Source organism: Paroedura picta, chromosome 8 (genome assembly GCF_049243985.1).
Source record: "Paroedura picta isolate Pp20150507F chromosome 8, Ppicta_v3.0, whole genome shotgun sequence".
NCBI lineage: Eukaryota > Metazoa > Chordata > Lepidosauria > Squamata > Gekkonidae > Paroedura > Paroedura picta.
In genome coordinates this window covers 6,947,542-7,220,899 of record NC_135376.1, presented here as the reverse complement: position 1 = coordinate 7,220,899, position 273,358 = coordinate 6,947,542, and the positions used below count along the sequence as shown (strand labels likewise).

General features: G+C 50.8%; 1 protein-coding gene and 1 long non-coding RNA gene across 2 annotated transcripts; one reads left to right on the top strand and one right to left on the bottom strand.

The window, feature by feature from the left end:
• Positions 1 to 43,084: 43,084 nt before the first annotated feature.
• Positions 43,085 to 52,988, bottom strand: LOC143842576 (uncharacterized). Its single transcript, XR_013233189.1, has 3 exons — positions 52,836 to 52,988; positions 50,601 to 50,774; positions 43,085 to 43,221 (listed from the first exon to the last, which is right to left on the bottom strand). It is a non-coding gene; the product is annotated as an uncharacterized LOC143842576 (long non-coding RNA).
• Positions 52,989 to 94,848: 41,860 nt separating this feature from the next.
• Positions 94,849 to 201,281, top strand: EPHB3 (EPH receptor B3). Its single transcript, XM_077348255.1, has 16 exons — positions 94,849 to 95,436; positions 140,034 to 140,098; positions 143,220 to 143,892; positions 184,012 to 184,167; positions 187,954 to 188,289; positions 189,577 to 189,701; positions 190,059 to 190,227; positions 190,347 to 190,452; positions 191,617 to 191,669; positions 193,900 to 194,022; positions 194,391 to 194,638; positions 195,227 to 195,442; positions 195,720 to 195,869; positions 196,622 to 196,815; positions 197,119 to 197,274; positions 199,918 to 201,281. The coding sequence occupies exons 1-16, from the start codon at positions 95,346 to 95,348 to the stop codon at positions 200,024 to 200,026; spliced, it is 2,970 nt and encodes a 989-aa protein (XP_077204370.1). The 5' UTR covers positions 94,849 to 95,345; the 3' UTR covers positions 200,027 to 201,281.
• Positions 201,282 to 273,358: the final 72,077 nt, after the last annotated feature.

Sequence of the window (273,358 nt, the reverse complement as noted above, 5' to 3'; positions counted from 1 at the left end):
ATCTACTTCACAGGGGGTCTGTTGTGGGGAGAGGGAGGGAAGGGAATTGTAAGCCAATTTGAGGCTCCTTTGGGTAATGAATCATAGAATCATAGAGTTGGAAGGGGCCTCCTTGGTCGTCTAGTCCAACCCCTGCAGTATGCAGGACACTCACAACCCTCTTGCTCCTCCACTGTCACCTGCCACCCCCTTGAACCTTCCCAGAATCAGCCTCTCCATCAGATGGCTATCCAGCCTCTGTTTAAAAATCTCCAAAGATGGAGAACCCACCTTCTCCCGAGGAAGCCTGTTCTACCGAGGAACCCCTCTAACTGTCAGGAACTTCTTCCGGGTGTTTAGATGGAATTTCATTTGAATTAATTTCATCCCACTGGTTCTGATCTGTCCCTCTGGGGCAAGAGAGAACAATTCAGCTCCATCCTCCATATGGCAGCCTTTTAAATACTTGAAGATGGTTCTCAGATCCCCTCTCAGTCGTCTCCTCTCCAGGCTCAACAGACCAAGCTCCCCCAACCTTTCCTCCTACATCTTGGTCTCCAAACCCCTCCCCATCTTTGTGGCGAGGCATAAAAAAGCAACTCTTCTTCTTCTGTATGCCAAGCAAACATTCATCCACTGAGCCATGGTGCCTGCCCCAAAGACATACACAGGAAGTCACCTTACACTGAATCAGCACAGTGGTCCAGCAAGGTCTGTATTGCCTACTCAGACCGGCAGCATCTCTCCTGGGTCTCAGGCAGAGTCTTTCGCATCACCATTTACTGATCCTATGAAATGGAGATGCTGGCAGCTTGAACCTGGGAACTTCTGCACGCCAAGCAAGTGCTCTGCCACTGAGCCACACCCCCTCTCCAGAATCATACACAGGAAGCGGCCTGGGAGAGTGGATTTGCTGTTCGTGAAAAGCAGGTTTCCGAAATTGTTGGGGTCAAGGGGGGGGGGGTGTTGAATGCAACGACTGAGCCAAAGTTGTTCCAGCACCATAACAGCTTTGCTGGCCAGAGTGCCTGAGCGCCAAGGGCACATCTGTGCATGTTTGCTCAGGATACGCTTTCCCATTGATCCCCTGTCCGGGTCGCGAGGGAGCTCCCGGGGCCCTGCTTCTCTGTGTCACTCACAAATTTCTCCTCCTGCCGGCGTCTCATTAGCAACCGGAGGTCTCCATTGGGCCGACATCAGCCCTCCTCCCAGCCGTTTGAAGGGATGCATTCCGAGGGTGTGAAGAACAAGTCCGTAAATGTCAGGAAACTCCGCTTCCGGAGGCTTTAGGAGGCGGGAAGGAGCCGATAAGCAGCAGCTCTGTGCCCGATCCCCTCGGAGGGCTTCTCGGCCAGCGAGCTTCCGACATTTCCAGCATCACCTTCCTCCAAATGGCTGCTCAGAGGGCCTCTTTGCCATTGTGTCTGCAGGCCCTTGTCTACACCTTCGTCTCAGCCAGGATTACGCTCCTCAGGAGCCCTAGATGAAGAGACACCATGGAGGTGATGGGAAATAGGCCAGAAGAGGCAATCTCTCTCTCTCTCTCTCTCTCTCTCTCGCTTTCTTTCTGTGTTCAAGATAGCCCAGGCCCAGGACTGCCAATCTCCAGTTAGACGCTGGATGACAAAATTCATGATTTATGATTTATTTATATCCTGCCTTTCCTGGTAGCTCAAGGCAGCTTACAGTTCAGAACAGAAGAAGGAGAAGAAGAGTTGGTTCTTATATGCCGCTTTTCTGTACCCGAAGGAGTCTCACAGCGGCTTATGATCGCCTTTCCTTTCTCTTCCTTCTACAGCCACCCTGTGAGGTAAGTGGGGCTGAGAGAGCTCTGGAAGAACTGCTCTGCGAGAACAGCTCTAACAGGACTGTGACTAGCCCAAGGTCACCCAGTTGGCTGCATGCGGAGGAGGAGTGGGGAATCAAACATGGCTCTCCAGATTTAGGGTCCACCGCTCTAAACTATGATGGCAAGTTGGCTCTAATCCCAATTTAATAAAAATGATAATACTCTTTGTTCTCTCCCCGACTCCACCCTCCCAAAACTTTACCCCCTATATTGCAAGGTGTATCCCAACCTAGAGCTTGGCAACCTTGACCCTGAGTATTATCTACTTTATGGTGTAGCCAAGAGTGGGTGGTATTTGGGGTGGGAGGGACTTCAGCGGAGTTCCTGCATTCTGCAGGGGGTTGGACTAGATGACCCTGGAGTTCCATGATTCTATGAGTTCAGTCTCCAAAGCAGCCCTTTTCTCCAAGGGAACGGATCTCTGTTACCTGGACATGAGCTATAATTCCAGGGTAGGGTTGCCAGCTCTGGGTAGGAAATCCTAGAGATTTAGGGGGTGGAGCTGGGAGTGGGTGAGAATTAGGGCAGGGAGTGGCCTCCATGGAGTAAAATGCTGTGGAGTGCAACCTTGAAAGCAGCCATCTTCTCCAGGGGAACTGATCTCTAGTCTGAAGATGAGCTACAGTTCCAGGTGGTCCCCAGGTCCCACCTGGAGGCTGGCATCTCTAGACTGGCCATGGCTCAAGCAGGACGGGCCTTTCACATCTCCTCCGACCTGGTCTGATAAATGGAGATGCAGAGGACTGAACCTGCAACCTTCTGCATTCAAAGCAGAGGCTCTTCTGATGAACTGTACCCCTATGAGCCACAGATCCCCGAGATGTTCACAAGTGTACATGCGGAGGAAGGCTATTCAGGCAGGGGTCAGCATCAGTTGGCCCTGCCAGGGCCCTGGAAGACCTCACTGTATCCTGATGCCGGCCCAGTGGGAGAAGCACATTGGTCCCACTGATTCCTGATCCTTCTGGGGCAGTGTAGAAGCTCAGATATCCTTGGTTTGCCTGCCCCCACAATATGCAATGCATCCAGCTGGGCGACTTTGCGCCTGTCCCAGTTCTCTCAGAGCTGTTCCCACCAAGCAGTTCTCTTAGTGCTCTCTCATGCTCACCCCCTGCACCTCATAGTGTGTCTGCTGTGGGGAGAGGAAGGGAAAGGTGTTTGTAAGGCGCTTAGGCATTCCTTCAGGTAGTAAAAGGTGGGTTATTAAACCAAAAACAAAAAACACAGCTCTCTACAGTCCAGGCCACACCCCTTCCCTGGAATCTCAGTATCGGCCAATCAGACTCTCCCTAGGCGTGGCCTGAGAAGGTGGTCCTATAAAAGGAGTCCCGTCCCTGTTCCTGGGCCAGCAGAGGCAGAATTCCCTGTGCATGATGTGCAAAGCATGTTTCTCCTTCTCCCTTAACATCCCCCCCTACCCGGCTGTTGGTACCCCCCAGGCCTGTCCCCACCCGCCACCCCCACCTCATCCCTTTGATGGAGGCGGGGGGGGGGGTCTCGGCTAGCCGTGGTCCCAGCATCTGTTTCCAATCCAATAAAAGGGAACAGTGCGGCTTTTGTGAGGTCCCTTCGGCAAACGGCTGGGAAAGGCCGGTGGCTTCTAAACAATTCATTTCAGGCTGGCAGTCCCTCGAGAGCCCGGCCCGACACAGCTGACTGCTCCAGAGGCAGAGCAGGCAGAGAGCTCGCCTGGATCCTCGCCCCCCCCCCCCAAGCTGCACTCAGGGGCTTTGGGGGGGGGGGATATGCAATTATTTCGAGCTCCAGTAGGCTGGGTACCAGCTGGAAGGCCTCCCCACTCCCCCTTTCTGCATCTTCTGCCCAGTCGGCGGCAAATGAGATCTTGGGGTACTTGTGGACTGTGAGCTAAAGGTGAGCAGGCAGTGGGATGTGATGGTAAAGGAGGCCAGTGCAGTCTTGGGCTGGATCAACAGAGGCATCCCATCAGAATCACAAGGTGTCATCTTCCCACATTGGTCAGACCCACCTGGAGCCCTGTGGGCAGTTCTGGAGGCCTCGCTTCAAAAAGGGCGTGGGCAGAATGGAGAAGATGCAGAGGAGAGTGAGGAGGAGGATCCGGGGCCCGGGGACACAGCCCTGGGAGGAAAGGCGGAGGGGCTTGGGGATGTTCAGCCTGGAGAAGAGGAGGTTGAGAGGAGACAGGATTGCTGACTTTAAGTATCTGAAAAGTTGTCACTTGGAAGAGGGCAGGGAAAGATTCCTGTTGGCAGCAGAGGAGAGAACCTGCAGTAATAGGTTTAAACTACGTAGAGAATGGTACTGGCTAGATATTGCGGGGGGGGGGGGGGGAGGATTCTATAGTCAGAGTAGTTCTGCTGTGGATGGGGCTGCCTAAGTAGGTGATGAGTTCCCCCTCACTGGTAGTCTTCAAGCAGTGCCTGGACAGATCCTTTGAATATTAGGGCAGTCAGGAGCCATTGCGCTGTCAGCCACGGAGGGGGGGAGTGCTCTTCATGTGCTCCCCCCTACACACCCTGACCTGTGCCTAGAAGGGTGCCCAACATACTAACATCACCCAGAAATGACATTGGGCTGTTGGAGATCATAGAATCATAAAATAATAGAGTTGGAAGGGTCATCTAGTCCAAACCCCTGCACTATGCAGATGTTGGGGGATACACTCTGACTTTAGGGAAAACACTGGCTTAATTGGAGACATCCAGCCCCTTTGAGCATACTTCCTCTCTGCATCCCCTCTATAACTGTTTGTCAGTTAGACAGCTAGGGCTCTCTCTCTCTCTCCTCCCTTCCATACAAAAATTTGTTCTCTTCCTGACAAATGTATTTATTCTTTCAGCAGCCAGTGCTCCACCCGGTTCAGCTCTTGTTCGGCCTCACTTGGAGTACTGTGAGGGATGTTGACAAACTGGAACATATCCAGAGGAGGCCAACAAAGATGGTGAGGGGTTTGGAGACCAAGATGTATGAGGAAAGGTTGGGGGAGCTTGGTCTGTTTAGCCTAGAGAGGAGACGACTGAGAGGGGATCTGATAACCATCTTCAAGTATTTAAAAGGCTGCCATGTCGAGGATGGAGCAGAATTGTTCTCTCTTGCCCCAGAGGGACAGACCAGAACCAATGGGATGAAATTAATTCAAAAGAAATTCCATCTAAGCATCCGGAAGAAGTTCCTGACAGAGCGGTTCCTCAGTGGAACAGGCTTCCTCAGGAGATGGTGCGTTCTCCGTCTTTGGAAATTTTTAAACAGAGGCTGGACAGCCATCTGACGGAGAGGCTGATTCTGTGAATGCAAGGAGGTGGCAGGTAACAGTAGATGAGCGATGGGGATGTGAGTTTCCTGCATAGTGCAGGGGGTTGGACTAGATGACCCATGAGGTGCCTTCCAACACTTTTATTCTATGATTCTACCTCTCCATTGCATTAAACCCCGCCAACAGTCCAAACGCCCCGACCCCTGCACCACACTGGCTTCTCCTGCTCCAATTCAAACCAGAGACCCTTCATTTTCCATCTCCAACCCTCACACAGAAGGCAGTTCTGGGCGATTGGATGTGAAGTGGAAATTGAATTCTCCCAGCCAGCCTGATGCATGAGTTGAGAGGAGGAGAGCGTGCCGGTTCCCTTCTGTCCCGGAGCTCTATAAATCTCCGGTGGAGTCATGTCCTCCCAGGGCCCCACTAAATCATTTCTGCTTGAAATGATTAATCTCCTTCATGCTCACTCCCACGGAGCCAACGTGGCCTCCGGTCTCTTGACGGAGAGGCAGCGTCTTACACGAAAGGGCAAACCTCTCGCTAAACAGTCCCCAGGGAGGAAGGAGCCTGACGACCACACCTGCGATGCATTCTTCTGCCTTGGCCATATGTGGGGCTTCCCTTCAACGGCCCGGGAGGCTACCAGGAGGCCATTCAATCGCATCTGGGTGGTTTCCTAGAGCAGAGGTAGTCAACCTGTGGTCCTCCAGATGTCCATGGACTAGAAGAAGAAGAAGAAGAAGAGTTGGTTCTTATATGCCGCTTTTCCCTACCCGAAGGAGGCTCAAAGCGGCTTACAGTCGCCTTCCCATTCCTCCCCCCACAACAGACACCCTGTGGGGTGGGTGAGGCTGAGAGAGCACTGATATCACTGCCCGGTCAGAACAGTTTTATCAGTGCCGTGGCGAGCCCAAGGTCACCCAGCTGGTTGCATGTGGGGGAGCGCAGAATCGAACCTGGCATGTCAGATTACAAGTCCGCACTCCTAACCACTACACCAAACTGGCTCTCATTGCTGGCAGGGGCTCATGGGAATTGTAGTCCATTGACATCTGGAGGACCACAGGTTGACTACCCCTGTCCTAGAGGACGCTAGGAACCATCTGACGTGATGGTTTGAACCTGCTGCACACAACAGCATCTGACCCTGCTGCACACCGAGCCAGAGAATGGGTCCCTCAAGGACATGGGTGGCCAAACTGTGACTCTCCAGATGTCAATTGGAAATTCTTCCCCCACACCTCCTACCAAAATCTGATAGCTGGAGGTGCAGGACTCCAGTGCAACTGCCATCCTCCATCCTCCAGTGCAACTGCCCAAGACAGCATGTCTAGCTTAAATGAGCCTTAGTCCCTATTAGATAGTGCCCTGACCTGGAGAGCCTCGGCTAGCCCAATCTTGGTGAATTTCAGAAGCTAAGCAGGATATACAAGTTCAAACTGAATGAATGAATGAATGAATGAATGAATGAATGAATGAATGATGAATGGTCAGCCCTGGCTTGTTTGTGGATGGGAGACCTCCGAGGGAGTCCAGGGTCTCTACATAGAAGGAAGCCGTGGTCAACCACCTCCGTTACTCTCTTGCCTTGATCTGTGCTGGCAGGGGCTCGTGGGAATTGTAGTCCATGGACGCCTGGAGAGCCGCAGTTTGGCCACCCCTGCCGTAGAGTCTTCCCTCCGAAGCAGCCATTTTCTACAGGTGAAATTATCTCTGCCACTTGAAGACCAGTTTCAAATTCCTTAAGATCTCCAGGCCCCACCTGGAGGTTCGCAACCTTATCTGCAAGCCCCTGTGAAGCCAGTGGCTCCGTAGGCAGCAGCAGCAGCAGACCCAGCTTAAGGCTTGTTCTGTATCTGTCTTTTAAAACCTTTGCAACGCGCTTTCCAAGCATGCTGTGAATGCACGTGAAATGCTCCAGTGGAGCCAGTAGCGGCGGGTTGCGATACCTGGCTTGCAAGAGAATCATTTCTCCCACCCGCTTCCGGACCCACCAGCAAACGCACCCGGGGCCGAGGTACTAATGTGCGCGAGGGTCCTTCGATTACCTGCCCGCCGTAACCAAGCCGAGCTGTTTGGCCCCATGGCCCAGGCATCGAATGACAAACCTGCATGGGGCAGCACGGCCTCCTGGGAGAAGCCCACTGCTGATTGGGACCTTCCTCTGAGCCGCAGGAGCAAAAGCCGGGGCCGCCCGCTTATCCTGCGCAATCAGGGTAATTGCAGCCCATCAGAAAAAGCTGATGGAGCAAACCTGGGAGGGGGGAGAAAGGGGGGGGGGACTTGTTTGTAAGGGGAAGGGGGCGAGGGGAGAGATTCCAGGACTGAGAAGAGGTAACTTGAGCCCCGGAGCAAGGAAACCCGGCCGCAACCGAAAAGCCGGCTTGGGGCTGGAGGGGCACAACAGAACTTCTGCTGTTCTTGGCCATTCCCTGAGCAATTGAAACCACCGGGAGAAAGGGGGCCCTCAGAAACCACCGGGTTTCGCTGGCCATTGGCGGAGCCTCCCCTTCCCGCCCCTGCTGACAATGGCAAAACTTTCCCCTCTAAAAGGAGGCTGTTTCCCGAGTGATGGCAGCTTGAACTTTCCACACCTGAGAGGTGAAGGGCTCCAGCAGAGCCAAGGATTGCTGACACCGTCCTTCACCTGCTCCCGGTTTCCGTCCTCGGGTGGAAAGTGTTCAGCCCACTTTCAAACAAGCTCTGCCTCTCACTCCGGCTTCCTCGGGCCTTGGTAGGAGCTGGGCGGTCTTTATCTCAACTTCCCCAAATCTAAAAGAGGGGCGGGGGGAACCCAATGTGGAAAATCCAGCGAGGAACTCGAAAACTGAGCAGAAAAAGAAATTTAAACAACAAAATTATTAATTATTATCGTCACCCTCGTAGGGGTGGCTTGCAGCATGATTAGATAACTATTGAAACTTATCGCATTAATCGATGGATAAAATGGGCTTTAAAATCTTGTTAGCAGCCAGGTTCTAGCCAATGTGGCGGGGGTGGGGAGGGGAGTCCTGTGTTGGAATAACTCCACCTTTCTCAACCTTTTTACTGTTGAGAAAGCCCTGAAATGTTCTTTAGGTTTTGAGACACCTGGAAGTGCCATCAGCTGGCCACACCTCCCCGCCACGCCCCCTGGTGTACCAGCTCTGTCTTGCAGGCCCTGCGGAACTGATTCAGGTGTCTCGGGGCCCTAGTTTCTTCCGGGAGAGTCTTCCACCAGGGCGGTGCCAGGGCAGAGAAAGCGCTGGCCCTGGTTGAGGCCAGTTTCACTTCTCTGGGGCCAGGGATCTTGAGCCGATTTAGTGAGCTCGAGGGTAAGCTTCTTTAAGGAGCATGAGGGAGGAGGCGGTCCCGCAGGTACAGAGGTCCCATCTTAAAATTAAAACAGATTTAAAACAGCCTGAAAAACCTACTGAGATGACGGGATCTGAGATTGACCAGTCTGTCCTGGGCTGTGATCTATTCTCGTGTCTGCCAAAAAGATGCTAATTTCTGACTCCAAGTACCATATAGGTCTATATTTAGTGTTTGGAGCTTCACTTTTCATGGCCCAAATACTATGTACCAGGCCTTGATCATATAATATATGAATATATGAGTGTGCATTGTTTATTTGACTGCTCAAGAAGGCCGTCAGGGTGGAAAAGTGTCTAGTGAATGGCCACATCACTTTTAACTATTGATGCTAACACAGGAAACTGTATGTGCAACATTTTATAGGCTGCTGGCAGTGAGAATGTATATTTCCGGGGGTGTTTCAAATCCGATTTATGCGCACGAGATAATAAATGATTGTGTTTTATTTTAGCGTTTATTTTGCTCAACCTTCGGGTTCTTTATCTCAGCCTCCCTCAAGGAGCCCAGAATGACCGAGGGGGCTCTGCCTTTCTCACAACAACCTTGTAAGGCAGGTCAGGCTGAGAGTGAACCCCACAAGGCCGTCCGACAAGCAAGCACCGTGGCAGTGTTTGACAGTGTTTGACAAACCAACTAGGTGCCTGGCAAATGTCTAAAACAGGGGTAGTCAAACTGCAGCCCTCCAGATGTCTATGGACTACAATTCCCAGAAGCCCCTGCCAGCATTCGCTGGCAGGGGCTTCTGGGAATTGTAGTCCATGGACATCTGGAGGGCCGCAGTTTGACTACCCCTGGTCTAAAAAGTGCAAGGGAGAAACAGAGGACCAACTACAGCTCTCCTTTCCCCACACCAGCCACTTGGGCTAGTTAGGGACCCCAAATGTGTGGGTGGGTGTGGAGTTAGCTGGAGGCAGGGGTGGCCAAACTGTAGCACTCCAGATGTCCACAGACTACAATTCCCATGAGCCCCTGCCAGCATGTTTTCGCAGGGGCTCATGGGAATTGTAGTCGGTGGGCACCTGGAGAAGCACAGTTTGTCCACCCCTGGCAAGAGGGAAAGCATTCAGGGGGAAAGCATCCAGCAGTGGAAGATCTAAACAGCCCTTCCTGACCTGCCATCGTTCCCCATCAAATTAACCCCTCCCCCATCCTTTCATGTTTTCAGCTCTGCAGACACCCAACCTCCCCAATAACAGACTCTACCACGACTCCCCCCCCCCCTCCTCGTACTCCTTACAATGTCCGTCTTTCAGCCACAAGTTTAATGGGGAGAGGGCCAAACAACCCCCAACAGAAACACCATATGTTAGATAGGGTGAGACTTGGAGATGATAAAGAAGAGCTCAGCAAGACGAAGAATTTCAGGAGATTTCCGAGAGCTGTACCCCGAGGAAAGCTGTAAGAAATGGGCAAGGGCAACTGAATTGGGTTTGCCAGCTGGCGGGTGGCACCTGGGAACGTCTGGCCGAGATCAGTCCGCTGGAAAAAGTGGCTGCTTTGGAGGGTGGGTTGAATCTAGAGCACTAGACCACGCGGAGGTTCGTCTTCTCCCCAAAACCCACCCTCCACAGACTCCCCCCCCCCCCCCAATCAATAGGCATTTCACTACGCAGAGCTGGCAAACCTGCAACCAGTTTGGTGTAGCGGTTAAGAACAGCGACCTCTCATCTAAAGAGCCAGGTTTGATTCCCCACACCTCCGCATGCAGCCAGAGGGGTGGGGTGACCTGGGTCCAGTCACAGCCCTGTCAGAGCTGTTCCCACAGAGCTCTCTCAGCCCCACCTACCGCACAGGGTGTCTGTTGCAGGGAGAGGAAGGGAAGGCAATGAATTGCAAGGCGCTTTGAAACTCCTAAAGGAAATGGAAAGTGGGGTATAAAAAGTAACTTTTCTTCTGAATTCCCCCAAGGGAAAATGAGAAATAAAACTGGGCATTATAGAATCATAGAACCATAGAGTTGGAAGGGGCCATACAGGCCATCTAGTCCAACCCCCTGCTCTACGCAGGATCAGCCCAAAGCATCCTAAAGCATCCAAGCGTCCTTCTTATGCTGTCCCCCCCTGCCTTGCCGCTCCTATTCAGAGGTACACTGCCTCTGAAGAGGGAGGTCCCATTTTGCCCTCAGGGACAATCGCCCTTGATGTGCATCTCTGCCATGCATTGGGCCTAATCTTCTTGGAAAGCCATCTAAGCCCGTGGCCATGAGCAGGTCGGGTTCCCAGAGCCTAGCTAAACATCACATGCAAATGCCGGTAATGAAACCCTCATGGCCTCTGCGTTGGCTTTGGCTTCTTTTTTCCAAGAGAGAAGCCACTTTGCGAGGGGTCTTTTATCTTCAGAAATAAAAAGCCGTGGGGGTTTTGTTACATGCCTTTGCATGTAAAGTTTGGTTAGGCAGCCTGAGCGGTGTACATGGGGGTATCCCCTTTCATTCTCAGGGTCTCGGGGGAAGGAGTTAAGTCTCCGGGTCAGAAGCCAGAACAAAAAAAAAAAAAAAAAAAAAGGGGGGGGGGCTCCAATGTACAAGGCCTTTCTCTTCCCTGCTAGAGTTTAAAGTGCCCAGTTCCCCTGGTTCTTTTAATTGGGTCCCAGATTAGCATTCCTCCCCTCCCCCTCGCATCTTCTCTTTCGCAATGGGCAGGGATGCCGATGGACAGCGATGTACGCTTAAGGAATAGAACCTGGAAGGCCTAAGAAATGGGCAACATTGCCAACCTCTAGCTGCGATCATCATGATAATAAACAATATTATTATTCTGTGAGGGTTCAAGGGGGTGACAGGTGACAGAGGATGAGCGATAGGGTTGTGAGTGTCCTGCATAGTGCAGGGGGTTCGACTAGATGACCCAGGAGGCCCCTTCCACCTCTATGATTCTACAATTCTATGTTTAGGCTGCATTGTATTGCTAGGACTCATGGACAGTGGCGTAATTAGGCCCTAGCTGTTTAGTTTAGTTTTATTATGGTCATATAGCTGTAATTAGTGGTGTGACCTGCGTTCAAATGATCCAGTAGCCGTAGTCTGTTCAATCAAAACACAGCTGCACATTATATAGCATTATCAGGTTCTATCACAACATTTGCCAAAGAATATTTATGGCAGAGTTTCCCCAAGAGGCTGTGACATCACTTCCACCTGCTCGACCGGAAGTGATGTTGTCATCATGACACGCCCCCTCCCTAGGCTCTGCCCCCCCCCAACACTTCTGAGGCACTGAACTGATACTTTGTTAGGATAAATTGTCTATGATAACAACATTAGTGACCGTCTATTTTTATTATTTTATAGCAAGCCTTTTTCATTGAGACTCAAGGCAGATGACATGGTGTAAAGCAATTTAGTCAGACAACAGGAACAATAGAATAGGGCTAGGATTGGGAATGGAAAAATGCAGTTTGTGTTCATTTGTGATTCGCAGATGTACTGAATCAAACCAGGAGGGTCGTTTGCCAACCAAACTGATTTGCGGTTTGTGCCCCCACAAATCCATTGAGAAGGACTACAGACACTTTAAAGGGGGAATGCAGAAAGCCGCTCAGCTTGATGTGCAGCTTGTGTGGGGTAGAGAAAGTAGGGGGTTAAAGTGATACGGAGTCCCTATAAACTGCTTTCTGCTCAATCCACGAACCATCCCGAATTGCCACCAACTACTTTAAAAGTTTGTGGAAGTGCATGATGGGGGTTCAGATCATAAACCATGAACAGGGCAAAATTTGTCTTGAATTTTTTTTTTGTGGTTCGGTTCGTGCCCATCCCTAACTAGGATTATGAATAATTAGAAGCAGTGATGGGCTGCCAACCTCCAGGTGGGGCCTGGAGAGATCCCAGAATTACAACAGATCTCCAGCCAACAGAGATCAGCTCCCTTGGAGAAAACGGCTGCTTTGGAGGGGGGACTCTGTGGCCTTGGACCCCCCTGAGGTTCTCCCCCCTCCCCAAATGCCACCTTTCCCAGATCCCCCCCCCCCCAAAATAACAACTCTCCTGGAAATTCCCAGCTAAGAGCAAACAAATACTTGTCCAACGTTGCTCTCTGAATTTCATGTTTTAATTATGGAACTGCAAACCTGAAATCTGGTCTCAGCCGTTTTAAGATTCTTGGCCCTTCTTGGCATTTTCACTGCTGGGTGTTTTAGACAGTCTTTCCCTGTCACCTGAGAATGAGGTTGGGGTGATTCATTCTATTAATATGGCTTATAAAGAAATAAAGACACTTCTTAAGGGTAGAAAGAGGGGAGATACACCGGAGTGGATGGAGCCGATGAACAGCCCTGCACCCAATACGAGAGCTCTTAAAAAGCAGCAGGCACACGGAACGGATCGGCTTTTCCGTAATTGAAAAGGGGCAGGTGGAGGGAGGGGTAGTGGAGATCCCTTTGGCTTGGCTTCTAAACCTTAGCTCTGGTTTGCTCAGGTTAATTAAAAAAGACCTGGAGAATTTCCAGAGCCGTGCTTTTCATTTCTTAACAGCTCTCTGCCCAGCCCCCGCTCCACCACCCTCCTCCAGCACACCTCAACACCCCGGCCAGGCAAAGAGAGAATTTGCCATTGTGAGACTGAGGACGGCGTTCCCGGTGCCTCGGACCAGGGGCTCGCGTGTGCTGAGATCAGAAGAAATCCAGTGTCGGTTACTGAGATGTCCCAAATTCTCCGGGGAGGGTTAGTTTCGCAGTGAAATACACTGCAGGCCTATTTGTGTACCTGCCTAGCACAGGAGTCCCCAACACGGAGCCAACCACCTCTTCCTCTCCATTGCCTTGAAAGCCCCTTGTAAGAAGAAGCTAAGCTGCCTCGGTACTTGGACGGAGACCACCAAAGAAAGGTCTACAGAGGAAGGTAGTGGCTAACCACCTCTGCTTCTCCCTTGCCTTGAAAGCCCCTTGTAGGAGAAGCTAAGCAGGGCTGGTACTTGGATGGAGACCACCAAGGAAGGCTCTGCAGAGGAAGGCAATGACCAGTTAACCTCTGCTTCTCCCTTGCCTTGAAAGCCCCTTGGTGGGGGAAGCTAAGCAGGGTCTGTACTTGGATGGAGACCACCAAGGAAGGCTCTGCAGAGGAAGGCCATGGCCAACCGCCTCTGCCTTGCCTTGAAAGCCACTTGCGGGGGGAAGCTAAGCAGGGTCTGTACTTGGAAGGGAGACCACCAAGGAAGGCTCTGCAACAGAAGGCAATGACCAGTTAACCTCTGCTTCTCCCTTGCCTTGAAAGCCCCTTGTAGGAGAAGCTAAGCAGGGTTGGTACTTGGAAGGGAGACCACCAAGGAAGGCTCTGAAGGCAATGACCAGTTAACCCCTGCTTCTCCCATGCCTTGGAAGCCCCTTGCTGAGGTCGCCCTAAGTCAACGGCAACTTGACAGCACTTTACACACACACACACACACACACACACACACACCATGAGAATCCATACAGGGTTGACCCAGAAGCTTTTCCAGGCTGGGGGAAAAGTTCAGCCACTCCAAGAAAGGGGCCGTGAACTCCTTCGTCATGTTTTTCTTGATAGGTCTCATTAAGTTGTCTAGGCAAACAAGCTGGGCCAACATTTCCTCGGGATTATTTGGGGATCCTCATTCCAGTGCCTTAATATGCCTGACGTCGGCTCAGAGCTCTCGGACAAAGAGGAGGGGAAGGAAAACAACACCCGTCCCATCCCGGATCCCTCCCTCTTTCTCACGCAGAAGCCCCCCCCCCTCCCCCCTCCCCCCAAGTCCCTGTGCCACCGGGAAAAAATTGGTTTCGAAAGATACAGGCATTTCGTCCCTTAGGATTTTCTCTTTACCAACTGCAGCGGGAGGCTACTCCAGAGTCCAGATGTTTGAGTTGCCAACGCTGACTTGAGGGAATCCTCAAACTGCGGCCCGCCAGATGTCCATGGACTACAATTCCCATGAGCCCCTGCCAGCGAATGCTGGCAGGGGCTCATGGGAAATGTAGTCCATGGACATCTGGAGGGCCGCAGTTTGACTACCCCTGGATTAAGGCGTAGAGCCTGAAGAGGATAGGGTTAAGGGAATGGGTGGACCTCAGCAGGGGACAATGACAAAATGTCCACCTCCAAAACAGCTATTTTCCAGATTTGGAAACTGATCTGTGTGGTTCGGAGACCACCTGTAATTCCAGGAGATCTTCAGGCCTCACCAGAAGGTGGGCAATCCTGCCAGGTGTATTGACGGTCCTTCAGCCGATTTGAAAGGGGTGAGAAAGATTTTAAAGGGGACTAGATCAAGGCTGAATTTCTGAGAAGGACGATCACGCTAGGAAAAGAGGAAGACATGAGATGGATGGACTCAGTCAAGGAAGCCACTCCCTTCAGTTGGCAAGACCTGAACCTGGGCGCTAACAAGAGGGCATTTGAGAAGCCATTCATGTGTAGGATACGCATAAGTCAGTTCTCTATGAGCTCTCTCAGCCTCACCTATCTCATAGGGGGTCTGTTGTGGGGACAGGAAAGGAAGGCAGCTGTAAGCCGCTTTGAGACTCCCCCTACTCCTTATTTCCCGTATCCAAGTCTGGGTCGGTAAACTGAATTCTAGATCAACTTGATCCCAGGCTCTTTGAGAGTAACGATGGACCATGTTTTCAATGGACTAATTTTAACTGGAAATGATTTCATAATTTTATGTATGGGATTTTAAAATGTTGCTAGCCATACCAAGACTATTGTTAGAGAGGAACGACCTAAAATTCTAACAAGTAAAATAAATTGGGGAGTGAAAAGTGGGATATAAATCCAAAGGCATTTCCGCACATCGGTAAAAATAGCGTTATGCCAGCCAAATGGCGCATCACTAAATATAATCACACTTCCCTGCCGCTCCTCACTTTTTTGCTGTCTCGGTCTTCTCTGCCGCCTTTTTGTGCTTCTCACCCTCCAAATTGCCTACTGGAAATGGCGGAAGAGAGCAATGCGGTTTATACGCAACTCTCTTCTGCCTGTCAATCAAACCAGGCAGCCAATCCTCTTTCTTCAAGCTTTAAAGGTCCCGCGATGCCCCCTAATATTTTTCAATGCATACTTCTCCATTGCTATGCCTATGCATCTAAACACAGATGTATAGCGCTTTTTGAACGTTACCCCGCGAATCACGAGTCTTGTTAATTAAAAAAATTAATCTTGTTCCCAATTTTGGGGAGGGGGAGCTTTAAAGAGGCATGCTTTGTGCTCCAACGTTTGCACTACAATTCTTTCTGGCATCGCCTGCACACTTGTCCACCTATTCGTTCCTCTAGGATTTCAGATATTTTAAAAAAGACGTTCCTGTACCTGGGAGAGGAGGGTGGGAATGACCGCAAGATGAGGCAGGTGCCGGCCATCTACTGCCCAGACGCTGCATGTTGATGACATCATATGAAGGGGCCTGAATATAATGACAATGAAAGGTAAGCATTTCACTATTTTTAACGAGTGCAGAAATCTCCCAACTTGTCTCCTCCTCCTCCTCCTCCTCCTTCTCCTCCTCCTCTCTGGGTCTGGTCCAGTCTCTCTGCCTCTCCCTCCAGCCTGAGAAAGCCGTGATCCTGGCCCCCCTTCAATACCAAAGCCAATAGTGCAAATAATTTATCTTTTGTGCTGCAGCTGCTGTGCTTTACACAAGAGTAAGTTGGGCTCCTCTCATGTAAAGGAGGTGAGCGAACAAAAACTGCGAAAATGCTCAAACGCTTCGGACATATGTGCAAAAACAAACAAAAAGCCCCGTAAAAAATAAAACCCCAAACAGATGGAACTTGTGAAAGGAATTCTGAATAGATCCGACCGCTAGCATGATCTTCAGAAACGGCACACAATGCGCGAAAATGTGAAAGGCGGCTGCAGTCTGTGTTCCTCATTGCTGTACTAGCCGCACGCGAAGCTTCTACTGTGTCAAGCCCTGTGTTGGTTCGCAAAGGTGAGCCTTTGGACTGACAGTAGCTTTCCGGGGGCTCCATCTACGACTGGATCTTTTCGACTGGAGGCGACGGGGATTAAACCTGGGACATTCTGCATGCCGAGCAAAGCAAGGCTCTTCCACTGAGCCTCTGCCCCTCTAAGGTTTATCGGGAGATTTGGTTAATACAGCAGAGTTATGCCCAGTCATAGAGGCAGGATCCTGAGTGCATGAAATAAATCTCCCCCCGAAAAGCATATTTCAATAATGGTACACTTGCATGTATTCAAGTAGATTCAATTTACATTCAGGTCCAAAGGAGAGAAAGAAGTTTAGTTTGAAGAGTTCTTTCCCTATCCCAAATGGCCAGTTTGGCGGTACGAGGGGAATGGTCTCTATACTTCAAGTATTTCAAAGGCTGCCATGTAGAGGATGGAGCAGAGTTGTTCTCTCTTGCCCCGGAGGGAAGGACCAGAACCAAGGGGATGAAATTAATGCAAAAGAAATTCCGTCTGAACATCCGGAAGAAGTTCCTGACAGTGAGAGTGGTTTCTCAGTGGAACAGGCTTCCTCGGGAGGTGGTGGGTTCTCCCTCTTTGGAAGTTTTGAAGCAGAGGCTAGATAGCCATCTGATGGAGAGGCTGACTCTGTGAAGGTTCAAGGAGGTGGCAGGTTACAGTGGATGAGCGACAGGGTTGTGAGTGTCCTGCATAGTGCAGGGGGGTTGGACTAGATGACCCAGGAGGTCCCTTCCAACTCTGTTATTCTATAATTCTAAAGCTTGCAATGCTCCTATGCCAGTTGGCTTTTTTCTTAGGTCCCGCTGACATTTTTATGGCTGGTTCTGAGGCTCCCTCTGCTTTGTTCTTTTGCTTTGGGGATGGCGGTCGCTGCCAAAATCATAATCCTCCTTTGAAATGCCATCTTGTTTGACCCCCAAGGGTCACCTAATGAGAAAATTTGGAGGAAGCCGCCGGTCCTGGTTCTCCAATCGGCACATTCCATGGTTCGTATTGTACTGGGTGACTGGGATAGGAGAAAGGACAGGAAAAGAAGGAGGGGGGGGGGTGGATGAGATCAGCCTCGTTGTCCTCTAGAAAGTCTCCAAGCCTCACAACCAAACGAAGCCAGACAACTTCACCGGAGGTTCTTGCTGTGCCTTGGCTTCCCCAACTGGCTGTTCCAGATGATTCCCAGATGACCAAACTCAGTTCCTCTGGAGAAAATGGCTGCTTTGGAGGGAAGACTCTAGGCCAGGGATCCTCAATCTGTGGTCCTCCAGATGTTCATGGACTGCAATTCCCATGAGCCCCTGCCAGCAAATGCTGGCAGGGGCTCATGGGAATTGTAGTCCATGAACATCTGGAGGACCACAGGTTGACAACCCCTGCTCTAGGCCATTGGACCCTCCACTCCCTAAACCCCCCTCCTCAGGCTCCACCACAATATCTCCAGATGTTTCCTGATCCCAAGCTTCCAATACTTCCAAGCGCCAATGGAAAAAAAAATATAAGCACAGCTAAGCAAAAAGTGCCTCAAGCCTAGGGATGGCAGCTGCAAGTTGGTAAACTCCTGCACATTTGGGGGGTGGAGAAGGGAATGGGCGAGATTTGGTTTGGGGAGGGGTCCTCCATGGAGTCTAATGCTATGGCACCCACCCTTCGAAGCACCCTTCGAAGCAGATCGAAAAAGGCAGAGGAGGGAGGAAAAATCCAGGACTGACAGAAGTTGAGAGAAATTAGGGGCTTCTCCTTTAAGGCAAGCGTGTCACATGACCAGGTGTAGCCTATCAGAGGTTCTCTACCACGGAGCTTTCTTTATTCAGGATTAAAAGCAGTCTGAGATATGGCACAATAAAGGTAGGGTTGCTCCGGATCAATCCTTCTTGCTGCAGAAGGAAAATTTAAATCACCCCAAATCCAAACGGAAATCGCATTCTGTGTAGAGGGCAGGGACTTGAATTGATCTGGGGTTGGAATAAAAGCTCTGTGCAGTTTACACCCAGGTGTCACCTGGAGTTTGGCAACCCTACAGGGAACCCTCAGCCCTCTCCCCGTCCCACCAACTACATTCTAGGCCGGACACTGACAAAAACGAGCAGAGCGTCTTTGAAGCAGCAAAAAGGTCGGGGGGCTCTGAAAAATAGTCTCGCTCAGGGATAGGTCTCCACCTGTTCATAATTTTCGTGGGATTGCTCATATTTTAGGAGCACTGCCCAGAGAGACTTATTTTGGATGGAGTTTGTCCATATTTTATGTGAAGGCAAAATTGCCTGAACCGGCTTCAATCATTCCTGCCTTCGGCTTCAGATATATGGGTTTTAGGGGCCAGGGAGGGGGAGAGGCTTCAAGTGGCTGCGTGCAGCGGAAAAAAACAAGTGTGGTTTGGGGGAAAAACAAACTGCCAATAAGCAGGAAGAAAACTCCTTTTAATCCACAGAAAAGCACTTTTATCGCAAACATTTTTGGCCGTGTCAGAACACTCCCTCTCCCGCCAAATGTTTGTGATGGCTTGTAAGAATGGCTGAGTGGCTGCACAGAATTGTGCTACTTCACACTTAGGGTTGCCAACTCTGGGTTGGGAGAGACCTGGAGACTTTGGGGATGGAGCAAGGAGTGAGCAGGATCGGGGCTGGGGAGGGACCTCAGTGGAGTATAATGCTGCAGAGTCCCCCCTCCAGAGCAGCCATTTCCTCCGGTGGAACTGCTCTCTTTAGCCTGGAGATGAGCTATAATTCCAGGGGATCTCCAGGTCCCACCTGGAGGCTGGCATCCTTGTAAGAACATTAAAAGAGCCCTGCTGGATCAGACCAGTGGCCCATCAAGCCGCAACATTCCATGTGTGAACGAACCTCCCCGACTTTGAAACAGTCAAAGCGCACACGTATGGCCGAATTCACTGTCAAAAAACATGCCCTTCGTTTTATCAGCAGCACATGTGGGAAAAAGATGCCACGGCTGGAGGAATTTCCACATCTGCAGCCTCTTGGAGACGTTTCTGCTTCCCGAGGCATACAAACCAAAGGGATCTTCTCCCCCAAAAATGGAGCCCATTTTTCAGCTTGACATGCTAACGAAGTTGTTAGGGGGGTGAGGGAGAAGGGAGTGGCCGTCTTCTTTGACCGATAAGAAGAGGGGAAGTCACGGAGCTGCGGAGAGAGCCTACGGGGTCCTGCTCTGGCTTCAATTGCTCCAGAAGGTCTGAATCGGTGTCTCCATCTCAGGGCAGGGCAGGGGAGAGAGGAGGTGGTGAACTCCCCCTCCTAAGGAGGTGGTGAGGTCCCTCTCACTGGCAGTCTTCAAGCAAAGGTTGGATACACACTTTTCTTGGATGGTTTAGGATGCTTAGGGCTGATCCTGCGTTGGACTAGATGGCCTCTATGGCCCCTTCCAACGCTAGGATTCTGTGATTCTATGATTCTATATGCAGGCCTATCACTTACTGGCTGATAACCAGCCAAGATGGCTCAGCAGAGCAGCCACAATCGGGATCAGATAAGGAGCTGCTTGCTCGTGGGATGTATTGGCACAGGCAGGAGGGAGAGACTGTCTATTTATCAAAATGGGGAGTCATCCATATAAGTTCACTGGCAGCAGTTCAGGGGAACTGTGCATAATGTGTACTTCTGCCACGAGGGAGGGGCAGAGTATAGGGTTTGTCAGCTCTGAGTTGGGAAATTTCTGGAGATTTTGGAAGGGGCTTCAGCAGGCTAAAATGTCATAGAGCCCAAATTCCTCTGGAATGCCAACAATAGGGCAGGGAGGCCTTCATAACAGCAACATAAGAGCCCTGCTGGATCCAGCATCCTGTCTCACATGGTGGCCAACCAGTTCCTCTGGAAGGCTAACAACAGGGTGGAGAGGCCGAGGCCTTCCTAAGAACAACAGAAGATCCCTGCTGGATCAGGCCCTCTAGTCCATCATCCTGTGTCACATAGTGAACTGGAGGGCCAACAAACAGGCCACCGTCTCCACCCTCCCATGATTCACAGTAGCCACTGGATGTGGAGTTTCCCTATGGGCACCATGGCTAGTAGCCATTGACGGATCTCTCCTCCGTGGAACTGTCTAATCCCCCTCTCAAGGCATCTGTGTCTGGGACCATCACGGCAGCAAATTCACATTTTAGTCCCTGGTTGCACAAAGAAGCATTTCCAGTTGCCTGTCTCGGGCCTATTTCCCAGCAGGTTCACTGGTTGGCCCTGAGTCCTAGTATTACGGGAGAGGGACAAACCGTTCTTTCTCCCTACTTCCTCCACACCATGTCCGATCCCACCTTAGTCAGTGGGGGAGGAGGTTACCCCAAAGCCCCTTCCTTCACAGGAAAGGGGCTTTGGCTTCTTTCTCTTTCCTATCCCCTTTTGCACTTTCCCCAGCTCTTTGAGACACGGCGCATGGTCTTCCAAATGAAGCCACTCCGTCAGTCTATAAAAAGGGCATCACAAGGTAGGCCGTTTCGGATTTGTTCCCTCTCCGAATAATCCTCAGCGCCTATCTCACCGCTGCCAAACACGGAATTAGCATTTTCATCAAGCTCTCGTTTTTTCCCCTCCCTCTAGCCTCTGCCTGTTCAGTTCCCATCAACATATATTTAAAGGTTTTTTCCGTCTTCTTCCATTGTATATTGCCCCACACTTACCTATGTTGAACCTCCTTTCCCACTGGAGAGAATCCTTTGGAAGTTTCACAGCCTGCTTAGTTTCTCTGTGTCCTGAATAATTTATGCCACCTGCAAACCTGTCTGCCTTGTGAATTCCGGATCTTTTAGGAACAGGGAAGCCGTAACGGGAGAGCTCCTGCCGGCTGCTAAACCAGTCACATTGGTTGTGTTGCTACATCACTTTCAGGGAATATTCAGAAGTAATGCGGGGTAGCTCTAGGAATCACTGGAAACTCTATAGTAATGCGGGGTAGCTCTAGGAATCACTGGAAACTCTATAGTTTTACCATAGAGTTTTATCATAGAGCCTCCAGCAAGTCCTAGACTGACCTTCCATCATTTTAAGGACTTGCCCAAAAATGAGGCAGCGACACAAGCAACATTATTCCCCATATCCGTGACCCCAAACCCTTCCACTGGTTGACAAGTATTGCCTGGAAATCCTATTTAGCAAGAATTAAAACGTGTAGGACCCTACTGCTCACTTCCCTCCAGTGTGAGAACTGTCCATTTTCTCCTTTATGTCAACCTGCTGTGTCGTCTACCAAGTCGCATCATTGGTTTACCTGGCCCCGTGTTGTTTGTTTTAACTAGCAAGCTACCTACTTTTTCTCAGGTAGACAAAGTGCTTTCTTAGACTGGATACCTTATATCCTTATTCTAAAAAATAGGCATGCATAAAATGTAAACTGGTACCTTTTGAGCCAGTGGGGTCTAGTAGTTACAGTATCAAACTAAGATCTGGGAGACCCGGGTTCGAATCCCCACTCTGCCATGGAAACTCGCTGGATGGACTAAGGCCATCTTGGTGTAGTAGTTAAAAGTGGTGGCTTCTGATCTGGTGAGCCAGGTTTGGTTCCCCACACATCCACGTGCAGCCAGCTGGGGGACTTTTGGCTAGTCACAGTCCTGATAATGCTGTTCTCCCATAGCAGTCCTGTTGGAACTCTACATCACAGGGTGCCTGTGAGGAAGGGAAGGCAATTGTAAGTCACTTTGAGACTCCAGTAGTAAAAAGTGGAGTATAAAAACACTTCTTGTAGTGCATTCTAAGTCTAATGTACCTCAGAGGGTCCTTTTGAGGATGAAATGGACAATGGGAGAATGTCGCAAGAGGTTTTGGGTCATGTTGGGAAGAAAAGCATGGTATACGTGAGGTAAATAAAAATAAAAAATGAACAGAGAGCATGTGTTCTATCTCTGACCGCTCCAAATTTGGCAGCCTTAATACATTTCGATCAAGGTGTAGTTAAAAAAACAACAACGAGAATCCAGCTGCAAGGAAATGAAAAATGTTTTCAAGTGGCTGGAACCAAGAGATAGCCCATATGTTAGCGTTACATCCCTCGCTCTTTCGTTTTATAGCATGGGTGTAATGTGTTAATGTAGATATCTGAACGGAACGCAGAGCATGAACGCTTCCCCTTCGTAATCACTGGGATGCACTGAATGCTAGACGGGGCCAACTGAATTAAGATTACTTGTGAGGGAGAGAGCTTGTGGGGCAAAATGCCCTCCTGCCCTTTGGCAGAGTTTAAATATGTGAAGGGGCAAAGCACTTAACCTGCTTAAAGAAAACATTCTTTATATTTACGATGAGAAACCATTCTGTACAGAGAGAGAAGAGGTGACCGTCACCTTGGGAATTCTGGTCCAGAATGGTGGGTGCTGTCACAAAATGGCTGCCTCATGAGGCAGGGCCGGCCAAAACATGGCTGCCACAAAATGGCTGCCTCATGAGGCAGACCCGGCCACAACATGACTGCCACAAAATGGCTGCCTCATGAGGCAGGGCCGGCCACAAAAAGGTTGCCACAAAATGGCTGCCTCATGAGGCAGGGCCGGCCACAACATGACTGCCACAAAATGGCTGCCTCATGAAGCAGAGCCACAGCAAACATGGCTGCCACGGCTTATCGTCAATCACACAATGAAGATTTTTCTTCTGTGGTGGCAGCTGTTGTAAAGCAACTTTAAAAAATAATTCTGCACTGTGAATCAGAAGCCTTGCTGAGCTAAAGGCTACCCTCGCCCCTTTTCCAAAACAACCTGGCAAGTGCCACGAAAGGAGTCCACAGGTGTCATGTTGCCCATGGACATGACATTGGGACCCCTGCCATAGAGTCCCCCCTCCAAAGCAGCCATTGTCTCTGAGGGAACTGAGCTCTGTTGTCTAGAGCAGGGGTAGTCAACCTGTGGTCCTCCAGATGTCCATGGACTACAATTCCCATGAGCCCCTGCCAGCGTTAGCTGGAGGTTAGCAACCTCAGGGTTAGCAACCTCAGGGTCTTGTAGTAAAGCTCAGATCCATTTATTTTCAACTATTTATAGTTAGATTTTAATACCACCCCTCTCGGACCCCGTCCCGGAGCGCAGTACAACAGGTAATGCTCCATACCCAAGGCTGATTTTACTGATGTTGCCCACCATGAGCATTTGGAAGAGCAGGCTACAAATACTATTAGCATTATGGGATAGAGGGCTTTAAAAATATGTCCTCTGCTTCTCAGGGGTGCAGCGTTTCCCACTGTCTAGGGAAAAATCGCTGCCGCTTTTCACCAGGTTTCAGAGGAAAATCTCTCTTCCCGCCACCCCCTTGCCTTATTTTTGGAAAGCCCCCACCCAAAGGCAGCTTTGCAGAGAAGGGCCACGGCATCGAGCCACCCTGCCCCATCCGGCTCTCCAGGTCCGTCTGGCTCAACCGTTGCCCCCACTCTGTGTAAATACCTCTTGTAACTTATTTAGACTCAAAAGTGACTCAACCTCCAACCCTTTTTGGGAGAGGGGGGGGGGAGTCTTTTATTTCCCAGAGAGAGTTTAATGGGGATTATCGTGCCAAAACCCTGAGCTATGCCTCACTTTCATCCCACTAATGTGATCCATACATCAAGAGACACCAACGCAGGCAAGGGAGGGCTCCTGACAAGGAAAACCTGGGAATAATCAGGCCGTGTGATTCCCCCCCCCCGCCCGCCCGCCTCCCCTTCCCCTGTTCCTCCCCAAACTGATACGTTCCTTGAAATGTAAATAGAAAGGAGAGCTTGCAGTTCTTGGACGCATTATGTGCAGCTGGGGAGGGAAACATGAAGTACAGGGCAGCTTTGCTTTCGGCCATCCCCCAGCCTGGATTTCTTTCGACATTCCCTGTTCCAGGAGAGCACAACCCACAGACGATCCCTTCCTAGGACTGTAGGTTCAGGGGTCAGCTTCCGGTAACACCACAGTTTACCTGCGAGGAGCCAACCTTCTTCTTCTTCTCCTTCTTCTCCTTCTCCTCCTCCTCCTCCTCCTCCTCCTCCTCCTTCTTCTTCTTCTTCTTCTCCTTCTCCTTCTCCTTCTCCTTCTCCTTCTCCTTCTCCTTCTCCTTCTCCTTCTCCTTCTTCTGTGTGTGTACCCATCCCCAATGCCCAAGGCTAACATCTAGCAATTGGGAGGGCTTAGTCTTAGGGATAGTGGCGCCAACCTCCAGGTGAGGCCTGGAGATCTTCCAGAATTGGAACCCGTCTCCAGATGACAGAGATCAGCCCACTTGGAGAAGCCCTGGAACACATGTTCAGGTTTCAAGGACCCCCTGAACTGATGTCAACTGGCCATGATTCCCTGCCACAGCCCTCGGAAGCGACATGTCCCCATAAATAACGTTACCAACCACAGCTTTTGCCCTCCTTTCACTTCCTCCCCCCACCTTTACTACTACGACAGTGGGTCCACCTCGTTTAGGTAAGAAAGAAGGTCAGGAGCTGAGAAGACATTCCAGACCCTGCATACCACACCACAACTGACCCCCCCCCTTTGATTTTACACCCACAGGCTACTCACCAAGTCCTCTTGGCATAGGGAGCCAGTTCCATAGCTCATGGCCAAGTCCATTAAGGTAGGAGGGGAAAGGCCCTGGACCCCCAGGGCTCCACTGGTTGGGAATTCTTGGTCTAGGCATCGGTTCATTCAGAGGATTCAGGTATGAAACCAATGCTCACCATGCCTTTTCCTCCACACTTGCAAAATGCACTCTGGTTTCCTTCCCATTTCATTCCAGCCCCCAAGGCATCTTGGTTTTATAAAGAAAGAAAGAAAGGAAAACCTTGCCAGCAAGAGGAAGAAGGCAGTTTGCATTATAGGGCTTTATCAATAAATTAACTTTGGCTGACTTTTCTAGCCTGGGAGAAGAAACGAGCCCATAGCAGGAACGTCTAATTTGTATTTAACATTGATGCCGTAGAATGGCAAATTTGGCAGAGGGGGATAACCAGCCCAGTCATTTTGGGGAATGCATTTTGATCCGACCCTTTTTGCATGTCTGCCTCGGTGAGAACATCTGCAGCTCTATAATGAACAATTATAATTGGCCAGCATAGCTGTAACTTGCATGGCAAAACAAACAGAGATGTGCGCATGCAAACAAGCCTCTCTGGGAGGCAGGATCTCTGCAGTGCTGCTTCTTGGCTTTACCGTGTGCTGTCAGAGGAACATGCAGGGCCAGGAAAGACCCCGAAATCAGATGTGTTCCTGCAAAACCAGGAAGCTAAGTCAATCTGAATTTTCTACAGGATTTGTAAAACATTCTTTTGCATGGCAGCTCTTTGGCGGGCCCAGGGAGCTGAAAAACAGACACTCTATGAATCCCTCTGATCTCTATAATTTTTGCCATAGAAGTGGGGAGTGCTGTACTTTGGGTAGTGAAAAGCAGGATATAAAAACCAAGTCTGCGTACCTTTCCGCAGGCCATAAATTTAGTGTTATACTTACCCCTGGTAGATACTCTATTTTTGGAAGGCCCCCACATGACGTCACCAACCTCCCGTGTCCGGCCAGCAAACGTCACGCTAAATCCGCCATTTTAAAGCGCAAGTCGGTGAATCCCAAAAAGTGGATTCACCAACCTAAAAAGCGCTTTCCCCCAGTGGACAACCAGTAGGCCTCCAGCACAAGAAATGCATGGAGGTGAAGAAGCACTATGTCCACCTCCAGTGTCCCGCCCTCACACCCACCTCCCTCTCCCTTCTCCCAGGGATGAGATTTCCTTTTTAAAGAGAACTGTCCCGAGCAACAATTAGGCATTCAGTCATGCAGGCAAAGCCAAAAATGATTTCCCCCCAAAGTTGTCACGCAAAGCATGCCTCTCTAAATTCCCCCCTCCCCCAAAAAAATCAGGAACGAGATTAATTTTTTAAAGATTAAAGACTCATGATTCCATTATAAAAAGCACTATGCATCTATGATTAGATGCATAGACATTTAAACGGAGAAGTATTTAATTTTTAAAAATTCGCGGGCATCACAGGGCCTTTAAAAAAAGGAGAAAGGGGATTGGCTGTCTGGCTTGATTGACAGGCGGAAGAGAGTCGCAGATAAACTGTGTTGCTCTCTTCTGCCACTTCCAGCAGCGCTTGTAGAGGGTAAGAAGCATGAAAAAGCAGCAGACTACTGTGAGACAGTAAGAAGGTGAGGAATGGCTGGAGGTTTGATAATATTTAGCGCTACACCATTATGCTGGCATAATGCTAATTTTAGCGATGTGCGGAAATGCCCTGCTTCTTCTTCACTGAGGTCCCGCCCCAATCCCACCCACTCCTGGCTCTACCCCACAAAGTCTCCAGGTATTTTGCAACCCAGAGCTGGCAAGTCTAATGAGGGGAACAGAGGACACGGCTTGTTCTGGATTAGCTTCTCTTCTGATTTGAACGAAGTGTCTGTAATTTAACCCTAACCCTCTGCGGACAGGAGGGATGGGCTTTCCGTTCAGGTGCAAACCTCTCCCCGGCGTCCAGTAGCTCCTCCCGGCCCCAGCCTGGAACTTGAGCAGGCTCCGTTGTGCACCTGTCTGGAGCTGCCACCCCAGCGGCCTTTTCCCCCTGCCCAGCTTGCCAAGAAAGCCTCAATCGTAGCTGAGGAGAAAGTAGCTTCTCTGCTATCTGTCTGCCTCTTTCCATCTTCGGCCCCTTTCCGCACTCTTGGCACTTCAACAAGGCTTAATGGGGAAAAGACTTCTTGTGGCTTTAATTAAAGTGACTCCAGAAGGCCAGGAACGTAGCAATGTATTTCGACTGACTCCGAAACCTCCTGGCTGGAACCACCCCCATGGCTAGGAAGAAACAGGGCCACAAAATCCAGAGTTGGGAGGTCACCTGACTGCAGGTTTGGTTGCCAGTTCCTGTTTGGGAAATTATTTACCATTGAATAACCCCTGAAGCATTCTTCAGGCTTTGGAAAACCCCAGAAGTGGCACAAATGTTCAGAATATGGTCGGGAAGCATACATCTATTCTGTCGCCACCCCCCCCCCCCCGCTTTCCCACCCCTCCAGGCCCATCATTGGGAGGGGAGGTGGGTCAACGTGACCCTATATGATCATATCACCCAATAAATGTTTAAGAAATTTAAAAAATATGTACCAAATTAATTAACTCCTACCCATTCAGGAAGCCTTTCCAGGACCATCAAGGAGACCTGCTCTAGGAAATGGTTTTTCTTAGACTCTATGACAAGAATGGCCAAACTATGGCTTTCTGAATGCCAATGAACTACAATCCCCCTGAGCACATGTTGGCAGGGACTCGTGGGAATTGTAGTCCATGGAAATTCGGAGAACTTCCAAGACCAAGAGATCTAGCAACTTAGGTTTCCAAAAGAACTTTAGGATTTTTCAATGTATCAAAAACCAATTATGTGCTGCACAAACCAGTCCAGCCAACTACGGAGGACAGAGAAACCCGCACTGAATCTTCCTTGTCCAGTAAACCAATCAGCATGGCCGCCAGCCACAGCGCCCTCTAGCGGAACTCTCCGACAGCGCCTCATTCTTTCCCTTCTCCCACCGATCTTCAAGCCGCCTGGCGAAGAAAGAAGGGTGGAAACATAATCAGGTTTCCTCACTGTCGGCCAGGCCGGAAATTTGCTTGGATCAAACACTTCAGAAGATGACTATTTAACTTTCAGACACATTATTCAAATATTAACCGAAGCACAAATATTTATAGACTGCAGCTTGAAAGCGGTTTTTACAACCAGAGCCGCGCAGTGTGCGGAATCACAGCTCATGACTCCTGGCTTGCGTTGAGCTCCCGCAGTCGCTTTCTGTGGGTTGGGGCCAGCCGAGGTGGGAAGCCTCGCTAATGAACTCCACGGCTCTCTCGTTCCTGGATCCAAGCCGGGATTTGTCTCCTTGTCTTTGGGGCTACCTCAAGGAAGAATCTGTCGAAGGAGAAAAAAATTGTTCTCACCCTGACATGCATTTTATGCTTGTCTGTGTGTATTCCCCGCTTTATTTTGTTCTAGAGCCAGTTTGGTGTAGTGGGTAGGAGTGCAGACTTCTAATCTGGTGAGCTGGGTTTGATTCTGCATTCCCCCACATGCAGCCAGCTGGGTGACCTTGGGCTCGCCATGGCACTGATAAAGCTGTTCTGACCGAGCAGGAATATCTGGGCTCTCTCAGTCTCACCTTCCTCAATGGGTGTCTGTTGTGGGGAGAGGAAAGGGAAAGCGAATGTAAGCCGCTTTGAGTCTCCTTCAGGTAGAGAAAAGCGGCATATAAGAAGCAATTTTTCTTCTTCCAGCGTTGGGTATAAAGCATCTTCATGTGTATGCCTTACATGGGATCAATTTTGGGAGAGGGGATGTGGCTCAGCGAAAGAGCCTCTGCTTTGCGTGCAGAAAGTTCCAGGTGTCAAAGTGTACAATTTGAATAGTAGGATCAATTACAGCTTATTGGTGGAGCAGTCCCTAAGCCAGGTGCCGCAGGAAAGGTCCTGTACAGGCATGTGCAAAAAAACAGACCGTTTTGGATTTGGCCTCAGTTGATTCAGCCTGAATCCAAATCACCCTTCACTTGGTTGGATTCGGCTGCATCGATTCGGCCGAATCCGAAAAATACCCATTCTTTTCTGTGCATGTGCTTCTCCTTCCCCCACCTTGTAAAGCAGCGGAGAGCATCCCTGCTACCTGGGAAAGTGAGGGGGAAGACATTTAAACAATGCACCAGATCATGATAAGGCCCGCTCTCTTCCCCCACAGACCCTTCCTTTAAACTGGCCGAATCGCGGCTGAATTGCAATTCGGATGCTGCTGATTCGGCTGGTTTAAAGACACAAATGGGCGATTTGGCTCGGATAGGTCTGAAAAGAACCTGAATCAGCATTGATTTGGGTGCTTTTCAGCTTATCCAAACTAAATTGCCCGTCCCTAGTCTTGCAATCTTAGGGTAAGTTCTCGAGCTACCAATTCATTGGTAAATTCAAGGGGATAGCTTAAGGTGACCAGATTTCAACATTGGTAAAGTGGGACACCATTGACCGGTATGTGTGTGTGTGTGTGTGGGGGGGGGGGTCTTGATTAAAATTTGGTCTATATGGAGCAACAAAAATTTTCATAGAACACAAAAATAGTATTGTAATTTTTTTTTTTAATTTCAACATAGGTACAATTTGCCAGGTGCCCCCAGATGTCCCTCCAAAAGTGAGACTATCTGGTCACCTTAAAAGGTAAAGGTAAAGGTATCCCCTATGCAAGCACTGGGTCATGTCTGACCCTTGGGATGACGCCCTCTAGCATTTTCTTGGCAGAGTCAATACAGGGTGGTTTGCCTGTCCCTTCCCCAGTCATTACCGTTTACCCCCCAGCAAGCTGGGTATTCATTTTACCAACCTCGGAAGGATGGAAGGCTGGGTCAACCTAAAACCGATTACTGGGATTGAACTCCCAGCCTCAAGGTCAGAGTTTCCAGACTGCATGTCTGCTGCCTTACCACTCTGCGCCACAAGAGGCTCTTAGCTGGTCACCTTAGGATAGCTCTAAATTACAAATTCTGCCACTACATGGACCTTTAGAAAGACGTGGAGGAGCTGAGGCTCAATGCAGAGCAGAAGGTCCCAGATTCAGTCCTCAGCATCTCTCTAGCAGAAAGGATCAGGAGTCAGCGATGTGAGAGGGCTCCCTCTGAGGTCCTAGAAAGCTAAGGCCAGTCAGAGCAGACCAGCCTTTTCCAAATGTTTGACCCTGGAGGAGCCTCTGAAATTGTTTTGAGGCTTCGGGAAGTCCCGGAACCAGCCAGGAAGTGATGTCAGATGGCCACGCCTCCCTGGCATGCCCAAAGAGGACTGGGGAAGAGAAAGGGGGTGGTTTGGAGGAGTTGTCTTGGATCCACCACTTCTCAGGTGCCATCACCACGCGAGAATGCCACCCCCAGGTCAACGGAAGCAGACGGTTCTCTGCTTTCATGGTGATACTGGGAATAGTTTGTGGCCGAGTCCATTAAGGCAGAATCTAGGGGAAAGGCCAGAGAGCCTCTGGTTGGGAATCCCTGGAGTGGACAATACCAAGCTTGATACATGAATGGTCTGACTCAGTAAAGAGGAGGAGGAAGAAGGAGGAGGAGGAGGAGAATAACGTAAAATATTTTTGAAGGTAAAATATTTTACAAAACACCATATATAAAGCTGATTTTTCAAAACATATACAACTCTTTTATATACAAATCTTTCAAGTAACTAAGTCCAACTTCTAAGAAGGAGAAGGAAAAGGAGAAGAAGGAGGAGGAGAAGAAGGAGAATATGAGGTTTTTGATTTTTCATTAGCCAATGGCTGACAATCACCTTCTCTTCCTCTCCCCACAACAGACACCCTGTGAGCTAGGTGGGGCTGAGAGAGCTCTGACAGAACTGGGACAACAGCTCTAACAGAACTGTGACTAGTCCAAGGTCACCTAGCTGGCTACATGTGAAGGGGGAGTGGGGAACCAAACCCAGCTCTCCAGATTAGAGTCTGCCACTCTTAACCACGACACCAAGCTGGCTGTCTCGGGGCTATCTTGAAGGATTCTCTACTCATATCTGGCAGCCTGAGTTACAGTTGGCCTCTTGGGTCTTCCTCTGGAAGTCAAGCATAGCAGAGGTTCTGCTGGTGGAAACCCACAAAGGGCTTTTTCAACTCTTACCTTCATCTTTTGGAACTCCATTCCACATGGATCCTGGACAGCTGCTTCCCTGACGGCCTTCCTGGGGTGGGGGACTGAAGCCCTGCCTTTGCAAGAAGAGATGGGTGGCAAATGTTCTGGGTCTATAGCCATATCCTCCAAATAGCCATGGGGGCTGTTAGCTGAATTAAAGGCGCTAACTAATTAAGGGATTCAATCAGCGTTCCGGAAATATTCACTTTAAACGAAAGTACTTAGCTGTCATCTTGGCATCTTCAAATGCCTTTTTTCCCCCCCGAAGGATTTATTCGTTCATTATGCAACTTGTAGGTATACATTTGCATACCGGGTGACATGACAATGGGTGTAAAAAGAGGAAATAATCCCGTAACGCTGACAAGTGCAAAAGGAGCATCAAATAATCTGCTATCATTAAGCAAGATAGATGAACACTGAATTTGGGGGTGGGGGGTGGGGGAATCAGAAAGGAAACCAAGTGGTATAATTCAAGGGCTTGAGATCTGTTGGTCCTGCTTTTGGTTTCATAGGACATCTGATGCTGTTTGGATTTCAGAACTGCGAGATTCTCCGTGGCCCCTAAGCAATCAGCTCAAAGGCCCAGGGATTGGCAGGCCTTTTGTGACATCACAGCAGCTGATCCAAAGAGAGTTAGAGAATCTGGGAGAAATCCTTCATCAGGGCTGCTAGGACAGCAGTAAGGTTTGCCATCTCCCTACTGGGGTGGGGGGGGGGGAGTTTCCTGCCCTGGCTCTCACTGCCTGCCACCACTTAACTGGACAAGCAGGGGAAAAAACCTGGTGAAATAGGTGGCCACAACCATCGTCCCTGGCACCATAGAGTTTATGAGAAATGCTAGAGCATCAGCCCGGGGAGACGGCATCACTTCCTGCTTACGATGGAAGTGATGTCATTGTGCTGGCAATTGGGCCCCCACAATTTGGACGTCCCTGCTGTTTGCCAGGCATAGGACTTCCAGATTGCAGAAGGGGGGAAGCGCACAATGATATCACATCCTGTGCAGGTAGGAAGTGATGTCATCTCCCAGGGGCTATGCCCGGCTCAGCCGTTCAGCCAACAAGTGTGCGAGATTAGAGATGAATATCTCCAAGATGGCAGGGGAGGATCACCGCTGCTCAATCTTGGGGTATTGTGCATCAGGAAAAGAGGCGAAACAAAGGGAACATGTTTATTTGTGTGTTTGTTTGTTTAATCCAAATTACATCTTGCCGCTCTAAGCCTGAGCTTTTAACTCGGCTTCCATAGTAACAGCACAATGTTCCAAAGCCGAGAAAACAAACAAAAGGACAGCATCAATCGGTTTTTAAGTATATTGCCATAAACATTACAAAACGCTAGCAAAGCTATTCTTCAAGAGGACTATGCAAAGCTTCTCCCCTGCAACCATTCAGCCTCCCGCCCCCTGGAAATGTGAATCTCCTCTTGGGAGGAATTCCAAAATTGGAGGGCAAATCATGGGCATTTCGGATTTCGGGCGGGATTTCTGTCCCTACTTTTGACAGCTCGCCAGGTGTTGTTCTTGTTCGCAGACCTGCAGTATGCAAAAGAGGATGTGAAGCACCAAGCTGCCAAAAATAATAAAATCGCTTTCTTAAGGGACAACATTGTCTAGAAAGAGAGTTCTCCTAACGAATGGCTCTGCATTCATTTGGTCCGCTCTGTTCTGGAGGCAAGCAGGGAGGAAGTGGGCTCAAAGGAACAGGAAGTCTCCAAAAGAGCCAATCAGGAGGAGATTGTTTGGGAGAGAAAAAAGTTCCCAGTCCAACTATGCTAAATGCACCTCTCATCCGATGCCCCCTGCAGGACACTCTTCATGTTCTGCTCAATCATGCACACTGCAGTTCCAACCAGTTTGAGGGCAGCCAACTCCAAGCTGGGACCTTTCTGGAGATGTAGGGGGATGGAATCCAGGGAGGAAAAAGTTTGGGGAGGGGTACAATGCTACAGTGTACACCCTCCAAAGCAGCCCTTTCCACCAAGACAACCGTTTTCTGTAGTCTGGAAATCAACTGTAATTCCAGGAGATCTCCAAGTTCCACCAGCAGCCTGGGGACTTGTCTTAGAACAATCTCCCTGCTTTGCAGATCAAATTTCACATCCTAAGTTTCGTACCCAGGTCCTATGAAATGGGGCACAGGAATCAAGCCTGACATCGGCTGCTTCCACGTGGGTACCGATAGGATGGTCAGCTCTGGGTCGGGACTACTAGAGAGATGACTGGTCTGATCCAGCAGAGCTCTTCTCATGTTGGAAGGGACCTCCAGGGTCATCTAGTCCAACCCCCTGCTGAATGCAGGAAATTCACCACTACCTGCCCAGCCACGGTGACCCCAATTCCATGCCCAGATGACACCCCTACCCCCAAAATTAGAATCTCTGGCCAGTCTGACCTGGAGGAAATTCCCCTCCCAGCCTCAAAGTGGCGATCGGCATTTCCCCGGGCATTCAAGGAAGGGCCACAAGCCCCAAGCCCTGACACAGACCCTTCTGCCCACCCACTCACCATCTGCCTAAGTTCACAGAATCAGCATTTCTGTCAGATGGCTATCTAGCTTCTCTTTAAAAACTTCCGAAGGAGGAGAGCCCACCACCTCCCGAGGAAGCCTGTTCCACTGAGGAACTGCTCTGTCAGGAACTTCTTCCAGATGTTTAACCAAATTTTCTTTTAAATTAATTTCATCCCATTGGTTCTGTTCTGACCTCCTGGGGCCAGAGAAACTACTCTGCTCCATCCTCTATGCCAGGGGTAGTCAACCTGTGGTCCTCCAGATGTTCATGGGCTACAATTCCCATGAGCCCCTGCCAGCCCCTGGCTCTATGTGACAGCCCTTCAAGTATTTGAAGATGGCTATCATATCACCTCTTAGTCGTCTTCTCTCCAGGCTAAACAGGCCAAGCTCCCTCAACCTTTCCTCATATGTCTTGGTGTCCAAAGCCCTCACCATTTTGGTTGCCCTCTTCTGGATGCTGTCCAGTTTGTCTTCATCCTTCTTCAATTGCAGTGTCCACAATTCTTTTGAAGGCCTCGGCCTCTCTGCTTTGTTGTTGGCCCTCCAGAGGAACTGGCTGGCCCCTGGGTGAGACAGGAGGCTGGACTAGAGGGACCCCTGGTCTGGTCCAGCAAGGCTCTTCTGATGTCCTTAGGAAGGCCTCGGCCTCTCTGCCGTGTTGTTGCTGGAGTAGACAACCCTCTGGACAGATCCAGCAGGGCCCTTTTCATGTTCGTCTGAAGAGCCAGCCTCTCTGCCCTGCTGCTAGCCCTCCAGAGGATTCAGTGGCCCAGAGGGGCTCCCCCCCGGCCGTCACCCGACTCCAAGCACTCTCTCTCACCGCCTCGATAGGCAGCCTCATGACGCTGTAGCAGGAAACCTCCTGGTCTGATTCCACTTCTGCAGGAATCTGGCCAACGTCACTTAATCTGTTTTCATTCCTTTTTCATGAGAAGTGAATAATTAATGAGAAACAGAGAAAGAGGAAGATCTGTTGGCTTTCTTTCTTTTTTTTTTTTTGGAGAAAAAAAATAGGAAAGGAAAGCAAGCGGAAAGCAAGAAATGAATTTGTTTAAAAAAGGGGGGGAAGAGACTTTCGTTCGAACAGAGGGGTCGGCAGACGTCGAGGGGGGGAGCAAGCGCTGCCATAGCTGTGAAACCGTAGCGCGAGCCGAGGTGTCGCTGGGGAGAGCCAGACGCCCAATTAGCAAGCTGCCGAGCCATCGTTTTCCCGGATAGCCTGCCTCCTGGAGACTCAGGACTGAACTCTAGAGACGAAAACTCCGACAGCGTGGAAGGCGCTCTCCATTTCTTCCCGTGACCCGTTGCATTAAATTCGCTGCCATTCCTCTTTCGCCTCCTAAAGCGCTAGGCCAAACTCCTGCCGAGGAGAATCTGCTCCACAAGGGTGCCGGCGTGTGAGTTGCATGCGATCTTCCTAGAGCAGTTGCTCGACGGGGGCGGTCATATTTGGGGAAATAGCGCCACCTCTGGAGGGACTGTGAGGTAGCATTTGCCAGCTCCAACTCGGGGAGATTCCTGGGGCCTTGGGAACTGTGCCAGGGGAGGATGAAGTATGGGAGAAAGAAGGAGCTGAGTAGGAATGTCACCCACCCTACGAGGCTGGCCTTTCCTCCCAACAAATTTATCTTTGTTGTCTGGAGAACAGCTGTAATTCCACAAACACGTCCCAACTGGAGACTGTCAATCCTATTGTGAAATGACTATACTAGGACTGATTCTGCACTTTCTTTGTTTATTCTGTTGTGGCTCCTGCTGAATTCGGATTGATTTGGACTCGGGTTTTCCTCTACCCCCCTCCCACTGCACTTGATTGGGGAAGCTCAGAAGTGCAGCAGGAGTCTCTTTCTTTTCTTGAAGGGGGAAGGATTGGAAACAGCAGCGGAGGGGGATAAATCCAAGAGGCAAATCTCTGCTGAAAGAAGTTAGGATTTCTGGAGCGTCTGCTGAGAGACGTTAGGGCTTTTCCTTTAAGGGAAGCCTTGCAACCTGGGAACCGAGGAAGCCTTTGAACAGACGCCCTGGCCAATCAGGGCTTTTCTACAGTGTTGGAGCCTTGGCAGTAAGTTATTTTGTGGAAAGCAGAGAGCTGCACCTTTACTCATGCCAATTTTTCAAATATCGAGGGTTATATCTACTCCAGGATATCGCGGGAGAAAGGAAGGTCACTCCAAATCAATCCTGCTTATTGCCGATGAAAAATTTAAATCGGCCAAAATCAAAAAGGAAATCGCATCCAGTGTAGACAGCAGGGAAAAATCGACCTGGGATTGGAATAAAAGCTCCGTGCAGATGCGGCCCTGGTATCATTCCAAAGGCACTTTCCTGATAAACACATGAAGCTGCCTTATCCATCAAAATCAGTATCATCTACTCCGGGGATTCCCAACCTAGGTTTTGGGGAGCTCTGGGGTTCTGTGAGAGCTCCCCCGGCTTGGCTGCTGCCGTGCATAATTGGTCGTTGAGAGGGGGGGGGGACTTTAAAATTCAGAATGTTCTGTATGTTGTTCAATTCAATATTTGTTCAATTCAATACCTACACATGACCAAAAAATGCATTTCTTCATAGTCCTCTCAGTGGCTACCATGTTTCCACCGGCTTGTGGGTACCTTTCGAATTCTGACCAAGGATAGTGGTTGCCCTGCGGGAGGTGGAGGTGGAGCAAGAGAGAGAAGAAACTCCTGTGCCAGGGACCAGAGGAGTAATTTTTAACAACACACTTAGAAAGAAGAGTGACAAAACCAGTTCAGCAGCTGCCGCCCAAGAAATCAAAGTTGGAAAGGGCCAACTAGGCCATCTAGTCCCACCCCCTGCTCAGTGCAGGATCAGCCTCAAGCATCCAGGATATTTGTCCCGCCGCTGCTTGAAGACCGCCAGTGAAGGGGAGCTCCCCACCTCCATTGCTAAACTACTCTGACTGTGAATTTTTATCTAGCTATCTAGCCAGTATTGTTCTACACGTGGTGTAACCCATTACTGCAGGTCCTCTCCTCTGTTGCCAACAGGAAACTTTTCTGCCCTCCTCTAAGTGACCACCATTCAGATCCTTCAAGAGAGCCATCCTGTCCTCTCTCAACCTCCTCTTCTCCAAGCTGAACATACCCAAGTCCCTCAGCCGTTTCTCCCAGGGCTTGGTCCCCAGGCCCCGGATCATCCTTATCACTCTCCTCTGCACCGTCTCCATTTTGTCCATGTCCTTTTTGAAGTGAGGCCTCCAGAAATGCCCACAGGACTCCAGGTGGGGTCTGACCAATGCGGTATCCAGCAGGACAATGACATCTTGCAATTTCGATGTGATGCCTCTGTTGATCCGGCCCAAGACTGCATTTGCCTCTTTTCCCCACGCGTACGTAGCTTACAATCCACAAGTACCCCTAAATCTCATTCGCACACACTCTACCTAAAAGTGCATTGTTTTAATCTGTACAGCCCATGATATCTTCAGTGGCCAATGAGAAGCTCTGCTGGAGAGGGGCCCCACCCACTTCAAAACACTCGGCACGGGTCCTGGTGCCCACGGGCACCCTGTTGGTGACCCCTGCTCTAAGCCATAGCTCCTCTGCAGAACAAAATGGAGGCGCTGCACCAAACAAGCAATCCTCCTAGGCTGGGAGAGGAGAGGAGAAGGCATTTAGAGCGATAGCCTGCCCACGCCATCCGAACTCGTAATCGCAGTCCCGTCCGGTCCTCCCCGCCCCCTCCCCGAGGTTTGGGAGCTCTGCCGCGAACCCTCACGTCCCTGCTTGTTGTCCTTGATGAATGAGCCCCACCAGTTTGCTAATCTCCCCTCCCGGTTTTATCCTGCTGCCGCACACCTGGAACAGACTGCGCCAGAGCACGTCGGGGTGAGCGAGGGGGGCAGGAGCTCATCGGGCGCAATGTCAGCTGTCACTTGCGCAGCTGCGGCCGGGGACCCCTGGGATGGGGGGGGGTGCAGGCATGCAAGGGCGGCCCCCCTGCCAGAACAGAAGAGCCTCCCTTCCCATTGTGCACCGAGAGAAGGTTTATCTCCACTTTGGCTCCGGGTCTGGCTCTGTCCGGAGTGATTTAGGAGAACGAGCACAGAGGAGCCTATTGTTTCGGTAAGTGGAGAAGAGGCGAGAGGAGAGGCAGAAAGGACACGGAGGAGTATCGGAGAGGCCGACGCTCCCTGCTGAGGGTTTCCAAGCACGGTTGGAACGTGGAGAATCAATGAAGTATAAATTAATGGAAAGAAGGACGGTCTAAACCAGGGGTAGTCAAACTGCGGTCCTCCAGATGTCCATGGACTACAATCCCCATGAGCCCCTGCCAGCGAATGCTGGCAGGGGTTCATGGGAATTGTAGTCCAAGGACATCTGGAGGGCCGCAGTTTGACTACCCCTGGAGAAGTCCAAGATGTCGTCCAAGTTGTTGGACTCCAGCGTTCCACTCAAACATTTCTAAGGGATGAGTCCGTATAGCAGAAGATTAACCAAGGCCGGGGTCCAAAGAGCTTCTTTAAGATTGTCCTGGAAAAGGGAGAGAGGAGGAAGCCCAGACGGTTCCTGGGCGTCTTCCAGATCATTGCAAGGGAACCTGCATTTGTGATGACCCAGCCAGAAGCTGTTGCATTGGCAATCCCCGGCTGGGACCTTGATCTGAAGCTTCTCCCCAGGTTTTAAGGCTCTGAGAAATCAGGAACGGATCCTGTCCCACACAGTGGCCAGCCAGTTCCTCTGGATGTCCAACAACAGGGCAGAGAGGCCGAGGCCTTCATAGGAATATAATAAGAAGTACATTAAAAAGCCCTGCTGGATCAGACCACTGAGGGTCCGTCTAGTGCAGCATTCTGTCTCACAGTGGCCAACCAGCTCCTCTGGAAGGCCACCAACGGCTTAGAGTCTGAGGCCTTCCTAAGAACATTGGAAGAACCCTGCTGGATCAGACCTGTGGTCCATCTAGTCCAGCCTCCTGTCTCACGCAGGGGCCAACCAGTTCCTCAGGAGGGCCAACAAGGCAGAGAGGCCGAGGCCTTCCCCTGATGTTTCCGCCAGGCTCTGGGATTTGGAGGATTAGTGCCTCTGAATGCGCATTATCACATAGCTGAATGGAATTCTTCACCCCACCCCCTTCATTGCTGCTCCATGGCTTCACTCAGCAGCCAGTTGCTTTATTCGAAAGCTAAATCCATCACACATCTATATATATATATATATATATATATATATACATCAGTCAGCAGTAAATGCTAATTTGGTAGCTCCTGGATGATGACTAGGAACACATTTGCAGGGAGCAGGCTGTGGATATGCATCCTAGGACATGCATTTGCCCCTACGATTGAGTTCCTCCCACATGCAGCCCCTGGGAGAGGTGTGTTTGGTGCAGTTCATTTGCTTTGACCCACAAGACAAGGAAGAGTTGGTTTTTATACTCCGCTTTTCACTGCCCAAATGAATCTCACAGCAGCTTACAATTACCTTCCCTTCCTCTCCCCACAACAGACGCCCTGTGAGGTCGGGGAGAGCACGTTGGGCAGGACTGCTCTGTGAGAACAGCACTATCAGGACTTTGATGAGCTCTAGGTCAGCCAGCTGGCTGCATGTGGAGGGGCAGGGAATCAAACCCGGCTCGCCAGACTGGAAGCCGCCACTTTTAACCCCTACACCACGCTGGAGAAAGACCCCGTGACAGCCAATCTCCCCCCTCAGTCCTACCCCTTCAGCTGGATAGCCCTGCCCTGGGTTACCCTCCTGGGTCACTGTAGCTTCCTTGTACATCCAAGCGCACGGTTTCCCACAGGTGGGACTGCGACTCAAAAGAGAGCTCCCCGGACTTTGTTAAGTACACCACCCTTGGCTAACCTCATTAGATAAGCAAGCACTAATAGTTAATAATGAATCGGGCAGTCGGACGTGAAATGTACCAACCGAGATAGAAACGCAGATAATAAAGCCCGACGCCATCTCTCTCCTGCCACTTAACCCTGCCGGCAAACAGCGCGCTGGTTTCATTCCGCCTGCTCGGTTCTGCTTTTTGCCCTCTGGAATCTGCAGCTGTCGTGCGGTTGGTTTCCGATCCCCCGGGACCACTAGATCACTTTTGGCTGAGTAAGGTGGTCTGAGGAAATGAGGAGAACAGATGGGATTGAAGAGCATCAGGCGAGCTTGTGGAAGGTCCCGGGTTCAAATCCCCACTCAGGCGCAAAACCCGGCCTGGGGATCCTGGGGCGGTTCCAGCCTAGCCTACCTCACAGGGTGGTTGTGAGGAAGAAAAGCAGGGAAGGGATAAGGATGTGTACCACACAGAGCTTCGCTGAAGGAGTGTGGAATATGTAGTAGACAGATCTCCTGTGTTCTACCTGCCAGAAGATCTAGAGATGGCCACTGGATTAAAGAGCTTTAAAGGCATATTAGATTGATTCATAGAAGATAAACCTATCAAGGCTACTAGTCAAGGGGACTAAAGGGAACCTCCACATTCAGAAGCACTAATCCTCTGAATCCCAGAACGAAGAGGAAGGGGGGGTGTCCTGCTTTCTACTATCTGAAGGAGCATCAAAGTGTCTCACAATTGCCTACCCTTTCCTTCCCCACATCAGACACCCTGTGAGGCCAGTGAGGCTGAGAGAGCTCTGAGAGAACTGTGAGAGACCAGTGAGGAAGGCCTTGGCCTCTGTGCCCTGTAGCCTTATGGAGGCACTGGCTGGCCACTGTGAGATGGGAGGCTGGACTAGAGGGACCCCTGGTCTGATCCAGTAGGGCTGTTCTGATGTTCATAGGAAGGCCTTGGCCTCTGTGCCCTTTTTGCTATCCAGAGGAACTGGCTGGCCCCTGTGTGAGACGGGAGGCTGAACTAGTTGGACCAGGCCAGATCCAGCGGGGCTCTTCTGATGTCCTTATGAAGGTCTCAGCCTCTTGGCCCTATTGTTGACCCTCCAGAGCCAGCCATGAGCTGAATATTCCCCCAGATGCCTCAGGATGCGGTAGAACCCTTTGCCCTTCTCCACAGCTGAGAGCACCCAAATGCAGCCATGCAAATAAACAAATGGATGCTATTTCCCATCGTTGATTTCCATAAGTGGCAGAATTTAGTTTTGCTTGATGCAAATTCGGCGTTTGGCAGAGGATTTCGACACCAGCCCTGTGCAAATGTCTGGACTCTGGGTACAAGGAGCGTGGCCACGGCAGGCCTCACCCCGGCCTACACTGGAGCAACACTTTCCTCATTTGCCTCATCCAAATCCTTCCTCCGATTTAGGAGTTCCAAGCGATCTGGTCTTATTCCTGGAGCAGAACTGGCTTGCTGCAAACCTTCGGCTGGCATGTTCTGTAGTTCCCAATCGAAAGGCACCCCAGTTGCCAACCTCCAGGATATCCCTTGGAATTGCAGCTGACTTCCAGATGACGGTGATCTCTCCGCCAGAATAAAGGTTTCTTTTATTGGCATAATGACTCAATTATATTTTATACCCTACTAAGTCCCTCGTTTTTCCAAAACCTGCCCTCTCCAGGCTCCACCCCCAAATAGTCAGCAGTTGCCCAATCAGAGTTCAGCATTCTGTAAATTCCTACAACAACAAAAAACTTTTAGTCTGGAGATTAAATGCGCAGAATGGAACCGAGCACATTCGAACTGCCGGCCCGAGCCCAGCAATCAGAGGGAAGGACGAGGCAGGGGCAGGGACACGGGAGGGCTGGCATTGCCAGGCTGAGGCCATCCCTAGAATCAGAGAGTTGGGAGGGACCTCCTGGGTCATCTAGTCCAACCCCCTGCACTATGCGGGACACTCACAACCCTATCGCTCATCCACTCTAACCTGCCACCTCCTTGAACCTTCACAGAATCAGGAAATCTTCGAAGTGAAGGCAGGGTAGCTCTAGGAATCCCTGGAAAACCATAACATTTCCCTACTCCACTTCCCAAAACTTCCATCGTCACACTAGCCCCTCCGTCCCCTCCACCTCTGGGCCACGGCGATTCTCCCCTCCCCCTAGGCCAGCCACCCCGTACTGATTCAGCCCGCTACGGCAGGCCTAACGCTTTTTGTATTGCACACGACACACAGCCCCAAATGGTTTGCCTGATCGTCCACTAATTGAGTGCGGTAATGAGGACAAAGACAGATACTGCGACGAGGAATACTGAGATGCATCTCCCTGCGTCTTTGCAATCAAGGGCAACCATCCTGGGGGAAACGGGACTTAAACGAATTCTTATGTATGCTCGGAACTAGCAGCGTACGGACTCCGAACTTTCTGTAGGATGCCGTGCCTCCATGATCCTCCGTCTTCCGGTTTTGACCTTTCAGATGCCTGAAGGGTAGGAGAGATTTTTGGAAACACTGGGCCGATAATCCCGATGTCGCTCTCTGGGAGATTAAATCTACAGTGACAGCGTTTTGATGGTGGCGGAAAAAGGGAGGCTTGAACGCAGGCCTGCCTGGCTGGCTGGAAATGGATCGCAGTTGCCGGATGGGGTGGGAAAAGCTCTCGGCATAAGTTCAGGAGCCCTTGCTTTTGTTATCGCCAGCCAAATTTGCATCTGGAATGAAGAAGAGATTCTTTGGTCAGATATCAGGGGTTACCGTTCAAGGCCTTGTTGCTATCGAGAAACCCCGGAAACGTTTTTCAGGTTTCCAGAAACCCCGGAAGTGATGTCAGCAGGCCACACCTCCCTGCCATGCCCCCGGAGGTCACATGGCACTCCCACCTGACATCACCAGGTCAGTAACAATTTGTTTGGCTGGGCACCTCTCCTTCCCACCACCTCAAGGCCCATCATTGGCCATTTTGGGAGGAGAGGTCATATCATCTGATAAATGTTAAAGAGATAGCTACCTATCTAGCTAGGATGGATGGATGGATGGATGGATGGACGGACGGACGGACGGACAGATGGATAGATGGACGGACAGACAGACAGATAGACGGATGGATAGGTGGACAGATGGACACTTGGCTGGATGGGGTGGGGGTGGATGGATGGATGGATGGATGGACAGACAGATGGATAGACGAATGGATGGATAGACAGATGGATGGATGGACGGACGGACGGACGGACAGACAGATATTTAACTCCCACTTAATCAGAAAAAACCCTTCCAGGGGTGCCAGGAAACCCCAGGGCTTCATGAAATCATGGTTGAAGAAGACTGATATAGTGTTTTTCTCTGGTACTGCCAAGAATACACACACACATACACATTTCCATATTAATTTATTTAAATCATTTATAAGCTTGCCTGATCACTTAGCATCTCGGGAACTCTAAAAAATGCATTAAGACCTGTATATCAAAACAGAAAATACTTTGGATGTTGAGGTTTTCCTCCTCTCTTTTCTCTTTTTGTTGATTTTGAAAGAAGTAAAAAAAAAAAACACAGAGAACATTTTAAAAACAATAAATCTGAACACATCTGAAAAGGAAGAATGCCGAAATAGCTCTGCAAAACAAGCATTTCTCGCCCACGGGCGGACCATCCCCAAGGTTTTCGGCAATAACTCCACTTCACATCCATGTGGAAAGACCAGGAAGGTAGAAACCTCTCTCACGAGGATGGGGAAATCTTCCCAGAAGCCTGACGCTTGGCCCCTCGTAGACCAGGCCCTAGAAAAACGAAGTCATTGACAGCAGATCTTAGCATGACGTTGCCTGATACGGGAAGAGACCCTTGATCTAGCATAGTGGTTCTCAACCTGGGGGTCGGGCTCCAGGTGGAGGTGCAGCTTCTGCGGCTGTGCCCATCCTCAGTTTGTACCCCGCCCTTCTCTCCAAGGAGGTCCCAAAGCGGCCGACGTTGCTCATCTTCCATTTCAGCCACACAACAACCTTGCGGGGTAGATCGAGGTAGAGCACTGGAGCAGCAGAAAAGAGGGAGATTGGCATGGTGGGACAAGAGGCAGAGCTGAACTGAGAAACCTAGGGGAGGAAGACAATCCTGAACCATGGATCTTCACACCATTGGTCCATTTGGGTTTAATTTCTGTGAAAGAACCCTTGCATCATTTTGTGGTTGGGGGTCACCACCACAGTAGGAACTGCGTTAAAGGTTGCGGCATTAGGAAGGTTGAGAACCACTGGTCTAGCAGAATCAAACGGGGCTGGAAGAGACCCCAAAGGCCCATCCTGTCCAGCCCCCCACCTTCCATCTTCCGGGGACTACAAAATGACACCCTGCTGACAGGTGCTCATCCAATTTTCTCCTAAAACTGTCTAATGTCTAACAAATGAGACTCCTCCACCCTCTGAGGCAGCATATTCTGTCCACGAGCAGCTCTCCCCGTTAGAAAATGCTTCCTAATATTTAGGGGAGCCTCCTTCCCGGTCATTGGAAGCCACTACCGTTCCTAGTCCTGATCTCAAAAGATGCAGTAAACAAGTTGGCCTCCTCTTCAATACATCAGTCTTTGAGGGCGGCCCAGCTCAGCCCAACCAATCAGGGATCGTGCTGCCTGTGCCACGACCAATCAGATCTGGCGACTCTAATCAGATCTGGTGCTGTTTGACCAGTCAGATCTGGTGACATCACGACACCAGGAAGCACTAGCCTCAATGTTCGTAGGGCGATGGAAGAGGACAGGCATTTCTGTGTTGCCTAGGCAACCAGGCGATGCTCCTGCCTTCCCACATAGTTCCCAGGGGGGATGCACTGACTACCCTTGAAACACCATACGGCGGCATGGAAAGCAAGGGAGCATCAGCGATGCAGGGACATGTTCTCTTCTTCCGCATGCATTGAGACAAGATGGGGATAACTGTGTATGTGGGCAGTGTGTCATCGCAGCAGGCTTTTGAGAACACCAGGAAGGGGATTTTGAGGCAAGGGAGAAGCAGAGGTGGTTGGCCACGGCCTTCCTCTGCAGAGCCTTCCTTTGTGGTCTCCCTTCCAAGTACACCTTCCCTCAGCAAGGAGCTGTCAAGGCAAGGGAGAAGCAGAGGGAGTCGGCCACAGCCTTCCTCTGCAGAGCCTTCCTTGGTGGTCTCCCTTCCAAGTACACCTTCCCTCAGCAAGGAGCTGTCAAAGCAAGGGAGAAGCAGAGGGAGTTGGCCATGGCCTTCCTCTGCAGAGCCGTCCTTGGTGGTCTCCCTTCCAAGTACAGCTTCCCTCAGCAAGCAGCTGTCAAGGCAAGGGAGAAGCAGAGGGAGTCGGCCACAGCCTTCCTCTGCAGAGCCTTCCTTGGTGGTCTCCCTTCCAAATACAGCTTCCCTCAGCAAGGAGCTGTCAAAGCAAGGGAGAAGCAGAGGGAGTTGGCCATGGCCTTCCTCTGCAGAGCCGTCCTTGGTAGCCTCCCTTCTGCTTGGCTTCCCCCAGCAAGGCGCTTTCAAGGCAAGGGAGAAGCAGAGGGGGTTGGCCATGACTTTCCTCTTCACAGCCTTCCTTGGTGGTTTCCATCCAATTACAGACCCTCTTCAGCTTCTCCCAGCAAGGGGCTTTCAAGGCAAGGGAGAAGCAGAGGGGGTTGGCCTTTGTCTTCCTCTGCAGAGCCTTCCTTGGTGGTCTCCCATCCCTGACCCAACCCAGCTTAACTAATCCCTAGCAAGGAGCTTTCAAGGCAACTGAGAAGCTGAGGTGGTTGGCCATCAAACCTAATCGGCCTCTGCCGTGCTGCCTTTCCTCTGTAGGGAGGTCATTTAACCACTCTCCCAAATTTCTTTCCCCCCCACCCAATTTGACTCCACTGGCTTGATTCCTGCCCATGCAGATGCTGTTGAAAACACATGAGCCAAGTCCGATGAGGCTGCCTCTGGCCTTGGGCAACCGCTTTCTCTGCCTGGCCTGTACCTGGCACCCCCTAAGCCCCACTGCCCTTTGCGGTGATGCGTTGCACCCCCCCCCCCATTCCTTGTTCATGGCCTCTGAACGCCGACCCTGCCAGCGTCCGCTGCTCCTCTCTGCTGCTCGCTGCGTCCAGATCCGCTGGCCCAGGCTGCCTCTTCTGTTCCCCCAGCCCACGATGTTTCAAATTAATTGGCCCTCCCTTCACCGTGTACCGCCCCCCACTCGCCTTCCCCTCACCAGATACACGCTGCCTGGCTTGTTTGCCAACCTGAATCCAATTTCTTTATTTCCTGTCTGTTCCCTTTTTTCCGGGACTCCCCTTTCCCCCCTGCACCACCTCTCTGTCGTCCCAGCAGTGGCCGGTTCTTCTCCATTTATTATCTTACAGCAATGGGCTCCTCTCCCCCTTGCCCGATCCGGAATGAAGATGTTAAATAGAAACATGCCCTAAGTATTCCCGAGACGCTTTCCCAAGACCCCCGGGCTCCCCCTCCGTCCCCCTCCTCACCCCCTCGGTTAAGTGAAATGCCGTTCGTTATTACCCTCTTTAATTCCGGTCTCGAAGACCATTTTCTACCCATATGTCAGCATGGATAATCTCTGGCTAATTTGGGTTTTTCGCCCCCCCTTCGCTCCCTTACAAGGTTCCAAGAAATACAAGAACCAAATGTCGTGGAAGATCTCGCCACACCACGGTGACATCTTCCGTCAAGATGTGCTGTTGGGATCCCTCGCAGATAACTCGGCTTCCGGCTGTCGATAACCGGGGAAATGTGCCCCCTCTTGAGCCGGACGACATCCATGTTCTTCCCGTGTAGGTCCCTCAACTGTGCAATACAGTCACTTCAGGAAGTTCCAAGTTTTCGACCCAAATTTTCTTTGAAACTGTGCCAACACAGCCGAGCGATATGCTCAGGTTATGCCGACAGATTTCTCGTTTCTGTGGGTTTTTTTTTTTTTTGAAGAACTGTGCTTTCAGAGGGAAAAGAGGAAATGTTGTCCCCAAAGCCCTGAATTGTGAAAGTGGTTACCCGTCAACCCCCCCCCCCCATATTCTGTCTTCTGCCATGAAAGCCAGCTTGGTGTTGTGGTTAAGAGCAGCCGCCTCTAATCTGGAGAACTGGATTTGTTTCCCCACTCCTCCACATGTAGCCAGCTGCATGACCTTAGGCCAGTCACAGTTCTCTAAGAGCTGTTCTCGCAGAGCAGTTCTCTCAGAGCTCTCTCGGCCCCACCCAACTTGCAGGGTGTCTGTTGTGGGGAGAGGAAGGGAAAGCCATTGTTAGCCTCTTTGAGACTCCTTCCAATAGTAATAAGCAGGGTCCCAAACCTGCTCTTCTTCTTCGTCTTCTTCATCTTTGTCTTTATCTTCTTCATTGTTTCTTATCCTACTTTTCTGAGGTGCTCAGAGTAATTAAAATGGGCACAATATCTTGCAGGGTAGGCTAGGCTCAAAGACGATGATTGGATCAAAGTCACCTAGCGAGTTTCCCAGCTGACCCTTGTCTCGGCCAAGACATCTGCAGACACCTCCGCACCACCTCTTCCTGACAAGTTTCCTGATTGTGCTTCCTTCTTTTTGGATCCAGCCCAGTCAGGGTAAATTTAAGTCAAGGGATAACATCACAGTATTACACAGGCAATCCAATGCAGAGGGAAAGTGGTAGTTCCTAGGTTGCTTCCATGTAGGGAAAATTCTCCATCTTGCTCAGCAGGGTGTCAGCTCAAAGACTTCCTGGTTCCCGGTTGTAAGGCTTCCCTTAAAGTGACTGCGCTCCAGAAGCCCTAACTTCTCTCAGCAGAGATTTGTTCCCCCTCCCCTTCTGAGCTTCCCCAATCGAGTGCAGAACATAGTCTGTTTCAATGGGGGCGGGAGGAGTTAGAGGAAGACCCGAGTTCAAATCGATCTGAATTCAGCAGGAACCACAAAGGAAAAAACAAAAGAAGCGCAGAATCAACCCAGGTGAGAGCCTCTGCCTGTCTGAGTAAGCAGGACTTACCTTGATGGGCCAGTGATGTGAGTACATATAAGGCCGCTTCATGTGTGTTCGTGTGAATATGGGGGAAACCAGGAAACTGAGCGATTGCAGCATGAGGTTGTTTGGAGGTTCAGAAAAGAAGAGCTCTGCTACGGAAGTTCAAACAGGGAGGGGGGGGGATCTTCTGGCCAACGGAGCCCAAGCTCTCTCACATGGATGAGCTCGGCCAACTGGGGAGCCTATCGTGAATGGGATGACAATGACCAGGCCCTATTAGGTTGGCCTATGCGCTGACGTCAGGGAGCGCAAATGGTTGCTCATGTGCAAAAGCCGTTTTTACATCCTGAGCCACAGAATATTAAGTTGATCAGAGTACATTTCTTTTTTAGCCTGTCTTCCCTCCCTGGAGTTCAGAGCCGTGATTCATGATGCATCCGATTCGAAGCATTATTGAGCCGGACAAATTTGTGTTCTGAACCATGGAATGACAAATTTTGGCAGGATGTCGAAGCCAACAGGGAGACTCTCCATCGCAAACCACAGTCTCCTTAAGCCCCGACTGACACTTCTACTAAGAGCAGAAATATGCCTCTTTACGCAGGGAGTGATTAAAATGTGGAATTCGCTGCGAGAGGAGAAAGGAATAGCAACGGACACAACTTAAAAAGGGGAATAGACAGATTCATCGAGGTCTATCAGTGGCTGCTAAAGGGAACCTCCATGTACAGATGCAGTCAACCACTGGAATGCAGTACAACATCAGGAAAAAGCTTCAGCCTCTCTGCCCTGTTGTTGGCCCTCCAGAGGAACTGGTTGGCCACTGTGTGAGGCAGGAGGCTGGACTAGATGGACCCCTGGTCTGATCCAGCAGGGCTCTCCTGATGTTTTTATATTGTGTTCCCGGTAGACAAGACTTTCTCATATATGTGACTGCAATGATTACAACTGATGTCCAGGCGACAGTGATCAGTTCACGGGGAAAGAAGAAGAGTCATTTTTTTATTCCACTTCTAGAAAGAATCACAAAGCAGCTGACAACCGTCTTCCCTTTCCTCTTCCCACAACAGACACCCTGAGAGAGCCCTGATATTACTAAGAAGAAGAAGAGTTGGTTCTTATATACCACTTTTTCTCTACCTGAAGGAGTCTCAAAGCAGCTTACATTCGCCTTCCTTTCCTCTCCCCACAACAGACACCCTGTGAGGGAGGTGAGGCTGAGATTGCTTTGACAGGACTGTTCGGTGAGAACTGTACTATCAGGCCTGTGGCGAGCCCAAGGTCACCCAGCTGACTGCATGTGGAGGAGCGGGGAATCAAACCCGGCTCACCAGGTCAGAAGCTGCCGCTCTTAACCACAACCCCAAGCTGGCTCTCTAGGGCAGGTGGACGCTACGGCATTGGCCTGATTGAAGCCCCTCCCCTCCTGAAGCCCCTCCCTCCTCTGGCTCCATCTCCCAAATCTCCATGTCTTTCCCCCCTCCCTGGAGCTGGCCACCCTAGAGGAAAGCTCTGCTGGAGCAGGGACAGCAGCGGAGCAGCAGAGCCGGCAGAGGGGCATGTGGGGACACCAGGCCACAATCCGCCATCTCCGCTGCCAGTGGAAGAGCTGGGGAGAGGCTGACAGCTCTTGCTGGCCGGAGCTATAGGATAAAATCCGCAGTTTGAAGTTGAGTTTCCTCCAGGTCAAAAAAAAGCCTCTGACAAGTCCCACAACCGGTGCCATAATATATGCGCTACACACAAAGTTATGAAGATGGAAAGGAAAACAATTTTCCTCTTTCCTTTTCTATTTCTTTTTATCTCGTTTCCCTCATCTGTTTCGTTTTAAGAAATCCCAGATGCCCAAACGCACACAAGCTGATCCGGCAGCCCAACCGTCCCCTCTGAAAAAAAAAATCAGACTCTGCCCCAAAATGAGTCTGGCTACATGCTGGAATAAACTGTGCTTAGACAGTGATGTTTTTGAGGAAGAACAAAAGGCTTTCATTCGTTCTGAATTGTTTGGAGAGTCCTGAGTTCGAGTCCTCACTGGAGCACGGAAGCTCTGCTGGGTGCAGTTGGATTGGCTGTTACAAGCTCAGCCTAGCCTACCTCGCAGAGGTGTTGTTGTTGTTTTTATTATTCATTTGATTTATTACCCGCCACTCCCTAACGGCTCATGGCGGGTTACATGCCGATGCATAAAAACCCCAGTTAAAAAACCAGACATAAAATCACAGTCGTAATCCAGTCAGAAACAAGATATGGCAGGAAAAAAACTAATCTTAATAGCCCCCAAACCCAACTTATAACAGAGCGAGAGGGAGGAGGGTGCAGATGTCAGGTTGCAAACCGTCACAGAGTTCCTGGAAGGGGGGCCATACAGATCTTCCTGGGCCGTACCGGCCTCAACCGTAGACCTGGCGGAAGAGCTCCGTTTTACAGGCCCTGCGGAACACTGAAAGCTCCCACAGGGTCTGCAGCTCACCTGAGAGCTTAATTGTGAGGATACAATGAAGGTGAAGAGGGGGAGGAATGCCCCTTTGGGCCCCCCTTGGAGAGAGAGGCAGAATTCAATTTAATTCAGCCAATGCAAACTCTTGTTTTCAGGCACCATTTAAGGGCTCTCAAAGCCTGAATGTAGATATAAGTATGCAGGCGCCTAGTTGGGAGATCTGAGGAAGGGAAGAACTTAGCAAGGGAGGGGGATTTCAGACAGGGTTACCAACCTCCAGGAAAGCCCTGGCTGCTTTGGCATTGTGATCTCGGGGGCCATTTTGCTTTCTAAGCCCTCCCCTCCCCAGATTCCACCTTCCAATCTCCAGGAATTCTCAAGACCGCAGTTGGCAACCCTTCCTTCAGCAGAGTATAAAACCCTAGACTCCACTGTCTAAAGCAGGGGTAGTCAAACTGCGGCCCTCCAGATGTCCATGGACTACAATTCCCAGGAGCCCCCTGCCAGCGAATGCTGGCAGGGGGCTCCTGGGAATTGTAGTCCATGGATATCTGGAGGGCCACAGTTTGACTACCCCGGTCTAAAGCAAGCATCTGCTTGGCAGGCAGAAGGTCGCAGGTTCCATTCCTGGCATCTCCAGATGAAAGGACCAGGCAGTCAACAATATGAAAGGCCTCAGCCTGAGACACTGGAGAATTCTGGCTGGTCAGAATAGATTAGGTATGACACTACAAAGAAGGTTCAATCAGCGTTCAACATGAGTCCTGGGGATGCCAGCCTCCAGGTGGGACCTGGAGATCCCCCAGAATTACTGCTCATCTCCGAACTGGAGAGATCAATTCCCCTTGTATCCCACCGGGGTCCCTGTCCTCCCCAGGCTCCCTCCCCAAATCTCCAGGTGTTTCCCAAGCTAGATCTGGCAACCCTACCCCCCCTCTCTCTTCCTAGAGGCCAGAAGGGACTTGGCATTCCTATTCATTCCTCACCCCCAATTTGCATTCTGTGCGGTGGGGGGGGGGGGCGGGGAGGATCCCGACCTACCTTACAAAGACGTTGTGAAGGCTGCTATGGCATTGTATCTGATGCTTTCTCCGGGGCCCCTCCCGAGCCATTTCCTGTGTTTTGCAGCTACTCTTTTGACGTATTAGACTGTGAAAGTTAGACTGATCACCGGTTTGTATTTTTGCAGCCTCTTTGATTCTGGACTTTAATAGCCTTGAAGAACAAAGGGTGGGAAATCGATTGTTAGAAACGAGAAACAGGAGAAAATGTCTGGGCGTCAAGCTGGCAACATTACTCAGGAGCACCTCCGAGTGTTACGCCTCCACTACGGTGTCTGGAAGACGCAGAGCGGCCAAGTGCGGCCCTGGGAAATCCCCTGAGATTTGGGGGTAGGGTCTGTGGGGTTTAAGAGGAGCTGGTTGGCTTCTGCGTGAGACAGGAGGCTGGAGTAGATGGACCACTGGTCTGATCCAGCAGGGCCCTTCTGATGTCCTTAGGAAGGCCTTGGCCTCTCTGCCCTGTTACTGGCCCTCCAGAGGAACTGGTTGGCTGCTGTGTTAGATGGGAGGCTGGACTGGATGGACCACTGGTCTGATCCAGCAGGGCTCTCCTGATGTTTTTATTAAGACCCTGGTCTCTCTGCCCTGTTGTTGGCCTTCCAGAGGAACTGGTTGGCCACTGTATGAGACAGGAGGCTGGACTAGATGGACCACTGGTCTGATCCAGCAGGCCTCTTCTGATGTCCTTAGGAAGGCCTTGGCCTTTCTGCCTTGTTGCTGGCCCTCCAGAGGAACTGGTTGGCCACTGTATGAGACAGGAGGCTGGACTAAATGGACCACTGGTCTTATCCAGCAGGGCTCTTCTCGTGTTCTTTGGAAATATCAGTAAAATCAAGGCTTGCCTACCAGAATCCCACAAACTGAGCGATGTGTGTCAATAAGATTTCCAGAAGCTGGGAGGTGGGTTTGGGGATCTTTACATTTCCCAGGCCTAGCAAAGCCCAAATTATGCAAACAGAGAGAATACGTTACGCAAAACAGGAGCAATTATGCAAAGATATTTCAGTTGTCATAATTTAACACGGGCTGATTGTCTATGGGTGCAGAATTTAAATTGAAATTTTAATGCTGAGTACACACCAAGTTCGGCATAGAAGTCATTACTGGGAGAGGTCAGGCCAGTCCCGGCTCCTTCCCACAGGCTGTTTAGCAGACGAAGAAGAAGAAGAAGAAGAAGAAGAAGAAGAAGAAGAAGAAGAAGAAGAAGAAGAAGAAGAAGAAGAAGAAGAAGAAGAAGAAGAAGAAGAAGAAGAAGAAGAAGAAGAAGAAGAAGAAGAAGAAGAGTTGGTTCTTATATGCCGCTTTTCCCTACCCGAAGGAGGCTCAAAGCGGCTTACAGTCGCCTTCCCATTCCTCTCCCCACAACAGAGACCCTGTGGGGTGGGTGAGGCTGAGAGAGCACTGATATCACTGCCCGGTCAGAGCAGTTTTACTCTCGCGTTCCCTTGAGGGAGTCCCAGGGAGCCCTATACATTTGCTCCACGGAAGGAGATGGGGCCCTCACCAGGATGGGCCAGGATGGTCCAATTTCTTAAGATCTTGGAAGCTAAGCAGGGTCAGCCCTAGTTAGTCCTTGATATGGGAGACCCCTGAGGAAGCCCCGGTCGATATGCAGAAGCAGGTGACAGCCAACCCCCACTGAACATATCCTGCCTTGAAAACCCCACTGCGGGGGGAGACGATAAACAGCTGGAAGCACGGATAAACTACCTCAGCACATCTGTTGCCTAGAAAGCCCCACCAGGGGGCGCCGTAAATTGGCTGCGACCGGATGGCAAAGAGGGGTGGAAGAGGGTGCTTCATCCATCCATCTCTCCCCCTTCCAGCTTTTTGTTCTTCTTCTTCTCATTCCTGGAGTCTGTTTGCTACAGGCGAAGAGAGAGGGAGGAGGGAGGGAGTAAAGGGAGAGGAGACACAGCCGCTGACTCCCCTTGTCGAGCAGTGATTTTTTAAAAAATCCATGAAGATTCTCCAGGTTGCAACCCGGCAGCCCTGCTTGTTACGATACTCTTTGATGGAAAGGGGTGGGGATGGGGGATAGAAAAGCAAAGGGAGAGGACAAAAGGCCCAATTTGCAATTAGATGAAATCTTTTGACAGGAGCGGTTCCATTAGAATACAGCTTTTCGGTTTACAAAATACGGAAAGGCTGTTTGGGAGAGACAGAGAAATCCACATGGAGGTTGTCTGGGGGAGATGAAACACAGAACAATTACCTTTCTTTCCCGAAGTCTGAGGCCAGCCTGCGCCTTTTCTCTCTCTTCTTTTGGACGCCGTGCCTTTAAAAAGGTGGCATTCAGCAGGGGGATATCCTCTTCTGCCCGCAGCCCCAGCCCTGGCACGGAGACCTGCTGAACAGACACCGGACAACTGTGGGTCATTGCCAGCTTTGGAGCTGTGAAAAGATCATAAAAAGAAGGGCGGGGGCTTTTATCGACCTGAGCCGAAGGATGCACATCAAAGGAATACCTGACTAGCCAGGCTGCATCCGTGTTTTCTGTTCCTCTACCTGGGATGTGCCTTGATCAGGATGACCCAGGCAAGCCCGAACATATCAGATCTTGGGGCAGGCCTGGTTCGTATTTGGATGGGAGACCACCAAGGAAGTCCCAAGGCCTTCACTCCAAGGCAGGCAATGGCAAACCAGCCCTGGAGTCTCTTGCCTTGGAAATCCCATGAAGGGTCAGCGTAATTTGCCATGACTTGATGATGTTTCCTTCCACAACCCTCTAGGATGTGGCAAGTAGCAGAAAGTTAAGAACCTGGAAGATTAGAAGCACAATTATGAGCAATAGTGGGGGAAATCTATTTTAGGTTCCGCCCCTTGGTTTCCAAGACTCCGCCCCCTGACTCCCTTGCTTGACCGAGAAGACAAGGAGATTCCAGTGTTGGCTGCCACGCATGCCCTGTTGCAGTTTCATTGTTGGACTTCCTCAGTATTGGACTTCCTCAGTGGTCACGTGAAATTATTTTACAACTGAGGAAATCCAATGACGAAACTACCTGTGAGAATACTAGTCTTGGTTGTGTTTGTTGCTTACTATTACAGATATTGAAGACTAGAAAGTTTTCCTTCAGTTGAAATATACGATTTCTGTGGAAACTTACAGGATTTATTGAGCCACACATTTTATCCCCTTGTTCGCACATATCCTCCCTTGTGTGTTTCTAGTTTGTTAACTTGATGCATGCCACGTTGGCAGTGTTTAAATATGCAAGAGAGTGAAACAACAAGCTGCTTAAAAGAATAAAATATAGAAGAAGAAAAAAAGCTTTGTCAAGAAAAAGAGGACAGGGGAGAGAGAGAGTCCTAACTAACTGCCAAACTGTTGTCCTGCATTTATTCTGTCTGTTGTGGAGGCAAACAGGAAGTGGGTTCAAAGGAACAGAAAGTCTCCAATTAAGCCAATCAGGACACAGGAGGAAACTACCTGAAAAATATCAGGAAATTATCACTGGAAGCTACAATGCTATGGAGTGGGATGCTTTCTAGAAGAGCTCCCTCTACTGGCTGGAGGTGCTGACACCCAGCTCCATCATGGTTTACTTTTAGGTCCCAGATAAAAACCAGGTTTTCAGTGTCTCCTTTTGGTCTTGATTCTGGATTTCTGGTTTTACCAGCTTTGCCTCAGTTCTATTCTAGATGCATTTTTACTGCTGAAGTTTATTGCTGCTAAATTTAATCTCTTTCATGCCTTGCATTGGTGGCATCTGCTGCTAGTTGGAAAGGTCGTTTGGCTTTTTAAAGAATGCTGCTACTTTATTGTGAGAATTCTGTTTACGACCAGCTCTGTAGGTTTTGCGGATTGCGATCCAACTGTTTCTAATTCCTCCCCACCCCCCTACTCCCCACCCCACCCCCTGTACATGGCCTCCAGAACTTTATGTTTGGGAAATAACACCAAAAGGAATTAAATCAGTAAATAGCCAGTGACAGTAACACTTGGCGGTAAACACTTTCTTCAAGTATTTAAAAGGGTGCCGTGTAGAGCAGCTGTCCCCAACCCCCGGTCCAGGGACCGGGACCGGTCCATGAATCAGTCAGTACTGGGCTGTAGCTCCTCCTCATCCTCCTCCCCAGCTGCTGCCTTGGGAGCTGCCCTGCCACTCTGCCACAGGTGACAATGGATGAGTGAGAGGGTTGTGAGTATCCTGCATAGTGCAGGGGGTTGGACTAGATGACCCAAGAGATCCCTTCCGACTCTAGGATTCTATGATTCTATGATGCTATGAAAAGATATTAACCCCCCAGAAGATTTTTAAGACTATATTTTCAATTACATTTACATGCCGATTGTTTTAATCATGTAAATGAAATTGTTTTTGTATATTTTCTGTCGTTACCCGCCTTGAGCCAACTGGGAATGGTGGGCTGCAAAAATATTCTTAGTATTATGTATGTATGTATGTATGTATGTATGTATGTATGTATGTACGTATTTATTTATTTATTTATTTATTTATTTATTTATTTATTTATTTATTTTTCTTTACCGCAGCTCTTAGCATCTGCTGGCTTGTGGCGGTTCACAAAAATATTACAAAAACAATATCCCAATAATAAAACATCTTTAGTTTAAAATCCCCTAAAAGACTAACAATATTTGTAGCAAGAATGATAAAACGGCAGTACAAATGTTTAAAAGTTTTTTCCCCCTCCAACATTTCTAGTGGTTGGCGTCAGCTGATATATGGGGCCAAAGATGGTAGACAGGGAAGATGTAACACGGCTCAGCTGAGTAATACTTAATCCTAAACCTGGAGGGAAGGGAAGCCCCTTCGTAAACCCCAAGAGTTGAGCCCAACCTCAACCAAATGCCTGGTGGAAGAGCTTCATTTTGCAGGCCCTCCAAAAGCTCAATGAACATTAATAATAATTACTATTATTATTAATTAGAATTTCATCTATATGCTACCCTTCCCTTATGGCTCAGGGCAGCTCATGAGCTTAAACTACATACTGTAGAAGAAGAAGAAGAAGAGTTGGTTCTTATATGCCGCTTTCCCCTACCCGAAGGAGGCTCAAAGCGGCTTACATTCGCCTTCCCTTTCCTCTCCCCACAACAGACACCCTGTGAGGTGGGTGAGGCTGAGAGAGCCCTGATATCACTGCCTGGTCAGAACAGCTTTATCAGTGCCGTGGCGAGCCCAAGGTCACCCAGCTGGCTGCATGTGGGGGAGCGCAGAATCGAACCCGGCATGCCAAATTAGAAGTCCGCACACCTAACCACTACACCAAACTATAGTATCATATAGTATCACACTGTATGATACTATATGATGTAAATAATATAAAACTTAAAGATACCATGTCAGTAATTTAAAATAAATAGTGTTTATTGAAGTCTAGGGTCGTCAGCTCCGGATTGGGAAATCCCTGGAGACTTTGGGGTGGAGCCAGAAGTGGGTGGGATGCAGGGAGGGGAGATATCTCATGCATCTAATGCTATGGCCACTCTTACCTCCCTGTTGCAGCCAATGAATCGTCTTCTTTACGGACCAATCACAAGGCTCCTGTTAAGAGCCAATCAGGTTGCTCAACAGGAAGGCTGAAGTGTATATAAGAATGTTGATTGGGGTGTTTTACTGTTCGGTGTTCCTGGTTGGAGTTGTTAATAAAGAGCTGTCTTTGGAAGAAACAGCATCTGTGCCTTGCCGAACCCACAGACTTAATGGCGTCTGAAGGGTGGCATCCCTAAAGTCCCTCCCTTCCCCAAGTCCACTACTCAGCCTTCACGGAATAATTCTACGGGTTCGGTAGACGCAGCTCTTTGGAAACAGCTCTCTGTTAACTCCAGCACCAACTAGAAACACCAAACACTCAACAACGGAACATGACGACTTATATATGCCCTTGTACAAGCCCGCCCAAGAACCTGATTGGTCCTTAATGGGAGCAGTTAATTGGTCCATAAGTCCATGTAAGGATTGTCTCTGATTGGCTGAATTGCAACCCTTCATTGGTATGGTGGTTGACATTAGTGCTACGGAGGTCACATGCATCCCACCAACCCATTCTCCAAATGCCCTCCAAACTGACCTTTCTTCCTGTAAAACTATCCAATCCCTCTCTTAAGCTATTGATGCCTGTGGCCAGCCCTGACTTGCACAGGCTAATCCAAGCATGCAAGATCTCAGAAGCTAAGCAGGGTCAGTCCTGGTTGGTATTTGGATGGGAGACCTCCAAGGTATCCTGTGGTCATAACAGACTTGGGCCAACCACCTTCTAATCTCTCTGGCCTTGAAAACCCCACCAGGGGTCACCAGGAGTCAGCGGTGACTTGACCGTGTTGGGGGAAGATGCCTGTGGCCATCCCTCCATGGCGGAGACGAGAAGGGCGTAAGCCCCTTTGGGTCCCCTCAGGAAGAAAGAATCGGTCAGCAGCACCCAAAAATTTGCATTCTTGGGGCTCTCCGGTCTTCCTTCCGCAGCCTGCAAAAGCTTGGAAACCGACCGGGGTGGAGGAGGGCAGGAGGAAAGGGGAACGCCAAGCCGCGGTGGCATTTTTATGAGCCACCGCCCGCCGGCGTTCCTGCTCCCCGCTCGGATCCAGGCGAAACCCCCTGAACGCAGCTCCCGGCAAAGAGCTGGCGTCACCCGAGCCTCTCTCTGCGGCCCGGAGCCGGAGCCTGGGCAGAAGCGGGATCCCTCCTCCAGCCCACAAGTTCACATCTGGTCCTGAAACCCAATCTGGCCTCGGAAACTCAGAAGCTTTGACACGTGGCTTCAAGGAACCCTTTAACCCCTTCTCTCCTCCCTCCGCCAAAGGGGGCCTTTTTTTTTGCGAGCCGGCCTGCGGGGAGACGCCGGCCTGCTCCTTCCTTCCCTTCCTTGACCCCGGAGCAGCGAGCCCCTTCCTGCTGCCCCCTTGCCCTCCATTCCCCTGGAGCCCCCCTCTCCTAACAAAGGTTTCCCCTCACTGTCTTCCACCTGCCTCCTCCGCTCAGTGGCTTGCTTGTTCCTTGTTTCAGCTTGAGGTCAAGGGGGGGCGCACGGTGGGGCACAACGCCATAGGGGAGCCCCCCTTCCAAACCACCCAGGGGAACTGATCTCTGTGGTCTGGAGATGAGCTGGGGGGGCAGCCCAACCATGGCTCACAGAAGCTTCTGCCCTGCCACACGGTTCATTCGTCTTGAAGGTGCTCCGGACTCTGGCCCGTTTTGACTCTCATCATTTGATGAGACTTCCTTCAGGGCGAAAGTCACGGCAACATTTTAAGTGCAATGGATGGGGAGGGGGGGCTGCTGCCCCCCAAACAGGTGCCGTAAAACGGTGCGTCTAAAAGTTCCAAACCGCTTCCACCGCAGTACGAGTGAAATCACACCCACCTTGTAAAAATACCGGAAGGCTGGAACCACCGTTGTAAATCACTCGCCCTGCAAGGCCGTCCATCTCCCCAGAAACCCCCGACTAAGCACATTTCAAACAGCCTGTTCTGTTTTTTCAAGCACCAAAGGTAGGAAAGGAAATGCATTAAGTGGCCGGGGCAAATCTGGCGTGGAAACGCTTCCTCCGTCTTCACTCCCCTCGCCTCCTCCCGGTGAGATCGTCCCTTCAGGCAGAGAGGAGGGAGGGTGAAATCTATAGTGAAGAGTCATCCTTGTGGATCACCTTGTGATTGATTGATTGATTGATCGATCGTATGGAAGGTGTGTCACGTGCCCAGGAGATCCTTAGATTGTCTGGCTGCTGGGCAAGAGACATTCGGAGATGCTTCTGTGTCATGACCCGTGTGTTCCTTGGATGTCTCCCATCCAAATGGTATCTAGCTTTGACCCCGCTTAGAAGAAGAAGAGTTGGTTCTTCTATGCCATTTTTCTGCACCTGAAGGAGTCTCAAAACGGCTTACGGTCGCCTTCCCTTTCCTCTCCCCGCAACAGACACCCTGTGAGGGAGGGGAGGCTGAGAGAGCCCTGAGATTACTGAAGAAGAAGAAGAGCTGGTTCTTATATACCGCTTTTTCTCTACCTGAAGGAATCTCAAAGCAGCTTACAGTCGCCTTCCCTTTCCTCTCCCCACAACAGACACCCTGTGAGGGAGGTGGGGCTGAGAGAGCCCTGAGATTACTGAAGAAGAAGAAGAGTTGGTTCTTATATGACGCTTTCCTCTACCCGAAGGAATCTCAAAGCGGCTTACAATCTCCTTCCCTTTCCTCTCCCCACAACAGACATCCTGTGAGGGAGGGGAGATATTCCTGCTCGGTCAGAGCAGTTTTCTCAGTACTGTGACAAGCCCAAGGTCACCCAGCTGGCTGCACGTGGGGAAGTGGGGAATCAAACCCGGCTCGCCAGATTAGAAGTCTGCAGTCTTAACCACTACACCAAGCGGGTTTGCTGGGGCTGCCCAGGTCAGGTCACCCTGTGGCCATGTTCATATGAACATTATTAATGAGCAGGTTGTTGGATCTGGAGGAGGGGGTGGAGGGACTCCTCATTAAATTTGCAGATGACATCAAAGAGAGGAATCGCGAACACCCCAGAGGACAGAGACAGAGTTCAACGAGATCTGACTGTGCTGGGAAAGGGGGCAAATGAGAAGAAGATGCAAGGATAAGGAAAAGTGTGGAGTTCTACATCTGAGTCACTGAAATGTGAAGCTTGCCTACTGGAACCGTGATACATTTCTGGGTAGCAGTGTGTGTGTGAATGAGATCTTGGGGTACCTGTGGACTGTCAGCTAAACATGAGCAGACAGTGGGATGTGGCAGTGAAGAAGGCAAAGGCAGCCTTGTGCTGGATCAACAGAGGCATCCCATCAAAATCACAAGATGTCATCTTTCCACTGGATACTGCATTGGTCAGACCCCACCTGGAGCCCTGTGGGCAGTTCTGGAGGCCTCGCTTCAAAAAGGATGTGGGCCAAATGGAGAGGGTTTGTATGATTCTAAAAGATACCCCACTGAAATCCTGCCCTCCCCAAGCTCCATCCCCATATCTCCAGGAGTTTCGCACCCTGGATCTGACAACCCTACCTGAACGCATCCCCTGACAGTAGCTGAGGGAGATGTGGAAACTCTAGCATGATGCCACACTCTCCCTTCCACAGCAGCCCTTTTCTCCAGGGGAACTGATCTTTGTAGTCTGGAGATGAGCTGTAATTCCAGGGGATCCCCAGGCCCCACCTGGAATCTGGCAACTCTAATTTCAGTAGGGCAAAGGAGTCCGAGATTTGGAGACCCGTTCTTCACACTTACAGGAGTATGAGGACACAAGGAGAACCGTGCAGGATCCAGCCAGTTCTCTGTTGCACACAGGAGCCAACCAGCTGCCCTGGAGGGCCAGTAAACGGGCTGTAGAGGACAAGGCCTCCCCCGGATGTTGACTCCTAGCCTGGTTTTCAGTTGTTAACTGCTCTTGGATGTGGAGGTTCCCTTTAGTCATCTCAGCTAACAGGTATCAATGGATCTCGCCTTATCCCCTTTTAAAGATGGCCCCAGAGAGCAAAATTTATTAGATTCCTTAGGGATTGGCTTGGCTCCTTCTAAGCCCTTCTGGAGCTTCCACAACAATGGCTGCTGCAGCCCCAGGGACTTGCCATGGAATCTTTTCACCGCAAGGAAGAAATTATCTGAATAATTTTCACGCTGCCTCGGAGCAGACTGTAGGACTCAAGCACAAGTAAAAAAAACAGAATAACCTCTCTTTAAAAAAATGAACCACCAAGCAACAAATCAAACAAAAAACAATAAAAGCCATTATAATTGTTATAAAATGCAACACTTAAGCTGTAGAAAAACATACAATCATACCAGCAGGGTTTTTTTAATTTAAAAAAATATTGTTATTATTATTTACTAAAATAAGCCTCATATATTATAACTAGGGGCCAAGCCCGTTGCATTCAGGAATACGACGAGCGCTAGATTAGGGGGGTTGGAGTGGAAGAATTCTGGGACAACCTCCCCCTCCCCGCAGGACCTGGAAAGGCTGCAGGCAGCTGTTAGGGCAGTGGTCCCCAACCTGCGGTCCGCGGCCCGGTGCCGGGCCGCGGTTCCCTCTCCCCGCAGTAAAAAACTTCCCAGGCCGCAAGCTTGCAGCCCAGGAAGCTTCTTACTGCAGGAGGGGGTGGAGAGGGAATCAGGGCCGCGCCACACATCGCGCATGCACGGCCTGGCTGCGTATGCGCACATGCGCGCTGCATGGCCAAAACCACGCATGCGCGGTTTCAGTCACGCATGTGCGCTGCGCGGGCGGGGCAGTTGCCCTGCCGGTCCCCAGCCGAAAAAAGGTTGGGGACCACTGTGTTAGGGAACTCACTGGCAATTGCAGCTGTCATGCAGCAGGAATCTGCAGCCTCCGAGCCTCAGAGAGAAGTGGAAGGAGGAGGGGGTGGTCGGGTGGAAGACGGAAGGCGATTGGCTGGTCACTGGACAGACAAACTGGTTGGAGGAGGAGGTACTCAGGGGAGGGACAGCCACTCTGAGTGGGCGTTAAGCGCTGAGTAGCACTTAAGCCATGAGACCAGCTCCTCCTCCAAGCCCTTACCAGAAATATTAAATGGAACAGAGAAAGGCATCACAATGGATACAATAGATATTAGTGCAGCATAGCAAATAACATTTAGGCTACTAATGCAACATAACATTAAGAAGCTGATGAAAATTATTTCGACCGAAAGAGTCTCAAAGCGGCTCCCAATCGCCTTCTCTCCCTTTCCCCACAACAGATACCTTGTTTGGTAGGTGGGGCCCCCACCCCACGGCACAGAAATGAGGAAATTCCCATTGACTTTAATGGGCCCAAATTGTTTCAAAATTGGCTGAATCGATTCGGCCGGCCCCGAACCAGAACCAGCGAATGCAAACGGATCAGAATCGGTCCGAAGCTGCTTTATTAGAACAGGTTCCAGGGGGAGTTTACATCATAGGTTTATCATTGTGGTTTTGTCTGGCAGCCATTGGGATATAGAACAGACCCGGCAAAACCCGAGTTCCAATCCTTGCTGTTCATAAAATTCACTGGCTGACTTGGGCCAGCCATTCCCCCTCAGCCTAAACCGACTCGCAGGGCTGTTGTGAGCATGTAACGGAGGCATAGTCATGGATGCCACTCTGAACTCCTCAAACGAAAGGGCTAAATTTATCAATTCTGGGCTGAGGAATACCTGGAGGTTTGGGGAAAAGAGTTTGAAAAGGGAGCTCAACAGGGGTATGATGCCATAGATTCCACCATTGGAAGCAGTTGTTTTCTCCGGGGGATTTGATCTCTGTAGTCCGAAGAGCGGTTGGAATTCCAGGAGATCTCCCGGCCCCACCTAAAGGCTGGCAAACCCCGCAGGATGGAATAAAAACTATAATAACTAAACAGCTCTGGAGCTAAAAAAGATTGCCAAGGGACCGTGCACAAGAATCCTTCAGCAGAACATTCCCAAATTTCGTAGCTTTTATTGTGGGGTCTTATTTTGCGTCTTTCCTTTCAAAGGACATCCACGAATGTTTCAATTCCATGCGCATCTCAATACCTGCAGAAGAAGGGAGGGAGAGAAAAGGAGAATAAGTCAATAAACAAGAGGCAGCCACAATTACAACGAAAGCTGCCTGGGCTACAAATGCCCTGTTTCAAATGCTGCCATGAGGTTTTGGAGAGAAGGTGTGCTAGAAGATTCAAGAAGGAAGTGAAATCCTTTCAGCTCAACGGGGGTTTGATCCAGCTGGTCTGATCCAGCAGGGCTCTCCAGATGTTCTTATGAAGGCCTCAGCCTCTCTGCCCCGTGGTTGGCCCTCCAGAGGAACTGGTTGGCCCCTGTGTGTGACAGGATGCTGGGCTAGAGGGACCACTGGTCTCATCCAGCAGGGCTCTTCTGATGTCCTTGTGATGGCCTCGCCCTACATGCCCTGTTGTTGGCCCTCCAGAGGAACTGGTTGACCATTGAGACAGGATGCTGTACTAGAAGGGACCCCATGGTCTAGTCCAGCAGGGCTCTTCTGATGTTCTCATGAAGGCATCAGCCTCTCTGCCCTGTTGCTGGTTGTCCATATGGACTGGTTGGCCCCTGGGTGAGACAGGAGGCTGGACTGGAGGGACCACTGGTTTGATCCAGCAGGGCTCTTCTCATGTTCTTATGAAGGCCTCAGCCTCTATGCCAGCCTTTCTCAAATTTTTAATCATTGAGAAACCTGTGAAACATTTTTCAGCCTTCAGAAACCCCGGAAGTGGCGCAATCGTGAAGAATATGTTTGGAAAACAGAGCTGTGGACACGCCCACCTGGGGCCCCTCCCCTTCCCACCCCCTCCAGGTTCATCACTGGCCAATTGGGAGGCAAGGGCAGGCCGACATGACCCTATATGTCCATATCACCCTCCAAATGTTTAACAATTTCAGCAAAGTGGGTTATGTTGTTGATGTTGTTATTGTTGTTATATTTATAGACTGCTGCTTTTCAAAAGCAGGCTCAGACGGTCTACAAAACAACTGAAACATGCCGAGTCCAACGGGCAGTGTGTTCCCCAATCCCCACCCCTTTGCTTTCCTCAGGCTGGTTTCCCCATCCAGTCAACCTGAAAGGGATCTGGTGACTAGCCCTGTGGGTGTGAACATGGACGGCAAAATAACATCAGTGGCCTTGCGGTGTTGCAGCCCGGCCTGCTGCGTTTTGTGGTGCACGAGAGGATTAGACGAGGCACTCTGATGACGGCGCGCGCATGAAATCTGCTACTTTCAGGAATTATGGGCAGTGATTTTTATCGCAGCTGCAGGAGAGGGGTGAGCAGTACACTTCTGACAATCGGAGAATACCTTGTTCTCTTCAAACGCGCCCACACCCTTGGCCTTTTCCGCCCCTCTTTTGATGTTTCCCCAAACAGACTGGGCCTGAAAACTCACACTCTCTCTCTCCCCCCACCCAAATGATCCCCAGTTGTGTCTTTTCCCTTCCGCAAATGGGGTTTCTCCCCACCCCCCTCCTGCAGGCTAAACTACCTGCTGCTTTTTCCGCCAAATACCAAGGAAGGTGAGTTGCCAACGGTGAAAAGGCTGCAGGCATTTTTATGGGAAAAGCGGCCGGGGGAGCGGGGCAGGGGGGGGGGAATGCCACCTTTTCCAAGTCTGTTTTTCCAGACGAGGATTGCATTCATCTCATCATGGTTTCCCCATTAATCGGAAGGTCCGTCCTCCTCAAGCAGCCAGCAGGGTGACCTTGGGCCAAGCACAGTTCTCTCAGAGCTCCCTCAGCCCCGCCTGCCTCACAAATGGCCTGTTATGGGGAGAGGAAGGGGGTTCAGCCACACGCAAACAGTGAGTCAACGTTTGGTTCTCCTCTTTGCAGGTCATGATCAGCCACGTGCAGATCTGGCTCCTGACTGAGCAGCTTTGCTCTTGAAAGGGGCAGTTCCAAGGCTCAGGTGCATCTACTGAGAAGGCCCTGCTGCAGGGGGATGCTCTCTTTGTCTGATCTGGGATCTCTCTGGCTGATCTCAAATCCCTGAGAAACCATTTTACCCCTTGCTGCTCCTTAGGGATCCTGGCCTTCGCTCCAGGTGAGGCCTGGGGATCTGCTGGAATTACAGCTGCATTCTAAACAACATAGATCAGCTCTCCTAGGTTGGGTTCTCAGTTCCATTTTGGGAAAAACCTGTCGATTATGGGAATGGAGCCTTCTGAGCATGGGGTTTGGGGAGGGCCTTCAAGGGAGCATAATGTCATATAGTCCATCTTCAAAGCAGTCTGCAGGGGAAATGATCTCTGTTGCCTAGAAATGAGTTGTCATTTTAGGATTTCCAGGTCCCACCTGGAGGCTGGCATCCCTATCTCCTGGAGAAAATTTCCCCACGGAATTGCTGATTGCCACTGTGGAACGGTAGATGAATTTCCTCCAGGCCACAGTGGTGTTTTCCATTTACAGTGCCCCCCTGGTTTTTGCTTGTATTCCCTCCATCCCTAAGTCTCCCTTGTCTCCTAAACCCCCAAGAAGTCCCTAACTGATGCCGGTAACATGACAGAGCGTGATGCTGCATGGGGTGACACCGATCGAGGGAGAGCCACACCGTGGGAAGCTGGAGGTCAGGGGAACCGTGAGATTTGTTTCCTGCAGGGAGGAAGGCCTCATCCTGTCTTTCTGCTGCCTCGCAAGGGGCTGGCATTTCCCAGGTCAAGGGGATTGCCTCTCTGTTCTCAGCGGGCCATTTCGGCTTCCCATGCGCAGCCCCGGAGAACTGCCCCAGAGGTCTCTGGCAGGGAGATGCAAACTTCTTTCAACTTTCCAGCAGAGCACATCAAAGGCCCCAGACCCCATTTCCCCAAACAGTAAAAGTGTCAAGGCGGATGGGCGTGTTGGGAAATGTCTCATGGCCGCCAAGGCCTTGATTAGCGTTAATGCGAAGTTTACGGCCCCGGGACATTTCCTCCTCTCCCCACTTTTCTGGGAATGGTGTGAAAATGGGGGCAGCTGGTTCTTCTGCAGGGTGACCCCCGGTGCCCTCTGGCTGCGGCTTAAGCCATGGGCTGGAACGATTTCCCAGTGGTTGCATGACGCCAGAGACAGAGTGTGCAGAACTCATGGGGACTGAAAGCATTCCGGAAGTTGCATGGTTTCCCATGGTGCTCTAGAGTCAAACAACATTTGGGGTAGGGCAGCCAAACTCCAAGAGGACAGGGGCTGTGGCTCTGCGGTAGAGCCTCTGCTTGGCATGCAGAAGGTCCCAGGTTCAATCCCCAGCATCTCCAGTTCAAAGGACCAGGCAGGAGGTGATGGGAATGACCTTGGCCTGAGACCCTGGAGAGCCAAGGAGAAAGGCTATGGCTCAGTGGCGGAGCCTCTGCTTGGCATGCAGAAGGTCCCAGGTTCAATCCCCGGCATCTCCTGTTACAAGGACCAGGCAGGAGGTGATGGGAAAGACTGAGACCCTATAGAGCCACTGCCAGGCTGAGTAAGCAATATTCAAGGGAGAGGCTGTGATTCAGTGGAAGAGCGGAAACTTCCAAGTTCGATCCCAGGCACCCCCAGTGCAAAGGACCAGGTAGGAGGGGGGTGCGAAAGACCTTTGCTGCAGACCTCGAAAGCAGCTGCCAGTCTGAGTAGACAATACTGACCTTGATGGACCAAGGGTCTGATTCTGTATATGGGAGCTCCATGATTTGGGGAAGGGCTGTGGTTCTACTCAGCATGCAGGTTCAGTTCCTGCCATCTCCAGTTGGAAAGAACAGGCAGGAGGGGACGTGAAAGACCTCTAAGAGGCCCCAGAGAGCTGCTGCCAGGGACTTGGGTGAACCAAGGGTCTGAGTCTGTATCCGGCAGCATCATGTGCCCTCATGTGTGGTGACTGGCGCACCTCCAGAGTTACAACCAATCTCCAAGCCACCGGGACCAGTTCCCCTGGAGGAAGCTGCAGCTTTGGAGGGTGGATACCCCATTGGTCAGACCCCGCCGGGAGTCCTGCGGGCAGTTCTGGAGGCCCCACTTCAAAAAGGATGTGGACAAAATGGAGAGGGTGCAGAGGAGAGCGACGAGGAGGATCCGGGGCCTGGGGACCGAGCCTTGTGAGGACAGGCTGAGGGACTCAGGTTTGTTCAGCCCGGAGAAGAGGAGGTGGAGAGGGGACAGGAGGGCTCTCTTGAAGGATTTGAGAGGTGGTCACTTTGAGAAGAACAGGGAGTGGTCCCTGTTGGCAGAAAGGGTAGGACCTGCAGCATTCGGGTTAAACCATGTGTAGAACGGGAGTGGCTAGATAGCAGGAAAAAATATTTCACAGAGTAGTTCAGCAGCGGGATTGGCTGCCTGAGGAGGTGGGGAGCTTCCCCTCAATGGTGGTCTTCAAGCAGTGGCTGGACAGATCCTTCTCCTGGATGTTTCAGGCTGTTCCTGCATGGTCTGTAGGCTCCTTCCAACTCTATGATTCTGGGACTCGGAGACATTACCTCTCTGCCGAGCTCTTCCTAACGCTCCTCCCCAAAAGCTCGAGGAACGTCCCAGCCCAGAGCCAGCAACCCTATTTTCGGCTTTTTGAAACAGTACCAAAAATAACTGTGACAAGTCATCAGTGGGGATCCATGTTTCATGCTGCTTTCAGCTCTGGGAAACGAACATCTCTTTCCTGCCAGGGAGACGTTTGCTCAAAGAAGATTAAAAAACGGCTTGAAAGGTAGAGATTTTCATGAGATGTAGCCACATGTCCTCTGCTTCTCCGATTGGTCGTGGAAGGCTGGTCCCAGGCTTCCGATTGGCCGTGGATATTTTTGGGTCAATTAAACCAGTTCTGGCCATTTCTTTTAGACCCGCAAGAATACTCCCTGGCCCAGAAGCATGGCTTTCACTGGAGGCCGGGCCGAGGTCGGTTTATTGCGGCCGGGGAATCCCCAGGCGAATCCTATTTTGGCTGCAGACGGTTGCCCTCCCTCTGTTTCCAGGGTTGCAATGCCTGCTGAACCAGCGGTTCTCCCCACCCGGTTGCTTTTCTGTGCTGTGCCGCAGCTGGGCTCAGGTTTCCCACTCGATCACACTCCCTGCCCCCCGTTCCCCGTTCCCTCCTCCACCAGCCCTGCCGAGCTCGAAGAACCAGGAAACCATAAAACTTTACAGAGTGCGGCTGGAGAGAAACAGAAATCGCTGGGGCCGATGCCAGAGGAGGCCGAGGCCGAATTCACAAGATTTTCCTCGATCGGCGCTCGCCAGGAAGTGCTTTATCCATCTTGGAGGAGCCGTAAAAACTAAAATTAAATTCTTCATCTCGGAATAATAATAATAATAATTTTCAAGAAATGCCGCCTTCAAGCCAGGTCACTAAGCGCTACGGGAGGGATCGGAGATGAATGCACCTGCTTAGGAACTGTAGCTGGGGGAGGAGAACGGCAAAAGGGAATCCATGCGCCACTGAAGGCACTTGTGAAGCTGCCTCATACAAAATCAGAGCTTCAGTCTGGAGGCCTGTGGGCAGTTCAGGAGGCCTCGCTTCAAAAAGGACGTGGGCAGAACGGAGAGGGTGCAGAGGAGAGCGATGATCCCGGGCCTGGGGACCAAGCCCTGGGAGGAAAGGCAGAGAGACTTAGGGATGTTCAGCCTGGAGAAGAGGAGGCTGAAAGGGGACAGGAGGGCTCTCTTGAAGGATTTGAGAGGTTATCACTTTGAGAAGGACAGGGAGTGGTCCCTGTTGGCAGAAAGGGTAGGACCTGCAGCATTCGGGTTAAACCATGTGTAGAACGGGAGTGGCTAGACAGCAGGGAAAAATATTTCACAGAGTAGTTCAGCAGGGGGATTGGCTGCCTAAGGAGGTGGTGAGCTCCCCCTCCGAAAGGTTGTCATTTAAGAGGAGGGTGGGGAAAGGTTCCTGTTGGCAGCAGAGAGAGAGAACCAGCAGTAACGGCTTTAAACTACACGTAGAACGGTACCGGTTAGATGTCAGGGGGTGGGAAATTCAACAGTCAGAGTATTTCAGCAGTGGAATGGGCTGCCTAAGGAGGGGGGGAAATCTCCCCACTGGAGGTCTTCAAGCAAAGGCTGGACAGATCCTTTTCCTGGATGCTTGAGGCTGATTCTGCACTGAGCAGGGGGTGGGACTAGATGGCCTTTATGGCCCCTTGGTCACGTATGTCTTCTCAGACTGGCAGCTGTTCTCCAGGGTCTCAGGATGAGGACTTCCATGTCATCATAGGGCTGCAAACCTCCAGGTGGTGGCTGGAGATTGCCTGCAGCCATGATTGTTCTCCAGCCTGCATAAATCATTTATTTATCACTTGTTTCCAGCCTTTGTTTAATTTCATGTGGGAAAAAATGGCCAATAAGGGAGATGGGCTTCAAGGAATTATAACCTACCCAGGTCTTTCCCATCTCTAAACAACCCCCCCCCCTTAACTCCACCTGCAAATCGCTGGGTATTGCTGAACCTGCAGTTGGCAATCCAAGGAAGGTGGCAATCTCTTTGACTCATCTGTGGCAATTAGCTATGGCTGAGGGACTCCCCGGCATTGGTGCATCTGATTCTCGAGGCCAAGAGAGCAAGCCCCAGTCAAGGTCAGAGACCGGACGATCAGCGCATGGCTCATGGCACTCCCGGAATGGAGCTCAGAACTGCTCAATAAGCATCCATTGACAGATAGTTTTGCCAGTTCTGGGTGTGGAAATTCCTGAAGACTTGGGGTTGGAGCCGGGGGAGGGACGGGTTCAGGGGGGAGGGACCTCAGCAGATACAGTGCCATAATGCCTCTAAAGCAGCCATTTTCTGCCAGGAAACCGATCTTGATATTGGGAGTATGAGGATACTGTATCTACAAGGGAGACCTGAAGAGATGTGTCTCCCTGGAAGGCCATGTGACACCAGTGGGAGGACAAAGTGCCTCCATGGAAGGCCATCTGAAAGTGTGAGATGACCAAGTTGAGTGGAGAGGGCCAGGTTAAGACAAAGAGAAGCCACCTAGGTTTGCCAGCACCATGGCTGGGAAATGACCTGGAGATTTTGGGGGTGGAACCTCAGAAGAGTGAGGTTAGGGAGGGGAAGGTCTTCAGTGAGTTATACAACCCTAGAATCCGCAAACCAAAGAGACCATTTTTTTCCCGGTGAACCAATCATGAAACTGTTATAAAATTAGGAGGTCTCCAGCTAGTACCTGGAGGTTAGCTTAGAAGCTTCCCATATAAGGAGAGAATGCCTATACACAGAGTAGGGTAACCAACCTCCAGACCTTCTGGAGATCTTCTGGGATTACAACTGATCCCCAGGCCACCAAGGTCAACTCCTTAGGAGAAAATGGCCACTTTGGAAGGTGGAGTCTATGGCATTTTAACCCCGTGACGTCCCTCCCCTCCCAAAGCCCACCCTCCCCCGGTTCCACCCACCCCAAAATTTCCAGTTATTTCCCCACCAGGAGCGGGCAACCCTAACTTCGCGCCCTTCGATGTCCAGACAGAGCGAATGGCTCTGACACTAGGTCAGCCGGAGATTGACTGTAACAGCAGGCGATTTCCAGGTGTTACCCAGAAGTTGCCAACCCTACTTTGGGGAGGGGAGGGCCCTCAGCAAGGATGCCAGGCGGTAGAGTCTACCCCTGCTGTGGCACAGCTGCTGGGCCTCTGGCTGTGGCGCAGTCCCTGGCTGGGCCCATGGGGGTGGCACGGCCACTGGCTGGACCTCCGACGGTGGCGCGGCACTGCCTTGGCTGCCTCAGCTACCTCTTCCGGCATGTTCCCTGGGGTGGAACTACGGACATCATGTCTGTAGTCATATCTGTTTGAGGGGGCGCCCCAGAAGATGTGTTCCACATCATAGAATCGTAGAATCATAGAGTTGGAAGGGGCCATACAGGCCATCTAGTCCACCCCCCTGCTCAACGCAGGATCAGCCCTAAGCATCCTAAAGCATCCAAGAAAAGTGTGTATCCAACCTTTGTTTGAAGACTGCCAGTGATAAAAAAAAGGTCAAGATAAATGAGAACAGGCCTATTGCAACCTATTCCCCTTGAAGGCTAAGCAGAACTTCCATGCACAGAGGCAGAATACCTTTCTCGCTTCGTGAGACGTCTGAAAGCGTCGTCTGCTCAGAGGTACGTAGACTGTACCGGGGGCTCCGAGGGCCTTTGCTTTGATTCAGAAACCATGTCCCTCTGCCAGCATTGCTGCTCTTTTGGTCTGCTTTCTCAAATAATATTTTCTTAAGGCGAGCATTTCAAAATCAGAGCTGGCCAGATCAAAACAAACCCTTCGCGAGGCGGCTGCTCGGCCAGTGGCTTAAAATAAGCCCAGAGCGTTCCTTGGCAAAGGGAAGCTGAACTTTGTTCACCTTGAGGGACTGGAAGGCACCGATGAAAGATTGCCGACGTTTCTCTCCCGGCGATCCATGCCGCATGCCTGGGCATTCATTATAACCCCGCTGCTCGGCCTTCGGACGGAAGAAACCACATGCTGGCCTTCAGCAGGAGTTAGAAAACATGATAAGGACTTTGGTTTTCATGGCTGTGCTTTCTCTGCAGGGCTTGCCAATCTTGGGGTGCCAGCCTCCAGGTGGGACCTGGAGATACACTGGAGCGACAGCTCATCTCCAGACTTAAAAGTTATGATAATACAGTTGTAATGCTGCTCTATTCTGCATTGATTCAGACTCATTTGGAATCTCGCGTCCAGTTCTGGGTGCCGCAATTCAAGAAGGACATTGAGAAGTTGGAACATTTTCAGGGAAGGGTGACAAAGGTGGTGGAGGGTTTTATTTATTTATTTATTTATTTATTTATTTATTTATTTATATGCCACTGCTCTCAAATGTCTCGCGGTGGTTTACAAAAGTCAGTAAAAACACAATAAAAACCTCTAAAAACATCCCTTAATACATAACCAAGATGGCGAGCAATAAAATACCAACCCCCTATTTTAACCCCGTTCAGCATATGGGTCAGTTGCTCTCTCACTGGGAGTGAGGACCCTAAGCTAGTCTCCTTAAAAGACCCTCTGATGGTGACACCAAGGACCCCGGGTTGAGATTCGCGCCTTACAAGGAGAGGTTGAGAGAACTGGGCAAGGGGTGATAGCATGACTGCGTGTTGAGCTACGTGGCCAAGAAGAGATGGCCAACCTCTCTACTGCAGGGTTAGAGAAAAGGACTAGGAGCCAGGAAAGGACAGGACAGGAGGTTACACTTAAACGTGCTTGGTGTAGTGGTTAGGAGCGCCGACTTCTATCTGATGAGCTGGGTTTGATTCCCTGCTCCTCCTCCACACGCAGCCAGCTGGGTGACCTTGGGCTCAACACAGCACTGATAAAACTGTTCAGACCGAGCAGTGATATCAGGGCTCTCTCAGCCTCACCTCCCTCACAGGGTGTCTGTTGTGGGGAGAGGAAAGGGAAGGTGATTAGAAGCCTGTTTGAGACTCCTTCGGGTAGGGAAAGCGGCATATAAGAACCAACTCTTCTTCAGTAATATCAGGGCTCTCTCAGCCTCCCCTCCCTCACAGGGTGTTTGTTGTGGGGAGAGGAAAGGGAAGGTGATTGTAAGCCACTTTGAGACTCCTTCGGGTAGGGAAAGCGGCATATAAGAACCAACTCTTCTTCTTCAATAATATCAGGGCTGTCTCAGTCTCACCTCCCTCACAAGGTGTCTGTTGTGGGGAGAGGAAAGGGAAGGCGACTGGAAGCCACTTTGAGACTCCTTCGGGTAGAGAAAAGTGGCATATAAGAACCAACTCTTCTTCTTCTAAATATCAGAAAGCATTTTCTGCCAGGGAGGGCTGTTCAAGAGAATGACGTGTCTTCCTGGCCCATCATGCACACAAAAAATCCCCTTCTGGGTTGCCGATGAGGATATTTGTTGGAAGGGGCCATGACTGGGGCTGCCAGCTCCCAGCGGGTCAGCAAGAAATAAAAAGAAAGTGGTGGAGAGGCAAACAAATAAATTCATTTGCTGGGACCTCTCAGTGTGCGTGTTTTTTTCCTTTATATATTACAAAATATAGGTTCGAAACAATCAAGGCACTTCTCCCAAGCGCATCCTGTATTTTCAATTGTTAGAAGAGCGGAAGCAAAAAATGTATTTTTCAAAGATATATTCCACATTAACGTATCTTTCCCAAGGGTAAACTCCGCAGAGCTATAAAGGGGGCCTTTCAGAAAGACACTGAGAGGTACCAGCAAATAAATTTATTTTTCGCCTCTCCACCACTTCCTTTTTATTTCTTGTTGGCTTCCGTGGAAAGGGGCTTGCCATCTATTTCTCAGCCTCCGGGTGGTGGCTGGACCTCTCCTGGGCTTTCAAGGGATGTCCAGGTGGTAAAGATGAGTTGGCTTGGAGAAAGCACTTGGGAAGGTGGACCCACCCAATGATATGCCCCACCAAAGTCCCGCCCTCCCTGGGCTTGCCTCCAATCATCTCCAGGTATTTCCCAGCTTGAAGGGGACAACTCGAGCCATGGCTCAGTGGGAGGGCAACTGCTTGGCATGCAGAAAGTTGGGGAAACTTGGGCTAAGTAGACCTGGGTGTAAACTGCACGGAGCTTTTATTCCAACCCCAGATCGATTCAGTCCCTGCCCTCTACACAGAATGCGATTTCCGTTTGGATTTGGGGTGATTCAAATTTTCCTTCTGCAGCAAGAAGAATTGATCCGGAGTGACCCTACCTGTATTGTGCAATAATTTATTGTGCTGAAAATCCTCAATATCCATTTGGGAAAGAAAGCTCTGTGGTAGAGAACCTCTGATAGGCTATACCTGGTCATGTGACATGCTTGCCTTAAAGGAGAAGCCCCTAATTTCAACTTCTGTCGGTCCTGGATTTTTCCTCCCTCCTCTGCCTTTTTCGATCCTCTCCCCCTCCCCTCCAAGAAAAGAAAGAAAGAGGCTTGGCTCCCCCCCCCCCCCGCTTCTGAACTACCCTAACCACGTGCAGAAGACTTTCCTGTTTCAATGGGGAGGGGGGGAAGAGGAAGACCCGAGTTCAAAGCAATCTGAATTTAACAGGATTGACAATGGAATAAAGAAAGTAAGTGCAGACTCTGCCCAGGCTTTCTCAACCAGGGGTTTTTTGGCTGTGCAAGGGTTTCCCAAATGGGTGAGGCTGAGAGAGCCTAGATATTTACAGAAGAAGAAGAAGAAGAAGAAGAAGAAGAAGAAGAAGAAGAAGAAGGAGTTAGTTCTTAGGTGCTGCTTTTCTCTACCCAAAGGAGGCTCAAAGTGGCTTCCCTTTCCTCTCCCCACAACAGACACCCTGTAAGGTGGGTGAGGCGGAGAGAGCCCTGATATCACTGCCCGGTCAGCACAGCTTTCTCAGTACCTTGATGAATCAAGGTCACGCAGCTAGCTGCATGTGGGGGAGCGGGGTATCAGACCCAGCTCACCAGATTAGAAGTCCGCACTCCTAACCACTACACCAACCTGGCTCTTGTTACGGGCCCTGTGCTTCCAGGGGCCCTGCACGGTACCTCCCCCCATGAATCAGGGCTGTAGCCACTCTCCTCCCCCTGTTTTCCCTCTTTAAGTGCACTTGGAGTGACACCTCTTTCCACTGTGGGGGGTCCCTCTGCCGCCAATTGGGCTCCTACTGCCATAATTGCACTCTGCTAGGGCTCTGCCAATCCTTAAACTGGCTCTGGTGCGGGGGGGGGGGGGGGGGGCTGCAAATCCTTAAACCACTATTGTACACACACAGTTTTGCATAGACATCACACAGACCCGTTGAGCAACCAACGTTGGTACCGTTCATCTCCGAACATCACAGGCCCCAGTCGCCTGAAACCTGGAAAGCCACGCTCCTCGACGTCTCGTGAACTGAAATTCTTTCCCTGAGAAGGATGGAAGCAAACTGGACTCTGGCATCTTGCCCTCCGCCGGGGGTGGAAAGCGTGGACTGGGAGCTTTCCCTTCGCTCAAGGTCATGCTCCAATTTAGCGAGGGCTGGTCTGAGAATTAACCCGCCCCCAGGACTCTTCTTTGCCTGGGCTCGTCTTCCAGCAGCCAATTTGTCACGGTTCCCTTTAAAAGAACAACAACAAAACCTCCCACCAGCTCATCTCCCAGTTCCTTCTTGATTTTGGTTCTCTTCCTGACTGTTGCGCTGTTGTGCTTATTCTGGAAGTGGGGAGCGGTTCAGAGAAGAACAGCTGCAGCATAACTGCAGGAACTAAGCTGGGGAGGTGTTTTTTGGGAGGGGGGTTGTTGGAAAAGACCAGCATTTCACCCACAAGCCCCTGGGGCTGTTTGCAGTTGCCTCCAGGGCTCTGGACCACCTTCTCATTTGTGCTGGGGAGGTGGTCTCCACCCGATGCCGCTCACTCATCAAACAAAATCTGAGGCTGCCCAAAGGAGAATGACACAAGGTGAGGTCTTGCGGGTGAACTTGGAGGGTAGCAGAGTCTACGAATTCAGCCTCCTTAAAGCAGAAACTGCCACATTCCCATGGATCCATTTGCTGCCCAGGTGCTGGTTGTTCAACTGTGAAGGCTTGAAAAGGAGAAAGGGGGAAGAGGCAGTTCCATTTCTCCAAGCCTCCCTCTTTCACTTTTGTTTTTTTGTTTTTTTAAATAAAAGATTCTAGAAAGATCGATTTGACATCTCTGCATTGGGAAACACACAGATATTTATTGCAATATGGAAGATATAAATTGTGCATGATTCAACAGGATAAGGAGAATGTCCTGCAGGGGGCATCGAAGGAGATGTTTATTTAGCATAGTTAGATTAGGAACTTGTCCATATGCTGTATTATCGCCCTTAGGCAATGCTCGAGTCCATTGGAATCAGCACCAGGTTTATTTGGCTCTCCTGCGACGGATTGGAAAATGGGTTCGAAACAGTCTGAATTCCCTGGAATGCCGCTCAAGCCACAGAGCCAAGCATGGATTTAATGCTGCACTCCAGTGCTAGCCTTTAAACGCAAAGCCACAGGAGTTGGTTTATATTTACAAGGCATTGTGCTTTCAAAGTGCTTGAGTGCATTTGTGTCCAGATTGCTGCCTGTCTGTGTTGTTCCTTATTGCACCACCACTGACTGTTAAGTGAGAGTATTTATTACAGTCGCCTTCCCTTTCCTCTCCCCACAACAGACACCCTGTGAGGTGGGTGAGGCTGAGAGAGCCCAGATATTACAGAAGAAGAAGAAGAGTTGGTTCTTATATGCTGCTTTTCTCTACCCAAAGGAGTCTCAAAGCGGCTTCCAGTCGCCTTCCCTTTCCTCTCCCCACAACAGACACCCTGTGAGGTGGGTGAGGCTGAGAGAGCCCTGAGATTACTGAAGAAGAAAAAGAAGAGTTGGTTCTTATATGCCGCTTTTCTCTACCCGAAGGAGGCTCAAAGCGACTTACAGTCGCCTTCCCTTTCTTCTCCCCACAACAGACACCCTGTGAGGGAGTGGAGGCTGAGAGAGCCCTGATATTCCTGCTCGGTCAGAGCAGCTTTATCAGTGCCGTGGCGAGCCCAAGGTCACCCAGCTGGCTGCCTGTGGGGGAGCGCAGAATCGAACCCGGCATGCCAGATTAGAAGTCCACACTCCTAACCACTACACCAAACTGGCTCTTTGTTTTTTGTCTGACTTCATTTTTGTATAATTGATTATTGTGGCACTCACGTTTCTGATAATATATGCTGTATCTCTGATTACCATGCCCAAATGCGTAGTCCCTCCAGGAGATTGGCAACCCTGTGAAAGATAAGTTTTTCAAGTAGTAGACTACAATAGAGCTGCCATCCTCCCAAGAACCACAACTTATTTCCAGAATATAGAGATGCAGTCCTATAGGAACAATAGCTTTGGCGAGCAGGCTTCATGATATACCATAGAGGCTAGGAGAAACAGTAGTCCTAGAGGGACATAGCATCCCTGGTAAGGTGGAGCCTTGACAGGAGCTGGTGGGTAGATGAGATCACAAGAGAAGCAACATTAGATCTGGTCAATAGCCCTTCCAGTCCAACACTCTGTGTGTCACAATGGCCAAACCCCAGGTGCCCTCAGGAGGTCCACCAGCAGGACCAGAACTCCAGAAGCCCTCCTACTCTTGCCCCCCCCCCAAGCACTAAGAAGACAGAGCATCACTGCCCCAGTCATAAGAACGTAAGAGAAGCCATGTTGGATCAGGCCAATGGCCCATCCAATCCAACACTCTGTGTCACACAGTGGCCAAAACCCAGATGCCCTCAGGAGGTCCACCAGCAGGTCCATAAGAACATAAGAGAAACCATGATGGATCAAGCCAAAGGTCCATCTAGTGCAAAACTGTGTCACACAGTGGCCAAAATCCAGGTTCTGTCAGCAGGTCCATAAGAACATAAGAGAAGCCACGGACCAGGCCAATGACCGATCCAATACAACACTCTGTGTCACACAGTGGCCGAAACCTGGTGCCATCAGGAGGTCCACCAGCAGGGCCAGGACTCCGGAAGTCCTCCCAATGTTGGCCCCCCCAAGCATGAAAAATACAGATCATCACTGCCCCAGGCATAAGCACATAAGAGAAACCCTGCTGAATCAGGCCAATGGCCTTTCCAGTCCAATACTCCTTGTCACACGGTGGCCACCAAGTTTGGGACATTCCAAGAGAGCAGGTGATTAGGGATGGGGGGGGACCTCAGCAGGGTCCGATGCCATAGAGTGCACCCTTTAAAGCACTCATTTTGTCTGTTCTCTGATGTCTGGGGATGGGTTGTAATTCTGGGAGCATGCCAGCCCCCCCCCCCCCCCCTGGAGGTTGGCAATGATACAAGCTGCAGGCTTGGCCCACCAAAGCCCACCTCTGTTTCCTTGCTCATCTGCTGGTTTTTAAAAGCCCATGTGGGGAAGCTTGTGGTGCCATATGGACACCCTTTTATGTTCATGATTAAAGGAAGAGTCCGAATCAGATCCCTCTGCGCCCAGGCGGTTACCCCAATCGCTTCCTGCAGAGCCGTTTCAATTTTGCAGAGGCATCTGGCGGGCAGAGAGCAAAGCTTGCTCAGACTGGCACGGGAATTCTGCCCGTGATATGGATCGTAATTTCACAATGGAGATTCGGAAATAGGAATAGTCCATCAAATCACAACCAGTTGGCCATTGGACATAAGTAGCCCCTGGCTGAGCGGAGGGGTGTGTGGCTCAGCAGTACAGCAGCTGCTTTACACGTGGAGGACCCCCACCCCCAAGACACACCACATTCAATCCCTGGCATCTCCCGTTTGTTTGTGTTTTCACTCAGGTGTTAGGCGATTTAAAATTGAAGAAGAAGAAGAAGAAGAAGAAGAAGAAGAAGAAGAAGAAGAAGAGGAAGAAGAGGAAGAAGAGGAAGAAGAAGAAGAAGAGTTGGTTCTTAGATGCGGCTTTTCTCTACCCGAAGGAGGCTCAAAGCGGCTTACAGTCGCCTTCCCTTTCCTCTCCCCACAACAGACACCCTGTGAGGGAGGTGAGGCTGAGACAGCCCTGATATTCCTGCTCAATCAGAACAGTTATATCAGTGCCGTGGCGAGCCCAAGGTCACCCAGCTGGCTGCATGTGGAGAAGCAGGGAATCAAACCTGGCTTGCCAGATTAGAAGCAACCCTCTTAACCATACCCCAAGATGGATCATTTTTACTTAGAAACAACGCCGAGAGCTGATTGGCCACACCAGCCTCAAACTGGCCAATGACAATGACCAATTTGGTGCTGGGGGCGCGGCCGGGGGTGTGCGTAGAAATTCCGATGGAGACGCTGCATCTGGTTGCAGAAGGCTGTGCGATGGACACACATCTCTCAGACTAAGCTAATCTTTCTCAACTTTTTGACCACTGAGAACCCACTGAAGCATGATCCAGGCTTGGTGAAAACCCAGAAGTGGTGCGATCGGACAGATCATGGTTGGGAAGCAGAGCTGTGGACACGCCCACCTGGGGCCCCTCCTTTTCCACCCCCTCCAGGTCCATCATTGGCCATTTGGGTCGACATGACCATATATGGTTATATCACCCAATAAATGTTGATACATATACATATACATATACATATACATATACATATACATATACATATACATATACATATACATATCTATCTATCTATCTATCTTATATACACACACACATATATATACACACATACACACACGCACACATACATACATACATACATATATTTATATATATATACATTAATGAATTCCCATCCAATAAGGAAACCTTCCAGAGCTGTCAAGAAATCCCAGGGTTTCACAAAACCCTGGCTGAGAAAGCTTCCACTCTTGGATAGGCCAGGGCATAAGTGGAGTGACTCCGTGGTGAATCCTGAATGCCGGCCAACCGTCGCAGATGGGGGAGAAAAGGCGAACAAACTCAGAGTTGAAGGCATTATCCGATGCAGACTGATTCTTGAAACCGAGCTGAATGAACGTCAAAAGCCCAGTGCAGAATTGGCCTCAGATAGACCGATGCTTTGGGTCAGTCAATGGCAGTTCTGTGCGACCTGCATCCTCAGGAAGACATGAGCCTCCCTGACAGGGGTCCTGGCAGGAATAGTGCCGATGGTCCCGATTTCATCAGATCCCAGAAGCTAAGGGAAGTCGGCGGATGTATACATGAGGGCTCTAGCATACTTCACTGAGCAGGACTTTGGGAAGTAGGGAGAAAGTTAGCAGAGATGAAATCCTTTGCCCGCATAGAAAAATCAGAGAACGTAATGTATATTTTGACTTGGCTGCGCTGAGGGCCGAGCCCTATTAACCCTTTCTGTAACTTAAACAAACTGGCATCAGCATGCCCCCCCCCCTCCCCAGCCAGGATAGGAAAAGAACGTTATCTTGAAAGGGCCCCCACTAAAGAGCTGGGAAAAGGCCCCGGGAGGAGTGAGGGGGAGAGATTGGCCTGGAAAGTCTTGTTTGTCAGGCAGAAGTGACAGGCGAAGAGCCGCGTCGGTGGCGTTTCCCAGGCAGCCCTGTGGTGCCTGTCGTGTTCCTCCGTCAGCCTGGCTTCGTTTCCAGACGTGAGGCGACGTCTCTCGTTCCTTCCTCTCGCGGTGGGCGGCCTGCCCAAATCAGTCCCCACCGTTATCTCCTCGGAGCGGTGTGGGATACCGAAGATGACAGGCGCTCACAGGGACCGGCCCGGACGAGGGACAGGCCCATCGGGCAGAGGGGGAAGCTGGATCCCCAAACCCGGAGGTGGTGCGGGGCTTCCCACCTCTTCACATTTTCCCCAAACGTCACAGAAAACAATGGTCAGGAGTGCAGGTTTGCATGGAGAAGGCCTTTGCTTTGTCCTCTGCATTCTTCAGTGGATAGAGACCAGGAGTGGCAGAGATGCCAACTCCAGGTGTGAAAATTGGGGGGGGGGGTGCATGTGGAGTGCAAGGGAGGCCGCAGTGGGGTATAATGCCTCAGAGCCGACCTTCCAAAGTGGCTGTTTTCTCCAGGGGAGTTGAACTCTCTGGACTGGGGATCAGCTGGAATTCTGGGGGATTTCCAGGCTCCACCTGGAGGCTGGCATCTCTATTAGGCTATGTTAGTACCAGCAGATAACAGGACATGTTGGTAACTGCAGTTAGGGAGCCATCGTGGTTTAGTGCAGGGGTAGTCAACCTGTGGTCCTCCAGATGTTCATGGACTGCATTTCCCATGAGCCCCTGCCAGCATTTGCTGGCAGGGGCTCATGGGAAATGCAGTCCATGGACATCTGGAGGACCACAGGTTGATTACCCCTCGTTTAGTGGATAAGAGCAGCAGTTTCTAATCTGGCGAGCCAGGTTCAATTCCCCGCTCTTCCACATGCAGCCAGCTGGGTGACCTTGGGCTAGTCACAGCGCTGATAGAGCTGTTCTGACCGAGCAGGAACATCAGGGCTCCCTCAGCCTCACCTCCCTCACTGTGAGGAGAGGAAAGGGCAGCATTGCTGGGGATTGACCTGGATCCTTCTGCGTGTCAAGACGATGCTCTACCTCTGAGCCCAGGTCAAGATCTTTCTCATCACTTCCTGCCTGGTCCTTTGAACTGGAGATGTCGGGGATTGAACCTCGGACCTCCTGCATGGCAAGCACATGCTAAGCCAATGAGCCGCTACTTCTCCCTTCCTGAAGATTTGGGAATGGATCCCCGGGAGGGCAAGTACCTCAGCAGTGTACAAGCCCACCCTCCCCAACATCCATTTCCTCCAGGGGGACTGATCTCCGTAGACAGGGAATGAGCTGTAATTCCAGGGGATCCCCAGGTTCCACCTGGAGACCGGCCTCCCTAGGGTTAGAGAAGGGGAGGGACTTCAGTAGTCTATAACACCATAGGGTCCCCCCTCCAAAGCAGCCATTTTCTCCAGGGGGGGGCTGAACTTGGTCCTCTGGAGATCAATGACAATAGCGGGAGATCTCCAACTGCTACCTGGAGGTTGGCACCCCAGGCCAGAATGCAGTTCCAGAAGGAGGTCTGTCTGTCTGTCTGTCTGTCTGTCTGTCTCTTGCACACAAACACACATGCAGACACACAAACAGAAACATACACGCGTGGGCCAGTACTGTCATGTCCGAAGCAGTTCCTTCCCTTTCTGTTTGGATAAAACCTGGACAGGTTGTCAGACCGACGGAGGATCACTCAGCTGTGCTGAATGCTCAGCCTTGACAGCTCCCCCGGTGCCCCCAGCCCACCAGCCCCTCGAGGACTTTGGCCTTGCGCTTTGAAAAGGGACACGGACGAAAATAAATGAAATATGTCACCACCGTGGGGCTGGCTACGCAGTTTGGGGCGGGGGTGGAGGGAGTTGTGACAGGAGGAAGGGAGACCCCAGGACTGTGGTTCGGTGTTGGATCCACGTGGACCGACGGCCTGCGAAACCAGATAGCGTTGCCTCGGGTATCCAGTACATCAGGGGTAGTCAACCTGTGGTCCTCCAGATGTCCGTGGACTACAAGTCCCATGAGCCCCTGCCAGCAAAAGCAGTTCTCTCAGAGCTCCCTCAGCCTCGCCTACCTCACAGGCTGTTCGTTGTTGGGAGAAGAAGAGAAGGCGATTGTAAGACGATTTGAGACTCCTTCAGGTAGCGAGGCGAGGGATACAAGAAACTCACCTTCTTCTTCTTCTTCTTCTTCTTCTTCTTCTTCTTCTTCTTCTTCTTCTTCTTCTTCTTCTTCTTCTTCTTCTTCTTCTTCTTCTCCCTTTCCTAGCATGGTCCCAACCAGTCCAGGGTCACATCAAAAATGATAATTGTATGGTTCAACGTCTTCATTAGGCAGAGTGACAGACAATAATCTTTCAGTATAAACAAAAGCCAAATAAGCAGGAGGACTATGTTCCACAGGTGAGTCAGCCACCCTAGGTAGAGCTTCTCCCCCCACCCCTTTTATAACATCGTCCCAGCCAGTCAGGGATCATATCATAAACTGATGATTGTGTGCTGCAACATGGCCATGCTCTGCAACAGGAGGACTATGTTCCACAGGTGAGTCGGCAGCCCTAGGTAGAGCTTCTCTCCCCCCTTTTATAACATCGTCCCAACCAGTCAGGGATCACAACATAAACTAATAATTGTGTGCTGCAACAGGGCCATCCAATCAGGCAGAACCCACACTCAATCACCAGCAGCTTTGGACCAGGGGCAGGCAATTTCTATGCCTTTGCAGCACGCGCATGCATCCCTGGCCAAAGCCCTGTTCCCTGTGCGCACAAGACACATCAGCCTGACCCGACGGTTCAAGGGACGCATTTTCTCCAATCTGCCTTTTCCCTCCCGCCCCTCGACCGACTCCTGCCCGTCCTCCGTGGCTTCGCTGCTGGCACGGCCATAACAAGGCGATAACATTCAGCGGCACCATCTCCGTGAGACGGCAAGCAGGCCCTTGAGAAAGCAAAGGGGGCTCTCGTGAAGCCTCCTCATCTGCACGGCGCCGGCTGAAGATTAGAATGCCGCCCGGCTTTCAGGAAAGCCCTTGGTCCGTTACGGCTGCAAATGTGCAGAATAAAAGATGGCCACGCAGGACGGGGAGAGGACACTTCTCCTGCAGGATGACACACCGCTCCCTCCCGCCGTCCCAATGTAAATGACAGATATATTTAGCGTCCCTGCCAAACACCAGAATTGTCGGCATGGCATTTGGGAGGGGCGGAAGGAATTACTTCTTTAGAAGGCCAGTGACTAAAACGTGGAATTTGCTGCCAGGGGATGTTGGGATGGTGACTGGCACAGAAGGCTGCAAAAGGGGATTGGAAGAAATAGAGTTGGTTTTATACCCCGCTTTGCACTGGCCGAAGGAGTCTTGGCTTACGATCGCCTTCCCTTCTTCTCCCCACAACAGGCACTCGGTGAGCTCAGTGGGGATGAGAGAGCTCTGACAGAACTGCTCTATAAGAACAGCTCTAGGGGAATGGGGACGAGCTCAAGGTCACCCAGCTAGCTGCATGTGGAGAAGCAGCGAAATAAACCTGGCTTGCCAGATTAGAAGCCGCCGCTCTTAACCACTGTACCACTCTGACTGGTGGAAGATAAATCTATTTGTGGCTATTACACTTAGTGACTAAAGGGAACCTGCATGGTCAGAGGCAGTCAAGCTCTGGATCAAAGAGACAGGAGGTGATGTCGGGGGAAGGCCTCGGCCTCTAAGCCCTGTTGCTGGTTCCCCACACAAACTATCTGGCCACTGTGTGAGACGGGAGGCTAGACTAGAGGGACCCCTGGTCTCACCCAGCATTGCTCTTCAGAGGTTCTTATGAAGGCCTCAGCTTCTCTTCCCTGTTGTTGGCCCTCCAGAGGAACTTACAAGCTTAATAAGCTGTTCTCCGAGATCTCTCCGCCCCAAAGATGCGGTTTCCTGCTCTCCCTTAGTAAGAGAGAATGCAAAATTCAAACCCACAATCAGGGGCCAAAGCACTAACTTATGTAACCTCCAGACTGGGAAGAGCACAGAATTCAGGGCAAGCAGGTGGCCTGAGAAAACATGATAATGCTAACCAAGGTCAAAACACTCAGATGTTTGCAGCCAGGAGTTCCAAAGCTCGCTCGTACATAGAATCCTAGAGCTGGGAGGGTTCTTCTAGTCCCACCCTCTGCTCAGTGCAGGATCAGCCTCAAGCATCCAGGAGAAGGATCTGTCCAGTCCCTGCTTGAAGAACGCCAGCGAGGGAGAGCTCCCCACCTCCTTAGACAGCCCTTTCCACTGCTGAACTAGACTCATAGAATCCTAGAGTGGGATGGTCCATAGAGGTCATCTAGTCCCACCCCCTGCTCCATGCAGGATCAGCCTGATGCATCCAGGATAAGTCTCTGTCCAGCTGCTGCTTGAAGACCACCAGTGAGGGGGAGCTCCCCTCCTCCTTAGGCAGCCCATTCCACTGCTTAACTAGACCCATAGAATCCTAGAGTGGGAAGGGGCCATAGATTCCTATCTAGTCCCATAGAGCCCCCCCCCTAACTCCATAAGCAGCCGGTTCTACTGCTGAACTCCTTGGACTGTGAAAAAACTGCATTTCAATATCCAGGTGGTCCTTTAAACCAGGGGTAATCAAACTGCGGCCCTCCAGATGTCCATGGACTACAATTCCCAGGAGCCCCTGCCAGCATTCGCTGAACATCCCCAAGTCCTTCCACCTCTCCTCACAGGGCTTGGTCCCCAGGCCCCAGGTCATCCCCATGGTTCTCTTCTGCCATTGTGCCCCTTTGCCCACATCCTGGTTGAAGCGAGGCCTCCAGAACTGTACACGATATCCCAGGTCATGGTCCCCTTCCGGATCTCTTTTGCCAGCGCCCTGTGCCGCACTCCGCTCCAAAGACACCCTCCAGGCGAGGGCAGGGGCAGACCTCTGGATCGTACAAAGTTCACCCAGAATCGTCTTCTGAATCACACAGGGCTCTGCGGCGGCCTTGCTGTTTCTATCCCCCCCCCTCTCCAGGAAAAGTGGCATTCTTTTTTCTTTCTTTTTTAATTAAGGTAAGACTAGTTGGAACCATCAGGATTTATATCGGCTATAAGGCTCCCTTGATTACGTTGCCACTTCTGGAATGGTATTGGATTTCTCCGGCAGTGGCAAGATTTTGCATTTGAATGGCTGGGGAGGGGCATTTTGATCTGGGCTAATTGCGGATCGCAAGCCCAGCCCTGGGCGTTCCTGCCTCCTCTAAAATGTTTCCCGGCTTTGTCCGCTGTACCTTCTTGCTGCGGTGGGGACAATTTGTGTGGCATCAAAATGACCTTAATTCCTACTGCTTATTTTATTTATGTCAAAAAGGGGTTGCTGAAAGACAAGGAAGGACCGGGAAAATTCCTGGCATGGCGCTATGAGCCTATATATCCATTAGCAGGTGGACCCTGCAGCGATGGTTGCTAACCTCCAGGTGGGGCCTGGAGATTTCCCCGAATCACAATTGAGCTCCAGTCTTCATAGATCAGTTCCCCTGGAGAAACTGGATGCTTGGGAGGGGGGACTCCATAGAATTATCCTCCACTGAGGTCTCTCCTCACTTCCAAATTCGACTTTCCCCAGGATACACCCACCAAAATCTCCAGGAATTTCCCAACCAGAGTTGGCAACCTTATGCCAATGCTGCTTTGCCTCTGTTTCCTTTGCGGCTCTTTTGACAACTCACAACTAGCCTGGGGAATTCCTGCTTTTCCAGTTGATTTAGAGCCATCAGTTCCTCTAGCCCAGGGGTAGTCAACCTGTGGTCCTCCAGATGTCCATGGACTACAATTCCCATGAGCCCCTGCCAGCTAACGCTGGCAGGGGCTCATGGGAATTGTAGTCCATGGACATCTGGAGGACCATAGGTTGCTTACCCCAGAGTGTGTCTCTCCAGATGTCTGTGGACTACAAGTCCCAGAAGGCCCTGCCAGCCTGCTGGGCTGCTTTGGAGGGTGAAGTCTATAGCTTTAAACCTTGCTGAGATCCCTCACCTCCAAAAATTCTGTCCAGGCTCCACCCCCACCCCCCAAATCTCCATATATTTCCCAACCCTGAGCTGGTAACCCCTTTTTGGCACAGAAGACAGAGCTATGGGTGACCAGCAATTGGGAGCAAAACAAAATGTCCTTTTCTCTCTAAGAGAGGGTTAAATTTGGAAAGTGTGCAGGTGATGATTTTCACTTGGAGGTAAGTGGCATCACCTTGTGAGCAACACACTATTTAGCCTGCATTAAAAGGACAGAATGCCTTCCCTCCAGGTTGCTGGCAAACCCGGATGGATAGCTATATATGGTGTTTCAGATAGGGATGTCAACCTCCAGGTGGGGCCTGGAGATCCCCTGGAATTATACCTCATCTCCAGACTACAGAAACCAGTTCCCCTGGTGACAGTAGATGCTTTGGAGGGGGGACCCCTAGTCTTTGCGCCCCACTAAGGTCCCTGCCCTCCCCAAATTTCCAGGAGTTTCCCAGGCTGGATCTGAAACCTTAGCCCTTCCCCCTTTGCTTGTTGTGTCTTCTCATCAACTGGTATTCAGGGGTGAACTGCCTTGGACCATGGAGGTTCCAGTTAACTATTCGCTGAGATCCTTGAATTTGTCTAAATCTTTCCCAAAGACAGTCATTTTCAGACACGCTTCGAAATCTATTTTTGTATTGCATGGAGAAGAGTAGGAGTGTTTGCATTTTAGGCAGGCGAGCTTCTTACAGCATTTATGGCTGTTGTTTGAATTTCAGAGGTCTTAAAGGACCAGCCTTGTTTTCCCATTTCTGATGAAGGTCTGGTGTGTGTGTGTGTGAGAGAGAGAGAGACCATTTTCCTCCAGGTTTCATTGTGTGATTGTGTTGTGAGATGGCCTCTTAGAAGCATTTGGAGGACAATGTAAGGAGCTGCTTCACTTTCCCTGCCCATTTCTATCTTTTAAAAAGAAGCAATTTTTTTATAAACCATATCTCACAACTCTGGGAGACAAACACAAAATGACGGGGAAGAAAACACAGCGCTGGATGGAAGTCAAAATGGGACCTGAATGAACTTGACCTCTTGCTGTTCTCAGGAGTTGGGGTTTTTTGCTGTCCAATCAGAACTGACCTACAGTGACCCTGTAGGGGTGGCCAACTGTGACTCTCCAGAGGTCCATGGACTACAATTCCCATGAGACATCCAAACACTGCCCGGAGCTGACTTTGCTTAGCTTCCAAGATCAAGCTGGCCTGGGCTATCGCTTATGGTTGCAGGGGTAGTCAACCTGTGATCCTCCAGATTTTCATGGACCACAATTCCCATGAGCCCCTGCCAGCTACCCCTGGTTCAAAGAGCCCCCTTTGGAGTAATCTCCCCCACTCATTTTGCCAGTGTTTTGGGCTGAACTAGTTTCAAAACCTGATAATATTTTCAAGCCAAAGCACATCTAAGAATGTACCTGGCTTTTTCAGCTCCTGATTGGGTGATAGCTGGAAATTTAAGGGGTGGAGCCTGGGAAAGGCGGGGTTTGTGGAGGGGAGGGACCTAGGGCGGGTCTAATGCTATCGAGCCCACCCTCTGGAGCAGCCATTTTCTCCAGGGGAACAGACCTCTGTCAACTGGGCAGTAGTCTGCGATCCTGGGAGAGCTCCAGGGGCCACCTGGAGATTAAAAGTTGAGCCGAACAATAAAAATAATGTAAAACTTATTAATTATTTATTATAGTGCACAGTGCACAGTTAAAAACAGAATAAAAACTTCTTAAAAACTATACTGAACTAACAACACATAGGACCAAACGTGTTTCGACCCTTCCGGGTCTTCCTCAGTGGTCAAAATTATAATAATACACTATATAAAGGTAAAGGTATCCCCTGTGCAAGCACCGAGTCATGTCTGACCCTTGGGGTGACGCCCTCTAGCGTTTTCATGGCAGACTCAATACGGGGTGGTTTGCCAGTGCCTTCCCCAGTCATGACCGTTTACCCCCCAGCAAGCTGGGTACTCATTTTACCGACCTCGGAAGGATGGAAGGCTGAGTCAACCTTGAGCCGGCTGCTGGGATTGAACTCCCAACCTTATGGGCAAAGCTTTCAGACGGCTGCCTTACCACTCTGCGCCACAGGAGGCTCTAATACACTATATAGCCCTCTCTATAATGTGTAGCTGAATGGTTGAGTGGGACCTGTGAATTATGGCTCCAACCAATATGTATAAATTATATCCTTTTTGGAGACCAATTCCTAGGTTATGTCCCTAAAGTCACCACTCTTCGCTATCATTAAGTTCTGTACTCAGAGTGTATTCTCATGTGCGTCAGAAAAAGCCATGTATCCCCCCTTCCAACGCACCCATTTTTCTCCAGGAGGAGGAGGAGAATCAACGTGTGAAACAAATGAGGAATTTCTGCAGCGCGGACATCAGCTGTATTTCCAGGAAGGCTCTGGTTCCTGCCTGGAGGTTGGCAACCCCATCACAATGTGGTCTTGTCCCCTCTCCAAACTCCACACCCCAGTGCAGTGGGGTGCAGTGCCCTGTTCCCCAAAGCCCCTCCATCCTTTCCTCCTCTGCTGGCAGCGGATTGTAATTGAAACCGTGAGCCGGGCCTCTCCTGCTTGTCACCTGGGAGCCGGAGGGGAAGGAAGTGTCAACCGCTTCCTTCCCGGCTCCCTCGGCAGGGCACCCGGGCTGCGGGCCTGGGCTCAGCCGCTTGGCAGGCGGAGGAAGGAGGCCGGGGCTGGTCAGGTTTCCTGGGCCGTTGACAAGGGAAGGCTCCCAGCTGCTCTCCAGATTCGCCGGCAGGACTGAGCAGAGGGCGAGCCCTCCGAGGAGAACCTCTGGGGATCCCCTTGGCCTTGCGTCATGCCGCCAACACAATGCCCCTTCAGTCCGGGGGGGGGGGGGCCTCCTCTGCAATAGGCTGCAGGATTTGGGGCTCTTGGGTCTGTGGTGGATTTTCCGGACGGCAGGGCTGTGGTTGGGTAGTTATAGCCCCTGTTGTTTTGCCTGGCATCTTTGGCTGGCATCTTCAGAGGTGGGACACGGCAAGAGGGGAATCTCTCCGAACCAAAGTACTGGGTATGATACTGTGCGGTCAGAAGGGGAGATACAGCAGCTCTGAAGGAACAGATTCACAGAGAAGTTGATCAATAGCTACAAAGGGGAACCTCCACATTTCAGAGGCTCTACACTTCTGAATCCCCAAACCAGGAAACAACATAAGGGGAAGGCCTCGGCCTCTCTGCCCTGTAATTGGCCCTCCAGAGGAACTGGTTGGTCGCTGTGCGGGACAAGATGCTGGACTAGATGGACCACTGGTGTGGTCCAGCAGGGCTCTTCGGATGTCCTTAGGAAGGCCTTAGCCTCCCAGCCCTGTTGTTGGCCCTCCAGAGGAACTGGCTGGCCCCTGGGTGAGATGGGATGCTGGACTAGAGGGACCCCTGGCCTGATCCAGCAGGGCTCTTCCGATATTCCTACCTTTTAAATAAAGGCTTACTATGTGGAAATGGGGAGGTGAAACTTTTTTATAGCATGGAGGCAAAGTAACCTCTCCGTAAATAACACCCCATTAAGCCTCTGTTAAAGGGACAGGGCATTCCCTCACCCCACCCCCCAAGCAATTATGACCCTCTTTTTTCAAGCAAGTAAATTCTGCGGATTGTTTGTAACGGAACATAGATGAATGTGTCAAAGGACTCCCCTCTGGTGCAGCCAATATTTATTTAGGTATTTAAGGTAATTTAAGCATTTGTATTCTGCTGCTCTTTCCTAAATTGGTTCTCTGGGTGGTTTGCAGGTGGGGATAATTCAGCTGCAATAAACATTGAAAACAGCATATCTGAAACCTCCCATGGAAAAATAAAAACTAGATGGGGAAGGAGGAGGAGGCTTTTTTTTAATATACCCCTCCCCTTTTCACTGCCTGAAGGAGTTTGAAATTGGCTTATAATCGCCTTCCCTTCCTCTCCCCACAACAGGCATCCTGCATAGTGGATGGAGGTGAGAGAGCTCCGAGAGAACTGCTGAAAGAGCTCTGAGAGAACTGAGACTGGCCCAAGGTCACCCAGCTGGCTGCATGTGGAGGAGGAGTGGGGAATCCAACCCGGCTCTCCTGATTAGAGGCTGCCGCTCTCAATCTCTACCCCACGCTGGCTCTGCTCGTCTGCCCGGACAGGTGAGTGTGAAGCAACAGCAGCTTTGAATAGCAGGTGTGGTTCTCTTTCCTGGTTTGCCCGTCTGTATTTCGTTGGGAGGGGCCAAGGGCTTCCCGAGCCTGGATCCGACCCAGACGAGCCTTTGGCAGCCTTAGAACGACGGCTCTTCATGCATCAGGCTGGTGTCCCCTGGAAATGGGTCGGCTTGGCTTAACTTAATGTTGACATCTTGCTTGCTCTCCATATCAGGAACTCAAGATGGGTTGCAACAAGAACAGATGAAGTGGAAAGGCATGATCCACATCCCCTGAGTCAGCAGTCATGAGCTGCATCCAAGGAAGGTAGCTTTCAGTGTGGGATGTTCAGAAACCGCTGTCAGCAGATGCATGGTCCCCCCCCAAAAAAAACCCTTTTACGATGAGTAACAAATTCCAGGGGAGCACACTCCATGACACTCTGCATGAGTCCCCATTGTATGAAGGACTAAAATTCACAGCCCCAAGTGGTAACTCCAGCAGAGATGCGGCAGGAATACTCCTCCCCCCCCCGCCCATTTTGAACTTGTTGTCATTAGTGGTGTACACGCTTTGATGCTTCATGTGTGCCCAACAGATGAGATATTCTTGTATGGTTTTTAGACATTTTGAGCTTTAATTACAAATGGTTTATATTTTTCCATCAATTGCCAAGCCTGTGTTTGGGGGGGGGGAGGGGAGACATTTTTCAAGGCCTCAGAAACCTCCTGTTTTGTTTTTGACAAAAGCTCAGCTGGGATTTGCTCTTGACTTCCCCAAGCTGGTGGTTGGAGCTCTTCCCGGGTGTTTGTAAACAGAAGACACCCCGAAGGAGCCAGAAAGTCCCTGGAGGTGACCTTCTCCTCCCCTGTGATTGACGCAGGGTCTGAGAACACTTTCGGGTGCCTGGGAGGGAGGGGTGGGGAGGGAGGAGGGACGAGATTGGGAACCACCAACATTTGGAAACCAAAGAGCCCAAACTGAATCAGAGAGATGGAGCTGTTTATCTTGCTGCGTAGCAGAGAGCCAGCCTCCCAATCCGGTGCGTTAGCACTGGCAGGACAAGTTCCACAGGTATTGTCAAAGAGAGCAGTGAGGAGCAGAGCTTTCCAGTATCTGTCAAACTGGCAGGTGGAACTGAAAGGGAACCTGATTGCATCTGGGAGAGGAGTTTCATTTCCTCTCTCCTGACCTGGCAGCATTCTGCATTCAGACATGCTGGCCATCCTGGAGCTTCCCTTCCACCTGGCACCCGGGGGAGGGGGGGCTCGGCTTGTTGGCAGCATTCAATCTCAGTCCCAGGCAATGGGGAATGAGAAAGTCGGGTGCCTCTGAGCATGCACAGAATGCCTTTCCTTCACCAGGTCACACTGGCTGCCTAGTTTTGTTTGTTGTAACCTGGACGGCCAAGATTTAGCAGAGTCTCATCAGAAGGGTGGAAGTGAAGCTGGGTCGGTCCGGGTGAGCCTTTGGGTGGGAGACTCCCAACAAACCCAGGGTTGCTACACAAAGACAGGCAATGACCAACCACCCCTGTTTCTCTCTTGCCCTGAAATCTCTACAGGGATGGGCTCAATGGCACTTTCCAACCCTGAATTTCACCCCGGCGGGATTCAAGACGACAAGCAAGAAAATGTGTCTTTATCATTTAAAGTTTTATACACCCGTGCAGGTTGCAGAGACAGTCCGTGGAAACTATTTTCCCCCCTCCTTCAAAAATAGAAAATTGCGGATCAAGCAGAGAGGGTAAGGGGCAGGGCCAGTCAGAGGGTACTCCTGGAGGGGCTGTGGGGGAGGGGCCATGGCTGAGTGGCAGAGCACTTGCTTGGCATGCAGAAGGTCCTAGGCAGGCATGTGCACCGAATGAATATTTGGTACTTTTCGAATGCAGCCTGAACTGATTCAGGCCGAATTCAAATAACCTGAATCATCATTCACTGGTTTGGATTCGGCTCAATCACCCGAATCGATTCGGCACCATTAAAGTCAACGAGAAATTTTGCCTTTTCATCTATTCTGGGTGAGGGTTTTTTTGGGGGTGGGGGTGGGTGGGGGTAGAGGAACCAAATTTGCAGTATAGTTGCAGGAGCCTATCCTCAAAATAACCCCCAAGTTTCAAAAAGATTGGGTCAGGGGGTCCAATTCTACAGGCACCCAAAAAGAGCACCCTCTTCCAAAGTCCATAGTTTTCTAGAGTGGAAAACAGAGATTCTCTGTTCTTATCTTTTTTTTCCAGTGTCTCCAGTGGATGGAGAACATCCTCTTTGAGTGCCCACAAAATTGGACCCCTTGGTACGAACTTTTTGAAACTTGGGGGTTATTTTGAGGAGAGCTTCCCGCAGCTACACTGCAAATTTGGTGCTTCAATCTCAAATCCCCTCCCCCAAAACATGGAGTAGAAAACTGTCAACATTTCCCAGTGAATGACACCGTAGGTTACAATGGTGCCAAATGGTTATCCAAATTGCCGAACTTTGATTCGGAAAAAGCCGAATTAAAGCGCAGGGAAGGACAATTTGGATACTTTTTGGCTTCTCTGAACCAAATTGTCCATGCCTAGTTCCGGAGTTCAATCCCAGCAGCCGGCTCAAGGTCGACTCAGCCTTCCATCCTTCCGAGGTCGGTAAAATGAGTGCCCAGCTTGCTGGGGGGTAAACGGTAATGACTGGGGAAGGCACTGGCAAACCACCCCGTATTGAGTCTGCCATGAAAACGCTAGAGGGCGTCACCCCAAGGGTCAGACATGACCCAGTGCTTGCACAGGGGATACCTTTACCTTTACCTTTTAGTCCCGGGTTCAGTCCCCAGTTTTAGGGACGAGGCAGTGGCTCTCCAAACTGTGGCTCTCCAGGTATCCCTGGACTACAATTCCCAGTGCATGCTGGCAGGGGCTCTCATGGGAATTGTAGTCCATGGACATCTGGAGAGCCACACTTCGGCCACCCCTGGCAGAGAACACTAATCTGGAGACCTGAGTTTGATTCCCTGCTCCTACTCACGCAGCCAGATGGGTTATCCTGGGTTAGTCACAGTCCTGTTAGAACTGTTCTTACAGAGTTCTCTCAGAGCTCTCTCAGCCCCACCTACCGCGCAGCAGAGTGCCTGTTGTGGGAAGAGGAAGGGAAGGCGATGGTAAGATGCTTTGAGACTCCTTCAGGCAGTGAAAAGCGGGGCATAAAAGAACCATAGAATCATAGAGTTGGAAGGGGCCATACAGGCCATCTAGTCCAACCCCTTGCTCAACGCAGGATCAGCCCAAAGCAGGATCACCCCTAACAACCGCTCTTCTTCAAGTAGCCCTGGATTTAATCCCAGTACGTCTCCTTCTGGACAGTTTTTACCCACTGTGGTCTCCTCTTTTCCTAACTGATTTTAATGCAAGGCACAGGAAGTGACTTTCCTATACTTCCTCGTGTTTGGGCAGTGACTAGTCCCCCCCCTCCTCGCTACCAGTCTGTTTCCCTCTCTCCTCTGTCAGGGCGATTGCTCAGGGCTCCTTTGGGGATTTGTCACGTGTTCAAGAGCTGTGATCTGTGGTCACCTGCCAAGAGCTCAGATAGGCGGAGGGTGCTATTCTGAGGGCTCCCTTTGGTAATCTGCACATTCCACGGGTGAGATTCATAGCCAACACAACCCAGGAGAAGTCAGGGTTTCATGTGGAATGCTTCGTTCCTCTTTCCCAGCTGACGAAATCCCAGAGAAGTTTGGCCTTCATCAGCTCAGCCCCCCCAAAGGGGTGTGTGTGTGTGTGGGGGGGGAATATGACACACCATGCCCATTTCAACCCAATGATTGATTTTATTTTTCTGTAAGGAAATCATCACCCACTTTCCCAAACAACTATTCTTGTGAAGGACGTAGATAAAATGGAAAGGGTACAGAGGAGAGCGACGAGGATGATCTGGGGCCAAGGGACCAAGCCCTGTGAAGATAGGTTGAGGGACTTGGGAATGTTCAGCCTGGAGAAAAGGAGGTTGAGAGGGGACATGATAGCCCTCTTTAAGTATTTGAAAGGAGGAGGGCAGGATGCTGTTTCTGCTGGCTGCAGAGGAGAGGACACGCAGTAATGGGTGTAAACTACAAGTACAACGATATAGGCTAGATATCAGGGAAAAAAATTCACAGTCAGAGTAGTTCAGCAGTGGAATAGGCTGCCTAAGGAGGTGGTGAGCTCCCCCTCACTGTCAGTCTTCAAAGGTTGGATACACACATTTCTTGGATGCTTTAGGATGCTCTGGGCTGAAACTGCGTTGAGCAGGGGGTTGGACTAGATGGCCTTTGTGGCCAGAAGGAGGAAAAGTTGTAGCATTATAGGATAGCATATAGGACCAAGGAGACCCAGGTTCAAGTCCTCCCTGAAGCAGCAGAACAAATTTAGCACCTTTAAGACGAACACATCTAGTATCTGAGGAACAGTGTGTGCACCCAAAAGCTCATATCTTAAATTAAAAAAAATTGGTCTCAAAACTGCTGCTGGACTCTAAATTTGTTTTGATTCTGTTGGAGGAACTAACTTGTGCTTTTGTTTCTGTCAGTGGTTGTGTAGGTAGGTGCCCAGGGCACCACTTTGCCCCGGGAGCTATAATGCTGTTAAGGTCCCCAGTCCTCCATCTTGTCCTCCCGACAACCCTGCAGGGTAGTTTAGGCAGAGAGAATATGACCTACTGAGTTTCCATGGCGCAAGTGCGGAATTGAACCTGGGTTTTGCCAATGCAAGTAAGACACTCCTCACCAGTACCACACTCCTAACTGGGGAAGGTGGGGACTGAACCCAGGACTTCCTGCATGCCAAGCAGACACTAAGCCATGGCACACAAAAACACACATGAAGTTAACCTTTACACTGATTCAAATCCTTGTTGTATAAACATCAGGATTGTCTACTCAGCGGCTTCCTGAGTTCTCAGGCAAAGGCCTTTCCCATCACCCACATCCTTTTAACCTGGAGATGTAGGGGATTCAACGGGGCACCTTCTGCATGCCAAGCAGAGGCTCTGCTGGTGAGCCAAGGGGCCTTTTCCCTGAGTGTTGCCTGCTCAGATTGGCAGCAGCTCTCCAGGGCTTTCACATTGGCTACTGCCCAGTCCTTTAACAGGAGATGCCAGGAACTGAACGTGGGACTTCTGCATGCCAAGCAGATGCTCCATCCCACTGATCCACCGCCCTTTCCCTTGCTTAGGTAATTCGGCTATGAATACAGCAAGGTGGCTTTTTTTCCCTTGGGGGAGCTGGACACCATCCTTGCATCCTAGGGAGGGAAGGGGCCGTGCAGGCCATCTAGTCCAGCCCCCTGCTCAGCGCAGGACCAGCCTGAAGCATCCATGCAATCCCAGAAACCGTTTCCATGCATGCAGCTCACGTGTTTGCCCACACGCATTCCCACCTGTCAGAGGACTGTTCACACGTCTCTGCAAGAGGAGATCAGGGACACGGGCCAGGCTCCGGACACGCGTTTCCCTCCCGTCCCTCCGGCTACTCCGGCGTCACGACCCCCGAACTGCAGACGAACGGGTCGTATCCCCTCCCCTCCAAGGCAGATCGTTCCCTCCGCGGCCACTAGGTGGCGCGCTGTCCTTGCCGTGCTCCCTCTCCGCCAAAGGGGGCGGGCGAGCCTTGAGGGGGCGGGGCGGAGCGCCGTCGAGCCCCCGCCCCTTTTAATTCATCTTTCTCCTCAGGCTCGCCCTCCTCCCGGGAGCTCCGCCCCGCGGCCGAAGAAAACCCCCGCCGTCGTCCAATGAACGGGCGCCTCGGCGTCGCGAGGGGCGTGCGCTCCGGCGACCGCCGGCTCCGAGTGGGAGACCGGTTGCTAGGGGCGGGCCGCGGCGGGTGATGGGCAGCCCGGCCCCGCCCCCCGGGGCTGAGCCGCGGCGCCCGAGCCGGAGCCCCCAGAGCGAGAGCGTGAGCGGCGGCGAGAGGAGCGCGGAGCCGAGAAGGGGCGGGCAGGGCAAGGCAAGCGGAGCGCGTCGGAACAGCCGCCGCCGCCGCCGTCGAGGCAACCCGCGCAGATCCAGCGGCTCCTCCCGTGCAGGGATCCCGGGCGGCGGAGCGGGGCCGCGAACTTCCCGCCGCTTGCCTTGCCTTGCCTTGCCTTGCCTTGCCCCGGCAGCTGGGGACGGAGCGCAGCCCTGCTTGGGGTGCTGCCGAAGCCGCCCGGGAAGGACCGTCCGTCGAGGGAGCCCCGCTACGGATCGTGGAGCCCCCGGAGGGGACGGCCTCTGTTCTGCCCGGACCTGCGAGGGGCTTGCGGGCTTGTGTTGACCGCCGGGACGGAGCGCGCCCGCCAGCCGCCCAGGGCCTCGATCCGCCGCCCACGGACCCGCAGCCGCTGAGCCCGTCTGGGATTGCCGGCGGAGCCGCCCCGTCGGGCGCCCGCCGCCGTCATGGCCGCAGCCCGCCCGGGGTCGCCCCAGCTGCTGCTGCCGCTGCTTCTGCTACTGCTGCTGCTGCCGGGCGGCGGCCGCGCTCTGGAAGGTGAGAGCCGCCGCCGCCGACGGGGAGGGCCCGGGAGACGCGGCCGGGGCGGAGAGGCGCGCCCTCGGCAGGGGCCCCGGGGAGGAACTCGGGGGGTTGGGGGCTTACTTGCGAGGAGACCGATGCGCCGCCGACTCTCGCCGCTGCCTTGGACCGAGGGGCATTTTGGACCGGGCGATGCTGCCGACCCCACCTTTCGCATCCCCCCTACGGGAGCATTTGCTTCCGTTTTCTCTTTTTTAACTTGGGGGTCTGATAACCTCTGGCGCTCCCGGTCAAATCCCCCCCCCCATGGTGGCCTTTGGGCTTTCCCAGGTGAATTTCCGCCTGATTCGTTCCGGATCCCCTTTCACCTGCATCCCCCTGCCTCCTCCTCTGGTAGGATGACTTGGTTTGGGGCTCCAGCCCTTGGTAACAACCCCCCTCCTCCCCATCAGGGTGGGTGAGACCCGGTCAGGTTTAAAGGCGAAATTCGGAAATGCTGCTTTGGATTTGGGCAGAGGGGGGTGAGTGGCTGCTCAAAAGGGGGCCGGTGAAATGTGCCCTCCCGGAAATCTAAGTTTGGACCTTTTTTAGGGGAACTTGGGGAGCTGATTCCGGGTTTGCTGAGCAGCCGGTCGGTTTGGCCCTTTGGAGCCCGGAGCCCCGGAGGCCTTGTAGCTCCGTCCAGTATTAACTAAGTCAGGTTGTGGTGAAGTTGGGGAGATGGAGCAGGACCTCAACCATGCCAACTTTGTTAGGGCCCGGAGCAGACGCTGCCTCGGAGCGCCCAGGGCACCGGCCTCCCTGGGAACGGCTGACCCTGGAAGGATCCTAAGCAGTCTACTCTGAGTTGTCCTCCGTCCCTTTGGCAGGGCTTCCTTCCAGGGGATCCTCTTGAGAATTGGGCTGGGAAACACCACCTTTGAGATAAGTTGGGAGCCTAGAGAAGGGCGAGCCACTTTGCCGGTGTAAGCTGGGATCGGGAGCTTGTGGCAGCTCAGCATCTCTGTACCGACCGCGGCTGCTCGAAATCTTCTCGAAATCCGAAGGCGGCTTGCGGTGGAGCCAGGCACCGAACCTGGCGAGCCCTTGTAGAAATCTCTGCACCCAGCTAAGCCCCAGGTCCTCCTCCCCACGCTTCTGAATTTTGAAAGGCAGCAATTATTGCTCAGTTTTTGCCGCAAACGTAGATTATGGAGGCAGAGATCTTTGGGTGGACAACACTGGGAACCCCACAGATTCTTGGTCCGGAAGGGACCCGGTTCGTAGGGAGAGGGGTTGCTCAGCAGAACCATCCCAGGAGCTGACCGCCTGTCTCTGGTGCCAGCCCAAATATCTCAGAACGCTGGAGAGAGTATGTGAGGGGGATCTTTTTGAAATGTTGGGAGACTTCACTGCACGTTTGTCTCTTTCTCTCCTTCCTAAAATCGGGGGCGGGGGGCTGGAGGGACATACCGAATGTTCAGAAAAGAGGTTTAGCAACCATGTAGGCTCCCGGTCCTATGGCCTGTCAGCCGTTCTGGACCTTAAAATTCAAACAAGGAGGAACAAAAGTCAAAGGCATGTTCTCCAGTGGGTGTAGAGGCCGGGAGGGCTTAATATATTGTCAGGGAAGTACATTTTAATGTATTTCAGGAAATACCTCTTGTTTTATGGGTTTTTGGGGGGGAGGGAGGGGGTTGTAAGATATAGTCTGTGCGTCAGAGTCTGTTCTGAGGCAGAGAGAGCAAAGAGAGGAGCAGGGAATCAAATCACCAAAGGATTCCCTAAAACGTGTCACTGAAAATAGTCAGAACATCAGCAAAAATCTCCATCGGCTGCAACCATGCCTGTGGATTTTCCCCGATGCCTTTTTTTTTTGGTAAGGGTGCAGGAGGTGGTGTACTTTCAGAGAAATGGAGGGGACGGACAGATGGTGGGCTCTGTTCCACTTAAGTTATTTTGTACGTGCGTTTCCAAAGCCAGGCCTTCCTCCATGTTTCTCTCTGCGAGGGAGTTGTGCCCAAGTGTCCCCAGCTTTGAAGGAAGCCATTCTGGGGTTGGATTGGGCATCAGGATCTGGCACTCCCCTCTGTTGACTGTCTAGCCAGGAATCCCTCCCTCTCAATGATGTAGAGGCCTGGAGAACATTTCTGGAGGGCTTCGGGGTGTCTATCTTGCCGGTTTCTCAGGGAGGATTAGGGCTTTCCCCCCTTTATTGATGCAGCTGCCATCTATCCAGGTGCAAGCATGGGGAGAGCCCTGTCCTATCTGATGAGAAAAGGGATCCAGAGCTGCTTGCAAACAGGGAGTAGGAGCCAGAACTTGGCCGAGCCCACAAAAGTTTATTAGTTCGGTCTCTGGGTGGATAGCGCAGAGATCAAAGGGTGTGTGTGTATGTTTATGAGCTCTTTTTCCTTCTGACTTTCTTCGATTACTTTGTTGATGTGCATTGTGGGTCTGGGGTATCCCGTGTTTTCTCCCCGGCCCCAAGGCTCACGTCTGAAGGGTCAGGAGGCTGTGATTGTAAACGCCATGTTCCCACACCTTGTTTTTCCTGGATGGTGGTAGCAAATTCTCCATGGGAGATAAGCTGAGATGGGCAGCCGTGTTTGGTCTGTTTGCAACGGCAGAAAAGAGCCAGAGTCCAAGAGCCCCTGAAAGACTAACAAAACTTGCAGCAGGGCCTGAACATTTGAGCGTCACTGCCTGTGGTGTAGTGCAGGGGTAGTCAACCTGTGGCCCTCCAGATGTCCATGGACTACAATTCCCATGAGCCCCTGCCAGCGTTCGCTGGCAGGGGCTCACGGGAATTGTACTCCATGGACATCTGGAGGACCACAGGTTGACTACCCCTGGTGTAATGGTTAAAAGCGGCAGCCTCTAATCCGGGGAGCCGGGTTTGGTTCCCCGCTCCTCCACATGCGGCCAGCCACAATTCTCTTAGAGCTGTTCTCACAGAGCAGTTCTTCCAGAGCTCTCTCAGCTCCACCTACCATCCAGGGTGTCTGTGGTGGGGAGAGGAAGGGAAGACTCCTTCGGGTAGTAAAGAGCGGGGTCCAGAACCCAGCTCCTCTTCTGATGCAGCTCCAATGTGAGCCATCTGTCTTGAGAGACTCACTTGCTAGCACAATAAAAGCAGAGTCCAGTAGCACCTTTAGGCCTGGATGCTGGCTCTCCTCTCTGTGTGAGGTCAGAGACTGGCTGGGTGCAGGTCTTCACCCCAGACAATCGAGGCCTAAAGAGCCCATGGGACAACCCCCGGCAGGGCTTTTAAGGAATTGGCACCCTTGCTGTTTTTCCCACATATACAAGGGGATGCGCGAGGAAGGGGCTGGGGGTCAGAGGCTCTGTCAGGAGGAGGTTACAGCACGGTTGTTGTTCATACCCTCCCAGGGTGATGTGCAGGTTTGAGGCCTGGGGCTTTGCCTGGAGGGGAAGGAATCTGGCAGCCGGTTCCATAGTCTATATGTTGCAGCGGAGATCCACGTCTGGGGCTAGTAAAGTACAGGAGAAGGCCGTGTTAGCATGCAGCGCACACGCCGCGGTTTGATTCCGCGAGTCTGGGCCGTTCGACCCTCAATCAGCAGGAATTGGCTTCTCGGTGGAGTTTCTTTTGCCTGTTCTTTTCTCCAAAGGAGACGCAGTCTTCAATTTTTCTTTAAAAAAAAAAAAAAGCGGCTTGCAGGTCTGCTTCCTGAGGCCGGCTTCTTTCGAGGAGTCCCCGTAAATCTGGCGTGGCGCTAATCATAAATCCATAAGGGCCGTAAATCTGGGCAGGCAAACTCTCTGGCCACCGCACTTGTTCCTCAGCGGGAGACCCTGCCACCTCTTTGCACCCCTGCCAGGTCAGCATGCCCCAACTCTGAACTCCCGGCGGATTTTTGCCACCTTCATGCTCAAACCAGAGAGGTGGGAACTTGCAGGTCACTTGTGTACCAGTGTTCAGCTCTGTCTGGCATCATTCTGTTGTGTTTTTTTTAAGTGGCAACAGGACTCCATTGTGCAGTACCCCCTTTTCCCCGTGGCTTGATCCAAGAGTTCACTTTCTTTGCAGGGGGTGGGGGGAGACAGCTTGGGGTGGAGAGGAGAGTCGCATTTTGCAGAGACTCAGTAAGAGCTTTGTACGTCTGGAACAAAATGGTCCCCCCCCTTCACAACCCCCCCCCCCCGAAATCTGTGTAAGCGTGCTGGGCCTGTTTGAAGTTACAATGTGTTTTTCTTCTCCGGCCGAGCAGCGCCTTGGCCTGGCGGAGGAGGAATGCCGTGGTCCAGAATCTACAGTGGTGGTTTTCTCTGGCACAGGGCTTCCCGTAGGATGCGGGGGCGAGCTTGGCTGGGGAGCAGAGGACCCCTGGGAATGTGCTTCCGGGTTCAGGCCGAGCTCCCCAGCAGAACAGGGGCTTGCTTGGGGCTTCCGTCTTTCCCCTCGGCTCGTTTGCCGAGTTGATGCTGGCAACATGCCTTGCGAGCTCGGGCCCCGATCCTTGCGCCTGGGAGAGGGAAAATGAGACAGCCTTGATTTCAAGGCAAAACCACGTCTTTTGTGGCTCTTTGGACTTCTGCTTGCCCATTTGCCTGGGGCTCTGGAAGGAATTGGTATTTGGGACCAGCTAACTCGCTGCTGTGGGGTGGGGGGAAGGCTGGGACTCAGCTGCGGAGCTTCTTTTTGGCATGAGAAGGTCCCAGGTTCAATCCCCGGCATCCCCCGTTAAGAAGGCCCCGTCGGAAGTGATGTGAAAGACCTTTGCCGGAGACCCTGGAGAGCCGCTGTCCATCTGAGAAGACAATACTGACTTTGAGGGAACAAAGGTCTGATTTAGTCTTAAGTCAGCGCCATGTCTCCATCTGCTGTGTCTTGAAGTGCGTTGGGGAATTGGGGGCACATGTCAAAAGATGCACGAGCTCTGGGAGGGAGCAGACAAGAAAGGTCCCTTGTCCTCGTGGAATCCCAGAGGTTTGTATGTGCCTTTGTCCAAGCCGGCCGGCTGGGCTGGATCTCAGAGCTGACGGACCAGGTGGAAAACTTCAGGTAGCGTTTGACCCTCTTTGCAGAGCAGAGAGGTGTACTCTGTTCCCACGGGTGAGTTAATCAATAACTTCCTTTCCCGGAGGTTGGAGGAGGGGATTTGGAAGAGGTGGACCAGAAGTGCTTAGGTCTGCGGCCTAGCCTACGGCGGGTCTCCGGGAAGGGTCTGGGGAGGGGGCGTTGCTTGACATGGCTGCCTGGAGCTTGAAACCTCTTAGGCCAAATTAAAGCAGAGCGTTCCCTGCTAAATCATGCTCCTTTACAGCATTCGGGGTCTGAGGAACGTATTTGAGGCTTAATTATCTGTGTTCTGGCTTCGAAGCGAAACCCTGTATTAAGCAGCTAATGAACCGGCTATTTTACTCCTGAAAACTTTGTTTTTAAAAATGCTCCGGACGTTCTCTGTGCTTCAGGGCAAGCGGGAGGAAGTGTCACCCTCTCTCTGCCACCGGTTTCTGCGCCGCGCGGTTAAACAGGCGCTCAGATACATATTTCTGGGTGATCTAGGATCCTCGCCAGTGAAGTTTCTTGTCAGGACGGAGTGACGGCGAAAACGGGGATTGTTCCGGATCAGTTTAGAGTAACGTAATGAGGGTTTGTGCGTGACCTGGGGCTGCTTCGGAGAGTCATTTTTCTAGCCTCGAGTTTTGCCGGAACGTGGAAGAGGAGGGGTAGGCGAAGGGGGCCGGGGGCTGGTTCAAGCCGCATTTGAGCTCTTGGAAAGACGAGTCGGATTGTAGAGCAGGTTAATATCTGTAATGTTAAACTCTCCAAGTGTCGCGTGCATCTCTCTCTCTTTCTGTGTTCGTACGGATATTTAAAGCACATTCGATCCCGTGTGATATACGTGACAGGCCTCGTCCGATATAGTCCCCCCCCCTGCTCCCGAGCCCCTCCGTTTCGTCTCCCCTGTCAGGTATTTTCTTGGCAAAGAGATTTGCTTTCTTTTTAATTACAGTTCAGCGAGCTGCCTCCTCTCTCGCCGGGGAACTTAGCCCCGCTGTTCTGTCGATGCTCGAGGAGAAGGCCAGAGAGAAATCTGGTCACAGAACCCTGGAAGGCCAGGCCGGGCTCATTAAATCTCCCGTTCCCCCGTAAGCCGGCGGATCCGTGCAGGCGAAAAGGAAGGCTGTTCCTTTGTGCCCGGGAAAGCAGTCGGCTAATTGGCGGCGAGGGGCAAACTTGGATGCAGGCGCTGCGCGAGAGCTTTGGAGATTTATTATATTTTTTTTTTTTTGGTTCTTCCAGCGGTGTTCTCCGTATTTTCTTTGCTCTCCTCTCCCCTCCCTCGCCGGGCCTAGCAGGCCTTTATCTTAGGTTAACACATGCAAGTTCTTTGCACCCGGAAACGCAGGGCCGGCTCCTTTCGGAGGGGAACCTCTAGATTTTCAGTGGAACCTCTAGATTGGAGTCCGGCAGCTCCGTAGAGCAGGGGTAGTCAACCTGTGGTCCTCCAGATGTTCATGGACTACAATCCCCATGAGCCCCTGCTGGCAGGGGCTCATGGGGATTGTAGTCCATGAACATCTGGAGGACCACAGGTTGACTACCCCTGCCTTAGACGCCAACGCGATTCTTGGGACGTGACCCCTAGAGAATCAAGGCTTCCTCCTGCATCTTCATTGGGCCTTGGAAGAAGGGCCGTGGTCCGGACTCTTGTTCATCCTCTCTCTCCCCCCCCCTCCTTTCCATTTTTTCGTTATGGAGTGGTGAAGGATGACACACGGCGTGAAATATTTGGGGCCACCCCGTCAGCCGCGTTTTTCTTTCCATGGGCCGCTCTTGGTGGTTGCTGCTGCTGCTGCTGGCACTTTGGGTCCGCAGGAGTTTTTAATTAAGCCTCCCGAGGAATCTGAATCACGGACTCTCATGTTGTTTGGAGGGTGTTTTCTTTCCGCACCGCCCCCCCCTCCCCTTCCGAATGCGGCTGTGCCTGTTGCGCTGACTCAAACTGGTTAGTCCGGATTAAGCGTCTTCTCCTCCGGTGCCAAGAGCGCGGGGAGCGAGAGGCAGGTGCTTCTGCGCATGCGCGGCCAGCTGGGCTCTCTGCGCTTGGGAGCATGGGGGGGCCGAATGTTCTGGAGCCGATTCGCCTCTGCCTCTTTGCTGTCTCGATTTCGGAACTCGTTCAACGTTCCCAAATAGGCTGGTATTCTCAAGCACCACGTTTTCACCACCTCAAGGCTCTGAGCCGAGCTTCAGATGGGAGCGGAGTGTAGTGGTTAGGAACATCAGCCTCTAGACTTGAGAACCAGGTTGGATTCCCTGTTCCTCCACATGCAGCCAGCTGGGGAGGGGGCTTGGACCAGTCCCAGTTCTCTCAGAGCTCTCATTCACCCTGGGCAACCCAAATCTCACATGAGGAAACGCAAGGAGTTCTTGCAAGAATGACAATCTCCAGTTTGCTTGTAGAAGAGAAGCTGTTTTATACTCTGCTTTTCACCATCCAAAGGTGTCCCAAAGCAGCCTACAAACACTTTCCCCTTCCTCTCTCCACAACAGGCATCCTGTGAGGTAGGGGTGGGACTGAGTGAGCTCTAAGAGAACTGCTAAGTGAGCACAGCTCAGAGAGAACCACGACTAGCTCAAAATCTGACTCTAGGATTGTAGTGGCATCCTTCCTTCCTAAGAGCCTCTTGTGGCGCAGAGTGGTAAGGCAGCCGTCTGAAAGCTTTGCCCATGAGGCTGGGAGTTCGATCCCAGCAGCCGGCTCAAGGTTGACTCAGCCTTCCATCCTTCCGAGGTTGGTAAAATGAGTACCCAGCTTGCTGGGGGGTAAACGGTAATGACTGGGGAAGGCACTGGCAAACCACCCCGTATTGAGTCTGCCATGAAAACGCTAGAGGGCGTCACCCCAAGGGTCAGACATGACTCGGTGCTTGCACAGGGGATACCTTTACCTTTACCTTCCTTCCTTCCCTCACAACAGACACCCTGTGAGGTGGGTGGGGCTGAGAAAGCTCTGAGAGGACTGGGACTGGCCCAAGGTCATGCAGCGGGCTGCATGGGGAGGAGGAATGGGGAATCCAACTGGCTCTCCGGGTTAGAGGCTGCCACTCCTGAGCATTACAGCATGCTGTGTGTCAGTGTACAAGCCATTGTGGCGAGAAGCAGCTTTAAGAGGTGCCTCCATTTCCACAAGGTCTTCTGGAGTCTGGGCCAGTCGTCATCTCTCGTCCTGGCCTACCTCGAAGTGCTCTTGGGTGGAAGAGATGGAGAATGGGGAATTGTGTCTGCCTGAGGAAGGGCAGGGCCCAAATCCGCCAGAGAGATGGATGCCATCTGTTTCCCCAGTAAACTGACGTCTTGGGAACAGCCACCGACTCCCTTTGGCCGCCTTTAGACGCCGAAAAGCAGGGCTAGTCAAACTGCGGCCCTCCAGATGTCCATGGACTACAATTCCCAGGAGCCCTTGCCAGCATTCGCTGGCAGGGGCTCCTGGGAATTGTAGTCCATGGACATCTGGAGGGCCGCAGTTTGACTACCCCTGCCGTAGAGGAATGTTGGCGTTTCTGAGCATGTACAGAACAGCCTCTATCCTGAGCAATTGTTTTGCAGCAGAACCTCTCAGTTGTTTTGCAACAAAATAGAAAACCGACCAGTGATTTTGCAGCAAAGGGACCATACAGAATTGTCACCCAGGATTTCTGGAGTGTGGCCTTCTTGGAGGAGGGAAAAATTGTCTCCTCTCACGGCCTTCCCCAGCTGTGGCCTGGTCGTGGTTGCAGGGCCTACGTTGACACGACAAGCACCCATGACTAACTACGCATAGTTTTTGGGGGGCTTCTGGCTCAATGCTCCCTCGGCTGCCGGTTGATGTGTGGAGACAGTAGAGGAGCCATCACTGACTCCTCTGACTCCTACGGACCGCGGCCTCCTTTCTGTGAAATCTGGTGGCTCAAGTGGTGACCGTGGAACTAGGGCCAAGCGAGGCCTGCTTGAAGCTTGTCTCCGGGTTATGCTGGGGGGGAAATGTCGAGGGAGGAGGGAGGAGTGTGGTAGTGTGTGCGAATCTGTCCGTCTGTAGAAGATGAAGGGATCTCTGTTTTGGTGCCGAGCTTACACGACAAGCTTAGTGCCAATCTGCTCAGCCTGCTTGAAAAGACCTCTTTGAATAATGTTTTCGGAATGAGTCAGATTCCTGAGACGGACGTCCTCGTACGGCTTCCCGTCCAGTTCTGCGACGTTCTGGCCTCGTAGCGTTGCAGCCACTTCAAACACGGCCTTCCTTTTGGGTTAACCTCTGAGCACAGGGCCTTTCCCCACAGTAGAATAGAGCAAGAGGCAGGACGTGTGGCGGGGTAGGAGCATTCATGAGTCACTGCAGAGATTTACAAAAAACTCCTCCCCTGCCACAAGTTTTTTCCCGGTCCCTAGGGGGCTACCTAGAGACTCCTGGTCTATCTAGGGGGCTCCTGGTCTCTCCCGTCATTGCCGTCTTCTGTTGCTTGTCCAGTGGCAAACCACCCCGTATTGAGTCTGCCATGAAAACGCTAGAGGGCGTCACCCCAAAGGTCAGACATGACTCGGTGCTTGCACAGGGGATACCTTTACCTTTAGGGGGCTACGGGACTCATTCTCTTCTTCTCTGTTGCTACGGGCAAACTAACATGGCTACCGTTCTGCCGGGTACAGATGGAGCTCTGCCATTGACTTGTTGGGGCGTAGCCGGATGGGCTGCTCTGAAATTATAGGGAGAACTTGCATTTCAGAAGCTCGCCTTTGGAAAAGCGAAGGGGCGGAAAAGACGTGAGGAACTGGTGTAGAATGTCTCGTCTGGGGAAGATTCAAATGGGCAGCCGTGCTGGTCTCAAGGAGCACAATAAAATCAGAGTCCACTAGCACCTTTAAGGCCCACAAAGATCTATTCAAGGCGTGAGCTTTTGAGTGCAAGTCTGAGGAAGAGTGCTTGCACTCGAAAGCTCACGCCTTGAATAAATCTTTGTGGGCCTTAAAGGGGCCACTGGATTCTGATTTTGTTGTTCATCTAGGGCAGGGGTAGTCAAACTGCGGCCCTCCAGATGTCCATGGACTACAATTCCCAGGAGCCCCCTGCCAGCTGGGAATTGTAGTCCATGGACATCTGGAGGGCTGCAGTTTGACTACCCCTGATCTAGGGAGAGTGGTCGGTGAAGTTCTTTTCTTCGTTGTACCAGATTCTGTTAGCTGAAAATACAGCTTAGGCAGGGTCTTGTGTGTTCGTAGGGGGCCTTTCTGTGGGAAAGCCCCTCTGGCTGCTATTCCCCCCCATATCTGTGTTTCCAGGAACCCTCTCATTCCTAAACACCTGTTTCCGCAGCAAAACATCGGAAACACGTAGGAAGTGAGGCCGGGTTGGTAATTGACGGACAATGTCAGGGCGATAGATATGTTTTTTCCTCCCTGAAAGAAAGATGATTGACACCCCAGAGGCCTTGCGGGGAATTTTACCCCTCTAAGCGGCCCTTTTCATCTCGCCGCTGCTCAACAAAGATGGCCGACGAGGCCCTTCCGCACAAAGAGTCACCTCCCGAAACTTCGTTCCGTGTGGTTCGGGAAGCGGCGGCTGCTTTGGCATTTCCCAGGACGGGTTTTGCTAGAAAAAGTCATGCTTGCTTAAGGCTGGAGAGCAGGGGTAGTCAAACTGCGGCCCTCCAGATGTCCATGGACTACAATTCCCAGGAGCCCCTGCCAGCATTTGCTGGCAGGGGCTTCTGGGAATTGTAGTCCATGGACATCTGGAGGGCCGCAGTTTGACTACCCCTGCTGGAGAGGCTTCCTCGTGTCTCGGACCCCCTCTTCCGTCATTGCCGCCTTCCGTTGCTCGTCCGGCAAGAACCGCTGCCGGAAAGAGAATCCATGTCAGGGATCCTTCGGCAGGAAGGAGCAAAGCTGGTACTGCTGGGGTTTCTCTGCTCTGCCCACACCAGCGGCGTGGAATCTGAGCCCCCCTTCTCTCCCCTATTAATGAGAAAAATGTGTAGTGCTTGACCAATTGCCAGGGGTAGATTTATTCTAGTTCCCTAGAAATTAAACTGAAAATGAAGGGGGGGGGGAGAGAGAGAGAGAGAGAGAGAGAGAGAGAGAGAGAGAGACGGCCAGGCCTGGCACTCTTCTCCCCTCCTCGCCCCCAACCCCGTGCTTGTTTTAACTTCGGAAGAATCTGCGTTTGGGGGGGTGGGGGAAGGATATTTAGGTTTAAACAGTTCCAGATGGGCTTAGCCTTCGCACATTGGCAGGAAGTGAGCGGAGAGACGCGCACGGAGATTTGGGTAACTGCCCCGGGCACAAGTACGGGAGGGGACTCTTGGCAGAAGGGTTTCCGAGGGGCATGCTTGCCAGCTCGTCACTGACTCCAGAATCTCTCTGTATGTGGGACGTGCAAGGAACAGCGCAGTCCTAGGAGGAAAGTCGGAAGGGGACCTAGGCCCACCTAGGGAGTTTGGCTCTGGAGTCTTACGAAGGCAGCTTTGATTCTCGTCAGCATCTGCCCCTAACACCTTGTAGGTCTCTTAAGGTGCTACTGGATTAGAATCCATCTCTTCCACTTCCTCCCGATAGCGCCTTTCTGAAGCTTCCTTCTGAAGCCGTTCAATGAATGGGAGCAAGCCCCATTGAATAAACCAGTGCAAAACTACTTAGGATGGTGGTAGGCCCAGGCGTCCATATTCGGCTGCTTGTGTGACGTCAGATCTGTGTATCTCGCTGTGAGTTGTTTCATGAGAGTTCCACTGGCGATTCTCCTCCGTGGCAGCTGCATTGGGAGAAAGGCCGCTGAGCATGTCATGGTGCCAAATAAGAAGGGACGTGGCCTTACCCTTGAACTGCCAAATTATCGGCAGAGTCGGGTCTTTCCTTGGTGTTGGTTTGTTCACAATGAAGTGTGTGTGTGTGCGTGCGTGCGTGTGTGGGCGGGGCTGTTTCCTTAGGAAGCAGAACAAAGGAGAACTTAAATATATGTATTTTATAGTTCTATGTGCTTATATGAATGATGGAGAGATTGCCCTTCCAAGTACCCACCCCGCTTAACTTCTGAGATCGGATGAGATTGGTCAACACCACGCTGCCTTTCCTTCTCTTGTTTTGATTTGCAGCAAGCCAAATGTCTTCAGGAAGCGTAAGAACAGGGCACGATGATGGAATACTTTCCCTTATTATTAGTCTCCAGCATCTGGTGTTCTGCGGTAGACTGCCTCTGAACTTGGGAGTTCTACTTAGCCATCCGGTAGACCAGCCTTTCTCAACTTTTTGACGTTTGAGAAACCCCTGAAACATTCTTCAGGCTTTGAGAAACTCCAGAAATGGGGTGATTATGCAGAATATGGTTGAGCAGAGCTGTGGACATGCCCACTCACTGACCCTCCCTATCCCATCCCCTTCCAGGGCCATCTCTCTTGCCCCAGAGGGACAGACCAGAACCAACAGGATGAAATTAATTCAAAAGAAATTCCGTCATCCGGAAGAAGTTCCTGACAGTCAGAGCGGTTCCTCAGTGGAACAGGCTTCCTCGGGAGGTGGTGGGTTCTCCATCTTTCGGAATTTTTAAACAAAGGCTGGAGAGCCATCTGACGGAGAGGCTGATTCTGTGAAGGTTCAGGCACAGTGGATGAGTGAGATGGTTGTGAGTGTCCTGCATAATGCAGGTGGTTAAACTAGATGACCCAGGAGGTCCCTTCCAAATCTGTGTTTCTATGTTATATGGTCATATCACCCGATAAAGGCTGACAGCCTTTGCTAGACCTATGCTCTGTGCATGAATCAAATCATTTCCAGAAGCCATCTAGGCCGTTAAAAAGTTAATTTGTGAGAGGCTCTTCCTTCTGACTGTTCTAAAACTACCGACAGTTAGGTCCAGTGGGCGACCCAGAGGTTTATTGTTAGGAGGGAGAGAATGGAAGAAACTTTATCTCCTTCCCTTGCACAGTTCAACATTCTGCAAACCCTTTTATCGTGTTCCCTGTTCCTCCCCCATCTTTGTCCTTTTTTTCCCCCTAATGTGAAAAGCTCCAACGCACTTCAGTTTGCCTTGACGTGAAGAGCTGCCAAGGTCTTGATTTATCGCTCATTTCTGCACCTTTTCCAGGAATTTGAACTTGGCCGTTTCACTTCCAACCCCGGTTCTTCGCTCTGCACACTTTCCATTGGGAGAGCTCCTGATTTCCCTAAGGGAGGTTCATGCTGCAGTAAGCCAATTGCGGTGATGTTGGGGGGTGGGGAGTGTTGTAACACACATACTTCCAGAAGTCACATGTTTACAGGGTGGGAGGCATCACTTGTAAAATCAGATGCTTATTAAATAAGAAGCTAGTTTCATTTTTGAGTGTGCAGTACCTTGCCTGAGCAAAACAAGGAAGCCTTCATTTCAGCTGTCATAAAGCCCAAGGTGCTAAGCAGCAATTCCCAACCAGGGTTACTAGTAATCACAAAGTTACTCCAGAGCCCTGGTTGGGGAAGACTGAATTATTTTTTAAAAATACTTTAAAAATTAACTGATCCACGGAGGAGTCAGGAAGACAGAGTGACTTTCTCTCATCTGTCTGGAGATGAGCTGTAATTCCAGGGGACCCCCCCCCTCCAGGTCTCCCCTGAAGATTGGCATCCCTATCTGAGAGCTACTATACCTTGATCCAGTGCAAAGACTATGCATAGCCTGCAGAAGGATTCCATTCTTCCCTGTTTACCCTTTGTCCTGGCAGCCATATCCTACCCTTGGAAAACCTATTCTCAGGTCTTGCTATGATTGCCAACCTCCTGGTGGTGCCTGAAGATCTCCCAGCATTACAAGGGATCTCCGAATCACACAGGTCATTTCCCCTGAGGAGAACGACTGTCCTAGAGAAATGCTGCCAGTCAGGCCTTGATAAACCAAAAGCTCTCTTAGGAAAAGGCAGCTATCTGCATATGTCTAATGTCAACCCTGGTTGAGACAGCCTGATCTAGATGTACGAAAGTCCTGAGAAGGTGGCGCTTAGCTTTTATTAGAATGCCGTGCCTAAGTTTTCCACAATGTAGGGGAAAAGGTTTTGCTTGATAACCAGAAGGGAACGTGTGCAGCAGGGCTGGCAGCCTGTACCCCAAGACTGCCGTACCTGGGGGAGAAGATGGAGTTATCTGGGTCGGAATTCCTCTTGGATGGGTTTGTTAATTCAATTCTGCTTGCTTATGAGCTGCGTAGTCCACCCTTTGGCCCCCTACGATGGCTGACAGTAATCCCAAGTCCCTTTTTTGTAAAGTGCCGTTTAAAATAGATTTGGGGAATCAGAATAAAAAATATATCATTAGCCTTCTGGAGTCTAAGGGAATAAGGCAGGGTAGGCATGTTTAAAATAATGTGCTTATTAACTGTTAGGATCATTAGTAAGAATAGTTGTGTTTAGTACCGATCGGTGATCTGCAAGGATGGAAAGAGATTAAAACGGGTCGTCGTCCCCCCCCCATAGCTTTCCTGGCTCCCACCAAGTGTTTTTAGAAAGTAGGCTGGGCACGGTTTTGCCGTTGGAGATTTGATCGGATTTGCCGATTTTTTTTTTTTAAACGCCACTGTGATGGCAGCAACATAATGATATTTATGGTTTTAGGTAAGCTGCTGCAGCCATTTTGTGGACGTCCCCGTTTCATGCGGCAGCCATTTTGTGGACGCCTCCGTCTCATGCGGCAGCCATTTTGTGGACATCCCTGGGTCATGCGGCAGCCATCTTGTAGCTGCGTCCCCAAGGCTGTGTCAGAATTCCGAAAGTACAAAGATTGGGGATCCCTGGATTTTGTTGTTGCTTTTGCTGAAATCTCCAGCTGTCCTAAATGTTGACTGAATTTTTTCTCAGTTCCTGAGGGAGGCAAAAAAAAGAGGTGCTTGTTGGATCTCTAAAAAGGAGAGCAGCCCTGTTTTTTTTTTTTATTGCAGTCAGTGGAGGATACTCCTAGGTTTCTTTGACAGCTGTGTCATTCCCGTGCAATAACAATCATTGGCAACTGGATTTTCCTGTGCGGACAAGGTTTTCCGGTTCCAAATGATAGCTGCATCACGACGACTGTGCAATATCCAATGGTAGGTGGATGCTTGGGGTGCCCTCCCCTACCTTCCGAAGTCTGGCAACCTAATCCTTTTTATTCCCTCATATTAGGGTCTGACTATCGCTCCCCTCCCCTCCGCCCGGCACTGTGTTTTGCTCGTATTATTACATTAGAAAATGTTAGGGAGGAAATAGTTTCTATTATACGTGGGTAGGGACAGTTTCTGTCTGCCATTTCAGCCTAGATCAGGGGTAGTCAAGCTACGGCCCTCCAGATGGCCATGGACTACAATTCCCATGAGCCCCTGCCAGCGAAAGCTGGCAGGGGCTCATGGGAATTGTAGTCCATGGACATCTGGAGGGCTGCAGTTTGACTACCCCTTGCCTAGATAGATAGATATAGATATAGAGGCTAAACTGGCTGCTGGCCCAGCTCAGTGAATCTTCTTCAGCCACTAGCTGAGCTGTGGCGGTACATGGAATATTCATAATCATTCCAACTCTTCAGGGTGGAGGTACGTTGCTCACCAACGAGGCAGTTTCTGTGAGGAAAGTGAAAGTTCGGTTTGTCCAGAGGCACATCCGTGCTGCCGCTGAGAACGAAGCTGAGCCTTAACCTCGACTTGTTGTAAAAGTCTGAACCAGGTGCTGTAACAAATTGCTGTTCGTTTCTTGCCTGCAAAACTGGGCTCTGCCTCGGGACCTGGATACAAACCACAATATACCGGAGCATCCAGTTTGGATGTCACCAACGGGTGGTGCCAACTTGGTTGTGAACCCAGAAGGGCTGAATCTCCGTCCTGGTTCCTCATTTGGAAGCTTTCCCAGGCTTGTGCAGTCCACACGTACTCCTTACAACAGTGGTCCCCAACCTTTTTATCACTGGGGACCGGTCAGTGCTTGACAATTTTACTGAGGCCCCGGGGGGGGGGTAGTCTTTTGCCAAGGGACGTCGCCACCGCCTGAGCCCCTGCTCCACTTGCTTTCCCACCGACGCCACTGAATTCCCACCACCCGCCAGGGGGCGCTGCACAGTGCCACACCGAGGAGGAGCCCCAGCCATGGTGGCCGCTGGAGAGCACCAAAGGTGAGCCAGCGGCAGAGTGGTAGGGCAGCCCCCGAGGCAGCAGCTGGGGAGGAGGACGAGGAGGAGCCACGGACCGGTACCAACTGATCGACGGACCGGTACCGGTCCTCGGACCGGGGGTTGGGGACCACTGCCTTACAAGATGCTCGCTGCGGCTGGAGGGAGCTGCATGCTGTTGGCAAGACGGGACCGGACCGGGAAGCGAGTTTTGGCGGCTTGGGTGCCGTAGATCCGGAAGCCAGGCGGCAGGAACGGCCATGTTGGGCTGAGGTTGAATTCCACCCGCTGCCTCCAATGAATGAGCCTTAGTTCCAGGTTCCTAACGGGGTGTTTGTTTTGCAATAGAACGAGGGAAGCAAAGAAAAATAAAAGCGGGTTTGGAAAAGAAAAAAAAGAAAGAGAATTCTGCTGAACTTCTGCGGCCGGGTGCTGATTTGACAAGTTATTTCAGAGGCAGTGCCGGGTGTGAGTGCGAGGGGGGTAGGGTGGATGTTTCTAGCATGATGACAACTGTCAGTCGCTCCCTCTCTGGCTGCCACACAGGGAATGCAGTTGCCAGAAGGGAAAAAAGCAACCGAGGAGAGGATATTCTGCTTTCCCTCCCTCTTTTCCCAACAGGGGAAGGGAACCGTCTGTGATTGATGAGTCGGAGGTGGTGGGGAGGTCAAGACACGGGTCAATAAGGAAGAGTAGCAGTAGGGAGCTTCGGCTGGAAGCTGACTCTTCGGCCGAACAAGCTGAAGGCTGGTGAATGAGATTGGGGGGGCTTCGGGAGGCGTCCCCTCAGGCCCTGTGAGGGAAACGGGCAGCCGTGAAGACGCTGCAGCTGTTTGCCTCGCCGGTATTGAAGGAAGCATGGATTCCAGCATGAGACAGAAGGGCTCCACGCTCGATTCGTTTGGACTTGAGGCGTTCGTGTGGCATCGTATCCTTTGGGCTCGTTTGGAGTTGAGGCCCGTATCCTTTGGGCTATTTCGATTCAAATAAAATTGAAAGGGTACAGAGGAGAGCGACGAGGATGATCTGGGGCCAAGGGACCAAGCCCTATGAAGATAGGTTGAGGGACTTGGGAATGTTCAGCCTGGAGAAAAGGAGGTTGAGAGGGGACATGATAGCCCTCTTTAAGTATTTGAAAGGTTGTCTGTTTCTGTTGGCTGCAGAGGAGAGGACACGCAGTAATGGGTTTAAACTACAAGTACAACGATATAGGCTAGATATCAGGAAAAATTTTCACAATCAGAGTAGTTCTGCAGTGGAATAGGCTGCCTAAGGAGGTGGTGAGCTCCCCCTCACTGGCAGTCTTCAAGCAAAGGTTGGAGACACACTTTTCTTGGATGCTTTAGGATGCTTAGGGCTGATCCTGCGTTGAGCAGGGGGTTGGACTAGATGGCCTGTGAGGCCCCTTCCAACTCTATGATTCTTTGATTCTATGATTCGGAGTCCACTGGCACCTTGGTGACCAACAAGAGTTTCAGAGTATGGACTTTCGAGAGTCAAAGCTGTCTTTATTGGCCACGGGGAATGGAACTCTGACGCTCGAAAATATAGACCCTGAAACTCTTTCTGGCCTCTGAGGGGCCTCTGGACTCAAATTGTACTACCAGGGACAAGTTCTCACATGCTAAATAATGCAGTTTCAATCCACTCCAGCCGCGCTGCAAATTAAGGTAATATGTTGACGTCACCAGGAAGTGACGTCGGGGCGTGACGTTCTGGTTGCTGGGCAAAACTCTATACACAGAAGCTAATTCTACCATAGAGTTTTGCCCAAAAGCCAGAGGGTTGCCCCCTCAGTGTCACTGACATGTTGCTGTCGCTTCTGGGTGCGGTCAGCTCATTGTGTTAATTGGTGATGCTCCAATGCGCTGCCCCGCTAGCCACTAAGAGGGACCTGGCCACTTTAGTTCTGTTGCAGACCTACATGGCCACCCTCTGAAACTATCTTGCTCATATTGTGGTACTTGAGAGCAATTCAAAATGGTGGCCGCAGCACTAATCTTGAAAAGCAGCTAATGGCGGCTGGACGGTGCAGTAGCGTGACGTGGCACTGTGGATGATAAGCCTCAAAGGCAGGGGTAGTCAAACTGCGGCCCTCCAGATGTCCATGGACTACAATTCCCATGAGCCCCTGCGAGCGTTCGCTGGCAGGGGCTGATGGGAATTGTTGTCCATGGACATCTGGAGGGCCACAGTTTGACTACCCCTGTTTAAAGGCTTTGGGTCTACATACTGAGGTATTGGAAGCAGGAAACCAAATGGTCTTGTTCATCTATGGTTTCTGAAGTTACGGGTCAGACCCTTCAGATGGAGATCTTCCCAGGAGCCTGCTATGCTGGGTGCTTTCCAACCCGTATTTTCCCTCCTCACCATTATCAACATATGAGTTTTTTCGGGTAGAAATGATTGCAAAACAAGATTGGCTCTCAGTTGCAAGTTCCGGGCCCTTTCCTTTGTGCGGGTTCTCATCCAGGGAGGGCCAGCCCCGCAGGGGGTTCGCCTCCCTTTTGAAAGGGTTGTCGTCTAGCCTGCCTAGTTTCTAACTCTTCCCTGGTCTCTGATGGATCGTCCGCTTGTTGGTGGTGGGGCAGCCGAAGCTTGGCTGCCTCCTGGAAGTGTCTCAAGAAGATAGCCGCATAAATTTTATTTCAGGAAAATGCATTGTGAGTTCTTTGCAGCTGGAGATCTGCCAGTTGGGGATTTTTTTTAAAAAAAATCTCTTGGTTCACATTCGTGACGTTTTATTAAGGATTTGCAGGAGATATGTAGCATTAAAGGCCAGTGCCTATAACCTTGGCAGACTATTTCAAATTAATGTATGAAATCCTATTTTTCTGGGCCACGGTCCCTTTGACTCCAGTGAAGGAGCAATCTTTGTGTCTACATGGAATTTCGGTTCCCCTCCATCAGATGTCTGTGCTGTCTACATCTACCCTGCGCACAGGTCTGTTTTTAGCTTGCCTTCTCTATATCTTCTTGGCCTTACGTCATTTGCTTAATTGACTGCTTTCCTGCCAAACTTTTACATCCCTCCGCCTCCCCCTTTTCCTCCTCTCTTCAATAGAACATGCTGACCCCCTATCCTTCTTCCATGAGTACATTTTTCTTCCAGCCAGACTGACTCCCCTCTGAGAAATAGTGCCGGTTTGTCAGTGTTATGTGACTGGTCTTTCTCCCTCAGCAGTTGGAATGTTTATGAACATCTCGTGACTGGCGTATCGTCTCGAATGTATAACTGGCAGGAAAAATGGGCAAGCTGGGTTTTTTTTTTTTTTTAGCATACGTAAAATAAACCATCGACCCTCCTTTTCTTTTGACATGTCTCGAGAAAGGGATGTGTGTACGAACCCTTCCCTTTTCCGAGTTGCCCTTCTTAGTAGAACGTACATACACAAGATGTGCTGTTGGCGTTCTCTCTTGAGAAAGCCGTACAGTAATAAAATTTTGGGAACGTAATCCTCCTCTTCTCCCTGTTACATGCACTGTCTGTGGAACTCCATCTTCTCCAAATTTCCATTCCCCATTGGCCTGTTCCCTGTGCCAAGAGAATTCTGGACTGGATTATATCCTTCACATTCATTATGCGTTTTCTGACATGACTGTAATTCTTTTTACAAGCCTCAACCTGACTTTCCCAGGCTCTCCCTATCTTATTAGATCTAGGCTGCTAAGCAGAGTCTGCCTGGCAAGCAGTTGGATGGGAGACCTCCAGGAAATACCAGGGTCATGTCACAGAGGCAGGCCATGGCAAACTACTTCCAAACATCTCTAGCCTTGGAAACCATACAGGGTTGCCGTAAGTCAGTTGTGGCTTGATTCCCCCTCTCCCCCAATGCTATTCCTAAGTGCCCAAAGCAATCGGTGCACCAGCCCTGAAAGGTAGGCCACTTTGGGTCTCGGTGGTTAAAGGGAGAGTACCTTGCCTAACATTTGGATACGAGCCAGTAGCTGGTGTGAATTTTGAGCAAGGAGGACGAGATCTGGGCCCTTGGCTTGATCTCTGAATTAGCCTCCCCCGGAGGAGGGTGAGCGTGCAGGCTCTGCCTCCTGAGAATCTGATGGCGGACAATTAGGGCAGAAACGAAAATGCCCAACTCACGTTGTGAGGATTGAACCACACGTTCAGCTGTACATGCCGGGAATGTGTGTGAATCACTCGACACACTGAACAAGTTCACAAACAGGAGTGCTTTAACTGTTAGCATCAGAGCCAGTTTAAGGATTTGCGGGCCCCTAGCAGAGTACAGACGCAGCGGGATCAGGTAGCCTGGGGGCAGAGGGCACCCCCCAGAGTGGAAAGGGGTGTCCTCCGAATGTCCTTAAATAGGGAAAAGGGAGGAGGAAAGAGGCTACAGCCCTGATGCATTGGGGGGGTAGGCACTGTGCAGGCATGGGGCCTGTAGCAGGACCTATATGGATTATCTGGCCCTGTGTACACCATGCACAGAAGAGCTGTTTGCAAGTGACAGTGAGGGCACATGCAGGACATGTACAGGGTGGCCTTGATTTTTTTCTTTGCCCTATGCCGTTCTGATGTTGCGTCCAACACACGTAACAACGGAACACGTTGACCTGCCCGAGGAAGGAAGAAGCTCTCCCTCTCCTGTGTTTTGTTTTTGTCTTTTGTTTTGTTTTTTGTGAACGATGCAAAAACGAATTATTCAAGAAGACTTTCCCACGCAGGCAATAGTGCAGTGCTGTGCCGAATAATTTATGAACTTACGCAGGCAAATTTTTGGGATCCTTCTCTGTGATTTTTAACGTCTCATCTTAACATTTATGCTTTGTTTCAATTTTGATTTTTTAAAGATTTCTGCCTGGTTCTGCAACCCAAATCTTATTTCATTGTCCACCCAAATGTCCCATTCTGTTGATAACCAAATGGAGAAAGAGTGATAGGGGCTTGCTCCATGTAATCTATATTTATTTTATTTTATTCACGATTAAATTTATATGCCGCCCCTATAATCGCCCCAGCTTGCGAGTCTTAGTTTCTTCCTTGCCACCTCCCGTTTGGGAGGTGGGTTGCTTTAGGGAAGGCCCCCTATACACTTGGAAGAGGGCAGAATGCTGTTTCTGTTGGCTGCAGAGGAAAGGACACGCAGTAATGGGTTTAAACTATAAGTACAACGATATAGGCTAGATATCAGGAAAAAAATGTTCACAGTCAGAGTAGTTCAGCAGTGGAATAGGCTGCCTAAGGAGGTGGTGAGCTCCCCCTCACTGGCAGTCTTCAAGCAAAGGTTGGATACACACTTTTCTTGGATGCTTTAGGATGCTCTGGGCTGATCCTGCGTTGAGCAGGGGGTTGGACTAGATGGCCTCTATGGACCCTTCCAACTCTATGATTCTATGATTCTATGTTGTGGTGACCCCCAACCATCAAACTAGGCAAGTGTCCTTTCACAGAAATTAAACCGAAACTGACCAATGGCGTGAAGATCCATTGTTCATGATTGTATATAAATTGTTTTTTCCCGGGGTTTCTCAGTTCAGTTCTGCCTCTTGTCCCACCATGCTGATCTCACTCTTTTCCGCTACTCCAGACAGACGAACGCTGTATCTCGATCTACCCCGCAATGCTGTTGTGTGGGTGACGCCCCCCCCCCCAGCCAAGCTCCTTGCCCTGCCGCCCTTTGCATGCAGAAAAGCCCACGTTTCTCCTCCAGCATTTCCAGTGAAAGGCTGGCAAAGAAACCGGAGAACTTCACCTGATCAAAATGGAAAACATGGGGCAAGCCTGACCCATTGTCTTGAATTGAGATAATAAGGCCCCTTCACAGGTAGGTGCAGAATGAGGACTGGGTGTAGGTTGCCTTTAAAAAAAAATGTTTCTGGGACCGACACAGAAGTTCCTGAAGAACAATATCCTTTTGCTCCTAAGTCTTTACCCAGCCTTGGGCAAATAACTTCTCTCTCTCTCTCTCTCTCTTTCTCTCTCTCTCTTTGTCCCTCTAACAAAGCAGCTACTTAATCCACCTTCCCTTTCTTCCCTCTGCCCTTTATCCTGTAATTAAAAGAGTTGGACGCAGGGACCAGCACATATTGTCTCCCTAGAATGGAACTCCGCCGTGGGCCGGAGCCCTTTGGGCGCTGCCGTAATACGAGAACTGGCTTTTAATGTCTTTTTGCCGCGCTTGCAAGCCGAAATGGGGCGGCATCTTCCCAGGCTCTGGGGGAGCGTTTGGAACTGGATGTGCATCCACAGAAGTCCAGGCTGGGGGGACGGATGAACTTGGCTGGATCGAGGCACTTGTTTGCTTATGCTTAGTTGAGGCAGGTTGTCACGGCTTTCGTGAGGGACGCGAGCTGGGTTTGATTTAATCTAGAACTTGCTGCTGTGAAGGCCGCTATCCCACCATGGAGGGGGGGATGATGCCCCATTCAGCACTGCAGCACTGCAAATACCGTGGAAACAAACGGGGCATTTTGGGTCCCTGTTGGGACACCGTAGGTGGTGGGGGGAGGAGCCAGACCTCAAAGGCTCGACTCTTCCCTGTATGCACAGTCCTGACCTAGCCGCTGATGGCGCCCATATCATCACTCCCTTACTGCAGGCCATCAGAGGTCCTAAATTGGACCAGGGCTGGGAGGGAGCCAGGCTGACGGCAACATCAAGCGGGAATGGGCCCCACTGCCATGCAAGGGTCGCCCTGGCTTATCCCTCCCATGCATAATCAGTCTTCGAGAAGATTTCCAGGGTATAACCCAGGCTCTCAGCCAATGTTTTATGAAACTCTGGAGTTCTTGATGACCCTGGAAGGGTTTCCTGAATGGGTGGGAGTTAATCGCTGAAGTGCATTAAAAGCACATTATTATTTAGACACAGCTGGCTTGCCCTTTGCCAAGTTTGATGGGCAGGAATTTGAAATTTGTGTCCAGTGGTGCTGAAAATTTCCATCGAGCCACAGCTGATTGACGGCAATCACAGCTGATTGACGGGGTTTGCCGTTACCTACCTCTGTGTAGCAACCCTGGACTAACCAGAGCTGACCCGACATTGCTTCTGAGCTGTGGTGGAATAAGGCAAGCCAGGGTCAACCACGTCAGGGTTACTGTCAGGCGCTGGGTTCTAAAAACATGATGCTGACGTTGGAGAAGTGGAATCTCCCTCTTCTTCCTGTGCGGGTCTTTGTTCTTCAGCTCCTCCGCCTGCCAGAGCCCTTTTTATCTACGGACATATGTCTGGTGGAACAGCTGCTGAGTTGGATGTTAACCAGGGACATCGGGGTTTCAGGTCCCTGCTCAGCTGTGAAGCTCACAGAGTCACCTTTGGCGAGCAACTGTCTCAGTTGGTTGTCAGGACGATGGATAACCGAAATGGGGAGGCATCTTGAGGGCAGGCAGGGCACACATGAAAGCCACCACGAGATACAGATCAATGCAAATGGCATGTAGATCGGGCCATGCGCTTGAAACACGTGCTCCATCCTAAAGTTTAATTCTAGGCATCAGTTTTTGTGTTCTGATGAAGTGTGCATGCACATGGAAGCTCATACCCAGAATGAAACTTGATTTGTCTTAAAAGTGTCACGGGACTCTAGCTCTCGTTCAGTTGCTTCAGGCCAACATGGCTATCCACCTGAATTTCGGTCAGCATGGAGTCGTGGTGAAAAGCGTTAGCTTCTAACCTGGCAAGCCGGGTTTGATTCACTGCTCCTCCACCTGCAGCCAGCTGGGTGACCTTTGGCTTGTCACAGTTCTGATAGTGCTGTTCTGACCAAGCAGGCCTGTCAAAGCTCCCTCAGCCTTACCTCCCTCACAGGGTGTCTGTTTTGGGGAGAGGAAGGGAAGGTGACTGTAAACCGCTTTGAGACACCTTTGGGCAGTGAAAAGTGGGGTATAAAAACCAACTCTTCTTCCTCTTTGCGTTAGGGCTTGGCATTCTCAAAAACGGGAAGAGGAAACTATGGTTTCCTCATGGATCTTCCTTGGGCAATTTATATATTCTCGCCGGAATGAATTAACTGAAATGGGATGACTGTTTCTCCCTCCGATTCCAGGATTTCCAGAAACAAGGCAGAGGCCTATAGATGTGTTGAGCACTTATATCTTTCTCACTTATTACAGGAGGCCTTTGCGAATGTGAAGGAGAGCTCTATAGCGAAACGGATGGGATTGTGTGAAACAGGGGTGGCCTGCAAGGGGCTCATGGGAATTGTAGTCCAGGGACATCTGGTGGGCCTCTGTTTGGCCACCCCTAGGCTCCAATGAGGTGTTGAGCACATTGTGGTTTTCGTTGGTTATAGTTTGAGCTGCCTCCATTGTCCTCGGTGCGAGTTTCGACGGAATGTTTCTGTAACGTTTAAATTTGGATTTTTTTTTAAATGGTTTCGCCTTTGCTCACTGGCTGCCTTGATCCAGTCTCAGGGGAGATTGCATGGAAATGCCTGAATCAATAAGCCGCCCTGACTCATGGGCTTAGAAGACAATGCCGTTGTGTTTCCTGCCGCTGCTCAGGTGAGCTGCAACTGGGGCCAGTGAGACGTCGGGCCATGTAAGGGATTGAGAACATGGGGATGGGAAACACCAATCAGGTTGCAGCTATCTTCTTCCTCTTCCTCTTATTCTGATTCTTCTCATTATTATTATAATAATATTTAAATTTATTTATGGTGACCCCGTAGGGTTTTTGAGCTTCAGAGAGCTTGCCGTTACCTGTTTCTGTGTAGCAACCCTGGACGTCCTCAGTGGTCTCTTTCCAAATACTTGCCAGTGCTGATAGTATTTAGGTCCTGATATATCCAGGAGCTTGTTTGCTCCTGTCGATTCGAGTAGACTCATACTGGACCAGGGGACAGCTCAGCGGACCACTTGGGCTCAGGTTGTCTGCCGAGACCGCGGCACTCGTCCGCCAACCGGTTCTCTGTCGAACGCGAGCGCGCCTTTCCTCCCTCTCCGAGGAGTGGCTCGGGAGGCCCCGGATTTGTTTGTTTAATTTTGTTTCTCTTTTGCAAAGTTGCACCGGAGAACAACAAGTTCCCGTCTGACGGTGCTCATTGTTGGGAAGGGAGACGGCCCGTCACGCCCTTCCCGCTGAGTGATGCCACCCTCTGTCTGGGTAAACAGAGCCTTGCCCTTGTGATTGCGGGGTGCGAGTAGGAGCGGAGGCAGGCCGGGGCTCATCTCACGCACGCCGGGGAGGCGGATCGGTGCCAGAGATGTGACTGGTGACCCCTGAGCCGAAGAAGGGAATGGTGGGGGAACGGGGGGTCGGGCCTTCCCGAGTTAACCGATGGGGTTTGTAGCAAGTCTGTTCTGGAAACGGCTTTACGAGATGGTGGGGCAACACCCAACTGGGGTGAGGAGCTGGGGAGAGGGCGGCGGTTTCTGGCAGGGATCGGTCTGTTCTACAGCAGAGGAGAAATATTTCTACAGGTGCTTCAAGGATCTCCGTGTGTTTCTCCCCCTCATCTATTTGGACGATTTCAAAATCCTTGTTATCTGCGCTTTTGACCTGATCCCGAAGGGCAAAACTGAACCCGCGATTCTCTCTTTTTACCGCAGATTTTTGTTTTGTCCGACCACATCCTCCCCCCCCACCCCCCGCTCATTGTGTGGAATTCCCCCCCCTCCCAAGTCTTATCTGTGCATCACTAAATCAGCATTTCACATGTCTGTTGTACAGGTACGTGCAGTACATTGTGTGCATCAAAAAGCCGTAGAACTTATAGAGGAGCCGTACGGTCGGCAGACGCGATGCAAACAAATCCATAAAACGGATGGTAAAAGCTAAAGAACCCAAACCACCGACTGAGGCATCAAAATTACAAGAAATTAAATGCCAATGTTTTATTGGCCAGTTTCTGTGTGGGCCTGGCCTCTGTGGTGTCTGTTTGGATATTTAATATGGGTTTATTAAATGCTGTCGAGTCGTCTTCTCCGAATTAACGTCCTCCAAAACGTCCTATCGGTAACAGCCTTACTCAGATCTTGCCAACTAAGGGCTGTAGCTTCCTGAATTGAGCCAATCCCATCTCCTGTTGGATCTTCCATTTCCCCAGCGTTTACGAGTCTTCCCAAGGGATGTGACCAAATTACAATACCATCAGTTTCATAAGCTTAGCTTCCAGGGAGAATTCAGGCGAGATCTAGATTCTAGAAGATCCTCGATTTGTCTTCGTAAGAAATTTAATAGCTCTGAAACTTTGGTCCCGGCTATTTCAACCATCTCCGCCTCACCCAGGTCCTCTGGGCAAGAGCTCTGCCATTCTTATATTTGGTGCAGCTCCTGGCACACTCACAGATGGCAGGGAGCTAGATTTCAGAGGTAGATAGCTAGCTGTTTGGAATCTCCCAGTCTTGTTCTTATGCCTTTGAGAACATCCTGCAACCCAAAGAGCGATCTTTGGCAGGTCTTCTTGGAGTCGTTTCCGCACACGTTGTGGAATAACGCTCTTACCAGCCAGATATTCCTCTGCGGAACTGGGAAAATTGCTTCTAAAGTGCATTGAAAGTGCATTGTCCAACATGTGCAGAATGGGAGCCACTTGGGGCTAGTTCCGGGACTGACTCCCAGGACAGCCGTTCTTCAAAATCCCCTATTGAACAATCAATTTCCCCCCACCATTTCCCACCATGGCGGGAAAGGGCCGTGTTGCATGAATTTATGTTTTTCCTTGCTGCAGCGTCAATAACCCGATGCCACCCTGATCTTACCAGTTCTCAGAAGCTAAGCAGGATCGTCCCTGGCTAATATCTGGTTGGGAGACCTCCCTGGAACACCAGGGTCAAGATATTGGGACGATATTTGCTTTAGGATGCTTAGGGCTGATCCTGCGTTGAGCAGGGGGTTGGACTAGATGGCCTGTATGGCCCCTTCCAACTCTATGGTTCTATGATTCTATGATTCTATGGCCTGTATGGCCCCTTCCAACTCTATGATTCTATATGGAGGCAGGCAATGCCCCCACACCCTTGGGGCAGAGATGGTCAAACTGTGGCTCTCCAGTTGTCCATGGACTACACTAACCATGCTCCCCTGCCATCCGCCTGCTCATGGTCATTGTAGTTTGTGGACGACCGGAGAGCCACAGTTTGACCGTCCCTGCCCTTGGTGGGGGTCACCAAAAGTTGTCTATGACCTGGCAGCGCTTTCTGCCGTCCAAGACCCAGGAAGGAGGCCAGCTCAGAAAGACCTGGCTTGTCTCAAAAGCCCTGCATGCGGAATCTCCGCACACAAAGTTTGCAGAGTGCCTCTGGTTTCACCGACGCATAGAAGTCAACAACTGGCCGCCGTACAAAGCGATAATTGCGCGGCCGCCTGTGCATGGTATGATTTCCGATTATAACGCAACCCTGGCTTAGACAGGCTGTCAATCACGGCGTGATATAGGTCAGCCGTGACCCCCAGCGCTCCTCTGCCTCTTGTTAAGAGACGTGTTGAAAGCCAGAGAGAGGAGAAAACAATCCTGACAATGCGCAGAATACGCTCTCCGGTGAAAACCTAGCCACAGTGCCTCTTTGGCCCCTGCCCCATGGGGCTTTGATGTGGGGAGCTGGCCGGCTTTCCCTGTCTGTTCAAAGTGGTTCTAACCCGCTTTCCTTCTCGAGGGATTCTTTGTTTTTGATTTGTGCTCTGTATGTACGGGGGGGGGGGGTTGACACAGCCGTGGTGAAGGTCTCAGTTCTGGCTCGGGTGCAGCGGCCTCGCGTCACCTGCAGGGGGAGCTGGCACACAGCCACTGCCCGCACATCAAAGGCACCGGAGCTCTGAGTTTCATTCTAGCCCCCCTTTGCAAGGCTGTTCAGGGGTCATGGCCTTTCGTGGGCCTGGAATAGCTTTGCCCTGACAGCTCCGGTCCTCTGGGGAAATGCCAGGCAGGAGCATAAAGCAGGCGTACCCTGCAGTCTTTCAGCCACACTCAGCTTTCTTTTTTGTGGGCCGTCGCCCCCCCCCCCAACACGGGGGCTCAGGCCCTGTCGTGGTGTGGTGCCGGGGGCCGCTCGGTCACCCCCTTCCCCGCCCTTCGTCTACCCCATCTGGGCCGTTTTGTACTGTGCAAGATACATTACCAGGGGTTGGAGTTCTCAACCCGGAGTGAATGTATTAGATGGGGAAAACTTTGTTTAGGAGGATGGGCAGGAAGGAGGGCAGGAAGGGATGAGCCAGTGCTTGGCTTTCTGGGCCTTTTCTTATATGCCCAGGGTAAGAGAAATGGCCACTTTGGGGTCAAGGAGAGATTTTCTTCCAGGCCTGATTGACCCAGGAGTCCTGGAGGGGATACCTGCCTTCCTCTAGGCACAAGGCAGGGGTTGCCACAGGGGGAATGGGCAAGAAGGTAGTGATGAATTTCCTGCATTGTGCCAGGGGTGGGTTTAGGTGACCCTTGGGATACCGTCGAGCTGTAGGAAGCAAAAGAGAAGAGCTGTGCCCACAGGAGTCTCAAAGCGGCTTACAATCTCCTTCCCTTTCCTCTCCCCGCAACAGACACCCTGTGAGGTAAGTGGGTCTGAGAGAGCTCTGGGAGAACTCCTCTGTAAGATCAGCTCTCAGAGAACTGTGACTAGGCCCAAATCCACCCAGCTAGCTGCATGTGGAGGAGGAGTGAGGAATCAAACCTGTTTCTCCAGATTAGAGGCCACCGCTCTTAACCGCAACACCACACTGGCTGTAGCCAGGAAAAGGGAGGAGGTGTAGGTTGTGCTGCAGGACAAATTGCCAACTTTCACGCGAGGCCTTGCACCCTCCTGGAATTGCAGCCGATCTCCAGGCTGCAGAGAGCTGCCCCCCTCCCAGGTTTCCAGGAGATTGGCATCCCGTGTTCCAGGCACTCAGCTTGTTTCCGGAAGAGGGCTATCGGGTTTGACGGACAGGCAGGAAGGTGGGGTTGACCTAGCTTGGCGCTTTGTGAGGTTAGAGTTGGCAAACATAATAGGAGTCCTAGCCCTTTCTTCCTTTTAATTAACAACCCCGACGAGAATTTAGGAAGGCCTTCTGGCTTGGAGGAAGCACCTCTTCAGATCTGAGTCTTTGACCCGGGGGGACGGCAAAGGACCACGTTGGGCTCCGTTTATGTTCTGTCTTGGGCGGGAGGAGGAAGGAAGGGGGATTTCAACAGAGCATCATGGAATTGGGAGGCGTTGGCTGTAGTTTAACAATGAATGACTTGGGTATGAGAGCCAGCACAGTTAGGTGGGTAAGAGCAGCAGACTCTAAACTAGAGAGCCCGGTTGGATTCTCCACTCCTCCGCAGGTTTGCAGCTGGTTGACCTTGGGTCTGTCACAGTTCTCTCAGAGCTCTCTCAGCCTCACCTGCCTCACAAGGTGCTTGTTGAGGGGGAGAGGAAAGGAAGGCGACTGTCAGCCACTTGGAGGCTGGGTGATCTTGGGCCAGCCTCAGGTCGCCTAGAACTCTCTAAGCCCAACCTGCCTCTCCGGGTGCTTGTTGTAGAGAGAGAAAGGAAAGGGGATTGTGAGCTGCTTTGAGACTCCTTAAGGCAGAGAAAAATGGGGCATAAAAATCTAATTTTCTCCTCATTGTTCAGCCCCGGAGATGGGAAGCACACATTGAAAAGAAAAAGCAGAAAATGCACAAAATAGAAGGGATCGTTGTACTGGTGTCGCTTCGTCTGTTAGGAAAGGTGGCTGACTGTACTGTACTTAGCCCCTAAAATAAGATTTTATAGAGAGGGACAGGTTGACGACATGGGCGCTGTCCAGTGGCCGCCTGCGATAACTTGCGGAGCCGCATTCCGCACAGGGTTCACGATAGCTATGGGTGTGCGGACCTATTTTTCACGGGGGGCAAATTCACGGCTGGCGTGCAGAGTATGTGGGTTGCGTGCGGGTGCGTTTCCCGCGACAGAACAACCCTGGAGGAAATAATCTAAAATCCTCCCACCTTTTCTTTTTGAAGAGAGAGAAATAGCACACGGACAGCTTGCAAAATGTCCCAGTGCTGAGCGGGACGGCCCCTTAATGGCAAACATTTATCGGGAGGAAAACGGTGGGCGTCTTTGTCTTGCAGCTGGCGAAACGGAGGATCCTTCAGAAAGACAAAGCTACTGAGAGCCTTGTGGGAGAAATGTGTGTGTTTGTGTGGGGGGGGGCTCACGGAAGGCGCCTCCCCCCGGGGGACTGACCTTGCTACACCATCTCTCTGTGTGGCTGTGCTTTTGTGTTGGCAAAACGCATGTCAGCGGGAAAAGTGCAACCTCAGGTTCTCTCCCGCGGGTGGCTTTTTTGTCTCAGACAAAGGGCCCCGCGCCAGAGGCCTTTGAGCCGCTGGTTTGGACCGCTGCCGGGATTAATTTTGCCTATCGGTGCCTGAATGCCGAGAGCACAGGGCTCCCTTTCTCCGGCTGTAATTCTCTCCGGGGCCAAGCAGGATTCGGGAGGTCATCCCTGCGCCGTGGGGCTTGAACCAGTTGGATGTCAGGGTTGAGGTTTCCCCTGCGATTCCAAAACCTGTCCAGGCTCTCCTCGGCACCTGGCTGAGAACCAGCAGGGCACCAAAAGGGAGAATTTCCAAGTTGGTTTCCTTAACTGTGGAAGATCACATGGAGATGCTCTAAAGCAGCGGTAGTCAACCTGTGGTCCTCCAGATGTCCATGGACTACAATTCCCATGAGCCCCTGCCAGCTAACACTGGCAGGGGCTCATGGGAATTGTAGTCCATGGACATCTGGAGGACCACAGGTTGACTACCCCTGCTCTAAAGGGGAATCCTTTGCGTTGGTGGGCTGCATTCTTTGAAGACAGAGAGCTCAGTGCACCAGTGTGCTCTTGTTTTTTTTTGGGGGGGGGGTCGGTGCCAGATGGGCAAGGCCAATAGAGAGAAGTCGCAGTCAAACTTCTGAGAAGCTGCAATTGGCCGTGGGTGGTGCCCATCATTTTGGGGATATGCATCTTAGAATCATAGTTGGAAGGGGCCATAAAGGCAGCTTTGCCTACGAGGTGGGGGGCAGCGTTCACGTGCAACCCCCAAAACGTTTTGGATTCGGCCAAATCCAAAAAAGTGACAGGGCATTCGCGTGCGTCAGATTTGGCCCAAATCATTTCACTCCGAAACCGAAATGGTGCAAATTTGTGTCCGTGAGCGCTTGTAGGGAGCTATCTGAGGAAGTGTGTGTACACACAAAAACTCATACCTCGAATAAAAAACTTGGTTGGCCTTAAGGTTGCCCCTGGACTCAGGCTTTGTTATGAGGAGAGGAAGGGAAGGCGACTGCAAGCTGCGAGAGTCTTTCGGGTAAAGGAAAGTGGAGTATAAAACCCATCTGCACGAGTAGGGTGGCATATAAAGACTAGGATTAACCAACTGACGCATCTGTCGATCAGCATCTAACCGCTTGCAAAGAGGCGGCACCCCAGCCTCCCTGGCTCGACTGCCAAGAACACAAGAAGGAGAGAAAGAGAAAGAGAGAGGTCTGCTTTCCTTCTGATGTCTGTCCAAACCATTACGAGGAGCATCATGAGAAGTCGGTGCTTCTCTAATGAAGTTCTGACTTGTCCGCAGTGAAAACTTCAGAATCCGAGCTCTCATCCAGGGGCACCACCCGAACGGAGGCGGGCACTCTATTCCTCGGGATGTCTTGGGACGTATCCCAGGAGAAGCGGTTGGCACAGCTCTTGGCAAGCTTTCTGCCGTGATCTGATCGCCGTTTTCAACTCCCCCCTTCCTTCTCTTCCTCTCCTCGGCCTTGCCACTGCTTGCAGGTCACTGCCGAATGATGGCAGCCCTGTAAGGTTTTCAACGCAAGAGACGAACCAGACGTGGTTGGCCCTTGCCTACTTCTGCGTAGCAACCCTGGACCTCTTTGGCGTTCTCCCCTTCAAGTTGCTAACCAGGGTTCTCCCTGCTTAGCTTCTGAGGTCTGACAATCTTGGGGCTTCCAGGTTCCTCTCACACAGGGCCTATACGCTGCTCCAGTGGGTACCTAAGGGACCGCCTCTCCCAATATGCCCCCAAACGAACTCTAAGATGGTTATTGTTAGTTGCGAAGTCATGTCCCACCCATCGTGACCCTGTGGACAATGATCCTCCAGGCCTCCCTGTCCTCTACCATTCCCCAGAGTCCATTTAAGCTCGCACCGACTGTTTCAGTGACTCCATCCAGCCACCTCATTCTCTGTCGTCCCCTTCTTCTTTTGCCCTAGATCGCTCCCAGCATTAGGCTCTTCTCCAGGGAGTCCTTCCTTCCCATGAGGTGGCCAAAGTATTTGAGTTTCATCTTCAGGATCTGGCCTTCTAAGGAGCAGTCCGGGCTGATCTCCTCTAGGACTGACCGGTTTGTTCGCCTTGCAGTCCAAGGGACTCGCAAGAGTCTTCTCCAGCACCAGAGTTCAAAAGCCTCAATTCTTTGACGCTCGGCCTTCCTTATGGTCCAACTTTCACAGCCATACATTGCAACTGGGAAGACCATAGACGCACTTTTGTTGGCAGGGTGATGTCTCTGCTTTTTAGGATGCTGTTACATTAGTAAACCGTGTCACAGGGTGTGAGCCGTGGATCACTGGCTTTGATAGTTTTATTTATGATATGTCTTTGTGAACTACAAATGGATTCGAGGGGTCTGATCGGCTGGTTTGGCAGGGAATGGTCATGTAGCTGTGTGTGGATGCTGTGACACAGTTTACTAATGTAACAGGATTAACTTTTTCTTATATATTCCTACTGTTGCGATGGTCAGTTCTCCGTCTGGCGAAGAGTGCTTGCACTCAAAAGCCCACGCCTTGAATAAATCTCTGTTGGTCTTAAAGGTGCTACTGGGCCTAGTCTGCACACAATAGCTAATGCACTTTCAATGCACTTTAGAAGTAGATTTTCCTGTGTTCTGCACAGGAAAATCCAGCCGCCAAAGCACATTGAAAGTGCATTATCCTATGTGTGCAGACTTGGCCCTAGACAAGGGGTAGTCAAACTGTGGCCCTCCAGATGTCCATGGACTACAATTCCCAGGAGCCCCCTGCCAGCGTTCGCTGGCAGGGGGCTCCTGGGAATTGTAGTCTATGGACATCTGGAGGGCCATAGTTTGACTACCCCTGCCCTAGACTCTGATTATATTGTGCTACTTCAGACCAACATGGCTACTCATTTGAATCTATTCTTCAACAGGATAACGCAGATGGATGTTTGCAGTTCAGCCTTGGTTTTACAGCGACCGACGATCCACGCACGGCGTAGAGCCCATTTTTACCAAGGATTTGACTAGTCCTGGGGCAGCTGAAAGCCACGTTGCAACCACTTACGTGCTCACCACAGGCTGCCGTAGTTGAGGTTGGAGGTTTTTAATCACCAGCAACGTTTAAAGGACTGGGACCCCTCTTCTTTAGGGATCGTGGTGAGCCACAAGTTGTTCGACTCGAGAATGCCTTTGAGAATTCTCCCAGCGAGCAAATCCCTGTACCTCTTGACGTGTCTAGACCCGTTTTACGATTGTACCGGTTTTACAGCAGAGAGCCGTACAGCTGCAATTTAAGGGTGCTGGGAGGTTTTATTGCTTTCTGCCTCCACCGGTGGTCCCTGCGTTTCAGGGGCTTGGGTGAGGGGGGGTGGGAGGCCTTGCTTAGCCTCCCGACTTTCGTGTATTTCTTTTAAAGCCTGACTTTCCATTTCCTCCCCTCCTGCTTTCCTTTCCCTCGCCGGCCTGCCAGTCCAGCGCCTTTATTGTTGTTTATTAAAATTTATTAAGCCAGCCTTTCAATTAAGCCAACGGCCCAAGGTGCTATATAAAAGGTGTACGGTGGTTTACAGCCTAATGACATAAACATCTCACAGCCGGAGGTTCTGCCGGAGGCCCTCTCCGAAGCTCCCTTTCGGATTAGGCGCCTGAGAAAAAGCCCGGCTCTTACGCGGGACTTCTTGGGTGGAGTCTGTGTCCGATTATTATGTGCTGGTCAATAACAACTCTGCCGGAGGACTGCGGAGTCAGCCTCTCTTGGAGGGTGTTTCTCTCCCCGCAGGAGCAGTTTTGTAGCTCAGGGATGGTCCTTCGTGGCACGCAGCACCTTTAATCAGCTTCAGCCTACATGCCGGCTGCAGATATATCGTGAAGAGCGCGCTCTGGCCACAGTGGTGCTCTCATGTCCTTTCACTGGTGGAACATGCCATCCAGTTGCAGTTGACTTAGGGCAACCTGGAACGTTAGACTCATGGAAGCATAGAATTGGAAGGGATCTCCAGGGTCATCCAGTCCAACCCCCTGCACAGTGCAGGAACGCACAACTCCCTGCGCACCCATGGTGACCCCAGTTATTTCAGTATTGTAACACTGAATATATTTTCCAGCGTTGTAACGCAACCCGTGCCTCTTGAAAGTTTTCTCCTCGAATCAGAAATTATATTTTTTGATTTATCAAAGGACTCGCGATCCCATAAGGGGTGGCGTTCAAAAAGCACTATGCACCTATGATTCTATGCACAGTCATTGCAACGGAGAAGTATGAATTAAAAAAAAAATTACCGGGCATTGCGGGACTTTTAACTGCGCTGAAATATGGAGGAAGGGGATTGGTTGGCTGAATAGATTGACAGGCGGAAGTGCGACGCGTATAAGGCGTGTGGCTCTCTTCCGCCTAGTAGATGAGGAGGGTAAGACGTGTGAAAACAAGGCAGAGACACCAAAAAGGTGAGGAGGGCCTGGAAGGTGCGATAAATCTTAGCACTTCGCCATCCCGCAGTCCCGACGCTATTTTTTCCTAATGTGCGGAAATTCCCCAAGTGTAGTAATGCTTTTTGTTCAATCTCAAACAGAGAACACATCAAGCTTCTGGGAGAACCAATTTAGCGCAGGCCCAGAACAGGAACCTTTTCTCTTTCAGCAAAGGACTCCTTTTCAGGCCTTTCCCTTGTTCTCGGCCTTTTTCTCCCCGTACGGCTGACCTGCTTGCCACTAATTCTAATTACGGCTCCCTCAGGAAGAGTTTTTAATTATTATTATCGCTATTAGCCTGTGCGGTAGGCTGTGGGCCTTCTGCTCGGCGTCTGTCTTTCGAGCCAAGTGCACCGATCCTGACAAAATCAGGATTCAGGGGAGCGCACATCTCCTGTCAGAGAGGAGCGTCTGTCACGGATCAGCACACCTCCACCGGAGAGAGGGGCATTTCCTGAGGGGGATGCTCCGTGCGCGTGTAAGTTGACTTTGCCCTCCAGAGGGTCGCTGCGCACGAAAGCAAGGTTGACAGGAGGCCTGGAACTTTCCGCTCCGTGCTTCTGGCTGGCTTGGTTCACTCTCGAAGGCCAGGGTACAGTCCTGTCTGCCCCTGGTCCCTGCAGGGCGGGCCAAGCTGGGCCAATTGTTAGCAAGCGCAAGCTGAGCTCGCAGCTTCTTCTGTTCACCGTAGGATGGGGGTGGGGGATGGAGACCGACAAGCAAATGCTTCCAAATGCAAAGGACGCACACTGTTTTGTTAGCAGCAGACAAGCGCAAGAATCTAGTAGCACCTTAGAACATCCGTTCTCAACTTTTTTTACTATTGAGAACCCCCCCCCCCCCCGAACATTATTCAGGCTTTGAGAAAAGGGGTGCGATCGTGCAGAATATGGTTGGGAAGCAGAGCTGTGGACACGCCTATCTGGGCCCCCTCCCCTTCCCATCCCCTCTAGGCCCGTCATTGGCCATTTTGGGGGGTAGAGGGGACAGGTCAGCATGGCCGTATTTGTCACATCGCCCTATAAATGTTTCACAAATTAAAAAGATATGTAAAATTAATTAACTTTCACCCATTCAGGAAACCCTTCCAGGGCTGTCAAGAAACCCCAGGGTTTCACAAAACCCTGCTTGAGAAAGCCTGGATTAGAGACCTGAGTTTTCCAGCCCTGACCAGGGTAGAATGGAGAGATCAGGGCCCAGCAGGATTTGGGGCAGTTCCGCCAGGCCTGTAAAACAGAGCTGAAGCCAGAAATATCACCGAAATTCTGACCTCTCTGCCTAAAACAGTAGCCAAGCTTTTACCATATCTGGACCCCCCCCCCTCCCATGAAAATTAGAGGCGGTTTTGAATTAATTAGGCTGTAGAATGTTTTACTATATAGATTATTATCATTTTTGTATTTGTTGTTACCCGTCCTGTGGCTTTGGGAAAGGGCGGGTTAGAAATAATTTTTAAAAAATATTATTATTAATCTGATCCTCTTAGCAACTCGGCCCCTGCTAGCTGCTGTGTCCTGGGCGCTTTCAATTTTGGGAACATCAAATGGTAACAAGAATTTGGGGGCCATGGGGAGTTAAAGGATCTCAAGTGGTATCTGGCTCGAAACGCAGACGCTGCTGGGAGCTGCCTTGGTGTAACGTGTCCAGAGAACCGTTCACACCCTGATTGGAAATGGGCTCTCCAAAGCACTCAGGTTTAAATGGCAAAATACATCCTGTGTCTCCCCGGGAACGGCGAATGCATTTAATCATCTGTGAGGTTTTTATTTTTGCCATGAATATGAAATGAAAGGGCCCTGACCCCTTTCCCCTGCCTCCCCCCCCAGTGTTTAATTCAGGGGAAGCCAGGCGTTGAAATGCACAAGGGATGTTTACCAGCGCTGCCTGTAGATTTTGTCCTCGGCCCTTCAGGAACGCTGCGTTCCTGCGTTCAAAATGTACAGCACAGATCGGTTCCGAAGCCCTCCCCTGTCTAGACTCAGGGCAGATTGCGTGAAGTGGATGGGCAAGACGGACAAAAGGAAATATTTCTTCCCAGGGCGGATGATTATAAAGTGGGGTTTGCTGCCAGAAGATGCAGGGATGGCCACAAGCATAGGGAGCTTTAAAAGGGCGCTAGACAGATTTATGGAGGTTTGGAGACCAAGACGTATGAGGAAAGGTTGGGGGAGCTTGGTCTGTTTAGCCTGGAGAGGAGACAACTGAGAGGGGATCTGATAACCATCTTCAAGTATTTAAAAGGCTGCCATGTAGAGCAGGGGTAGTCAACCTGTGGTCCTCCAGATGTTCATGGACTACAATTCCCATGAGCCCCTGCTGGCATTCACTGTCAGGGGCTCATGGGAATTGTAGTCCATGAACATCTAGAGGACCACAGGTTGACTACCCTTGATGTAGAGGATGGAGCAGAGTTGTTCTCTCTTGCCCCGGAGGGACGGACCATAACCAGTGGGATGAAATTAATTTTTTTTTTTACTACCCAGGGAAGTCTCAAAGTGGCTTCCAATTGCCTACCCTTCCTTTCCCCACAACAGACACCCAGTGAGGTAGCTGAGGTTGAGAGAGGTCAGAGAGAACTGGGACTGCCCAAGGTCACCCAGCTGGGTGCGTATCAAGGAGCTGGCCTCCATGTGGAGGAGCGGGGAATCCAACCCAGTTCTTATTAGCGACCGCCACTCTTGACCACCCTACCAAGTTGGCTCAGTTCCTTGCTACTGGGCTCTTCGGAAGGCAGGTCTGGATGGCATGTGTGAATGCTTAACCCCCCCAACACACACACACACACACACACACACACACACACACACACACACACAGAAATTAGCACAATGTGGAGAAAGCCAACCTTTCCCTGTGTTTCACCTAGTTTCCTGTGTTTCAGGATTTAAAAAACAATGTTTGACCATTCAGTCCTGCTTTGCCCCCGCCCATGCACCCTGCAGAGGTACTTTCCAGGAATAGTTCTGCCCTGCGCCCGTCTGTCTTGTGCAGAGTGGTCCTTAAGTGCTGTTGGCAGGACTTGTGAGGCTTCCTTCCTGCAGCAGGGCCCTTGAGCTTTCATCGGGTTCTGTCTCGCTCTCTCCCTCTCCAACCATCTGCTCCCTCCTTATCCCCTGGAATCGAGAAAGAGGGACCTCCTTTTGGAGTCTTGTCCTGGGAGCATCGTGACTCGCAGAGCTAGGATGGCAAACTGGTTTCTTCTCGCCTTAATTGTAGGGGAAATGTATTGATCCAAGGCAATCCACGCCGTCATCTCTCGGCAGTATTTGAAAGGCTTTAAATGCCTGGAGGATTTGCGTTTGGCCAGGGACTCCAGAATTCTGCTCAGCCATATCTGGGTGGGCTCAGCTCTGTTTCCGGGACAGTTTGAAGTTCGATCGTGCTTGTTATTATGTCACAATCTTCAAACGGCAGCATATTGTGAATTTGCTGTGAATTTCCATGCATGTTGTGAATTTCCTGCATTCTGCAGGGGGTTGGACCAGAATCTCAGGGGTAGTCAACCTGTGGTCCTCTAGATCAGGGGTAGTCAACCTGTGGACCTCCAGATGTTCATGGACTACAATTTCCATGAATTGTAGTTTGCTGGGAATTGTAGTCCACGAACATCTGGAAGACCACAGGTTGACTACCCCTGGACTAGATGGTCCTAGAGATCCCTTCCAGCGCTATGATTCTAGGATACTATTGAAGGTCCCTGGCCCGAAAAAAGTATGGCTGACCTCACCCAGAGCCAGGGCCTTTTCGGTGTTGGCTCCAGTGTGGTGGAATTAGTTGTCACCTGACGGAACGAGTTAAGTTCTGCTGGGCCTGTAAAATGACACTCTTCCGCCAGGCCTATGGTTAAGGCCAGAACAAATAAATAAAATCATATGGGTCGCCCTCCTTCCCTCTCCAGAATGTCCCATCACTGAACAGACGGCTTTTAATGGGTGGTAGCCTGCGTGGCATCCCACAAATTCTTCATGTAATATTTTGTCATTTCTTAGCATGCTGAAGTTGGGGGGGGGGAGATATTCTGGGATAATCTTACTGGGGCAAAATGAGATGATTCTCGTACATCCGGGAGCGCCTTTGAGAACACAAAGGCAATAATCCCGGCCACGCAAAGAGCGTGTGGCTGCTGCCTGTCCTTCCGAATCCCCAGGGACAGTCCGGGCGTGTGACGCCATGGGACGCCCGCTGCTTGTCCCTTCCGAAGGACAGTCCTGTCAGTTCCCTGCGTACGCGTGGTCTCGCTGCGTCTTCCCCGATGCTTCCGAAATGTTAAGCAGCACTGTCTACGAGCGTGAAATGTCACAGGAGAAGGCTGTGTGACCAAGAAGCTGCCCTTGGCTCGGACATTTTGGGTTTCTGGGTGTCGGCGATGGAATTCTTTTGGTACAACCTGTACCTTGCACCTTGCAAGTCTGTCCGCCTTCAGACCTGTAACTGTTCTGGAGTGAGACCAGCTGTTGAGCTTCTTCTGCAATCCTTCCCTTCAGAAGGGGAAAAACAAAAAACAGGAGAGGAAGATTAATGCCACCTTGTCACCGAGATTGGGCTATCCATATATCAGGTGTTGCCGTACACCTGGCCGTATCCTCCTCCCTCCTTTCTCCTTGCTCTTTGGGCTGTTTATGCAGAGAGGGCAAGGGTTCGTTGTAAGGCCGGAGGTCCCTGGTTAAAAACTTGCTCCCAGCTGTCTGCAGAGTGGGAATGCTACCAGATGTGGAGCCAGTTGGTAAACACCCCCCCCCCTCCCCATCTCAAGGCTTGGTTTGCTCCGTGGTGAGTCACGATTTCGGTGGCTCCTCCTCCCAACCCTTGCCTTTCCCTTGTTAGGTTTCTTTAGCCTTGGTTTGCCTTGATTTATTTTGGGCGATGCGTTTTGGCAACACAGGACCACAAGGGCAGAATGCCAGGACATTCTCTTCTGATGTGGTCCAGAGGAGGGTCTGCAGGCGTTAGTCACAACCCCAGGAAACCGGTTGGCTCCCTCTCGTGACCTGCATGTACCCATGAATCATTCTTCCTACCAGTTTCTGACCAATCTGGCTGCCCAGCCTTGACCCTTGACCTGGGTTTAGGATCGGACCAAGGCTGAACTCTCCCTAGAGCAGGCTGGCTCAACCAGGGTTTTGTGATGGCCCCGGAAGAGTTGTGAGTGGGCGGGAGTTGTTTAATTTATTGGCTGAGAGGACCATATATTGTCATGTTGACCCACCCGCCCCTCCCCAAATGGCCAGTGATGGGCCTGGAGGGGGGTGGGAGGGAGGGGAGGGGCCCCAGGGGGGGCGTGGACACAGCTCTCCCTCCCAACTGTATCCTGCACAATTGCATCGCTTCTGGGGTTTCTTGAAGCTTGAAGGGTGTTTCAGGATTTTCACAGTGGTACAAAAGTTGAGAACGGCTGCCCTAGATGCTGAAATGACCTCCTACCTGGTCCTTTAAGGGGAGATATTCTTCCACTGAGCCATAGCCCCTCTCCTTGTCTCTGTAGGGTCTCAGTCTGAGGCCTTTCCCATCAACTCCTACCTGGCCCTTTAATGGAGGATGTCAGGGACTGAGCCTTGGACCTTCTGCATACCAAGTAAATATTCTTCGACTGAGTCATAGCCCCTCTCCTTGGCTCTCCAGGGTCTCAGGCAGAAGTCTTTCCCATCACCTTCTACCTGATCCTTTTAACTGGAGATCCTGGGGATTGAACCTGGGACCTTCTGCATGCCCAGCAGATGCTCTACCCCTAAGCCAGAGCTCCTCCCAGAAGAAGAGGGGTTGTGGCAGAACAGTTGTGACAATCACCTTGCGAGGAGCTCTTTTGATAGGGCAGTGGGTTGTAAAGGAGACACACTCTAGCTTAAGTTTCAGAGTTAGCTATGGTTGAGGCCGGCGCGCTACGGAAGATCTAAACCCCCCTCTTGGATCACTTTATTGGCGGCTTGAGATCTGTTCTCCCATGTCCACCCTCGGATGTGGTTTTTGGCGGGGGGTTAGCTGTTTTTTACGTTGCAGCATTATATTACATCTTGGTTATTGGATAGGCAACTGTGGATTGTATATTTTTAGGGGTAACTTTTTAACTGAGTATTTTATCTGTTGTAACCCTTGAGCCTTGTGGGAGTGTTATGTTTATCTGCAGTAGAACAGCTAGATTTGAGACCAATAACATCGAAGGAGAAGAGTTGGTTTCTGTACCCTGTTTTTCACTGTGCAAAGGAGTCTCAGAACGGCTGAATACCACCTTCCTTTCCTCTGAGAGAACTGGGGCGGGCCCAAGGTCACCCAGCAAGCTGCATGTGGAGAAGAAGTGGGGAATCAAATCTGGTTTTCCAGATTAGAGGCTACCGCTCTTAACCACGACACCAAGCTGGGTCTCTTAGAAGCCAATAAGATTTTCGAGGTATGAACTTCCAAGCTGCCTTCATCAGATACATGGCTCCCCAAAATTTCAGTGGTTTCCTGATGTGCTATTGGACTCGAATCTAGCATGGGTTAGCCAAGACAAAATTCAAGGGATTCGTCTTGCATCCACGGCCTTGATGAGAATAGCGAAAAGTTAGTTTGTGTGTGTGTATACACAATAATACAATAAGTTGTTCATCAAGAATTATGAGTCCTGTTCATTTCCCATCTTTAGGAAGCGGGAGGAAAAAAATCTCAATAATTCACGCTGAACAGGATTTGGGTACAAACACAGCCTGTTTAATTATTTTAAACACTGTGACAGAATTGGGCCTCTTTAAACTACAGTTCATCTCCACAGCTCTGACTTGGGCTTAATCTGCATGGGTCTTTTGACCCACTGCCAACTCGAATAAATCTCTCCCATCTAACTGAATTGGATTTCCACTTTCATTTGGGGCACTTTAAATTTTCCTTCTGGAGTATGCATGATTGATCTGGAGTGACCCTATCGTTTCCCCACGATATCCAGAAGTGGATATAAGCCTTGATATTTGAAAAATTACCATCAGTAAATGTGCAGATCTCTGCTTTTTGTGAATTAACTTCCTTTCCATGCCTCAAAGCGGTCTTCCCTGATTGGCCAGGGCGTCAGTTCAAAGACTTCCTGGTTCCCAGTTGCAAGGCTTCCCTTAAAGTGACTGTACTCCAGAAGCCCTAGCTTCTCTCGGCAGAGATTTGCCTCTTGATTCCCCCCCCCTCCTCTGCTGTCTCCAATCCTACCTTCCCTTATAAAAAAAGAAAGAGGCTCCTGCTGCGCTTGGTTCCCCTCCCCACTCTCAGCTTCCTCAATCAAGTGCAGAACACTTTTCTCTTTCAATTGGGGGGAGGGTAGAGGAAGATCAGAGTTCAAATCGATCTGAATTCAGCAGGATCCATGATGGAAAAAAACAAAGTAAGCGTAGAAAGCCCTGGATGGCTCCCGCTAGCCCCATTTCCTCAGATCTCAGAAGCTAAGCAGGGTCAGCCCTGATTAGTACATAGGTCGGAAACCACCAAGGAAGCCCAGGGCTGCTATGTGGAGCCAGGCTTTCACGAACTCCCTCAATTCAGTCCCTTGCCTGTGGAGTTGCCGTAAGCCAGCTGTGTCTTGGTCAGCGTTCTCCAGCTCATCCACAATTTTATACACTTCTGTCATGGACCCGCATAATTGTCTCATTTCCTATCTGAAAAGTCGCAGACGCTCCCACCTCTCCTCATAGGGAAGGGCCTCTACTCCTTTTGGTTGCCCTCCCCGGTACTCTTTTCCAGCTCTGCAAGGTCCTTTTGGAGATACAGCAGCCAGAGCTGGACCAACCTTTTTATTGGCCATGTTGTGAAATAAAAGGCCGGACAGAACATGCTTCCTGCTGAATCAGGGCCTGTCTGTGGCCTGCTCTTCCGTGCTGCAGCCAGTAGCTCTGTGAACCTTTGCGACCCCTGCAACCGTTTTGCCACGAGCCAGGCTTTGCCGTGGATGCAGTCCAGCTGTGTTCTTGCCCCTCTCCGGTGTTTGATTCTGTGTTTGGTCCCCTGTTCCGGCCTGCCATTGAGTGACCCGGCACAGCTTGTGTGTGTGTGTGTGTGTGTGTGGGGGGGGGGGGTTGACCTGATCTGGTTACGCTCCCAGATGCTTCCCCAAAGAAGCTGTTGTTCTCATCCGCCAAAGCAGGCCCTCTCTCCCTCGGGGCTGGGACTTGGGGGGCACGGAATGCTGACGGGGAGGTTTGGCTGCTAATCCTCCGCTTCAGGAATGTCGGCCAGACGGTCAAATTCTTCTCCTCTCTTTATGTATATAAATATATATATATATATGTATTTAAAAACCCTTCGCAATGCAGGGAGAGGAGGAAGAAACAGCCTCCTGTTCTTCTCCGGCTGGATAAACCTGCTTTCCTCTGCACCACCCTCCTCATGGGAAAAAGGGCCTTTTCAACCTGAGCCGGGGTAAATAGAGGGAGGCGGGAGAGGAGGAGGGCAGCTTTGCTGTCTCTGCCCTGAACAGAATAGTGGTAGGGGGAGCGGCCAAGGTGTGTGTCGGCTTGGGGGAGGAAGGGGGTTGGGGGGCTGGATTGAGTTTATCCCTGCTGGAAATGGTGCTGCCATTGAAAGGAAAATGGCCTAACGTTCTTTCAGACCAAAGTTGAGGCCTTTGTTGTCATGTAGTCACCTCTGCTGCTGCTCTTCACCCATCTCAGCCTGTATTTCTGTACTTTTGATTACACCTCGGGATCCAAATAGGGTTAGTGGTCCCCAGTTGGAGGTTGAGCATCCCCCAGTTTGGAGTCGATCTCCCCACCCCCCTTTATGGCTTTCAGGAACCAGGGGGGCTTAGTAGGCATGGGGAGGAAAGAAGCAGGAAGTAAACATGAGCATTCCCACTTTCGGGAAGAGGTAGTAGGAAGTGGCGGGTGACCTCAGTTAGCACCCCTTGTTGAGGTGCCCCTGTGCAATCCCCATTTCTTTCTCATAGAATCATAGCATTGGAAGGGATCTCCAGGGTCGTTTGGTTCAGTCCCCTGCAGAATGCAGGACATGCACAATGACCTGCCCACCCACAGTGACCCCAGTTCCATGCCCAGATGATGCACCCCCCCGCCAAAACAAAAACACCAAAAAACAACAACAACAACAGAATCTCTGGCCAGTCTGGATCGGAAGAAATTCACCTCCTGACTCCAAAGTGGCGATCACCATTTCCCTGGGCATGCAAGGAAGCGCCACAAGAGCCAACCATGGACACAATCCCATTCACAACCTGCCTAAGTTCCCCTGTGGTTTCCAGGGATGAGATTGAACTTCTCAAGTTCAGGATTCAAGGTCGAGACCTTTAAGACTATACGTGGCTTGTGTCGTATTTATCTATGGGACCGCGTACCTCCTTATGCCCTCCGCAGGGTGCATCACTCTGCTTATATGAATTTGCTGATGGTCCCAGACCCCCAGGAAGCGTGCTTGGCCTTGACCAGGGCCTTTTCAGTCCTGGCCCCGCCTGGTGGAATGAGCTCCCTGAAGAGCTGCGGGCCCTGTTGGAACTCTCTGGGTTCCGCAGGGCCTGCAAGATGGAGCTCTTCCGCCAGGCGTTTGGTTGAGGCCAAGTATGACATGTACTGGGGAAATCGGACCCCTCCTCCAGTTGCCATGCTCAGGTACTAGACCAGCCTGAACTACCTGAAGCATGTCCATCCTCAGCTGCTCCAGTATCTAATCCCATAGCATTAGAGGTCTGGGTGTATTCATTGTTACCGCCATCCTGGTATTGTGCAATATTGAGATGTTCTATTGGGTTGCTGTTTTTATGAATTGTGATTTTATTGTTTTATTGTATATGTTGTAAACTGCCTTGCGCCAGAATTTCTGGGAATGGTGGTATATAAATCAAATTATAAATAAATTATAGATAAATAACTTCTGTGTCCCAAGTCTGTGGCCCCAACAAGTCAGTAGGTTTTCCGGCTTATTACCTGCAGAAATGACCTTTGTTTTAAAACTGTACTTTTTTCAATTCTCCTAGAAACGCTGATGGATACGAAGTGGGTAACGTCTGAATTGGCATGGACAGCTCATCCGGAGACTGGGGTAAGTTTTTATTTTTTTTAACTGGGGTGAAGGTTGTGGGGGTGGGGCGACTGTGAGAGCCCTAATCCCTTCCTCTTTACATAACTCTTTGCCTTCTTACAAGTATCTGTTCTCTATTGTCCAGCTTGGCTGGAACCACCCCAAAGGCCCTGTCAGACCCAGAGGACATTACAGTAGCGGCATGATATCAAACATTTGCAGAAATTATCCTTTGAGGTGCATGTTTCCACAAGTCCAGGTTGGCTTGATTCTTAATCTGATGTGGAGTGAGGTTAAAAGAACTCATTTTTTTCTTACTGTAGCTATATACAGTTAGACATCTGTGGACAACTAAATCTGTAGGTTGGGGCCATGCAGAGGTTAAACAGATCTCCCTCCAAATTTGGGGGCGCTCCAAGAAGAAAAATCTGAATTTTTAAAAGACATTCATGGGGTGTGTGTAAATGCCCCGCCACCAAGTAAAGTTTTGTTCTCTGCACAAGTGCAAAGGATGGACTTACCCCTGCTGGCAGCTGCTCCAACCCAACCATGATGGCAGAGCACACCAACTGCCACTCCAGGCTGCCTGTGGGCATTCCAGGCCTAGTTGTGGTGGTGGAGCATGCTGCCTGCGATTCTGGGCCCAGCAGCTGCAGAACATGCTGGCAAGGGGTTGGGAACCCCTTCCCTGTGAGTCCCATCCCAGCCCCCATGCCATAAGGAGGGAATCAGTAAGGAGGGAATCAGTAACAGAGGAGGGAATTTCCCCCCACGAATATTGTAGGTTCCCACTTGGTTTATTATTCTTTTCATTGCAAGCTACCTTATTTATTTATTTATTTATTTATTTATTTATTTATTTATTTATTTATTTATTTATTTATTTATTTATTTATTTATTTATTTATTTATTTATTTATTTATGTGCCGCCCTCCCCGAACGCTCATAGAGGAAGGCTTGACTTCCTACATGGTAGAAAGGCAGAGAAGAGATGTTTTAAGTAAATAATGTTTAAAAAGAGATTGTGAAAGGTACGTTTGAATGCACCTAGAAATGTAAGATTTCTGCAAATCCTGAAGCTGTGGCAAAAAAAAGTGGGAGGATCAGTGAGTGGAACAGAATTTCTTTTTTTGGGGGGGGGGGAGTCGAAATACCAGCAGCACTTTTTTCTTCCCGAACCAAGATATTATTTTACTGCTTAAAGAAATAAAAATCATCCTTGAGAACGTGCATGTAAATTTGTACTATTTGGCTTCTATTTTGAAAGGCATGGCTGAGTTCCCTAGAAGCAAAAGTGCACCCCTACCTAGTGCTCAGGAGGGGCAGGCAGGGCATTCTGTAATCTCTGGAACCAGTGGCAGGAGGAGCTCTGCTCTGGTTGGGCCTTGCCTGGAGTCCTGTGTTCAGTTTGGGGCACCCCAGTTGAAGAGGGATGTGGACAAGCTGGAGCGTGTCCAGAGGAGGGCAACAAAGATGGGGAGGGGTTTGGAGACCAAGCCGTATGAGAAAAGGTTGGGGGAGCTTGTTTAGCCTGGAGAGGAGACGATTGGGAGGGTATCTGATAGCCATCTTCAAGTATTTAAAAGGGTGCCATGTAGATGATGGAACAGAATTGTTCTCTCTTGCCCCAGAGGGACAGACCAGAACAAATGGGATGAAACTATTTCAAAAGAAATTCTGTCTAAACATCCGGAAGAAGTTCCTGACAGTTAGCGTGGTTTCTCAGTGGAACAGGCTTCCTCGGGAGGTGGTGGGTTCTCCATCTTTGGAAATTTTTAAAGAGAGGTTGGAGAGCCATCTGACAGAAAAGCTGATTCTGTGAAGGTTCAAGGGGGTGGCAGGTTAGACTGGATGAGCGATAGGGATGTGAGTGTCCTGCATCGTGCAGGGGGTTGGACTAGATGACCCAGGAGGTCCCTTCCCACTCTAATAGAGGAGAGAGAGCATTGACACTCTGCCCTTTCCCTGTGGCAAGCAAAGCGAGCCCAAGACGAATTGTGCAAAACAGGGAAAACCAATTGCCGAATAAATTATGCAAAGGAAGAGGAATTATGCAAATCGGTTCTCTGTGCATAACTGATTTCCCAGTCTCAGAATTTAGCTTTATCTGGTGCAAAATTTGGATTACCTCGTGGCAGGATTTGAAGAGCTGAATAGACCCACGCCTATGTCTAGGGAGCACCTTGCATCTTTGGCTCCTTGATTTCAGACGAGGAGCCACTTGTCTTTGGAAGAATCCCAGTGCTGTTTGAACTAGGGGTGCCAGCCTCTAAGTGGGACCTGGGATACCATGGAATTAGAGATCATCTGTAGACAACAGATATCAGTTCCCTGGAGAAAAGGGTTGCTAGGAAATTGTTAACCCACTGAGGTTCTGGTCGGCCCCGGGTCCCATCCCCAAATCTCTAGGAGTTCCCCAACCAGGATAATAGAATCATAGAGTTGGAAGGGCCCATACAGGCCATCTAGTCCAACCCCCTGCTCAACACCGGATCAGCCCTAACCATCCTAAAGGATCTGGCAACCATCCCTCTGTCCTTCACCCCAACTATTTTTGTGTCTCCCACTATATGTTCTTCAGAAGGAGAGTTTTAATGCTTGTTAGGTTAAATGCCATACTCTCTCAAATAAAGAATGATTATCAGAAGAGGCTGTGCCTATTGGCTGCTGGGAAATTGACACACTGTGCCTGTTCAAAGAGGCTGTGCTTATTGGCTCCTGGGAAATTGACACACTGTGCCTAATTCAGAGAGGCTGTGCCTGTTGGCTGTTGGGGAATTGACACGCTGTGCCTAATCCAGAGAGGCTGTGCCTGTTGGCTGTTGGGGAATTGACACACTGTGCCTATTCAGAGATGCTGTGCCTGTTGGCTATTGGCTGTTGGGGAATTGACACGCTGTGCTTATTCAGAGATTCTGTGCCTGTTGGCTAATGGCTGTTGGCGAATTGACACACTGTGCCTATTCAGAGATGCTGTGCCTGTTGGCTATTGGCTGTTGGGGAATTGACATGCTGTGCCTATTCAGAGATGCTGTGCCTGTTGGCTAATGGCTGTTGGGGAATTGACACGCTGTGCTTATTCAGAGATGCTGTGCCAATGCGCTGCTGGGAAATTGACACCCCGGTTTTCTTTTTGTGCAGTGGGAAGAGGTCAGTGGCTACGACGAGGCCATGAACCCCATCCGGACCTACCAGGTGTGCAACGTGCGGGAGAGCAGCCAGAACAACTGGCTGCGCACCCAGTTCATCCAGCGCCACGACGTCCAGCGCGTTTACGTGGAGCTGAAGTTCACCGTACGAGACTGCAACAGCATCCCCAACATCCCAGGCTCCTGCAAAGAGACTTTCAACCTCTTCTATTACGAGTCGGATACGGACTCAGCCTCCGCCTCCAGCCCTTTCTGGATGGAAAACCCGTACATCAAAGTGGATACAATTGCCCCCGACGAGAGCTTCTCTAAGTTGGAATCCGGCCGGATGAACACCAAGGTGCGCAGCTTCGGACCCCTGTCCAGGAATGGCTTCTACCTGGCCTTCCAGGACCTGGGGGCGTGCATGTCGCTCATCTCGGTCCGTGCCTTCTACAAGAAGTGCTCCAGCACCATCGCTGGCTTTGCTGTTTTCCCCGAGACCCTGACCGGGGCGGAACCCACCTCCCTTGTGATTGCCCCAGGGACCTGCATCCCCAATGCGGTGGAAGTATCCGTACCCCTAAAGCTCTACTGCAATGGCGACGGGGAATGGATGGTACCGGTGGGAGCGTGCACGTGCGCGGCGGGTTATGAGCCGACCGCAAAGGACACACAGTGCCAAGGTAAGCAGCTGTCTGGGGAGGGGGCCCCAACTAGGTGGCAGAGCATTTGCTTGGCATGCACAACATTCCCGGTTCGATCCCCACCATCTCCTGAGACCCTGGAGAGCCTCTGCCTGTCTGAGTACACCATACTGGCCTTGATGGACCAAGTAAAAGGCAGTTTCATGTGTGATATTTATGACCACCGAAGGCTCACCAAGGGATAGAGCTGTGGCTAATTTGAGCAGGCCTAAAAGAGCATCTCTCCCACTCTACATGGCGCCAACACTGTGTGCAAAGGTAGTTTTGGAGTATCAGTGGAGCTGGTCCTTGTGGAGAGTGACCACAGTGGTAGGGTGCAGGATCAGTGTGTGCAGGATCGCTGCTTTGATCCTCAGCATCTCCAGTTAAAAGTTTTCAAGCAGCAGATCTTGGATCAAAACTTTGATTGCCCCATAGGCCTGGGGAAAGCCTCTCTCTTCCTGTGGCTAAGGTAGATTACGCAGATTGTGAGTGGGTGGGCAGGAGGGCTTGTGTCCACGCTTGGCTCTTGTGGCCCTTCCTTGCACAGCCCGGGAAATACTGGTTGCCACTTGGGTCAGATTGACCAGAGATTCTGGTTTGCTTGGAGGGGGGAGGCATCATCTGAGCATGGAATTGGGGTCCCTGTGGGTAGACAGGTAGGTGTGTGAGGTTCCTGCGTTGTGCAGAGGGCTGGACTAGATGATGCTGGGGGGTCCCGTCCACCTCTGTGATTCTAGAGGTCTGACTTGGTGCAGGTTTGCTTCATATTAATCCCTTCCTGTATTGGTTCCAGGGGTAGGGCATTAAAATACCCCCTAAAATGTTGTTGTGAGTGGCTGGATCATCTTTTATTTATGTGTTTTATTTATGTTATATGAGACAAATGAAGCAAAGCATCCGCATCGAGATGGCAGGTTAAGTGAGGCTTATCGCAAACTGCAGTGCCTAATAATTTATCAGGAAATTATCAGTTGTAAAATTATCAGTGATCGGTCCTCCGACTTTCTGACTCATTCGGTGCAGTTCGGCCCTGTTGCCTTTTTTTGTTTTGTTTTAAGGCGGTGGGTCCTTTTCAGAAACATTTTGTGGGTTGGGAAGTTGTTAGACTCGGGGAGTTGTTAACATTCGGGAGTCCCTGCTGCAGGAAGGGGAGGCAGCGGCAAGAATAGACAGCTGCAGGAGGGGACTGGGTAAGCCCAGGGAGCGAGGTCCATCAGTGGCTGCAGAGGAATAGAGGGAACACCGCCTGGTTTTCCTAAAAATACTTGGCGGGCCCTGGAAAAGGTGTCAGCGGGCATCATGATGCTCACGGCCACCAGGTTGTGGACTCCTTTAGGGTGCTTAGGGCTGATCCTGCGTTGAGCAGCGGGTTGGACTAGATGGCCTGTATGGCCCCTTCCCACTCTATGATTCTATGATTCTATGGCCTGTATGGCCCCTTCCAACTCTATGATTCTATGGCCTATATGGCCCCTTCCAACTCTATGATTCTATGGCCTATATGGCCCCTTCCAACTCTATGATTCTCCTGCTCTAACATGAAAGGAAAGGCACTCTGCGCATGCTTGTCAGCCGGTGTCAGTCTTGAATATTGTGGGGGAGTACCACAGACGTGGCTGTTTTTCAAAGGGATCTGCAGCCGTCGCTGGCTTCGTAAGATCAAAAGCCGCGCCTCGAACTGTGCTTTGCCCCAGATTCAGCTTGAGGTGCCTTCTCTCCCTTGATCTTTTTTTTGTTCCTGTGCGGAAATGATACCCGCTCGCTCCGACCTCCCTTCGAGGTGGACCTTCTGGCCTCTGAGTTTTGAAATTCAAAATAAAAGAAACCCTGTGTTTTCTTGCCTCTGCGCTTGAGCGCCTGGACACGTCTCAGCCTCCCCGGCTGCTTGCCCAGCTCTCATCTAGCTCTAATTTTCTTTTGTGATTGAATGTGGAAAGTGTGGTTGGAAGTCCAGCAAGGCCGCTGGAGGTCCCTTTCCGAAGCGGTTTCTGTGTCATCCTTCTCGCCCCCTTCCCCTTCTTCCTCCCCTCCGGTCACGGGACGCTGGTTCCCGCACCTGGCCGTTCTCTCCCGAAGTGGAAATCCAATTCTCTTGGAATCAAAAGAGGCCTCTGGCCAAGGCCGAAGTGGAGGAGAAGCAATCCGGGGAACGGCTCAGAGGGGGAGGCTGGAGCAGCAAGCTGCCTGCCCCACAGCTGCCCTCCGTCCGGCGAACCTGTTATTTTTATATATGTGTTTAATATCAATCTGGCACCTACACCGCGGCGCTTGCCTGTGCTGGCCAGCCGGCTCTGCTTAAAGCTGCCTGCAGCAGGAATGCAAAGGGGAACTTCAAAGCCTGGCGCGATTCCCGCCTCCCTCGAGAAGCCTTGAAAGATACAGTCTCGGCTTCCTTGGCGTCCTGTCTGGGCTCCCCACCCTCCCGGTTCTGCTTGACGTGCAAGCCGGCCCTCACAGCGGGATGCCACCAGCCCTAATGCAAGCCAGAGAGCTTCGGGGAGAGGTCGGCGTGATTATTGTCATCATCCGTTCCCCGCCTTACGCCATTCTCCTCTTCTCTGTTTCAGCCTCACAACAACCCTGCGGGGTAGGTTAAGCGGAGGGCCTAGGACCGGTCCAAGGTCACCTGGCGAGTGTCCGTGGCACGAGTGGGCATTCAAACCAGGGTCTTCCAGGCACTAGTTCGAGAGCCAGTTTGGTGTAGTGGTTAGGAGTGCGGACTTCTAATCTGGCATGCCGGGTTCGATTCTGCACTCCTCCACATGCAGCCAGCTGGGTGACCTTGGGCTCCCCACGGCACTGATAAAACTGTTCTGACCGAGCAGTGATATCAGGGCTCTCTCAGCCTCACCCACCCCACAGGGTGTCTGTTGTGGGGAGAGGAAAGGGAAGGCGACTGTAAGCCGCTTTGAGCCTCCTTCGGGTAGGGAAAAGCGGCATATAAGAACCAACTCTTCTTCTTCTTAACCACTACACCACAGTTGTTTGGGGAGGAGTGCTCCCTCTTTGCTCCCAGAAAACCACGCATTCACACAAGAGGTCGCACCCAGCAGCAGTCTTGCACTGGCCAGTTTTCAGATTCCGGCAGTTCTGTTCCGCTCAGGAGGTGAGCTTGCTCTGCTCAGTGTGTGTGTGGGAAGGGGGGGGGGGGAGGAATTAGAGGGAGTGTTACTTTGGCTGGGGAAGAGGTGCCTGGGCTCTGCCCCCTCTGATGCCCAGTCTACTTGCTCTGTTCCTCAGCGTCAGAGGAGGGGAGCAGGGGTCCTCCTTGTGCTCACGCAATCCATCCTCTCTCCAGTGCTCTTCGTGGGGTTACTCATGAAGACAACCTGGTGATTGGGGGTAGTTTAAACCAGTGGTCCCCAACCTTTTTATCACCGGGGACCGGTCAACGCTTGACTATTTTACTGAGGTCCGAGGGAGGGGGGGTAGTCTTTTGCCAAGGGAGGTCGCCACCGCTGCCTGAGCCCCTGCTCCACTTGCTTTCCCACCGGTGCCCCTGACTTCCCGCCGCTGCCAGCAGCATCTGCGCAGTGCCATGCTGAGGGGGTGCCCCAGCCATGGCAACCACTGGAGAGCACTAAAATTGAGCCAGTGGCAGAGTAGCAGGGCAGCCCCCAAGGCAGCAGCCGGGGAGGAGGAAAAGGAGGAGCCGCGGCCCGGTACCAACTGATCTATGGACTGGTACTGGTCCCCGGACCGGGGATTGGGGACCACTGGTTTAAAAGACATTGGCCTGCTGACCGCCAGCGGCGGCCTCTAGGAATGCGCCTTACCTGTTTTAAAATGGCTACATTAGCTGCCGGTTTCTTTCCAAGCAGTTCAAGGTGCTGGCCCTTTAATGCAATATAAGATACTAGCCCTTTAATACAATACGAGGTGCTGGCCCTTTAATGCAATTAAGTTTGAGCTCATTGGTGCCTTTAAAGCCAGCAAAGTTTAATTCTAGATTTACGTTTTCTTGTACGTCTGAAGAAGCATGCCTGCACATGAAAACTTATGCCTGGAATTAAACTTGGTTGGTCTTCAAGGTGCCCCTGGAATCAAACTTTAAATAAATTCTAAAAGTCCATTAAGTGCGGAAACCTTCCCGACCTCCTCATATATCTTTATGTGCACGTTGCAGTCCTCTGTTTGCCATTTTCTGATTGTAGCATCCCATCTGGCATCTCTCAGAGCTTAGTCTCGGAAACAAAGCCGATTCTATGTCTTATCGTAGGAAACAGAGGTAGGTCCATCTCGCCTAAGCCAAGCGAGCCTGTAGCTGTTTGGAGAAACTGAAAACAAGGTGATTCATGCCACAGGACTCCTGCAGTGCCCCCTGCTTGAACCTCCTCCAAAGAGAGGTCAACAACAGGGGCTTGTCTCCAAATATCGAGGTGTTTTCAGATCCGTCGGTAACTTGTTGTGACTCTTCGCCAAGCCTTTGGGGGCCCACGAGCTTGGAGTCCAAAGTAAATCCATCTCAAAGGCCTGCGTGGGCAGGGAGAGAGATGTAAGGATGCCTGCAGGGTACACAGCAAGCGACAAGGATTAGACAAGCATGGCACCAGCGACTGCCAAAGTTCAAGCCTGCGGAGTTAGCACGTTTTGACAGGGTGCTTCTAAGAACCTGAGCTCCATAGGGAGCGATTCCAACCAGGGCTGTGCCGCCTGTACACGATGGGCATTCGGGCAGCGTGGATTTGCATTTCTAGACAGCGTTGTCATTTTGATCTTGGGAGTTCCACCTTGTTGACAGTAAGGAAGTGGACAAAAGGCGGAGCCAAGCTTGGTGTAGTGGTTAGGAGTGGCAAGCCGGGTTTGATTCCCCGCTCCCCCACACGCAGCCAGCTGGGTGACCTTGGGCCAGTCGTAGTCCTGTTAGAGCTGTTCTGGGTTCTCTCAGCCTCACCTCCTTCACAGGGTGCCTGTTGTGGGGAGAGGAAAAGAGAGGGGATTGTAAGCCACTTTGGGACTCCTTTGGGTAGAGAAAAGTGGCATATAAGAACCAACTGTTCTTCTTTAGTAATCTCAGGGCTCTCTCAGCCTCACCCACCTCACAGGGTGCCTGTTGTGGGGAGAGGAAAAGAGAGGGGATTGTAAGACGCTTTGAGACTCCTTTGGGTAGAGAAAAGTGGCATATAAGAACCAACTCTTCTTCTTCTTCTTCAGTAATCTCAGGGCTCTCTCAGCCTCACCCACCTCACAGGGTGCCTGTTGTGGGGAGAGGAAAAGAGAGGGGATTGTAAGCCGCTTTGAGACTCCTTTGGGTAGAGAAAAGTGGCATATAAGAACCAACTCTTCTTCTTCTTCTTCAGTAATCTCAGGGCTCTCTCAGCCTCACCCACCTCACAGGGTGCCTGTTGTGGGGAGAGGAAAAGAGAGGGGATTGTAAGCCGCTTTGAGACTCCTTTGGGTAGAGAAAAGTGGCATATAAGAACCAACTCTTATTCAAGTGACGGAAGGGGATAGGGCATGTCAAAAGGGTGGGGGGAGATGAACACTGTATGCTGGTTTCATTCAATCAAAGAAACCATGCTTCCAGGTCTCTAATGATTTGCGAGCTTGCAGGTGGTGTTGGAGGAGGCAGGGCCGTGGTTCAGTGGAAGAACATCCGCCTGGCACCCAGAAGGACCCAGGTTCAATCCCCAGCATCTCCAGGTCAAAGGCTCAGGGAGTGAGTGACATGAAAGACCTCTGTTGGAGCCCTGGGAGAACTGTACTGACCTGAATGGGCCAAGGGTCTAATTCAGTACCTTCCTGTGTTGGTGTGGGTCAACCCAGACGCCTCTCTGTGCCTGTTCTCTTTTTCTGATGTTTCTGCTCACTCGAAGGGAGGGGAAAAAGAAGACTTTCCAATGGCATTCACCCCCCGAATCTGTTTCACTGGCAGTGTACATGGAAGGTCAACCCTCCATTACTTTGTCACACTATCTGTAAACCGCCCGTGGTGCCGCGGGCGCCGCGGACTAAATAAGACAGTAAGGGGTTCTGGGGCGGGATGTGTCCGGGATGAGGAAGGGTTCAGATTGGACCCTTCCTCATGACAGACAATCAGAGGGACCAATCGGCAGGCGCAAAGCGCCTGCCGATTGGTCCCTCTGATTCCCGCCGCCAGCAGCGCGCGGCTCGCAGTTGCTCCTTTGCCGCTGGCTTGAAGCCACGTCAGGCCAGGGGAAGGCTCCAGAGAGCCTCGGGTGGGGTGGGGTGGGGTGGGGGGGCGGCCAGGGGAAGGCTCCAGAGAGCCTCGGGTGGGGGGGGGGCGGCCGGCCTTCTCCTGGCTGCCGGAGCGGCTTCGCAAAGACTGCAGGTAGTCCCCCCCCCCAAACCCACACTCACTGCTAGCGCCCATTGCATTTAGAACTGCAATGGGCTTGATTACTAGTCGTAAATATTGCCTGTGCTCAAGACTGTTATTTTCTACTTCTCATGGTGGTCAATTCCAGATGATGATGATGATAATGATAATGATGATGATATTTATTCCCCGCCACTCCTGAAGCCGACTCATGGCGGGTTACAATAGTAGAAGAAGAAGAGTTGGTTCTTATATGCCGCTTTCCCCTACCTGAAGGAGGCTCAAAGCGGCTTACAGTCGCCTTCCCTTTCCTCTCCCCACAACAGACACCCTGTGAGGGAGGTGAGGCTGAGAGAGCCCTGAGATTACTGCTTGGTCAGAACAGCTTTATCAGTGCCTAGTGAGCCCAAGGTCACCCAGCTGGCTGCATGTGGGGGAGTGCAGAATCGAACCCGGCATGCCAGATTAGAAGCCCGCACTCCTAACCACGACACCAAACTGGCTCTCTAGTCCATCATAAAACCCAGATTAAACCCCCATTAAAACAGGACATCCATCAATAAATAAAAAACCACAGGTGGCGAAACCTAACCCGACTCTCCTACCAATATCTAATGACGTGGCTAGGAGGGGGCCATTGATGTTCCACAGCCCAGTGCTAGGAGACCATGACACTAGCACTCAAAGGGACACCCAAAGGGCACCCAACGTTTGGTGATACTTGAGCATTCTTGTTCTTCTAGGCCAGATTCTCTATCCATTATTTATATGTCGTTTCTCATACGGCAAAGTTACACACAGCAAGCAGATAATAGCATCAAATACGCAGCCTGGGAGGCACGGTGGTTAGGCAGAGAGATTGGGCGACCCCCCGAAATACTAATATCTAAGTTTTCTGTCCGTTGAATCGCAGCTGGGGATTCTTGAAGCCGAGACGATACAGAACTCTGACTTTATCAATCTATGGACGGAATAATTGAGTAGACGCTGTGATCCAGGGCAGGATGTTGTAATGCAGTGTTACCTGTGACAAACAGGATAAAAGCCAGTTGAGATGGCCATCCCCACCACCCTTTTGATCCTTAATGGTTTGCAAACGAACCTCACGTTTAACGCCCTGTTTTGCAGTCACCCATGTTGTCTGCCTCCGTTTCCTAGCTCATTGGTGTTCAATGGCTTGGGATGTATCCCCAGCCGTACATCACTCAATCGGGATTTATGGAACTCGTCTCAGTCTGCCATCTTGCCTTACTGTGCTTAGCCATTTTGTTGGGCAGAGGGAGAATGGATTTTGTAGCTGCTTTTAGCTGGGTTGAGCGCTCACTCGCTAAAATTTTGAAAGGTTAAAAAAAAAGACTTGGGCAAGGAGTTCTAGTTCTTCATCTAGGCAGGTTCTTGGCCAAGAGCCTGCAGAAATCTCCATTTGCTACTTCTGTACGTTGAGTTAAAACATATATATCTAGGTGAACATCCCTGCGTCTCTCTTCGTGCTTTTTGAGTTGGATGTCTTCCATGGGAAGGCTTCATGTCTGTAAATGGAAACAGATTTTGAAGAATTTACAGGGCCTTGAAGTTAGCCAGATTTCCTGTTCGGTCGTGAGGGGACTTTGAAAACATTCATAGACTTGTTTGGTTGAATTCGGAAGGGACCTGGGGTTTGCCTCTCCCTTCTATTCCACTCCCTGAAGAGGCCTGGGGCTCTGCCTCCAGGTCGAGCCGTGTCAAAAAAAGCCCCCCAAACCCCTGTAAAAAGTTTGCATGTAAAATTGTGATCCGCAGATCTTAGCCCCCTTAACTTCATTCATAGAAGAAGCACAGTACTAGTGCAGAATAGCACTGGCTTTGATACATCCTTCAAAACTCACTTGCCTTTCAAACAGATCTCACTTAACTCAGATTCCCACAGACAATTGCATTATTCATTTGCAGCTGACACCTTAAAAAAAAAAATTAAATGGTGGAAAAAAACAGTCTTGTCCTGTTGACATGACTTGGACTGTCTGCTGGCCTGAAGAGATTGATTGATTGATTGATTGATTGATTGATTATATTTGTATACCGCCCTCCCCGAAGGCTCAAGGTGGTTCACATAGAACAGAAACAATACAGATAACTTAGATTAACAATGATGAATGAAGTGAAACAACAAGCAACGTGGAACCGTAGAAAATTTAAACATTAAAGTAACTCCTACTGATATCTCAGTGGGTTGGGCGGAACTGCAGTGGGTGCCATAGGAGGGGACTCAGGGGGAGGGCCCTTGGGGAGTGATGGTACAGGTTGACCTCAACCAAATACCTGGTGGAAGAGATCCTTTTTGCAGGCTCTGTGGAACTGTTCCGTCAGGGCCCTGATGCTTTACTAGCCAGGCCAATGACCCTTCTTAAGTTGCTGGGTTCCTAAAGTTAGTCTCTGACGGATCCACACGAAGGGTCTGCGGGTTCAGTGAACACAGACTGCGAATTTCTTTGAAAACCAACAGCTCTTTTATTCAATCCAACACCAAACGCCGAACAAGAAACACAGGTGCAACACGAACTCATATACACTTTGAGTTGCCTGCCGAAGAACCTGATTGGCTCTTAACGGAAGCCATTCATTGATCCAGTATCAGAGTGAATAGTGAGGAACTGATTGGTTGAAATTCCAAGGCTTCGTTTGCATATCACTCTGAGGCATAGGGCTGCAGACATACTTAACACACAACGGTTGTGAGTTAGGAATAAAATACCCCAGGGGATGATACTGCGGACGAAAATTGGGATAGCCCAATTTTGAAAGATCTCAGAAGCTAAGCAGGTTCGGTACTTGGATGAGAGACCACTGAGGAAGACTCTGCAGAATAAGGCGGTAACCTCCACTTCTTCCTTGCCTTCGAAGCCCCTTGCTGGACTCACCATGCATCTTATGGCAACTTCAGAGCATTTTACACATACAATACTGCAGGGGAGCCCATTAGTGACTTCAGTTGCCACACGTGAGTGAGCTGCAAGTTAGAAATGTGCCCAGAAGCCAGCAGCTGTTACCCACATAAAAACTGCCAGCCATAGAATACTAGCAAACATCCCAGCTTCTGGAAGCTTGGTTCCACAGTTAACATATTGTTTGAGACGGTAAAAAACACAGCAAGCAAATCATGGATGATTATATGGAGGATGAAGTAGTCCATCCCTCGGTTTCCAGTTTTTCCTGAATTGTTTTCCTGCCCTTTTCAGGCCTGACTTGGGTCAGTTTCGTAAGCGCAAAGTCGAGTTGTCTCATGTGGACAGTCAAGGGACAATTGGGGCTTCCCACAGCAACTGCCCCTTTAAATGTTCGGGCCACCCTCCTCTTTCCAGCATAATTAACTACTTCCTGTTCTTTGGTGGTCCCCCCTGATCCGTCTCTACATTCATGAAACCATTCTAAAATTATAAGCTGCTATTCCCTTGGGGAGTGGTGGGAGGGGGTGTAAGGACTGTTTCGCCCTTTGTAATTTACAGAAATACGTGGCGTGGCTGCTGTTTTTCTTAATTGTGCCATCATGATAATAAGCAATAACATTAAAAAAAATTCTGATGAGTGTCACCGGCTGGCTACAAAGTCAAAACAAAGTGCTTAAGCTCCTGCCTCTCCCAAGAATCCAATTCTTTTAAAAAAAATGATAATTAACAATTGATTCACAAGTGCTGGGAGAGAACCAACCAGCTCCAGGAAACAGGAAGTGTTTAATTAGCCTGAAAACAAAGAGCTAAAGAGACATTGCCAGGAGAAATGTGATCTTGTGCTGTGCGTTTTATGGGCTTTTATGCAGACACCTTGGAGGCTAAATCCCAAGGCAGGGTTTTGTGAAACCCTCGGGTTGCTTGACAGCCCCGGAAGGGTTTCCTGAATGGCTGAGAGTTAATTAATTTTTAATATATTTTAAAAATTTGTTAAACATTTACGGGGTGATATGACCACGTGGACATATATGGTCATGCCATATCAGCCTGCCACCCCCAGTGGCTGATGATGGGTCTGGAGGGGATGGGAAGAGGCGGGGCCCTGGGTGGGCATGTCCACAGCTGTGATTCCCAACCATATTCTGCACAATCATGCCACTTCTGGTGTTTCTCGAAGCCTTAAGAATGTTGTAGGGGTTTCTCAACATTAAAAATTTGAGAAAGGCTGTCCCAAGGGAATGAGGTTAATCAGGGATTAATTATGTTCCCTGATTACAGTCTGATTGCATTCTCTGTGGCAGCCCTATGCCCTAGTTCACTTTGTAGCCAAACATGAAAAAGGTACAATTGAGCAGGGCAAAACATATTTATAGCACAGAACTATGTAGGATTCACAGACTCTGTGGTGGAGGTGGGAGTCCCCTGCTAGCAGGCCTTGTCCCTAACTGCTGAGGAGTTGATTGGTGAGAGGACTTACCAACAGAAAAAGGAAGGTCCAGACCACATAGCCAGAGTCATACAGGAAATGGCACACTCATGCCAGCAGTGTCCAGGCAATGATCTTTTATTTGAGCAAAAACTTTATGGTAGTGGCCAGTTTAACCAAAGAATTTTTGCCCAAATATCAGAGTGTCACAGCGACATTTCAGTCATGATGATGTCACTTCCTGTGTAATACCGACATCATGGCTGGGCATTTCTGTTTTACTTGGTAAGTCTCCCTGCTGGTTTCCAATTTTAGCTTTGGAAACTTTCAAACAAGGTCTAGGGAAAAGTGAGGATGAATAGGGACACAACTACACAGTAAGATTTCCTCTTAAGTTTATTTTAAGCAATTCTCTCCCTGCTGCAATCTCGCACCTGGATTGCTTTATCACAAAGGGGAACAGCATGGTGAAAGAGGGAAACCGTAACCACTGCCACCCTTGCTTTTCTCTTGGAGAAAAGCCAGTCCTAAGCTGTTTTTACTCCTAATAGGGAAAACTGACAGGTATCCATCTTTCTTCCCTTCTTGGGGTGGCTAAAAGCAACTTGGGACATGGTTGAAGTGTTAAGCATCTGACCTTTGTTCTCATCGAGGGACCATAAACACCCTTCCTTTAGTATCATTTCAAATATTTGCCTGACCTAAAAAGAGGTTAACATGGATGTTAGTCAGAGACAAGTCTGGACACGTAGCTTAGGGGTGTGAGAAAGAGCAGCTGACCCATTCATGACCTCCTCCCCACCCCAGGGAGATGCATAATTCAGGACAATGGGCACCCCAAGAACCTATTACCTCACCTTGAATTACCCTCCACCCTCACTTCCCTATACCCATTTATCCTAACTAGGCAATACTTAATACCATTTATCAAGCCTGGTAGCTTTTCCCATCCAGTGACCACAGGGTCAATTTACCTCATGTAAAACCATCCTAATCGTCCAACTCCAGACAACCCATCAGGGTATTGTTTGGAGAGCTGCTACATCAGCCTGTACCAGTTAATATTTTGTCGTATAAAATAAGGCATCCTGCTCCATAGCAGGGTGTGTGTGTTCTTGAATTCAGGTGTTCTTGCATTCGGATGTTCTTGCATTACATGTGGGCCTCCCTTTCATCTTCCCATGAAATGCTGGTCATTTTGCTGCTGCATCCATGGACCTCTTTCTGTGAGACTGGTAAATATTGCCTTCCCCAAAATTACTTTCTCCCCTCTCCTGCCTGATTTCCGTTTAGTTAGGCTGGGTGGGGGGGTTGTATGTGTGGCCCTTTTATTTCTATTTCTAATATAAACCCTTTCTGGTGTTGTGTGTGTATATCAATGTGACTTCTGGCTAAAAACAGGAAGTCTTCATCAGTGACTCTGGGTACTTTGTTTAAAGTTTTGAATGCACCAATAGTTTTCTGCATGGATTTCTAGTAATGTTATTAGACCACAAAGGTTCAATCTGTTCCATAGAATGGGGATCAAGGGGTGAAAATCACCTACAAAAACAGTTTTGTAGGCGATTTTCACCACTCAATCACCATTCTACTGATGAAGACAATGTTGTTGAAAATGGATTGTATTATTCCGGAGCTCATTTTGGCTCTGATTCGTCTGGTTATTAGATATTACTGAACAGTTTTCCAGCATCAGCTTGCTTTTTTTCCTTTTCTGAACTGTTCACCTGACGCGTCCTTCTTCCTTTGAAAAACAGGAAGTGACAGACACCTACGCTGTAGGATTTCACCAAGATCAGAATTAGGTGATGCCGACACTGCTGCCTCCACACGTACAGAATAATGCATTTTCAGCACATTTTGCACATGGAATTTCCTTTGGGAAACAGAAAAGGCCACTTGTAAGCCATTGCCGAAGTGCATTAAAAGCACAATTTCCCTCCAGGTTGGGAAATCCATGGCGCCTGGACAGAGATCTATGGGGATGTGACGTCACAGACCCCACCAAGCTGCGATTTCCCCCCGGTTCTCTGTTGCCTAGGGATTTTGAAAAAATGCTTTGACTTTTCTTCCGCCTTTCTCAGAAAGATTATAGTGTCACTACGCAAGTTCTAAAAATAGGCAAAAATAAAATGTAAAATTAAACCATTGTATAATTAAACAGCTGCCATTGCCTTTAATACATTCTTATATGGAAAAGAGGAGTCCACTTAACGTAACCCTCGCTGAGGACTATAGCCTAGTGGCCACGGCTAGATGTTACTGTAGGCCTCAACCAGAGACCTGGCGTAAGAGTTCTACTTTACAGACTCCGCAGAACTGTCTAAGGTCCCTCAGGGCCCTCATCTCTTGAGGCAGAGCGTTCCACCAGATCGGGGCCAAGGTCAAGAAAGCCCTGTCTCTGGTTAAGGCCAAATCTGGGGAAAACTCCAGGCCCCACCTGGCAGTTGGCAACCTCAGCCTGGGACCTTCAGCTATGAAGAAGAAGAAGAGTTGGTTCTTATATGCCATTTTTCCCTACCCGAAGGAGTCTCAAAGTGGCTTACAGTCGCCTTCCCTTTCCTCTCCCCACAACAGACACCCTGTGGGGTGGGTGAGGCTGAGAGAGCCCTGATATCACTGCTCGGTCAGAACAGTTTTATCAGTGCCGTGGCGAGCCCAAAGTCACCCAGCTGGCTGCATGTGGGGGAGCGCAGAATCGAACCCGGCATGCCAGATTAGAAGTCCGCACTCCTAACCACTACACCAAACCGGCTCTCTTCTCCAGGGAGAGATTGCAAGAGGGGTGTGCCACCTGGGCCCTTTATAACTGCTTGGCAATACAGAGCCCCTGTAATCAGCGAGGCTTGGTGTAAATATTTGGAGCCAGGCGTTTTGCTGCCTTTGCCGGGTACACAGACCAGCACCTTCCTCTTCCCGTCTCCCCCAGCTGGGATGTCAAGCCCTGGATCAGAGCCTGGCCGCCCCTAGACTGAGCCCCACAGACGGCCAGTTTGCAAACACACATTCATCTCGTTCAGACTGTACAGTTTGGATTGTATGCACAAAACCACCAAAGATAGAAAGCAAGTGAGCAGTAATATCTGAACTGGCCCTTTTCCAAACCTTGACAAGGGGAACTTTCTGCTTCCTTCCAGCCTTGAGGCGTTCGCCTTCCTTTAATGACACTCGTCGCTCCGTTCTTCTCCCCCCGCCTTTCCTCCCTAGCAAAGCCTTGGCGGTAAATAGCCATAAAACCAAATGGAGGCTCAGATGAATTTACAGCGGTCCTTTCCACTCTAACTTCCCGGTCTTTTGAAGATCGCCGGCTTGTCTTTCATCTCCTGGGGGCAAGAGATCCCAGAGCAAGTTTGGTATAGTGGTTAGGAGTGCGGACTTTTAATCTGGCATGCCGGGTTTGATTTTGCTCTCTCCCACATGCAGCCAGCTGGGTGACCTTGGGCTCACCATGGCACTGATAAAACTGTTCTGACCGAGCAGTGATATCAGGGCTCTCTCAGCCTCACCCACCCCACAGGGTGTCTGTTGTTGGGAGAGGAAAGGGAAGGCAAATGCAAGCCGCTTTGAGCCTCCTTCGGGTAGGGGAAAGCGGCATATAAGAAACAACTCTTCTTCTTCTTCAGTAATCTCAGGGCTCTCTCAGCCTCACCCCCCTCACAGGGTGTCTGTTGTTGGGAGAGGAAAGGGAAGGCGAATGTAAGCCACTTTGAGCCTCCTTCGGGTAGGGGAAAGCGGCATATAAGAACCAACTCTTCTTCTTCAGTAATCTCAGGGCTCTCTCAGCCTCCCCTCCCTCACAGGGTGTCTGTTGTGGGGAGAGGGAAGGGAAGGCGAATGTAAGCCACTTTGAGACTCCTTCAGGTAGAGAAAAGCCGCATATAAGAACTCTTCCTCCTCCTCCTCCTCTTTCTATTGTAAACCACCGTGGGCTGGCTGGACCAAGAGCTTTGGTTGAGAAGTATAATAAATAAAATTGAAATTAACGTTTTGTCCGATTGCGCCACTTCTGAGGTCTCTCGGAGAACGTTTCAGGGGTTTCTCAACAGGAAAAAGTTGAGAAAGTTTGAACTGGAGAGGCAAACTGGTGGGCTGCTGTGACTCATTGGGTAGCCGAGACCCCCCCCTTCCTGCTCCTCTCCAGATGTTCCAGCATCCCTTGGTCTCCAGACCTCTTGTCACTCATCCATCATCAGTGGTCTGCTATGATTTGGAAGAACCCGTGTTAATAACCGTAGTGTGCCATGCCAAAGCAGGCAACCCCCGCCTCACCCAGCTCGCCTTTCAACCACGCGGGCTTCTACCCGGCAGAGCTGTTGAAGTGCGATGTGCATTTCAGGGACCTTCCCATGTTTCCTTTCCTCTGAAATCGTTCCTGGTGCAATAAGACTTTTTATTGCTGAAGCGTGTTGGATTTTGCGCTCTCTTTGCAGAGCAGGGAGGCGGCGGCGGTGGGGGAGAGAACCTTGATGCCATGTAAATGTTAAATAAATCATCCCAGTGCCAGAGAAGATAACACATCAAATGTGCCGGCGTCGTGTTTGTACTTCCTGGCTTGGGCCGCCGGCGGGGCTTTCATCGCAATCGAAAGCAGAGGTGGTTTTCCGAGGAATGCCTTTGCAGCTCCGTATCGGCCTTCTTGCAGGATTCCTTTGTGCAGGCCTTTCTGACCACAGGGTATAGGCAGCCGTCCCTGTGATGCTTGGAGGTGGGTAATTCTCCCAAATCACAAAGCCTGCAAAGAATGAGGTTTTGGAGCTCGTCGCTGCCTCTGACAGATAAAGTTTTGGGGCATGAAATACAGCAATAGCAAAGGCATGTTCTGTTCTTCCTCCTCTATTAAAATTGGAAGCATTCTTGACAGCTCTGGCTGAAAAGATTCAAACGGGTCGCCGTGTTGGTCTGAAGTAGCGCGATAAAATCAGAGTCCAGTAGCACCCTTTAAGACCCGCAAAGATTTATTCAGGGCGTGAGCTTTCGAGTGCAAGTCTGAGGAAGAGGGCTTGCACTCGAAAGCTCACACCCTGAATCAATCTTTGTGGGTCTTAAAGGTGCTACGGGACTCTGATTTTACTGGCTGAAAAGTTTTTCTTTTTTCTAGCGTAGACGAGAGAGAGTTCTGATTATTCCTGGAGTCCATCCTGTGTCTCTTTCCTCGGGTCACTGCCCTTACAGATTTAAAAGGAGCAAGCTTAGAACAGTGAATCATGCAGAGGCACAGCGGCTGTCCTCTTTTGAGGGCACGTGATCCTGATAGGGCTGGCTGTCTGGAGCAACTGGATGGTGCAAGCAGAGTTGGCACACAGCTGGGTCATTTTAGAAGGACGTAAGGCGAGAACAGTGAATCATACTGAGGTTTGGCAGTCTCCCTCCTCTGTAGGCAGGTTCTTCGGGCTCACAAGAACGCCATGATTATTTACGTTAGTGTCCTCCTGGCATACTAACAGTTATCCCATTGTGCATCAATGTGTCCCAGCATAGTTAGGGAATTATCAAGTGAAATGCTTGATGAGCTTTGCTAACTTGAAGAGTATTGGGGTAGGATAACACCTAAGCCCCGTACAATAGGTTGAAGGAGACAACGCCCTTCCATGCTGGCCTGTTATCGAAATGATCCAAAAGTTTGGGTTTTTTTTTTTTTTAAGTCAGAGAGGTTCTGTAAAAGAAGCTGGAAAATATAGGATTGTCAACCTCCTACAGACGCCTTTTTCATTCTTGACCATGGAGGAGCCCCTGAAATATTTTTCAGGCTTCGAGAAGCTCCGGAACCGGACCGGAAGTGATGTCAGCTGGCCACGCCTCCTTGCCATGCCTGAGGGGGAAAGAGAAGGGAAGTCTTGAGGGAGGAGTAGGTGTCCAGGCTCCGCCCCCTTTCCCAGCCACGGTAATTACGTGAGAACGCCAGCCCCAGGTCAGTGGAAGCGGCTGGCTCCCTGCTTTCACAGCAATGCCAGGATTAGCTTGTAGCCGAGCCCCTTAAGGCAGAATAGAGGGGAAAGCCCGAGAAATCCCCACGGAGCCCTCAGAGAGCCCCGACTGGGAATCCCTGTCTTACATCGATTAATTCCCCTGGAGAAAATGGCTGCTTTAGAGCATAAACAGCCCTGGCCCCAACCTGGTGGAACGAGCTCCCTGAAGAACCACAGGCCCTGTTGGAGTTGTCAGCTTTCCGCAGGAGCTCTTCCGCTAAGGTTGAGGCCATGGTGGGTTCCCGGAGTTACTGTTGGGGGATCCCTTAGTGGTAGTTAGATCAGGACCCTCGCTCCCAATGAGAAAGAGCTCGTGACCGCTAGTTGGACAGAGGCTGGGAGTTAGAACTCGTGTCTTGCCATCTTGTAATGTTTAGTGTTAATGTTTGCAGGGGGGTTTAGGGGCTTTACTGTTTTTTGTTGTTTTGTTGTGAACTGCTGCGAGTTCGAATGGAGAGCAGCGGCATACAAATGTGAAAATAAATGAATGAAAATAAACTGTGCGGCACTGTCACCTGCTGAGCGGCTTATTGCCTCTCCAGGGACTTTCCAGACCAGCATTGTCATTTCTAGTTAGGATCCCAGCCCCGACTGTCTTTGGGGAAGGGGTGTGAACGGGTGAGCTTGATTACCTCTCTACCCTGCCCCACGCTCCCGTCATCAGAATCCAGCTTTATGGACTTTTCAAAGAGACTGCAAAACATTTGAAACCAGATTTTTGGCTAAGGTGGAAAGTGTTTGATCTCTGTGGTATCCTTCTCCACCCCCCCCCCGCCTCCCCTATTAATCCCTCTGTCCTTCTCTGAGTTAATTATTCATTCTGCATTGTTTTACCAGGCACTCACGCCTGCAAGATGCTGGGTTTCGGTGGCATATTCTTAGAAGAAGCTCTTGGGAAATCCCAGTTCTTAACCCTCACGGGGTCTATCTGACGAGTGTTTTGAACCTGCAGATAAAACCCATCAAGCCAATGGCTCATCTGGCCAGGAATCGAGTCATTTATTCCCCATTGTCCACTCTGAAGTTGTTTATTTGTGGAGGTTTTGTGGCATTTATGATGATGATGCTATCCGTTCAGTCAGAGATTCTATAGGAAAGTCTTCGCCATGCGTCCCTGTCTCTGACTGCTTCTTTCAGTTGGTTCATGGTCATCTCTGTGTCGTCTTTGCTAGTGTCGAGCCAGCGGATCCTTTGGTGACCACGTTTCCTTTTGCCGCTGACCATGCCGAGCATTAATGATTTTTCTAATGAGTCTGATTACATGATGTGTCCAAAATAAGTGAGCTTTAGCCGTAATATCTTGCCTTCTAATGCCATAGTTGGTTTGCTCCTTTCTAACGCTATCTTGTTGGTAAGTGGCATTTATATTTCTGCAAAAAGAGAACGTGCATCCTGGCTACCTGTCTTCCTTCCCTGTTGCCTCCAAATCCTAAATGAATTCTTGGCTGCTTCACAGTACAATTTGGTTAATGTTTGGCCTGCTTTTAACTGTACACGTAATGAGGTCCTCTGTCCAGCAGAGTTACAATCGTAGTCAGAATTGCTTTAGGATGCTTAGGGCTGATCCTGCGTTGAGCAGGGGGTTGGACTAGATGGCCTGTATGGCCCCTTCCAACTCTATGGTTCTATGATTCTATGGCCTGTATGGCCCCTTCCAACTCTATGGTTCTATGATTCTATGATTCAGAATCACCCAGAGCTGGAAGAGACAACAGAGGACCATCCGGTCCAGCCCCTCCACCATCGTGGGGATTATAAATATCAAACAATTCTGAAAGGAGCTTGTTTGAAATCCGTACACCCCGTCCCTCAAAACTACTCCATGCTTGAGTTGAAAAGGGGAATAATTCTTGTAGTCCAGTGGCACCTTTAACAGCGATTCATTCTGGCGATAGGTTTTCATGCGTGTGTATGCTTCTTCAATGAAAAACCGTGCATGCACATGAAAGCTGATACCCAGAATTAAAAGGTGCCCCTGGACTCAAGGGTCGTCCTGTTGCTTCCGACCAGCCTGGCAACTCAGCAGAATAGAATCATAGAATCATAGAGTTGGAAGGGGCCACACAGGCCATCTAGTCCAACCCCCTGCTCAACGCAGGATCAGCCCAGAGCATCCTAAAGCATCCAAGAAAAGTGTGTATCCAACCTTTGCTTGAAGACTGCCAGTGAGGGGGAGCTCACCACCTCCTTAGGCAGCCTATTCCACTGCTGAACTACTCTGACTGTGAAATTTTTTTTCCTGATATCTAGCCTATATGGTTGTACTTGTAGTTTAAACCCATTACTGCGTGTCCTCTCCTCTGCAGCCAACAGAAACAGCATCCTGCCCTCCTTCAAACGAATAATTCTTGTGCGTTTGGCTACTTCGGTTTCCATTCTAGTTTTGAAGCAGTCTCATGGCAGGAGTCAGAAATTCAATTCACTGCCTTAGAAATTCACTTCAACAATTTAAAAAAGGCTTGAATCTGCAAAAAAAAAAAAAAGATGCAGAATTATTCCAACACATGTCTTTTAAGGCGCTGTAGGGTTCTTGTTCTCGTTGGCACAAACTAAACACGGCTGTCCCAGTAGAACCCATTAGTTTAGGCCTGTGTTGTTTACATTCAGCGGAATCAAACGGTAAGTTTTTTTTCCCATTATGCAGAGTAGTCAAAGCGCATGATGCTTTACAGAGCACAGAAGACAAATTGTGTGCCTCAAGTCTGAAAGAGAGGGGAGAGAAGGTGGAAGGGGGGAAATTGGAGAAGAATTTGCAGTCGTTCCAAGAATCGGCACACGGGTTTTGTTCCTGTAGGGGAGGGGAACCGAAAGGTTGTAAAAAAGCTTTCACAAGATTTTCCTGGGCTGTGCCTCTTTAGGAAGACATTCTCCCCTGCACAGAACATTTTGCACCCATCTGAAAGAGGAGAAAGAAACGCCTGAATGCCTTGTTCAGAAAAGGATTTCCAGAGCTTTGGGGCAAGTGCAGGAAAGGCCCTGCTCTTCACAACTACCTGTGACTCTTAAAGCATGACATGCTGGATTTATGGTTGCTATAAGTGGTGTTGCAAGAGCTGGATGGCCTGGTCTAGCCCAACTTTGTCAGATATCAGAAACTGAGCAGGATCAGCAACTGGCTAGTACTTGGGGGACAGCCAAGGAAGAATCTTGGCACCTGGACATTTTGGAGCAGTTTGGTCTCCCTCCATTCCGCCCTTGTAAAGTCCTTCCTGTTTAAGGAAGGTGATGTTTTTGCCATCTGTCAGTTTTTGCTGTAATGGTAGTTAATTGGGGGTTTTAATGGGTATTTTATTGAGTTTTATTGTTTGGATTGTTTATGGTGACCCACAAGAAAACCTGAAGAAGTGTAAAGGTAAAGGTATCCCCTGTGCAAGCACCGGGTCATGTCTGACCCTTGGGGTGACGCCCTCCAGCGTTTTCATGGCAGACTCAATACGGGGTGGTTTGCCAGTGCCTTCCCCAGTCATGACCGTTGACCCCCCAGCAAGCTGGGTACTCATTTTACCGATTTCGGAAGGATGGAGCCGGCTGCTGGGATCGAACTCCCAGCCTCATGGGCAGAGCTTTCAGACAGCATGTCGGCTGCCTTACCACTCTGCACCACCAGAGGCTCTTGAAGAAGTGTGCATGCATACAAAAGCATATACCCAGAACAAAACTTTGTGGGCCTTTAAGGTGCCACCGGACTCATACTTCGTTGTGCTGCTTCAAGCCTACACATCTCCCCACCTGAATCTGTTTTCACTTCAGTGTATCCTAAGAAGTGTGCCTCTGCACTAAAGCTCATACCTTGACTTAACCATGGTTGGTCCTCAAGGAGTCACTGGCCTTGAACATTGCTCCGTCCTCCACAGTTAGACCTCTAAAAAGCCAAATTCGAGGTTCTTTGGAGTCCTCAGTCTGGTTTCCTCCATGGTTCAAGTTTATGGCCTGGAATATCTTGCGGCCCATATGTGTGGGCCACAAATGCGTTTTTGGTATTATTGAGCAGAGATTTACATCTCGCCCTGAAGTGCCCTCAGGCCGGATTGACACACATCATCGAAAACAGAAAGGCAGCTATAAAGAGCAATAAAACTTTACCCGTAAGGGAAACTCATTAAAACAGGATCCTCAAGTGGTGTAAAACAGCTTATGGGAGGGGGCGGGGAATTATGCTGAATTACGGAACTCCTTTTCCGAGAGATAAAATTCCCAAGAAGGCCCTTCTGTGACTTGTGGAGAGGCATTCCCTGGGTTCTCGTATCTCATCCCTTGATCTCGGCCTGCTGGCCCGCCCCACAGAGGTGTTGTGCTGACTCAGAGGCACCTGAGATCTTGACCGCAGACCTTCACCTGGCCAAGAAGGAGGGCTTTTGGGGTCTCCTTTAGCATTTCTGCAAGCTGGGATTTTGGCTGGATAGTGTCCTTTGCACACAAAAGGGATTGATTTGCTGAAGCCCCTTTTAGGAAGGGGCTGTGGCTCAGTGGTGGAAGGTCTGCTTGGCATGCAGAAGGTCCCAGATTCAATCCCTGACATCTCCAGTCAAAAGGATCAGGCAGGCAGTGTCATGAAAGACCAGAGACCCTGAAGAGCTGCTGAGTAGACAAAGCTGGCCTTGAGGGCTTGATTTCAGCATACGGGACCTTCACGTGTGTTCAGTATTTCACGGTCACATTGATCAGTGCCCTCTGCTATTTCCCATCTCTTTTAGGTTTTGCAAAGGCTCTTTGTTAATAATATATATGCAGAAGAGAAAACAAAGCATAAGGTCCTACATTATTGTAATTTTGGTTCTGCCTGATCTTTTAAACCCCTCATTTCATGCTCTTCATCCTGCCATTCGTCTTGGGTTTTCGACTTCCGCGCATGACCGTGTGGCTCCCCACCTTTCTATTTTCTTCACGGTTTACAGTTTGAAACGTCTTCTTTTTTATTTAAATGGCTGCACTCTCCTCTCCCCCCCCCCCAAGGGCTGCCTCTCGCTTCTGTTCTTCATCTTTTGATTTCCTCACAGTTGAACTCTGTGTTTTCTTTGATTTTTCAACCGAGCTCATCTTGATCCTCTTTTCTTTCCCTTTCTTTTGGAACGCACTGCAGGCTGATAACTTTTAATTTTGCCTCTGCGAAGGCTGCGTTTCCTGGCATCGAACCTGAGGCCTGAATCGAATTAGGCCCTTCTCGTCTTCTCGATTCTAAAATGTGACCAGGGGGTGGGGGGTGGGAACCTAGCTTGAATAGTTAGGACCTAAAAGATTGAATATCTGCCTTTGTACATGCGCTGACTTCATGGGCGCGCAACAGAATTTCTTGGCAGCCTGGAAGAAGGGGACTATTAACTGATCAATGGACATTTTCCATCGGATCCATTGGTTTTGTCCCCCTAAAAAAATTAGGTCTCGTGATTTATTCATTTTACGGGCTGCTTTATGCGTTTTATATTTTATCCTTGCATGTGTGTCATCATTAGACCTCTGGGGAAGACCCAGTGAGGGTCGAAGCGCATCAGGTCTAAGAAGGTCTAAGATTGTACAATCCACAAGATTTCAACAATGGCCTATGGGACAGGGGTTCACCTCCCTAGGGCAGGGGTAGTCAAACTGCGGCCCTCCAGATGTCCATGGACTACAATTCCCATGAGCCCCTGGCAGGGGCTCATGGGAATTGTAGTCCATGGACATCTGGAGGGCCGCAGTTTGACTACCCCTGCCCTAGACCCTAAGGGGCTTCTTTGTATTCATGATTCCACGAGGCACACAGTGTACATGATGTCTCCGCTTGCCCACAATGGCCTCCTGACCTTCTGGGTGACCTTTGGTAGCCTTGGTCAGCCTGGGCCAGAATACACGCCGGTTATGATTCAGCTTTCCATCTATGCAAAACAGTGACAATGAGTATTCTTACGAACTGTGGATCTAATAAGAAATCGTCCCACCATTTCTACAAAGCTTGCTTTTCTGGGGTATCTTCTCTCCGGCCTATCGTTAACGTCGTCGTCGTTTTTTAAGTTGCGCAAAATAAATGTTCACATATTTTTGTAACTTGTTGTCTCGTTAGGTTTTTTGTTTTTTGTTCTCGGTAACATTTATCCCCTCCTTGTCCTTCCCTTCTCGATTATATACAAGCCCAAGGAGCCTTTCCTGAGGAAACAATGCTGAGTAGGTTGATACGGAATCCAACTCAAAACCTATAGGACTTACTCCCAGGAAAAGCTTATTCTGTGAAGGTTCAAGGGGGTGGCAGGTTACAGTGGATGAGCTATAGGGTTGTGAGTGTTGGACTGGATGACCCAGGAGGTCCCTTCCCACTCTGGGATTACATGATTCTAAATTCCGTCTCAACCTCCGGAAGAAGTTCCTGACAGTGATAGCGGTTCCTCAGTAGAACAGGCTTCCTCGGGAGGGGGTTGATTCTCCATCTTTGGAAATTTTTAAACAGAGGCTGGAGAGCCATCTGACGTAGATGCTGATTCCGTGAAGGCTCAAGGGGGTGGCAGGTGACAGTGGATGAGCGAGAGGGTTGTGAGTGTCCTGCACAGTGCAAGGGGTTGGACTAGATGACCCAGGAGGACCCTTCCCACTTTATGATTCTATTATTCACACACGGTAAAAGCAAGGCCACCTCAAATTTAGGCCTGGCTTAGCCACAAGTGAATTCCGAGCAAAGATTCCTTGATTTGATTTTAGTCTCATAATAGGCACCAACTGGATAATATGACCATTGACCGCTTTCTCCATCCAAATCCCGCATTCCGGTTTCTTTCACTGCTTCTCGGGATTTTCCCATCTCGTTTTCTTTCCTCGCCAGCCACGTCAAAGTGAAAGAAAGAAAGAAAGAAAGAAAGAAAGAAAGAAAGAAAGAAAGAAAGAAAGAAAGAAAGAAAGAAAGAAAGAAAGAAAGAAAGAAAGAAAGAAAGAAAGAAAGAAAGAAAGAAAGAAAGTCTGTCGTGGGGCTGAATTAGACTCTGCAGCCTAAGGGATAGTGCTTCCATAAATCAAAAGGACCTTGGGGGGGGAAACAGCTGCTCCAAAGAGGTGCCACCTCCTCTGCTTGTCGCTTTTGCTCCCATCCACGAGCACTTAGGGAAGAAGGATGGGAGCAGGGCCACGAGGTTCCAGAAGCGCCCAGCGAGCCTGATTGCCACCTTGAACGAAATTGCAGGTCTACAGGGCAAAAGGATGAGATAGTTTCAATTTATCTCCAGGGTTAGCTGTCTCTGCTGCTGCTGCTCTCTCTGTCTCTCTGTGTGTCTCTCTCTCTGGGTCCTACACCAAGAAAAAAAAAAAGATCTGGAGAATTTGAGACAGGTACTGCTTATATTTAAAACTGCTGACACATTGGTTAGAAAGTTGGCAGGGAACCCACGCAGAAAGAATTCCCAGATCTTATTTGTGTCTCATCAGGAACCCAAACAGAAAGGAAGGAAGGAAGGAAGGAAGGAAGGAAGGAAGGAAGGAAGGAAGGAAGGAAGGAAGGAAGGAAGGAAGGAAGGAAGGAAGGAAGGAAGGAAGGAAGGAAGGAAGGAAGGAAGGAAGGAAGAAAGAAAGAAAGAAAGAAAGAAAGAAAGAAAGAGAGAAAGAGAGAAAGAGAGAGAGAGAGAGAGAGAGAGAGAGAGAGAGAGAGAGAGAGAGAGAGAGAGAAAGAAAGAGAGAGGGAGGGAGGGAGGGAGGGAGGGAGGGAGGGAGGGATCTTCGTAGCGGACTGGAGAGAAGAGCCCCTTGCAAGAAGTGTGGCTAAGAAAATACCCTCACTCCTCTAGGGAGGGCTTCTTTATCAAAGGAGGAGAGCCCAATGTTTTGTCCAAACGTGCATTTCGGGATGGTCCAGGGTCCGTCCAAACAATGCATGTGCCCTTGACAATGTTTCGTGCAGCAGCAGCCAGCGTGATGCGTGAGTCACTTGCGTGCTGTTTTTCCAGGCTGAATTATTTCAGTTCCATTTTGTTTGTCAGGCTCCCACCCTTGGCCTGTGTTCACGTGGGCGAGGCCCAAATTTTGCAAGAGAAGCCCTTGCAACAGACCACTACCAGTGCTCGCTGTGGGTGCAGACCGGCTTTTAGCAAGTCTGGGTTGGGCTGACGCTTGGCAGGGGGAAGAGATTCGGGGGAAGCCCAGCTCACCGCAACATGTGGCGTTTTTGTTTTGTTTTGTTTTGCTTTCGGTGTTATTTTTCTTCCTGCAATGACACCCCTCATTGGATCTGCCCTTCCTGCATTGCTGCAATAGGGGTTGTGATTCAGGAGAGGCCTTAAGGTTAGGCCCCTTAGCCTCGCGTGAACCCATGAAATCCAGGGCTTGGATTCTTCTGAACTGAAAGCAGAGGTGCAACAGAGGAGGAGGAAGAGGAAGAAGAAGAAGAGTTGGTTCTTATATGCTGCTTTTCCCTACCCGAAGGAGGCTCAAAGCGGCTTACATTCGCCTTCCCATTCCTCTCCCCACAACAGACACCCTGTGGGGTGGGTGAGGCTGAGAGAGCCCTGATATCACTGCCCGGTCAGTACAGTTTTATCAGTGCCGTGGCGAGCCCAGGGTCACCCAGCTGGTTGCATGTGGGGGAGTGCAGAATCGAACCCGGCATGCCAGATTATAAGTCCGCACTCCTAACCACGACATCAAACTGGCTCTCATGGAGCTCATGATTTGGGGCTAACTACACAGAGAAGACCACCTGCTCCCAGTATCGCTATCCTGGCTGTGCTGCTTCCTAGTGCGGGTAACCCTGTTGTATTCCTGAGTGTGAGGCGGGATTGATCCAAAATGGAAGATCACAGCGGAATGATCCACTGCCACGCAGCCGTCAATTGGAAGGAGAAACTCGCAGAATAGGCACCTGGGGATCCCCTGGAATTATAGCCCATCTCCAGGTGATGGTGATCAGTTCCCCTGGAAAAAATTGCTGCTTTGGAGAGTCCCTCTGTGCCCCCTAATCCCACCCACTGCTATCGCCACACCCAAAGACTCCAGGCATTTCCCAGCCCAAAGTTGGAGCCCTGCCACAGAACAAGGATTCCTGCAGAGATACTCCATGCAGACTCCTCTGCAGCTGGGTGTCTTGGACTCAGAAGTGCCTTTGTCGAAATTATTTCTCCACCCAGGATATAACAGAGATGGCTTTTAGAAACATAAAATCATAGAGTTGGAAGGGACCTCCTGGGTCATCTAGTCCAACCCCCTGCACTATGCAGGACACTCACAACCCTCTCACTCACCTACTGTCACCTGCCACTCCCTTGAGCCTTCACAGAATCAGCCTGCCTTCAGAGGAGGCGTCTCACTGGGGACATTTCAGTATCTCTGGCCATGCAGAGGGTTGCACAGAGCCCGTGCATGAAGCTGAGAGTCAATAGAGGGAGAACACTTTGGACTTGCTTAGAGCAGGGGTAGTCAACCTGTGGTCCTCCAGATGTTCATGGACTTCAATTCCCATGAGCCCCTGCCAGCAAACGCTGGCAGGGGCTCACGGGAATTGTAGTCCATGAACATCTGGAGGACCACAGGTTGACCACCCCTGGCTTAGAGGAAAGTTGTGGAACTCACAATTGGAGCTGCAAGTGTGTGAGGTTCCTTCAGTTGGCCAGACAGGTAAGCCCGTGACTTGGTGCAAAAGTTCCTTTACTCAGACTGAGCAAGTTAACTGGACAATAACTGGTCGAAACTGAAGCACAGGCAAACAGGCATAGCATATAACCCCTCGACCCGGTATCCCTCCCCGTGATAACCTGTACAACTTCAAGCAGTCACAGCAGCCAGATAAGCATTCAGGAGGTAGATGGAGATGGATGGGGGAGAGGCGTGAATTAAGAGGAACTGACCTAGGCAGTGAAACATGGCCAGGTGGCTAATTGACTAATCACAGAGCTACCATGAATCAGGGCAGAATCATAGCATTCTGACATTGTGGAGAGCACAGAATTTGAGTCCAATAGGTCTTTTAAGACCAACAAAGATTTATTCAGCTTTTGTTGGCCTTCGAGGTGCTACCGGACTCAAACTTTGTTGTGCTCCTTCAGACCAACATGGCTACCCACTTGAACCTTGTTCTCCAGTTGTTACCTTTCCCTCCTGCACTTGCTGAGCTCCTCCTGTTGTGATGGACCCTCACAACTCACAGCTGTGCTCGATGAAAGCCTGCTTGTGCTTTGGCTTCCGAGCCAGAGAACTTCTCATGCTGTAATGCATCCAGCTTCCAGGTTTTCCCCTGTACTCCATACCCTTGTGGGTTGGTGCTGTAGCTCATTGGAAAAATCTCTGCTTTGCATGCAAAAGGTCTCAGTTCAATCCCGGGCATCTTTATTTTAAAGGGCCAGGTAGAAGGTGATGTGAAAGACCTCTGATTGGGACCCAAAGAGCTGCTGCAAGACTGAGTGGGCAATATTCAGAGAAGAGGGACTGTGGTTCACTGGCAGAACCTGCTTCTCATGCAAGAGGTCCCCGGTTCAATCCCCGGCATCTGTATTTTAAAGGGCCAGGGAGAAGGCTGAGACCCAGGGGAGCTGCTGCCAGTCTGAGTAGACAATCCTGACTTTGGTAGACCAGTGGTCTGGATTCAGCATAAGACATCTTCCCGGGTGTGCTACCCAAGCCTGCTTTTCTCTGCTATTTTTTGGAGGAGATGGGCCTAGTTCAGCTCCGACTATGCCCAACCCAAGATTCTGGCCTAGTTGAGATCTGATTGGGGAACCATGTTTTCCAGCTATGCAGGAACGTCAGCTAGCTTGAGTTACCATCGCTGCAACCACTGGCCTGTTCTGTAACTGGAGTGAGAAGCCGGGGGGCCGGGAGACCCTGCAGGGAGGGAGAGCCTAAACACATGGCCAATGTGAGGCCTCTTGAACACTGGCAAAGAGGGTGCCCCTCTGAACATCTTGGCTGGCAGAGAGAGAGCTAGTCTTTAAGGCCTGTGCGGTTGGCCAAGCCAGGAGCCTCTGGAACTCAGGCACAAACCCTCCCTCTCTCCCTCCCTCATGGCTTCACCTGCCCTTTCCGTTGCTTTCCGAGAGCCAGCTTGGTGTAGTGGTTAAGAGCAGCGGACTCTAAACTGGAGAACCAGGCTTCATTCCCAGCTCCTTGATACGCACCCAGCTGGGTGACCTTGGGCCAGTCACCGTTCTCTTAGAGCTGTTCCCGCAGAGCAGTTCTCCCTGAGCTCTCTCAGCCCCACCTACTTTGCAGTGTGTCTGGGGTGAGAAGGGGAAGAGTAGGCAGTTGTCAGCGGTTTTGAGACTCCTTTCGCTTGCAGAAAGCTAAAACACAGACTCTTCTGAGCCATTGCTGATAGCACACTGTCTTTTCTTTGGTCAGTCTCTTTAACCCCCCCTTCCCCGACAGCCAGTGGCTCAGGTTGGGTGTGCATGGGCCTTGGGACAGGACCAATGAGCCAGGGATCCCGTGGATTCCCACCTGCTGCAGAATTACGCAGAGAGCCGCAGATGCGCCTGGAGCAACGACGACATCTCTCTGCATTTGTGTGTGTGTGAGTGCTGTGAGCAGTTCTGCCCAGGGGTGCGGAGGTGGGTCTGGCTGCCAGAAGCGGCTGGGGGTGGAATCAAGCCCGACCTAGCCCTTTCCTGCTGTCAGACCCGCCTGTTCTCCGTGGGTGGTGGTGAAGGGTTGCCTCACATCCCTGACATCGGATCAGCTCAGCAATATAACCGGGAGAACCTTCGCGCCCCCCCCCCACCTCCACCCCCACGCGTTGTGTCACACGAAAACGCAGGCTGCAGAGTTAGCGGAATCCCAGGCAATCTGGCACCGCACCAACGCTGGCGCAGGCTGTCTGTGCGCCTCTTAATCGGAAGATAAAAAGTTATCGCGAACGAACCTGCCAAGCGGCCACAGGCGCTTCAGGGCTCTCGGCGCTGTTTCGACGTCTCTACCCCCAGATTTTCTCCCTCCTATGTTTTATCCTCACAACAACCCTGTGTGGGAGGTTAGACTGAGAGAGTGTGCCAGGCCCCGGGTCACTCGGAAAGCTTTGAGTGGAGATTCGAACCTGGGTCTCCCAGATTCAAGTCTGACGAACCTCTCTACAGCTGTTAAGTCATTGAGCCCACGGCTTCTGCCCTAATTTGCTGCAGCTGAGCAAATTTTCAAGCAAAGGAATTCTCCCCCCCCCCCTCCCCAGAAAAGCACTATTTCTTGACTTTATTTGTAGTTGCAAATTTCCTGCATTCTGCGGGGGTTGGACTAGATGGCCCTCGAGGTCCCTTCCATGATTGGGACTTTTGGCACTCCAGGCAAATGCTCTGCCATTGAGCCACACAAGCACCCCCTTCCCATTTGCATGGGAGTCCCCCCACCAAGTATCTAGTTAAAAGTCTGCACCAATTCTAACCATGCCTTTAAAGTAGAGCCAACCTGTGCATGAATGGCCTTCCCCCTTAAAGCCCAACAGGTCCCGATCCTGATCACTGTTTGCTTTCCCAGCTAAACCCTTTCTGTTTATCCAGAGTTTAATGGGAGTTTCCTCCCGGCTTTGGATTTATTAATTTTTATGATCTTCTGCCCACATCCCCGCCTGCGTGACGTATTTATGAGCAGCCTTTCTGCTTCTATGACTGTTTTCGGATGTTTGAGACATTGTGGATTTTATTGGCCGTTTGGTTTACGGCTGTGTACACTGGGATAGTTTTATGGCTGGCGAGGTTCGCGTTATTGAACTGTTTTATGACTTATTGTTTCGATCTGCATTTTTAATTGTTTTTCCTTTAATTGTCCGTTGCCCTGAGTCAGTCTCTGGGGAGTGGCATGCACAGGTTTCTAAACAAATAAATGGCTTATGCTTCAGCAGGGTTCCCTCTTAACCGGGGCCTCACAAGCCATCTTCAAACCCTGTTTTCAGCTTCTTACTAGGAATAACCTAGAACAGACGTCCCCAACCAGGTGCTCATGGGCGCCATGGTGCCTATCATTACCGTGTTTTTAGGAAGTGGGTGGGACCAGGTAGGGCTTTCCCCCATGTACACCTTTCTCAACTTTCTTACCATTGAGAAACCCCTGGAACATTCTTCAGGCTTTGAGAAATCTCAGAAGTGGCACGATCATGCAGAAAAGGGCTGGGAAGTACAGCTGTGTACAATCTCACCCGGGGCCTCTCCCCTTCCCACCCCCTTCAGCCCCATCATTGGCCATTGTGGGAGGGGGGAGGCAGGTCAACCTGATTGTATATGGTCATAGCCCCCGATAAATAAACACATTTCAAAAATACATTAAAATTAATTAACTCTGACCCGTTTTCTCCAGGGGAGACCACTGTAACCAGGCAACTAGCTGTAATTCTGGGAGAACTCCCGGTTCCACTTTCCCTCCATCCAAACCCTGGTTAGAGATCAGGAGCACCGTGTCCACACCACATCCTTGTAAACCCGCTCAGAAGTTTCTTGCGGGACAGAAAGGAAAAAAATGCCCAGGAGACAGCTAATCAAAGTTCAGCGATGGCAAATATGCAGCTACTGGTGGACACAGAGGGCCTTTTGATTAGCTTTTGTACATTTTTTTCAGGCCGCATGCGATGCCTGAATGTTCGTGTTCCGAAACGGTGCCTGCTCCTTGGATGGGTCTCAACCCATAAATATGTACGAGGCTGTTTGTGGGCTTTCGAGAGGAGGCTCCCGAAGTCAGGCTATTTCGGTTCAGCGCTGCGCAGGGCAGGTGTCACGCCCCAGCGGGGGATTCTGGCTGCCAAAAGACTCTTGGAGTCCGTTCTAGCCACCAGATGGACGGACTCTCCATCCCGGCCTCGCTGTGCGGAGAGTGTCAACACAACTGCTTTGGGGCTGAGGCGGACCAAGTGCAGACATTCCTTTTCCCCTCCCCAGCTGATCCTTGACTCCTTCTGCTTGGAAAGCCCCTATCAGCTGTGCTGGGCTGGCTTTCTCCGGCTTCTCCACCTCTGGCTGAAAGAGGAGAGGAGGCAGAAGTCACAATCTTTCCCATCAGCATCTCCAACCTATACAACCTTCCGAGGTATTAAGACATGTTTCTGCGAGGCGAGGCCAAGATATTTTGGCACTTGACCCGGACGGCATCTTTGGTCTCGTCCAATGAACTTGAGGCAACGTTGGCCAGAATTTTCATTTGCATATGAATCGTTGGAATGGATGAATTGGGGGGCGGAGACAAGAGTCCTGTCAATCACATTCTGTGGGGCATGTGCAGGAGATATTCCTGGCTGCCGGCTCACAGCTGATTGTCTCCCGCTCTGCTTGCCTGCAACTCCAGAAAAGTTCAGGTGAGCAGCCATGTTGAATTTGAGTCCAGTGACATCTTAGCGACCAACCGGAGCTTCAGGTTATAAGCTTCCGAGACTTGATGCTCTATTCATCAGACATCTGTGTTTTCATTGTATCACTTCTGACTGCAGATGGGGCATTCGCGTGATAAAATACTCCTCCATAACAAAAAAATAAAATAAAAAAGCCTTGCATGCAGAAAACTAGTGCTTGGGGAAATGGTTACCGCTTTTCCTTCTCCCTGACATGTTAACTTTTTGACATGCAGGGATTTTTTTTTTTTTTTTTGGCATTGGTCATGTGAGCAATGGAAGAGCCCAGGCGCAGTTTTGCCAAGTCAGGGAGAGTCGGTCTTTAGCTTTTGAGGAGGGTGTTCAAGGGCCCGCGTCGGGATCAAGCCATCTCTCCCCAGCACCCCTTGGATCAAGGGAGCCGACTGAAGGCGGCTGAAGCAATTCTCCGGCAAACTGGTTGGGCCAGCCGGCCAAGGAGCTCTGCCTTGCGAGAATTGCAACAGCAGAGAAAGAACCTGAGATATGGGTTTGTTTTCTCAGCGCCGGCTTCTTTGCTCTTGGCTGAACCCTCCCGGTTGTCAAAGGCCAGGTCCCACCGGCCAGGAACTGAGCAGAGATGCCAAACAGCTTTGAGAGCCTCATGACTCAAAACTCCGTCCCGGGTTCCAGAATTCTTACTCAGCCGCGGCCCCGGAGACAGGAGGAAGGATTTGGTATCGGTTTCGGAACACTGCTCGTAAAAAACCTTTCGGGTCATCCAGGGGGGGATATCGTTCCAGACCAAGCGGGTCTGAAGATCCCAACTTTGCAGAAGCATCTTCGTGAATTGGCTCACTTTTTCTTGGCGTGCGCCGTTGGGCCGGGCTGGCCGAGAGTCTCCGTGCGGCCCCTCCGCGTTCTCACGTGGGCGCTGTTTTCGTCTCCGCAGCGCTTCTGAGACGCCAACGCATTCCCATTGTAGAGTGTCCAAAAGGGCCAATGCAGAGGAGTTGCGGGTCGGATCCCTTGTCTGTGTTTCAGAGATCGGGGGCAAACCTCAGGATTGCACGGTTCCTACTTCCCAGCTCCCTCCTGGCTCCAAGGGAAATTTGGCCTTTTTCAAAAACCTCATTAAGCGTTCCATAGACCCTTTCAGGCACTGGTATCCAACCATTTTGGGGTAGACTTTTAATCTGGCAAGCCAGGTTCGATTCTGCACTCCCCCACATGCAGCCAGCTGGGTGACCTTGGGCTCGCCACGGCACTGATAAAACTGTTCTGACCGAGCAGGAATCTCAGGGCCCTCTCAGCCTCACCCACCTCACAGGGTGTCTGTTGTGGGGAGAGGAATGGGAAGGCGATTGGAAGCCGCTTTGAGACTCTTTCGGGTAGAGAAAGGCAGCATATAAGATCCAACTCTCCTTCAGTAATCTCAGGGCTCTCTCAGCCTCACCCACCTCACAGGGTGTCTGTTGTGGGGAGAGGAAGGGAAGGCGATTGGAAGCCGCTTTGAGACTCTTTCGGGTAGAGAAAGGCAGCATATAAGATCCAACTCTTCTTCAGTAATATCACGGCCCTCTCAGCCTCACCCACCTCACAGGGTGTCTATTGTGGGGAGAGGAATGGGAAGGCGATTGGAAGCCGCTTTGAGACTCTTTCGGGTAGAGAAAGGCAGCATATAAGATCCAAGTCTTCTTCTTCAGTAATCTCAGGGCTCTCTCAGCCTCACCCACCTCACAGGGTGTCTGTTGTGGGGAGAGGAAGGGAAGGCGATTGGAAGCTGCTTTGAGACTCCTTCGGGTAGAGAAAAGTGGCATAGAAAACGTGGTATCTATGAACCAACTCATTTTCTTCTTCAAATTCGGGTATATAATGGTATTGCCTCGTATTCCCGAATTCCAATACTCTCTTGCTGACACACACAGACCTGAAAAGATCAGCTGGTAGAGCTACATATTCCTGAAAAAAAACATAAAACAGCTTTTATTTGGGTCAGCTATACGGATAGCCAAAGCAGATTCTCTCATCTGTATTCGGCTTATAAAATAATGGAAAATACCTCTAAGTTATTTTAGGGATTTTTTGAGGGGCATGCTCCTAGTGCTCCCCTCCTGTAGGGGGTTCAACCCTCAGCTTCCACGGTGGTGGTCTTCCATCCAGTTGCTAGTTAGGGCTAACCCTGCTTGGCTTCTGAGAGCTGACCACATGAAGCTAGCCTGGGCGTCCGGGTCAGGGCGGTGTTGGGGGACTGACGCAGAAAACCAAGATTTCACAGCTGGCTCCTGATCCGAACGCCTGTCTCCTGTTTTATCCACACGGTCCTGAGCACACCGCAGAAAATTAAGCCAATAACTTTCTCTCTGCTCTGCCGTTTCAGCAGCCTTCGCCCGGCTTAAGGGTCAAACATGACTCAATTTGGGAGGAGGTGGTTGTTTCTTCATGCAGTCGTCTCAGGGACATGTAAAGAGGGCTTCATTTGTAAAGAGATTCAGATTCAGAGTACCTTTATTGGCATAAAATTGCAAAGCATAAAATTAAAATTTCAAACAGTTTCAGATGTAAAATCTATCCTAAAAGATTTTCATTTAAAATTGCCAGTAAAAACTTTGCCACTTTTATAATAGTCGCCGTGTCCCTCGCATTTAGTATCATTTTAATCCAGTGTTTCTCATTAACACAGCTCAATTTCAATTTCTTCAGATAATTAGCTAACGGGGGACGAAATATTTCATACTTAGGACACACCAGAAGTATATGGTACAACGTGTCAGGGAAGATCTGAGGAGGGATCTTCAAAAATCTACCTCGGGTGACATTTGAGGGAAAGATGTTTAAGCGAGCTACTAGAAATGCTCTTCTTAACCGGTGTGTCTCCAAAATTTGGAGATACATGGGCATGGATTTGTAAGATAAGGGAATATCCCAGAAGCGGGGAGAACATGCACTGTTGTTAGAGAAACGCAGACAAGGGGAGCTGAACTCTGGCCCCCTCCCCATGCAGCCAGTTGGTTGTGTGCCCCTATAAAATTCAAAAAGTGCCCACAGGTTCACCAAGACTTCGAGGGGGGGGGACGGCACATCTGCTCTCCCCACCCCACCCCACCGGCTCCCATTTCAGAGAGCAGCTGCTTGTGGGAGAACAGCTGAAGGAGCAGCTGGAATGCGGTTATTTCTTGACCGCGGCTCCAGAAAGGATTTCTTCCTCCTTGCCCGAGGGGGTTTACGTTGTTCTCTCCTCTCCCGTTGTGTCCTCGCAACAACAGCCCTGCGAGGCAGGTCCAGCTGAGAGTTGATGTGTCCTCCCAGCCAAGCTTCCCTAACAGGGTAGGGATTCAAACCCGGGTCTCCCAGATCGTACATCAGGGGTTTCTTGACGCCCCTAGAAGGGTTTTCTCTATGGGTGGGAGTTCATTAATTTTAGATATTTTTTTAAATTTGTTAAATGTTTATCAGGTGATATGACCATAAATGGTCTTGTGGACTCCCTACCCCCTCCCGAAATGGCCAGTGGTGGCCCCGGAGGGGGTGGGAAGGGGAGGGGCCCCGAGTGGGCGTGTCCACAGCTCTGCTCCCCACCCATATTCTGCACAAGGGCCCCAGTTTTTCAAAGCCTGATGAATGTGGGAAAGGGGAAGAGACTGCAGGGGTGCCAGGAAAGGGAACGAGGGAACAGGGTGGGAGAGGCAATAGCGGGGAAACGAAATGCCCCCTGCAAGTCCTTGCAGGTTCCTCTCCGTGTTTGTGGGTTTGTCTTGACAAATCTTTATCCAGCCTGTTCAGTATTTTTTTGTTCAAGCCTTCTGCCAGCCCCATTTGCAACTTGGCGCAAGGCGAAGGAGGAAGCAATGAAGAAGAAATATTTCTAATTGCTTCCCCCACCCACTGAATGACTGGAAAGGAAATGGGGGGGGGAATCAACAGGGATCTCTATGGTAATGTGGCTCGGGGAGGGGAGGGGGAGAAGGTTTGCGGGGGCTCGGGCTCCTGTGATCAGAGCTCAGCGCTGCCGTCTCCTGAGTCTCCCTTCTCCGGTTTCGGCACAGCCTTGGCACCCGTCTCCGAATTCCTGTGGCTGCGGAGAGCCCTAATGATGAGGGCCATTGCCTTGGCCCCGGCAGCCGCGATCCGTGGGGTGAGCCGATTCGGGCCGGGCCCTGATGTAGGCAGGCAGCGCCTGGAGAGGGCTCTTCCAACGCCTCCTGTTTACCGCTCCGCAGTCTCGTCCGGCGATGGGCAAGCTGGCTGCGCGTGTTTTGCTAGAAGGTGGGAATCTGCGTGGCCGGACCAGGTTTCGAAATCGGAACTCGCCGCACAGGATGGGCGGCCTCCTTCCAGAAACCGAAATGTTTGTGGGAAAGGGAGCAAGTTTCTGGTCCTCAGGGTAACAGGGAAAGCGCACTGGCGGCGGAGCGAGGCCTGCTTAAACGAAATCTCGGCCCACCAGAGGCTTACTCTTTTCAGCCATTTGTTTCTCTCTTTGGGCTCCCCACCCAGCTTCAGCACCCCTGCCTTTGCAGGCGAGCTCCTCTTTCTTCAGCCGCTCCCCACGACTGCCTCTGCTACCCGCAAAGCTTCAGGGAGCCGTGAAATAAATCAGCGGATTACGCCACCGATTAAAAGCATGCAGATGAAGCGCGTTTATGCTGATTGGCACCATTTCTCACAGTTTCAAGCTTCGCCTACGTGGTTTTTGTCTCCTGCTCGGGAACACAGGCCTGGTCGCCTGACTGCCTGGGCCCTGGATTCACAGTGGGGAGAGATGCTCCCTCTAGTCAGGAGCACAGGCCCGGAAAACATAATTGGGCCCCGTGTGTGGCCGCAGCATTATTAAAGAATTAAGACCTATTTGGTAGCAGGAGCATTGGCTAAGGTGATCAGATTGTCCCACTTTTGGAGGGACATCTGGGGGCACCTGGCCAATTGTACTTAATTAGCTTAGGGCTAATCCTGCGTTGAGCAGGGGGTTGGACTAGATGGCCCCTTCCAACTCTATGATTCTATGATTCTACTTATGTTGAAATTAAATATATATATATATATATATATATATATATATATTACAATACTATTTTTGCGTTCTATGAAACTTTTTGTTGCTCCATATAGACCAAATTTTTAATCAAGACCCCCCCCCCCCATGGTCAATGTTGTCCCGCTTTACCAAGTGTTAAAATCTGGTCACCTTAGTATTGGCCCAACTCATGTGGTGTACATCTGTCAAGATCAGTATAGTCTACTCTTCTGGCAGCCTCTCTCTCTCTCTCCAGGTTCCCAGGCTGAGGTCACCTCCTGCCTGGTCCTTTGGACTGGAGATGTCAGGACCTTCTGCATACAAAGCAGAGGCTCTTCCACTGAGCCACAGCCCTTCCCTAGAATAACCTGATTCTTCCCGATTAGTCCATCAAGATCAGTATTGTCTGCTCAAGCTGGCATCAACTCTCCAGGATCCTTTTAAATGGAGGTGCTGAGGACCAAACATCTGCATGCAAAGCAGAGGCTTTCCCCTAAAAGAACCTGCATTCTCCTGAGTGGTCCATCCAGATCAGCATTGTCTGCTCAGACTGGCAGCAGCTCTCCAGATCTTTCACATCACATCCTGCCTGGTCCTTTGGACTGGAGATGCCAGGGATTGAACCTGGGACCTCCTGCATGCCAAGCAGATGCTCTGCCACTGAGCTATGGCCCCTCCCCTCTGCTCTTGCAGTAGTTTGAAGGACATCCTGAAGGTTGCTAGCCCTGAGCTTTCAATAGATGATCACTCCTGCCCCCTGACCTTTTATCCATTGGTGGATTAAATTTAAATAGGAATGGATGCAGCTTCCTGCCCTTTCCCCGACCTTTCAAAATCAATGTCTTTGGCAGGCCATCTATGGAAATCTGTGCTCAGGTCCTGCCATGTGGTTTTTCAGAGAGCATGCAGGGTTGCAAAGGAAAGAATCAACAAGGATCTCTGTGGTAAAGTTACAAGGTGTGTGTGTGGGGGGAACATTTTGAAGTCACTTCTGAAAGAGAGCGTATAGAATATCCCCTCTTGCTATAACATTGCGAAAGCATTTCCAAACACGAGCCAGTTTAAACGCTCATAAATGCTAGGAAGAAACCCTAGAAGGCTTTTGGCTGAAATGCAGACTTTTTGCTGGGTTTGGTTACAAACCCAGGGGGGGGGGGGAGAATCTAGAGGAGTCCATGCACAGAGGATGCCGAACGAGGCGGCGGAATTGGACGAACCGTTTCGGACTGTTGGTTGAGAAGCGGTCCTTTCTGAAAGCTCTCCCACCATATTCAAACCTTCCTGCGTGGGGTGAACTCACATATAAAGTAGATTTCCAGGTTTACCTTTTCTCTTGGGTGTGCTTTTTTCATACATAGAGAAAGTCGGGTTTTTTGTTTTTTTTAATGGGGAGCATTCAAAAGCATGAACGTTCCCCCTTTGGATGTGCAGACCGGAGCCTGATAGTCTAGAATTCTGCTTCCTTTGTTGTTGTTGTTGTTGTTGCTACATGATTTATTCCCTGCTGTTCCTGGAGCTGGCTCGTGGCGGGTTACAATAGTCCAGGGGTGGGCAAACTGTGGCCCTCCAGATGTCCATGGACTACAATTCCCGTGAGCCCCTGCCAGCATTTGCTCATGGGAATTGTAGTCCATGGACATCTGGAGGGCCACAGTTTGCCCACCCCTGCAATAGTCCATCATAAAACCCAGATAAACCCCCTTTAAAAAACAGGATATCCAACAATAAACAAAAAACCACAGATGGCGAAACCTGACCTTCATGCCAAGGAATGCCATTTGGGTGTGCTTGCCAGTCTGCAGGTAAGGCCTGGAGATGTCCTGGAATTACAGCTCATCTCCATGCTACAGAGATCAGTTTCCCAAAGAAATGTCTGCTCTGGGGGGGGGGGGGACTCTGTGGCATTGCACCCCACCGGGGTCCCTGTACCCCCAAATCTCCGGCAGTTTCCCAATGCAAATTTGGCAACCTCAAATCAGGTGGAGCCTGACTGTTTTGTCTGCACAGCACCTGGCTCTTGCCGCTCTCCATCCCGCTGAAGCCCTGGGGCCAGGCTTTAATCAGTCGTGAATGCTTTTGTCGATCCATCGATCGACGCGAATCAATCAAAGATGGCAGCCACCGCGATATTAAATGCATTCTGCCAGCTCCCCTTTGCTCCCTTTTGCATCTGCCTCTGGGGTTTATTTGGAAAGGATGCCAACTGGACGATTGTGGCATCGTCTGCGGTGACAAGGTGGGAGGGAGGGAAAGGGCTGGAGAAATCCCTCCCTTCAGGCCAGCAGGCACCCGTCCGCTTGCGCCAGGCCCCGGGGGACTGGAGGGTGAATAGGAAACTTCAGCCAGGCAGCTCGCCCAGCGCAGCTGCTCAGATGCTGTCGCTGCATCTCAGGGAGGCCAGCAGGGATGCCCGCACAAGCGGCTTCTCTCTCCCGTCGGGATTCCTGCGGTTGATGGAACAGACGCAGCGAAGACACCGGCAGGCCCCACAGCTTCTGGGGTTCTGGAAACAAAAACGTTCTGGAAGCAAAAAAGAGATTTAAAGCCGTCGAATGTCCTAACCGGCAGATTCCTCCGCCACGCATGCAGAAGCAGGTCGAAAAAGGCATCGTGGGGATGTGGCCGGGGAAGTGTGTGTTTTAAATCGGGGAGGGGGGATCGTAAAGGCTTGTGAAGATCTCTGTCCACGCTAGGGAGGCCAGCCTTCAGGTGAGATGATCAAACCAAGGAACAAAACACTGAGTTGAGGGTCCCAAATCCTGTGATATTCCTGGGGGTCACCGGAATAAGAGCTCATCTCCAAACTGCAGAGATCTGGTCCCCTGGAGGTTGCACTGCACCTCTCTGAAATTCCTGTCTCCCCCAGGCTCCATCCATACACACAAACAGCGTGTAGGTTTTAATTTGCCGTCTTTTCTCTTTCCCCTCACAACAAGCCTGCAAGGTAGGCCCCAACTCGTTTATGAAACGAGGAGCTGGAGACTGAGTGGTTGGCTTGGGGCTGCGAGCGCTCCGGGAATCCGTCACTGAGACGGGTTGTCTAAATTTCCAAGCGAATGAAAATGGAGATGCATCTGGCAGCTTGATGCAGCGGCTCCCTCTATGCCAGTGGTCCCCAACCTGCAGTCCACGGCCTGGTGCCGGGCCGCAAAGGCCATGGCGCCGGGCCGTGGTTCCCTCTTCCCCCCCCCCCGCAGTAAAAAACTTCCCAGACCGCAAGTTTGTGGCCCGGGAAGCTTCTTACTGCGGGATGGGGGGAGGGAATAAGGGCCGCGCATATGCACATGCATGCTGCGCGGCCGAATTCGCGGACGTGTGGTACTTTCGCACATGCGCAAAAGTGCCGCGTACGCACGATTTTGGCTGCACAGCGCGCATGTATGCATGCGCAGCCCGGGTGCACGGGCGCGATGCACGGCCGCGCATGCGCGCCCGTCGCCCTGCCGGTCCCCAGCCAAAAAAAGGTTGGGGACCACTGCTCTATGCAATAGCATTGGGGGTAATGCTTCAGTCGACAAGCAGGGGAGGCCGATTTGGAGTGGGGCCTTGTGCAAGAGGCCATCTCTGCAGGTAGGCGGTGAGCCCATCAGTCTGTCCCCCACCCTTAGAGCGCCGTGCTGGCTTTCTGCTTGCGGGATTCTTGCTGCTTGAGCAGAAAGGAGCATTCGTGGCCCCCGGCCTCTTGTCCGAAATCAGATGATCCATTCTGCCACCTTGTTTTGCAGCTTGGGTAAACGTGGGGATGCCAACCTACAGGTGGGGCCTGGAGATCCCACGGAATTATAGCTCAGTGCCTCTTTTTATAGCTCAGGAGGGTGGACTTGTGCCGTTGCACCCCACTGAGGTCCCCTGTCCTCCCCAGGCTTCACCCCAAATCTCCAGGAATTTCCCAACCTGGAGCTCTGCCAGTGGCCGGGGGGGGGGCTCTTGCAACTGTAGGGAAATTACGCCCAAGTGTAGGAGTTGATTCCTTCAGAAATGCTCTGTGTCAGGGGTAGTCAACCTGTGGTCCTCCAGATGTCCATGGACTACAATTCCCATGAGCCCCTGCCAGCATTCGCTGGCAGGGGCTCATGGGAATTGTAGTCCATGAACATCTGGAGGACCACAGGTTGACTACCCCTGCTCTGTGTGACTGACCTGCGGTCTTTTCCAGAAAGCTTGGTCTGTGTTAGCCCAAGCGGCTCAGCGCGGTAGTCGATTGACCGATGAGGATTTGGGACCCCACTGTGATATTCCGCCCTGTAAGCCCCTCTGGCATTCTCAACACACACCGGGAACTAAACGCTCTCCTCTTGTTTTCCAGCCTGCGGTTTGGGAACCTTCAAGTCCAAGCAGGGGGAAAGCCTGTGTGCTCCTTGCCCTCGCAACAGCCGGACGACCTCTGGAGCGGCCACCCTCTGCACGTGCTGGAGCAACTATTTCCGGGCAGACACCGACCCCCCTGACAGCGCCTGCACCAGTAAGCCTACCCTTTCTTCCTCTGTTCAAAACTAGTGCTGATTGGTCGCATTTAAGAAGGGCCCTGCTGGATCAGACCAGCGGTCTGTCTAGTCCAAAATCTCATCTCACCCAGTGGCCAACCAGTTGCTCTAGACTGCCTATGCCAGGGCATGGAAGCCAAAACCTTCATAGGAATTCTGCAGGGTCAGACCAGGGAGGGTCCCTCTAGTCCCGCATCCTGCCTCACACAGTGGCCAACTGGTTTCTCTGGAGGGCCAGGAATAGGGCAGAGAGGCTGAGGCCTTCATAACTACATCAGAAGTACATCTGCTGGATCAGACCACTGAGGGTCCCTCTAGTCCAGCATTCTTTCTCAAAGTGGCCAACCAGCTCTTCTGGAAGACCACCAACTTGGCTTAGAGTCTGAGTCCTTCATTATAGCATAAGAAGAGCCCTGCTGGATCAGACCAGGGGTCCCTCTAGTCCAGCATCGTGTCTCACCCAGTGGCCAACCAGTTCCTCTGGAGGGCCAGAAATAGGGCAGAGAGGCTGAGGCCTTCGTGAGGACAGCAGAAGAGCCCTGCTGGATCAGATCAGGGAGGGTCCCTCTAGTCCAGCATCCTGTTTCGCACAATGGCCAGCCAGTTCCTCTGGAGGGCCAGGAACAGGGCAGAGAGGCCGAGGCCTTCCCCTGATGTTGCCTCCTGGTTCTGGGATTAGAAACTGCTCATCCACAGAGCCCAACAGAGAAAGTCAGCTGAGAAAGACACCCTTGTCTGCTGAGGACTTCAGTGCAGGGAAGGCGTTAATTGCAAATGACTGTGGAAGCCGAAATTGGCAATGCCTGTTTTGGCAAAACCTCCAGCCAGCCCTGCCTGATTGTGTTTTCAAACATAAATCTGGGTTAAATTCATCTGCCGCCCATATAAAACATAACCTGAATGAAATGTATATGAATTAGTATTCAATTCAGTCTCTTAAGAGGCCGACCTGTGAGCAAGCAAACATTTTTGAAACAGATTTGCAAAACTGCTTCAGGGATTGGTGTTGGCTTGTGTTGTTGACGGTCCGGGCGCTAGCCAATTAGTATCTTCCTCAGCCTCCTCTTCTGTCATTCAAACTTAAATTGCAAACTCGGGGAACCAGTTTTTTCAGAGCTCATGCCAGGACAAACAAAAGGTACGTTTTGTACTGAGAGGCTGCTTCCATATCCATCCTGTTACTCTAAATACATTACCCTTTCTTGACCCTTACGAAGAATTCACAACAAGTACCATGACAAATGCATGTGAAACACCATGAATATATCTTGGAACATCGAGATGTTAGGGGGCATAGTGGGGGGAAACAAGCACCTTCCAAACAACCTCGGTTTCCGTTGGGTAGCTGTGTTGGTCTGAAGCAGCAGAACAAAGTTTGAATCCGGTGGTTCCTTTTAGACCAAGTGCTATTCTAGGTATAAGCTTTCATGTGCATTCATGAAAAGGTTAAAAGTTTGCTTGGAGCACTTTGTACAAAATTTTAGAAAGCTGGAAAGTACACAAGCAAAGCAGAACCGTTCACGTGACACATTAAGCCAGGGGTAGTCAAACGCTAGCAGGGGCTCATGGGAAATGTAGTCCATGGACATCTGGAGGGCCGCAGTTTGACTACTGCTGCATTAAGCAGTACCAAAATTGCATAAATAAGAATCTCACTTATAATAGGCTATACACAGCAGGATAGGATACCGTTTGCACAGTAGATTCGGGTGGGTCACCATGTAGGTCCGAAGCAGCAGAACAAAGTTTTGAGTCCAGTGGTGCCTTTAAGACCAACGAAGTTTTATTCTGGGTATAAGCTTTTGTTTGTATGCATACTTTGTCAGATACAAGCAACCTAGGCCAGTTAAGGAAAATATGGGAGGTAGAGGATTTAGGCATACTGCTTTGGTTAATATGAAATTAAAGGTAGGGAAACAGATTGGATTCTGCTATTAAGTTTTGTTGAAAGGATTATTTGCCAGTAAAAAGGTTCAGATGCCTATATCAGTCTTTTGGGACTTCCTGATCCTGTAAATGTTTCTTTCCTTTTGAATAACAATAACTCTGAAATAACAAGAGGCATGGCTGAATTTTTGCAAGGCCCCATGAAGTTGCACTAGAATAAGCGTTCAGGACAACTTGTGGCATTATTCTTTTCCCTTGGTGTACTTTTTACTATGTTGGTTTTATATGCCAATAGAGAATTTCTGATTCAGGAAGAGCAGTCTGTTTGGAATGGCATTTGGCAATGGGATGAAATTAATCCAAGGGGAAGAAATTAATTCAAAAGGAATTCTGTCTCAAAATCCGGAAGAAGTTCCTGACAGTCAGAACGGTTCCTCAGTGGAACAGGCTTCCTCGGAAGGTGGTGGGTTCTCCATCTTTGGAGATTTTTAAACAGAGGCTGGAGAGCCATCTGACGGAGAGGCTGATTCTGTGAAGGTTCAAGGGGGTGGCAGGTGGCAGTGGATTAGTGATAGGGTGGTGAGTGTCCTGCAAAGTGCAGGGGGTTGGACTAGATGACTCAGGAGGTCCCTTCCAACTGCATTATCCTATGATTCTATGAAAGTAGCCTCTTATTTTGTTTTAATTGTTAGGTATAAGCCCTGACCTGGATGGCCCAGGATAGCTCAATCTTGTCAGATCTCAGTAGGGTTGTTCCCGGTCGATATTTGGATGGGAGGCCACCAAGGAAGTCCAGGGTTGCCACAAAGAGGCTGGCAACGGCAACCACCTCTCTTTGTCTCTGACTGGAGAACTCTACAAGGTTGCAACTTGACAGCTGTTTCCGCTCCATCATCATACTGCATAAAATCCTTACCGTCCGTCCGATGACGTGCCAAGCCTCTGATTGGCCCTCACTTGCGGACATCCCCCCAACAGGATAATAGCAGTCCCCAATTGAGGGCCAATCAAAGGGTCTTGCCTGCTCCTCTGCTCCTCCTCCGTAGCACTTCCCTGCACTTGGTGTGAAGAGGAAGAACAGCTAGGAGGTAAGACTGGGAGCTGGGGACAGCCAACCAGCCACGCTCTGTCACACTCCACTGCAGCCACACTGCACTGTGCTACCTCCTGGATGCTAGGAGGGTATGGAGGGCCACCTGGCCACAATTCCTGGCAGATGCACCCAAGCCTCCTGGCTCAGGGGAGGGCGCTTGGCCCAGCTCATCACCTGCAGAACATGGCAGTGCAGCTGGCAAACTCAGCCACTGTGCTCTGCTGCCCCCCCCCCCCCCGTCCTTCTACAGCCTGTTTTAAAAATGGGCTTTGCTACTAGTTATGTATAAAATAAGGAAGGCCGAGCGTCAAAGAATTGAGGCTTTTGAACTCTGGTGCGGGAGAAGACTCTTGCGAGTCCCTTGGACTGCAAGGCGAACAAACCGGTCAGTCCTAGAGGAGATCAGCCCTGACTGCTCCTTAGAAGGCCAGATCCTGAAGAGGAAACTCCAATACTTTGGCCACCTCACGAGAAGGAAGGACTCCCTGGAGAAGAGCCTAATGCTGGGAGCGATTGAGGGCAAAAGAAGAAGGGGACGACAGAGAATGAGGTGGATGGATGGAGTAACTGAAGGAGTAGGTGCAAACTTAAATGGACTCCGGGGAATGGTAGAGGACAGGAAGGCCTGGAGGATCATTGTCCATGGGGTCGCGATGGGTCAGACACGACTTCCCACCTAACAACAACAATGTATAAAATATATACTCTTTGGATGGGCAAAATGGCCCAAATTGGCTCTTACTGGGATGCTGGGAGCTATTTTGACGGGTGCATCCCGTTGCAGGTGTCCCGTCGGCCCCGCGGAACGTCATTTCCAACGTGAACGAGACCTCGCTGGTGCTGGAGTGGAGCGAGCCGCAGGACTCGGGCGGCCGGGACGACCTGCTCTACAACGTCATCTGCAAGAAATGCAGCGTGGAGCGCCGGCTGTGCATGCGCTGCGACGACAACGTGGAGTTCGTCCCCCGCCAGCTCGGCCTGACCGAGAGGCGGATCTGCATCAGCAACCTCATGGCCCACACGCAGTACACCTTCGAGGTCCAGGCCGTGAACGGCGTCTCCAACAAGAACCCCCAAAACCCCCACTTTGCATCGGTCAACATCACCACGAACCAGGCAGGTGAGTGGGCCAGAGAAAGGACGCAGCTGACCTCTCTGCCAAAGGTCTCCAGAGCCTAGATCCACTCCTGGAAGCTTCCTTTTGATTGACAATGGGCCTGACTCTTGACTCACAAAACAGCACTTTCGCGGTGTGGTCTTCAAGTGGGTGGCCGTGTTGGTCTGAAGCAGCAGGTCTTGTAATTGTCACGTTGTCCTGGGGGGGGGGGGGGGGGAGAGAATCCAATATTTTGACATAATAATAAAAAAGGATTTATAACCCATCCTGCTCCTAAGGCTCAGGGCAAGTAACAAGATAGATAGATAGATAGATAGATAGATAGATAGATAGATAGATAGATAGATAGATAGATAGATAGATAGATAGATAGATAGATAGATAGAGAGAGAGAGAGAGAGAGAGAGAGAGAGACAGACAGACAGACAGACAGACAGACAGACAGACAGACAGACAGACAGACAGACAGACAGACAGACAGACAGACAGACAGACAGACAGACAGACAGACAGACAGACAGACAGACAGAGATAGAGGGACAGAAATAGAGACAGAGAGAGAGACAGAGACAGAGAGAGAGACAGAAATAGAGATAGAGAGACAGAGAGAGAGATAGAGAGACAGAGACAGAGAGAGAGACAGAAATAGAGATAGAGAGACAGAGAGAGAGATAGAGAGACAGAGAGAGAGACAGAGAGAGAGAGACAGAAATAGAGACAGAGATAGAGATAGAGAGAAACAGAGATAGAGATACACACACAAACACACACACATAATGGACAATAAAAAACACAGAAATCATCAAGCTTTTGTACAGAAGGGATAATGCACTTCAGCAACCGTTTGCAACTGGGTTTTCTGGTGTGAGACAGGAAAATACACTTGCAAACGACCGCAAAGGAGCATTGAGAGCGCATTTTCCGACATGTGCAAAAGCAAAGATTCTAGTCTTCATTGTTGTAGAGAATCTGTGGGCTATTCCTACTTAAAAGTATTCATAGCTAAGGAGTAAAATTAGTGCTCTGCTGGAGCAGATCTCCAAGCTGGCATTTCCTTCCTATTACCTGTGTTTTTTAAAAAAATGTCTGATTCCACAGATTATTTAAACACAGACGCGCACATTTCCAGGTGAGCACAGGTTGGATTTCAGCTCTTTGAAGTCGTCATGTCAGAGCTTCAGCACATGGCCCCGGTTGAGCAGTTACTAGATCTTTGGCTTTTATTCTTGCCGAACTGCGTCGAGAAGCTGACATGTTTTCCCCTTTCTTCTTTCCTCCCCTGTTTGGCAGCTCCCTCGGCAGTTCCCACCATGCACCTGCACAGCACCACGGGGAACAGTATGACTCTGTCCTGGGAGCCCCCCAAGCAGCCCAACGGAATCATCCTGGACTATGAGATAAAGTACTTTGAGAAGGTAAAGGCCACCATCCTGTGCAGGGTGGTGCCTACGGAGTCACCCCCAGGGGGAGACCTGGGCTCCCATTCCCGTTCTTCCAGGAAGCTCACAGGGTACTCCTGAGACCTTCTGGCTTAGGGGTAGTCAAACTGCGGGCCTCCAGATGTCCATGGACTACAATTCCCATGAGCCCCCTGCCAGCATTCGCAGCATCTCCCTGCGCCCTCCTCTGGCAGTAACCCAAAAAGGGGGGGAGAGAAGAAATGGGGAACCTTCCCTAGGACGAATGCCCACCTCCATTGACAATAACCCTGAAAAGGGGAGGGGAAAACTGGAATCTCCCCTGAGATGCCCTCCCATCCTTTGCCCCCGCAGCAGGGCCAGAGCGACGGCATCGCCAACACCGTCACGAGCCAGAAGAACCTGGTGCGGTTGGAAGGCCTGAAGCCGAACGCGGCCTACATGGTGCAGGTCCGAGCGCGCACGGTGGCCGGCTACGGCCAGTACAGCCACCCAATGGAGTTTCGGACACCGGAGGAGAACGGTAGGAATTGTCCGCCCTCTCCTTTCCGCCCTCTCGGTCCCTGGCCTCCCGTCCCCATCGTCCGGCCTGCTCTCCGCACCTCCCAACAGCCTCCCTGTTCCTTCTCCCTCTCCACACAGGGTCCAGCAGCAAGAGCTTTCAAGAACTGCCTCTGATTGTGGGCTCAGCCACGGCCGGTCTCGTCTTTGTGATAGCTGTGGTGGTGATAGCCATTGTCTGCTTCAGGTACTGACTCAGGAGGTGTGGGCGGGGGGGGGGGCTCTAGGACCCTGAGGGCTCTTTGGGGATGTGGTTTGTTTCAGGGGTATGCACCAAGCTCAGAACCCTCTCTCCCTGCTTTGCAAGGTGGGCTTGCTGTGGGTCGATCTGACCATCTCCAGCAATGTCCCATGCCTGCCCAAGGGACATGCAGGGACTGGAAGGGTTTGGGGACATGTGGAGCAGGATGGAGCGGGAGAAGACTATCGAACCCGCGAGAGGAAACCTAGCCTTTGGAATTTGAATTGTGCCTTTTAGCATGAAATTGGGGTCACTGTGGGTGGGCAGGTGGTTGTGAGTTCCTGCATTCTGCAGGGGGTTGGCCTAGATGACCCTGGAGGTGCCTTCCAACTCTTTGATTCTATGATTCTAGCAGGGAGGCAGGATTTCAGAGGATAATTTGTAGAGCACAGGTCCCCAACAGAGTGCCCACAAAGGGTCTTTAGAAGATGGGAGGGACTTTTGCTTAGCAGGGCCTCTGATTGGCTGTGCAGAGCTTTTAAACATTGCCTTGGGAGCAGCTGCCAACACAGCACAAGGGTGACTAATGAAAGCAGCAGTGGCCATTTTGTGGCTGGCTCCGCCTCCTGCGGTAGCCATTTTCTAGTTGCACCCATCATACTGCGTCAGAATTCCAACTGCCCTAAGGCCTGAAATGTTTGGAGACCCGTGTTGTAGAGCGTTTCACTGCTTGGGGATGAGATGGCAGGTGGGCGGAGCAGGGAGGAAGAAGAATATTGTGCTTTGTAGGGTTGAGACCCGTAGACCACCAACAAAACTGGCCTCCCCTTTGAAAACGTTCCCCTGGAATGTGTGCAAATAGGCAGAAGGAATGAAGCCAGCAATCAGAGAGAAATCCTACCTGAGCACTTAATTCCTACCAACCACACACACCCTTGGGCAGTACAGAATGCCCCATGCTGTTTTAATGGAGGTTTAATCATTTTAACTCTTAATTTATATGAAAATTGTATTATTTAACTTTGACAATGTTTTAATATATTTCCATGACGTAAAGCCCTTGGGAAGGGCGGTCTATAAATGCAATGAATGAATGAACTAACGAATGAATAAATGAACAAACAAACAAATGAACTTTCCCCCCCCCTTTCCCCCTCTGTTGTTGAGCAGGAAACAGCAAAACAACGCTGACTCAGAGTACACGGAGAAGCTGCAGCAGTATAGTGAGTATATTTCTGAATGTCTCATGTATTTATTTATATACCAGGGACAAAGCCCGTTGCATTCAGGAATACAATGGGTGCTAGTTTGTGGGGAGGGGTGTAAGAACTCTGAAGATGGCCTCTCCGTCCCCCCAGGACCCGGAAAGGCTGCAGGATGGAGGCCCCTGGGAAGGGAACTCATGGCAGTGGCCGTTCTCACGTGGCAGGATCTGCAGCCTCCGAGCCTCTGAGGGAAGTGGAAGGAGGAGGGGGCGGTCAGGGATGGGGGACGGAAGGCGATTGGCTGGCCACTGGACAGACAGGCAAGCCGGTTGGAGGAGGAGGCAGTCAGAGGCGGGACAGCCGCCCTGAGTGGTTGTTAAGCGCTGAGTGGCACTTAAGCCATGAGACCAGCTCCTCCTCCAAGGCCTTACCAAAAATATTAAGCGGAACAGAAAAATTTCCAAATCACGACACACATTTCAGCAAGCATTCAAAACCCCGTGTCATAAAAATAATTAACAATAACTCTTCTGTATATGACAATGTGGTGCTACAAGGACTCATGCAAATGAAGGATCATAAATCACCCTATCTGCCTTGGCAGATGGACCAATCGGAACCGTCCGTTAAGGACCAGCCAGGGCTCTCGGTGGGCTGGTTTAACTGCATATAAGTTCAGGCCGTTCCTAGGTTCAGTGTTTGGTGTTTCTGGTTGGAGGTGGCGTGAATAAAGAGCTGGTTGTTTTCAAGAGCTGAGTCTCTGTCTACCGAACCAGCAGACTTAATAATAACAAAGCGTGAAAACAATCAAACATAGAACCAATTGAACAAAGCACAGACCCTGGCAGGAGGAAATGCCGAACGAAAACGAGGAGCCTTGGTAGCGGAAGAGGGAGACAAGTGACTGTGCCTGGGGAGAGGAAAGAGCCGAAGGGGCTTTCGCACATGCTAAATAATGCAGTTCCGACCCACTTTGGCAGCCGTTTGCAAGTGGGCTTTGCCACTTGACGCAGTCAAATGCAGCCGCAAAAGGCGTTGAAAGGGCATTGGCCAGTGTGTGGGGAACAGGCCCCAGTCTGGAGCAGCAGAAATGAGTCCGGTGGCACCTGGAAGACAGATAACGTCGTAGTCGGGGTATATGTTTCCATGGGCATGCACACTTTTTCAGACACGAGTGTACATGTGCATATGTAGCTGAGGAAGTATGCATGCACTAAACAGCTTCACCATGCTGGATCTCAAGATGGAGCAGGGAGAACAGGGCCAGCACCCAGGAAGGATACAGGGCCAGCCTGAGTGATATTCCCGGGTGCGAAGGGCTTTTGCCTGTAGTACCCAGAATTAAATTTTTCTGGTCTTAAAGGTGCCCCTGCCCTCAACTTTGCTCTCCTGCCTCAGACTAACACAGCGACCCGCCTGGATCTTTCCAGATGGATCTGAAGAAGTGTGCATGCACCCAAAAGCTTGTTCCCAGAATAAAACTTGGTTGCCACTCGACTCAGATTTTGTCATCAGAGGAGTTCCTTCTTTGGGGAGGTCCCATAAAACCCTTTTGTATGTGCTAGACTGCACGGGCGCTACTGGGTTGGTCATTTTGTTATTGTTCTGGTACAGCACCAGCATTCTAGACGCCGTGGTGTCGTGGTTAAAGTGTCAGACTAGGATCTGGGAAACCAGGGTTCGAATCCCCGCTCATGCCGTGGAAGCTTGCTGGGTGACTTTGAGCCAGTCGCCTACAAACACACTCTCTCAGCCTAAATCTGCCTCACAGGGGTGTTGTGAAGGCGAAACACAGGAGGTTGAGGTTAGGCAGGGAGTTGGACTGGATGACCCTGGAGATCCCTTCCAACTTTATGATTCTATGACATAAGCCACTTTGGGTTCCCACTGGATACGAATAAAGCGAATCAATCTGTAAATGAACTGCTTTCAGGCCAGCACTGACCACCAGCAAGTTCAGTCCATCTGCGAAAGACTTTGGCTTGACTAGCCCTCTGCCGATTAAAGAATTGCGTTTAAGTCAGCTTCCATGCAATTTTGCCATGAAATGTTAAGAGAGCCGAACATGAACAAACTATAAACCTCCTTTCCTACACTGGGTGCTCAATCATAGAATCATAGAGTTGGAAGGGACCTCCTGGTCATCTAGTCCAACCCCCTGCACTGTGCAGGACATTCACAACCCCATCGCTCATCCACTGTAACCTGCCTCTCCCTTAAAGCCTTCATCATCCCTCTTTCCTTACAGTCACCCCTGGGATGAAGGTCTACATTGACCCTTTCACTTATGAGGACCCCAACGAAGCTGTCCGGGAGTTCGCCAAGGAAATCGACATTTCGTGCGTGAAGATCGAGGAGGTGATTGGAGCAGGTGAGTCACATGATTGCAGCCCATCTCATATCTGTAGGGCAGGCCTCCCCAGGGTGATGCCCATGAGTATAGTGGAGAACGCCAACACCTTTTTTAGTGCTCGTTTTTAAGAAGTGGGAGGAGCCTAGTGGTGATTTTGCCTAACAAGTCTTCTGATTGGCCATTGGAAATTTAACTCACTGTGCAGATTTTTTTTTAAATTAAGTTCTGTTTCAGAATTCCAAATGCTCCTACAGGCTCCACAGTCGGGGACCCCCTCCCTTCCCCACATCCTAGACAAAAGCACAAGAGGGGGGGGGCAGGCAGCTACCGGCCTTATCATGTAACATCTTGCTTTTCTCTTCCCCTCCCTCCCTGATCCCCTGCAGGAGAATTTGGGGAAGTCTGCCGGGGCCGCCTGAAGCTGCCAGGCCGGAGGGAGATTTTCGTGGCCATCAAGACCTTGAAAGTGGGGTACACCGACCGGCAGAGGCGAGACTTCCTGAGTGAGGCCAGCATCATGGGGCAGTTCGACCACCCCAACATCATCCACCTGGAAGGCGTCGTGACAAAGAGCCGGCCAGTCATGATCGTCACGGAGTTCATGGAGAACTGCGCCCTTGACTCGTTCTTGCGGGTGAGTCTGTGGTCCTGCCGAAGACTGGGTTTGGTGCTTCCCGAGGGCCCAGGAGCACATGGGGTGTTATCCAGAGCAGCCTGCTGACTTTACATTAGTATTTCCCTCAAGAGTAGCTGCAGATTTAGAACCCAGGTAGAGCTGCGTCTATTCTGCATTTTTATTATTTAGCTATTTTTATATCCTGCTTTTCACTCCCCAAAGGAGCCTCAAAACAGATTGCAAACACCAGGTTTGATTCCCTAATACTCCACGTGCAGCCAGCTGGTAAACTTGGGCGAGTCACAGTTCTGTTAGAGCTGATCTTGCAGAGCAGTTCTCCAAGAGCTCTCTCAGCCCCACGTACCTCACAGGCGTCTGTTATAGGGAAAAGAAGGCAGTTGTAAGCCACTTTGAAACTCCTTGGGGTAGTGAAAAGCGGGGTATAAAAACCAGCTCTTCATTTTCATTCAGGTACCTAACTTGTTGGGGATACCGTGCCTGTAGTAGGCAGGGGATGGACTAGATGTCCCTAATGGATCCCTTCCAACTCCGAGATGAAACACAATAAAAGAAATGACTTTGTTGTCTTCCTCCTTTGCCTGGCAGCTCAACGACGGGCAGTTCACAGTCATTCAGCTGGTGGGGATGCTGCGGGGCATCGCCGCTGGCATGAAGTACCTCTCCGAGATGAACTACGTACACCGAGACCTGGCTGCCCGCAACATCCTGGTGAACAGCAACCTGGTGTGCAAAGTGTCCGACTTTGGTCTTTCGCGCTTCTTGGAGGATGACCCTTCAGATCCCACGTACACCAGCTCCCTGGTACGTCACAGTCCCGCTGGCATGCCCCTCCCTGCCCGCACAGAAGTCTGGGCCGGACCCAGACTAACTCCTCTGCTAGCCGAAGGGAGCATATTCTAAATTTTTGTCATTGCTAGCTCGCCATTGTTTCGGATTCTTCCGGGAACGTATGAATGGCTCCCACCATCTAAATGGGTCTTCTTCCAGGCCTCCCGCGTCCGCGGCTGCCCAGCCGCAGAGCGACAAGGGGACAGAGGGGGAGGCCGGGATTAATTCGGTCAAGCATCTCTCCCCGCAGGGCGGTAAGATCCCGATCCGGTGGACAGCTCCGGAAGCCATCGCCTACCGCAAGTTCACTTCCGCCAGCGACGTGTGGAGCTACGGGATTGTCATGTGGGAGGTGATGTCATACGGCGAGAGGCCGTACTGGGACATGTCCAACCAAGACGTAAGTATGTCTCTCCAAGCCAGGAGGAGTTTCGGGGTGGGGGTGGGGGTGGAGGAGACCAGGGATAAGGGCATACTTATAGGCCGTTGCTTCAAGCATGGAAGCAGAGACAGAATTTGAGAAAGGTGTTTTAACTTGCTTTAACTGGCTTTTAACAGTGTACCTGAAAGACCGTCTCTCCGCCTATGCTCCAAAAGAGCATTACGTTCCACCACCGCCAACTAGCTGGTGATCCCTGGCCCCTACCTGGTGAAGCAAGCTCCCTGAGGAGATCAGTTTCCACAGGGCCTGCAAAAGGGAGCTCCTCCACCAGGCATTTGCCTGAGATCAACCACAGGTCCTCCTCAGACCTGAACCAGTCTGGCCTCTCTAGGGGTTTTAGCTAAGTTTCTGTCCTTGTTATATTGTTGTTGTCGGGATCACTGAAGTTGTGCTGTTTAGAACCCCTGTTGGATTGTTGTTGTTGTTGTATTTGACTATGTGGTATGTTACTTCATTCCATGTATTCCCCTGTAATGTTGTATGTAAACCACCCTGAGCCATATGGAAGGGCGTTATAGAAAATGAATGAATGAATGAGAATGAACGAACAAATGTTATTTCTTCTTTATTGCTAATTTTAACCATTATGTATTCATCACCATTTTATTGAACACACCGAGCCAGGAGGGGCGGTCATAGAAATCCGGACGCGTAGACGGACAGGTGAATCGGAGTGACGGAGAAATCCCCTGTTTGTGTTTCCTCTCCAGGTGATCAACGCCGTGGAACAGGACTACCGCCTCCCTCCCCCCATGGACTGCCCCACGGCGCTGCACCAGCTCATGCTGGACTGCTGGGTGCGCGACCGCAACCTACGGCCCAAGTTTGCACAAATAGTCAATACGCTCGACAAGCTGATCCGTAACGCGGCCAGCCTGAAAGTCATCGCCAGCGTGCAGTCCGGGTCAGTGTCGCTCGCCCCCTCGCCCTCCCCGAGCACAGGCCAGCTGCTGTGTCTGGAGTAGTCCGTGCCAAGTTTCTAGCTCTCATGGTTTATGGTGGGAAAGAACCACCCGACAACTCGAATGCGATAAGCCTGGGGCTGGAGGTGGACGGAGACCAGGGCGATGAGCCGAGAGAGACCGGGAAGTAGCCGGGCCTGAGCCGTCGGTGTGCCCCGGGGACCACCAAGCCTCGGCCCCTTCCCCCGCAGCCCCTCCCTCCCCCCAAGCCTTGCCTGACCTCTGGGCTCTCTCGTCCTTCGCAGCGTGTCTCAGCCACTCCTGGACCGTACCGTACCGGATTACACAACCTTCACCACTGTGGGAGACTGGCTGGACGCTATCAAAATGGGACGGTACAAAGAGAATTTCGTCAACGCCGGCTTCGCCTCCTTTGACCTGGTGGCCCAGATGACAGCGGAGTAAGCAGGGAGGGGTAGCCGGGGGGGGGCTCACAGTGGCTGTTCTGTGGGGGGGGGGGGGCGTGGAACCATGCTGAGCTAGAGGCCAACATGCCAAAATCCTGGAAAGGTCTAACTAGCCACTGAGCTTTGCTAGAACGGATACATGTTGTCGTGGCTAAGAGCAGTGGCCTCTAATCTGGAGAGCCGGGTTTGAATCTCCCACTCCTCCTCCACATGCAGCCAGCTGGGTGGCCTTGGGCTACTCACAGTCCTGTTAGAACTGTTCGCACAAAGCAGTTCTGTCCAAGCTCTCTCTCTCTCTCTCTCTCTCTCTCTCTCTCTCTCTCTCTCTCTCTCTCTTTCTCTCTCTGATGGGACTCCCTCCCAGAAAAGCATATTTAGGATTGCATTGCCACCTTGGCCAGATCTAGCAGGTATCCTTTTAAGTCCTTATGCCGCAGTCTAGAATAGACCCAGCGGCCCTCTGCCTGCCGATTTGCCCTCTCCGATGTGAATTTCGATGCTCCTGCATTGTGTTCATGAAACACACTGAGTCCCCCCCCCCCGAATGACCCCTCTTTGGGGTCCACTGAGGTCTTGCCCTGCCACATCCCGATGCCCCCAATCTTTCAAAGACGTTTTTCAGCAAGCAACAAGTCATGGTCCTAAGCGATGCATTCTGTCGGAAGGCCCAGTCATGCTGACTCCAGCGCTAAGAGAGAGAGAGAGAGGCTTTCAATTGGCTCTTTGTGAAGCCAAGCACCGAGGATCACCCCGACACCCCGGATCAAGAATTGTCCCTTTCAGGATAAGCCAAGGCCCCTCGGTGTGTGGAGCAGACACACAAAGCCAAGGGAAATGGGCTCTCCCAGAAGGGGCTCTGTACTCTCCGTTTCCTGCCAGTTAGGAATGGGAGGCAGAGAAGGGACGTCTTCTAAATGGGTCATCGGCAGCAGAGGAATTAGAAGGAACTGCGGCTCAGAGGCAGAGAGCCACGGTGATGTCGCGATTTAGAGCAGCGGGTTTGATTTCCCGCTCCTCCCGATGCAGCCGGCTGGATGACCTTGGTCGTCCTGTTAGAGCTGTTCTTCTAGAGCAGTTCTGTCAGAGCTCTCTCAGCCCCAGCTGTTATGGGTGTCTGTTATGGGGAGAGGAAGGGAAATTGGTGGTAAGACTCCTTCGGGCAGTGAAAAGCAGGGTATAAGAAGAAGAGTTGGTTCTTCTATGCTGCTTTTCTCTCCCCAAAGGAGTATAAAAGCGGCTTACATTCATCTTTCCTCTCCCCACAACAGACACCCTGTGAGGGAGGTGAGGCTGAGAGAGCCCTGATATTACTGAAGAAGAAGAAGAGTTGGTTCTTATATGCAGCTTTTCTCTACCTGAAGGAGGCTCAAAGCAGCTTACAATCGCCTTCCCATTCCTCCCCTTCCCCCCCAGAACAGACACCCTGTGAGGTAGATTCAAATGGGTAGCCGTGTTGGTCTGAAGTAGCACAATAAAATCAGAGTCCAATAGCACCTTTAAGACCAACAAAGATTATTCACAGCGTGAGCTTTTGAGTACAAGCACTCTTCCTCAGACTAATGTGTGGGAGGTGAAGCTGGGAGAGCCCTGATATCACTGCCCAGTCAGAACAGTTTTATCAATGCCGTGGTGAGCCCAAGGTCACCCAGCTGGCTGCATGTGGGGGAGCGCAGAATCGAACCTGGCATGCCAGATTAGAAGTCCGCACTCCTAACCACTACACCAGCGAACTCTTCTTTTTCTTCTGTCTGGTTCTCTCCCTGGCTTTTGTAGTTTAAAAGGATCAGGCTGGAGGTGACACAAAAGACCTCTCCCTGAGCAGCTGCCAATCTGAGCAGACAATACTGACCTTGATGGACCGAGGATCCAATTTCCTGTGTGTTTTCTGTTTCCTGTGTGTTTGGGGTGAGGGGCCTGGCTCAGTGCTGAAGCATCTGCTTGACATGCAAAAGATTAGATCAGGGGGGCCAATTTTAGGGGCACCTAAAGAGGATGTCCCCATCTGGCCCCATTGTATCCTTATGATGGGAAAATAAACCCACTGTTTTAGTCTTGGATTTAATGGGGCTGGATGGGGACACCCTCTTTGGGCGCCCCTAGAATTTGACCCCCTGATCCAATCTTCTTGAAACTTGGTAGGGTCCTTAGAGAAGAGGATCTTCAAGCCACACTGAAAGTTTGGAGCCTCTAACTCAAACCCTCACCCGCCCCCCTCCCAAGGCCTCAGAGAAGACAGAAATGGGAAAATTCTCATTGACTTTAACGGTGCCACTGAATGTAATCGCTGGAATGTTTTGGAGACTTCCAAATTGCATTTTGGCCAATTCAGACATCTAGGTTTTGGCCATACAAATCTATGTCATCCGGCGATTCGTACCGTTTTCAGCCAATTTGTGTCCGAATCAGGCCTGATTCGGATATTTTTTTTCTGGCCGAACCGCACATGCCTATCCACTTGTCTATTTTTCTGGGGATTTCGTGGCCGAGTCATACTTTGAATTCGGGCCAGCCCTCTGAGCCGCCATTCCTCATCACTGTGTCCGGGTGGCGGAGAGGCCTGCAGGCCTGAAAATACCCCAATGCGTTCCCCACAGTCCTTTGCTAACGGTTTCCTCTTCTCTTGTCCTGCCTCCCCAGGGACCTGCTCAGGATAGGAGTGACGCTCGCAGGGCACCAGAAGAAGATCCTAAGCAGCATACAGGACATGAGGTTACAAATGAACCAAACGCTGCCGGTTCAGGTTTGACCGCCGAGGACTCCGGGTCCGGAACGGACTCACCGAGAGGGAACCTCTCCCTGGGATTCGAGTTTGCGGTGCCGCCCAGCTGCCCGAGTTTGTGGGAAGGGGAGCTTCTCCTTCCTTCCCGCCACTCCCTTACCTTCGCGTGGAGCTCTTTGTCCTGTTGAGAGACTTGTGGTGGAACAGTCTAGGAGAAAGCCTAGCTTGGTTAAAGGCACTCAGGGCATGGGGGGGCAAGAAGGAACCCTGTCCTCCTCTTTGGTCACAGCCTCCTCCAAATGAGGCGCCGGCGATGCAGAATCTTCATATTGAAGATGGATTACTGAGTAGGGGAGGCCTCCGCTCCCTCCTGGCCTCCTCCCCCTTCCTCCCGGACCTGCCGTTCCCCTTCTGCATCAGCCTCCAGCGGGGACCCTTCTTCAGGCTTCCTTAACGCCGACTTTCAGGCTGCCTCCCTCCTCCCCACGGTCGCGGAGGCGCTTGGCTGCGGCGCTTTCAGCAGAAAGGGAAGGAACCTCCCGGCGAACGAATGAAGGATCCAGCCCGTGGGTTTGAGACGCCCCGGTGGGGAAACGGGTTAGGGGGAACCTGGCTGGGCGTCGCTCCCCACGTGCCCCCCCCCCCTCTGACAATCGTCGGATCGTCCCAGCCCGGCTCTGTCCTGGAACTGCACGAGAGAGAAACGCCTGGAGGAAGACGGGGAGCGGCCTGCTTGGGCCCAGCGAACCAGAACTGCAAAGCCGGCAAGGGTTCGTGCGGGGGAAGCCGGGCGCCGGCTCTCTGCCTCCCGCCTTCGGAGGCCCTTCCGCATGAGTTTGCACAGGATGTCCAAGGCAGCCCGCCTGGCCAGCAGGGTTCAAATGGGGGCGGCAAGCTGAGCAAAGGGGGCCCTGCATCCCTTCAGCCCCCCGCCTCATCGTTCATGCAGGAAGGAGCGGGCCTCGTCAGCCGCCCGCCTGTCTCCGCGGATCCTCTTCCTGAAACACGCTGTGATTGCTGCCAAAACAAGAGAACTGGAACACTTCTCTTTCTCTCCCTTTTTTTTTGTTTCGTTGGGGGGAGGGGTTGTTGTTGTTTCGGTTTGGGGGGGTGTTGTTTTTCCTTTTGGCTTTCATCCGAAAGCACCTGCAGCCCTGAGCCGGCGCCCGGGAAGGGCTCCTTGCGGAGCTGGCTAGCTTGCATGTGTACGAGAGCGTGTACGGGGCCGTCTGGACCGCATGCGAGAGACCGCGCGGGCAGAATAAAGGCAATAACGATTTTACGTGCGTCTCCTTCCATCGATCGCGGCCTCCTTCTCTCCTGCCCCCCCACCCCCTCCGTCACACGGGGCCCACAACACACGAAATGTCAAAACCCTGCCTTTGTACATGCTTCCTCTCCCCTGGCCTCTGGGAACAGCAAGGTCTGATCTTCCAAGGCTCTCAGCATGGAGGTTTGGGGGTGGGGGAAGGATCTGTTTTTTTTAACGGGGAAAGGAAGGCAACACCAGAGCGCACTCCTCTTTTCCGGAGCCTCACTCTCCTGATTTTGCCACACGGATGCCTTGTTAGTCCATGGGGTTGTGATTTGGGTCTCCTTCTTCCTTTTCATCCAGCCTGAGCAGTGTCCCCTCCCCACAGGAGTCCCTAGTGCAGGGGTAGTCAAACTGCGGCCCTCCAGATGTCCATGGACTACAATTCCCAGGAGCCCCCGTCAGCGAACGCCCAAATGGCTGCTGCAGGAGGCGGAGCCAGGCACAAAACGTTTACCGCAGCTTAACTTAAGCCACACGGTGCAAATGTCAATGCTGCAGCAACAGCTCCTGCCAAAGCAACATTTTTAAAACTGCACAGCCAATCAAGTCTCCAGGAGTTGATCAGAAGCCCTGCTGGACCAAGCTCTGTACCTGGTCCCACCTACTTCCTAAAAATACTTGGTGGGGGCCAGAAGAGGTTGGCAGGTGCCAGAAGGCCACCATGTCCTCAAATCAACAAATCGGGGAATGAAGACAGACCGGTACTCAGAGTGGGCTGGGAAGCTTCCAGCAATCCACTTCACGGCTCACGAGAAGATGCTTTGGTGAGGTTCATGTGCGCTTCCTCCAGCTGCACTGGCAGCTCTGTTGACAAAATTTAACCCTCAGGGAGCCCACCTGGGAGAGAGGGTGGGCTTGGGAACCCACAATGGGGTTTTATTCTTCTGCGTCCCAACCCTCGAAACAGAACTTGCCTTTTGATCCAGGAGGAAGCTAAAGCTCCCCAGATCAAGCCTGAGGGGTCCCCCCACCCCACCCCAGATCTCTCTTTGTGGTTGTTGCAAAAGTGGGTCTCGCTTCTCCCCCCGAGAGGTTAAACACAAACCGGTCTGTCCCCTAATCCTTGGGGAGGCGATCCCTTTTGAAATCCAGGCGCAAGCAAGAGGAAACCAGCTCGTTTCTCTTACCTCCCTGCTCAGAAAGAGAGTTGGACTTCATATGTGGTTCTTTAAAACAGGGTCCAGCAAAGGCTTTGGAAAGATTATAACTTATTTCATCGAGGAGCACGTACTTTTCATGTACTGTGTTCCCCATTGAGAGTCTTCCATTAATCTCAGGCAGGGCTGAGAAAGCCCCTTCTGTGCCTTTAGGCCACGGAGGGGTCAGAGAGGACAATAGTACACTGGGTAATCCAGGGGTAGTCAAACTGCGGCCCTCCAGATGTTCATGGACTACAATTCCCATAGACTGAAACAATTCTCATGGGAATTGTAGTCCATGAACATCTGGAGGGCCGCAATCTGACGGGATTTATATGGTACCCAGACTATTTTGTGATCCTTTTAGGGACCTCAGTAGCTTCCTGCATTCTGTTCCCCATAAAGAAAGTGCTGTGATTCTGTAGCACAAGGTTCTAGCCCCTACAGTGGTCTCTTTTTTATTCTTTACATAATTTCATCCTTACTTTGGCCATACCAGGGGTTCCTAACCTTTTTGAGCTTGTAGGCTCTGCCGGAATTCTGACAGAACATGTTAGGCGCAGCCCCAAAATGCCTGCTACAAAACGGTTGATGTAGGAGGCAGAGGCAGCCACAAAATGGCTGCCTCAAAATGGCTGCCGCAGGAGGCGGAGACAGCGACAAAATGGCTGTCGCAGTTTGCCTTCAGACTCACAGTGAAGAAACAGCCTCGTGTGTGGCGGCAACTGCAACTTATTTTAAAACCAACTAACTCTCCAGTGACCAATCAGGAGCCTTGCTGGGATATGTCCTCACTGCCCCCCGGCCACTTTCTCAAAGCATTTGGAGACCTCTGGGTTAGACTGAAACTCTTGAAGACAAAGGCCCAAAAAGTATCCCTCATGCTACAGATCCAGGTGTCTTGCAAAACTTAGTTTGGGCAGTGGTTAGGTCAGCCTTTCTCAACTTTTGTACCATTGAGAAACCCCTGAAACTTTCTTCAGGCTTTGAGAAACCCCAGAAGTGGCGCGATGGTGCAGAATAAGGTTGGGGAACAGAGCTGTGGACACGCCCACTTGGAGCCCCTCCCCTTCCCACTCCCTCCAGGCCCATCATTGGCCATTTTGAAAGGGGTGTCGGTAGGTCGACATGACCATATATGGTCATATCACCCAATAAATGTTTAACCATTTTATATAGATATTCCGCATAATATATTTCTGGTAAGGGCTTGGAGGAAGAGCATGTCTTTAGGGAGGGCAGCATATAAATACAATAAATAAATAAATAAAGTGCCACTCAACGCTTAATGCCCACTCAGGGCAGCTTTCCTGTGCCTCCTCCTCCAACTGGCTTTCCTGTCTGTCCAGCAGCCAGCCAATCGCTTCCCATCCCCCCCTCCTCCTTCCACTTCCCTCCGAGGCTCGGAGGCTGCAGATTCTTGCCACGCAAGAACTTCCCCTGCCAGTGAGTTCCCTCACAGCTGCCTGCAGCCTTTCCAGGTCCTTGGGGGAGGGGGAGACCATCTGCAGAGTTTTTCCACCCCACCCCCCACAATTTTAGCAAAGAGGACAATGGAATAGTTTGCCCATTATCTGCCTTTACAGCACCTGGTGTTCCAATGCTTTACGCTGATCCTGTGTTGAGCAGAGGGGTTGGACTCGATGGCCTGTATGGCCCCTTTCAACTCAAGTGATTCTATTATTCGATTCTATGACCTTGCTGTTTTCATGGCCATTGCAAATCTCTTCTTAGAGAGAAGGAAGAAATCCCATTGTGCTAAGGGTACCTGGGAAACTCTACCTAGGACCAGTGATTTAAGTTAGAGGTTATTGTGTCATTTGGTCAGGTTGTTTAAAAGCTTCGTCCATTTGAATGCCCGGTTTTCTATCATGACGGTTCAAGCCTGCGGCTTAGGCCAGAGTTTCCCTAACTGAGTCAGGACCCCATAATGGGCCATGAAGCATCTGAAAGCAGGTCCTGGGCCTGCCCTCCCAAGGGGCTTCCTCTGTGCTTTCCATGGCCCATGTTTATATCTTGGAAACCGAAAAACAGTACACTGGAAACAGTATCTTCCATACATTAGTTTTGTGCCTTCCTCCCCCTTCTTTGCATATGCATGTTGATCCTGTAAAATGTCTCCCGACGGTTACTCAAGTGCATTCCTTAGGATATTAGGCGTGACTGGAAGGAGTAATGGAGGAGGAAAACACAAGCTCCATATGCAAAGGCTGCGTATGGCAGAAATGCCACTTGCTCCGGGTTCTCAGCAGAATCCTTGGCGTGATCTTTGTTGCTCTCTCCAAAGTAGCTGGTTTGCCTCTGTAGAATCCAAGGCTGAATGAGATGGGCTGTACGGGCGGGAGGACCAGAGGGGCGGGAAGTGGCAGAGCTGTGGGAAACCTCGCAAGGCAGGTTTGTGGGATGAGCTAGAGATAGGAAGGACGTCAAACAACTTCAACTCTTGGCCGCTGGCCAATCGGCCTGTTGTTTCCGAGTGTTGACGTTTCTGAGCCATTCAGGAAGCCCTTCCAGGGCCATCAAGAAACCCCAGAGTTTCACGAAATCCTGATTGAGAAAGCCTGCCTCAGAAGAAGGGTTGGCTAACATTGGTCCGAAGTCAATAGATAGTTGTTAGGAAACACCTGTCGCTTTGAGAATCTCAACATCAGTCCTCATTGAGCATGGTAGAGTGATGGCAGCCTCTAATCTGGAGAACAGCTGATGGGTCTCTGCTCCATGTGAGAACGTGAGAGAAGCCATGTTGGATCAGGCCAGTGGGCCACCCAGTCCAGCACTCTGTGTCACACAGTGGCCAAAACCCAGGTGCCTTCAGGAGGTCCACCAGCAGGGCCATAAGAACATAAGAGGAGCCATGTTGGATCAGGCCAATGGCCCATCCAGTCCAACACTCTGTGTCACACAGTGGCTAAACCCAGGTGCCCTCAGGATGTCCACCAGTGAGGCTTCAGGGTTTGAGACTCCTTTGGGTAGAGAAAAGCAGCATATAAGAACCAACTCTTCTTCAAAGCCACGTGGGCTGCTGGTTTGGGCAACGTTTCAACCATCCAGTTGTATGGATCAGATTTGGGGTAGGCAGATCCCAAAGGGATGTGCAGGTATCGACTAACTGGGTCATTGTTGGGGGTGGGGGGGGGGAGATAATCTTTGATGTTTGACCAACTGAGGCAGTCAAGTTAGGTGAGCTAAAATCTGAACAACTGTGTTTGCTTCATTTCCCATTTTAGGAATAGCCCACCCAGTGAGGGGAGTGGGACTGGGAAATCACTGACTAGCCAAAAGTCACCTGGTCAGGTAAAGAGTGCGCATCTAAGGGCTCCAAAAGGAAGCCAGCGTGGTATAAAGCAGAGGCCCACAACTTGGTGCCCACCAAGTACTTTTTTGAAACAGGGTGTGGCCAGATCAAGATCTCACCCTCCTGGACTTTGGGTTGGTCACCAGAGATCTGAATCTCTATACAGATTAAAATAACATTTTTTTTCAGTAGCTGCTCACCAGAGTGTTTATTTTATTCTCTCTCCTCTTTCTCCCCTGCGCTTGGGTTTCCTCTGTGCCTGCGACCCCGCCTCCTGCAGCTTCCATTTTGCAGATGGCTCCACCTCCTGTGGCAGCCATTTTGTGGTTGCGCCTGCTACCCTTTGTCTGAATTCCAAAAATGCCTACAGGCTCCAAAAGATCAGGCAGACCCTTGGTGTAGACAATAGGGCAGGGAGGACCCCCAGACCTCACTCAGATGCAAAACTTCCTTGGTGACCTTAGACTCTTTGCCTAACCTACCTCGCAGGGTTGTTGTTTATGGCAAAATGGAGGAGAGGAATTTCCCTGAATTCCTTGGAGGAAGGATAGGATAAAAATGTCAAATGCAACAGAGGGTAGGTCTTGCCTACCTGCGAGAAACTATCCATCCCAGAAGGATAGCCATGTTAATCTGTGGTAGCAAACTCACCCTGGCCTTAAACCTTTGTGGCCATCAATGGCTGCATGAAGATGGTAGGCTCCATTTGTCACAGTTGTCCACCCAAAACGGGAGCAGATTTTCACATGGAGCTGAAATGTACACAAGACCAGCCTTTTGCCATAGCAGACTTGGGTAACAGTTCTGTTTTTCTCTACAGAGCTACAAAGATGACAACTTCAGATAGGGGGGGAAGGCCACCTCGATCTAGACCAGGGGTAGTCAAACTGCGGCCCTCCAGATGTCCATGGACTACAATTCCCAGGAGTCCCTGCCAGCGAATGCTGGCAGGGACTCCTGGGAATTGTAGTCCATGGACATCTAGAGGGCCGCAGTTTGACTACCCCTGATCTAGACTGAGTCCCAGTTCCATAATCTGGTCTCTCTCCGTAAAGGAGGAAGGACCATATCTGGCCGGCGAATTACAAACGGCCTGTTCATAATCCCGCCCTGGAATTTGTGGCCGGCTGGATCTGATGGCCTCGGAAGAAACATGAATCTAAATTAAGGGTTTTTTAATTTTAAAAATTTACTAAATTACACACAATCAACAGACAATCCCCGACAAAACCCCAACCCACCTCTGTAGCTTCATCAATCTTTTGATGCCTGTAAACAACGTCCATTTCATATATTACGTTTCATCCTTTAATCATAATTCACGTCTCAAGTTACAATATTAGTTCCCATACCGAACAGTCTGAAAATTTCCTTAGGCAATTGGCCAAATCAATCCAAATTGTATTGAAATCTTCATTCTTTTTTTTTTCTCCCCTAGAATTACTTTAAGGTTGTTTGTTCATTTTTCCAAAAATCATCCACTGCCTTATTTTCTTTCGCTTCAAGAATTATCGAATGAAATATTGTCTGCGTTTTTCCTTTTAAAATAAGGAAATCTTAAGGTAACGGAAGCATGCTGAATCCCCTAACCCTGTGGATGCTTTCTTTCTTCCAGAATTGGGGAGAGGGGCTGCTAGAGATGACTTTTCCTCAATGTTCGGCAGTGGTTTTGTTCGAGTTCCCCTCAAACTTTTCTACACATTGCTGTCCCAAAAAGGGATTCAAAAACCTTCAGTTTTGGGTCAACAGTAGAAGCACAAGATGGCTAGCCGAAGGCAGCCGTTAAGATGGAAAAAGCTTTCAAATCGAGCTCCGTCTTCTCTGGGCTGTGCCTCTTTGCTCGGCCCCTGTGCCTTTCGACTCCTTGGTGCTTCACCTCTGAGGCCTGGCCCTGATCCGCAGGATACCTCAATCCCTAGAACAGAGGCTTCTTCGGGGGTCAGCAGGAGAGAAAGAGGTTGGGCATGGAGCTCATCTCTCGTGCCAAATGAAACCGTTTGTCAAAGGTGAGCCGAATTAAGGCTGGCTGTTTCCCAGCAGGGCTTCTGATTGGCTCTGCCTCAATCCCAGGCATGATGCGGTTGGCTCTGTAGGACCCATATTTGCAATTGTGCCCACCGGCCTTTGACAGAATCCTGCAGGCTCCACAAGCTTGGGGGACCCATTGGCACTGGAGGGCTTCAACGCTCAGCCCTCTCCTGAGCTGATACAGCAGCCTGGCTGCTGGTCAAACCACCTCTTTTCCGCCTTACGTTTCCGTAGCCTCTTGGGCAGCAGATACTCTTGCTCTGGGCAGCCTTTCCCCTTGTAGCTCTTGCCCTTGACTGCACGGAGACTCCATTTTGCTTGGGATTGTCAAAGGAGACTCCATTTTGCTTGAGATTGTCCAGTTTGCTTGGGATTGTCAAAGGAGACTCCATTTTGTTAGTGATTGTCAAAATAGACTCCATTTTGTTTGGATTTGTCAAAGGAAACTCCATTTTGCTTGGGATTCTCAAAGGAGACTCCATTTTGTTTGGGATTCTCAAAAGAGACTCCATTTTGCTTGGGATTGTCAAGGGAGACTCCATTTTGCTTGGGATTCTCAAAAGAGACTCCATTTTGTTTGGGATTCTCAAAAGAGACTCCATTTTGCTTGGGATTGTCAAGGGAGACTCCATTTTGTTTGGTCCATTTTGCTTGGGATTGTCAAAGGCAAAGGGATTTTGCACCAGAAGCAGACAGGGAAGTCTGGATCTGGGCCTCCCTCCCTCCCTCCACCCCCAGCCGGATTTTTAGAGTTAACCTGTGTTAAAAGCGTGGTTTGGGGTTGGTTCGAATGAACGGTATTACATGGCATTTGAGGATTTGGGGGTTTCTTTGCTGGAGATCCTTGCCCTGTGGCCTGCAGAGAGCAGGTATGCCAGCCTCCAGGTGGGACCTGGGGATCCTCCAGAATTGCAGCTCATCTCCAGACTACAGAGATCAGTTCCTTTGGGGAACATAGAAATTTGGGAGGGTGGACTCCAAGGCATTGTAGCCCACTGAAGTCCCTGTCCTCTCCAGGAGTTTCCCAGCCCGGATCTGGCAACTCTCCAGTATCCAGGGAAGATCTCCCAACCTGAACAGAGAGAAACCTCCAAGAGCAGTTTTGAGCAAAAAGGCTCTGGAATGGGAGAGGAGATTGGTCAGGGCAGGGACTTAGAAACCAGGGGCTGGACTTCCTCACCCACCAGGCCTTGGGGAATAAATGGCCCCTCTTTCCCAGTGTTTCCCCAAACCCCAGTCCCCCTTCTCATTCCAGTGTGGGTTTTTTGAAAAAGCGAGCTAGCAAAGGTCCCTGTGCTTGCCGTGCTGGTGATTGGGGTTTGAAAGTTAGCCAGGGAGAAGGCTCCCTTACTGGGTTATTTCTAGACCCGAGTGGCCAAACTGTGGCTCTCCAAATGTCCAGGGACTACAGTTCCCATGAGCCCCTGCCATGGACTACAATTACCATGTGGCCCTGCCAGCATGCTGGACAGCCACAGTTGGTTCACCCCTGGTCTAGCCTCTTCCTTCCCAAGTTCAATGGCTTGTTAGTTCCCCCTCCCGATTGCTGTGCTTTTCCCGGGGCAGATTTTCGGATAAGTTGCCAGTTCATTCTAGTACGCACATTTGCAGAATAGAAGGCGGCTCTCGTAGGTCGCACCTCTTCCTGTGTGTCGTGGGGTGCGGAAGGGGCAGAGAATCTTTGCAGTTGCCCTGCTGCCAGAAGCAGCCAACGGGGGAGGCGGCTTCTCACGCCCTTTGCGCACCACTCTTCTCCGTCCCCCCTCTCCCCATCCCCAGCTCGCTTGGTTCCCCCTTTCCTCATCGGTTTGCATGGAGTTTGGCTTTGGTGGCGCTTTTAGACGGTCGGCCCTGCAGGGACGTCGCGCCCTTGACGGTTCTTGTGTACTGTATCTGCAACTTTTATATATATAAATATATATATATATATACACACACACACAGACACATTAAAATATATATATTGAGATGTATTTAATGGTGAAGGGGGACAAAGAAAAACGCGACTGTGCATTTGTAGAAATATTTTTTAAAGAAATACCTTTTTCAATTAAATTATTTAAGAAATTTACGGAGTTCCGAGGACCCTGTGTGGTTATTGACTTGCTGGAGTTACGCGGCGAGGGTGAAGAGGGGAGAGCCGAGCTTGGGTTTGTCGCCCAAATGGCATCCTTGTAAAACCCAGGTCTTTCTGACCCCTGAAACTGGCCAGGAAGATTTCTCCGCTTCTGGTGGACGTGGTGTGTCATGGGATGTCCACCAACATTCTACGGTCCGATTGGGGTGGGTCACATGACAAGCACTGGTGTAGCTGGAGAAAAAATGGAAAATTGGCCTTGCTGTGGGGGGTGGGAGGGAAGGGAGCAAGTATCGACTAGGGCAAAAACTGGTCCTACCCTCTGCTTTTTGGAGAATTCAGTTCATCCCTCTATTGTTATTCATGGAGTGATTTCTTACGCACTGTATTGAGCAGGAGTGGCCAAATTGTGGCTCTCCAGATATCCATGGACTACAATTCCCAGGAGCCCCTGCCAGCCGGCAGGGGCTCCTGGGAATTGTAGTCCATGGATATCTGGAGAGCCACAGTTTGGACACCCCTGGTACCGAGCTATTGTCGCACTGCATCCATACATCTTGGATGCTGTGCTGTTGGATCCCCCAGTGCGATCACAACAGGGCCGTCTTGCCCAGTTGTGTTGCACTTGAATTGTGACAACGGCACAATATCCAAAAGGAGCGTGATTTAAAATGTGGAATTCGTGGCTGGAGGATGCAGCGATGGCCACAGGAATGAACCGCTTAAAAGAAGGGATTCGATAGATTCAGAATAGTCTCTTTCAGAGTTCCCTTAGCCCCTTCTACCTCACCGGTTGTCTGTTGTGAGGAGAGGAAGATGGTAAGCCGCTTGGAGACTCCACGTGCCGTGAAAAGCAGGGTATAAAGACCAGCTCTTCTCTGCACTGAAGGCCTCAGCCTCTCTGCCCTGTGGTTGGAACTGGTTTGGCCACTGTGTGAAGAGCTGGACTCAGACTTCACTCGCTGCAATAAAGGTAAAGGTACCCCCTGTGCAAGCACCGAGTCATGTCTGACCCTTGGGGTGACGCCCTCCAGCGTTTTCATGGCAGACTCAATACGGGGTGGTTGGCCAGTGCCTTCCCCAGTCATCACCGTTTACCCCCCAGCAAGCTGGGTACACATTTTACCGACCTCGGAAGGATGGAAGGCTGAGTCAACCTTGAGCCGGCTGCTGGGATCGAACCCCCAGCCTCATGGGCAGAGCTTCAGACAGCATGTCGCTGCCTTACCACTCTGCGCCACAAGAGGCTCTTCCTCACTGCACTCATAAGAGAAGATACCGCTGAAATTCCCGGCAGCCTGTGGAGGAGAGCTAATGGCTGATAAATAGACATCTCCATTCATTGACATTGATCCTTCCCAGCTCTTCCTTGGGAGCTTTTATTGGCTGCTATACATATTTCATCAGTGTAATGAACTGGTGTGTGTTACAAACAGACCTTTGAAGAAGGCTGTACAAGGGCCGAAACGCCTCCGTCTGTTGGTTCCTACCCTGCATAGCACACTGTTTTCATAGAATCGTGTTTTGCAATTGCCTGCGGGCTGTAGATATGTTTTCCATTCTTAACGTTTCTTTAGATTGTGCACAATACAAGTACTATAATTTTAACATTAATACAGACATGCAACCTTTGGAGGTCCTGATGGTTATCAATTGGGTTTTTATGGTTTCAGTTCCGATTTTCCCACCATTTTGTTTTTTTTTGTTTGGCCACTGTGTAAGACAGGATGCTGGACTAGAGGGACCCACACTGGTCTGATCCAGCAGGGCTCTTCTGATGTCCTTATGAAGGCCTTGGCCTCTCTGCCCTCTCGTTGGCCTTCCAGAAGAACGGACTGGCCACTGTCTGAGGAAGGATGCTAGGCTAGGTGGACCCTCACTGGTCTGATCCAGCAGGGGTCTTTTGATGTTCTTATGAAGGCCTCGGCCTCTCTGCCCTGTTGTTGGTTCTCTAGAGAGGAACCACATGGCCACTGTGTGAGACAGAATGCTGGACTGGATGGACCACTGGTTTGATCCAGCAAGGTTCTTATGATGTTCTTATGAAGGCCTTCTCTGCCCTGTCGCTGGCCCTCCAGAGGAACCACATGGCCACTGCGTGAGACAGGATGCTGGACTAGAGGAACCACTGGTCTGACCCAGCAGTGCTCTTCTGATGTTCTTATCTAGTGCTGTTTGCTTGGAGCCCAGGACAGGACATTATTATAATTCCGCCCGCCTATTGTGGCGCCAATTGATTGGGAAACCTGATTTTAGACTGTACTCCACACAGCAGCAGATGGCCTAGAAAATGCTTGAGTGGCGCATGTGGATGCCATGATTCAGCAGCATTCAAAGAATATCCTACGGTGGCCATTGGGGGACATTGGAACTCCCTGGGATCTTTCAGAGATACTCCAGTGTCCTGATTGGAGACTTCCTGCTCCTTTGAGGACCCTGCCTCCCTGCTTGCAAACAGCTGGGTGACCTTGGGCTCCCCACAGTGCTGATAAAGCTGGTCTGATCAAGCAGGAATATCAGGGCTTTCTCAGCCACACCCACCTTGCAGGGGGTCTGTTGCGGGGAGAGGAAGGGAAGGCGACTGTAAGCCACTTTGAGACTGGTAGAGAAAAGCGGCATATAAGAACCAACTCTTCTTCTTCTTCAGTAATATCAAGGCTCAGCCTCCCCTCCCTCACAGGGGTCTGTTGTGGGGAGAGGAAAGGGAAGGTGAATATAAGCCGCTTTGAGCCTCCTTCGGGTAGAGAAAAGCGGCATATAAGAACCAACTCTTCTCCTTCTTGCCTCCAGAACAACTGACAGCAGGAACAGAACAGACAGTTGGGCTGCTAGGACAAACTCTCTGTCTCCTCCCTCAATGCAAATTTCTTCCTCTGTATAATTAAACCATTTTATTTTTCTAAGCAGGCTGGTGCTTCCCACCTCTTTGCCTCTCCAAACTTTGCCAACGTACCTTAGATTAATAAGATTTCAGAAACTAGAAGGCACTCAAGAATCTAAACATTTCCATGTTCGTGAGGGCAACGGGGGGGGGATGTCCTTTCCCTGTCAGCGGCCCCCATCTCCATGGGATACCTGGATTGTGAATGGGCATGTGGGGAGAGCTGTGTGCTTTTCCCTCCCCAACTCCCCCACCCAGCAATCTGCAAAAGACTTCTTAGCGCTTCTGTTTTCCCTCTTAATCTCCTGTTTAGGACTTGAGGAGGAGAAACAAAGGCAGGGATTGTTTGAGCTTCTGGAAAGCCCTTGGGAGCCGCAGGAGAGTTATTGGAAGGGGGAGGAGAGAGATTCTCCAAAGACACCCCCAAAAGGGGGGGGGGCGGGATCACAAATCTCATCCCCCCCTCCTCCCAAATTATGCAGCCTTCCAAAAAAAAGGAAAGGGGGACCCAGTGGGTGGGCGCTCTTTGCAGGCTGTCGGATTCAGATTGCACCCTGGAGGTGCCTGTCCCTGTGTGGGCTGGGGGGGGGGGGAATGGAAGCAGGGTCAGCATTGTCTCCATAAGGAACTGAAACCATCCATCCCTTCTGGGGAAAGGAGCCATATTTGATGGGGGGGGCAGTCAACCAAGGAGCTCCTTGAAAGGGGTCCTCTGGATCTCCTGGCAGAAGCGGATTGGACGTGGCCTGCCCACCCTGCGTACCACGCTTCTTGTCCTTCGGCTGCTGTTGTCATTCGGCTTCTGGATGAAATCACTCTCTGGGATATAAGGACAGATGGACCCGCGACCTTGCTGTATCTGATGAAGTGAGCTCACAGAAGCTCCTGCCCTGCCACAAGTGCTGTTAAGTCCTTAAGGTGCTCCTGGTCTCCTGCTTTTCTCCTGCTGCTGCAGACAGATTCACGTGACTGCTCATCGTGATTGGTCTCTGAATGGGGTCTCGTCCAAGGATGGGCGGGTGCATCCCTCCTACTGGATAATAAAGGTCTGGGGAACGTAAGAGAAACGTTGTTGGGTCAAACCAGAGTCCATTTAGCCCAATTTCTATGCGAAAGCAACAGTCTGTCTTCTTGGTGCTTGGGGGGGGCAAGAGTGGGAGGGCTTCTGGAGTTCTCATCCCACCAATGGACCTCCTGAGGGCCCCTGGGTTTTGGCCACTGTGTGACACAGAGGGTTGCAATGGATGGGCCATTGGCTTGATCCAACATGGCTCCTCTTATGCTCTTAACTACTACCAATGTAGAGATACGAGAACAAATTTTGTCTCAGGTCACTGCTCAAAGGTGAGACAGTGGCAGGAGTTAATGTTCCCCTTCAAATGCAGTTCTTCCCCCTCCCCCCCCTCCCGAAGGGAGCCAGTTAGTACTGGGACACTTCCAGCAATTACTGGGACATTTCCAATCACTGTAGCTGCCGAGCGTCCAACCTCAATTTTTAACAGGCAAGGGAAGGGTTAATAGTATTATGAGCGTCCCCAATTCCAGTAATTAGCCTGCTGTTGCACCATCCCCTGTATTACGTCATGTTATTAAATCCGATAGCCTATAATTGGGAACGTTGCAGGACGGGAGTACTGAATTGGGGCACTGGAAACTTGTATCAATGCAGGTTTGAAGACAAATTTGTTCCAGGACGCCCCACCGACTGCTCACCTGCCCATTTTGAGGCTGACCGGAGCAAAGCACTGCTCAGGTTACCTGTGATTTTTCCACCTCCATGAGATCTAGGAACTTGACCTGCTTAGACCAGGCCTCCATAAAACTACTGCTCTGCCATTAGAGATCCCCCAGAATTACGGCTCCTCTCCAGGCTGCGGAGATCAGTTCCCCTGGAGGAAATTTGGCTGCTTAGGAGGGGGGACTCTGTAGCATTCTGCCCCACTGAGGTTCAGGGATGTTAGCCCCCAGGTGAGGACTGGGGATCCCCCGAATGACAGCTCCTCTCCAGCATTAGGCACCACTGAGGTCCCTTCCTGCCCCAAATCCTGCCCACTCCCAGCTCCACCCCCAAAGTCTCCAGGTATTTCCCAACCCAGAGCTGGCAGCCCTCTTTGTATCCAGGCCGCAAGGGGGGTGGGGAAGAAGATCTGTGAGTCTAGCCAGGCATCTTACACGCCTCCCACAAGGCCTGATGTTTGCCTCGGGGCATCTGAATGTCGGACGGCTCCGAGAGGTAGAGGCACTCAAGGGGTTTGCTGCAACATGTTCCGGGAAGGCTCCGAGCCATTTGACTGGTGCCTGGGTTTTTCTCTGCGCTCTTTGGCTTTATTCTTTGGCTTTGTTCGTTTTAAGCTCAGTTCGAGAGAACATGCTGCTCAGGGATGGCTTCTGCCTTCCCCCTTTATGAGTCACTTCATTGCTAGGGCTTCGCGCCAGAGCAGGGGGCTTCTCCGGTGAGCCGTGATCTCCTTGGTGGGGTGCGCCGTCCGCCACCGGCAAGCCGTAGCTGTGCAACTAACGCGCCTGCTGGCAAGCTGTTCGACACCAGCTCTGCTTCCCCGGCCTGGTTTCCTTTTGCCGTGTGCAAAGGCAGCCCCCAAACTGGGTCACCGCTAACCGGTTGGCCCAGTCTCTCTTTCCTCCCCGACCGTGTGAGGGAAAGAGTCCTGCAGCCTGTTGCACGTTGCAGAAGATGCATATAATTAGGAGCAATCAAGCTCCCGCAGAATAGTGCTGTCCGCAGCAGTTCTCCGGCAGCTGTTCGGCATGCGTCAAGCTGCGTCAGCAACGGGCCAGGCCCTGCACAGATACCAGCCACCGCAGAAGGGCCGGGCAGAGTCACTATTCGAGGGATTGTTTGCCAATGACTTGGTGGCCCCTGCGGTGGTGCTCCCAAGGGCCCATCACACCTCTGTCTACAGGAAGTAGGTGTAAGCGGCCACAATCTGTCCAAGCCATGCTGGAGCATCTCCCAAGGCTGGACACTATTTCAAGCCAGATATGCTTCTGTTCCATTCACAGCAACCTGATTTGCAGTGGAAGGAAGTTTGTCCTGGAGATCAGGGAGTAGGGATGCTTCCCCAACTAGATTTTGCTACCCCCACAAAATGCGAAGAGACACAGGAGCTAACTAAGGAAAGCCAGCTTAGTGTCGTGGATAAGAGCGGCGGCATCTTCTAATCTGGTGAACCGGGTTTGAGTCCCCGCTCCTCCTCCACATGCAGCCAGCTGGATGACCTTGGGCTCCTCACCACCCTGATAGTGCAGTTCTCACTGAGCCGTTCTCTCAGAGCTCTCTCAGCCTCACCTCCCTCACAGGGTGTCTGTTGTGGAGAGATGGAGGGAAGGCGATTGTAAGCCACTTTGAGATGAGGGCAGTGGAAAGTGGGATATAGAAACAAGATACTCTTCTAACATCTACTGGGCCCCACTAAAGTGCTCCTGCTGAAATGCCCATAGGAGATCAACCAGGCAGAGTCAAAGTCTGCCAGGATCAGACAACTGTCGTAAACATGGTTTTAAATGATTTGAATAAAAATGTTGTTATATTTTAAATGAGAATAATTTTTATTTATTTATTTTATTATACAGGCTGATTGTGAAGGTGGTTCAAGGGAGTGGCAGGTGACAGTGGACGAGGGATAGGGTTGTGAGTGTCCTGCATAGTGCAGGGGGTTGGACTAGATGGTCCCTACCAATTATATGATTCTAGCTGACAAAAAGACACTCTGCACATGCTCCGTGGAACTTTTATTTCCCATCCTGGTTCCAGCTCTGAGCTAAGCCTCACTTTCGTTCTGGGCTCCGTCTGCATGCAAGCATTCTTCCAGGGATTTGTGGATTCCGTGTCATCCTGCATATGCCTTGCCTGCTACCTTCCTTTCCAGGGCTTTACCTTCATCCTTCTACAGGTTGCAGTCTGTGAGGTGCAAATTCGGTGGATGTCTGGGGGGAGGGGCTTTGATGCTTTCCACCTGTGCCGTTGCTGCACCACCACTTCTGTTTGGCATGCAGGAGGTTCCAGGTTCAATCCCCGGCATCTCCAGCTCAGAGGACCAGGGAGGAGGGGATGGAGAAGACCTCTGTCTAAGACCCTGCAGAGCCAAGGAGAAAGGCTATGGCTCAGTGATAGAGCCTCTGTTTGGCATGCAGGAGGTTCCAGGTTCAATCCCTGGCATCTCCAGCTCAGAGGACCAGGGAGGAAGTGAGGGGAAAGACCTCAGCCTGGAGAGAAACTGCCAGTCAGAGGAGACAACACTGACCTTGATACTCTAGTTTATTTATTTATTTACTTACTTACTTACTTACTTACTTACTTACTTACTTACTTACTTACTTACTTACTGCCCTCCCCGGAGGCTCAGGGCGGTTCAGCAGAAGGCAGCTTGGCCTCTTTGTGTGTTGGCGTGTCCACAACTCACTCTGCCAGGGAGAACATATCGGCAAACATGCGCGCGCACGCTATCGTACACGCCTCCGCCCACCCATCCCTACCAGTGGACTCCCACGCTCGCTGGGCCTGACTCTTGAAAGCACCCATTTTGCTCGCGATTCAGGGGCGCTTGATCTTTCCAGATCCGTGTGGCCCCCTGGACATGGAGCTGCTCATGATGGGTGAGCAACGAATGGGACGACACAGGCAAGGCCTAATGCTGACCGTGCTGTAAGGGGAGGCTGGTGGGTTGGGGGAACGCTCCGGGATCGGTGCCCCTCCCTCCTCCCGCAGGCGTCCATATTGCTGATGATAAACTACCCGCCTCGCCTTGACCCCCGACGCCTCGCCTCTCTCGTGCATCTGGGAAGGGCTGTTCCAAGTCCCCCCCGCCACGTGCTTGGCCGTTCTGGCCACCCCGGCTCCCCCGAGTCCAGCCCGGAGCTGGGATGACCACTGCCTGCCTCCCCTCCCAGCCTCTCCCCTGAAAAGAGGGGAAGAGACTGGGGATTAATTGGTGGCGGGTCTTGGCTCTCCCCGGCGCTCTCGCTGCTAACTCTTGGCTGACATCCCCGAGTCTTGGCGGGGAGAGACCCCAGGAACTGTGTCGGCCGCCTGGCCCAGCACAGCTGGAAAGAATCAGGACTTGGCTCGGAACAAGGCCCAGCCCAGGCGAGGGGAAAGGGGGAGCGGAGGCAGGAGGGAGAGCCAGGCCCTCCCGGCGCACGGCCAAGGGGGACCGGCAGGCTGCTGGAAGGGAGACGCCAGACCCCACCTCTGCTTTGCAACTGGCTCCCTCAAGAACGGGCTCTGTAGGACAGGGGTGCCAACCTCCAGGAGGGACCCAAGCGTCCCCTGGAATTCCAGTTTCGGCCGAGATCGGTTGCCCTGGAATAAGGGCTGCTTTGGAGGGGGAGCTGTCCGGCATTGTATCCCACAGAGGGCCCTGTCCCCCACAGGCTCCATCCCCAAATCTCTGGGGGTTTCCCAGATTGAATCTGGCCGCCCAAACCACAAATAAGGGAGGCTCCTAGGGATGACAGCCTCCAGGTGGGGCCTGGAAACCCCCTGGATCAGTTCCCCTGGAGAAAAGGGCTGCTTTGGAGGGTGGAGTCCATACAGTGTTATTGGAGTCTAACACTAAGGTCCCACCCAGCCCAAATCTGGCCCACTCCCAGCTTCACGCCCAAAATCTCCAGGGATTTCCCAACCCAGAGCTGGCAACCCAGAGCTGGCTCCACCATGGCTGAGACCATCTTTCATGTGCGAATGCACCATGATGGTCTCTTGGAGGGCTTTCAATGGGGACTCGGCAGATTTGCTGAGGGCAATCCTATAATCCGTAACTCATGCATGCCTTTAGTTTTGCCAGGGATTTGGGGTCTAATCCAGCATAATTCCTTTTACATTCCACCCCCCCCCCCAATTCCGTCTAGTTATTCTTTCATCCCAACACTTCCCAGCCGCTGGAATCTCACAAGCTTGAGATCCTCATATTGTTTGTCTCCGTCTTGGGTTTGTAGCGATAAGGTAAAGGTAAAGGTATCCCCTGTACAAGCACCGGGTCATGTCTGACCCTTGGGGTGACGCCCTCCAGCGTTTTCATGGCAGACTCAATACGGGGTGGTTTGCCAGTGCCTTCCCCAGTCATTACCGTTTACCCCCCAGCAAGCTGGGTACTCATTTTACCGACCTCAGAAGGATGGAAGGCTGAGTCAACCTTGAGCTGGCTGCTGGGATTGAACTCCCAGCCTCATGGGCAGAGCTTTCAGACTGCATGTCTGCTGCCTTACCACTCTGCGCCACAAGAGGCTCATCTTTGTAGAGGTACACTGCCCCTAAACAGGGAGGTTCGGTTCAGTTTGTATAGTTCACAGGCACCGAAAGATCCTTCCCCACCCTACGGCTGAACATTGGCTCCAGATTGTATGTGCAGTATATTTCCTTGGACCTGTATAGGGAGGTATCCTATTAGAATACCATTCGAGACATGTGGAGTTCATCAGGCCTCTGAAATTATCTCTCTGCCCTTTGTCACAGGTATTGATTATAATTGTTTCAACATGGCCCAGTTTCTAGGAATGATTGTATTATTGTTATTATTGCAATGGCTGGAGCTGTTGTGTAACTCAGCCTTTCTCGATTTTTTTAAACCCCTGAAACTTTCTTCAAGCTTTGAGAAACCGCAGAAGTGCAGGATTCCCACCCCCTCAGGATCACCATTGGCCATTTGGAGAGGGGGGGGCATGTCAACATGACCATATATGGTTGTGTCACCCAATAAATGTTTAGCAAATTTTTAAAAACAATGAATTAATTCCCATCCCTTTGGGAAACGCTTCCAGGTCCATCAAGACTCCTCAAAACCCTGCTTGACAAAGTGTAGTTGTAGCTCCTTTAAGACCAACAAAGATTTAATCAAGGCGTGAGCTTTCGAGTGCAAGCACCCTTCAAGGGAGCTTGCACTCGAAAGCTGACGCCTTGATTAAATCTTTGTTGGTCTTAAAGGTGCTACTGGACTCTGATTTTATTGTGCTACTTCAGACCAACACGGCTACTCATTTGAATCTGTGGTTGCAGCTATTACACTTGACTACTGCAGAAGGCTGTTGGGCCAGAGCATGTATGGTCCAGGTCACATTTGGTCTCCGTTTGATGTTGTTGTTGTTGTTATTTGCGAAGTCATGTCCGACCCATAGCGACCCCATGGACAATGATCCTCCAGGCCTTCCTGTCCTCTACCATTCCTTGAAGTCCATTTAAGTTTGCACCAACTGCTTCAAGAATCATAGAAGCATCCAAGAAAAGTGTGTATCCAACCTTTGCTTGAAGACTGCCAGTGAGGGGAGCTCACCACCTCCTTAGGCAGCCTATTCCACTGCTGAACTACTCTGACTGTGAAGAACTTTTTCCTGATATCTAGCCTATATCGTTGTACTTGTAGTTTAAACCCATTACTGCGTGTCCTCTCCTCTGCAGCCTACAGAAACAGCATCCTGCCCTCCTCCAAGTGACAACCTTTCAGCTACTTAAAGACAGTTATCCTGTCCCCTCTCAACCTCCTTTTCTCCAGGCTGAACATTCCCAAGTCCCTCAACCTATCTTCATAGGGCTTGGTCCCTTGGCCCCAGATCATCTTCGTCGCTCTCCTCTGTACCCTTTCAATTTTATCTACGTCCTTCTTGAAGTGAGGCCTCCAGGATCTGTCCAGCTGCTGCTTGAAGGCTGCCAGTGAGGGGGAGCTCACCAGCTCCTTAGACAGCCCATTCCACTGCTGAACTACCCTGGCTGTGTACATTTTCCCTGATATCTAACCAATATCGTTCTCCTCTGTCACCAACAAGAACCTTTCCCTCTCTCTTCCAAGTGACCAGCTTCCAGATCCCTCAAGAGAGCCATCCTGTCCCCTCTCAGCCTCCTCTTCTCAAGGCTGAACAGTCCCAAGTCCGCCTTTCCTAACAGGGCTCAGTCCCCAGGCCCCGGGTCATTCTCATTGCTCTCCTCTGCCCCCTCCACATTGTGCCCACATCCTTTTTGAAGCGAGGCCTCCAGAACTGCCCACAGGGCTCCAGGTGAGGTCTGACCAAAGCAGTCTACAGAGGGACGATGACATCTTGTGATTCTGATGAGATGCCTCTGTTGATCCAGCCCAAAATTGCATTGGCCTTCTTCACCAGCACACCACACTGTCTGCTCCTATTTAGCTTACAGCCCACAGGCACCCCAAGATCTCGTCCACACACACTGCTACTCAAAAGTGTATTTCCCCAATTCCAGTAGGCATGCTTCTCATTTGTGTGACCCAGATGTAGAACTCCACACTTCTCCTTACTGAATTGCATCTTGTTCTCGTTTACCCACTTTTCCAGCATGTTCAGATCTAGAGAGAGCCAGATTGGTGTCGTGGTTAGGAACACGGACTTCTAATCTGTTGAGCCGGGTTTGATTCCTTAGTCCTCCCCGTGCAGCCAGCTGGGTGACCTTGGGCTCACCACAGCACTGAGAAAGCTGTTCTAACCAGGCAGTAATACCAGGGCTCTCTCAGCCTCACCCACCTCACAGGGTGTCTGTTGTGGGGAGAGGAAAGGGAAGGCAACTGTAAGCCACTTTGAGACTCCTTCGGGTAGAGAAAAGAAGAACCATCTAAGAACCAACTCTTCTTCTTCTTCTTCTTCTTCTTCTTCTTCTTCTTCTTCTTCTTCTTCTTCTTCTTCTTCTTCTTCTTCTTCTTCTTCTTCTTCTAACTCTCTTTCTTCCGGGGTGTTGGCGACTCCTCCCAATTAGGCGTCTTCTGCAAACTGAATGAGGATTTCTTTTTCTGTCCCCGGACAAAGGTCAGACTTTCTAGCCACCTGTGACGTCACCCGTGACAAAAAGGGTGCTTCATCGGTTCAGTGACCCGGGGCCCCCAATAAACCCCAGGGACAAGCTTCCCACATGTTCCAATGTGCCAGGCCGCTATCGCCAATTCTTTGCAACACTTTGGTGGAAAGCTGAAAAAAGAATCCATTGCAGGCTCTCTGGCCAGGGGGGTGCTAGGGCAGGGGTAGTCAACCTGGCAGGGGCTCATGGGAATTGTAGTCCATGAACATCTGGAGGAGCACAGGTTGACTACCCCTGTGCCTCAATGCTGCCTCTCTGTGTTTTGCATCCAGGCTATCGGTCTCTGAACAGCAGCCCTGTCTGGGGAGGGGAACAAAATCCGGGCTGCTGACCCCGGTGCCTTTTGAGCTTCCCCTGAGGCTAAACAGCATGCCGAAGTAGACAAACTGACAGCTTTCTATGGCCGGGATATTTCTTGTAATAGCTGTTTAGCAGACAGGTGAAACTTCCTGCCCTGCACCTGGCACAATTTCACCCCTCTCTTTCAAGCCATGGCCTTTCTTCCTTCTCCGCTCTCTTCCCTCCACGGCACTCTGATCCTGCCAGTGTGTCAGCTGCGATTCTGGGAGAATGTGGGGTCCCAGTCCCATAAACAGCCTTGTTTTAGGAAGTCTGAACTACTCCAAGGCTGCTAGAGAAATGGATACCATTTCCCTGTGGAATCAAAATCGCAGCCCATCCAGACCAGAGTCTGTAGATCTGGCTTTCTCAAGAAGGGGTTCCTGAATGGGTGGGAGTTAATTAATTTGGTGTATATATATATATATATTTATCTAAAATATATATTGAGTGGGGAGAGGCCAGATAGTCCTCACCTGGAAGCCAGGGGCACAGTAGCTACACAGCGGCATGAATTCTCTCTCCTGCTGCCTGGAACCTGGCTAGGTTGCTGGGTTGGGGAAACCCTGTAGATTTGGGGAGTGGAGTCAGTGGGCGGGGTTTGAGGAGGGGAGGGGCTTCGGTGGGGTAAAATGCCCACGAGGTAACTTCCAAAGCGGCCATTTTCTCCAGGTGATCTTGCACTAGAGAAAGGGGGTTGGACTAGATGGCCTTTATGGCCCCTTCCAGCGCTAGGATTCTATGATCTCTGTTCCTGGGAGATCAGTTGTAACATCACCAGCCCCCATCTGGAAGCATGGCGCTGGGGCTTCACTCATCATTCTAGCCTTGCCAACCTCCAGGTGGGGCCTGGGGAGCTCCAAAATTGCAGCTGACCTCAAAGAAGTCACTTCCCATGAAGTAGAAGAAGAGTTGGCTTTTATATCCCGCTTTTCACTGCCAGAAGGAGATTCAAAGCCGCTTCCAATTGCCTTCCCTTCCTCTCCTTGCAGCTCTTCCTGGCTCCCCCCCCCCCCGCCCCAAACACAGCCACCCCCTAAATCATCACAAATTTCCCAGTTCAAAGTGAGGCTAACCCAAAATTGCCATCAAAGGCAGCTTTCCACAAAGCAATGCAAATCTCCAGTTTAGTCAGAGATTCACAGGGGAGAGAGGGGGGAGAGAGAGAGAGAGAGATGCAACTTCCACTGCTCAGGTTGCCAACCTCCAGGTGGAATCTGGTGTTCTCCTGGAACTACAGCTGATCTCTAGATGACAGAGATCCTTTCCCCCGGAGAAAAGGGCTGCTTTGGAGGGGGTACTCTGCAGCCTTGGACTCCACTGAGGTCCCCCCACACACACACTCTGCCCCTAAAACCTCCAGGAATTTCCCCACCTTTGGGGTGTCTCTCCCCACTGCTTCTTCACTGGAGCTTCCCACCAGGTTTCAGCAAAGAAAAGGGAGGCGAAGAGAGCCCTTCCCTTCCCTTCCCTTCCCTTCCCTTCCCTTCCCTTCCCTTCCCTTCCCTTCCCTTCCCTTCCCTTCCCTTCCCTTCCCTTCCCTTCCCTTCCCTTCCCTTCCCTTCCCTTCCCTTCCCTTCCCTTCCCTTCCCTTCCCTTCCCTTCCCCTCTCCCCTTTTCCTTATTGCTTTCGCAGAACTCATCTTGGCAACAGATGGGGACCGGCCTCACGGAGCTTTCTTTATCGCTCGTTTTGTGGCTTTAAAGGTTTTTGGAAGGCCTCAAATAGGAATTAACAGGATGTCGGTCGGGATGGAGATTCGCCCAATTAAGTTTCCCTCCGGGAAGACCCGCGCTCTCCGCCTGGAGGCTCGTAACATTTGGGCTTGGAAAGGATTTCGCCTGCTCCTCTGGAATGCTCAAAGGTAACCCTGTGCCGGTTGATTGTAACCAGGGGTGCCTTTTTTTTGGGGGGGGGGGGAAGACTGGGAGGGAGGGCTGTGGCCACACCTCTCTTTACCCCTGGTTTGGGGGCTGTTCCTCAGAATCCTGCTTGTTCCACACACGGCGCATTAATCACTATACAGGGTTCATTCACCAAGCCTATGGACTACAAATCCCATGAGCCCCTGCCAGCATGTTCTCACAGGGGCTCATAGTCATTGTAGTCCATGGACATCTGGAGAGCCACAGTTTGGCCTCCCTGGTCTAATTGCACATTACAAAGTCCTTGTGTGAACTCCACACACACACACACATCCACACATCCACATCCACCCCAGTCTTATCCATCCAAATATTTAAAAGGGTGCCATATGGAAGATGGAGCAGAACTGTTCTCTCTTGCCCCGGAGGGACAGACCAGAACCAATGGGATGAAATTAATTCAAAAGAAATTCCATCTAAACATCCGGAAGACGTTCCTGACAGTTAGAGCGGTTCCTCAGTGGAACAGGCTTCCTTAGGAGGTGGTAGGTTCTCTATCTTTGGAGATTTTAAAACAGAGGCTGGAGAGCCATCTGACGGAGAGGCTGATTCTGTGAAGGCTCAAGGGGGTGGCAGGTGACAGTGGATGAGCAATAGGGATGTGAGTGTCCTGCATAGTGCAGGGGGTTGGACTAGATGACCCAGGAGGTCCCTTCCAACTCTATCATTCTATATGGGCTTAGGGAGTTCCCAGCTGTGCAAGGTCAGTTTGGAGCAGGGATACAGAATGTGGGGAGGAAGGAGTTGGAACTTCCCCGGTCTACAGCTGCCAGCCCTCCCGCTATGGCGGAAGGCCTCCTACTGGCAAGCCTTCCGGAAGAGCCAGACCAGCGTGGAGCAGTGGTTAAGAGGGGTGACCTCTAATAGGGAGAGTTGGGTTTGATTCCCCATCCCTCCAGCTGGGTGACCTTGGGCCAGTCACAGTCTTGTTAGAGCTGTTCTTAGAGTGCTAGGGGAGGGGTTTCCAACCCTAGAGGGTCCCATGCCATCGCTCCCAGCTTGCCACAGGAAGTGACATCAGCAAGCCAATGGGATGCTGACCAACTCACCCCTCCTCCCTGCCTGCCCCTGTATGAAAAAGTTTGCAAGAAAAGAACACCTCGTGGGCCGGATGTGAGGGAAACGATGGGGCCGACTTTGGCAGAGCATTTGAAGGAGATTTCATGCACCCCCCCGAAACGGCTGCCTGCCGTGATCTGACCCTGGGGGAAAGGAAAGCTGAAATCACCGCCTTTGAGTGCCAGGAAGCGGCTCTCAGCACAAGGCTGCATTGCATTCTCGCAAGCTTGTCCGCACAAGTTGCTAGCAAACAGAGCGCTCAGTAACGACACAAACACACTCCCCTGTCTTCGGATCCCAAAGCCGGAATGTATCCAATTGGCAAGGACGGAGGGCTCTGAAGAGCCCCGAAGGAGGCCATTATAAACATGGAATCTGGTTCTTTCTGGACACCAATGCTCGGTCCCTCCCTGCCACCCCACGACGTCTCCTCTCGACCCAAGATCCTTTCCCACGGAGACATGGAAAACTGAACCCGTGTCCACGCTGCACACATGCAAAGTATGCGCTCTGGCCAGGAGCAGCGGCCCCCTCCTTGGTGCAGGATGCGCCTCTCCTCCAAGCGTGTCTCCGGGCTCAGACCTTCTCTGGCAGACCTTTTAATTTTTTAAATTTTATTTATTTATTTAGATTTTCCTTCCTTCCTTCCTTCCTTCCTTCCTTCCTTCCTTCCTTCCTTCCTTCCTTCCTTCCTTCCTTCCTTCCTTCCTTCCTTCCTTCCTTCCTTCCTTCATTCATTCATTCATTCATTCATTCATTCATTCTAATTTTTATTTATAAATAAATATAATTTTTATTTATATTTTATTTTATTTATAAATAAAAGCTCACCGTCTCTTGGTGAGGGCAAGAAGGTTCACCGCAAACGTATCAGCCTTGAATCACCCCGCCCTGCCGCCCGTCTGCACCCTGACGGGAACCGTTTGCGGAAGGGGCTCCGGCCAAGCGAGGCAGAAACCGGGTCCTTGGGATAGTCAAACATAGCCTGAGTCATCCTCGACTCCTCGGCACACTAAAAGGACAGGAAACCACTTCAGAGGGAGGCGGGTTGCGTCTTTGGCACGGGCTCTGGGAAGGCGGAACCCCCTCGCCTGCTGGCGTCACTCCCCCGGTGCACCTGTGCAAACCTGAGAGCACCAACGGTGGCATTCCTGGGCCATTACGTGGGGCCATCTCCGCTGGACCAGGGGTGAGTTTTCTTTTCAGGTGGACTTTTTCGGAGCTGCAAGCCAGCCATGGGCAACCATTAAGCAGTGTTCTTCCTGTCTTAGGGTTGCCAACCTCCAGGGAGCGCCTAAAAAGCTGTTTTTAGACCCTGCTCTTCACGACCAGAAGAAGAAGAAGAAGAAGAAGAAAGAAGGAAGAAGGAAGAAGGAAGAAGGAAGAAGGAAGAAGAAGAAGAGTTGGGTCTTATATGCTGCTTTTCTCTATCCGAAGGAATCTCAAAGCGGCTTGTAAACACCTTTCTCTTCCTCTCCTCCCAACAGACAGCCTCTGAGGGAGGTGGGGCTGAGAGAGCTCTGTGAGAACTGTTCTGTGAGAACAGGACTGTGACCAGCCCAAAGTCACCCGGCTGGTTGCATGGGGAGGAACGGGGAATCTCTTTAGCCTGGAGACCTCATACGATTGCTACTCACGTCCAGGCAAAATAGACCAGTTCCCCTGGAGGAGTGACTTTTTCCCACTCACACTCCCTCAGCCACACCAACATTGCAGGGTTGTTGTGAAGATAGAATGGAGGTGAGGAGGAGGAGGATGTTAACCACTTTGGGAACCCATTGAGGAGAAAGGGAGAAGGTTGGCCATGGCCGTCCTTTGCAGAGCCGCTCTTGGTGGCCTGAAATCAAAATATCCACTATTGACCCCACAGGCCAAGATACAACGTGGCTCTCATGTCCCGTGGCCCACCACACCTCGGCTGGACTTGTCTTGGGGGTCCAGTGGGGTGGGGGATAGAGACGGCAGGAGGAGGAGGAGGACGAGGGATCTTCAGCCCTGCCGATTAGCTTGGGCCAGGCCGGAGCGCTTGATCTCTGCCTCCCAAGCTTCCTGTTTTGACACCTCAATGACCTGACAAAAGGCCGCTTCTCCACCTCATCTCCCGCCAAGCAGAAGAAAGGCGAAGGGGGCTGTTTAGATTCCTCCATGGTTATTTGCTTTCTTCCCACTCCGGTCACCTGGCAGATGGCGGACAATTGTCCGGAGAACTTCCTTGTTTCTCAGGGGCCTGGAGAATCTCTGCTCATTCTCACCTCTCAGGTAGGGGGATGGGGGAGACGGACATTCCTCTTTTGGCATGTCGTTGTTTGTTCCCCCAGCCCAGCCCACCCCCCAGCCCTCACCTGTCTAGCACCTGGAATTTCGTACAAAGTGCTCTGAGCAAACTTTAAAGTCCCCCCCCCCGGCCTGCAGAGGAAAGCTTCTGCCTAGAATGAAACTTGGTTGGTCTTTGGGAAGTCCGCCGGGCTCAAACTTTGTTCTGCCGCTTCAGAAACCACAGGGCCAATAAGAGTCAGATGGGGTTGCCAGCTCTGCCTTGAGAAATCCCTGGAGATGGAGAGGGACAGAGCCAAGGGAGGGGCTTCCCTCAGCAGGGTCGCATGCCATATTGTCTATGACAGCCAGCGTGGTGTTGTGGTTAAGAACGGAAGCCTCTAAGCTGAAGAACCGGGTTCAGCTCCCCGTTCCTCCTCCACTTGCAGCCAGTTGGGTGACCTTGGGCCAGTCACAGTTCTCTCCGTCTCATCTACCTCATAGGGTGCCTGTTGTGAGGACAGGAAGGGAAGGTGATTGTAAGCTGCTTTGGGACACACCAGGCCTTCTGGGTGACCTTGGGCCAATCACAGTTCTTTCAGAGCTCCCTTGGCCCCACCTACCTCATAGGGTGGCTGTGGAGGGGAGAGGAAAGGGAAGGTGATTGTAAGCCACTTTGAGACTCTTTGGGGCAGGGTAAAGCAGCCTATAAAATCCAACACTTCTACATCCCTCCATGATGGGATCTCCCTCTAAAAGGATCTGCTGGTGGGTCATGTGAGAGGCCGGAGGGCCACTGCCAGCTTGAGGAGACCATACTGACCTCACCTTTCAGGTGAGGTCTGCTTTGGCCAGGCATCTGGTCTGTTATCTTGCCTTCCTCTTGGCTACAGCCTTGCAGGTGTCAGTGGCCTTCCCACCATCGGGAGCCTTAACCTACCAGCTCGGGCACCTGTCCATCATTTGGCATGGCTTCCTTGCCCTGGCACGGATAGGGGGTTGCCAGCATCCAGGTGGAAAATGCCAAGAGGGGGGGAAAGGGGGAGGCTGTGTAATCGTGACTCTAAAACTCTAGTAAATAACGCCTCCAAAAATGCAACATAACATAAAGACAATCGTAAGCAATAACCAAGCAATACCGTAACTTTGTGCACAATCATACAACAATGCAACAGTCCTACGGGACTGCCACATCTTCCTTACGTGGCTCCTTGAGCAGACCACGTGCGGCTTGAAAAGTACATTGATGCAATATTCACTTTTCGGAGAATTCTTCTAATTCAATTGGTTATTTATTCCCTTGATGATATTACTCTTGTGAGGTCCACTCTGCCAAACAGCGGCCTGCTGGATCCTCATTTGGACTTCAGTGGGAACTAACCTGTTGGACTTTTGCCTGAACTATCTTTTGCATTACACTTGTGTTGTTGTGTTATTGCACACAAATTTACAGTATTGTTTGGTTATGACTTATGATTATCTTGATGGCACTTTAGAAACAATTATTCTGAACTTTTGGAAGCATTATTTACTATAGTAAATATATATATAGTAAATTGCTTTAGGATGCTTAGGGCTGATCCTGCGTTGAGCAGGGGGTTGGACTAGATGGCCTGTATGGCCCCTTCCAACTCTATCAAAATCACATCAAAATCACAAGATGTCATAGTCCCATTGTATACGGCACTGGTCAGACCACACCTGGAGTACTGTGTGCAGTTCTGGAGGCCTCACTTCAAGAAGGACGTAGATAAAATTGAAAGGGTACAGAGGAGAGCGACGAAGATGATCTGGGGCCAAGGGATCAAGCCCTATGAAGATAGGTTGAGGGACTTGGGAATGGTCAGCCTGGAGAAAAGGAGGTTGAGAGGGGACATGATAGCCCTCTTTAAGTATTTGAAAGGTTGTCACTTGGAGGAGGGCAGGATGCTGTTTCTGCTGGCTGCAGAGGAGAGGACACACAGTAATGGGTTTAAACTTCAAGTACAACGATATAGGCTAGATATCAGGAAAAAGTTTTTCACAGTCAGAGTAGTTCAGCAGTGGAATAGGCTGCCTAAGGAGGTGGTGAGCTCCCCCTCACTGGCAGTCTTCAAGCAAAGGTTGGATACACACTTTTCTTGGATGCTTTAGGATGCTTAGGGCTAATCCTGCGTTGAGCAGGGGGTTGGACTAGATGGCCTGTATGGCCCCTTCCAACTCTATGATTCTATGATTCTATAATTCTAGTTTCAGAGTCACAATTACACACACACACCTTCCCCCCTGGTATTGTCCACTTACTGTGTACCCCAATTTTTGTTTCTTCTAACCTCCAGGTGAGGTCTCCCAGAGTTCCCCCGAATGCAGACCGTGGTTCCCCTGGAGAAAAGGGCCACCTCGGAGGGTGGACCCCATGGCAGTCTACCCTGCAGGGTTCCTCTCATCCTGAAACCCTGCCCTTCCCAGGCTGCACCCCCAAATCTCCAGGACTTGGCACCCATGTCCCCCAGGATGCCCAGCTCCTGTCACGCCCTCAACAGGTTGGCTTATTTTGTATTTAAGTTGACTTTGCCCTTGACGAGTTAAGTCCTCCAATTATCCCTTTTATCCCGAACCACCTTCATTTGATCTCTCGTCAGCCCCACGAGGTAGATTTCCGCCGGCTGGCAAATACCCGCTTCCAAGCCTGGCACATTTGGGCGTTTATCTTGGCCTTCGCAGGCCTTCCCTGACAGCCCGTCCTTCCTTCTGAGAACCTCTTTTATCCCCTCGCATTGTTCTTCTGCAGCTCTCACTCTTCTCTGAGTCTGAGAAGTTTATTTTCCCCTGCTCTTCTTCCTCCCTCTCTTTCAAAAACTTCTTCCTCTTTGCCCCCTTTTGGCAAATCCCCTGTTTGTCTAGCTGAGTGGCACCTGTTCGTTCCTGGGATGAGTCCACCCCTTGAGAGCGTTAATCTTAATTATTACTCTGTGGTCTTCCGAGATTGAGCGGCTTATCTCTAGTTCCTGCTCGGATGCTTCGCCTGGCGGTTTCTTAAGTCCCAGCTGCTCCTTGCGCCTTCTGGAACCGGCTGTTCCGAGGAAGACATCGAGAAATGTGTTTTCTCTTGAGCCGGCTCCCCTGCCTGGCCGCTCCATCAGTTTTACAAGAGGCAGGAAGTGGAAACTACCCACGATGCCCTTTTTCCTTGGACTCGGGTGTCGCCTTTGACGCTTGGCCAAGTGGAACGAGGGCAGACCGATGCTTTGGATGAAGCGGCCGGCACCAAATGACCGGCCGGGAAAGAGCAGGTGTGTTTATTCCCCTTGGAATCTACAAGATCTGTAGGGGGCATAATTCAACGGCCTAAGAAGAATGTCCTGCAGGGGGCATCGAAGGAGAGGTGCATTTAGCATAGTCTGAATACAAACTTCCTGATGTTTATCACATGGTCTCCTCCAGTGTCCTGATTGGGTCTTTGGTGACTTCTTGCTCCTTTGAGCCCACTTCCTCCCTGCTTGCCTCCTGAACAAACAGAACAGACAGAACAAATTCTAAACAACAGACAGGACTCTCTCTCTCTCTCTCTCTCTCCCCTTTTTTTACAAGGTTCTTGTCTAAATAAAATTATTTTTGAAGAAGAAGACTTGGTTTTTATACCCCCTCCCCTTTTCACTACTTAAAGGAATCTCAAAGAGGCTTCCAACGGCCTTCCCTTCCTCTCCCCACAATAGCCACCCTGTGAGATAGGTGAGGCCGAGAGAGCTCTGACAGAACTGCTCTGTGAGAATAGCTCTAACAGGACTCTGCTTACCCCCAAGGTCACCCCACTGGCTACTTTTTGAAAGAGTGGGGATTCAAACCTGGCTCACCAGATAAGAGCCAGCTGCTCTTAAGCGCTACACCCAGCATACTCTTTGAAACAACTTCTGCCCCTCTTTGCACATTTAAACTCAGCCAACGATTCCAAGACCTCCAAAGGAAGTTCTGGAGGGATCCTGGCCACGCAAGTCCCATTCTGTTGCTGATGATACTTTTCTTAGAAGTTAGGCATGGGGAGAACTAGAGCTACATGCCCAGGACTGAAGTTAATAGAATCACAGAATCATAGAATCATAGAATCATAGAATCATAGAGTTGGAAGGGGCCAGACAGGCCATCTAGTCCAACCCCCTGCTCAACGCAGGATCAGCCCAAAGCATCCTAAAGCAGCCAAGAAAAGTGTGTATCCAACCATTGCTTGAAGAAGTTCTGCTGGGCGCTTTGCCAACCAGCACCCTTGCCAAGGTCTCAGGGGGAGAGCCTTTGCTGTGCATACAGAAGGTGATAGGAACATATGAAGCTGCCTTCTACTGAATCAGACCCTGGGCCCATCAAACTATTGTCTACGCAGGCTGGCAGCAGCTCGCCAGGGTCCCAGAGTGAGATCTTTCCTGTTACTTATTGCAGGATCTTTTAGCTGAAGGTGTTGGGAGGTTGAACTGAATGCCAAACAAATGCTCTTCCATTGAGCCGTGGCCTCTCCTAGGTTCAGTTCCCAGCACTGCAAGTCGAGAGGATCGTAAGCACACAAGAATAGCCTTCCTGCACCCACGGATTTAACACCCTCGGTCGGTTCCTCCACCCCTGTGCATCCTGACGGCCTTTCTTGCTCCCTCCGGTTTCCTCTCCTCTCTCTGGGCCTGCCACTCTCTCTGCAGCTTCCCAGGTCTCACCGGTCTTGCTGCCTCGTCTCGTCTGTGTGGGTCGGATTGCCAGATCTTCTTGGGCTCCCGCTCGGAGATCCAGTGGGTGGCTCTTGAGGGACCTGGAGGGCGGCGGAGATGAGCTTGTCAACACTTGGTGATTAAAACAGCAGTGGCAAAGCAGGATCCTGCTTCTTGCCTGCTTCTCCCATTTGTTTTCAAAATGCTTTTTAAAAAAATTAGGCCTTCATCGCCGTCTGTTGGGGCCACCACCCCGACAAAGGAAGTGGAAGGACAGGAAGGAAAGAAGAGGTGAATTTGACTGAGGCCAATTGAACTTCTTTCCCCAGAAGCCCCAAAAATGAGGCTACAAAGGGGGGTCTTCTGCTGCGGTGGGAAACCAAGAGTTGGCAACCTCCTCTTCCCAAGTCAGGAACCCGAGGGTGGAGCGACAAAATAGGGCAGAGTCTGCACTTACTTTCTTTATTCCATTGTCAATCCTGTTGAATTCAGATTGCTTTGAACTCGGGTCTTCCTCTTCCCCCCCTTCCACATTGAAACAGGAAAGTCTTCTGCACGTGGTTAGGGAGGCTCAGAAGGGGGAGGGGGAGGAGGCAAGACTCTTTCTTTCTTTTCTTGAAGGGGGGGAGAGGAGCCAAGCAGGGAGCCTCTTTATTTTCTTGGAGGGGGAGGGAGAGGATCGAAAAAGGCAGAGAAGGGAGAAAAAATCCAGGACCGACAGAAGTTGAGAGAAATTAGGGGCTTCTCCTTTAAGGCAAGCTTGTCACATGACCAGGTGTGACCTATCAGAGTTTCTCTACCACGGAGCTTGCTTTCCCAATCCGGATTTGAAAAATATTGAGCATTAAAAGCACTCCAAGATATCGCATAATAAAGGTAGGGTCACTCCGGATCAATCCTTCTTGCTGCAGAAAGAAACTTTAAATCGCCCAAAATCCAAAGGGAAATTGCATTCTGTGTAGAGGGCAGCTACTGAATCGACCTGGGATTGTAATAAAAGCTCCATGCAGTTTACACCCAGATTGCAATTAAAATACAAGTATTTATTGTAAGTGTGCACTGAGAAGATTAAAAACAACATGGAAACCAAAGAATCAGAGCCTGTACAATGTGGCACATTTAGTCTCAGCGGTTGCACTTGGTATGACCATAGACCAAATGCGTTTCAGCCTGTAATCCTGAATTAAATGAAGGATATTTTTATAAAATTCAAGGGGAGGGGGTTAGAAAGTTAGAATCATAGAATCATAGAGTTGAAAGGGGTCTTCTGGGTCATCTAGTCCAACCCCCTGCACTGTGCAGGACACTCACAACCCTCTCGCTCATCCACTGTCACCTGCCACCCCCTTGAGCCTTCACAGAATCAGCCTCTCTGTCAGATGGCTATCCAGCCTCTGTTTAAAAATTTCCAAAGATGGAGAACCCACCACCTCCCAAGGAAGCCTGTTCCACTGAGGAACCGCTCTAACTGTCAGGAAGTTCTTCTGGATGTTTAGACATAATTTCTTTTGAATTAATTTCATCCCATTGGTTCTGGTCCGTCCCTCCGGGGCAAGAGAGAATAACTTTTCTCAGTCCTCCTAATGGCAAACTTTTAAATACTTGAAGATGGTTCTCAGATCCCCTCTCAGTTGCCTCCTCTCCAGGCTAAACAGACCCGTTATTGAGGAATATTTTGATAGGCTTTTGTAGTTTTCTTGGGTTGTGGAGCTGAGATTTATTTAATATATATTTTTTAAATTAAATAATATTTAGGTATTCAAGGATCTTATGCCACAGGTCTTAAAATCATAGTAAAATATTGTATTATTCTAAGTGTGCATATGTGCATATATTTTATTTGACCACTGATGGAGACCCTCTGGGTTAAAACACTTTTGCTCTGCGGTTGTACCATGTGCAGCTATTGTGACTGTATGAGATTCTTTGGTTTTAATATTGTGCTTGATCTTCTGAATGTGCACCTTGTCATAAAACTTTGCATTTCAATTTTAATCTGATTTGTGGCTCAACCTTCGGGTTCCTGACTCGTTTTTCTCAGGCTGGGTTTCTGTTCCCTTTTTGTTTTTCAACCTTCTCTTCCCACACCCACCCCTGCAAGCGGCAAGAGAATTACAAAGCACACAGGCCATTGTCACGTGGGACGTGATGTCACTTCCACAGAAACCATGGAAATGGCATCATGTCGCCCTGCAAACTCTGAATCTTAAAGTGATGGGACATCAGAAGCAGAACTGGCATCCACAGAACTGACATAACTTTGCATGGGATGGCCCCTCCATGCCTCTGCCTCCATATATTTCACAAGGGTTGCCAATCTCTAGGCAAGGGCTGGAGATCCCCCACTGTTTAAGTTTATCTCCATAAAGCAGATATTTCCTCCCTCCTTCCCTCCCTCCCTCCCTTTATGCATCTATTTATTTATGTATTTGTGCATTTGTGTATTTATTTATATATTTATACCCTCCCCTTTCCTTGAATGCTCAGGGCTGCTCACACAGGATTAAAATATATAAAACACAAAACACTAAACAGTGGAATGACCAGCACTTTGAGTGTATGAGTGGAATCCAGAAGGCATGCACTGAGAAGTTCCAGTTTATGTGTAAAAAAACCAGATTTTTATCTGGAAGCTATAATTGGGCTGTGTGGCCCCTAAAACAATGGACTGGCTTTGGTTGCCAGTGAAATATCGGCGCTCAGAGTGAACAAAACATGAGGGTGAAATCCTGGAGATTTCTCAAGACAGCCCTGTGATGAGTCCCATGACATGTTTCCTAGGAAGGGAAACAAAGTCATAATTGCATTGACCAAATTAAGGAAACAGTGTCATGATTGCATTGACCAAATTAATTAAAATGCAAATTGTGTTTTTGACGACCCTTAGACGAGAGGATGAGAAATGAGTTAAGGTGTGGTAGGCGAGTTAATCAGACCTTATGGAGTTCCTTAGGTGGGGCAGGTAGAAAAGCATATTCAGACGGTGATGAAATTAGCAATCCCTGGCCACGCCATTGACCTGCAAGTGGGTATTGTCTCTAGAGAAGGGAGAGAAATATGAGCAGCTGAGTACCCCTGGGGTCTGAGAATGATGTCACCTGAGAGATCCAGGCAGTTCCTGGAAAGTACAGCAGCTGACTTTTGAGTACACTTCCCCTTATTTATGGAAGAAGAAGAAGAAGAATCATAGAATCACAGGGTTAGAAGGGGCCATACAGGCCATCTAGTCCAACCCCCTGCTCAACGCAGGATCAGCCCAAAGCATCCTAAAGCATCCAAGAAAAGTGTGTATCCAACCTTTGCTTGAAGACTGCCAGTGAGGGGGAGCTCACCACCTCCTTAGGCAGCCTATTCCACTGCTGGAACTACTCTGACTGTGAACATTTTTTTCCTGATATCTAGCCTGTATCGTTGTACTTGTACTTTAAACCCAGTACTGCGCGTCCTTTCCTCTGCAGCCAGTGGGAACAGCATCCTGCCCTCCTCCAAGTGACAACCTTTCAAATAAAAGACTATCATGTCTCCTCTCAATCTCCTTTTCTCCAGGCTGAACATTCCTGGAGAAGAAGGAGGAGGAGGAGGAAGAGGAGGAGGAAGAGAAAGAGGAGGAGGAGGGAAGCATGACCTATACCCTGATTTTGTGGAGATGCTAGGCTTGAACCTGGGACCTTCTGCGTGCCAAGCAGATGCTCTTCCATGCAGCCACACCCTCTGCCTTGTTTCTAAAGGCAGAGGATCAACAACCTCTATCAGGCTGGCCTGTACAACTCCGCCTGGGATTTGCAGACCGTAGAAAATAACTGGGGCTTGGAAAGGTTGTAATTCTTTGGCTGCCTTCCACGGCTGAGAATCTCCTGGCATTCTCGTTGCATGATTAGAAGAAGCAAAGTATTTGGCGTGTCTTTTATCGTTTGCTAACAGAGGAGGAGGAGGAGTAGGAAGACGCTGTTCTTTGGTCCCACCCTCTGCCCCCACATCCTCCTGCCTGCTATGGGGCAAGATTGGGCTCCAGCTCACTTGGGCTGGTGGAAGCCGGAGGGCCTGCCAAGCGTCCAGAGCAGGAAAGGGCGGGGGGGGGGGGCTCCTCTTTTCCAGCTGGAAGGCTGAGAGGGAGACAGAAAGATTCTCCGGGTTAATGTCAAGTGACAAATTAGGGGCAGTCACGCTGAATTAAAAAGTACGTGCGCAGGGCAGAATTGGAAGGAGAGACTTAATGGCAAAAACATGACCACCACTGCAATGGGGTTGGGGGCGGGGAGGGTTCTGAAAGAAAATATCACCACTGAATGGAGAGTCCGTGCTTGTCTGAAGCAGCAGAAGAAGGGGCACCTTTTAGGCTAGCACATTTTAAGTCAAGGTTCATGTGCATGCACACTTCTTCGGATGAACATGTGCCTGCACAGGAAAGCCCGTGCGCAGAATTAAACTTTGTGGGTCTTCAAGGTGCCATTGGACTCGAACTTTGCACGATGTGAGTGAATAGCAAGATGAAGGACAGAAAACATTAAAAAGCATCCCTAAAATCCTAAATCACTAAATCTTTCATCTTTTGTAAGCTCTGTCCCGGGGAAGAGTTCTGGAGAATTTGGGAAGTGGCTGTGCTTCAGTAGGAGGGCCTCTGCTTGGCATGCAGAAGGTCCCAGGTTCAATCCCCGGCATCTCCAGTTGAAAGGACCAGGCAGGAGGTGATGGGGAAGACCTCTGCCTGAGACCCTGGAGAGCCAAGGACAGAGGTTGTGGCTCAATGGAAGAACCCTTGCTTAGCATGCAGAAGGTCCCAGGTTCAATCCTCAGCAGTCAAGAGTGGCAGCCCCAACTTCCAATCCCCATGGAAGGTGGGTGACTCTGGGCCAGTCACTCCCTCTCAACCCAACCTACCTCACAGGGATGTTGTGCCGATCCAGCGGAGCAGAGGAGCAGAGGAGGAGAACTCAAGGGGCTTCGGGGAGGGAGGCGGAGCATAAGTGAATTAAATCACTTAATAAATCACGAATGCCCCAAAGACTTTCCGGGCTCCCTTCTCTCCTGTGGGCCAGCTTCACGCCTGATGCAAGATCAGGGCTTGCTGTGTAATTGACCAATGCAAAGCTAGATTCCGCCTGTGGGATCCAGTCGGTTTAAACTGAAACTGACTCAATTGTGGGAAGATACATTGTTTGCCTGGGTATATAATTTGAGGAGGGGAGGGGTTTGGGGGGAGGGGTTGGTTCAGTTCTCAGTCCTACTTGTCCCCTACTTGTCTTAATAAAGAGCTCACATCACTACCGATGTCCGTGTCGACCTCTGAACCCGGCGATTTAACAAACACAACTCTGGTCCAGGGGGAAGCAGAGTCTTCTAGCTAAGGTCCCCTGGTCCCTTTTGAACAGGCAAAGACTCTGAGCGTTTCCCTGGCTGCTTTGACTCATGCGGACGACAGCTCCTCTCCCGGGGACTTCTTTCTCCCCCCCCCTTCCTGGCCTTCTTGACCCCTTTTCACATCTGCCCAGAGGCCAGGCCTCAGATGGGTTTCCCGAGGCATTGAAAGGATATCTCCGGAACAGAAACAAGATCCCCACAGGGCAAAAGGGGGGTGGGGGGTGATGAGGTGAACTGCCAGTTCAAAGTCTGGGTCACAGGGACTGGGAACCATCAGTACCGGCTTCGAATCCCGCCTCCAGAGTCTCGTTTTATTTTTCTCTTCCGTTCCAAGTTTCTAGCCCTTAAGAAGAAGAAGAAGACGAAGACGAAGACGAAGACGAAGAAGAAGAAGAAGAAGAAGAAGAAGAAGAAGAAGAAGAAGAGTTGGTTCTTATTTCTTTTCCCTACCCGAAGGAGGCTCAAAGCGGCTTCCAATCGTCTTCCCTTTCCTCTCCCCACCACAGACACCCTGTGAGGTGGTTGAGGCTGAGAGAGCCCTGATATTCCTGCTCGGTCAGGACAGCTTTATCAGAGCTGTGGGGAGCCCAAGGTCACCCAGCTGGTTGCATGTGGGGGAGTGGGGAATCGAACCCGCCATGCCAGATTAGAAGTCCGCACTCCTAACCACTACACCAAACTGGCTTAAGGTTGTGAGCAGTCGTGGGTGGGTGGGGGCATCCCTGTGGAAAACAGGCCAGTTGCAGCTCTTAACCGCTTCCCCAACCTGGCTCTCCCGATCTACAGGCAGCACCTGGAGGTTGGCAACCATGGGGCATGGAGGGTTTGGTGAGAGGCGATAATGGCCTACAGTCTATCTTCTGCAGCAGCCATTTCCTCCAGGGGGGGGATTGAGCCACTTTGTCCGGAGAACAGTTGTCGTTCTAGGATGTCTCCAGGTCCCACCTGGAGGCTGGCAACCAGGACGAGCAGGGCTTTTGTTTACCGTGAAAGCCTTGACTAAAAACAGCCTACATTCCACGCCCCGGGCCAAACAGAGACGCTTCGACAAGTCTGCAAGAGATTGGCTTTGAGGAACGGTCTCTGGAGGCCTGCTGTTTGCCAGGTAATATATAATCCGGCTCGTGGGTAGGCATTTCTCTTCCTCTCCCCTCCAGACCCGAAACCCTCCTCCTGGCAACAAACGAGAGGAAATCGCACTAAAACTGTCTCCAGCGCAGAGATTTACTCGCCAAATATTCTAAAAAGGCTCTCTTCCCCACTCCAGGCTCATTCTTGAGGGTGCTCGTAAGACGGTTAAGCCTTCGCCCGTTTCAAAGGCTCTCCGTCTTTCGGCAACAAAACAGCCTCTCTTGCGGGGTGGCAGAGAGAGGAAACCGGCAAGGGAGGGGGGGGGCGGGAGCCGCAGCAGCCCTCTTGAGCCCCCAGTGCGGAGAAAGGCAGAGCGTAAACGAAGCACCTCAATAAGAAACTTTTAGGGGCAGGAGAATTAGTCGGTTCAGGGGTGCAAAGGCAGGGGAACAGCAGTCTCCAGCCAGATGGAAGCTGTGGCACCTTTGGGGTTCTCGCACAGAACTTTGCCCAAAGGAGGTCCCCGGTTCAGTCCCCGTCAGATCGAGTTAAAAGGATCAGGCAGGAGGTGACGTGTAATACTGGGAGGGCTCCAGGCCCAGACTGGAGTTTGGCAGCCCCAGAAACCCTTTATGTTGGGTTAGAACCCTAGAATCCTAGAGTTGGAAGGGACCTCATGGGTCATCTAGTCCAACCCCCTGCACTATGCAGGACACTCACAACCCTCTCGCTCATCCACTGTCACCTGCCACCCCCTTGAGCCTTCACAGAATCAGCCTTTCCGTCAGACAGCTATCCAGCCTCTGCTTAAAAATCTCCAAAGCTGGAGAACCCACCACCTCCTGAGGAAGCCTGTTCCACTGAGGAACCGCTCTCACTGTCAGGAACTTCTTCCGGAGGTTTAGATGAAATTCCTTTTTAATTAATTTCATCCCATTGGTTTTGGTCCGTCCCTTGGGTTCCCAACTCCATGTTGGTAAATTCCTAAAGCTTTATTTTGGGGAGGAGGGGGGCAGCTTTAAGAGGGAGGGATTTGGATATGGGAAAGACCTCAGCTGGATATAGGTGCATGGAATCTCTCCTCCAAAGCAGCCATGTCCTTTGGGAGATCTGACCTCTGGCATGTGGGGATCAGTTGTTACCCTGAGAGATCTCCTGGCCCCACTTCGAGGCTCACACCCCTACCTCTGTGCCCTACTGGGCAAAAGCTCACGCCTTGAATAAATCTTTGTTGGTCTTAAAGGTGCTACTGGACTCTGATTTTATTGTGCTACTTCAGACCAACACGGCTACTCATTTGAAACAATCCTGGGAACTGTTCGATTGTCGTCATCCTATTGTTACTGTTTGCAGCTATTAAGTTATCTGTACTGTTCCCTAAGATCTCTGTAAACCACCCTGAGCCTCAGGGGAGGGCGGGATAGAGATATAATAAACAAACAAACTGGTTGGCCTCTCTGTGAAACAGGATGCTGGACTGGATAGAGCCACTGGTCTCATCTAGCTGGCTGCTTAGTATATAGGCTTCTCAGGAATAAAGGCTCTGGGGGTGGAATTAGAACCCGCCTCTCTTTGGCATCTAGTTTTCTACGTGCAGGAAGCTGTGAGGGAACTGCTCCGGGAGAACAGGTCACCCAGCTGGCTGCCTGTGGAGGAGGAGTGGGGAACGGAACCCAGCTCCCTAAATTCAAAATCGCCAGTATGCTGGGCTATGAGGTGAGACTGGGGAGAGTGGGAGAAAGTTCACCCAATAGGCGAGCCATCAGAATGGCGGGATCTTCCTTCCCTATGTGTCATAGAATCACAGAATCATAGAGTTGGAAGGGGCCATACAGGCCATCTTGTCCAACCCCCTGCTCTACGCAGGATCAGCCCAAATGATCCAATGCAGGATCCTTTGAAATGACACCACCCTTTCATTGTCACCACCAGGTTTTATTTCCCAGCACCCACTACCCCATGCCTCTCCACCAAGTACTTGAGAGCCAGCTTGGTGTAGTGGTTAGGAGTGCTGACTTCTAATCTGTTGAGCTGGGTTTGATTCCCTGCTCCTCCTCCACAGGCAGCCAGCTGGGCGACCTTGGGCTCGCCACAGCACTGATAAAGCTGTTCTGACTGAGCAGGAATATCAGGGCTCTCTCAGCCTCACCCTGCATAGTGCAGGGGGTTGGACTAGATGACCCAGGAGATACCTTCCAACTCTATGATTCTTTGATTCTATCTCACAGGGTGTCTGTTGTGGGGAAAGGAAAGGGAAGGCGACTATAAGCCACTTTGAGACTCCTTTGGAGAGAGAAAAGCGGCATAGAAGAACCAACTCTTCTTCTTCAGTAATCTCAGGGCTCTCTCAGCCTCACCTCCATCACAGGGTGTCTGTTGTGGGGAAAGGAAAGGGAAGGCGACTGTAAGCCACTTTGAGACTCCTTTGGGTAGAGAAAAGCGGCGTAGAAGAACCAACTCTTCTACTTTGGTTGAATCCATAAAACATTGACTCCTTCATTTCTCCGGAGCCCCAAAGTCAGAAACATGGAGGGGTGTGTGTCTTTTTATACACTTTCCCAGTCTTTCCTGGGGTAGTAGAGAAGCCGGGGCCTTTCTCAAGACAGATCCCAGAAACACGAGTTTCCTGGACCCCAGAGCCTGGGAAAACGCCCAGAATGCCCAGCAGATTCCCTCCGGGGGAGTTTTGACACCTCCGCCAGTCTGATCTCTTCCAGCGTTCCCAAGCAGCTTATTATGAAAAGCATTTCTCATGTCTCCCGGCCGACCCGCAGGCCCAGAGCTAAAGGCATTGTCTTGGCGGAGAGGTCTAATTCGGGTATGACAAGGAGGGCGGGACCTCGCAAGTCATTGGGAAACAGCAGAACTCAGAAGATGAGTTGCCCGATATATTTAGCTTCAAGTCCTAAGGGCTGCAATCCTATCCTTGCAGGATCCAATGGGACTTATTCCTGAATTAAAAACACGTAGCGTTGTATTGCACACTGATTAAATGCTCCAGTGTTATAGTACATTTTAATTAAAAATGGGGTCCAAATAGACTAAAGCAAGTACATTTTCCATTGAAGGGCAAGTCACGTGTGGAATCTACTCAGAGGTTTAAGGACGCCTCCAGGAGCGACTCTGCAGAGGAAGGCAATGGCCTCCTCAGAAGCTAAGGAGACCTCCAAGAACAACTCTGCAGAGGAAGGCAATGGCCACCTCAGAAGCTAAGGAGACCTCCAAGAACAACTCTGCAGAGGAAGGCAATGGCCACCTCAGAAGCAAGGTGACCTCCAAGAATGACTCTGCAGAAGAAGGCAATGGCCAACTACTTCTGCTTCTCATCTTGAAAAGCCTGTAGCTTGAGGTCACCATGAATCAGCTTGACAGGAATTCATAAGTATGTACGGCCTTGGGAGAACTCAACTCTTCCCAGCCATGACACGCTGAGCCCCACCGAGCACCCTCTCATGTGCGAAACACAGGAGGTAAGAGCTGTGCCCAGGCCTTCCTAGCTGCGTGTCCCCACCTGGGTGCAGCGACTTGAGGAATGTGACCCAGACAGGGATAGGTGCTGTGCAGACAAAACAATTTGGGGGGGGGAACCGTTGTTTCAACAAACAATACCTGATCCGGGCGTCATCCGCCACCAGCTGTCGGGGATTAGCCGTGCCTCCTCTCTCTGATATCAGAAAGATATCTCAAGCCGAAACAGAAGAAGGGGTGAGGACGCGAGGAGTAACCACACGCAAACATGTCCGTGCCAAGGATTAATGATGCACAGTGCCACCAGTCGGTTGCTATACACAGCTCACCGATGACTGGGGCCGCCCAGTTAGGGTTCCCCTGTCTACCATCTTCCTTTGTCCAATACAGGTGCATGGTGATAACACACTCCTGTGGATGGAAGATTGGCTGGCCCAGGCTAGCCTGATCTGCTCAGATCTCAGAAGCTAAGCAGGGTCGGCCCTGGTTAGTTCTTGTATGGGAGACCACCAAGGAAATCCAGGGTTGCAACACAGATCCAGGCAAGGGCCAACCAACGTTGAATGTCTCTTGAGTTGAAAGCTCTGGTGTCCATGGACTACAATTACCGTGAGGTCACCCCCGGAAAGCATCCATGAAAAGTATTTGTCCAGTCGCTGCTTGAAGATGGCCTGTGAGTCTTCTCCTCTGCTGCCAACAGGAACTGCATCCTGTCCTCCTCCATGTGACCACCTTTCAAATCCTTAAAGAGACCTGTCTTGTCCCCTCTCAACTTCCTCATTTCCAGGCTGAACATTCCCAAGTCCGTCCGCCTTTCCTCACAGGGCTTGGTCCCCAGGGCCCAGATCCTCCTCGTCACTCTCCTCTGTTGTTGTTGTTATGTGCGAAGTCGTGTCCGACCCATCGCGACCCCATGGACAATGAGCCTCCAGGCCTTCCTGTCCTCTACCATTCCCCGGAGTCCATTTAAGTTTGCACCTACTGCTTCAGTGACTCCATCCAGCCACCTCATTCTCTGTCGTCCCCTTCTTCTTTTGCCCTCGATCGCTCCCAGCATTAGGCTCTTCTCCAGGGAGTCCTTCCTTCTCATGAGGTGGCCAAAGTATTTGAGTTTCATCTTCAGGATCTGGCCTTCTAAAGAGCAGTCAGGGTTGATCTCCTCTAGGACTGACCGGTTTGTTCGCCTTGCAGTCCAAGGGACTCGCAAGAGTCTTCTCCAGCACCAGAGTTCAAAAGGTCCAACTTTCGCAGCCATACATTGCAACTGGGAATACCATAGCCTTGACTAAACGCACTTTTGTTGGCAGGGTGATGTCTCTGCTTTTTAGGGTGCTGTCTAGATTTGCCATAGCTTTCCTCCCCAGGAGCAAGCGTCTTTTAATTTCTTTGCTACAGTCCCCATCTGCAGTGATCTTGGAGCCCAGGAAAATAAAATCTGTCACTATCTCCATTTCTTCCCCATCTATTTGCCAGGAATTGAGAGGGCCGGATGCCATGATCTTTGTTTTCTTGATGTTGAGTTTCAAGCCAACTTTTGCACTCTCCTCCTTCACCCGCATCAACAGGCTCTTTAGTTCCTCTTCACTTTCTGCCATTAGAGTGGTATCATCTGCATATCTAAGGTTGTTGATATTTCTCCCTGCAATCTTGATCCCAATTTGTGACTCCTCTAATCCCACATTTCTCATGATGTGCTCTGCATACAAGTTAAATAGGCAAGGCGACAGTATACAGCCTTGCCGAACTCCTTTCTCAATTTTGAACCAGTCAGTGATTCCATGTTCAGTTCTCACTGTTGCCTCTTGACCTGCATATAAATTTCTCAAGAGACAAATAAGATGCTCTGGTACTCCCATCTCTTTAAGAACTTGCCACAATTTGTTGTGCTCCACACAATCAAAGGCTTTAGCATAGTCAATGAAGCAGAAGTAGACGTTCTTCTGATACTCCCTAGCTTTCTCCATGATCCAGCGTATGTTGGCAATTTGATCTCTAGTTCCTCTGTACCCTCTCCTCTCCTCTGTACCCTCTCCATTTTGGCCCCATCCTTTTTGAAGTGAGGCCTCCAGAACTGCCCACAGGGCTCCAGGTTGAGTCTGACCAATGCGGTATCCAGCGGGACGATGACATCTTGTGATTTTGACGTGATGCCTCTGTTGATACAACCCAAAATGGCATTGGCCTTCATTGGCTGGATCACACAGTCTGTTCCTATTTAGCTTACAGTCCACAAGTACCCCCAGGGCCTTGTTCACAAACACTGCTTCCGTTCCCCTGCCCACAACAGACACCCTGCGAGGTAGGTGAAGCTGAGAGAGCTCAGAGAGAATTGGGAACGGCCCATGGTCAAAACCCAGCTGGCTGCATGTGGAGGAGTGGGGAATCCAACCCAGTTCTCCAGATTAGAGGCTGCCACTCTTAGCCACGACACCACGCTGGCTCTCGAAATGCACAGCCCCTCCTTCTAATCTTGGGTACTTGGATAACATTTATAGCAACAACACGAGAGATGGAAAGTTTAGGCTTGCCTCAGGCACACCCAAAGATTTTGGGGCAGACATACAAGCAGAACCAGAGACCTCCAGCTCCCAGAGGTCATAGTGGTGCTTAACCACTATGCCGTACTGCCTCCTCAACCAAATCCAAGCCATTAAAAAAAAAATTATCACCGCCTGGACCTCTCATGCGGAAATTTCATCCTACAAAATCCTCCCAACAGAGCTGAAGGGGGGGGGGGTGGAGAGGGAGAGAAAAAGAGAGAGACTTGCTGTGAGAAATTTCCCCATGCGCAGGGCAGTGTGCGACAGTGCTTAATGATGTTCCCTAATGCATTTGGCAGCTCCGGTTCTTCTGCCCTGCGCATGGCTTGCCCCAGAATCCTAGCCATTAGAGACTCTCCCGAAAGAGAAAAAACAGAGCTTGAAGAGGCTGGGAAAAGTTGAAAGCCCTTGTCTCTCTCTCTCTTTTTGTTCTTTAAAAATATTCCGTTTTTCTTTGAGTAGCCGGGGATGGGTGTGAACAGCTCCCTTGTCCCTTTTGCTGTGACACCGCACCAAGACCTTTGAAGCTCTTAACAAGCTCTCTTCCCTCTGAACTGCTCCGAATCCCATGTACAAAACCCTAAATGGGGGGCATCTTTCAGTGGGCGAGGGACACCGATTTGAGCACTTTCCTAAGAAAAAACAAGGCCCGTCTGACAAACAGGATGAGAGCAGAGCAGAGAGCCAGGAGGAGGGACTGGCTCAGTGCCCTTTGGGACCCCCCCCCCCCTGACTGTTCTCAGCAAAAGGAGATGCAGTCGCAAATCACCAGTTTATGGTCAGAGAGCGGCTGGCGTTGATGGGGTGAGAGAATTCTCAGCATGAGAGCCCACCCCTCCTCCACAGGCGGCCAAGTTTTGACATTGGGCCAGTCCCAATTCTCTCGGGGCTCTCTCGGCCTCACCTACCTCGCAGGGTGTCTGTTGTGGGGAGAGGAAGGGAAGGGAATTGTAAGCCCAATACTCTAACCGTGACAGCATGACGGTTTCCGCACGGGCGAGATCGTTCAGATTAAAATGTTTAAGGAACGACTTTTTTGTCTGCTTCCGCACTGAAACTGGCTTTTTCAGGCGCAGTCTTGAATTGGCCCCTCACCTGCCCCCAGCTTTGCACGCAGAAGGTCCCGGGTTCAATCCCCAGCATCTCCAGTTAAAGAATTTGGCAGCTGACAGTCTGAGCAGAAAATGTAGATTTGGATGGACCGAGGCTCTGATTCGGTACAAAACACCTTCATCTTTCACATGACCAGAGATGACCAGGACTGAACCTGGGTCCTCTGACATGCAACGCATATGACCTGTGATCATATCCTGATCCAAGACAATCTAGAACAAGGTGGTCAAACTGCGGCCCTCCAGGTGTCCATGGACTACAATTCTCATGGGCCCCTGCCAGCAAATGCTGGCAGGGGCTCATGGAAATTGTAGTCCATGGACATCTGGAGGGCCTCAGTTTGACCACCCCTGATCTAGAAGATGACCCAGGAAGTCCAGTCTTGGGCCATTCGCTCCCTTTGCCGCCTTCCTCTCCTTTTGTACTTGCGGTGACGTCACTTGCGTGACAAAGATGAGAATCTCCCTTTGCTGGTCTAGACTTCGGCAAATTCCTTTCCGCGTGGCTGTTCTCCTGCCTCTACTGTGGTTTCCACCGGAGCCACTCAAGTGCGGAGAGACAGTGACGCATGCCAAAGGAACACACAGGCCAGGTTTCGCAGCTAGGTGACAACTACAGCACAGGGCAGGGGGAAGCAGTCAACGGGACGGGGGACGGTGTTTGCTTTGGGGGTTAAGCCGGATAAGCCGGAAGAACCCATCAAAAGTATGACCTGTCTCAGCTGCCGTTGAGTCATCCTCTTCTTCCCAAACTGGACGGGGCAGGTTGTCTCTGCCACATGAATCCATGGCCGCTCCTTGACTTGGACGCTAGTAACATGCAAAAAGGAAGGGCAACTCATAGAATCCTAGACTTGGAAGGGATCCGGGGAGGCCATCCTGTCTGACCCCCCAGCTCAATGCAGGATCAGCCTAAAGCATCCTTGATAAGTCTGGGTTAAGAGGATGGAAAGAATGAGAAGAGTCTTGGCAGAGTTCAAATATGCCAGAGAGTGGAGTACCGGGAAGCTTCAAAGAATAAAACAGATTTAGTAAGGAGAGAAACAACTCTGTATAGATAGAGAGAGGAGAGGGGCCTCCCTAAAAGTCTGTTGGTCTGGAAGGCAGAAGAAGAAAAAAGGAATCACAAGGCAAGATAATGTAATAGTCCTCTCTGTATTATTAGTAAAAGTCCAAATAATGATAAAGAAGGCAAGCAGGGGGAAAGGATGCGCCAAGAAGAAGGAAGTTTCCCATTCAGCCAATCAGGACACCGGAAGAGAAAAAATCAAGACATTCCTGATCGAACTATGCTAAAAACACATCTCCTCCGACGCCCCCTGCAGGACACGCTTTTTATTCCGCTCAGACAGCAGCACATTGTGGAGCTTGTATGTTCCGGCAAAGAGGCGGCAGCTCATGAGTCCAGCAGGAGGTGGGTGAGGGAACAGGCCATCCTTTTTTTGGCCCTGGGTTGGAGCCGGAGGTGTTTGTGTATGTAGCTGTATCTTACACAAACGGAGACTGGCAATGTGAGTAAACGCAGCGGGGTGTGTTTAAAAGCCGAGGTATGCAAAACTGGCGGCGTCTCCGTTGCTGAGCAAATAAAGCTCCGTTCTGGCGGCCTGGTTAACAGCGTGGCACGAGGGGGCTGGGGGTGCCTTCGAGATTCAGAGCTTGGCATCTGCGATTGGTTTTCTTGCTGGGGAGCCCCGGAGAGCTCCTGGGGTAGCAGTTCATACCTCAAGGTGAACGCTGATATGGCAGGGGTGGCCAAACAAACAGTGGTTCTCCAGATGTCCATGGACTACAACTCCCATGAGCCCCTGCTGTATGGGGATGTCATTTCATTGATGGATTCCTGAAGATGTTGACAAACTGGAGCATGTCCAGAGGAGGGCAACAAAGATGGCGAGGGGTTTGGAGACCAAGATTTATGAGGAAAGGTTGGGGGAGCTTGGTCTGTTTAGCCTGGAGAGGAGACGACTGAGAGGGGATCTGATAAACCATCTTCAAGGATTTAAAAGGCTGCCATGTAGAGGATGGAGCAGAATTGTTCTCTCTTGCCCCAGAGGGACGGACCAGAACCAATGGGATGAAATTAATTCAAAAGAAATTCCATCTAAACCTCCGGAAGAAGTTCCTGACACTTAGACCTCAGTGGAACAGGCTTCCTCGGAAGGTGGTAGGTTCTCCATCTTTGGATATTTTTACATGGAGGCTGGTTAGCCATCTGACGGAGAGGCTGATTCTGTGAAGGTTCAAGGGGGTGGCAGGTGACAGTGGATGAGCGAGAGGGTTGTGAGTGTCCTGCACAGTGAAGGGGGTTGGACTAGATGACCCAGGAGGTCTCTTCCAACTTTATGATTCTACGGTTCTATGATTTTAGGTGCCAGGCTCAATCCCATTGAAAGGAGCAGATAGGAGGCGAGATAAGAGAGCTCTGTCTGGGGAGCGGCTGCCAGTCTGAGTAGGAAACACTGACTTTGGTAGACCAAGGATCTGATCTGGTATAAGGCAGTTTCCTGTGTTCATGTTTGGCTTCTCAACGAGGAAAGCCATGATGCAGACGATGGAGCAGGCTTGTTCTCTCTTCTTCTGGTGGGCGGGACCAGAACAAATGGGCGGAAATGACAAGGAAGCCCATTTTGGCCGAATATGAAGAGAAGGATTCCTAACGGTAGAAGCCGCTCATTGGTGGATCATCCTGTCTTAGGAAGCTTTGCACTTCCCTTCGTTGAAGGTCTTTAAGCAGAATCTTGACTGCCGTCTGCCAGGGACACTGCAGCTGCATAGATCTGCACTGGGTTGCCAGCTCTGGGTTGGGGAATTCCTGAAGAAATTGGGAGTGGATCCTGGGGAGGGTGGGAAGGGACCTCAGTGGGGTATAGTGCCATTGACTCCACCCATCAAAGCCGCCATTTTCTCCAGGGGCTCCGATCTCTGTGCTCTGGAGATCAGGTGTGATTTCCCGGAGGTCTCCAGGCCCCACCTGGAGGTTGGTAACCCTCACCCGCAACCATGCCTGGGGTTGGACTAGATGACCTCCAGGGTGGTTTCTGTTGATCTACAAGAACGCTGCCATGAAAGCGAGCTCGGAACGAGTATTTTAATTGCCAGTAATTGTCCCCAAAAGGACCCAGTTGGAGTTACATTTCCAGCATTCGGGAACAGCATCAAAAAGGAATTTTTGCAGCTCCACAGTCTCCTCCGGCAGAGATATCCCTTAACTAAGACTTGCCTGTGAAGGGGAGACCGATCAGGGATCAGCCTCCAGCTTACAAACGCGATATCAAAGTGAAGTTTTCAGCTAAAAATCCGTCCTGAATCTCTGCAAGAAATCCAGGACAGGAGGCTGTTTTTAAAAAATAGGGCCTGCAGACACAGCGAATTATTGGAACAACTTGGGACGCAGGGATGGATTTTAGGGGCCAGGTGGGCGGGTTTCAGGACCAGGCAAAAGATGAACAGGATTCAGGAGAGTCCAGAACATCTCCAGTGGGGTCTAGGAGACTTCCAATTTCCAGGTGGGGCCTGGAGTTCTCCTGGAATTCCAAGATGATCGCTGGACTGCAGGAGTCAGTTTCCCTGGAGGAAATGGGAGCTTTTGAAGGGCAGCCCCTAGGGCAGGGATGGCCAAGTGTCCGTGGACTACAATTACCATGAGCCCCTGCCACCACATGCTCATGGTAACTGTAGTCCATGGACATCTGGACGATGGACTCCAAAGTAGCTGTTTTCTCCAAGGGAACTAATCTCTGTCTCCTGGAGATGAATTGTCCTTTCACGAGATCTCCAGCCGCCACCTGGAAGTTGGCAGCCTTCCACATGCATCAAGAAGGCAATTGTCCATCCATCCCCCCCAGACTTTGTCATCTTCAGACTGAACATCCCCTAGTCCAGGGGTGGCTTAACTGTGCCTCTTTGGAGGTCTACAGACTACAATTACCATGAGCCCCTGCCAGCCTGGACTATTGGGAACTGTAATCAATGGACATCTGCAGAGCTGTTGACCACCTCTGCCCTCATCCCTCAGCCTTCTCTTGTAGGGCTTGGTCTCCAAGCCCCAGATTGCCCTCCTTGCTCTCTTCTGCATCAAGCTCCTCTGATTGCATTTTTGGCCACTCGGGCTGGAATCCAGCCCTTCTTTTGGCACAAGGCGGAGCCGAAACCCTCTAGAAGCTGAGCCCCTGGGCCTCCGGGACGTCTGGCCAGTCCCCGTTCTCCATTGATCCCCTGCCTGCCGTGGGCACCTGAGGTGCGGCGGCCCTGGGGCACGGATGGTTGCACAAAGACAGAACATCTGGCTTTGCTGAACGGCGTCGTTCTGCTCCTTGAGTAAACTGCGGTCCCGTTGGTAAGGCAAACATCTGGACAGGGCCTGAGCAAACCCCGCACGATGCCGCACAGCTTAGCTGCTACTGCCCTCCAGATGTGCAGAAGCCTCCCCTAGCAAGTTCCGTCTGGGACAGAGCGGCAGTCCCTCAGCAGTCCATGTGCCGTGGGGCAGCCTCTGTCAGCGCAAGGGAAACTGGGAAAGGTGGGGTGTAAACAATCTGCTTACCTATCTCTGTGCCACTTACACATGGTGTGCACCCTCCATAGCTGAGATGGGGGATCCAATTTCCAATCTGACCCACTTGCTAGCAGGCCTGGCTCTGCACAGCATCCAGAGGGGTGTTGGCACCCAGTCAACCTGCACGTTGGCGCAGGAAATGCAGATGTGCATGCCAGAGGAGGAATGTTGTCAAACAGGCGTCTTCTGGAATTCAAAGACAGGCGTAAAGCAGGAGAGCCTGACACGACTGGTGCCCCACGAAGCCAAAGGCAGCCCACCCCGATCTCGCTGTTTTAGGCACAGGCTTCCGAGCGCAAAACTGGGATGCCAACCTCCAGGTGGGGCCTGGAAATCTCCTGGAGCGATGGCTGATTTCCACAGGACAGAGAACAATTCGCTTGGGGAACATGGCTGCTTTGGGAGGTGGTCTCTAAGGCATTCCGTCCCACTGGGGTTCTGTCCCTCCCTGAACTCTGCCAATGCCAGGCTCCACCCCCCGTCAAAGTCTCCAGGAATTTTGCGTCCTTATTGCAAAAACAAGGGGACCATCAAGCACCACACAGACTAACATAGCAGACCCGAGCTGCCAATTGACAGCCCAAGCCTCAAGATTGAGCAAGGCCACAGGAACATAACCTGTCCTGCCAGTCACAGTGGCTGAGCAGGACTTCCATCGCCCCCTAGTGGAAGGGCAGGAGCCTCGCCACACGGCACCCTCTGCCGACTGCCTGTCGCCGAACGTTCCTCCCCCGAACGGCCCATTTGCATGATGATTCGGCAACTTTGTCCTTCCGCCTCTCCAGAAACTCGTGGGATGGTGAGCCAGCCAATTCAGGCGCTGTCGACTCGGGGAAATGGGAGGAAGTCTTCCCCACCCCCGCTTTTCCTTCTTTGCCATTCTCGCATGGGAACGGGGGCAGCAGCAAAGAAGGCGGGTTTGTCAAAAGTTGATCACAGCAGGCGCCTCCTGCCAACAGACAGGGCGAAATGCTTGATACGAAACAGATAACCAGCAATAAATGGGAGTCATAAAAATATGACCGTTCCGGCTCACTGCTTTGTCCGTGCGAGCAAGCGATTATACATTGGAAAAGGGTCTGGGCCAATGGTAGGTTAGCTCCTAATGGGCCGGTATGCTCCCGCCCCCAAGCTGGTAAGCTCCTCCCCCTCCAGTTTCCGAGTGCTCTTTTCTTCCTTATCCCACCAGAGATGGGTGAATGTGTGCCAGCCGAACAGCGGTCACCTATGATACCAGTGCGCAGTTCTCTGGGAAGGTGGCAGGGGGGAAGTGTGCCAAGCAGCTCATGACAAATCAGCTCCTTGCCATACCCTTTAAATGCCCTCCCCTAACATTCTCAGGCAGCAGGGATGCTCTCTTCTGGCTAGGAAGGCGGTGGGATGGGGAGAAAGTAGGCATGTGCACAAGAAGAAACCCTGGTAATGTTCAGATTCGCCCAAATTTGAACCAGTGACGGTTGATTTGGGCGATTCAGATTTGGCCCAAATCAATTCCAGCAAAATCCGAAATGGTCCGAATTTTTCCCCTGTGCACATGCCTACTTGTCCCCAGTTCCTTCATAGCGGGGTTCACGATTAGGGAATCAACTGAATCACCATTTCCCTCTGTTTAGATTGGAAACGTCTCTTCTGTGTGTACCTCCTCCTTCTTTCAATGGGGATGAAAGTCAAGAGGGTGCAGAGCCCAGATCTCTGCCTGAATCCTCTCCCATCCATTCAGCCCAGTCTGCTTCCCAGAAGGTGCAAGCAAAGTGATTTGCTTTCGCCCCCTGCAGGACAAATGCTGTCTACCTGGGAAGAGGCCAAGCTTACCCTCTGTGCCCTCTGCCTGCCTGGCCTGTCTGCCAGTGGATGCAAGCAGAACCATGACCTCAAGTGCCTGCAAGGAATCGCCCCCAGTCTATACAACAGGGACAGCTCCTACCATGTTGTTGGTGAAGCTCTACTCGGAATAGAGGAATAGGCTCTTGTTTGTTTTGCTAACAGCCTTTTTACTGTGGGTGCTCCGCATGGAAGTGTTTCTTGGATGCTATTTTAACTCCATTTGAATCATCTGTACCAATTATGTGCACCCAATGCAAAAGATAACATTTGTGAGGTATGTCGATAAAAAAAAATCCAGCACGAGGGGGGAAAAACACAAAAAATAGGATGGAAATAAAGACTTGGATTCAATTTGCACAAAGACAAAGTGTAACTGAAACAGGGATTTTTTTTTTAAGTTGAACCAGTAGAGAGGAGAAATTCATTACTATCTTTAAGCTATAGTTTCTGCCTCTCTCTTAGCATTCCCTGTTTTGCTTCTGGGCAGATAAAGCAAAGCCTCTCCCCATCTACCTAGAATGTGTGCAGCACCAGATAACAGAATCTCTCTGGCAAAAGAAAGAGAGGACAAGACCATGCTTAGGGAATATCAGAAAGCCCTCCCCAAGCTACTGAGAAGGTACACCGATTGGCACAGCACGGAAGTAGTGGGCATGGAAATGTCAATTAGGACAAACATGTTGGGCTGCAAGACGGGCTACCTGTTCTTGTTGGATGACCTCCCTGTCATATACACGTCTGCAGTGTCACTCTCTCATGCTCTCCCCCCCCCTCTGCCCCTCTCACTACCAGGAAAATAAAACCAGACAGCAGAATAAATCTCTGCTTAGGAAGCCTTCTGTCGGAAGAACTCGTGCCTCACATCAAGGTTCAGCCGCCAGCAAGTCCAGTAAAAATGACAAGGTTGCAAGTGGCAGAAAAGATGGAGCTCTTCTGCCAGGTCTTTGGTTGAGGCCAGGGCACAGCAGATCTAGGGGACTCTCCACAATTAAGAGGAACCCCGAGTAAGAACAACTGATATCTGGAGGAGTTGGTACCTCTTCCCTGAGGTGCTAGGGCGGGGGAGGGTAAGGGGGGAGGTTAGGTTGGGTTTTCTACGTTTCCCTTGCCACCAGAATATGGAACTGGTTGGCTTTTTCATTGTTTTAATCTATTTGGGGCTTTATCTTTTATTGTAATCCACCGCGAGAGAATTCTCGAGAGTGCCAAGTAAGAAATTGAGTGAATGAATGAATGAATGAATGAAGGAAGGAAGGAAGGAAGGAAGGAAGGAAGGAAGGAAGGAAGGAAGGAAGAAGAGAGAGAGAGAGAGAAAAAATAGAAAATAGAAAATAGAGAATAGGGGGAAAGAAGAGAGGGAGGGAGGGGGGAGGGAGAGAGGAAGGAAGGAGAGAGAGAAAAGATATAGGAGAAGAAGAGAGAAAGAAAGAAATAGGGGAAACAAGAGAGAGAGAAGGGAAGGAGGGAAGGAGGGAAGGAAGGAAGGAAGGAAGGAAGGAAGGAAGGAAGGAAGGAAGGAAGGAAGGAAGGAAGGAAGGAAGGAAGGAAGGAAGATGGTTGGCCATGGCCTTCCTCTGCAGAGGCTTCCTTGGTGGTTTCCCATCTAAGTACCGGCTCTGCTCAGCTTCTGAGATCTGAGACTGGTGGCGGACTGTGCCATCAAGCTGCAGCCAACGTACGGTGACCCTGTAGGGTGTTCAAGACATGAGACATTCAGAGGTGGTTGGCCATTGCCTGCATCCATGTAGCAACTCTGGACTACCTTACTGGTCCCCCATCCAAACACTAACCAGGGCCGACCCTACTTAGCTTCCAAGATCCAACCAGATCTGCCTAGCCAGGGTCATCCAAATCAGGTGAAGGTTCAATGGCACCATTCCACATTGTGAGACACTTTTAAGCAGAACCCCCCCCCCCAAAGGAGTAAATCCACTCCCCAAACCTGATCTCTGAATCCCAATAGCCCAGCTTCTTAGCTTCTTCAGAGCAGTGGCCAAAAAGAGTCACCTGCAAATAGAAACAGCCGAATGCCGAGCGTCGAAGAATTGAGGCTTTTGAACTCTGGTGCTGGAGAAGACTCTTGCGAGTCCCTCGGACTGTGAGGCGAACAAACCGGTCAGTCCTGGAGGAGATCAGCCCTGACTGCTCCTTAGAAGGCCAGATCCTGAAGATGAAACTCAAGTACTTTGGCCACCTCATGAGAAGGATGGACTCCCTGGAGAAGAGCCTAATGCTGGGAGCGACTGAGGGCAAAAGAAGAAGGGGACGACAGAGAACGAGGTGGCTGGATGGAGTCACTGAAGGTGCAAACTTAAATGGACTCCGGGGAATGGTAGAGGGCAGGAAGGCCTGGAAGATCTTTGTCCACGGGGTTGCGATGGGTTGGACACGACTTCGCACCTAACAACAACAACAAATCAGGTGAGACAGGGCAAAGGACAAGTGAAGACAGTAATTCAACCATCCTCTGAATGCAAAGGTGGGGGCGGCTTGTCTTCGCTGCCAAACGAAGGATGGGAAGCCGAAGAGCTGCGGAGTTGCTTATGCGGTGAGCCAACAACGGTGCCTTTGATGAAGAGGATGGGCAAGAAAGGGGGTTTTCTGGGAAGATACCGGCCCAACTGGACCTTGGCAGAAAATAATTGGATAATAAATTTGGATAATTGGAAAAAGGAGAGGGAAGTTGACACTTCTAAGAAAGGGAGGAGTGTCTTCTGGTAATTGAAAACGAAGTCAGAACGCACTAGGGTTGGACGGTGTTCTTGGAAGCTCTCAACGTTTGCCTGGCTTAACTTGAGAATCATAGAGTCGGAGGGGGCCAGACAGGACATCTAGTCCAGCCTCCTGCTCAATGCAGGGTCAGCCTCAAGCATCCAGGAGAAGGATCAGTCCAGCCGCTGCTTGAAGACCACCAGTGAGGGGGGAGCTCTCCTTAGGCAGCCAACTCCACTGCTGAACTACTCTGTCTGTGCAATCCCCCCCCCCGATATCTAGCCATACACATAGTTTAAACCCATTACTGTGTGTCCTCTCCTCTGCTGCCAAAAGGAACCGCTCCCTGCCCTCCTCCAAGGGACAGCCTTTCAGATCCTTCAAGAGAGCAATCCCATCCCCTCTCATCCTTTTCTTCTCACCCTGAAATGAAAGCAGGGCCAATCTATTGGAAGCAGTAAGCCTATGCCCTCCCCCACACACCCTTCTCCTTTCATGCTGTTTACTTTACCCAATTGCTTTGCTTTTGATTGTCTTTTTAAGGGTGATTAGTATTTTTCTCTTTCCCCTCTTGGTTTTCCTGACTGGAATGTTTGTGGAGATTCTTTTGCGGAAAGGGTTCCATTTAGGAGCTCCAGGTTGCAGAATTAGGTAGCTCCTCAATCCTCATTAGAGTGAGGAAGAAATGCCGGGGAACTTGGACTGTGATTCTGGGGCTGTTTTCCTGGGAGTAGGGGGTGAGATCCGTGGGTTGAGCTCTTTATTAAGAACCCAGCATTTTACAAGAAGCAACTGAACTGAACCAAACTGAATCCCGCCCCCCTTCTGAAAATCCCAATATATACATACACAGGCAAATGATGGATCTTCTCATCAATGCTTGCTATTGGTCAGTTTCAGTTTAAACTGACAGGATCCGGCAGACGGGATCCAGCCGCAACTTGGTCGATTACATTGTAAGCTACAATCTCGCCTTGAACCTCAAGCTCAGACTTCTGCTGGTTCACAGACATAATGCAGCTGGGTGACCTTGGGCCAGTCATAGTCCTGTTAGAGCTGTTCAGCCTCACCCACCTCACAGGGTGTCTGTTGTGGGGAGAGGAAAGGGAAGGCGAATGTAAGCCGCTTTGAGACTCCTTCAGGTAGAGAAAAGCAGCATCTAAGAACCAGCTCTTCTTCTTCAGTAATCTCAGGGCTCTCTCAGCCTCACCCACCTCACAGGGTGTCTGTTGTGGGGAGAGGAAAGGGAAGGCGACTGTAAACCGATTTGAGCTTTGGGTAGAGAAAAGCGGCATATAAGAACCAACTCTTCTTCTTCTTCTTCTTCTTCTTCTTCTTCTTCTTCTTCTTCTTCTTCTTCTTCTTCTTCTTCTTCTTCTTCTTTTTCTTAACTGGGAATAAGTTGCTAGATATCAGAAATAAATGACACACCATTATATTTTTAACAGATGTCAGATCCTGATTTGCATTGTGCTAAGACTGAAATTATTGGGGGATATTAGGAACCTGAGAGGGACATGCTCCAGTGTGACTAGCTGGCCCATGGCTGGGTCAATCATAGAATCTCGACATTCCTGATTCTCCTTGCTCAGCCCGGGAGAAAGTGGTGAAGCAGGATGATGGATGAGGCGCGATTCAGGATCCCCTTCTCCCCCGGAGCTTATGGGCTGATAAAGGAGCCCAGCTCAGCTTTATCTCTCTCAGTGTCACCTCCGGGAGATCCGTCAGTCCCTCCTGACTGCTCTGTTTCCTTGACAGGCGCCTTGTGGCAATCGAGATAGGGCGGCTGCAGTTGCGGGAGGGGGGAACACAGATAGCAAGACCCAGATAGTAGGAATCAACTTAAAACACAGCCCCATGAAGAACTGTTTATGCAACTGAAAGGCCCCCCCTTACCAAGATGAGCAAGGACGAGGGTTGATAGGCATCGGCCAGCAACCAGCAGGAGGGCGGTGGCGGAGGCAGCATCCCGGAAGGAAAAAAATTAATAATTATATAATAATGTTATTATAATTTATATAATTATAATATAAACAAATTATTATATAATCAATAAATTAAATAAGTAAAGTATAGTAAATCCTCATCAGTTAGCAGGAAGTTCTGACCATAGAATACTCGTCAATTCCTAGGGTTACCCTTCTGGGTAGCTCTAGGAATCGACGGGAACTCTATGGTCAGAACTTCCTGTAAGTAAATGAGGACTTATTTTTCTTTTCGTTTTCACACCCCGCCCCCCGGACAATCACCCCGTCTCTGTGGCCCCAGTCCCCCCCCCCTCTGATGGTGGGCAATTACCTGGAGGTCTCCCGCCAGAAGTGGACTAACGCCAGCCCTACCAGGAATGCCTTTGCAACCCTGAAGCGTGGCTGTTCCAAGCGCCACGTGCTTTGCGGTGCTGTAGCTGCTCTTGCACTGAGCCGAGACATGGGCAGCACTGCTCGAGAGGTTTCCACAACGGCAGGCTGTGTGCCAGAGCTGAGCCCACAGGATTTGCAGGTCCTCTTCAGGGATGCCCCCGGTTCCTGCTCTCAGTCTCACTTGCCACAGTGAGCCCTCTGGCCCTCGGGACAGCTGCCTCGTCCTGCCTTCTTAAAACAGCCACCAATGCGAAGCTCCTCAGGTCACAGGGCTGTCACCAAAGGCAGGAATACATCACCCCAGAATTCAGGAAGGGCACACGCTGGGATGGGGTCCCCTGCCCTCCCCAGAGGGTTGAGTTGGGTTGAAGCAGCCCTTTGAGGAAGGGTCCCCCCCCAGATGGGGGGAGGTTGTTAGATCCAGGTTGGAAAATCCCTGGAGATTTGGGGATGGAGCCTGGGGAGATCAGGGGCCTCGGCCAACATGGTATAGTGGTTAAGAGCAGTGGCTTCTAATATGATTTCCCACATGCAGCCAATTGGGTGACCTTGGGCTAGTCACAGTCCTGATGGCGCTGTTCTCACAGAGAGTTCTCTCAGCCTCACCTCCTCACAGGGTGTCAGTTGCGGGGAGAGGAAGGGAAGGCGATTGTAAGCCGCTTTGAGACTCCTCCAGGGAGTGGCAAGCAGGGTATAAAAGCCAACTCTTCTTCTTCTTCAGTGGGGTACCATGCCCCACAGCCCACCCTGCATTTGCTCCGGGGGAACTGATCTCTGCAGTCTGGGAATGGGCTATAATTCTGGCTCCACCTGAAGGCTGGGAGGAGCCCTTCTTCCTTCTTTTGTTTGCAACTGAGCTGAGCAGAAAAGGCACCAGTAGAGCCCTGGCCGTTGGCCTGCCCTCATTGGTGGCTGCAATTCTAGCAAAGATGGCCCACGCTGTACTATGTCAAGATACTCCTTATGTTTTGCAGCCGGAGTTCCTAGTTGGGTCATTATTTATTGAAAATAAAGTCAGGCTCCCCAAGCCACTCACCATGAATGTGAAATCACATGCCTCCAAATGGCAATGAAAAGTCAGAGCTGATGAAATCTCAGCCATCTTCCACATTCATTGTCTACCGAGCATCAACCCCCCTCATGTATCATTTCGGCCGTAACTCTTCAGACAGCCTCTCGCTCGCTTTGTGAAGGGACCAGGCAGCGATGGGCCAGGGGAATTCTAGCCAGCCTGTGCAGAGACCCACAAAAGTGGACCAGAAAGACCCATCGGCCCACCCCTGTCCCCGGGCCATTGGCAGAAACTAGGGCGAGATGTCTCCCCCCCCCCCCCCCCCCGTTCTCCATCAAAACTCCTCGGATTAAGGGATAACTTTAAAGTGTCCTATTCAGCCTTTGTTTCCCTCTGGCTTAGTCAAAGGGGCGGACTTTCCCCTTTAAGCTCCCTCTGTGATGCAGGAGGGAGACCTTCCCTGCCTGGAGCTGGAACAGCGGGAGGTGCCCACGAGGGGGGAACAGGGGAGAGCTGTGTTTGGAGAGGGATCCCTGGAAGACATTACCAGGATGAAGGAATGGAGGCCAAACTCCGACATTTTATTGCTCATAAAGAGAAGCCGAGCCGAAACCAACAGCGGACCCCCGAGGCATACCTTTCCCGTTTTATTTCTGTTTGCTTTGATTCATGTCAGTTATCGGAGCGGGCGGGCGGGGAGAATTCGGGATTACGGAAAGGGCTCGCGGTCCCCTCTCCTTACATTTTGGATTTCCTAAAGGACAATATTATTTTTTTACAAAATGAACAGGGAACCACGCACTTAAAGTCCTGTTCTCGTTAGCTATAGAGCAGGGGTAGTCAACCTGTGGTCCTCCAGATGTTCATGGACTACGATTCCCATGAGCCCCTGTCAGCGTTTGCTGGCAGGGGCTCATGGGAATTGTAGTCCATCAACATCTGGAGGACCACAGGTTGACTACCTCTGTTATAGAGGATCGCACAACACTGTTCTCATGCGAGTCGAACAGCTTTTTTTGAACTTTTGATCCTGGGAAATTTCCCCCCGGAAAAATTGATCAGGCTTCAAGGAACCCTGGAAGTGATGTCAGCTGGCCACGCCTCCTGGCCACACCCACGGAACTGATGTAACCACCTGTACTGTCCACCCTCCTTCTGCTTCCTCTCTCCACTTTTACTGCTACTGTGCCGGTTCTGCCTCATGTTGGTAGAAAGAAGGGCAGGAGCTGAGAAGACAGACCATGGCCACCACATGCCACACAACAAATAACACCCCCCCTTGATTTTTGGGGGGGAGGAAGCACAGCATGGATGAGTTGTCATAGAGTTGCGGGCTTCCAGGTTGAGGACTACCTGGAGGTGGAGACCAGTTACGATCCCAGAAGATCTCCAGGGCTGACCTGGAGGTTGGCAACCTAACGCCATCCCAGCGGTCGCTGAGAAGAGAATTGGTGCCGACTTCTCCTCCTCCAACCCCCTGGTGAACTCAGTAGTCAATTGTCACCGTGAGCCTCTTTATTTCCCCCTAGAGAGGTTTTACTGCCCTGTTGTTCTGTTTTTATTGTCATTTTTGCTGTCTGTTTGAATGGGCTTTTATGGGGGTTTTACTGGACATTTGTAACCCGCCATGAGCCGGTTCCAGGAGTGTTGGGCAATAAATTAAATAATAATAACCCTGGGGCTTACCTCTGTAGCACAGTTGGCAGGTACCAGCCAACATGGGATTGCCAACCTGCAGGTAGGGCCTGGAGATCTGGGATGACCACTGTTCTCCAGACCACGGAAATCTATTTCCTCTGGAGAAAACGGATGTTTAAAAAGGTGGTCTTGCTGAGGTTCCTCCCCTCCCCTCCCCTCCCCTGTCTTCTCCAGGCCCCACCCCCAAATCTCCAGGGATTTCCAAACCCAGAGTTGGCAACCCTAAATAATGCCGTCTGACAATCAAACTGTTCCCAATGGAACAGAAGCAGGACCGCTCGGATTTTACGATCAGTTGGCATCCCTCGAAGGAGGAAATTAGAAAAATTGGGAAGAACTAACGGCGAAAGACACTGGGATATTAACATCCCTCCCTTTCAAACCACTTGCTCTAGTCTAGTGTGATCGACAGCCGGAGAATTCCCTGCGGACACAGAAGCCCTGAATAATGAAATCCTCTTAAATTGCTATTTTTACAGGTAAGAGATTAATAGTGCAAACTAGGTTCCCCCCTCCTTCCCCCTCCCCAGAGCCTTTTAGCTGAGAAAACTCGCTTTAACAGGGCAGGGAGGCCAGACCAAAGGGTGAGAAGCGATGCTTAATTTTTAAAAGAGAGCTTTCGGGAGTCAAAATTGCCTGCAAACCATATCTTCCCTCTTGGGCCCGCTCCTCCCCAGTCTTGCATCTAAGAATCAAGAGGGCTGGCTGCAGATAAAGAAAGCCAAGATGAGTTCTGCACGTGCTCAGAGCTACTTGCTGATTACATCCAAAGCATTTTTTTTTAAGTCACAGTCAACTTTTGGTTCTCGTGGTCAGAAACTTCAAGGGTGGTTGGCCATTGCTGGCGTCTGCGTAGAGACCCTGGACTTCATCAGTGGTCACCTATCCAAGTGCTGACCAGAGCTGACACTGCTTAGCTTCCAAAGTCTGGGGAGATCAGGCTAGACGGGACAATCCAGGTAAGGAAAGCTAAATGCTAGGCTTAAGTTAATGACTGAAATAAACTCTTGTGAGACTTTGTCATCCTTCCAAATCGCAGCCTCTCGGCTACGGGTTGATTTATTTATTTTTTAATTTATTAATTAGATTTGCATCCCACCACTCCCAGACTGCCTAGCTCGTGACAGCTGACAACATAGTAAAAGAATAAAAACCCTATAAAATATCAACGTCATGGCGTTAGGGATGCCACGCTTGGGAATCTCCTGTAATTACAGGTCATCTCTGGAGGAGAGCAGATCTTCTGGAGAAAATGGACACTTTAGGGTAGAATGTGTGGCCCTCATTGAAGTTCCTGTACTCCTCAGGCCCCACCCCGAAACCTCCAGGAATTTCTTAACCTGGGTGTAATCTGCACGGGGCTTTTTACCCAGTTCCATTTCCAATGAATTCCTCCCATCTACACTGAATCCGATTTGCATTTTGATTTGGGGCGCTTTAAATTTTACCTCTGTGATATGCATGATTGATCCACAGTGACCCTACCTTTCCCCCGTGATATCCAGAAGTGGATATAGCCCTCAGTATTTGAAAAATTGCCATCAATAAGTGTGCAGTTTTCTGCTTTTTGCAAATTAACTCCCTTCTCCGTGCCTTGTAGCAAAGCAGTCTTCCCTGATTGGCCATCGGGGAATTTAAATTTTCCCTCTGTGACAAGCATGATGGATCTAGAGTGACCCTGCCTTTCCCCCGCGATATCCAGGAGTGGATATAAACCTCGGTATTTGAAAAACCGCCATGAGTAAATGCGCTTATATCTGCTCTTTGTGAATTAACTCTGCCTTGTCCCTCATGCCTCCAACGATGTAGCAAAGCAGTCTTCCCCGATTGGCCAGAGCATCAGTTCAAAGTCTTCCTGGTTCCAGGTTGCAAGGCTTCCCTTAAAGTGACTGCGCTCCAGAAGCCCTAACTTCTCTCAGCAGAGATTTGCCTCCTTGTTTCTTTCCCCCTACTCTGCTGTCTCCAATCCTCCCCCTACCCCGGATCAAGAAAAAAAAAGACAGAGGCTCCTGCTGTGTTTGGCTCCCTTCCACACTCTGATCTTCCCCAGTCGAGTGCAGAACGCTTTCTGTTTCAATGGGGGGGGGGGGGGTAGAGGACGACCCAAGTTCAAATCGATCGGAATTCAGCAAGATCTACAATGGAAAAAAAGAGTAAGTGCAGAATCAGCCCTGGTTCTGGCAAAAAAACAAAAAACAAAACCATCCCCTGCTGGCGCCCAGCGTAGACCTGTCAACCAGCAATAGAATCCCCCCTCCAATGCAGCCAAGTCCTTATTCTAAGTTTACTGTTTTATAGTTTTCTGTTATGGCTGGCAACTGCTGTAATAAAATCTGATTGGCTGATCCATGTTCTCCAGGGAAACTGATCTGAATTATCTGTAGATTCCTTGAAATTCCAGAAGATCTCCAGGCCTCACCTGGAGGGGGACAAGCCTAATGCACCCCCCTTCCCTTCTCCCCCTTTTTTCTGCCCCTACATCGTCAGGATCTGCCCTGGAAGGCTGAGTCCTTGCGAAAGGTGGGGGGGGGGACCGGGGCAGACTCTGACCCACAGACAGCTGGTTGCCAGAGGGCTCCCCCCCCCACCGCCTGCCGCCCCCTGCCTCCCCAGCCGAGAGGATCCCCTAATAATTTTTACAGCCGCTAATCTTAAACAGAAATAAACTAACGAAGTGCAGATTAAAGGACCATTGATTAAATGCCAGAAGAAGACTTACGGGCCTCGTAAAAGGCAGGCTTCTCCTGCGTCCGGAGGCCCTTTTATGAAGCTATTTCAACTTCATTATCCCCCAAAAAAGTGTATTAAAAACCATAAAGGTGCGCCTGCTCGCCTCACGTCTCTTCGGAAACCCACCCGGAGTTCCCCCAATCATAAATCCCAGCTTGTTCATTGTGTCGCTGCCTGGCAAGATGGAGGCGCAGGCGGGCATCGGGAGAGGCATCTGCCAGGGACGAGATTTCTCCTCGGTCAGCGTTGCCATATTTCCCCCCTTGCCTCACTCCTCTACCTTTAATGACACCCCCAATCTGTTTGCCATGTGGCTTTTCCCTCCAAGGGTTGCCAGCCTCCAGGTAGGGCCTGGAGTTCTTCCACAATCACAGTTGATCTCCGGACTGCAGGGATCAGATTCCCCAGAAGGAGTGGCTGTTGGGGAGGACGGGCTCTGCGCATTTAGAGTTGAGCTGAGCTCCTGACCTTCTCCATGCTCCATGCTCCATGCTTCATTTCCCAGCCCAGAGGTGGCCACCCTTTTTCATCACTTCTTTCCATGCCAGATTGTGACTGCATAAACTTTTCTTAATCCGGGTTTCTTGACAGCCTTGGAAGGGTTTCCAGAACGGGTAGGAGTGATTTGGATTTGGATGTGTGACACAGTTTATTAATTTAACAAAATTAACTTTTGCTTTATATTCCCACAGTCATGATGGAAGTTCGTAGTCTGAGGAAGAGTACTTGCACTCGAAAGCTCATGTCTTGAATATATCTTTGTTGGTCTTAAAGGTGCTCCTGGACTGTGATTTTATTGGGGTAGGAGTTAATTCATTTGTATGCATTGTTTAAATGCGTTTAACGTTTATCGGGTGATATGACCATATATGGTCAAGTCGACCTGCACCTCCTCCCAAAATGGCCAATGAGGGGCCTGGAGGGGGTGGGAAGGGGAGGGGCCCTGAGTGGGCGTGTCCACAGCTCTGCTTCCCAACGATAATCTGCATGATTGGGCCACTTCTGGGGTTTCTTGAAGCCTGAAAAATATTTTGGGGGCCTCTCAACAATAAAAAGGTTGAGAAAGGCTGAAGAACAGAGATCTATTCCCTTGCAGAACAATGGCTTCTTTGGAGGTTGGACCCATAGCGTCACATCCCTCACCTCCCCGAATTCTGACCTTCCCAGGCTCCTCCAAAATCCATAGGCAGCTATGGAACCTGTTGTGATTGGCTGCAGGGCCGACCCCTTACACAGTTCTCCTCTAACGGCAAGTTCCACCCAGAACTGGACTAGAATCTTTCGGAGAGGAGACATTGCATTACCCGGGTTCTCCCCTGTGTGGGGGACAATCAAGGGGAAAAGCGGGACAATACGTTCCCCAGAGAGATCTTCAGTTGAGTGACCTTAATCAGCTGAGGAACCCAGGCACCAAAGACATCCGCCCAGCCTTAACCAGAGCCGGAACCTTTTTGGCACTGGCCCCTGCCTGGTGGAATGAGCTCCCAGGAAAGATCAGGGCCCTCTCGGGGCTCTCTGAGTTCTGCAGTGCCTGAGAAAGCCTATGGCATTATAGTCCGATAAGGTCCCTCCCCAATGCATACGCCCCCACGCCACCCCCAAATTCTTCCGGTATCTCCCAACTCAGAGCTGGCAACCCTAGAGCAGGGGTAGTCAACCTGTGGTCCTCCAAATGTCCATGGACTACAATTTTCATGAGAGAATCAAGGGAATTGTAGTCCATGGACATCTGGAGGACCACAGGTTGACTACCCCTGCCCTAGAGCTCCATAGAGTATAATGTAGGGATCCCAACCTCCAGGTGAAAGCTGGAGATTTCTTGGACTGACAACGCCAAACGGCCAGGAATCACTTGTTTATGATGTATTTCTTCCACTTCTCCTGGAGAAGGGGGCTAAGAAGATCAGGCGAAGAGGATCCGTTCAGAAAATGGCCTCTTCGGAAGGTGGATTCCGCGGCATTATCCCTCTCCCCAGACCGGCCCACCTCAAGCTCTACCCACAAAATCTCCAGGCAATTCCGTACTTGTAGCTGGTGATCCCATAGAGCAGGGGTAGTCAACCTGTGGTCCTCCAGATGTTCACGGACTACAATTCCCCTGAACCCCTGCCAGCAAATGCTGGCAGGGGCTCATGGCAATTGTAGTCCATGGACATCTGGGGGACCACAGGTTGACTACCCCTGCCATAGAGTGATGGAAATTCCACTGTTTATCAGCTGACGTTCCAGGAGAACAACAGGCCTCATCCGAAGTTAGGGATGCCAGCCTCCAGGTGGAAAGCAAACCGTCAAGGATGAAAACAATTTTATACAATAATTTTATATAATATAATATATAATAGAATAATAAACTGAATGAATGAATATAATTTTAATAAATTATAAATAAAATAAATTATAAATAAAATATAATTGTATTTTGGAAGAATTTTCTCTTGAACCACGGCATAAAGATTGTTACTCATACTGGTCCTGTATGAAAATAGAAAAAATTCTGTGTCATATTTCTTGTTGACTTGCCACAGAAGAAAAAACGTTTGAAACTGCTTAATAACCGGTCTGTGTTGTGGCATGCTTTGTTTTTGGAATGAAAGAGGACTTTGTTTATTGACTTGAGTTGTGTAGCCCGTTGGTCGGGTTCCTTGATGGTTTGCTTCCTGCAGATCTGACAAGTTCTCTTCTCTGTAGCCTCCAGGTGGGGACTGGAGATCCCCTGGAATGACAGCTCCTCTCCAGACTGCAGAGATTAGTTCCCTTGGAGAAAAGGGCTGCTTGGGAGGGGGATTCTGAGGCCTTGGGCCCCACTGAGGTTCAGGGATGCCAGCCTCCAGGTGGGGCCTGGGGATCCCCTGGAATTGCAGCTCCTCTCCAGACTGCAGAGATCAGTTCCCCTGGAGAAAAGGGCCGCTTGGGAGGGGGACTCTGTAGCAATGTGCCCTCTGAGGTTCAGGGATGCCACTCTCCAGGTGGGGCCTGGGGATCCCCTGGAATTACAGCTCATCTCCAGACTACAGAGATCAGTTCCCCTGGGGGAAAGGGCCGCTCTGGAGGGGGACTCGAGACGCCACTGAACTCCCTCCCTGCCTAAGTCCCGCCCACTCCTAGCTCCTACTCCTAAATCTCCAGGCATTTCGAAGCCCAGAATTCTATCTAGAGGCTGGTCAACTTTCTCCAGGACGACCCGCATCTCATCCCTGTGGCCAAGATCTGCATCCTCACCCAGTCCGGAATGTGAACAATCCCTCCTCCTGCAGAAAGAAAAGGAAAACTGCAGGGATTTCTCCTGCCAGCTTGGCGTTCCCACCAATCTTCTGCCAGGTGTTTCTGCTTTCATCCCCTTATCCCCAGTCCTTCCCCTGCTGCCCCCTCCCTCCTCCTGCAACCTCGGTTGCTTTTTATATTTCTTCATTTCACTTCCCCCCACCCAAATCCCACTCTGGAGGTGACAAGTTGACTTGCTCCCTTCTGCGGGTTTTCCTCCTTGCTGCTGGCTCCGAAGATGCTGCCGCCTCCCTGGCTCTCTGCCCTGGCAGCTCTCCTCCACCCAATTACTGGCGGGCGAAGCTCATTTTAATTGCATGAAGCAAACTGGGATTAAGGAGACCTTATCACATAATTCCCCCTTTATCTCTTAACTTCACACTTGCCGCCCTCAATGAAGGGGCGGCTGGCTTGTGCCAGTGCTTGGATTTTATGCGGTAACCTTTAGACACCAACAGCTCCTGGCTCATGCCAAGGGAACGAGGGAAAGGGAAGGAAAGAGAAAAGAGAGAGACTGTAACAGCAAACTTATCCGGGGAGTCCAGAGCGCTCTGTGGCCGCATTGTAGGCCTCCAGATCAGGAAGACCAGCCGGTGTGGTTTTAATTAAAGGCTTCGAGAACAAGCAGGAAAACATGGGCCTGTCTAGGTTTTTGGCTCAAATTTATAGCCCAACCTAAGAATTAAGGCAGGTAATAACATTTCCTCATCGCCTTCATTCTTCCGACAACGCAGGGAATGGGGCCTTTGTACAGCCTCCCCCCCCCCACACACACACATTTTAGGTATAATATATTGACATAACAACAAATTGCGTGTCTGGGCTAGGGCTTGGGTTTTGCAGGTTTACCGTTGCCAGATCCCGGGTTAGGGAGGGGTGCCGGCCTCCAGGTGGGGCCTGGGGATCCCCCGAAATGTCAGTTTATTTTCAGGTGACAGAGATGCAGAACACTTTCTGTTTCAATTGGAGAGGGGGGGGGGATAGGGTTCAAAGTGATCTGAATTCAGCTGGATCCACAATGGAAACAAAACAAAGTAAGTGCAGAATCGGCCCAGTTCCTCCGGAGGATATGGCTGCTTTGGAGGGGGAATTTTGTGGCATTATGCTCCCCGCCGGCCCCAAATTCTCCCTGGCTCCACCCCCAACGTCTCCAGGTATTTCCCAACCCAGAGTTGGCAAGCCTAGGCTTTGGAATGGGGAGGAAGGTGACCAACTCCAGGTTGGCAGAATCCTGGAGATTTGGGGTTAGAGCCCGAGGAGGACAAGGGCCTGAGTGGGGGATGATGACATGGGGCCCATCCTCTGTGGCCTGGGGACGTGCTGTAATAGCGGGACATGTCCAGGACCCACTTATAGGCTGGCAACCCTAGTTAAGAAGAAGAAGAAGAAGAAGAAGAAGAAGAAGAAGAAGAAGAAGAAGAAGAAGAAGAGTTTTCATACCCCACTTTTCACTACCAGAAGGAGTCTCAAAGCGGCTTCCAATCACCTTCTCTTTCCTCTCCCCACAACAGACACCCTATGAGGGAGCTGAGGCTGAGAAAGCCCTAACAGGACAGCCCTAACAGGACTGTGACTAGCCCAAGGTCACCCAGCTGGCTGCATGTGGAGGAGCTGGAAATCAAACCCAGCTTGCCAATTGAGAAGCTGCACCTCTTAACCATGACCCCTAGCTGGCTCTCAATAATAATAGTCAAAACCATTTTCAGTGGAAACCAAATATAAAATAGCAAACCCCACAGGTGAAGCTTTTCTGGTGGCGGAGGTAACATCTCCAGGTACATAACACCCCTGTTCACCTTGAATAAAGGATAGCTTTTGATATGTCTTTTTCCCCCTTCAGGCAGTTGGCAGTGTAGTTTTACTCCCTTTTTCTGAGGTGGTGGTGGAGATAACTCAAATAGAGGAGAACTACACTTTAGTTGGCTTTAAAAGGGGATTAGGCAACTCCATTGTGGAGAGTTCCTGCAGTGGTCATTGGCTGCAGTGTTTCAATGTATCTGTGTGTGTGAGGGGGAAACAAGGGAAGGGTTTGCGGTTGCCAACCTCCAGCAGATGAAAAAAATAGTTTAAAAAAAAAACTGTTGTAAGGGTGAAAAAACCTGTAAAATAATTTAATAATGTATTCCTAGAAGGTACAAATCAGTTGCTTTACATCTAAGCTCTTTTTCAATCAAGCACTTCCCAAATGCAGGGTGGGGGGGAAATCTCCTAAAAATCTAACGCAAAACTCAAGTCCAAATAGATTCAAATGGTTACCCGTGTTGGTCTGAAGTAGCACAATAAGATCAGAGTCCAGCGGCACCTTGAAGACCAACAAAGATTTATTCAAGGCGTGAGCTTTCGAGTGCAAGCACTTTGCATCAGGAAATCACTCGAAAACTCACACCTTGAATAAATCTTTGTTGCTTTCAAGTCCAAATAGTTATCCAGAGGCATCCACAACAGAAACTCGGCAGGAAAAACGACATGGAGCCAAATTTCCTGTAGTGGCTTCCTAGAAAGAGTCGCTCGCAACCTGAATCTTTGTCGGGAATATGTTTTTTGCTGTGCCTCTGTGCTTCTGTAGGATCCCCAAAGTCTCCAGGTATTTCCCACCCTAGAGGAGACGGCAACCCTGGATGGGTGCTTCCCACCCCTCACCTCCTCGGACAAGGAAGCTGGAAGACTGGGCTCCCTTTCCATATGTACATTTCCCCCCACCTCCACCCCCTGTCCATTCTACACGTATCTGTCTCCTCCAGACCTCATCCTCCCATATGCCTCTGCCCCCTTCCTGGTGACAGCCCCCCTTCTGTGCTCCCCTGCCCCCTTCTCTCCAAATGTCCGCTTGTTTGCCTTTCCAGCGCCGAGCTTCTTCTCTCCGTCTTTCCAGGGCTCACACATCAGTCACACGCAGAGTGGGGAGGTTTCAAGGCCCTTGGGACTCCCTGACAGAAGCCAGATCCACTCCGAGCATCATGGGCTCCTTTCATCATCCAAAGGGACCCGGGGAGAATTCCCGGCATGACCTGCTTCTGACCTGACCCTCTCCCAAACCGAGCCCGAGAGCGGGGAAACCGATCCTGGCCTGTCACCCGATGCTGCCCGGCACCCACCCGGCCATTCTGGCCTCCCCCCCCACCTGCCCCCACTTTCCTGCCTCCTTATCAGCTTGAGTTACTGAGTGGCTGGAGAGGGTGAAGCCACCCCGGCCACCCCGGAGTCATCCCAGAGTGACCCTCTCCAAAAGGCTCTTCTCTCCGGAATCCGTCAGCAGCGCCTGCCTGGCTCTGTTGTCCATGAAGGGGCCGGGATTTGGAAGGCCAAGGGATGCTCGGTATGCGCAGGGCAGGGAGCCCTTGACTTAAGAGGGTGGCCGGCCTCCGGGTGGGCCTGGCAGGTCTCTCAATGCTACAGCGGCTCTCCGGGGGACAGAGAGCGGCTCCCCTGGAGAGGACGGCTGCTTTGGAGAGCGGATTCTGCAGCATTAGAGCCAGCGTGGCGTCGCGGTTGAGGGTGGCAGTTCTCTCAGAGCTCCCTCAGCCTCGCCAACCTCACAGGGTGTCTGTTGTGGGGGAAGAAGAGAAGGTGATTGTAAGCAACTTGGAGACTCCTTTGGGTAGTGAAAAGCGGGGTATCAAAAATCAGTTCTTTCCTTTCTCCTCCTCCTTCTCTTATTCCCTCCTTATTTATTTGCTTTATTAGCATCTCTCCTTTCACCCACATGGGGCTTCCAAGCAGCTGTTCTTGTCTCCTCAGGGCTGTCTTCACAACAGCCCTGTGAGGTAGGTTGCCCTGAGAGTGTGTGACTGACTCCAAGGTCCCCCGGCAAGCTTCCACGGCACAAGTGGGGATTCAGACCTGGATTTCTCAGATCCTGGCCTGACACATTAACCGCTTCACCACACTGGCTCTCTCCACTGAGGTCCCTTCCCTCCCTTAGCCCCTCCTTCTCCAGACTCCACCCCCAAATCTCCAGGGATTTCCCAGCCTGGACCTGGCAACCCGGTCGCGCTCAGGGAGTTCAGAAATTAGAGTTCCTTTTCTCCCCAGCTGGAGCCTCTTCAGGACATTTGCTTATACGATTGTGGGCTATGGGTTGGGGAATGCCTGAAAATTTGGAGGTGGAGAAGGACCTCAGCAGGGTATAATGCCATAGTCTGCCCTCCAAAGCAGCCATTTTCTCCAGGGGAAGTAATCTCTGCCATCTGGAAGAGCTATGGCTCAGTGGAAGTGCATCTGCCCGGCATGCAGAAGGTCCCAGGTTCAATCCCCGGCATCTCCAGTTCGAAGGACCAGGCAGGAGGTGACAGGAAAGACCTTGCTCTGAGACCCTGGAGAGTCACTGTCAGCCTGAGTGGACAATACCGACCTTGATGGATATAGTCCTAAGGGGAAAGTAGCTATGATGCAGCACTGTTTCCCAGCTTGTGGGTTGGGGCCCCAAAGCGGGATGCAAAGGTTCTGAAAGAGGTCACAGGCCAGCCCTCCCTAATTGCTCCCCCTGCCTTTTCCATTGCTTTCTTTTGCATTTTAGAAACCAGGATCTGACCCTGTCTTATCCATGTATTGTCTTAGCTCTGGATACGAATTGACCAAGTGAAATCTCCCCTGAGTGAGTTTCTTAGAATCGTAGGTGGGATAAGAGGGAGTAAGAGGGAGTAACAGAGAAGGAGAAGGTGGTTAGAAGAACATCAGAGAAGCCATGTTGGATCAGGTGTGGCCAACAGACCATCCAGGCCAACGCCCTGGATCACACAGGGGCCAAAACTCATGCTCTGTTGTTGACCCTCCAGAGGAACTGGCTGGCCCCTGTGTGAGACAGGATGCTGGGCTAGATGGGCCACTGGTCTGATCCAGCAGGGCTCTTCTGATGTTCATATGAAGGCCTCGCTTCTCTGCCCTGTTGTTGGCCCTCCAGAGGAACTGGTTGGCAATGGCCACTGTGTGAGACAGGAGGTTGGACTAGATGGACCTCTGGTCTTATCCAGCAGGGCTCTTCTCATGTTCTTATGAAGGCCTCAGTCTCTCTACCCTGTTGTTGTCCCTCCAGAGGAACTGGTTGGCCACTGGGTAAGACAGGATGCTAGACTAGATGGACCTCTAGTCTGATCCAGCAGGCCTCTTCTGATGTTCTTCATGTTCCACTAGGATCTTGTAGATCCTAGCTGCCTTCCAGAGGTTGCCATCCCTGTCTACTTGGCTGCATGACACAGAAGATCCACCATCAAGACCAGTTCAGTCACTGGTTCACTCAGATCCCAAGTTCAGAAGCTAGGGCTCACCCCACAGTGGACCCCAGATGTCACGGGTCCAACCAGGTTTCTCCTCCACAATGTCTCCTTTGTCCAAAACATGACTTCTCCTTGGATGGCGAGAATCTCTACGGTCTGGGCAATGCCTCCATCTTCTTCCCAGGCCTGGCCTTCTGACGAATCAGGGATGTGTGACCTGAATAAAGGCGAACATTGTGCATGAACCGTGTGGTTGTTTATGTAAGGGGCAGGAGGGGGGGGTCTGTGGGAGGCTTGGGGGGGGGCAACCTGTTTTCCGTGGCCTCCCACATGGCCCCTTTACCCTCTCAGGAGCCAAGGACATTTTAAAGAGCTGCCAGCAGCATGGTCCTAAAGCTGTCAGCTTTTACTGCTGGGAGAATGCAGGCTCTTTGCCCCCTCCCCTTCCCCTTCCCCCCCTTTTACTGCTGGGACAAAGCAGAGCCACTCACCAAACCTCTTTGCCTCCCCAGTGCCCCGAACATGAATTCTCTGGCCCTACGTCCTGGAGGGCAAAGGTCTGGAGGCACATGAGAAACGGAGGGAAGGAACGGAGCAGTCCCTGGGCCCGGCACAACCAGAGTTGTGTGCCTCCAAACTGGGACAAAGAGGAAACACCTGGCTTTTAGATGGGGGGGTCGACCAGAGAAAGCGTTCGTAGAAAAGAAAAGTCCCGGAGCACCCTCAAGACGAATAAAATGGTTGGCAGGGGAGGAGTTATTGTGGGTCGCTGCTCACATAGAATCATAGAGTTGGAAGGGACCTCCTGGGTCATCTAGAGCAGGGGTAGTCAACCTGTGGTCCTCCAGATGTTCATGGGCTACAATTCCCATGAGCCCCTGCCAGCATTCGCTGGCAGGGGCTCATGGGAATTGTAGCCCATGGACATCTGGAGGGCCACAGTTTGACTACCCCTGCTCAAGATGAATAAAATGGTTGGCAGGGGAAGAGTTTTTGTGGGTCGCCGCTCACATAGAATCATAGAATCATAGAGTTGGAAGGGACCTCCTGGGTCATCTAGATCAGGGGTAGTCAACCTGTGGTCCTCCAGATGTTCATGGACTACAATTCCCTTGAGCCCCTGCCAGCATTTGCTGGCAGGGGCTCATGGGAATTGTAGCCCATGGACATCTGGAGGACCACAGGTTGACTACCCCTGATCTAGGGGAGAGCAGATCCACATTGTGAAGGAAACACGCCACCCACAACCCAATGTGTCTTTCCTAATTCTAATGGAGGGAGGGAGGGATTTGCCCCGCCAAATCAGACGCTTGCAGAGGAGGCAAATCCTTCCCAGCGAATGCTGGCAGGGGCTCCTGGGAATTGTAGTCCATGGACATCTGGAGGTCCGCAGTTTGACTGCCCCTGCTCTAACCGATCCTCTTTCTTGGGGATTGTGTTCTACTTCCCATTCTGAGCAGAAATTAGCCTTGCAGATGTTATGGCATGAAGAATAGATTCCTACACATCTGTAGAAAGGAATTCTACATGATTTAACACACACAAAAAAAATCCCCACACCCATTAGGAGATAATTGTAGCTCTTCCCTGATGCCTTTAGAGAGAGATCTTTAGGGATCATATTCCAGAACTGTTAATTTGTAGGGAGATAGGTGACGCTGATATAGCATTTTAATTACATTTCCTTTGGCAGAAAGGTTTGCTGAGACACCAGTCCGCAGGTGGGACCAAGGGACCCCCAGGAATTGTAGCCCATCTCCAGACTGCCGAAATCAGTTCCCCTGGAGAAAATGGCGGCTTGGGAGGGGGGGGGACTCCACGCCAAATCCCGCCCACTTCTGACTCCACCCCCAAAATCTCCAGGGATGTCCCAACACAGAAATGCCATTTTCTGCCATTCACTATCAGCATCTAATAGAAAATTATCTCTCTTTAGAGATATACTCCTTTCACTGTTCAGAGATAATTGTGAACAGTTTGTCAATTGGGTTCTTGTTTCACCTTTACATAGTGATATGGGCTCATGCATGTCCCTGGCTTGAGATGGCTGAGACATTGGCTTGCCAACTGCCAGGTGGGGCCTGGAGCTCTTCGGGCATGATGATCTCTCCAGCTGCCAAGCTCATATCCCGTCGAGAAAATGGCGACTTGGGGAGGGCAGACTGGATGGCATCGTACCCCACGGATGCCTCTCCCCTCACCAAAGGCATGCCCTTCCCTGTGCTCCCCCCCCCCCACATCTCCAAGCATGTTCCAATGCAGAGTTGGTGGCCCTTTTGCATTGCAGTCGTAAGTCACCGCCAACTTGTGGCTACCAATGGCTAAGCTGAAGGGTTTGGGGGCAAGAAAGAGGTAGTTGGCCATTGCTTGCCTCTGCATAAGAACTCTGGATTCTCTCTCTCTCTTCATTCTTTCTTTCCTTTTTCTTTCTTCACTCTATTTTTCTTTCCTTTCTGTCCTTCCTTCCATCATTCCTTCCTTCCTTCTCTTCCTTCCTTCCTTCTCTATCTTCCTTTTCTTTCTTTCTTTCTTTCTTTCTTTCTTTCTTTCTTTCTTTCTTTCTTTCTTTCTTTCTTTCTTTCTTTCTTTCTTTCTTTCTTTCTTTCTTTCTTTGCAGCTACTAGAGGCTTAGCTCTCGCCTTTTGGAATAT

Coding starts and splice junctions, on each gene's coding strand:
- EPHB3 (XM_077348255.1), top strand. CDS start 95,346: ATGGCCGCAGCCCGCCCGGGGTCGCCCCAGCTGCTGCTGCCGCTGCTT. Junction 95,437..140,033: donor CGGCGGCCGCGCTCTGGAAG/GTGAGAGCCGCC, acceptor CAATTCTCCTAG/AAACGCTGATGGATACGAAG. Junction 194,639..195,226: donor CCCTTGACTCGTTCTTGCGG/GTGAGTCTGTGG, acceptor TTTGCCTGGCAG/CTCAACGACGGGCAGTTCAC.